Source organism: Camelus dromedarius, chromosome 7 (genome assembly GCF_036321535.1).
Source record: "Camelus dromedarius isolate mCamDro1 chromosome 7, mCamDro1.pat, whole genome shotgun sequence".
NCBI classification, from domain to species: Eukaryota; Metazoa; Chordata; class Mammalia; order Artiodactyla; family Camelidae; genus Camelus; species Camelus dromedarius.
Window position 1 is genome coordinate 14,744,396 of NC_087442.1, and position 288,358 is coordinate 15,032,753.

Genomic DNA, 288,358 nt, shown 5'->3' on the forward strand with positions numbered 1-288,358 from the left:
CTGGTTGGAAAAATCTCTCTCTCAGTTTCACACACACACACACACACACACACAGTATGCTCACACATACTCATATAGGTACACAAATAACCTCTCTTTGGACTTTTGTTGGACTCCTCTCTTTGTAAAACAATCAGGATGACAACTGAACAAAGAGTTTGAAAGAAATATTTTTCTCCCTCCTCTCCTCTCTGGCTGCCTCCCAACAAACTAAGCTATGCAGTTCTGGATTCTGTCTGACACATCTTAACGACTGACATTTAGCAGATGCTTCTCCAAGAAATGGGGGAGGGCGAAGGTGAAGCAGGGGTGTGATAGAAGTAATTAGACTAACGATGTCTCAATTATCAAGATGTTCCTGCAGTGTCCCCTTCTGTTAGCAAATCTGGAACAGGAAGGCTCTCTTCAGGGAAGGAAAGGTTGAGTAAAAAGATGTATTGATTTGTGTCTACAATAGGATAAAGCAGAAAGTTTAAAGAAGTTGTGAAGTGTATATCCCTTTTTAAGGATTATCTTTTGCAATCAACGCACCCCCCCATTTTGGCTTATTTTAGATAGTAATTTCTGTTACTTGCACCAGAGAGTTCTACTAGAAAAAAAACTTATTTTTTTCCCAATTAGGGCAATCAACTTGTCAAAGCAAACCATAACAAGAAGGTTGTTTTGAGACTTCAAGTTTGGAAAAAATAAAAGTATGTCCATGAAATAATAAAATATTCTCTTTGAAAGTACCATAAACCATTAGTGCCTATTGCTAATGAAATGAATTGCATGGTATTGAGAGAATAGTTGTTAAAGCTCTGGTGATACTCCTTCCTCCTGGGGATGTAAGTACCAAAGGTATTGATGTTTTTAAGGTAATAATTTGGCGCTTCATTATCTTTGGGCAGTACTATAGGCAGAATGAAATTTTCTAATTTTCAATGACTTTTTTTTTCAGCATTTTTTTCCCCAGCATTTTTCATCAGTGTCCAAACAGAACTATTGTGATTTCCATGACTGCAGATTATTTTATGTTATTCTCATTTGGTGTGTATTTGATTTTTGGTGCCTTAATTTCAGAAGTAAACTCTCTCTTAGAAAACCCACTGCAGGACATGTTACAGACGCTGCTGTGCCTGGTTGTACAGCGTCGATTTTGTTCGCTTCAGAGCCTGACTTTTCCTGACCTCACCCTGAGATTATGCGCCCGATTCCATTTACAGTTCCGTAATCGCATAACTACTGACTATAATGAGTATCACTCCAGCAATCTGGTCTGGCAATGCCACAGTGGAAAACATTGAGGAGTCTGGATTTGCTGCATGAAGTCATTAGTGACCTCTGTTTTTCTGGCATTTGAAGATCAAAATGCCTCTTGGGACAGATGATTCCTCCTGCTGTGAAACTGAGGGCCCAGGCAGGCATGGAATTAGTGTAATTCCACATGAATGGAAACATACATAGTTTAATTAATAATATTTTCAGGTAAACTATTTAAAGACAGTAGTAAGATAAGTTTCTATAGCAATATATTTTCTTTGTATGTTTTTTTTTAAATCATGTGTTGACCATAGAGGTTAGCAGAATTCTAAGTTGCCCCCCAAATTTTCACCCCTGGTGTACATGCCCTGTACAAACCTCTCCTCTTTAGTGTGGTTGGGAACAGGGACCATGACAGGATATCAGCCCAGTGATCAGGTCACTAATCAGTTGACTTTGAGTTAATCAGAAAAGAGTATCCTGGATGGGCCTGACCTGATGAGGTGGCCCCTTTACAAGAGAGTCAGATGCTGAATCCCTCTCTTGCTGGTTTGGAAGAAAGTAAGCAAGCAAGCTGTGAGCTGCCTGTGGAGGAGGGCCACGTGGCGAAGAGCTGAGAGCAGCCCCCCGACAGCCAGCAAGAAATGGGGCCTTCAGCCCTGCACGAAACCGGATTCTGCCAACAAGCTGAATAAGCTTGGAAGAGCACCTCAAACTCTAGATGAGCCTGCAGCCTTGCCAGCACCTTGGTTCAGCCCTGCGAGACCCTGAGCAGAGAACCCAGTTCTGCCACGCTCAGCCTTCTGACCTTCAGAACGTGTGAGATAATAAATTGGTGTGGTTTTACACCACTAAGTGTGTGGTAATTTGTTACCCAGCAACAGAAAACAGACACAACCACTCTTCATAAGTGGGCATTACAGACCCTGAAGGACATGCTTATTGTAAACTCAGATTTCTTTGGAAAACAATGAGAAACCCATGTTAAGTGGTTTCAGCAGAGTGGAGCGGAGCCTGCCTGGGATCCCTGGTGAGCCTGAACACAGGCGTGCTGCCTGGCAGGACCAAGTGAGCCCTCCCGAAACAGAGCTTCTCACACGGCGTTTGAAGAGGGGTCCTTTCCCCCTCGACTCCATTCTGTTGTGGGCTGATCTTTTTGTAAAATACAATAAACATAAATGAGTAGTAAATTGGATCTCTTTTGAAAGGACAGACAAAACACAGGCCCCAGTTTTCTATTATTTAACAGACATAAAATTACTCTGTCAAATTGCCACGAAACGTTCCAACTGCTTTCAATTTTGGTGCCTGTCACATTGCGAACCAGTTACAAACCGCAGACCAGCACCAGGATGGGAACAATGTTCTGAGGGGTGCTGCTCTGACAGACCTTGAATGCTCCAAATATCCTCTGCTTCTGTGCCTAGAAGGGACGTCCACAGTTCAGCCCAGATACCTTGCCCTGTTCAGATAGGGCTGTGCCTGGTAATAGATGGGTATTATCTAGCTAGTTGGTTACTTTTTAGTTTAGTGTAGATAGTCCCCCTGAACTTGTAATAAAAGAAATACATATTGTAACTCTAGCTCCACTATTTAAAAGCCATGGATCTTGGCAAGTTACTTATGCTTGAGAGACTTCATTTCTCTTATTTGTAAAAATGGCGATAGTATTAGTAATCTATCTCATATGGTTGTGAAGATTAATGAGGTAACATGCAAGTATGTGTTTTGTAAGCTGTTAAGAACTCTACATATGAAGGAATTAATAGTATTTCCTGTTCATAAATTCTCCCTCCCTAACTCATTCCGGCATGCCTGTACAGAGGAGAGGGAATGAGAAAAATCTGATCATGTGTTCCAAACAACTGGATTTTACTGGTACTATCAGTTTCTGGGAATGCCTGGGAACTGATGTGTGTGTAAATTGCAGATACAGAAAGGATCTCTTTGTTACATTCATTACAGGCTCCTCTGCACATCTTGTTTATGTGTAGTGTGCTCTTATATAAAAACATAAGCAGCAACAGTGGTCATTGAATTCCGCCCTCTAATCATAGTGTCCATTGTGCAGTTTTTCTCAGGGGTATGTGAGGCAGGAGTGATACTATCCCGTCTAGTACCACCTGGGAGCTCTGTGGAATCATAACAGCACAACTTCCAGGCATGGAATAGGGGACGGAAGGCAGCAGCCTCAGGCTTTACAACAGGAATCCAGTCCCAAAGCAGAGCATTGCTCACTGAGACAGACGGCTCAAGAATGTGTTTATTTTAGACATAAGTAGAATAACAATTTTAGATCACTGCAAGGATTTTCCTTTACTCTTAAAAGGTTAAAATATCCCCCTCTGTGTTTCTCTCCTACCTTCTCCCTTTAAAGAGTTTAAAATAGATTTACTGTATGATAGTCTCATTTCATTTTGGGATTAAAAGGCAGGAGCACTACTGTGGCCTCCAGTTGGTTATTTTGCCCCTTGATAGAAAACAAATTATTCCTTTAAATATATTTTCCACTATCCACTACATATGTTTTTCATTTTTATGAGTAAAACCACACACAAAAAATTCCCTCAGAGAGGAGGCCGACTCTCTTGTGACTGACACGCTGTAAATCACTTTGTGTATTTATTACATCCTTGTGCCTTCCGTATTACCCAAACACTGTCTCACAGAATCTTTCTGAAAATGGAGTATGTTTTGGATATGGGGGAGACCAAGAAGTAATATATTTTATCAAATGAGAAAGCACATTCCTTAGATACAGAGGCTGCAATTTGTGGGTGAGTTCCAGTTCAACAAACAAGCCCAGTAGGCACGTTCCTGAGCAAAGACCAGTGGAACGTTCCCTATTGGTCAGGGGCACTGAACTTCAGCTGCTGACAGTGACCTCAATTAAGAACATACCTGTGAGGCATTCCAAGGTGTCTATGCACGATTTGGGGATTGACCTTCCTCTCACATCAGTGGAGCCTCCACTCCAACGGTTGAGCCCCGTAAATCCATCACCCCTCACATCGTCCTCCTTGGAACAGGGGGCTGTGTCAGGACTTGGGACTCCCTGCTGTGTGACACAAGGAGATAAGTGACAAGCTTCAAGTCCTCCACTATTCTAGAAAGTGTAGTGGGATTGTGTGCAAAGATTTGAAATTTAAAAGTACCAAGTTCCTGAAATTCAATAAAATATTTTTTATTAATTTTAATTAAAAAAAAAAAAGAACATACCCGGAGGAACCATCCCTTTAAATTACATTGATAGCCAGTGGAGCCTGTAATAGGATTAAGTGTGAACAGATTCATAAAAATAACAAAATAGGAAACATATTAATGATAAGAACAATGGATGATGGCATTTTAAGGTAGGTTTTGGTTACATCATAGAGTGAGGGGGGAGAAAAAAGAACTCAGCGATTCTCTGAGTTTTCAAAGCTTTTCTGAACTTTATACAATTCCTCAAATCAGAACCTCTCTTCCTGTCCTAATTCATATTCTGTTTTATTCAGAGTTTCATCTTACTCAGGTGCATTATGGGACAACCATAATTAGAGGTATAATTTAACTCTTCTACACCCAGTTTGATAAGGGCTCTTAGCCCTGTTGCCTAAAATGTGTTCATTTGGATTCTGGTACAGTATTAATTCCTATATTTATAGTAATATTAACAACCAGGACATACCTTCACCAAGCACTCTCTGCAGGTTTTAGAAAGGTCTTCCAAACAATCCATCTTGTCAGTGTATGATGTCTGCCACCACTATGAGGTCGGGACTAGGCTGATTAAGAAGCCAAGGACATGCAAGATTCTAGCCACATCCTTAAATCAGCTGCAACTGTCTTCTGCCATCCATGGAACTGAATCAGGGGATAAGCAGATGAGAACATATAACAGGGTTTTACAAAGTGGCACCAAGAAAGGTTACAACATAGGGTAGAGGCAAAAATTGGAAGTAAGAAAGATACCTGGTTTGGACATGGGTGGCTTGAGAATTCAGCTGAAGGATTATTTTAATTGCACTGTTTGTCCTGGCTCTCCTCCCCTCATTCTATAAACCTATCACCTGTTTTCTGGAACGAAGACTTCCTGGGCCAGCAGGACCTATGTGAGTTCAGGGATGGTGGGACATGTGATCAAAGTTAGAGACTGTGGGCAGAAACTTGGAAGGAATTATCTGCAAATACTGTGTCTATCCAAGCGCACTTTCTCAGGGTTAATCCCTGTAAAAGCATCCTCTCTATTTTTGTCTGATTCTGAAGATTCCAGTAATTCATTGATTTCTTAGTCCCCCATTCCTCTATTTTTGTAGACATCACTTTCTGATTTTTGGTTTGGTCTTATTTGCTTTCCTCCATTCTCAGGTTAGTTTTCTCCCTGGCTCTTATATCATTTGCTCTGATTTCCTTGTTTTTATTTTTTATTTTTGTGCCCTGTAACTACTCTTGACTCTCCTCATCTGTGTGGCATTAATGAGACCAGCTGGTCCTTCTGGTAGCGCCTCACGCTGACACCTCTTTGTGGTCTCACCTACAACTGGGTAAAAATAGCCACAGCTTCTGCCACCTTTAGTTCCAACAAGACTTCAGATTCTGCCTGAGGACACTATCACGTAATAGTGATAAGACATTCTTGCTAATCATTTTGTTGAGGCAGTGTAAATAAAGGGTATCCAACTCCCCAGGACAAAGGCAGTTTGAAGTAACCAGGGGCATTTGTTCATGGAGTGGAAGAAATAAAATAATTAGGAGGAAAGTTTTGGAGTATGTATAGAAATGGGTTATTATGATACTGTTGGTGCACACAAATTTAAAACATTGTGAAAGGTCTTAAAACAACAAAATATGATGAATCGTTGACAGAACAATGCCACTGAAGAAAATAGGATGAAAATTATTAGGAAGAAGCTGACAGGACACCTATTTGTCTTGATGAAAGGAATAGCATGATTTGTGTTGTTTTTAAACGGAATCGTTTTTTTTTTTTTCGCATGTGGTTGTGAAGTCTCTTACAATAGAAATATATAGGAGTTGACCAGATAATAATTAGAAGCAGTGTAAAAGAACATTCTGCATGAGGTATTTTATTACATGACTTCTCCCCAGCTTCGTCGACACATCATTAATATAAGATAAAGTTCATCCATTTTAAGTGAACAGTTGGATGAATTTTGGTAATGGAATACTGCCCTACAGTAAGAACCAAAATCATAATAACATAATAACTTTCATAGGTTTTTCATAGATGCTCTTTATCAGGTTGCAGAAATTTCCTTCTAATCCTGATTTGCTAAGATTTTTTTAAAAAAAGAAATGGAAGTTGAATTTGGTCAAATCCATTTCTGCATTGGATTGAGATTATCAGATATTTTCTTCTTTTTTTGTTTATTAGTATGGTGTGTTGCATTGATGGATCCTTTGAATGATAAGCCATTCTTGCATTCCCAGGATAAGTTTCATTTGCTCGTGAGGTATTATCTTTTTTGTACATGGCTAGATTGAATTTACTAAAATTTTGTTTGCATTTATGCTCATAAGGGATATTTATCTGTACTTTTAAAAATATCTTTGTCTGGCTTTGGTATCAAAGTAATATTGGTTTTGTAGAATGAGTTGGGAGATAGTAAAGACTGAATGTTTGTGTCCCCTCTGCAAATTTGTATGTTGAAGCCCTAACACCCAGTGTGATAGTATTTGAAGACGGGGCTTTTAGGAGGTAATTAAGGCTAGATGAGGTCATGAGAGTGGGGCCCCCATGATGAGATAAGTGCACTTATAAGAAGAGACACCAGAGATCTCGCTGAAGTCTCTCTATTTCTCTCTCTCTCTCTTCCTTCTGCCACCCCCATGCTTGCACAAAGAAGAGGTTATGTGAGCACACTGTGAGATTGTGGCCACCTACAAGTCAAGAGAAGAAGCCTCAGAATGAAATCTACCCTGCTGGAACCTTGATCTTGGATTTCCCAGGCTCCAGAACTGCAAGAAACAAATTTCTTCTGTTTAAGCCAGTTAGCTTGTGGTATTTTGTTATGGAAGCCAGAGCAGTCTAAGACAGGGGACATTTTGTCCACTTCAGTTTTCTAGAAGAGTTTGTACAGTATGAGCATTATTTACTCTTGAAATGATTGGTTGACTTCTCCAGTAAGGCTACCTAGGACTGGCGTTTCCTTGTAAGGAAGTTTTTAACTACAAATTTAACTTGTTTATGAGATATCAGATATTCATATTGTTTATTTATGAGTGAGCACTGATATACTGTGTCTTTCAAAGAGTTTGCCCATTCACCTAAGTGGTTGAATTTACTGTCTTTAAGTTTTAAAGAGATAGTACTTCACTATCATTCTTATAATGCCTGTAGAATCTTCAGTGATGTCACCTCTCATTTATTACATATTTTTAAAATTGAGATATAATTGACATATAACACTTTATTAGTTACAAATGTATAACATAATAAGTTGATATTTGTGTGCTTTGAGAAATGATCACCACAATAAGTCTAGTTAACATCTGTCACCTTACGTAGTTACAAAATTTTCTTTTTTATTTATTATGCTTATAACTTATGTTTTCTCATGGTTAGTGGTTTATCAGATTTATTACTCTCTCTAAGAAGTAGCTTTGGCTTCACTGACTTTCTTGTTTTTCTGCTTTCTATTTTGTTACTTGTCACTCTGGCCTTTATTATTTCTTTTCTACTACTCATTTGGGTTTAGTTTGCTCTCCCCTTTCCAGTTTCTTAAAAGGATGTTGAGACAATTGATTTAATAGCTTTTTGTCCTGATGGAATACATGTTTTAGTGCCACAAATCCTCTCCCTACCAGAACTGCTTTAGCAACATCCCAGAAATTTTGGTATGTTGTGTTTTACTTTTCATTAAAAATATTTTCCAAATCTTCTTTTGATTTCTTGTTTTATCCATGACTTATTTAGGTTCCAAAATCTGGGTATTTTAAGGTATCTTTCTGTAAGTGATTTCTAATTTAATTTCCTTGTTATCAGAGAACATACATTGTATGAATTGAATATTTAAAAATTTATTCTGATTTGTTTTATCTTTGTTCCTCTGAATGTAGGTGTATCTTCTCTGGCTGCTTTGTAGAATTTTATTTATCACCAGTTTTGAGTAGTTTTTGTATATGTCTTCTTAAATTTCTTGTTTGTTGAGTTTCTTGGATCTGTGAGTTTATAGCTTTCATTAAATTTTGGAAAATTTCAGCTATTATTCCCTTCAATAGTTTGTTCTGTCCCTTTCTCCCTCTCTGCTCTTTTATGGGCATTATTTACAGGTGTATTAGGTTTCTTAAAGTTGTCCCATAGCACAGCTCATTGAGACGCTGCTCATTTTCCCTGGTTCTCTTTTATGTCTTTGTTTTATTTGAAGAGCTTCTATTGCTATGCCTCCAAATTCATTAATATTTCGTTTGGCAAGATCCAATCTTCTTTTAATTTTATCTAGTGCATTTTCACCTCGTACAGTGTAGTTTTCATTCCCAGCGATCTGATTTGGGTCTTGTGGCGTCTTCCATTCCACTACTTAGCTTTGAACACGTTGTTTTCATCTCGAGTTGTAGTGGTAATAATTGGTATAATATATCCTTGTCTGCTAATTCTAACATCTGTCTCAATTCTAGGTAGGTTTCAATTAACTGATTTATATCCTTGCTATGGGTCTTATTTCCTTGTTTCTTTTCATGCCTGGTGATTTTTGATTGGATGAAACACATGATGAATTTTACCTCATTGGGTGCTAGTTAGTTTTGTGTTTCTGTAAAGAGCATTTAGTTTGGCTCTGGAATGCAGTTACTTGGAGATAGTTTGATCCTACTGATTGCAGCTTTTAAGATTTGTTAGGTGAGACCAGAGCAGTGCTCAGGCTAATTAAATCCTCATTAGTGAGAAAAGAGCTTCTGTGTATTCTGTACAATGGCTCATAAATCATCAGAATCTCCAGGGGGAACTAAGCATGGTTCCCTGCCCTGTGTGAGCACTGAATACTCTTACCTCTTATCCTTTACGTGGTTTTAAGTGATTTTTTCTTTGGCCTCAGTTAGTCCCCTCACGTGCATGAGCCAATCAGTATTCAGTCGAATAATCAAGGGAGGCCCTTGGTAAATCTGCAGTGTTCCCTCTGTGTCCTTCTCTGTTCTCTGCTACTCTGTCCTGCAAATTCTCTTGGACTCTGAGTTCTGTCTGCTCAACACAAGGAAAAAAGATGTAGAGAGAAATGGTATGAGGTCACAAATAAACAGAGCTTCAGAGGTATTATTCTAATGTGTAAATATTTTATTTATTTATTTAAAACTTTTTTTATTGAGTTATAGTCATTTTACAATGTTGTGTCAAATTCCGCTGTAGAGCACAATTTTTCAGTTATACATGAACATACATATATTCGTTGTCACATTTTTTTTTTGCTGTGAGCTACCACAAGATCTTGTATATATTTCCCTGTGCTATACAGTATAATCTTGTTTATCTATTCTACAATTTTGAAATCCCAGTCTCTCTATTCCCACCCCCCCACCCCCTTGGCAACCACAAGTTTGTATTCTATGTCTGTGAGTCTATTTGTTTTGTATTTATGCTTTTGTATGTATTTGTTTGTTTGTTTTTCAGATTCCACATATGAGCGATCTCATATGGTATTTTTCTTTCTCTTTCTGGCTTACTTCACTTAGAATGACATTCTCCAGGGACATCCATGTTGCTGCAAATGGCATTATGTTGCCAGTTTTTATGGCTGCATAGTATTCCATTGTATAAATACACCACATCTTCTTTATTCAGTCATCTGTTGATGGACATTTAAGCTGTTTCCATGTCTTGGCTATTGCAAATAGTGCTGCTATGAACATTGGGGTGAAGGTGTCATTTTGAAGTAGGGTTCCTTCTGGATATATGCCCAGGAGTAGGATTCCTGGGTCATATGGTAAGTCTATTCCGAGTCTTTTGAGGAATCTCCAAACTGTTTTCCACAGTGGCTGCACTAAACTGCATTCCCACCAGCAATGTAGGAGGGTTCTCTTTTCTCCACAGCCTCTCCAGCATTTGTCATTTGTGGGTGTTTGAATGATGGCCATCCTGACTGGTGTGAGGTGATACCTTATTGTAGTTTTGATTTTCATTTCTCTGATAATTAGTGATGTTGAGCATTTTTTCATGTGCCTATTGATCATTTGTATTTCTTCCTTGGAGAATTCCTTTTTTAGGTCTTCTGCCCATTTTTGGATTGGGTTGTTTGTTTGGTGAGAGTTTTTATCATAAATGGGTGTTGAATTTTACAAAATGCATTTTCTGCATCTTTTGAGATGATATGGTTTTTGTCCTTGATCTTGTTGATATGATGTATTACATTGATTGATTTGTGTATGTTGAACCATCCTTGTGTCCCTGGGATGAACCCCACTTGATCATGATGTATAATCTTTTTTATGTGCTGTTGGATTCTATTTGCTAATATTTTGGTAAGGATATTTGCATCTGTGTTGATCACTGATATTAGTCTGTAATTCTCTTTTTTGGTAGTGACTTTGCCTGGTGTTGGTATTAATGTGTAAATATTTTAATTAAGCATTTGTTGGCATTATTTTCCACACAGAAGGAATCAAAAACATGACTTGTAATTTGAATATGAAAGAAAGTTTCTTATCTTGGTGAAAAAAGGTACCAGGATATTTACAATGTAGTAATAGCACAGAATAAAGAAGCATTATACTTGATTTCTAATGTGTTCATCTTTTGAGAATCCCTTTCTTTGGGAGGGGGTGGAGCTTAGTTTCCTCAGTTCTAAATTTGGGGTGAGATGAATAGAAGGGATCAACCTGATGGTTTATTATAGTAGCCTAAAAAATCCCTGTTTGCTATAATTCTTAGATAATATAAATTGCATTGCAATATATTGATAATCATTTTTATTTCTCCTAATGATGCCAATTGACAGTGTACAAGATTTAAAAATATTTGGTACAAACAAGGGAACCTGCATTGTTTGATTATGAGATGCAATGGCTCAAGCAGCTTAAACTAAGCCATAATGATACCTCATCAGCAGAGCTGGAGGTAAACCACTGGTGAGACTGTGTAGGCAGTGTGATAGACCTTCTTCTCTTCGTGTTTAAGTTCTGAGTCAACATAAATATGAGGAAGAAGAGCCAAAAGTGGAAAATACTCCTGATTATAGGGGCACCTTGATATTATAGCAATAGGCTCCTGTGGTGCTTTCCCAGGTCCAAATTAATCATGCCCCTTCTATTTTCAATTAAAATTCATTGTTAACTTAGCTCTAAAGATCCTGGATATAAAGTGACAGGAAAAACAATAAGCCCAACTTAAATGTTTGTGAAACAAACACTTGTATTTAAATGTTCAGTCAAAACATGATTTATTTCTAAACAGTTTTTTTGGCAAGTGGTGTTGGGAAGGTTGGACAGCCGCATGTAAATTAGTGAAGTTAAAACACTCCCTCACACTGTACACAAAATAAACTCAAAATAGCTTAAAGACTTAAACGTAAGACAGGACACCATAAATCTCCTAGAAGAGAAGACAGGCAAAGCATTCTCTGACGTAAATCTCAGCAATGCTTTCCTAGGGCAGTCTACCCAGGCAATAGAAGTAAAAGCAAAAATAAACAAATGGACCTAATTAAACTGATAAACTTTTGCACAGCAAAAGAAACCATAAATAAAATGAAAAGACAACCCACAGACTGGGAGAAAATATTTGCAAACAATGTGACTGACAAGGGCTTAATTTCCAGAACATACAAACAGCTCATACAACTCAACAACAACAACAAAAAACCCAATCAAAAAATGGGCAGAATATCTAAACAGACATTTCTTCAATAGAGACATTCAGATGGCCATAAGGTATAGGAAAACATGATCAATATTGCTAATTATTAGAGAAATGCAAATCAAAACTACAATAAGGTGTCACCTGACACTAGTCAGAATGGCCATCCTTAATGAGTCCACAGACAATAAATGCTGGAGAGGGTGTGGAGAAAAGGGAATCCTCCTACACTGTTGGTAGGAGTTTAGTGTGGTGTGGCCAATATGAAAAACAGTATGGAGATTTCTTAAAATACTACATATAGACTTATCATATGATCCAGCAACCCCACTCCTGAGTATATATCCAGAGAAAACTACAATTCAAAGAATCCATACACTCCAGTGTTCATAGCAGCACAATTGAAAGAGAAAAATAAATGAATTTACAGATGCATATTCTAATACCATATGTAAATTCAACACTATTTGGAGATTACTTTTTATCACAAGGAAGGGTTGCTAAGAAAGATTATCCTAAATCCACATAAGGCAAAAGAATGACAGCATGACCTTCATTGTCATGCTGTGCTAATAAGCCTGCCTAAGGATCTACTGACCCCAGGGACATGTGCCTTTGTTTGATTTACCAGTGATTAGCAGCAGACGTTTTATAGCTCTTTAAAGCTGGATGTTAATTTGTAGGAAACTAATTATATGCAAATAGTTTTCTCCAGAAAAGAAGACAAATCTAAAGGGTATACATTTTCCCTCTGTAAGATGAGTCAATTTTGGATTTAGTTTAGTAATTTTATTCCAGCATTATTTATTTATTTTTTCATCTCTCTCTCTCTCTCTCTCTCTAAATAGATAGATAGATAGATGGGTAGATAAATTGATTGATAATCTTCTTGACTTATTTTTGTTTCCTATATCCTTTTACCAACTTTTTAAAATTCTAAAATCTATTTAACTATATCCTTATTGATGGAAATTTTTTTTTCCCCTGGAGCTTTGAAAGCTACATTTTTATCTCTGATTTGAGAGTTTGCATGTGTTACTAAGTTATTTTTTCCAGCAATGATTTGTTTCTTAATTTTTAACTTTTTTCTTTAATTTTAATATCTTAAGCAAATTATTCTAATTTGTGAAAAACTGCTGGTCCATACTTTTCTGATGCCTATAATATCCTTCATTTTGGGAGCTGGGGCGTTAATATTCCAGTCTTCCCTTTTAACCTGAGTCTGATGGGCACAAGATAATCCATTTTTTGACTTTTACTCACTTCTGAATGGAGACTGTTCTTTATGGAGGGTGGATCTAGAAGCTTAGTGGTAGAGAGCAGGGAGCCCTGGGTGTCTCAGCACCCACACTCACTCTCATTCTCATGCTGAGACGCATGCCCTGCTCCAGGCTGACAAGAATTCCTGCTGGCTTGTGGTGAAGCCACTCCTGTAACAGGTATTCCATGCAATGATTTCGCATTGCTTTTCCATCTATTGACCAAGGTGCTGATCCTTCCATCAGCCCTGGATGATTTTCACTGTGCTCAGCAGCTCATCACTGTGCTTTATATGCGTGTCTTGTTTCCTGACTTGACTTTTTTGAAGCTGTAGCCTCTGACCTGGTGACCAGCTTTTTCCCCTACAGGCAGATGCTTCCAGCTGATTCTGAGCCAAACACAATTTGAGGCTTCTTCCTTCCATGCCTCCTTGTCTTATATTTTTCACTTTACCTCTTTTAAAGGAAAGAAAAAATGCAAGATTTTGGATTGCTGTTTGTTTTCGTTTTTTAGAAATGCCATTTCATGTGGTCTTGAGCCAAAGGAAAAAAATGTCAGCTTGATTCCCCTTGCTTCCAGATTTTTGAGCAGTGATTTTCCTTGGAATTTAGCACTTTTAGGAGTTTAATCATGTGAGTCTAGCAGAGCTGATCAGATTTGGTAATGCCAACCCATGCTACAAATCTCACACAAGATATAAAAGCATAATGCTGATTTACTAAATTTCACTGAGAATTATGATCATAAAGGGACAGACTGTTCACATCTTTCTAGTGCATTTCTTTTTCCTTGAGAGCAAGCTACATAGAAAGATAACTTATTCAAAGATAATTTGGTGAGCATGAGTTGGAGTAAAATGACTTGGTATGATGTAGAGAATGTTCAGTGGAATCAGTCCTAAAGGTTTGATGCTTCCATCTCTGTAATAGGACCCCATCTATCAGAAAGACCTGGTGCTCATACTAGCCTGAGGGGTCCAGCATGGTTAGAGCTGAAACAATCCCAGCCAACACTTGCATCCAGTTTTTTCCCTCGTACTTCTTCATGTGAAATAAAAAATTTTACATTGATACACCTAGCAGATAGCATAATAATTTCTTATATTCTTTTCTTCCTTCTTCCAGGCATGTGGTAACACTGTACCTTCTGATCCTGTTGATCTTAGACATGAGTATATTATTTGCTTTGGTGAATTAGTAGAGATTGGAAGCCATGAAGAGTCAGCACACAGTTTGCAACATTCCTCTTAACCTGCCAGGGTGATTAGTGAGGACTTCATGGTCCTGTGTCTCCAAGTGAGGATGATTTGGAGGAGTTTCAACCAACCCCAAATCATTAGCATGAAATAAAACTTTGTTATTTTACACCCCCCAGATTTAGGTATTGTTTGTTACCATGGTATTTTTGGCTTCCTGGATCCAGTTCCAACATGTGTGTCCCCTCTGACGACCAATAAGCTCTTCTCCAGACCCAGCTGGATAAACTACAATTTGACTCAGTTTTGACACTGTCTACCTAGAGATAGCATCAGAACCAACAGATTAAGGGCTCAGTCCCACAAGACTCCCCCTTCCCTCAATAAAGACTCCAGTCACAAGCCCAGAACCTGTGCTTCTGACCAACTGGCTATAGACTGGAGGTTCTCAAGATCCCCTCTTTGGGTTTGATTAATTTGCTAGAGCAGCTCACAGACGTCAGAGAAACATTTTACTTACTAGATTGTAGCTTATTATTAAAGGATGTAACTCAGGAAGAAGTGCATAAAACAAGGTATAGGGAAAGGGCATGGAGCTCCCATAACCTTTCTCGGCATGCCATTCTCTCCAAATCTCCACGTGTTTACCAACCCAAAAGCTCTCTGATCCTTCTCCTTTGGGGTTTATATGGAGGCTGGATTACATAGGCATAATTGATCCAATCACTGGCCATTGGCAACTGAACTCAATCTCCTGCTCCTCTCTCCTCCCTGGAGGTCAGGGTGTGTGTGTGTGTGTGTGGTGGTGGTGGTGGCAGGTGGGGAGAGGGGGAGGGGGAGGGCAGCTTTTAGTCTCCAATCATCTAATCACAGGGTTCTGGCAACCAGTTTTTGTCCAAAAGTCACCTCATTAACATAACAAGAGACACCTTTATCACTCTCCTCCCAGGAAACTCAAAGGGTTTTAGGAGCTCTGTGCCAAGAACAGTGGACAAAGGCCAGATACATATTTCCTATTATAAATCATAATATCACACATGGCAAAATCAGGCTCATGATGACTGATACAGATCCTGGTACCTTGATAGAGGGGGTGCTATCAAACAACCTTAAATACATGGTATTGGTCTAATGAGTTATATGCTTGATAGTGAGGACAATTTTTATTATAGACCGGAGAAGAGAGAGTCTTTATTATTATGTACTAAATACTTGGTAAAAGCTACAACTACAGTAATCGAGGCATTCATACAGGTGTCAGGTACCCACAGCTAAGCGGAGAAAGTGAGAGAGGCAAGGAGAAGAAACAACAAAGGAATATTCAAAATGAGAATAGTGACTCAAAAGAAACTTGGGTGTGGTCATTGCTCATAGAGCTGATTGCAATAACACAGAGAAGTCAAAAATATGTTTTAGAAAATTGTTGATTGTCAAAAGAATCAACAGCATGGACTAAAATAAACCATGGCTGTTTGATACTTAAAAAGATCCCAGGGCTCCTGACCATCTATAAACAAGAAGTGAGCTGAGAGTGTTGCTAGGTTCTAGGAAGAACATCTTGCTGATGTCCACTTCAGATACAGCCATGGAGAATAACATAATTTAAAAAGTGGGGAGAGGGGGAAGAAAAAGAATTATCCAGGGATGAAATTGGACAAGTTAGCTATCCCAAGGAGGAGAACCATTGCCTATTCAAGAATCACTCCCCACCAACTTTTGGGGATGGATTCCTCAGTATGTCTTTTGGAAATTTTTTCAGAATTGCTATAGACAAGTCTACGTTATCTGGGACCAATGTATGCTGAGTGATTCCAATTTTTCCTCTGCCAGGATGTTGACTGCAGTGTTCTGTCCTGATTCCATTACTGCATATTGGGTTTTGGAGAAGTTCATATGCCTTCAAATCACAAAGATCCACACTCAGACCTATTATCAAGATATTGCACAACATCACCATATTCCCTAGATATTCTGGGTTGTGGAATTGACGTCACGATTAGAAAAGACTTTTGTATTAATTCTCTTGGGTGGGAGAGAGTGCACATTTTTGTATGTGAGTAGGTGAGAAACTAAATTTTTTTTACTGCAAATGTGAACTATGGTAGTACCAATCTTTTAGTTATTCCCCTTCTGCAAACCTGAGAGGACTGCAATTGCCTAATCCCTCAAAGAGGGCCATGCTATTTGACCTGGTTTTGGCTAAGGAAATAGGAGTAACTATGATTTGTCTGACTTCCAGAAAAAAATCTTTAATAGTCAGTGCATGCTTTGTTATGTCTCTCTCTCTCTCTGGTTACTGGCAATGTTCCAGATGGTGAAAGCTCTGTCATCCTGAGTCCCTGTGTGACTGATGTGAGATGAGTGTAGCATGAGCAATAAATAAAACTATAATGCTTTAGCCACTAAAATTTTGGAAGTATTTTTACTGTGGTGCAGCATAATTCATTCTGACTCATACAACCCCAAACTAGATCAAATCAAATAAAAATTATAGCCCATTTTCCTCATGAAGGAAGAGTTAGGATCCTAAACAAAATATTAACAAAGGAAACTCAGTACGCTCAAAAAATGCATCTCAAACAAGTTAGACATATCCAAGGAATGCAAAGGTGGGCTTAACAGAAAATGTGTTAGTTTAACTCATTGCACGAACAGATTATAGAAAAAGCCATATATGCTCATGTCAATAGATACAGAAAAAAATTTTGACAAAATTCAAAACCGATTTAATAAGCAAAAAATAGAAGAAGACTTATTGTACTTGATACAAGATTTAACAACAAATCCCCAAAATATGCACAGTTATAAATGGGTAAATGTTCGAATTGTCCCCTTTAGTTTTAGGGACAGGACAGGGATTCCCACTTTTACTACTTCTATTTAGCACTACAATAGAAGCCCAAGACTGGGATAAAATAAGTGAATTAGGGTGTAAAGATTGGAAAGGAATAAATAAAAGTCTTATTATGTTATTGTTTTCATAGGAAATTTTGAAGTACCTAGATACAATCAACAGAACTTGAGCAAGGTTGCTAGAAGTAAGATTAAATGCACAAATACCAATTCAAGTCTAGTCACCAGAAACAAACAATTAGAAAGCATAACTTAACAAATAAAAAAGATGCTACCTTTTATAATAGCAATGAAAACTATAAACTATCTAGAAATGAATCCAACATATGATGTTCAAATTGTGCCTGTTAAAATTATGAAACTTTGCCAAAGAACGTTAAAAATACTTATATCAAAGAAAAGATAGCATGTGTTAACGGATAAGAAAAGTTGGTATTGTAATGATGGTAGTTCTTCTCAAAATTATCTACAGAGCAGAACTTAACTTCTCTACAAAGGTATATATATAGTTATGGATAATATAGCATGAAGGTACATTTTGATGTGCCCTAAAGTTAATAGCCTTGTGAAAAGGGGGATGTCTCTACATGCAGCTATCTGGAGATGGAAAGATGGAATCATCTCCTATTTAAAAGCTGTAGTTTCATCCTCATCGATGAAGTGAACTCATGCAAGACAGACAGACTGGTTCCCATGGCACCCATAAACACCACTATGTGTTGTATTAAATACAACTCCAATTAAAATCACAGGATACTTTTGTAAAAATTGACCATTTGATTATAAAATGTTTACGGGTGCACAAAGGACTTAGACAGTCAAAATAATCTGAAAAAGTGTAAAGAGGGGAAGAATTGCCCTGATAAATATTAAGCAATTTCTTATCAATATGTACAATTACTTGAATAAGTCTCAAACATCATGCTCAGTTAAGAAGCTAGACACAAAACAGTTTAAACAGTTTCCATTTATATGAAATAGCTGAAAAGACAAAACTCCTTTTTTTTTTTTTCTGGGTAGAAAGCTGATTAGTGGTTTCCCTAGGCTGTTAGAGGGGATGGGTGTGACTTAAGGGAGTAAGAAGAAATGTCTTGGAAGCTCAGTTCATTTGATTTTTAAATAATTTAACTTTAAAACTATTAAGGCAGGAGTAGTTTTAAAATCTGGATATCACAAATAACTTGTGACTCTGGACCTATGTTAAAAAATAATAGCAATTAACAATTATTGATTGCTTAATATTTAACAGGCACTGAGCTAAATGACCTGTATAACTTTATTTTGTCCTCATAATAACCTTTGGGGCTTAGTTAGTACTATTATCCCTACTTTACATTTAAGGAAATTGTGGCTCATCAATATTAAATAGCTTGGCCAAGGTCCCTTAGCTAGTAAACATAAAAGCCAATAGTCAGTTCCACATCTGTATGGTTTCAGAAAGCCTGATTTTAGTTAATTGCCATCTCCCTGGTCTTCAGAGGTTTAACACTGATTATCTTATTTCCTTACACAGTCCTCAAAGAAGCACACTAGGTTATGTTATTTTTTATATACACACCCATTCAATAAAAGATACTGTGAGTGTCTTAAGAAATCATGGAAAGGAAAGGAGAATATATAAAAATAGCAATTATATGAGGATGCTGCATATATGTTATTTTATGTTTCTATATTTTATAACATTTGTAGCAATATTGCTGTATTACTTCTATGTTTTTTGTAAAAGCCCCACAAGATTGGGTACTGGTTACACCTATCTCAGCATATTCTTCCTGTATCTATTCTAAAACCTACACTTCTTGGTCCCATAATAGAAATTTGATGTGAAAAGCACAAGCCAGGAAAATGTACTCAAAATACCAAGCCCAGAGAGGTAGTATTCCACTTGAAAGTAGCTCAGCAATTAATTACATTGTATCAATGAATGGGGATAATCCAGTACCAACAGCTTCCTGTTCCTAACTTGCATGTTTGCCCTTATATTTACCATCTACTCATCATCAAAGTTTGCTCAAAGTTTATAGATTACATTTTTGGTTGCAAGCAACATTTCTATGCACTGACAAGTCTTCCACCTTCACATTATCAATCCATAGTCAAATCTGACTCAAATCTGACTCAAAATCTGACTCAAAACTCACCTCCTTCCAAAAGATTTTTCCAATTAACCTCTCCCTTCTGAATATTTTATTCTGCATAGTCCAGGATTTAAGAAATAATCCTTAATTTAAGCTATAACTTTTTGACAGCCTTCTGCATGTGATGTCATTGTTTTTATGTTCTTTGAGAGTTTGCTGTTAACATTCGTCACTATTACCTGTACCATTAGAATTCAATAAACAACTTAATCATTGCATAAATAGCATCTATCTATCTACCTACCTACCTATCTACATCTACTTACCTTATTTGGAAGAAGCAAATGCAACATTTTTGTCTTCTGTGTCCCTGAAATGTATGAAATTAAACCATATTTTTTTGCTAAACTTAGACTATGCCCATATAGTTAGATTCTTTCTGCAACATTGTCTAATTTTCACTTTTATTTTGTCACCTCTTGATCTGTGATGTGTGGTTGGGTGTTGCTTTCTTAAATCCCAATTCACAACAGAAAGTATTGCTTCACCGCACTGCCAAATGCCTCAGTGTCTCAATACCATTATAAATATTTCAGAATTTCCTATGTGGACACACACTCTTACTCCTTGTCTTATTTTAGTAACCTCCAAAATGTCTGCATGGTTCTCTCTGGGGCAATTTTTCTCCCATTTTCAATTTTCTTTCCTACTGTATACCTACATATTATGAGATTTTTTTTCCCTCAGAAAATTGCTTCTGTGTAGAAGATCTTGCTATCTTGGGTAAAATGGTCAGAAAGTACAAACTGCAATCTGGTCCTTTCTAAGGGGAGATCTAATTACCCAGCTGGCACTGGAGAATACAAACATTTTCACTCTGGACAGTGTTTATCTGTTTTTTTTTTTTTTTTTTTGCAAGTACATCACTTTGGAAAACTACTTGCTCAGCTAATCTGTAACTGTCATGGAAATGTAATTTTTCCCTTCTCCAGACAAATAACAGGCACCTGGTAAGACTGCCTTACGCACCCATGCATTCAAGCCTAACTGTTTCCATGGAAACCTAAAAAACCTGGCGTGCAAGGTTCCCAACATCCTGCCACATTTCCTTTTCTGTATGCTGCTCTATCTCTCCATTTCTTTAGTGCGCTTGCATGAGATTACAGTGCTTTTGCGACTGCTCTGTAATAGACTTATTTCCCTTTCTTGCCCCATCAATGATTCATTCTTGCCATGTTAAAGGGCAGATATTGGGTCTTACTCAGATGTGTAGCCTCCTCAGAAGTTAGTCCAGTGCCTTAGACTTAACGGGCACTCAAAGCATATTTGTTGAATTGCACTGGATTAAGAGCTTATTGTCTTAGTGAGTTTTACATTTGTGATATCTAAAACATGCTCATTAAGTGCTTCCTCAGCAGAGTAATTGGAAAGATAAAAAGAGCTTGCTGACTGAATACAGAGTTTAAATCACCAATTTATATATTTCCAAACTAAACATGAATTTTCAGGCCTCTCTCATGTCTTAAAACTTTCTAAAGTGTAGAAAATTTAGAACGAAAGTGAATTAGTATTTATTGAGCAAATATTAAATATTAAGCATTTTAATTTTTATTTCCCTGTGAATTCAATATTATCACCTATAGGATCTGAGTATTAAAGCCTTAGGAGGTACTATATATGCAATTTGGATTATAATTTACTTACTTAACCTTATGATCTCCTTAAACACCCATGCTGGCACAGAATTTGTGATCAAGCATTTGTAAATGGTTGGGGATAAGGACATTAGAAAAAAAATTAGCCCAAACTTAGTATATAAACTCATTATATGAAAAGATAAAACATGCTAAAAAGATATTCTTAAAGACTTATTGAAAAAAATTACTAATGGCAGAATCTATAAAATGAAAACTGGGACATTCAGGAGAGATTACCTTAAATTTGAGGTACACCAACATATGCGAATAATAAATACTACTGTGTAGTGGTAAACAGCAACACACAAGAATGCGTATAATATTGGCAAAGGCTGATCGGGGTCAAAGTGTTCTAAATCTCTGTATTTATGACACAAGGCCCCAAGCAATTATAGTAACATTTAAAAAGGGAACCAAACGTGAAATATTGTGACCCCACTGTGCTAGAAGAGACCATGTTGGGAGTTCCACCTACACTTAGTAACAAGCCACCTCCTCCCCTAGAGGAGACCTAGGGGAGGGTAAAGGCTTACATTCCACTCAGGGGCAACAAGGCTGCCTCCCCCGTGGAGTGCCAGCAGAGACCACACGCAGAGGCTGTACTTTCACCCCATCCATGGTAACGAGGCATCCTTCTCCTTCTCTGAGGGAAGGGTACCACAGGAAACCTACTGGAGAGTCAAGACTTTCATCACTGCTCAGCAGTGGTAAGAGCACCCCTATGGTGTTAGTAGAGGTAAGGTGGGGAAGTGTTCCCTTCTAGGCAAGTTGGTATCAGTGGGAGTCTAGGGTGGAGCCCAGACTCCAACCCCTACCTAGCAGTTCCAAGGAGTCCCTCTATCTCAGGTGTCAACAGAGGCTGAAAGGAAAAACTGGACTTCTGTCCCCACCTGACAGTAATGAGATGGTGCCTCCCTTCAACCACAGGAGCATTGTTAGGGGAAGCATGTTAAAACAGAAGATTTCAATAAAATCCAGAATCTTATAACATAATAGACAACATATCCAGATGTCAGCTGAAAATCACTTGTTATATCAAAAGCCAAGATGATCTCAAATTGAATGAAAAAGGTACTGAGACGATAGAAATGTTAGATCTATCTAATGAGGATTTTAAAGCCGCCATCATAGAAATGTTTCAACAAGCAACTATAAACATGTCTGAAACAAAAAGAAAGTCTTAGCAAAGAAACAGAAGGTGCAAAGGAACACTAAGTGGAAATGTTATAAAGAAAAGTACCTGAAATTAAAAACTGATCATACCAAATATTGGTTAAAAAGGAAATTTGTTGGCCAAATAAGGAAACAGAAAACCCAAAACTCTAACACACTGCCTATGGAATATAAGATGGTACACCCACTTTGGACAAATGAAATAAAAACATACATCCATACAGAAACGTTTGAACATGAATGTTCCTAGCAGCTTTATTTGAACTAGGTAATACTGGAAACGATACAAATGTTCATCAACATATGAATGCATAAACGAATTGTATGTCCCTCCATTCAGTGGAATACTGCTCAGCAATAAAGATGAACTACTGATGTACACGACATGATGGATGTACGTTAAGATAATTATGTGGAGTGAAAGAAACTTGACAAAACTACATACTGTACTGTTCCCATTTATATAAAATCCAGAACATGCAACTTAATATCCAAGGACGAAAAATAGATCAGTGGCTTCCTAGGGTGGCGGAATGGGAGGGATGAGAGGAAGGGACTAAAAAGTGACAAGAGGACAGGCTCTGGGCATCCACATTAGTTGTCCATGGACCACTTGTGCAGCCCTCTGGGAAGGGTGAGGGGGTTACTGGCCTGACTGACTGAGCACGGGTGTCACACGGGTCCCTGCGAAACTCCCTGTGCTACTGGTCAGGCTGCGTGGCTGCTCTGTGCCCTTGGTTGCCAAGGGCCTCTTCCCGGGTCACTTCTGGGGCAGGAGCTGGACTAGGGTGGACACTGGGCTCCCATGTGGCCCTCTTGGCGCATGTGTGACCCCCTGGCCAGCAGGATGTGGGATGTGGTGACTATGCAGGGCTGCCCCGGCCTGTGAGGTCTGCCAGGCCTTAGTGAAACACAGCTCTAGGATAAACGGAAGGTTAGCACTACAAAAACTGCATCTGGTTTCATGAAGTATTTATCATTCACATCATCCTACCTTAAAAGCTACGAAGACTACAATTCAGCATATCATTTCAGAAGTTCTGGTCTCTAACTAGCCTTCCTTTACATAAATGGACACTTTCTCCAATTAAATATAGCTACTAGCTTCGTAGAAATTGTTGGCCAGCAAGATTAGCTACAAGACCTAAAACTTCAGTGTGTCATACTAGGATCTGCTGTTGGGGGTGGCCATACAGCCAGTAAGACTTTTGATCAGTAGAAATATGACCTGTGATCTTAGTGACTATAAATGGGTTGTGCCTGACATTGTGTGGGAGATGGATGAGTACACTGACCTAGAGGACATTAGAAAAGCCCCTCCTAATAAGAAGACCTTGCAACCAACTTTGTTGTTTGTCAAAGTTGTTGGCACCCAACTTTGACAAGATTGTTGAAAGCCAAGCTTATTGAAGGACTTTTCCACTACAGATTCACCTGGGAAAACGACTTTGAGAGCAACAGATCATGGATGTGAAAGTGACAAGCATTGTAAGAAGAGTCTGCTTGGTGAGCTCATTCTCTTACAACAGTAAAATCAAGAACATGGAGAGGAAGTGTGCAGAGCCACTGGCCAGTACAGCATGAGTGATGCCCAACAGAAGCACATGGTGTCAGGAAAAGAGAAAATTGGCCAACTTAGAGAAGAACTTCAAGAAGTACAGAGAATCTTGAAACGATTAGAAAAGGGGAACAAATAACCGAGAAAGTATTTCAGAAAGATGATAAGGGCACCCATCATAGGAAGCTTAAGAAACCTTTGATTGACATGTATTCTGAAGTGCTTTATGTTCTGTCTGATTATGATGCCAGTTATAATACACAGCATCCTCTGCCAAGGATTGTTGAGATTGGACTCAGGTGGCTGGGGAGGGAGGATCAGTTGAACCCAGAAATTCTGGCTGTTGTAAGCTCTATGCCCACCGGGTGCCCCACTAAGTTTGGCATCAATATGGTACCTCCCTGGAATAGGGGGCCACCAGGTTGCCCAAGGAGGGGTAAACTGGCCCAGGTCAGAAACATGGCAGGTCAAAACTCCCAGGCGAATCAGTGGTGGGACTGCACCTGTAAATAGCCACTTTGCTCCAGCCTGAATTAAAAAAAAAAGTGGCATGAGGAAATTTTGGGGGTGTGGATATAGTCACTGTCTTGATTGTGGTAATGGATTCATGGGTGTTTATATAGCTCAAAACATTGAACTGTAACTTTAAATATGTGCCGTTTCGTATATGTCAATTTTACCTTAATAAGGCTGTCAGAAATTTTTATTTATATGACTATGTGAAAGTCTGAATTTTTCAACTTAACTAATTTTCAGTGATACTCATTTCTATTCTCTCCTTCATATAACTTATTTAAATGATGTCTGAAGGGACCTTAATTTGAAATTATTTCATTGTTTAAAGACTTATCTGCCACCTAATAGAAATCTTCAGTTGGTCAGACTATGATGTCAAAGGGCAGATTACTTTACTTTTGTCAACAATGGAAACAAATAATCAATCAGCTGTACACATCAGGATTATAAGCAGAAACATGCTTCACCAAGAAATACACTTAGCATGGTAGATCTGAAGTACTGAATCACTGCACATGAGACTTACCAGAGGAACCAAGAGAAACTGAGCCCATGGAACCGCACAATTTAGATGTTAGGGTACACAGTTTTACTGGCTGCGATTTTAGGATTCAAGTCAATAGTGCTTCACTGGAAACTCCAGACGTTAAATGTCAAAGGGCAACTCAGAGATACCGAGTTAGTTATATGCACATTAATAATTTACTTAATACATGAAGGAGAACATTAGGCTGCTGTCAGTCAGCAAAGGCAAAAGCAGATACAGATGGATAAAGAGAAAGAGGGGAAGGAAAGCTTGGAAGAATGAGTTTTGTTTTTATGTATTGGCAGCTAGCAAAGAGGCCAGTTGTGGCAGAATGCGCTGGAGCAGCCCAGTGAGGTCATCCAAACAAGTCATTTCAGTTCTTCGTAGATTCTTCAGGAAGGCTTGAGAGTTTAGTTGGAGCACAGAGAAGATGAGTGGAGATATGGTTTGGTTTCAAGAGGAGAGCCATTTTTTTCCCTCCTAAATTCTATTTAATCAATGAATATAGGATAGAATTGTCATCTGAAGGTTGTGTTATGAGGTGAATGCCATGAGTGACGTGTAGAAAGAAATCTGATTTAAAAAAAGGAATCTTACAAAGCTGAAAAGCAGGCTCATTATAGAAATATGGTAGGATTATAGAAATTTTCCAAATAAAGAAGTGTTATTTTTTAAATCCAAGTAAAACTTCGTTTTCTTTATCCTTAATTTTACTGTGACATCTGTATTTTCCCCACGTAGGTTAATTTTAGGTGTGATTTTAAAAATCCCAAATATAAACAATGTGAATTTCACTCTTCACAATGTTTCAATTCTGGTGGCAAGACTTTTGTCCACTTCTCTTGATACTGACTCTTTTAATAAATGTTGTATTATCATGATTTATTCCCCCCCCTTTTTTTTTTTAAGTAAAACTGTATTTAACAATGTATTGCAGGTAATTGGTAAACAAATTTTAACTGGACTAAAATGTGTGCAAAAAATGTAAGTCTCCTTCCCATCTTTGTGCTTCAGTTCTACCCACTGTACGAGTTTTTTGCTATCCTTCCCCAGAGAAGCTGGGGGCATATTTGTACCTGGACACTTGTCTGTGTGCGTGAATACAAGTACTCTCATTATAACACAAATTATAGCATACTGTGTATAACACTTGGCATCTTGCACTATTCATTTAAAAATATATGTAAACCCTCAGCATGGTGAATAGAACACAAAACTCCATCCAGTAAAATTCAGGATTGCGTTAATAATGGGGTCAATAAAATGACTGGGGTGAGATTATCCAGATAAGCCTTCAGGCAGCCTTCAAGGGCTTAATCTTTCCTGGTCTCAGCTGAAGTTTGCCCTGGTGGCAAATAGTTTTCTGTTTCTACTTAAGTATCTAGTTTAAACTCTGACCCCTATTGCTGGCTAAACTACTCAGTAAAGCGGCAGGGATTCCAGGACTCTGTTTGGCTGAGGTTTTGTCAAGAGAGGATTGGCCAAGCAAACCTAGGAGCTATAGGTACCCGCCCTCTGCTTCCCAAATTGGAATTGTCTGCTGTTTTGCAACCAGGCCTTACTTTCTTCTCACATCTTTTTTCCCTAAGATAAGGACTTTAGTCCACCCACATTGGGCTGGCGGGAAGCCAAGCGCTAATAGCCAATCGAGTTACATCCAAATTATGTTTTCCCAGGGCTGTTTATACTGTCGTTACTCCTGGTTTATCAAGGTTATTATTTCATATCAGTGAATATAGATACACCTCATTCTTTTTAATGCCACATAAAAATTCTTCACTGTGTCCATACAGCATGGGCAGACCTCCAGATAGGTTTGTTTTACTTTCCAAATGACATTTCTGAGTCTGATCAATAATGTAGAAGCTATTTAATGGTGCCAAACTTCTCCAGGGCAGGTCTGGGCTTTTAATATGCTATGTGTTTCGCTGCTAGAAATTTATGGATGAGTTTCTCTAGTGTTTAAAGTATCTATAGTCTGCATTTTGTCAATATTTACAGTTATTTTCCTCTGTCTTCCCGTCCTATCTAGACTGGTTTTCCTGTAGCCTCATTGTATACCTGCCACCATCTCCTGCCATCTCTCTGCATCACCCTCCTGAACTGGATTCATTCTTTCCTGCACCCCATTTCTCTGACTTTTCTGGTTTGGTAAATGCAGCCTCCAGCATCTTCCTAAGGAAAGATTTATTGGAAGATAATTTTATAAACACCTAAGTGTCTTAAAATATCTTGATTCTCTCCTCACACTTGATTAGTTGTTTGATAAGGCATAGGAATCTAGGTTGAGAGTAGTTTCCTTAAGATATGGACCTACTATTTGTTGTCAGCTGTGGCCAGTTGTCATGTTTATTTTATATTTTTATATTTTTCATTATCTTTTTAATTCCATTGTTACTTTCACCAAAGCACTACCTGTGCATAATAAAGTATATAAGTTCATGAGTCTCATGATGCAAAGGAGTATTTCCCTACTCCGTTTCTGCCCCACTAACCAGTTCCTATTCTCCACAGTCAACTGCTTTCAATTCTTTTTGTTTTTCCTTCGGGTACTTAGAGTGACATTCCCTACACTGAGTGGGCTCAGGCGTCGTTTGTGTCCATGAGGACCAGAGAAAGCAGTTCAGTTAAGGCTGCTACAGTCACTGCAACCCTGTCAGGACTTGCCAAGACAGTGAACGTCAATGACTCCTAATTAAAAAGAAAAAAAAAACAAAAAACAAAAAACAGCTTCTACATAGATATTAGTTGGTGGAGAAATAGATGAGGCAAAGTAACACAAATATGACTACACTGATTTATTTAAACACACAGGGAAGTGAGCTAGGGAAACAACAGACTGGAGCATGCTAGAAATAGTCACATTTGCATGCTTGCTATCTTTACTGAAAACAACAGCAGCAGAAACAAAGAGCTCTCCTTCTTCCCACAGACCCTGTATTGACTCCCCTTTAATTGTCACTACTACCTGAATGGCCTCGTGGTCCTGCCCACATTCATGACTCAGTTAGGTTTATTAATTCTCCTTCGTGTAATACCAGGTCAATTTCATCCTTTTTTTTTTTTTTTTTGGTGTGTGCCAACTGGTTTTCTTCCAGTCTCGTGCAAACCAAATTATACTTCAAAAATCCAAATTATACAGAGCACCACATATTTATCTTCTGTGATGTCCTCTAGACACCAGTTGGTTTTAAATTGTCCTGTATCTTCTTTTCACTGCTATTACCTTGTGTGTATGTACAAATCTTTCCCTCCTTCTTTGTTTTATGGTCAATTTTACCAATTTATCATTGTATATCCAACATTTATACTGATATGTCCTATTTTCAGGTTTAGACATTATCTCTTAATGTCTTAATATGAAAAATGAGTATTTAGAATATATATATTCAGAATATAATGAACAGACCCTTTGGTTAAATCAACATTCGTTATTTATATTTGAATAACAAGTGGCTTTCAGTTCTCTGGTCAGTCTTGGATCTTTTTTCAGTTTTCCTTTCCATCTTCCAAAAGGACACAGAGTTCTTGCAGGGATGCAGAACTATAACTAGGAATAGGAATAGGCCTTTTAATACAGATTAGTTCTTGTACAATGACAAAAGCAGGCGAAAGTGTCTATGGAAAGTGTTGCCTCTGTATCTCTGGTGGTGCTGAACTTCTGTCGGTCAGAAGGACTAGCAGTTGGGAAGAAAAACTGAATGAGAAGCAGAAAACAGCAGGACAAACTAGAACCCAAAGGGGAAAGGTGTACCCTGACTAATTACCTCCAGTCTCCATGACCCATCCCCTGCAGAAAAGCTGCACCTTTGTCATGAACTGCACTTGTGCCTAGCGCAGGACTTGGCGAGTTTGAAGAAAAACCTGGCAGAAACTGGAGGGTCTATGGCCTGGCTACCAAGAATAGCCAACAGATCAGTGACAACATTTGTGAGCTGCATTTGGTGAAATGGCAACTCTAACCAAGGATAAGAGAGGAAAGGGAATTCTGGGAAAAATAATTCCAAATTAGACTAAGTGGATGACCATAAGGTACTTATAGGATCAAGCTAAGATATCCAAACAATTGAATTGCAAGAGAGAGAACAGAGAAAATCAGGAGGAGAAAATTATTTGGTTTATAGAGAGCAGGAAAAATGGACTGCACTGATGTTCAAGACCTCAATTCCTCTGCAAAGACAAGGAGCTTTGAGTAAAAGAATTAGTCTAACCCAGTAAGTTCCCAATTAGTCTAACCTCAAAAAGTTCAAAGAGCCCTACCTTCTGCCAGCTTCTCTCTTAAGTCAGAAGACATGTCCTTCTAATGTGGATATTTCCCTTCAAGGAGACAGACACCATAAAAACAAAGCCAGTTTAAGAGTCAGTCACCTTATGAGTGGTTCCAACCATATAATACTAGGCAACAGCAATTAAATACAGAAATAGAGAAAACCTGGACAAGTCTCTAGCTGAGAGCTGCGTATGAGCCATTTCAGACCCTTCCTGCCATACTTTTGCTCTCAATCTTAGTATTACAATCTTATGAACCAACTGCTCTTCACGAGCCTCAGTATGTCTAGGGATTCCTGTCACCTGCTGAATTCCATGTATTTCACAGCAAGCATCTGGTTTTGATTCTGATGTTATTGAAGCACACTCTTATTCAGTGGTATTTTTTCAGGTTAACTTCACAATTTGTCTCCTTCTAAAGGCCACTTGGAAGCCCATCCCCATGGCCAGTGAGCAAATCCCCTTCCAATTCTTAGAGAAAGTGATGATAAGTCTACTTCAGGAACCGACCCCTTGGCTCATTACTAGAATTTTATGTGAACTCTTTATACTGAGAGTTGTATGTCAGAACTTAGGATATGCAACTCCTAAGTTTGTTGCCTGAATCCTAGGAGAATGCCATGTATGTTAATGGCTACTAAATGCTGGCCCCTTGGTCAAAGAAGATAGCCTGGGTTTGAAGGGAAACGAGATGAATAAGGACATTTAATTAATTTGCCATAAAATTAAATTAATCTAATTTAAAGATTCTGAAGTCATACTTTTCTCTCTTTTTTTTTTGTAAAATTTTACTTTATTTTATGAAATGATAGAAGTAGTTCTTGGTTGTTTTATTTGAAATGACCTTATTTGGCCAAACAAAAATCCAACTGCCAAAAGAGAAAAATAAACATCACATGCCATTTTTCAAATATTGAATTCTAAACCCTGGTGACAACTGACTACCTCACCATGACAGGAAGAGCCACCTCTCCCAGTATATTACATTTCAGAGCTGACTGTATTTCTTTCCAAAACTACACAAACTAATCCTAAGTATAAGTCAGAGTCTGAAATGTAATTGATTAGAAAGGTGTGTATAAAACAACCAGGATTCCGAGGAGACCTTATTTTATAGCTTAAACATTTCTGTAAAAGTTTCTACCTTGAGTAACAACTTGAATTTTTGTCTCACTAGCTACAGGTATGACACATGAGGAGAGCCCCACAGAAGTCCAGCTGCTCTGGCCTGGCTCTGCCTCTTCCCCATCCTCATTCTCCATCAGTCTGTACTGTCTTCGTGAAGCAACAGCGGCATGGGATTCCATTCATGTTCCTGAATTTACCAAGTTCTGTCCCAACCCAGGGGCTTCATAGTGCTGTTCAGTTTGCTCGAACCATATTTTTTGTTCAAAATTATGTACTCACTTTTTAGCAGTTTGCCTCTTTTATAATAGGCATATCATAAATGCTTCTTAAATGAATAAATCACTGTGTGGTATTTGTCAATATACAAGCTAGGCAACTGATAAGAGGAAGAGTAAGGATGGTGTTTCAGCAGAGGAAAATAGAGAGGAAAGTATAGGACAATTTCCCTATGCAAATAAAGAGGCAAGGTATTACTGACTTTCGACTGAAATAGCTGTTGCTATGTATAGACAACTTGAAGATATCCAGCAGATGGACTATTTCTTCCATATTTACCTATTCTGCCCAGAACCCTTTTAGCTGCTTGGAATTTCTTTGAAGAATTCCAGTTTTCCAGCAATGATTTTCCAAGCCCACAGTTTCTGCTAACACAAATTATAAATACTTTAATGCCAGGCTCTAATCCTGCGCTAGATGACGATTTTGCATCTCTAATTCTGAGTCAGATGGAGGCATTTCACACGCCTGTGTGGCAGCAGTGGGTGTCCAAGCTGTTGTGTTTGCTGATCCTTCAGCATTTATCGTCTTATGGAAATTTTGAAAAAGCATAAAAATGCTGAAAAAGCTAACCTTTAGGTCTAGCATGATGGTTTCTAACCCCAGAACTGACAATCATTCATGGGAAAGATTACAGTATGAATAGCTAGAGGCTTTAAAAAGACTTGAAACTTGATGAGTCCCTAAGCATTTTTCCTGGTTTCATGATGAGAAAGACAAGAGGGCACGTTTCTAGGAGAAATTTCACAGCACCCCTAAAGTGCCAACACTTTAATTAGAACAATATTTCAAGTGTCAGTGGATAAGACTACTAAATCAAGCAAAGGGATAAGCTGCTGGAGGTGAGAAAGTCCTTGAAGGCACTTTAAGCTCAGTGGAGAATGAATAAATGTGTAATATACATCACAGAGGAGAATAATAATTAAATATAATTTATATCTCTAGACCTCAATATAATCAAATGTCATCTTACTTTTCTCACTAGTGGACTTCTGTTTTCAATGACTGCCTTGACAATGCATTACATTTCTTCACAGACAGTGGATTGCTTAGCTTATTTCTTCTTTACATTACTGTTTCCTCCATTGTACCTTATCCTGAATTTAGATCTAGTCCATAGACATGGCACAGATATGCCATTTGCTCTATCTGGAATATTCTTTCTTCTTTCTCTACTGCTCCTTCATCAGATTTAATCTTACATGTTCTTTGGGACTCAGCTTGAATCTCCTCCACAAAGTCTTTTTATGATACTGGAATTTTCCTCCCTCAAAATGCCATAACCCTCAACTTTCTTCCTATCCCACCACTTGGTCTCTCTGTTTATTTCTGAGTTTCTACCAGGAAGCCATAAACCTCTATATTGTCATAGATAAAAGCTTAAACTCCAGAGTCAAAATAAAATTGTATTGTCATTTTTGCAGCTAACTAGCTCTGTGACTTTTGAAAAGTGAGCTAACCTTCCTATGTATCATTTTTTCATCTGTTAAATGGAAATGATAATTGTGATGGTTTCATAGGCTTTCCATAATGCTAAAATGAGGGTAATGCATTTAAAGTGCTTGGTTGAGTAAATGGCTCAAAGTGTTTTTACCATTTTTGTTAGTATCATTATTTTCCATGATAACAAGAATTGTGTTTTAGATCTAGTTCCTGGTTCATAGTAAAGGCTGAAAATATTTAGTAAATGCATAAGAAACATTTCTTTTTTCTCTTCCTGTTCAGTAACCAAGAAAAATTCATGTTCAATTAAAAAATATCTAAAAGCAAAAAATAAAATCCTTCCCTTCTGATCCTAGTAAACATGAGAGTAAAATGGGTAGTATCTTTAGAGAGAGATGTGTGCAAGTTAAATAGATGTATCTTGCATTAATGTCAATGCAACAAAGACTATTCTCATAAAAATTTGTAACAAGGATCCCTGGTGGCAGAGGTCATTACAGCATAATATCTATGTTTGGTTTGAATTACTGGCACTTTCTAAAATATCACATATACCTACATTCAAATACACAGATAGCCTTCCAAAGTATTCAATATTTTAGATTTTTCATTTTCTGCTTTTGTTGCACAAATGAATTATCTCTCTTTACAATGAGAATCTGCCTGTCCCAGATGGGCAAGAAATCTAGAAGTTCTGAGTCATTACCTTAGAGCTTGTTTGTAAATCAGTGATTGCTGTCCTAGTTTGGATACTGCTATGGAAGAGTCACACCTATTTGGAAGGGAATTGTTTCCCAGCAAAAGAGGGGGGAAAAAAAAGGAAAATAAGACTTACTATAGCATTTCTTGTTAACAGTATTTTGTATTTCCTATTGCTTATTGCATTGAGTCTCAAATTCACTACTTGGCTTACAAAGTCTTATTGACAATGAAAATTATTATGTCTTGCATTTACATACTGCTTTGTAACTTACAAAGTGTTTTAACAGCAGGCAGTTCATTTTCTCCTGGCATTTCCAGTCTGGATGGAGACAAACCAGCACAGACCCACAAACAGCACAGACCCGCAAACCCTGTGTATATCACTGGCCCTTCCAGAATGGCTTGGATGTATCACAGTGGGGCCCAGTCAGGCTATGAAAATGTTCGTAAGTTGTTAAGGAGAATGTGTTGCTCACTATAACCAGGAATGCCCTATTTTGGAAGACTCGATGAAGAAACTTCCTAGTGTCATACTTTAGGGAGTAACTGCTTCTCTTAAGCAATTTAATCACATGGACATTGTGCACTACAGAACTGATCAGATGTTTTTCTATGTGTTAAATGATAAAATGATTAAATCCGGTTTTGTTGAAAACCAGTAGCAAGGACATAGAGCTTATATTAGCTTCATTCTTGGTTACTTTATATGTCTTTGTTCTTTTTTTTTTTCTCATCTATTTCAAATTTATGGTATTTTGCCATTTATGTGTCACTATGAACTGCTTTAAATAAAGTAGGACATACATTATTAAAGTGTTTTCACATATAATATTCTATTTGATTTTCATCAAATAACCATATTACTAACCCAATTTTATCTATTCATCCATGTTTTTCACTATTTCCCCTGCAAACAGACATTTTCTACAAAGTTGAAGGCTGCCGGAGAACTGTGAGTGGGATTCTGTGCTCTGCAGCCTGGATTTGGCTTTGTGTAATAGATCCCAAAGTAGGCTTATGCAAGCTGGCAGCCCAGAATCTAAGCAGGAGCCTGTCTCTCCAGCACTGATTAATTCCTCTGTCTAAAAGCCATGTGTTCACTGTGGATGATAAGCTTGTTTCACAAACATAAAATAACCACACTGAGTAAGTTTGGCATTAGTTCTGCTCAAATCCCAGCGAGGAGGATATTTGCCAAATGGAAAAAGAAAATTCTTGCCAATTTAGGCATGAATGAAGTGTTTGAGGCATCTGTAGACTCTTACATACTAAATAGAGAAAACATACATTTATAAAGCTGATATGAAATTTATTCAACCAAACTGGTTGCACCAAGGAATCCCAGATTCTAGGCTTAGGAAATGGTATAGACCTGTCCTTAGGAGCAGACACATATAAATACAAGTAAATATAAAATCACTAAGAGGTCAAAGCATGCTATTGTGTTAATTCCGCTCTAAATATTTGTATACGAAGATAGATAGGGATACTATTTTGCAGTGTATTAAAATGCGGTATCTGTGAATTTGATTATAGAAGCCTGAAAATTTCCAGATCAATTTTCTTCTCCTCCATAAGAAAAATTCTACCACTTTATTTTTTTAAAAAGATTTATTTTCCTATTTCTGGAAGAGAAAGATGAAGTGAGACCACGTGTATATGACCCAGTTAGAAAAACAGAGATTAGAGCTGGAAGGACACTTTGTGGTTATTTACTGCATCTTCTCACCTGATGCAGAAAGTCCTACTGCTGTGTCTCTGACACAGGGTCTCATGGAAAACCCCAGCCCTGAGAGACTCAGCACACCCCCGGGAGCACCACCATCAGGAGGAAGGAGGCTGGCTCTCCCCTACACTATCATCGATAAGCTCTTTTGTTTACATGTATGGAGGTTCTTACCCTGTCACTTCTGTATATTCTTGCCCTTTGTAGCATCCTAGGACCTGCATATCCTTTCTGCTATGTGACAACCCTTAAAATAAATGGAAGAGCTTTAACAGCTGCTTCATTATGATCCTACGATAAACCCATGTGCTTTTCCTTATCTTTCTACAGGTAGTGTGGATTCCAGAGCCTTCATCAGTGTGGCTGCTCTTCTCTGAAGAGAATCAACCTGTTCATATTTCCCCTAAAATGTAATCTGCCTGGTGAGGATGGATCAGTGGGACTATGACTTCCTGTCATTAAGTTAACACAATGTTTCTGTTGACTTGGCCTAAGACTGCCTTGCTTTTTAATAGCCTTATCAACATCCTCTGCTTTTGTGGGAATTAAGAGTTACAAAACCTTTCTAAAATGTCTAAAATGTTCCATATAAATATGCTTACCCCATTATAATTATTTTTTACCAAATACTGGATGGGAAGATTTCATGCTAAATCTAATAAAAAAGTTTTAGAACTACCTGTAAACCAACCCAAAAACGTGCTTGATTTTGAACTACAGATTAATTATCCAAGTTTTGTAGATACATCTTACTTTGAATTATCTTTGTGTGCCTGTATAAGTGTGGGTTAATTCCTGGGCTCTTTGTTTTGTTCTATTGATATATGTGTCTGTTTTTGTGCCAGTACCATACTGTTTGATTACTGTAACTTTTATAGAATGGTTTGAAGCATGATACTTCCTGTTTTGCTCTTCTTTCTTAAGACTGTTTTGGCTATTCAGGGTCTTTTCTATTTCCATACAAATTTTAGAATTATTTGAATTTAGAATTTAGAATTAATGAAAAAAGCCATTAGTATGTTGATGGGAAATGCCCTGAATCCGTAGATTGCTTTGGGTAGTATGGTCATTTTAACAATATTAATTCTTCCAAACCATGAGCCCAGTATATCTTTCCATCTGTTTATGTCATCATCAATCTCTTTCATCAGTGTCTTATAGTTTTCTGAGCACAGGTCTCTTATCTGTAAGATACGTATCTTTTCAGATTCATCAGTAGGTACTTCTTGCTAACTTCGGAGAAATAGAAACCAACCAAATCTTCCTGGTTCCTTGTTCCCATTCAGACTGATCACAAAGAATCTCTCATTGTATTTCTGAAAAAATACAAATTTCTAACAATTCCATGGTTTTGAGGGGGGCCCAGAACTGAGTAGAAGAACTCTTGTTTACACCTTCAACCTTCATACTGATTTTGGGAAACCTGAAGGAACTGTCGTACGCTGAGCCATCTGGCACTCTTACACTTGACATCTCACGCTTCTTGGTAGATGCAGGGCAGCTCTGTTCCCTTCAGTCTCTTCAGTATCTTCAAAATCCAGGCAAAGGTTTTTTTTTGTTCCAGAATTCCCTCAGTCTTTCAAAGAAAAGTACTGGTTTTCCAACAAGTTGAACATGTGCTCTTTCACAATTATTTATTTTTTCTGCATTTCATGTTGGTCTCCATTCTTATACTCAGTCTTGAATATTTTTGTTCTCTCTCTTTGTCTATCTCTTTCTCTCTCCAGTTCCTTCTCCTTCTCTCTCTTCCTTACTCAGATTTATTGAATTTTGATAATGACAGTGATTTAGAAAGGTATTTATCTGGGTTTGAAGGGGCCTGGAGATCAGTTTTTCCTCCTCCTAGCACTTGTCTCTCAGGCAATTACAGGGATAAAGCACAGAAGCATCTAGGATTGTGTGCAGTTGAACACATCAGTTTTCAATGCTTATGAACTTAGGGCACACGCTCAAAATTACAGGCATAGTCTGTCTAGCCCAACATTATTCATATTGGTTTTATTCTGCCTAATTTTCAAGAACATACATGAATAAAAAGTATTTTCTTTAATTAAAAAAAGTTGATTCAGTTGTATTTTTGAACAGCCACAGCCTACCTTTCTACACAGTGAATTCCTTATTCCATTATTATTTATTTTAGTTCAATATTTGATAGGCTGTGTCCCTCCTTCTCACTGCCTCATTTCCCACAGATAGGAATATAAGGGAGGGTGTATCTGTGAACATCCTTCTGGGTTGTGCCCAGAGAGATGTAGAGAATTGTAAAAAGTCTGTAGACTCCATCTAATTTTTCTCTGACACCTAGTGCTGTGGAGAAAAGGTCTGATTCACACTCAGAGCTCTCTGGTATTGCTCCTCAGCTTAGACCCTAACAAATCTAGTGAACAATAAAGAGAAAAGACACAAAAATACTGATTATTAGACAAGAAAAGAGACATAGCCATAGATACAGAAGTTATAGGTTTAGTTGCATGTGAAAATACTGTAGGCAACTCTAGTGCAACATGTGTGGAAACCTAAAGGAAATGCTTTCCTAGGAAATTGTCATTTGGCATAATTGATACAGGTAGAAACAGGAAACTTAAATAGATAAAGTTCATATGAGAGATTGGAAAGGAGATTGTAATTAGGATATCTGCACAAAGATAGACTCCCTGCCAGGACTATCTCCTGCCTGTGGAAAGTGGACATTATTTACACAGAATCATACTGCAATAAAGCTCAATGCTTATGTACAATGAGACCCTTTGAAATGGAACACCTAGGGCTTCAGAAACCTGATATCCCTCTGTGTGCATTAGCCACAGAGATATTTGAATAAAGAAAGCAATTGAGATAACCAAAATTAAAGGTCTTTTAATCCCTTAGTTTAAGTAAAAAGCAAGAAAGTAAGCTAATTATTTCATTTTTTGGAATTTTCAAGGAAAAAGAGAAAATTAGGAGTGTTTACAGTTTGGAATTGGTAAGAAATTATTACTTGTTTTCTCTAGGAGTTTTTTCTGTATATTTTTGTTTTTTAAGTTAAGTAATGTTAAATTCACTTTTAAAAATAAATGTTAACAAATACACTTTAAGATGATTTTGCACATTCCCCAAAGTAGTGATTTCCTTTGGACAAACTACACCACTTTGTTTAAAGGGTTGCACAGAAGGAGATCGAAACAGAGGACTTGGATTTGTAGAGCTACAAATTTCCATGTTAAGCTAAGTGAAGGTACATGGTAGAGAAGCCCAGGACATCCTTCAATTGTCCCTTAATAGGAAAATAGTCTTATCTCAGTTGCTATTTTTGCAATCCAACCTCTGGACCAATCATGAAATGCTTGACGTTATCTCAATGAGGCTACTAAATCATCTCTGCCTGGACAGTCCTGCAGAAGCATCCCTGTCTGGAGCCATCTGGAACCACAATACCCGTCCAGACCAGATCTGGGCTCTGATTTGGGCAGTATGAATTTAATGCTAGTTTGCTCAGGAACACCCACCCAACAGGGCTGCTTACAGCTTCGCCCATGCTGGCCTCCTCTTGTTTTTCTCATGCAGTTAATGTCTGAGGTATCAATGCAGAAACAGATACCATTTATAATAATACAAAATTTACAAAACATCTACGAATTAACTTAGCAAAAATCTGTAGAATTTGATAAATCAATCAAAAATAGTAGAAGATATACAAGATAACTTGATTGCATATAATAAAATAAAGAACTTTCAATGGGAAACCTTACCATTGTAAAGATAAAATTTAGACTTAGATTTATATACACATTTATGTAATCCTAATCAAAACATATATAGGCTTTGGGGAAGGTTATTTTTGCAAAATGAGATTCCATATTATGATTAAACTGAAATGAATGAAAGTAATCATGAAAATTTTGAACAAAAAGAATGAAGAAGGACATACCCTACCAAGCATTGACATATATTGCTACAATAAATAAAATCACATGGTATAAGAGAAGACAGGTTAATGGAGCAAATACAGAGGGAAAAAAATGCATTATGGTGCATTCTTAGTGACACTTTCCATCTGGAAACACATCTTCCAACTCAGGGAAAGTTTCCTGAATTATTTTGTTAATAATTTTCTCTTTCACTTTTTTTTTTTCTACTCAGTTTGGAAATGCTTTTAGTCATGCATTGGATCTCCTAGAATCTTTCTCTAAGTTTCTTATATTATCTCTTAGTTTCCTACTAAGCTTCCCCTGCCCCTCCCTTCTGTTTTCTAAATGATCACCTCAACTATACTTTCCACATCTTTTACTGACTTTTGAATATTTGCTATTATGCATTTAGTTTTTAGAGAGCTACTATATGATTTTTTCTCAATATTTGTCAATGTTTGTAAAAGCCTTCTCATTAGGTTTTTTATCTGTCTTTCTTATGATGTCAATTATAGCTTCTTTCTTTCAGAATTCTCTTCTTAGATCTGCTTAACCACCTTAATCAAGTGATCTAATTTAGCATCATTAATTATTCTTATTGGTGGGCCAATCTAAATTTATATGCTCTTTTAATGTGATACAATAAAAACATAAAATATAATCTATAGAGTGGACCTATTTTTGGGAAATACAAGAAATAGGGAAATACGTTAAATGAGATTGTGATGAAATAGTCAAATCTAAACTGTAGGATGTTCTATCTGCAAGACAACTGATCTGAACTCCTCAAAATACTAATGTCATGAAAAACAAAAAAAAAACAGCAAAACTGTTCTATAGCAAAGAGTTTAAGAGATGCAAACAAAATGCAATTCATGAAATGACGGAATCACTTGTCAATCACATATTATCCCAAATCACTTGTGGGATAATATGGAAGATTAATGATATAGAATTATTATTAATTTTCTTAGATATGAAAATGACATTACATAGTGAAAGCCCTTATTTTTAGGAGATACATGCTGAATTATTTAGGTGTGAAATTCAGCATCTGAGAAGGGTGGGGGGAGAGAGAGAGAGAAATCAAACACAAATGTGGTAAAATATTCACTGCACTATTTATTACACTTTTCTTTAGGTTTGACACTGCCAGATAAAAGTTGAGGAAAGGTGTTCTTTTCCTGCAGAGTCTGTTTCTTCTAAGTCATCTCTTTTTTTTTTTTTTTCCTGTCTGTTTCCTATCATTCATGTTTAGAGGACTTCATTAGATGGCAGGTAATCCTTGGTTGTCTGCTCATGTTTAAGAGTACAATATTAAAATGCTGGCCGTAAACTGCATGCAGTGGGGCTTGTTTACTATGGTTTACCTGTTACATTATCTGTTTGGGCTGTTTTTTTGTGGATAACCCTAATATAAATATTGTTTTGTATTTCCTCATGGTTCATCAGATTCTCTAGAAAAGAGTTTCTCAGTGTCTTATCTGGAGTGTTTAGGCCGGGGTTCTAGTAGGAAAACAAACAAACAAAAAAGCCAGGAACCTCATCATTCATTTTATATACCTAAACTTATCTCTCCATGTTCACTTTGGCACATATCCCAACTACATCTGTCCCCCGATCTCTCCAGTGCAGAAATCCTTCAATTATCCTCCTCACAACACAAATCTCAAGTAAGGAAGAGTCCAATATCCGCTTAAGTATGGCAGGAAGTAGTTGATGGGATATGACAGACTTTGACACAAGCTTTGTGCTTTAATTGATTTTCACTTCTATTCAAAGGTAGCTGGCATTGTTAATTCCTATGCTTGCCTGGGACTCCCCATTGCCTGTCTAGGATTCTGCTCTCTTGTATTTGCTAAATCAGTTACCACCCACCCATCTGCCTTCAGTTCCAAAAGTTTGTTGCATTTGCCACTTTTCCAGCTTTTTTTTGTTCTTGTAGATTCCTCATGGCTTTTTAAAAAAATCCCTTCAGTCTCCATCTTAGTGGGATTTTGGGAGTAAGCAAGGGAATATATACATGTATAATCCATCATTTGCAACCAACTTTTCTAAGAATATATAACTGATAAAGAAAAGTGTTAAATATACATTGCTATTAAAATGTCTTTCTATTTTTAGGAGCTAGTACTCAATAAACCCAGTCTTATCAGGTTAACTTATATATAAATAGAAAGAGTATTGAAAGGACATATATCAAAATTATACTGATAAAAATTGCTGGAGTAGGACTTCAGGTTAATTTTGTTTTGTTTCTCTGATTATCTCTATTGCTATTTTTATAGTGACAAATATTAATTTTTTTAAGTGAAAAACACATGTAAAAGCCACATCATTAAAAATAGCAAATCACCCACACTTTAAATTGATTTCCTATTAGATAGCTAGAGTGCCAGAATTAAAAGACTTACTAAGAATAGCAAATAGAATTCATATAATTTCAAATAACGTTCTTAGTTTTAACTACTAATATGCTATTCTTGAATGACAAGTCCCTTTCTTGCTGGGGAAGTTACGGTATGACTGCAGTAGAGAACTAATAACTCTGTTCCAGGAATGAATTACCATCCCCAACCATGATAACAATCCAGAAGTCTAGTCTAACTAGGAAGGCTGGCTTACTGTCCCTTTTTTTAATGGGCAATGAGCTTTTTGTATTATGCAAACCGGAGCTTCCAAACTATGGCTGCCAGGCAGATGGGATGAAAGCAGTGTCAGCTTAAGTCCATCAGGCATAGAGAAATCTGATTTTGAATATATCTCCATCCATAATGAATTCAGCAGCACACTGGGAAGGAGGAAAGAAATCATGAGACCTTTGTTTAAAAGCTTTCAGAGGGCTTGATGGCACCCAGGTCTACTGTTCGATTGTCTGCCAACAAGAGGCCAATCCCAGGGGGCTGCAAATTCATTTTCATTTGCCTTCTCTCCTATGCAGAGACAGGCAGAAAGGAACTGCAGTTTCAAGAATTTGCTACTGTATTCCATTATTTCAAGTCTAGATCAAAATATGATAATGATATGACACATGGTGAATTGTAAATTTCCACGAGGAAAAGGTGCCTGGAAACAGCTTTCAGATAGCCAGGAACTTAGATGGTGAAGACCTACGTCAAGATCTACTTTGCTTCCTACCGATGGCCCTTCAGAGTTAAGGTCAGATATCCTTCTAGAGCTCCAGTTTCTGATGATCTGATCTCAAGTAAGGGAGAGACCCCCGACTCAGACTTTTTAGCTTGGCATCAACTTTCTGCTGAAGCCTCTTCACAAGTACCTGACCACTTCTTGTCCCATATTTTCTTCAAGGTTACTAATCTTTTAGTTTCCATTCTCCCACTGTGGTTCCCAGTCCAAGCTACTATTCTCTTACACTTTGGAAGTCTTACATGCATTCCACCTACCTATTGCTCTTTTGGCTGCCTTCTCTGAACATAGTCCTAGAGCTGTGTTGCTCACTGAACCACTGTTAAGAGTGACACTCTCTGCCAACAGCTTTCTAATCAAGTCCAGAGTCCTAGTTCTTGTGCATTCCATGTAAATCTTCCTGTATAAACTCAGAAGAGAGAAAGTATCTCTTTCCTTAGTACAGATAACAGGGAACAATTTTTCTTGTACTTGTACTTCTCTTGATTATAGGTTTTTTAATCACTCAGCTTCTAGAAGGTGGTCCTTATAGACTGTATCCAATCTCTCTCCAGTTTGGAGTAGGATTCAGGCCACAAGCTGAACCTATTGAAGAAACACTCCATGCAGATTCATGAGACCTCAACTTAATTAAGTTACGAGATGAGCTGTTCTCCACAGCTTGTTCTTAAGCAAGGCTATGTAGGATCAGGATTACATGGTCCTAGTGTACCTGGAACAAAACCCTGAAACTCCATGGACTCTTACAAACTTTCTATGTCTTTGAATCTATTCCTTACTCAGGCAGCAAAGATGGATATTTAATAGTGTCAGACATCTGATCTACAAGATCATAGGAATCAAATCTAAAAATATAAATAGATAGATAGGAAGCTGCACACAGCACATAAAACAAATTTCACAGACTGAATTAAGTCAAGTTAATTTCCTATTAACACAATGACAAAAAATAACCCTCAGAAAAACAGAACTATATACTACATACATTGCTTTCAAACAAAAATTACTAGACATGCCAAAAAAAAAACAAAACTGGCATTTGTGACTCATACTTCAGATTTGGAGATAGAATTTCTCATAACATAGGGAACTAATATCTTCTTGAATTACTTGGAAGAAATTAAATGTGTATTTTTTGGTTTTCCTTTATTCTCTAAATTATTTCTGATTCCCCCAAGTGTTTTTTTCCTTATTTACTTAGCTTTGTTTTTCTATTCCATGTTTCTGGCTTTACTTTAATATCTGGAATTCCTTATCATCCATTAATGTTCAAATGAGGCCATGAAACACAGACCATTGGCTCTCCAACCGAGACTCTGCTCTTTCCGCCCTTCCTACCATCCTCTTATCTATACTTATTGATTAATAAGTCCATAAGAGTCTTTCTTGACTTCACGCTTATAATGATACTAGTCAGGGCTAAGGTCTGATGTTCATCCCCCCGCCGCCTCAATTCACATAGTGTAATCCTGTTGCCCAATGTGATGGTATTAGGAGGTGGGGCTTTGGGGATAACTAGATCACAAAGGCACAAAGGCAGAGCCCTCACAAATGGGTGTAATACCCTTATAAAAATAGGCTGGAGAAAGCCACCTTGCCCCTTCTGCCATGTAGACCCAATGAGAAGTCTGCAGTGTGCAACTTAGAAGAGGGCCTTCCCCAGAACTAGACCAAGCTGGCAGCCTAATCTTGACCTTCAAGCCCCCAGAACCACAAGAAATAAATTTCTGTTGTTTATAAGCCACCAAATCTGTGATGTTTTGCTATAGTAGCCTGAATGGAATAAGACAGTCAGGTAATACTTAAATGTTGGGCAGAGCTGGGAAATTTTTCCAGATTCTCAGATAACAGAGAAATTGCAGTGTTAAAGACCCTGGCATCTCAAACCTAAAATGGATTATCAGAGAGAAATTTTTTTCAGTCCTACAACTTTGGGCGGATCCATACTTCTACCATTTTAGGAAGATAAAAATCTCTTCTCTTTTGAAAGATACTTAATTTAAGAATTAGTAGGAATAAATGGATTTTTCCTGCAAAAGAGATTAATTTTTAAATGGCTAAACTAAAACAATATACGATATTTAGACAATTTATATTGGGGAAAAAAATCGCATTTTCCAGTAAGTCAACCAATGAATTATTCTGAATATATCCCATATATCTTCCTTCAGTGTATATGTTTAATATAGTCAAACTTTTAAAATGGAGGAAATATCTAGGTGAGTGATTCTCCAAAAGTGTTTGCAGAATAGCAATCCCAGAACATAATCCTTGAAGGAAAGAATTTCCTAAGTAATTTACTTTGTTTTCCTCATGGGACTCACAGTGCAAACTAGCACACCCTAAGAAGCCATCAGTAAACAAACTTGTATCACTTTTAAAGTCCTTTCCAAATGGTTTGCCATAATAATCGTTTTCACATGAAAACCAGTGAATATTTTTTAGGACCATAATATTAAATAGAAAATATTTTGGGAAATGCATATCTAAGTTCATGCTCTATGTTGTAAACTAGAAATCTATGGAAACATGAAAGAAAGCACAGTCATTAATTATGGTACACTTTCATCAAAACAGAAGTTTTTTTTGAATTTATGCTGTTCTAGTCAAATCATGTGGGAAAAGATCATCAAAGGTTTGAGGCAAAGTTTTTTGTACTCAGACCCTTAACAACTCAGGCCCTTCCTCCTATCATTTAAAAAAAATAGAAACTATAAATAATATTTGAAAATCCCCAAGAGACAACAATTTTTTTGCCAAAATACATAAGCAAATGGACCCTTACTTTTTTAGGAGATAAATATTTTGCTGTCAAAATATATCTAAAACATTGCTGTTTTGTAAGTCACAGACATGTTTCGTTAAAATACGTCTGAATAAACATGTCTAAAAAATTATAAAAATGAAAACATGGCATTGAACAGGACAGTTGGGGGAAATCCTTGTTTGAGCAGATCCTGGCAATTCTAGTCTTAGCACAGGAAAGGAGTCTGTAGAGTTGGAGACAGAATTAAAATCAAAATGTCCCTTGATGTTTGCACCTATTTTTAAGAGACAAGACCATTATTTTCAAAAGGATCTTACTCAGAATTCTAATATTTAAAACGAATCAAAGTTGTGCTGGAGTGATTAGAGTTAAGTACCCTCCAGGCTGCCTTGGTTCTAACAACTCCTGCTTCACCCTATGCAATGGTTCAACAGAATCATGTAGAGAGAACTTTTTAAAATATAGAATTCTATGCCTCTTAGAAAATGGCCTTAGATGTCTGAAGGAAAACACTAATAATGTTTAGTGTAGCCTGATCTAATTTCAGAAGTCCCCTTTTGTTCAAACGTTTCCAGTATTTGGACCCTCACCTCCTAAAATAATATGATTCTAAGATGTGTCTTTTAGTGTTTTCTCCTAACTTGCATAGCTGTGGGTTTCACTGCCATTATCCTTGCAGTGTCTTCTGGGAGGGCTACCTTTTAATGCCAGATTTCTGTACCACCAAGGTGGATTATGTGCTTTATGGTGTCATTATGAACGACACCTGTGATTCACGAGGGAAAAAAGAAGATAGCTGTACTGAGGACTACTGGATTCTAGGCTCACCTTCAAGAAATCTTTTACTGGTTTCTCTGCCAGAATAAAATTTAATCATCCCTCTTTTTCTGTTTTATCCTGTTGTAAGTAATGAGCTGCATTTTTCTTTTATGCTGATGCACATGAGGTGTGATGCTTGGTATCCCCAGTTGGTCGGGGGCATTCTTGAATATAGAAGTGGACTTTCTACTTCTTTTACTTGTTTCAGAGCACAGAATAGAAAATTAACAGCAATACTAACTGACAAAGAATTAGAACTAATCTAGTATTATAAGTGGTTTCAATAATAGAAAGATGATCATACAGCAGAAACCAAAGTAATAGAAAGGTTTAAGATCTAAGAAAATCATTTTTTAAATGAAAATGTTCCTGTCAATTAATTTGGAACATCAAATTCTATTCCAAAGGCACTAGGAAATTTAACTCAATAGGGGAGGCTCCTGGAAAATCCTTTTGAAAAGTCATCAAGCCCCTCCGTTTTATTTTGATTATTTTGTGTTCTTATTTATCAGGATTTTGCTAAAGCAAAGCCTGTCTTTTCAGTGCAACAAAAAGGAAATAAATAGAAAAAAAAAAGGACTAGAAATGGATTGTTCTTTCTGGTAACAGCTTAATGAGATTAGAGATTCTCTTGTTTTGTTTTCAATGAGGGCATTTTGATTCTGGACTAAAGGATTCTTCAGGACACTGTCTTCTCAGCATGAGAAGATGAATCACCTTCATAAGAGTGTATGTGTGTGCGTGTGTGTGTGTGTGTGTGTGTGTATGTGTGTGTGTAAACTGTTCCTGTTTGTCATGCCACAGTAAATAGTTTAAAACCATAAAGTCCTGGAAGCAATTCCAGTAAATAATTAGAAAGTGCTTGTGTTTGCCCTTCAGGGAACAAGGATTTATAGAGCACCTATAGACTCACTGCAGACCAAGTCGAATTAAAAATCTGGTATTCAAAAAAATTCTTCCTTGCATTCAGAGTTTTATATGTCCAAGATTACAATTCTCCTCCTGTGAGAAATGACTAAGCATTCAAGTTCTATCCTATTCATTTTGTTTGCATGCTTTTGTGTGTCCTATTCACTCTTGTAGACTCAGTTTTGTTGCTTGCAGCCTTTTTTGAATTTTCTAGGCAGACTTACCTCCATTGTCACAGTTACACCAATCTGTTATAAACGCTTTCAACAGAGCATTTCGTATCACATTGTAGCAATTTGGCTTTTTCTGAACAACTGAGACAACTGAACAAAGATGACTGAATAATTTAAACTGTTCATCACACTTGCGATTTGTCACATATCAAACAAACTGGCATTTTTTTTTTATCTTTGGACATCTCGTCTTCCCTAAGAGCTTGTATATCACATTCCTACTCAATCAATTTCCCATGTGATGCTATTGGCAAGAGGAAAGGTGGGCACAGCAGCTCTAGAGGAAAGGAAAATCACTCCTCCTTTGTGTGATTCTAACCGTTGAATTGCTGTGGACATTTAATGAATTTCCCTGTCAGAACAGTTGCACTGGAACTGAATGCTTCACAAGTCTTGCCTTTGTTTCCCTTTTCTTGAAAGTATTTCCATTGTTACTATGTCAGGATTTAATGATCAAGATTTAACACCAATTTCTTGGTATTGAGTCCTACTCACTGTTGGAGTATTAGCTCCAAATGCTCGTGACTAAAACTAACCTGTACTCAAATCTGCCAAGACTCTGGGAAAGTCCTTAACTAGAAGCAGCTGCTGTTGTCGAGCACTTTAGGCTTTTGATGCAAACAAACAAAAAAGGGACACATGATTTTAAAAAACCTAATCACTAAAAAGTGGTACTCTTGAGAGAGGACGTAAGAGGTGGGGTAAAAAACTCAGCTGCCAGCTGTTAGGTGCTCCAGAAATTGGATAATGTCCATCAACTCTGAGAACCACTGAAAGTGCCAAAAAATGTCATTCACACATACATTTTTCTAGGGGTATATGATTGAGTATCACTTGCAAGCAAAGCTGGTAGGCAGAATCCATTATGTGTCTGGCAAAAACCACAGAAGTCATAATTTCTTTATTAAATCAATAATAAAATTATCTAAAAAAAGAAAGCAAAGATCTTAAAAATTACTAAGTACCTAGCACTCGTTTAAGAAACAGAATTTACATCTCACAATTACAGTGGGTCTTATTTCTACCTTACTGTGTAGAACTGAGAATTTTTATAGTTCTTCGAAAGGCAGGATTTAGACATATATGCTGAGTAAAAAAGAAAACAGTTTTTAAAAACTCACCACAGTGTCACTCCAGTAATAAAGAGCATTCCTAGTGTTCTGATCTGAGCTTCTAAAGACCATACTCCAATAAAAGAAATCAGAGCTCCTCACAAAAATGGATGATCCTAGGACTGGGGCACGGAAAACACAAGATGAGCCTAGAGATTGTTGTTAATGCTAGAAAGCAAAAAAAAAAAAAAAAAAAAAAAAAAAAAAACTCAAACAAAACAAAACAAACACGATGCAGTTTATCACACTGACATAAGAGCCAACTTCATAGTATTTCCAGTGGCCCAAGTTGAAACAACAAAAGAAATAATAATAGTATTGTATTATATCCCAAATAATAAAATAAATACTCATGAGTCCATACAGATAAAAATAAACAATGGAAGAAATAAATAAGTGGTGGAGAAGGAACAAATGATCCTTACAGAAGAATTCCAAATAATAGTCAATTTCCCTCCTTTTAAGTATGGACTGGACTTAGTGACTCACTTCCAAAAAATAAGAGTGTGGAAAGGAAAAAAGAAAGTAACTTAATAATGGAGAAACCTGACAGACACCACCTTAACCAAGAGATCAAGTTAACATAATCAGTGATCAGCCATGTTGCCATATATCCTATGATTTAATGCAATGAGAGGATACCTCACCGCTGTGGTGTTCTTTCCCTAGATCCACAGACCTTTGTCTAATTATGAGAGAGTATTAAGCAAGGCAAAACTGAGGATATTCTACCAAACATTTTATAAGTTCTCTTCAAAGGTGTCAAAATCATGTAAAACAAGAAAAGGCAGAAAGTCTCACAGAGGAGGCTAAGAAGACATGTTGACTAAATGCAAAGGGCTACCCTGGACTCTATCCTGGAACAGAAGAGGGAAAAGAGTGGAGAAGTTGGAGAAGCCCAAATTAGGTCTGAAGTCTAAGTGACAGCTTCCGATCAATGTTAAGTGTGAGTTCTGACAAATAAATTATGGTTAAGTAAGATGTTAACATTAGGGGAAGCTGGGTATATGAAGGGTATATGGGAATTCTCTATGCTATCTTTGTAAATTTCTGTTAATCTAAAATTATTCCCAAATAAAAAAGTTAAAAAAAAAAACCCAAACCAAAAAACTTAAGACAGTATCCTTGAACAGACTGCATTTTTGGTGCCTATGTTAGAGTAAGTGCTTTCCCTGTAAAGTAGGGAAGTATTTGCTCCATCCAGTAACTCTACTCCTGTTCTCCCCACATGCTGCAAGACTTGCATTCCAAGGACAAGACTGGTGTTTATGTTCTCAAAAAGGTTCACAGATGTAATTAGGTCTGCAGGGCTGAACCCATAAACACAGCTAATGGTTCTCAACTCTTACTGTTCATCAGGCATCTTGGGTGCTTAAAAGTACAAAGGCTTGGATCACATTCTCACATTGTTCTGATGTGACACCAAGGTATCAGTATTACTTTAAGATCTTTATAGGGGACTTTATTATGTAGTCAGGTTTGGAACTCACTGTATCTAATCTATTAAGGCAGATAGGAATTGGATTTTCAAAAAGATGAATAAATGTCATCTTAAATTCCTAAAAGAGCCATTGGTTTAATATCAAGGACAAAAAAGCCAAACATGTTTGTTCTACTAATAGACTAATTATTCACATATTACAACTGCAAGATAGATATAAGAAGTAGCAGGAATATCAGGATTCAATGCAGAATTGTTTTCACAGATTGATGCCGGTTTTTCTACTTTGGATTATAAAGCAAGGGGAGCAGTGAGTCAAGGTAGGATGGAGGAGATGCGTGAAATGAGGATCTGTCACTTATTTTGCCCAAGGCTCCCTTATTAGCCTCATCCAATCAGAATAGCAGTCTTTCCTTTATGGCTGCTACCCATTCAGATTAGTATTCAAAGATTGCGTTGTTATTGGTAAGTGACTTTCATAGCAGATCAGATACCATGCATACTAATTCTGAATGAAAAAATTTGCACTTGAGCTTTTACCATTTCCAGGTGACTTCATGGTCCCTTTGAATACCAAGGATGAGAGAGGCGGGTAGAGAGAGAGAGGGAAGCAGTTTGGTGTCTGTAGCAGGGTCAAGTAGAACAGAAATCTTATATGCAACACTCCCCATTCCTGAACTCGGATGTCAGCTTTACTGAATTTTTAAATAGGAAGGCAACTTTGCTTTCCCTGTATTTTGCAACTGATAATTTATTCACTTGTTTACCAGGGATTGGGAATTCTTAGTGCTCAGAAAGGTAGTTTCTACCACTGACTTGATGACTTGATCCTAGAGCTTGATGACAGGGTCTTTTTTTAAAACTTATTTTGAATTATTGTATTACATGCATTTCATAACTATCCAACAAATATTTCTTGAGCACCTGCTATGTGCCAGGCCCTATTCTAAGTTTAGGGTGTTCAGAAATATGCTGAATAGGCAAATTGTTTTGATAATCAGTAGATATTTATATTTATAACTAAATCAAACTGGAACATTCAATTCACATAATGGTTATCAATAATTTCAGAGGTACTCTCTAAATTTTTGTCATAGGATGACTGTTTAAATGATCTCTTTCTGTTTAAAGGTTTTCACATAGAAGAATATTTATCAGTTTACTCATTCATTTATTCATTCTTTCCTTCACAGATAACTTGTGTTCATCAAATATTTCTGCAGCTTCTGCCAGAGGAATGAAAGTTTTGTGAGAGCCTGGATAATGTTACATTTTTCTTTCTATCAAATGCATGTCACAATGCCCTATATATTATGAGATGCTGAATAAATGTGAGGAGATAGAACATTTGCTATACACTGGATTAACAAACATGAAGGCAGGCTCCAGATCTCTATCAGCTGTTTGGGCTTCTTGCCTTAGCTAATTGATTTTTGATGGTGTGCTTTTAATGTTTGTTTTTTGAATCTCACCTCCACGACGGGTATTTGCATTTCCCTCCAATTTTATTAAGTTTTTCTGCAGTAGTATCTCCAACTACCCCTCCAAGAAATTCTCCCAAATCCTGTGAATGATAAAAATTATTGAGATAGTTTTAGTGGGAATTTAAAACAAATTATTTATAGTTTAATATTATGAGTCTAATGATACATTATATTTTTTGTTTATCATTGCCATTGTTATTTTTTCCCTGAGATTTTAATGAAAAAATCATCTTTATCTGGGTTGAAATGAATATTTCTTACATGTATGCTCAGAAAGGAAATATGAAAAGTCCTGAGCTATAAGAAGTAATCCTATTAATAACTGGCTTTTTCCAGAGTTTAAAGGTAAGGAACAGTGTCTTTGGCCTTTATGGAAAAATAAAGGGAAGGAGGCATTTAACCCAATTTTAAATTACAGCATCATTACCCTGATTTTGTTCCTTAAAAATTATAGCCATTTAAAATTAATTTGAAGAGTTTAAAATTAAGTTGAAGAGTTTACTATCAGATTCTAAATAAAATGCTTAAAATGCAGAGTTATCCCATTATAGCTGAGGGCCTTTATTTGAAACACTTAATTTGAATTTTCATCCAGAGAACACGGAAATCTGTAGGAAAAGGAGCTTTCCTTTACAGATTATACAGACTCAGGTCCACTTTTAGATGATATATTTAGAGTGTGGAGGAAAGACAAAATTAGATATTTCTTATTGTTTCCATATTTCACAGTAAAATTTTGAAGGAAATATTTAATAGTACTTGCTACTTCTGTTTGAAGTAATTCTTTAAAGTCACAGTGACTTTGAGAGGCAAATCTGCTCAAAAGGTGTTGAGGCTTATTTATAATTATATCCAAATATAATTGAAGTTTTCATGTTTAATTATGGAATTTTCTCTCCAGAGGATTATGCTTCTGAATTATCACTGAAGACTGAGACTTTGAGGTTATTTGGATAAAACTGTATGCTATATTCTTTACAAAAGTGGTAGAGAGGATTCTGATGTGAATGATGTATCTTTCCAGTTGCCAAATTCAGCAACTCACTGAATTCAGCAAATTCACTGAAAACTGTGGGTTCTAACTAGCTGAAGTGATGAAATTAATTGGGTGGACAGTAGTCTTAAGAGCCACAAAGTAGTGAAACAGAAGATAGTGCCTGAAAATGCAGTTGAGTATCTCCCGGCAGTTAGACATTTGCATATAGATGGTGCCTTCTAAATGTCCTTAGTCTGGCACACTTGACTACCCACACTTTTAGTCAAAAAAGAAAGAAATCTAGGAAAAAGGCAACTAGGAACAATCCCCTGATTCAGAACTCAAATTCTAGGCTGTTTTTTTTCTGTAGAATATTTCATGTGGCAAATGCTTTTGAGGGAAACTGTGCATCATAGGAGATGGTAGTTTTGATCCTTCATCCACAGCTTCTTCAGAAACTTTATATTGCTCATCTCTGTAGCCCACAAGTCTTGCCTCTTCCTCTTGCATATACCTGTGAGATATGAGTCCTTATAATAAGTTCTCTGCAAGCTGGCTTGTGGGGGTTTCTGCTTCTTGCAAATAAATGATAACCTTGATGGAAGAACTTTTCACATAGTGAGGTTTGGGGAAGTCATTCTGGCTCATACGTGATATAACTTAAATTTTGTACTAACTAGAACAGACTGTTTTGTGGCCTGTCAAACACACATTGTACGTCTGCTTTAACCAGCAGAGGGTGCTTTGTCCAGAAATAAAGAATGTCCATTTTGAAGTTGGAGATTAACATCTCCCTTCCTGGGATGTCAGTGCTAGCACTCCTTTGATGACAAGGTTCCCTGCCCTGGCACCAAGGTCATGTTGACTTGTCGTGTGCGTCTTTTTATTGAAACTTTGAAAGAATATACTCTGTCATATTTGATGATCTTTGTTCTGACAAGGTATAAAACTGTGCTGAAAACTATACTTCTTTGGAACAATTCCTCAGAGCTATGTGACAGGCATCCCCTGGGCTACAGTCCTCAGTTTGGCTAGAATTAAACACTTTTCCATTCTTATTATAGTTTGGTTACTGATTATTTCCTTTGAAAGTCTATGACTTTAAAGATAATGTTCTACTCTGCAACCTGTCCTTATTTAACCAGAGGGTGTGAACAACTTTCTATGTCAAAGAAATCACCCAGGTTTTAATGGGATAGCATCCCCTTTTATGCATGCATTGTAATTGATTTTCATTAATATGTTCTCTATGATTTAATATTTTAAATTCAAAGCTATGTTCCTGAGAAACACAAGAAAAATACTAACTGGAGCAAAGAAAATAAAAGGCAATCACAATTCAACCACCAGTGTCCATTATTAACATGTTAGTATATTTACACTCCAATTGTTATTATTGTTTTAATATTTTAAATTCCTCAAGTAATATTTTTTCTGTTTAAAAATTAAATCGTTACCAAGACTCTTAGCTTCCTGTGACAAACACTCCCAATTCTGATTTTTCAGTCCTCGGAATGAAGCTATTGTTAGTTTGTTGTGTAATCTTCCAAAATGTTTCCCATACATTTACATACATATTTATGTACTAGTGAAAAGTGTAAAACATCATTTTATCTGTGTGTCTGTGTTAACTTATACTTGTAAATACAGGATTTATTCTCCTTGAATATTATTTTACAACTTGCATTTTTCATATATATTTATTTAGTTCATTTCTTTAAATACCTGCATAGCATTTCATACCTACATAGTAAATTTTGCCTCCCCTGTCATTAGAAATTTAGATCTTTTAAAATGTTCACAAACAACACAGTAATGAAATTTCTTGTATATGCCTCTGTTTGAGCATATACAAGTATTGGCCTCTGGTGGTACTCAGAAGTGGGTGGTAAAGTAAATACATTTTCACTTTCAATAACCATTGTTTAAGTGCTTTCTCATGTAGCTACAAGGTACATCTCCCAGCAGTGAACCAGTGTACCAGTTTTCCTATATCCCATCAACACTTTTGAGTTTTAACTTTTACCAATTAAAAAAAGATCAAGTGTTGTGCTTTTTATTTCCCTGATTGTTATAGAGGTTGAATGCCTTTTCATAAGTGTCTTGGTCATAGTATTTATTTTTATCCTGAGTTGAGTAATCCACTTAATCATTTGTGTTTTTCTTAATAATTATTAAAGTTTTTAAATACTCTGAATTCTGATCCTTGGCATTTACACTTGTTGTAAATTTATTCTTCCAATCTGGGGATTACTTTCAGTTTTTTCTTTACCTGGCTCACCCTCCAGTCTTTTTGCTTATGAATTGTGCTTTTGGCATCTGTTTACGAAGTCATTAATGTCATAGTCTATATTTTTTCTACCAATTTTATAAATAGTTTATTATTATTTAAATGTGTATTCCACATGTAATTTTTTATGCTCAAAGTAAGGAACAATTTTTTTTCCGTATTTCATTATTGAAAAGTCTTCTTTCACTTATGATTTAATACGCTTTTCCTGTCACTTATTATATTGTATATACACAGATCTGTTTCTGGATTCTCTGCTATACTCAAATGATTAATCTGTTTTTTAAAAATATATGTATGTATGTGTGTATATGTATATATCGCAACATTTTAATCTGACTTTATAATAAATCTTGAGATTGGGTAAAGCATGTGTGTCAGAGAATGGCCAGTTTCTTACTGATCTGAATCCCAGGAACACTGGAAACTAAGTTTCCAAGTTCCTAATGGAGTTTGATTATGGCCATTTGACCACTTTGGGTAAGAATGTGGGAATTGTAACGAACATCCCCAGGTGATTCTTCTGCATTAAGTTTTGAGGAACTCTGGTATCTCCCTTTTCAAGGCCAAATTCTTCTGCCAGCTTCCTGACTCCTCTCTTTCTCTCTTTCCACCATCCATATGCCAGAAAATTTAAGATTCTGACTTGGTGATATGACAAAATTAGAAAGAGCCTGGATGCCTGAGTCAGTATTTGGAAGCAAACTGACCCAGAGAAATGCCGAACCTCCAAGTGCTCTCTTAAACCACTGAGATTTGCAGCAATCAATGTTACCAATACAGAGATTTGTATCCTGGAGTTCAGCCATAATAACAATATAAAAAAATTTATTGAGTGGCTACAAAACTGGTATCAGGGGCTGAAAAGAGGGAAGTTAATGTTAAACAATAATAAAATGAAAGCTCGCAGTAACTTGTGAGGCAGAAGACATACCTTTTTGGCTCACAGCTCTAGGGGAAATCTGGAAAGAGTTAACCGTGTGTTGGCAGTTAGTGAGGTATTTCAAGAAGGGGTTGAGTTTAAAACTAATTAGCCAATGTGTAAACGAAAATGAAAGGAAAAGAGAGTAGAGGTTCAGAACTTTGCAGTTTGAAAAGCTGAGTGCTTTTATAGCCCCAGATGAAAAGACTTTTTTAAAAAGAAGCTTTGAGTGGTGAAACCCCAGTAAAATGTCTCACCTGCAATAAAGTGACTCAGGACAAAGATAAGATGTGATCTTTTCACCTATTTTCCAGGGAACTTAATATTAGATGCAACTTAATGGAGAGAGAAAGTAACATTAGTGAGAATAGAATACAAAAAAAGAAACAATACAGATTTGTTTTTTATGTCTCACAAAGGATGTTTCTGTGACATAGAAATGACTATTCTGAAGAGTAGAAGACTTCTAAATGTGTGAAGAAATTTTGTCTCCACAAAGACTGAGTGTGGGCAAAATTTCTTTGTTCAAAGCAACATACAAAAATTGACAAAAAAATGTAAGCTCCCTATGTTGGCAGGAGACAGGATCATCTGCACTTTACATGAGGCCAAGTCAATAATAGAGAAGAATACACATTCCTGAAGATGGAACCAGTAGCCTCGTAAAACAATGCCTAGGGGAATTTCTCCCTTAGAATAGAATCCGGGAACCACCCCCTCTCCCAGATCAGGGAGCCTTTGTGCTGTGCGAGGGGACAGCAGCATTGCTGTGGGCCAGGGACCTCCTATTCACCTCCATTCTGAATGGGAATGTTACTGTGGTTATCCTGTCCCTAGGCCACCATTGCACATGTGGTGTGTGTGGCAGAGAAAGGAATTAAATTAGTGTGTGTCCAGATAACTTGAATAATTTTTGAGTTCATACATAGGTTGTCAGACAAAGGAAGGACTATTTATCACACAGAGATTTTTGTTGCTGAGCTGGATGTATTGAAGGGATAGTTGTCCTGCTTGAGGAAGAGGTTGGCAGATTTTAAGGAAGGAAGAGAAAGTGAAATGAATATTTGGTGATCAGATGGTCAAAAAGATAGACTGTGGAGGAGATGCCTAGATGCTTACCACTGATTTTCCTCTTTTTGAGAGAAGAAAATTTACAAGTTTTATCTATCTATCTATCTATCTATCTATCTATCTATCTATCTATCTATCTATCTATCTATCCATCCATATACATATCCCATTATAGGCATTTTCATAGGTATATAGTAATAATTAAGTGTGGTTTTAATTTCTTTCCCTAATGACTAATTATGTCAACAATTTTCATGTGTTTATTTGCTTTCTGTATATCCTCTTTAGTGAAATGTCTGTTCATGTACTATTCCTATTTTCTAATTGGGTTCCTTGATCCAGTGTTGAGTTTTGAAAGTTCCTCATATATTCCACATACTATTCCTTTATTAGATACATGGTTTGCAAATATTTTCTCCTAGTCTGCAGCCTGTCTGTTCATTTTCAGAGTCTTTCAGAGAGCAACAGTTTTTAATCTCGATGAAGTCCAATTTATCATTTTTCCTTTTGTGTGTCATGCTTTTGGTGTCAAATATAAGAACATTTTGTCAAGACCTAGAACCAAAGACATTTCTCCTGTGTGTGTTTTTACAAGTTTTGGAGTTTTACGTTTTACATATAAGTTTGTGATGCAATTGAATTACATTTTGTCCAAGGTATAAGATTTAGCTTGAGGCTTTTGGGTGTTTTTGTTTGTATGTTTGTTTGTTTTGCTCATAGATGTCCAATTGCTCCAGGAGTATTTGGTGAAAAGGCTATTTTTCTTCTTTGAGTTGCTTTTGTACTTTCATCAAAATCAGTTGGGTTTATTTGTATGGGTAAATTTCTGGGTTCTCTGTTCTGTTCCACTGACCTATGTCAGTACCACACAGCTTGATAACTGTGTCTATGTAAATTCTCAAATCAACTAGACTAATTCCTTTCAATTTATTTTTCTTTTTAAAAACTATCTTAGTTATTCTAATTTCTTTGCAGTTCCCTATACTTTTAGAATAATCTTGTTCATATCTAAAAGAAAATCTTGCTGAGATTTTGATAGGAATTATGTTAAGTATGTATATAACTTGGGAAGAATTGACATCTTTACTATGTTTAGTTTTCTATTACGTGAACACAGTATGCTTCTGTATTAATTTAGGTCTTCAAATTTTTTTCTTTTATTGGCATTGTTTAATTTTCACCTTATATTTTGTACATGTTTTCTTAGATTTACACCTATGTATCTGATTTTTTGGGGGGTAATTGTAAAAGATACTGTATTTTTAAAAAATTTTGTAGTCCTCATGCTCATTTTTTTTTTTTATGACTTTTGTATGTTTATCTTGTATCCTGTGAACTTGCTGAACTCACTTGTTAGTGCTAAGAGTTTTTGGTGAATTATTTGGGATTTTCTACACAGACAGTCATGTTACTTGCAGATAGGGATGGCTTTATTTCTTCCCTTAGGATCTGTGTGCTTCTTCTTTCCCTTTCTTACCTTATTGCGCTGGATGGTACTTCCAGCATTATATGAACACATGGAGGGACGATCTTATATTGTTCTTGATCTTAAGAGGAAATCATTCAGTCCTTTGACATTAAGAATAATGCTGACAAATAGTTTTTGAAGATCCTGCTTATCAATGAGAAGTTCTCTATTCCTATTTTTCTGAGATTTTTTAAAAAAAATCATGAATGGGTGTTGAATTTTGTCAAATACTTTTCTGCATCATATAGTTATGTGATTTCTCTTCTTCAGCTTGTTAATATGGTAGATTACATTGATTTTCAAATGCTGAATCAGTATCTTGCATCGCTGGAATAAAGCACAATTGATCATGATGTATAACTCTTCTTATACTACTGAATTTTATGTACTCATTCTTCCAAGGATTTCTACATCTATATTCATGATGGGTATTGATCTACAGTCTTCTTTTTTGTGCTTTGTCTATTTTTTGTGATACTAATTTCATAGAATGAGTTGGGAAGTTTTCCCATCTCTTCTTTTTTCTGGTAAAGATTGTATATAATTGGTGTTAATTCTTTTTTAAATGTTTGGCAGAATTTTATAGTGAAACCATCTGGGCTTTCTTTCTCATTGTTTTTGTTTGTTTGTGTGTTTCTTTCTTTTGATATTTAAAAATTATTAATTCAATTTCATTAATAGTTACAGTTTCTCAGATTATCTATTTCATTTTGGATGAACTGTAGTTGGGTTTTTCAAGGAGGTGATCTACTTCATCTAAGTTATCAAATTTATGTATGTAGAGTTGTTTGCAGCATTCACTAATTATCCTTTGGATGTCTGTAGATCTGTGGTGATAGATCCTGTTTAACTTCTTACTGGTAATTTGTGTCTTTTCTCTTTTTTTTCTTTGTCCGTTTTACTAAATATTTATCAATTTTATTGGTGTTTCCAAACAACCAATTCTTTGCTTCATTGATTCTCTCTATTGGGGAAGTAATTGCTTATTTTGGGGATTTTATTGTAAATTGTCAAATTTCCCATGAAAGCAAAAATTTACTAACCAGCTCACCAGCATTCTGGAAATAAATGCTTTTGTTGAGACTAGATGTTATCTTTTTTAAATTTTGATAATATTCTCTATAAAATGGCATCAAATTATTGTTATAATTTGTATTTTAATTAATAATGAAGATAAAAACTTTAATGTATTTAAAAACTGATTTGTTTCTAATTGTTAAAGATTGCCTTTTCATGGGATTTTTTTTTGCCAAACTTCTGTGAAGCTCATCTTTTAACTATTGCCTTTTCAAAGCTATTTATATATTAAGGATATTTATATTTTTCTGTTATATATTAAAAATAATTCCCAGTTTGTTTTAAAGCTTTGTGGAAGAGAATTTTGTAACATAGATTTTTCTTTTCTAATTTTAAAAGACAAATATGAAAATCTTTTCCTTTGGGATTTCTGCTTTGGATATCAAAGCCCTAAGTTTCTAAAGCTTCTTTCTCAGATATGTAAAATGAAAAAGGGGACAGCTAATAATAGCCACTAATTTCACAGGGCATTCTGTAATTGACAGTGTCTATAAAGAGCTTTATCTTTTCTTCAGAGAAAAGGGCATTATAATGTGTTTTTATCCTCTAATGTTTGAGCATTTCTAACCAAATGGAGTAAGATTAAAAACATAAACCAGACGTATTATTATGTTTGATTCAGAAGGGAACATATTAAAAGTGATACTTTTTTTTAGCCTTGACAAGGAGGCCAGAATATTTAAGATTGTCTCATAGATTATTTTGTATCTAAATAATATGAGACGTCTCCAAACTTAGGGAAAAATTCTCAGATACTCCAAAATATTAAGATTATTGGCTCTGTCTGCAGATGAAGGGAGTAACTATACCCTGCCTAGTATAAGAACTAGTTCAGTTGCCTATATAACGCGGTAACTCCAAATTCTCAAAATATAAGTATTCCAGTGGTTCCTTCTAATGGTTCCATTGGTCTGTTCAATATTCCAATCAAAACAGCTGATAATATGAATTTTAGATTACCAGTAAATAGTTTAGGAAGATTTGAGTAATGGTTCATTTGTTCTTTAATTTTATTTATTGTTATTGTTTGTATAGAGCTAATGTATTCTTTGGCTTCTGTTTTAGAGAAGATATGTTAATCTTATGAGGTTTCAGGTTACAGTGGTGAATGAATATTTCCAAATAGTCCATAAGTAATCACTGAAACTTTGAAATTTTCTTTGTGTATATAGTTCCTTAAGGATTGTTCACAGGAAAAACATTTCATTTCTTTTAGGTAATATATTTCTGGTGCAAGCTAAAGATGGTTGACGCCACCATGATTCATGATTCATGATTACATTTTAGATGTTTCTGTGAAAATCAGATATTCGTAAGAAAGAACATTAATGACATTAGAAAGTAGCACTTTGAATCACTTCTTTGTTCAAGGCAGAAATCCCCTCACTGGTCTCTGTGTCCACCACCACCCATTGTCCATACCACTACAAGAGTGGGATTTTAAAATATCAGATCTGATCATATGCCATCCCTCTTCATAACCCATTAACAGCTTGGGACAAAGTTGAAATCTTCACTATGACCTGACCTAGGTCTCCACAGACAAGGGCCTCTGTGGACCATTTCCCAGACTTCTGTCTACTCACTGAATTTCAGACACACCGATTCCACAATGGAGAGGCCTTTTGTCTCTTCCCTGTGTAGTCCTGCACCTAGTGCATAGTCAGGCATAGGATTTCCACTCAATAGGTATTTGCTGAATCACTGATTTTATGAACAGACAGAAGAATTAATAATAATTGGCTCCTGATTTGTTTGGCCAATCCATCAAATTAGATCATAGTTCTAAAAAAAAAAAAATTGGATGCCAAATGATTCTCTTATTTCTAGTCCCTGTTTTAATATTCTGCCTTTTGAATCCATTGCCTAAGAACTGGAATCTTAAATTACTTTTTTATGGATTTCATTGAAATGAAAGACATTCGCTCTGCTTCTACTGTAATGAACATACTTTGCTTATCACTTAGGGATACAGTAGGGAATAGACAGTGCATCAGAAATAGGTACTTTGAGGAAAGTTTAATAAAGGTACTATTTGCAAAGATGAAGGCAGTAGTTAAGAAATTCAACAAAGAGTAGGTCTAGGCCCTGGGGCTAGTAATGGTGAAGTGTCATTCCCACCCCTAGTCCTGAATGCCAAGGAAGGAGTAACTTATTGATCCCAAAGAGGTCACCTAAACAGGCCTCTTATAGAAAGACACGGTCAAGTTATGGTGGACTAAAAGGGAGGGAGCCCAGGGAAATAAGTATTATGATCTCATTTTCCTCCTGTCCTCTGACATCTTGCAAGGTCCCTTAGATGACTCCAACTAGACACTAGAGGGCAAAAGAGTATGTTAACACAGTGCATACAGATCAGCTTCCCAGAATCCAGAGTGGGATGGAGAAGAGAGTGGATCAGGGAGGGTTAAAGAAAAATATCTGACATGCTCCGCCCCGCTACTTGGTGTCAGGCCAGGCGTCCAGGTGTCAGGACTCTCCCTAATGACCGATGGTAACGTTCCTCTTTTATTGTGCTTCCGGTGCTAGGGCAACCTCTCACCTGACAGATCTCCACTTGCTGCTCCCTTCAGCTGCCTGCTCTAGCTGTATGCCATCATTTAATGGGCTCTCTAGATAGTTTGCTACAGTTCTTACCTCCAACCTATCTCTTCAATCTGACTTTTCCTTGCAAGTATGACTTGACTTTAAATTGAAAAACTGTTTCTAACTCTTGAGACACTTAATGTAAGAATATGATTAGAACTCTCAGGAGTGAATAAGGGAAACGGAAAACTAAAGTCTCAGCTTTCATAGTCAGTAACTTAACTTGAAAACCTCAAGCAGCTTCATAAGAATTTATCCAGAATATTTCTAAAGATGACTATGATTTTTTTCACCCTCTTCCCCTCACCAAAAATTTAAAAAAAATAGTTCAAAGATTAAAAAAAGGAAAGACTTCCATTTTAGAAAGTTGGATTCTAGTTAGGAAAATAGGTAACAGATCTTGGTGATTCTTGAAGTATCTTGAAAAGCAAATGTGTCAGTCTCTTGAATGGGTATGTTATTTTGAAATAAGTTTTAAAAATTTAATCATTGGAATCTATAGCTGGCCCCACCAGCACCATTTAGGGACTGACTGGTCTGCACTGACATGACCTCAAGTAGCATTTGCTTATCTTGTGACAATATCCTGAAACTCCTGATTCACACTTGAGAGTAGCCCCTAAAAGACTTTCCTTAAAAACTTGAACTTGTTAGGGAAGGGGAACACAATATCCTCTACTGTAAGCACATATGAAACCTATCTGTTGTCGATCAATTTTCTACTGCTTGAGTGTTACTATATATAAACTAGATAAACAACAGGTTTCTACTGTATAGCACACGGAACTGTATTCAATATTTTGTAGTAACCTATGATGAAAAAGAATATGAAAATAAATATATGTGTATATGTATGCCTGAACTATTGTGCTGTACCCCAGAAACTGACACAACATTGTAAACTGACTGTACTTCAATAAAATTTTTTTTTAATGTGAAAGAGCAGTCTGTTTCCTTATTTACAGGTGATCAGATTGGTGTAGGCCAAATCTTTTAACTTCATACGTCACATATTCTTCATTTTAAAAAGGGTATAATAATGACCACCGCTAAGAGTTAGGTATAGGGAGTAGCTTGGATAAAATACAGTTCACTGAAAACGTCACTAGGCATTTTGTGAAGGGGCATTTGTTCTACTAGTGATGGTTTCACTGTTTTGCTTGAGGTTAGCAGGAACTGTTCTGTTTGACGATGAATGTCAGAGCATCTGCAGGGGGAATAAGGGTCTTCCAATATTGTATGTATATTTTTTTCTTTCCTGTAGAATTTATCTGTATTTTTAATTTTCAGTAATGACATACAGGATTCCTAAAAATAGATTTACTCTGCCAGATATGTAGCTTGGTCATAAAGTGCTTATCTTCCACTGCTAAGTACAGCTAGGAGATAAAATCACATCTTGGTTAAAATAGGAGACGGTGCATTGCTTTGCTTTTCCTTGTTTATGGTGAAAAGCAAGTTTATCTTCATTCCTCATTCTTTTTAGTTTGTTTAGTTGAAACACTCATGCTTTCATTGATATTTTTTAATGTTACTTAGATTTTGCCTCTATTGTATTTTTAGGCAGAAAAGATGGATAAATGAATTTACTCTGAGGGGCATGCATTCCATTTAATTTCCTAAAGATATCTTTCAACTTAACACACAAAATAAGATTCTACACAGCATGAATTCTCTGCAACGCCTACCTAGTGGTATGCCCACTCTAATCCCAGACATACACAGATCAATCTCAAATCCTCAAATCAGATGAGCTCTTGGCAGCTGCTTAAAGCATCACAGACGGCAGATACCAACATTCAACGCCTAGCATCAATTCTAATCTTCTATAAAACATTTCTGATGTTATTTTGTTTAATCTTTAAAATGTAGTATTTTGGCTAAACCAAACAAATGAGATTTCCTGAGGTATTACAGCTAGGAAATGGTATCACCAGACCCAGAAGCCATTCTCCAACAGCTGCCCTAGTGCTCCTTCCACTCCACTAAAATAAAGGATGACCATATAATCCATTATCCAAACCAATACTTTACGGCGTGGAGGGACAAGAGGCATAATCAACTGCATCATGCTAGCTGACATGCATCAGGACCAGACCCAGGAAACCCGGTCACGTAGCTCCTATGTGTGTCCTGCTTGTGATACACCATTTGCAGGGTTTGAGTCCTGGCTGAACCACATACCAGCTGGGACCCTGGGCAATTACACGATCTCAAGAACTTCCAACTCCCCATCTATAAAATGGGCACAGTAACAACTTCTCATGTGATTATGGACAGATCCAAGTAATAAAAATGCCTGGCATATAAGATGAGTTATATCTGTGTAAGATACCGATAATTTTATTGCTGCGATATGTATGATTATTTAAGTTAAAAAAACTAAAGAATTTGAGCCACAGCCTGAAGGAAAGAATAATTGCCTTCTGGGTGGTTCGAAGTTAATTCACTATTCTGAAAAAGTGATCCTGAGGGTTCAGAAGTCTCACTTGTTTTACTAAAGCACAAGGTAAGTTGATGGGACACTGGGCACTCTGCAAAGTACAGTCTAAAAAGTCCTCAAATCTTTAGTCTCTAATACACTTTTCTACTGTAATAAATGTCACAAATATACAGCTTTTATTGAGTGTCCCTCCTTGTTGGGCACTGTGCTAGGAACTTTTTAAATTCTACATAGTTACTTCCAGTCCTCAGAATACTGTTTATATAAACATATGTAATTTATAGCATTACTCTGTACATATAAATATGGTTAATATTTATATATGAAGACATTAAATGCCTTCCTCAAGGTCAAATAACTAGTAAATGGAGAAAGAGAGAGAGAATAGTGACCACGTATCAGGTACTGTCTCAGGTAGACAAATGCAAACATGGTCTTTGTAACTGTAAAGTCTACAAGCAGAGACAAAAATTTATTCACATAATTCTACAAACACAAATAGTGCTATGGGAACTCTAGTGAAGGACTTGATAGAGTAGAAAATCAGGAGAGACCCTCTTTAAGATGTCAAACTTGATTTGAGTTTTAAAGAATTATTATGCGTTAACCAGGTAATGAAAGGTGAGCTTTCAAGAAAGTTGTACCAGGTTCATGCGCAAAGGTCCTGTGGCAGGAGAAGGTGTGATGAGGGCAACTGTGACATGTGGCAATGTGGCAAAAGCAATGAAATCACATGGGAGTGTGGTGAAAGGTGAGGATGGAGAGGAGGGAAGGACTTGGATATAGGAATCTGGACATTTTCAAAAAAGAACTCACTAACAGCTTTTCAGTAAGGGAGTGGCATATTCAGATTTGCCTTCTGAAAAGGTCACTCTAGCTGCAAGACAGATAGGATGGTATCAGAGTTGACATGGCAAGATCAGTTAGGCTGCTTACTATGTAGTACCATTAATGCGAATGGAAGAAGCTGAGGGATAATTTGATAGATTTGATATTTATGAGGTAAAATTGGGAGGATTTGAAGTGTGATTGGGGTGAAAGTCAAGGATGATGACTTGGTTTCCATTTTGTGCACCAAGTAGATGGTTGGCTAAGAAATAGCAGAATAGGGCCAGTGTTGTGGGAGAACTCATGAATGCAAGTTTGGACATGGAGAGTTTGAGGTATGTCTGACATATCTAAGAGGGGTTCTGAGATAGATGGACAACAGCATATACAGGTTTGGTATTCAGCAGAGAAGACTGGTGTGGTGATAATATTTATGTCTTATTACATTTAAGGTGATAATAAAAGCTGAAGTTACGGATGAGATTGTGTTGGGAGAGAATAATAAGATAAGAGAGAACCAAATATGTATGAAGCCTTGAGGAACTGGAACTGCCCATTGCTGGGAAAGCTGAAGCTGAGTCTTAATGACCATCAGGGAGGCTTTAGAGAATTTCTGCTGTTAGATGGAGGTGAGAATAGGTGGCAAAAGACATTTTGACCAATGCTGAGAATCAAAGAATCTAAGTTTACTTTTAAACTTAAGTATGCAAATGTCTGAATGGATCCTTTCCTGGGGCCAGAGTCAACAACACCTCATTGGCAAGGATATAGTCGTCTCTAAGGCCATTCACCATGTTACTTCTTGTATATACTTGAGAACATTTCACATTAGTTTGTGTGGGATTTGACTTGCTTCTCCTTGTTTGGAAAGAGGAAATGAATTCCAGACCAATGCCTCGAAGTCAATCATTCGGGCAAAGCACACAAAAAGAGGAAAGCTTTCCTATGCACCTAGCCCACGGAGTACTTCTAGAAACCTGAGCAAATCTGGAGTCCCTCTAAGCAATATTTTAGATGTTTGAGACATGGCAAGCAGAGGATAGAAAGAGTGCTCTGGAGACTGAGAAAGCAAAATGGAAAATTTCAAGGGTAGAGCTAGAGCTCACACTAATTTGTATTGAAATTACTGCTTTATCAAGTGAGGACCTTGCACTAGTTGGTAGACTTTTCTTAAAGAGTACCAAGGAGTACCTAGAATCTGACTTCCAGAATGCCCGCAAGTGTGTTCTAAACACGATGAATCATATGAAAAAATATTTTGTTGTTGAAACTTCTGACTGGTGTAATGCTCCATTTAGGAATACAGCTTGGCCAGAACACAGTCAAGGACACGGCATGTAATTGTTACCCTCTTCCAACTATTTCTGGGATCTGGCACCACTGTTTCCTCATTGCTGAATTTGGGAGTTGGAACGTCTTTGCACAGATGCCTCATCGACACTTAAGCCAACACTCCTGTGGTACGTTGAATATTTTCCATCGGTGCATGCCTCACTCCTTATATTTGTGAATCACTTTCTACTAAATTCCTACTACCATCTCTTTAAACATGCTCTTTTCCTTTTATAAATAAAATGTGTAATACATAAATGATTATACAGAACTATATAAACATATGTAATTTATAGCAATACTATATATATGGTTAAAAATATACCTACCAAAATTACACTCAATTTATAGACTATAAAATTTTTTCTTTAAGAATATACAATCTTCAATTATTTTAGTGTGTGCATTGCCTTTATTAAATAATCTCACTGTGGGATTTGGAATTCACATATGTTTAAATAACTGTCTTACAGGATTTTTAAAAGACTAAGATTCTATACCATGTCTGTATTTCTCTCTAATGAATGCTGTATTTCTTACTCTTAAATGAAAAAGCAAAGCAGTGGAAACAAGAAAGATACCAGGCAGGTTTTTAGGAATCATTCACGCTAATGGAACCACATAATCCTAATCTGCCTGTTACATGAACTAACCCGTGCATGGCCAAAGAAGACCTTGCGTCTGTTAAAACTGGCTTTCTTATAGATATGAGGACAGTGAGCATAAGCTTTAGCTCCCTTTTCATCATTTCTGAGACATTCAATAATTTTGTGCTTCCTCAGTCCTCTGAAGCTTGTGATAGTGCGAAGCTTCTCACACACTCTTGTGCCCAATAAAAGGCTTCGCAGCCTTTGTCTTCCGGATTTAGGTGCAATATTTAATCATGACAAATTCCCAGCTGATGGTCGTGCCTGCTCGTGTCCCCACAGGGCCTTGTTTCAAATAGCACATTGGCATGTCCAGAGCTCTTAGCTGGGTGACTGAGGGCCGGTGTCCACCACCTTGTAAGCAGCTGTGAGAGGGCCCTGAAGACCACAGAGGGAATCGGTGCCATGTTGCTCAGAAGTAATTACAAATGGAAGCCATTGTCTACACAGCGTTTTTTATTTTTTCCATTACAGCCTTTCATCCGTATTTTTGTTCTGTTGTTTTATTTTGATATTTAAAGCATATGTGTCATTATCAGCAGTTTTTAAAAAATTCTTTTTTTGCTTTCTGGAGTAGCAATGCCGACTACAACAAAAATCAAAAACAAGCTCTGGGGAAACAGTAGTTTTTGTGTTTGCCTTCCAAAGCATCTCTAAGCGTTAGTAAAGACCTTAGCAAAAATACTAAAGGAGGATGAAGGAAGTAAACACACAAAAAATTTACAAAGGACTTGGAAAAAGAAAAGAAGTTCTATTAAACAAGTATTGCTATTCCTTTGAGAAAGCTTAGGGGTAAGATTTTTTCCCCTCACTGGGATTTCTTATTTTTATTGCTCCTGGTTCATTCTTAATTTTATTCCTTATGGTTATTTTTTCTGCTTAAGCAAAAAAGTTGTTCTGATTATTACTTCTATGTAGGGTTGAGAGAAAGTAAAATGGCTTTAGTCAGCCTTTTAATATCTGGCCTTTGAATGACCTCCTGTACTTCTTTATTAATAAACAGAAATAGTGAGAATCCCAAGAAAAGCAAAAATAATCTGGTTGATAATCTTACTTTTTCTGTGAGATGAGACTTGCATTCTTTCTTGTTTATTTTTCAGGATACCAGACATTTTGACTATTTGACCATCTGTTACATATTCCAAGTAAATATCACTCCTAAGTTCTTATAACATTCAGAAGTAAAAAGAGCTATAAACGTAAAAAAATGTCTGAGAGGTTTCAGAAGATATATGCTGAGAAATTATCATTTTTTTATTATACTTAGCTCTGTAGATAGTCACGTTGATATTAAAAGCATCATATTGTACAGTTGTAGACTGTTTGAGGGCACCAATCATGAAAGTATGTATTTGTAGTTGGGTCTTCTGGAGTTATGACGTATCTCAGGCATGTTTTCTCACCACGACCCCATGTACTCACTAGCATCACACTGAAGAGATGGCTTTCAGGTGGTTGGGATGTGATAGACACAAAGCTAAGACTAGCAAGATCCTAATGACTATGAGAAAATTCTGCAGGTTACTGGCCATAGCACAGAGGAGACAGTAGACCTTTTTCTTCAATACTATTTGGCTGACCTGAGGGTTCAGTGTCTTCTCTGGCAGAGTTTCAAATATTTTTGGAAGTAGTAGAAAGGTTATGACTCTGGACACTGTCAAGATATATGAGGTGAAACTTGTGTGTTTACATGCATGTGTGCATTTGCATCTGCATATGTCTATCAGTGTGCATGTGTGTTTGTGTGCCTAAGTGTGGTTGCGTATGTGTATTAAGAAGAGATTGAAGAATTACTTCTAAATTGCAAATTAATTACCATTAATTCTAAACAATGAAATAAGGGGATGATTTATTCTGCACATTCATGAGAAGAATGTGTTTGCATACATGACCTATGTACATCATATAAAGTGTACATCTAATGTGTCTTTTATTGGAGATAACACAGAATTCAAGCATTTGTTGTATTTACCTTTAAACTTTGATATGCTAATTGATCTTTAAGTAAATGTATCATTGTGGTTATTTTTAAACTCTGATGTTAAAATCATGGCAGTCAAAGTTTCCCAAGAGACAGAAAATATGAAGAGTCTATTTGTAAGTAAGCAACAGAATTTATGTCTTAGAAAAACTTTGCTTTGCTGTGGATAGTGTTTTAAATGTAAATTTTTTGCCATAAATAATAAATGCCTTGCTGATTATTATAATGCTTTGGTAAAAATTTTCATTAGACTATCAGAGTCAGTTGTTACGAAGTATGGTCCACATCGGGGTCGCTTGGGAATTTATTAGAAACACAGATTCTCAGATCACACCTCAGACCTACTAATAGGACCCAGCAGCCTGCCAGTGACTCAATCACAGGCTAAAGTTTGAGAACTGCTGAGATGTAAATGATGTGGTCCGAGTAAAGACACAGCATCACAAAGGTTAAAGACTCGCTCTACAGACAAAGGCAGTAAGGAGAGCAAGACTTACGATGTTGAAGAAAATAAGGGTAAAGTGAATTGTAACTTTTGTTTTTTTTTTTTATACAAGTAGTCCAACTATTATCCAGATTTAGATCAGCCACCTCTGCAGCGCACTACAATTCTTTCTGGACACAGACGCAATTTATTCACTAACACCATCCCTTATCTTCCAACACTAGCTTGAAAAGGATACTCATTAAAAAAAAAATCTTTTGGTGTAACTTCCAAACATATCCACATTTCAGTAAACGTATAGTTTGAGGATTCAGATGAACTGCCGGGTAAATGGTGCAAATACAGACGATGGGTACCTTTTTTTCCCTTTTCAGGTTCCCATGATTCACTGTGCGCATGTGTGTGCACGAATATGTGAGTGTGAAGAAGCCAAAGAATAGATATTCTAGAATGTCACCTACTTAATAAATATCTATCTATATTCCACAACTTACCACATTGTGCTTCTTCCATTTTTGGTTGAAAAAGACTGATAACATGTTATAAAGTGGAAAATCCTTCCATTGTGATGGCCAGATGTTTTTCTTGTCTCAGTACTTTCAACCACCTAGTCAAGAATAGCATTTGACAATTCATCAACACAGTATGCAATTCAAATTCTAAAATATGAAATGAGAACATTTCACTGGAACAACAATAAATTAATAAGAATTGATAAAAAACGCAACTTTTTTCACTTTTTTCCTAGAAGTGATTTTGGTTCAGATAAGGGACAGCAGTTCCCAAGAGTGGATTGTGGCACAAAAGGTAAAATTTCAGAAGTGGGTAGACATCTGATAATGTCATAAAATTCAAAGAAAACTAGAGTTCACTGAAAAGCATCTCTCCCACTGCATGCCTTGGTATCTAAAGACTAATAGGAATCTTCCAAATGTTCAGTGTTTATGATTTTTCTATTAAAATGCAAGCGTGTCTTGGGACTGCATGTCCAGTATCAGCTAATATCATAACAGTATTTGCTAAGTAAAAGTCTCGTACTAATGGGCCAAAGAGAATGCTCTGGGGGAGGGTAGTTGAGTGGGCAACAGGGGCATGAATTGCTATGGAGAAAATGTAGGACCCTCAGAAACAGATCATCTATTTCATAATTTCTTGGAGAAACTCACAATATCATACTACACTAACATTTTTTTGGCACTTATGTATGGAATGCTGTATTGCCCCAAACTGAAAAGGGTGGTTTATACATACAGTGCTTGTACAATTTTTCCTTGCTTTTCAGAGTGTAAAACATTCTGAAGGTCATCCTTTCCTCCCAGTATGATTATTTTTTATTTCACAAAAATCAGTTAATTTGGAGGAGAGCGAAGCTGTATGTCAATGAACTGGTTGCGATCTCATCAGGCAATCAGACGTGAGATCAACACAGCTGTTGGAACAGAAACAGCCAGGAAGATTCTGGTTAGAAGTCTGTCAGGAGCACAGAGGCCAAAAGCATTGTTGTCATGTGGGGTGACACCAGCAAAGATTTATTAATAGATTCCTCCAAGAGATATTTAAAATCAGTACCATGTTTTCAAAGATTATGAAACAGTGTAACAGTAATACAGGTAGGGTTTTGGTTCTTCTTAAATGTCTTTCTTCAAAAGCAAATACAACTTTCTTTTAAAATTGGGCATATAAAATCTAATTTTGTTACTCTGAAGCAACATATACCATATTACATATTCAGATTTTGTGTATAATATATTTATTTGCATACAGAAATATGTATTTCTATTATACATTTTATTACTTTATTTATAGAATATGTATATTAAGCATACAGCATATTCCAGGAAGATACATTAAATATGCACACAGTTCATGCTGTAGCGTGCACCCTTTTAAGAGAAGCATATTTAAAGAGGCATGGTATTGTATATACATGCTGAAAATACACTTTGCACAATTCATCCAGCTTTGGGTGCTTCCCTAATCTATTTGCAACACCAGTGATGTGGCTGTTGAAAGGGATGCTATCAAACTGGGGAAAAGGCAACTACCAGTGAACTAAGTGGGAGAAAACAAAAGTAGATTGCATCTCTAAGTATATGTTGCCGTCATTTTGAACTCCTATATCCCCCGATGTCAGACCTTCAGGATCAAAACAATAGTGAATGGACAAAGAGCAGGAGTATGTGGGACTTCCAGCTTCGACATTCAAACCAGAAAGTTTATCCTATATGAATTACTCTATAGATGACTCTGTCCTACCATTTGGGAGCTGGTGTTAAATTAATGGTGGGGCAATCATTTCCTTTTTTAAGAAATGAACTGCCTTTTTCACATTCTTAAACTCCTCTTCTTATAAGACCATTCTGGGATATTTACATTATTGCTATGAGGAAAGAAGAAATTCTGGACAGATATTCACCTTTCCGGTGAAAATAAAAGGAGATGAATCATATTGTTTCTGAAAGAGGCTCTTAATGTTTTTGACAGGAAAAATAGCAGCTCCAATAGAATGTGACCATATCAACTGCAACCATTTTAATGGCCAACTACTGCAACTTCAATTGACTGGACTCTGTGGCAGTCATAATTGGACATTAAGATGCTGGAAACAATGTGCTATGGGCCCGGTCTGGTGATTTTGGACATGTAGACGTGTCCTCTGTTCCTTATCTGTGAATTACAAATACACCAGACTCTATGGATGACAGTTTGTCTGATACATGACTGGTGAGCATTACCTTCTTCAAACAGGTGAACAATTTGCATTGATATTCTAATACTGATACAGGGTTATTTTCCCACTTACATAAAGCAAGCTCTAGAATCACTTTGGCACTGCTGACATTCTGACCCAAATAATTCTTAGCTGTGGGGTCTACCCTGGGCATTGTTAGCTGTTTAGCAGCAACCTCGGCCCCTAGTCACTAGATGGCAATAGCCCTCCCTCGAATTGAGACAACCAAAAGTGTGTCCATATATTGTTAAATGTCCCCCGGGAGGCAAAAATCGTCCCTGGTTGAGAGCCACTGACATAGACAAATCCGGCAATAGTTAGTTAATACAAGCCTTTGCATACAGTTTCAATATCTTTCTAATCATTTACTATTTTCAGTGTTCTATTTTTCTGATTCCGGTTAACAAAGCTTCCATGTTGTGTCAGTCTATGGTCAATTCCTTTCTTTAATTTTAATGGCTTCTCTTTCAATAAGGTTATGGTGCATATGGTGAGGATCAAGAATAGAAGGAAGGAAGGAAAAGATGTAACGGCAATGGAGAGAAAGAGGCAGTTTGATTCACGGTCAGTTGGATTGTTAGAGCAGACAGAAAAAGACCTGAATCCAGAATCCCGAATTCTTGACTACAAAGAGTTCATCCCAGCTAGAGCTGAATCTACACCCTAATAGTACAAGAAGTTAATAAGCAGAATATTTAGCCAGTCAATTGTTTCGTTTATAGGAAACCAAATAGCCCATTGGCTTGATATCCCTTTTACTCAACTGATATGTTGACTTGAATAAAACAAAAATAAATATGGATTTAAAATGCAAAAGTTTACATTAAGGTAATTGTAGAGTAAAGGTAGAATAAACAAATCTGTATGGACTGATGCTATATGCTTATAGATAGAAGATTTGGTTAGGGGAGCGACTGAAGTTATCGAAACATAAAGGTATTTTTATAAAGGATAAGTTACATACAAATATTGTTGGCAATTTGCTTCTTAGCAATTGTCCTTTTTTGTTGTTATATACCTTGTGCTTTATTTATTAGCTCTCAGAATTGTTGAGATGCCATCAGTGAGGCAAGTCGCACAAAATAGCTCTAAAGTGCTAAGTCTCAATATTGACAAATTCATTGTGCAAAGCACATGGATATTCCTGGTCAAAATCCCATAAAGCCCGTTATCTACAGTGCAAAACATGAAGGTTGAAGAGGGTTTTATAAATCTGATTTCTATTGATTGGGCCATCTTTAGAAAATCTGATTGGAAGACTACAGCAAATACGGTAATGAAAAAAAGTTGAGGGATAAAAATAACTAAATGGGAATCAATATAATTGCATATTTATTTGAGGTACAATTAAAAAGTCTCTACATAGACAAGATTCTATACGAAGCCACTATTGGGTAATGGTTCCTGATACAACTTTTCTATGACTTATAATTAAAGAAATAATGAGAAGTGGCACAGGGAACACCACTATATTCTTTCAGATTCTGCTGAGTTCAACTGGCCTGTTTAGTTATCCATTACATTTCTGTCCTAAAGATTACTATACCTCTACTGATGGAACTTTAAAGTTAAAAAATTTTAGGGAGGATTGACGATTTGGGGAATATGAAACATGTGGTTTCAGTAAATGTTTTTGAAATTTTTTTTCCCTCCATAGGTCATAGAATGGTTATAAACCTTACTTGACTATGAATTGAACATCATCCTCTAGCCAGCACTGAAGAGAAGGTCTTATTCTCTTGGGACTGACCCAGACGTCACTGGTGCCCCGTCAGTATGTTAATCCTATTTAAGATTCCAGATGAATAAAGCAGCATCTTCTCCCTGCTGACAAAGGCCAGGAGTTCATGTTTTACAAGTTAGCATTTCATACATGGGTCAGGCAGATTCAGGTTGAAACAGGATGCCCTTTCAACCTTCTGTTTTCTTACCTCAAAATTCACCTGGTCTCAGTAAACTTTCTCCAACTAGAATGACTATTATTTAATTTGATGAAAACTTAATTTAAAAAATGACTTTGGTTTCTCATATGTTTATAAATTAGGTAGCTATTCCATTAAAATAAGAGGCTAGTTTAGTAGAAAACAAGATTGGCTAAAATATTTCACATGAAGGATTATAAGTGAACTAAATCCTTATAGGATTTTACACCCCTAAAGAACGCAAAGGACGTGGTGGGCAGGGGGGAAATGCCCCTTTCATGGTGTCTCTGGTTGTTTTTAGTGAAAGCCCTGCAGCTTTCGCCTTTGCACAGTGTAAAACGGGGAAGTACAGAAACCAATGTCATAACGAGAAAAATAATGATGTGACCTAGTTTTTTTTTTTGTTTGTTTTTGTTTGTTTGCTCTATTTTGATGGTGGGAAAAGGGAAAGGTAGAAACGATAAGCATTTATTATGTTGCGATTCTCCACACAAAACCATAACAAAAGAATAATATATGCTTAACACTTTGGAGGTCATTTCTACATCCTTTTTTTGATCTTCTTTCTTCACTTCCCCGTTGTATAATGGCTTTCTTTATGTTTAAGTCTCCAGGTTAGTTTGTAACTGTGGCATTTCATCCTCATATGGACACATGGGAACAAAAAAATTTTTTAAAAGGAGCGAGGTTATTATTCTTTTTGTGCAGAGATAAAATTATAGATTCAGAAGCCCTTCTTCAAGAGAGTACAGGAAAACGTAGATCATTCCTTAAATCCACAATTCCAACATATCTCTTTTATGGTCTCATTGCTCCTAAACTGACAGAGTTAATAAGATGCAAGTTTCTCAAACTGGAGCGTAGGCACGGTAAGAGTGTCACTGCTGGGCTCCTTAATTGCACATTCCATAATAAGACTATAAAGTGCAATGGCAGAGACTTTAAAACTAGGAGTTTTTTTTAACCTTCTTCTTCTCCCCAAGCTCCCTTTGGCCACCTTCCTTCTTTACCAAGATGTTTTACCTTGTAGCGCCTATGTTCTTATAATGACACATGAGAAGGTGCTTAAAGGTCTTCTTGAAGGTGGCATTACAAAGTGCATAGCAGGCAGGGTTGATAGTGCTGTTGATGTAACAGAGCCAGTAACCAATTGTCCACACTGTGTTGGGGATGCAGGGTGCACAGAAGGTGTTAATGAGCACCATGACATTGTATGGGGCCCACGTGATGATGAAAGCCAACAGAATAGCCAAGATCGTCCTGGTCACTTTCTTTTCCCGAGAGGGAGGAGGCTTCTTTTTTGCAGGCTGCTTGGTCATCTTCACAATCTTGCGAGCAACAATGTTCTGTTTTTCTTCTCCATTCTGACCTGAAGAACCAACTAGCTCCACGGTGGTATTAGTGGGGGTACATGAGTCACCTTTTTGGGTCTTAGTGACAATTTTGATGCATGTTTGCTTTGAGTTCTCATCTTTGGAATGGCCCAGGGAAGTGGAAACTGTGTTTTCATCCTGGGTTATTTCATCATCTCTCATATTAGAGGCGACAGCACTGACTGAAGTAGAATCATTGGAGCTCTCCTTCTCCTCTCCCTGGACACAGTTTTCAGTCACAGCATCTCTGGGAGCTTTGCCATTCTGGATTTTGTTGTGCTCCAGGCCATCATCACTGCCAGGCACATTGTTGTTGTTTGGCTTCACTATCTTTCCTTGTACCAGACTTGGAGAAACTGGATCTTGGTTGGCCACAGGCTCCTTCTTGTCCTTCTTTATCCTGCTCTTACTGGCTCGGGATATGTGCCAGTATAACACAGTCATGATGATCACAGGCAAGTAGAAGGCTGCAATGGCAGTGCCAAAGGTGACAGCAGCGTTGGAAAAAAACTGAATGTAGCATTCCCCATCCTCCACAGTTCTCACCCCTACAATGAACTGCCAGAAGAGAATGGCTGGGGCCCAGAGGATGAAGGACAGGACCCACGCAGCTGCAATCATCATACCTGCCATTTTTGTGGTCCGCTTGACGGGGTAGGTGAGCGGTTTCGTGACACAGAAGTACCTGTCAAAGCTGATGATGAGCAGATTCATTACTGAGGCATTGCTGACCACATAGTCCAGGGCTAGCCAAAGGTCACACACCACAGGTCCCAAAGGCCAGTAGCCAATCACAGTGTAAAGGGTGTACAAGTTCATGGAGAAAACACCAATGATGAGGTCAGCACAGGCCAAGCTGAACAAAAAGTAATTGTTGACAGTCTGGAGGTGGCGGTTGACTTTAATAGAGACCATGACCAGAATGTTCCCAATAATGGTCACCAAACTGAGGGATCCAGCCACAAGGACAATAAAAACCACTTCGAATGTCTTATAAGGACTGGTCAGAGCCAGGCCATTGTTAGAGGAGTTTGTTGAGTTATTCATTTTGTGTTCTCTAATCAGTAGCCAAGTAGCCAAATACACATTTAAAACCTGCAGGGAAATAGAATAAAATGAACAAATACATAATATAAACATTGCTTTAAAATATATCAAATTTCTTTCTTTTGAACCACATTTTTTCTCCAAAATCTTCCTTCTTTCCCTTACATGTTTATTGTGTCTACCTGCCCAAATTCCCCATATAAAAGGCAAAGACTTTAAATGGAAGATTCAAAAGATCCTTCCAGGCTGGGAATGTATTTGAAGTCTGGTGACATTTTGAATGTGTCCATATCTAGAACTGAATATCTATCTATCGATCTATCTATCATCAATCAATTTAACTGGGCATAATATTAATGAATTGAACTAAATAAACCAAAATTATATACAAACTTTCCAAAGCATCATGGGGTTTCTGGTAAAGACATAAAAATTAATAAACCAATAGGAGAACAAAATTATGGGAGAAAGCATAAAAAGTGTGTGACTTTTATAGTCAATAGAATCTTTCTGCCTGGTTGCTTTAGTCTTTTTCATAATAATACTGATATTTATAATAATAAAGGCAAGATAATAATAATGATACTTTATTAGCCAATACATTCCCCTCAATGAGTTATTTTTTCTGATCTCCATTTTACACTTGCAGTTAGTGTCAAATAATTAGCACATTCCATGTAGTTAGAAATATTCCATAGCCTGGAAAAGAAGTTATTTACTAAATGCATATTGACATGATTACATCAATTTTATGAAAATTTTTTTCAAATCACTACCAAATCTATTATCTTACTTATCTTCCTGCCAAATCTTTGGTACAGTCAGGCTAGAATTTATATTTGTTTGGCAGAATGAGAATCTGAAGCCCAGAAAGATTAAGTAATTTATATAAGGTCATATATCAAGTCAATGGTAGAGACTAGAGACTGTTCAATCATTCACTCATTCATTTTGTCCTCACAAACTTATTAAGTAACTCTGAATTAGGCATTGTGATCTACTCTGGGTATTCCGTGATGATTAAGACAAGGTTCCTGCCTGTGAGAGGCATGTGCTCTGGTGGCAGCAATTGAGTGGTAAGGAAGTAACTATTAAACCCCATTTACTTTCTGCTGCTCAACCAAGTTGTGTTTAAGTAAACACATGCTAAACATTTTTCAGATAATATCGCCAAAGCCTGGTGACAACTGAGTGATCTTTCATAAGGGACATAGGAAAGAAAGTTGAGAATTCATCCAATAAGCTATGACACATTTCTGGGAGCACGACTTCTGAAGGAAAAAGTAGCCCAAGTTGACAAAAAATGAATGACGGCTGTCTGTATCAGAAAGCAAGCATCATTGAGAAGTTATTTGTTGGCATTTTGAAATTCAGTAATCTCTGTTCATTCAGGTCCCACTAATTACAAAGAAATACATATGGGCCAGGAGTCTTCCCTTGAAATGCACATGGAAGATGATTTGCTCAGTGCCTTTACAGTACAAATAGCATTTAAACCAAATGGGTTATTTTGCTTAGAAAGCAAGTTATCTTAAAGCATTTTTAAAAAGCAGTAACTTAGGAGGAATTTGGCCTTAATAAATAAGACCCAAAAATCATAAGCCGTAAGAAAAATATATGTAAGCACTATGGTAATTATTTGAGATTTTTGCAGAAAAAAAGTAAAAATAAAAATTGGGAAACAATATTTGTAAAGCACACAATAAAAAGTTAGCTAATGTCTTTAATATAAAAAACTTTGAAAAGAAACGAGGAAAGATTAAAAGACTAACAGTCTAGAACATTGACATACTAGTCAGAGCAAAAGCAAATTAAATGTTAACTTTTAACATATGAAAAGATATGCAACCTCACAATTTAAAAATGCAAACATGTTGTCATTAGTTGGGATACAAGAAGTAGTTTAGTCATTCCAAGACCTACTATCTTAGTCCTAAGTCATCATCCTAAGGCACCTTGAGACAAGTCACCCAAAGATGAATATAATCTAGACTGAGAAAAAAATAAATGCAGACACAAACAATGGAAATCATTTCTCCATCCACAGTTGTTAAAATTATTGGACATTATTAGTTGGACTTTCAAGTTTCCTTGGAGGGCAACTTATCTACATCTATAAATATATATATACATTTATAAAAATTTTCAATGAAGAAACACTTGTCTCAGGAATACTATGGGGTAGGAATTTAGATTTCAGCTATCTTTATAAAAATGTATAAAGAGGTCTACTAAAGGATGTTCATTCAAAATATTATAGCTAAATAAAACCACCTGGAAATCTTAAAGCAATTCATTGACAGAGGTCTTGTCATAAATTTCTTAAGGAAGATATAAGGAAATTGAATTTGGTCTGGAGTCATGGAGAAAGTCATGGAGAAACTTTGAAGAGTTCAATAAAGAAAGGAATTTTGATAGAATGGAATTTACCATATTTTCTTCAAAGTTCTCCATATTCTATTTTACCCATCTTTGTGAATCATATTACCATCAAGTTAAAATTGTGAGCCATCTCCTGGCCTCCTGCCTCTCCCACACTTCCTGCAGCCAATGCCTAACATGACCTGTCAACTCTACCTCTTAAATATCTTTTGAATTTACATCTTGCTCCTATTTGTCACTCCCATTTCCTTATGTTACCTACCTACTTGTATCCTTGACATAAAATTTATAATCTTGCCCCCTTGCATCTTTCCAGAAGTATCTCAGAATTTCCCTAAGTATTCAACATTCAAGGCAATTACATGCTGTTCTCCAAACACAACACTGTATGTTACGACTTCTTGCCCTTTTTCATCTATCCTTGTCTCCCACCTTAAAAGCACCTCCTTCACATCCCCTCATCCTTACATCCTCACATTTCTCAACTGCCTGCCTCCTGTTCAGCTTTCAGGCATCATCAGCTTTATGAAACCCTTTTGATAGCTCTTGGCCTAGCTGCTTTGTTGTTGTTGTTCCATCTTTGCTTCCATTCCTGCTTCCACGCCTCATATTTTATTCTCTTCTGTTCTTATTTGCTTGTTTGTTTAGGTTAGAGTTATTTGAATGTCAAATGGAAAGTCGAGTTAGTCATATTCCTCAGAATATGATTCTATACCCAACACCCTTATCAGTCTCTGCAATGTCCTTCTCTTATTTTTATATTACCAATATTTTCCTTCTCTTCATTTCTAACTCTCACACTCCATCACCCCTTCTCTCCTTAAAACTTGTTCAAATTGCTTATACTTATTCTTTGGCTAGATGTGTAACTCTGGAAAAGATACATTTTTTTTTCTTATGATCTTAATTTACTAAATGATACTGTTAGATCTCTACTGATAGATATTGTTCTTCTGTTTCCTTTTATTTTTCACTCAATATCATGTTTTTATATTGCTGCAGCTATTTAAAATGTACTGCTTCTGATTCCATAGTGAGCAAATCATAACACCCTTTCTTACACATTTCTCTAGTGATGAGCACACAAGTTGCCTCAAGCTGCTTGAAATGGTGCTCAAATTAAAATTTTCCTTTTGTGTCATGGACTTGAGTTACACATTTCCCTACCACATAAGCCCAAGAGTGAGATCACTGGATCAAGGCATCATTGTAAGCCACCTCTGACTGCTGCCTTATTTTCTTGGATAGCTGTAGCAGACCCTGCTCTGATCAGGGAAGTCCTGTTTCTTAATAGGCTTTAGACAATTGTTATTATTCAACTTCCCACATTTACCAGTTCTAGAGAGACAACATGCATCTTTTTGTTTTAATTTGTGTTTCTCTGATTACTGGAGAGTCTGAGCACTTATTTTCATATAGTTAGTAGCCTTTCAGGTTTCCATTTTTTGTGGATCTGCTGTTCAGACCTTTGACCCATAGGACACTGATTGATACACTAAGTTTCTTCCTTCTTCACTAGCAAAACAGTGAATTTTGACTTAGTCTTTGTAGTTCTACCAGCCAGCCTAGTGTCTCAAATATAATTGGTGCCCAAAAGATGTTTGTTGAATCAACAAAGGATGAACAATTAATATTATTAATTCAAACTCTATTTACCTAATCAGTGGAATTGTTTCAATAGTACTGCTTTGGGCCATTATTCATACAATTGTTTATTCATGTAATTTATTTGAACAAAATAATTTCACTAACCCAATCATTATTCTAATGATTCCTTATCAGCTAATGTAGCAATAAGATCAGAATTCTGACTTCCTTGTAAGTTTGCCTTTGTCTATTCATTAGATAAATTCATGGGTATTTTTGGAACTGAGATATATATATTAGTTTCAAAAATGTTCATTTTAATAAATTTGATTGAAAAATACAAAACATTTATTTTCCTAATGTTCTTTTCAACATTTTTATCTTCATGTTCATTTTACTAAAATATAGGGCTACACTTAGTTCAAAAAATATTTTTGGTGACTTCCTCTGGAGAATAATATACAAATATAGCCTTTAAGTTAAAAAATAAACTAGCTTGATCTCTTATTTTATAGATTAAGACACTGTAACAGTTAGTAAGGGATTTTTGTCCATGGTCATCTGGTTCTTGCCATAACTTGTGCTAATAACGAGAACTATTATTATTCTAAAACTTTCTAACATAAAGCTGCATGATTCTCATGCTGCCTTTTTCATATTATTTATTTGGTAGTTTGTTCTCTCCCTTCCTCCTCTTCCTTCTTTACCATGAGCATGCTCTACATTTTTAACCTAAAAAAAAAAAAAAACTAAAAAATCCCCATAATCTTAGGACTCTAAACATACGTTATCTCATTTAATATTAACAATTCTATAAAATATACAGAACAGGTCCTATCATTTCTGTTATCTGAAGACGTAAGCCGAGGATATAAGAAGAGATTAAGCAGACGGTCATTGGTATCAAGGCCAGTAAGTAAATGTCTGCAACTCAAACTAATGTCTTCAGTTAGATACTCTTTCTGTTTCTCTTCCCATTACCTGTACTTTATCCAACAGAGGTTGTCAGCTAAGACAGATTCCATTTTGGGGGTCCTGGAATGCTTACCCAGGACACTATAAATTTATATAGTGTTAACATACTTAGCTGCTATCATATCCTCTAAACCTTCAGAGTTATAATATTTGCTTGTTTATACTAATGCTATATGTAAAAATGGAAAACATTTCACTTAGAAGCGAGCACAAGTATTTGAAGGATGGCATTCCTTTCGCCCCATGAGAGGCATAAGCTAAGTAAGGACTGTTTCTCTTCTATGAAAACAGCTTTCTTCCATCAACCTCTAGCCACCTCTGCTGCTTACATTTCTGTAAAAGTTTTTACCTCTGATACAGCATCACAGGATTTTATTAAAGCAATAATTGTGACATCATTGATGAAACAGCATAATCACAACAGACTAAACAATGACCTTTAAAGGACTCAACATCTTAATATGGCAAGTGTATAATAATCCATTTGGTACAATGTTAGTTTATGACTAAGTCCTGAAAGTACTAGGGAAACTTATGAGAAAAAAACTGTCCTTAGCTTCTTCACTACTTGAGTGTCTATATATAGCAGTGAGGAATGTATTGTGGTTTATTATTATCCTGGCAAAGTTGTGGGTGCTAATCTCTGCTTTTAATTATTAACTGTATGGGTCTGGTCATGTTGCTTACCTTCCATAAACCTTACTTTTCTTTTTTTCTCAAACAGGAGTAGTAGCAACCCTATTTTTCTTCTAGCATTGTGGTAAGAATAAAAGTGAGATAGTGTCTCTGAACCATGTTAATAAATGGTTAAGCATTAATTAGATACTATTAATATTTATAATTATTAAATGGATATAAATTGATCACATTTCTTAATAGTTAACAGGAAATTGTGGGTGTGTACATGAAACAAATTACGAGTGAGGAAATGTGGAGTGTGGTGGTACTGATAATACTAAACTATCATTATCAATGATATTAAGTTATTAATAATATCAAATTATCAATGATAATAATAATATTAATAATAATTAAGATGTATTGAGCATGATTACTCTTCAGAGCAACTCCTGAAGTGATTATTACTATTATTATATGCCGTTTTATAAATATGGAACTAAAGGTCAAATAATCAAGGTATTTGAGATTCAAACCCAGAGTACCTGATTCTGGACTCCGTGACAAGTATTCAATGTTTGTCTGAGGAACAGTCTTACCTAGCAGCCAGTGTGAGCCCCTCAAATTTATTCCTTTGATCTACGTGACTAACCCAAGTTGGGTCCTTGAATTAGACAACAGAAAATCACTGTATCCAGGCCAGTATTGTGATTTTGGACAAGAAATATTTACAGTAAGATAAAGAGTTAATAAGTGAAGTTTTGCACATGAAAATATGGGACATTTAAAATTTAAAACATTTTTATAAAAGCAATCATCATAAAAACATATCACCATGTAAACTGATCTATAACTTTCCACAAAAGTTTTCATGTCACTTACACAGAAGTTCTAACATTGGCAGTAACTGATCTTTTTGAAGTGTTACAGACAAAATGCTAATTTTAATGATTAAAAACTTTTTTCTGATATATATTTGGATACAAAGTGAAAACTTAATAAAAATAAATGAGATTTTATCCACACACTGCCCAAGTCAGGCAAGATGTGTGATATATAATGATTACTTTCATAGGTGCATCTGTAACATAATAAGCTAATAATAAATTTATCAATATGTGAGTAATCTAAGTGCTGGAATTTTCTGCACATTATTTAATTCTCACAATGCTCTGAAGACAATAATCATTTTTCCAGCTTTACCTATGATAATGATCAGAGAACTGGCAAGTACAAGGGCTGTGGTCCAAATTTAGGTATCTGACTCCTATGGTCACATTCTTTCTACTATGCCACATCATGAAACAAAACATGACTTATTAAAAAAACTTTCTAGCAGAATTTAAAAAGTCAGAAAAAAGGGAACCTATGATTGACAACAAGTGGAATCCAGGGAAAGAAGATATTTGATTGCACGGAGAAAAAAATGTGACAATGAATATATGTATGTTCATGTATAACTGAAAAACTGTGCTCTACACTAGAATTTGATACAACATTGTAAAATGATTATAAATCAAAAAAAATGTTAGAAAAAATGAAGATATGTGATTGCATAAAATATTTACAACAAGAAATCAAGAGGAATTCACATAAACTTAAAATTTACGATCGCTTATATTTATTTAACTTTCGTTTTTAAAATTTAATCTTAGTGTATATACTATTTATAGGTTTATAATTTCTACAGCTATTTAAATACATTACCACAAATGGCAAAGTTTTCTGGGTTTTCTTTGTCCCTCTCTTTCAGACATGATCTCTAAGAAGCAGTCTAATCACTGAGCAAACACTAGGGATAAAATCATCAGCCTCACTAGTGTTGCCTGAAATTCCCTCAATGGATAGAGTGATAAGGTCCATTTTGGCCTTTTAAATTGTATACATAAGGGCTAAACACCGCAGTCTGTCCTGAGATAATTAAAAGTATATTTCAACAATGTTATGCCTAGATATCTAGCTTTCAGTACAAAATAACTACTATTATAAAAAACATGAAGAATATAAGGATGATACAATAAAACGTCAGACCATCATTAGAAACAAGACTATACTAGGAACAAAGAACTAGTAGATGACAATCTAGGAGACTCACCCATTATCTCTTCTCTGCCTCAAGGATGAAATAATCAATTTACACCATTGTCATCAATTGGAAAGCGAATGAAGCTGATTTATTTTAAATTTTATATTATATATTTCTAAATGAATATAATATATTATATGATAATCTGATGAATGAGATTCTAACTAAAATGTCCCTGACATGGGAGAGATGACCACTGAGGTATATAGTCTCTACTCTGTTTTAGATTTTCTAAATATTTAATTAATCCCACTCATTTACAAATGGCATGGTATAGGTGTTTAATCAGCTTTGAGATTATTCCTATATCAGTAATCAATCACTCCTGCCATCAATGATGCTGGGAAAAAAAAAGGAAGAAAGAAAAGAGAATTGGGAAGAGACTTTTTAAGTCTTGGGAAATAAAGTCCTCTTTCTCTAAACAAATATTTCAATGTACAGAGTGTTGGTATTGATGCAGTAGATGATACAGATTTCTTATACTGTGCTAACCCTTACAAATCTTACATATCTTTCAATTTTGCTTAAAGGTAAAGAGTTCTGTCCTGGGGCTCAGAGATGGTGCAGCTCTGATTTCTCAAGATACTGACTTTCCACACTTTGGCACTTTTTCAGCATCTGGCAGAAATGAAATAAATTTCCACTTCTTTTTCTTTAATCAGGTTGTCTTTCTATCCAGGTGACACATTTTAAGTCATTATTCTTGTGGAGAGCCTTTTCATGAGCTCCTGAATCACACTACATGAGCAGCTATGGTAGACATGGTGGCCACAGGGAGCAATGGCAGTCCTGCTAGGAAACTAGAGCTTTCTGTTTCTTTCTTCATTCAAAAACACCTTATTGAATTTCTGTTATGAACAGATCTTCGTATGCCTCCAAGGGCTGTGGAGAATGGAAGTAAGTAATGAGTGACCAAAAAATAGAACACATTCTTATCCACAAAGAGTTTATATTCTAGGGGACACACAAGTTGCTGATGAAATATCCAGGTACTTAAAACAACACTGGGTCAATACAATGACATGGACCACGGCTAAAAATCCATGTAGATATAGGTTGCTCATATTGAGATGAAAAAATATAGAAAACACAGAAAAAGACTTAGCCATCGACTCACCTACAATGAGATTTTAATTATATCTGAAAAGATGTGTTGAAAGTATTCTGGAAACAGTATGTAGTTTTTCTCATTTAGCAAATTGCAGCATAGTACTGCAGACTTTATTGTATATGCATTACATAAAATACTTGAAAAAAGAAAGCCTCACTTAAAACATTGCATTTATAGAGCCATACCCTTAAGGTTTGTGCACTTCACTGTATGTAAGTTGCACTTTTGTTAAAAAAAAAAAAAAGGAAAAAATATAAAAGAAAATGATAAATAACAGCGAAAGTAGCTGAAACAACAATTTGATCCCCACATTAGTACAAGAGAATTCATTAATTTTTCCAATGTGAAAACCTTAAAGAATTTCCAAGCCCTTAATACGATGTAAACATGCTTGCAGTTTTGTCTGCCTGTCAAACATAATACTATTCTTAGGGATGCTGGGACGAACTTTCACTCCATGTTTGTCAAGCTCTCTCTTCCCTTCTTCAAAACACATCCTAAACAGCACTTACTCTAGAAAAATGTCATGCTTAAGAGGGAAAGAGACCCGACAATGATTTAACTAGTACCCTTGTCCTCATGTCTATGTCTCTGTCTCCTTTTAGTTTTTTGCTTTTGCTTTTTTTATTTTTAAACACACTACACCTCCTGCCAAAGGGAAAAGTGGTCTGGACAATTATAAACAAAGCACAATCCAGAATAAAACCAGTCTTTTGACTTTTTAAAAAGAATTTCCATCTGAATAAGCACTGTGTCACCCTTCCTTTTCTGTACCAGGAATTTGACAGAATGGCAATATTGACGATCAACATGGTTTACTAAACGGGGCTGACAAAGCAGTGTGTTCTAGAGCGGACAGCAGCAAAAAGCGGAGAAAGCCCTCTGCCTAACGGTGGTTATGTCCTCACGAGGAAGAGGAGTGAAAGGAAATTGGAAGCAATCCTCAAAGAGCTACTGAAAGTTGGCATGTGATTAGGCAGCTGTATTTGAATTGATGCCTGTGTCTTTCTCACTGTCTTGAGAAGTTGGAAAATTTGTATAGTCGGCTTTTTGTATTTTGTTTTGTTTTTTTCCTAAAGTTGGCAGGCTGCTGGTTTAATAACTCTAAATTAGTTAATTCATCGCTTGAATGAAACATCTGAATCAGATTTGCGGAGGGATGGAGGCTTGTTATGACTCTGAGAGAAAATTCTAGAATGAACACTATTGTTCTAGAGAAGTTGAGCAATTCTAAACAATGCATCCCTCTGGAAATCCTTCTCAATGGTGCACGTGCCTTCTTTCGAAAGCTGAGACTGAGCTACAAGCACACGGCAACATGGAGCTTAGTAGTATCAAGGACAGCTTTGAAGAGATAAATGAAAATTAGTTCAGGCTAAAAAAAGTAAGTTAATAGTTTCCTTTGAAGAGTAGACTGGAATTGTTAGGAAAAAATGGGATCAGAAGTTGTAAAAAGATTAGGAGTACAGGAGGAAGTGAAATTTCTTCTGACTGTAAAGAAAATACAAACTTAGATGACACATTTGTAACAGATAAGTAGAGTAACAGCCACTCGGTTGTATTTAGGAATCTATTTTAAGCAAGCAAGTCTCTGCTTAAGGTTGAGAAAATGGCTATGGAGCAAAAAAAAGTTAATCAATGCATGTGTTGATCTTTTCATAAAATACACAAGTGAAAAAAGTAACAGTAAGTGGATTGTGTTTTATAGGAATAATTTTCTCGGTTATAACCTCTGAAAATACGTGTCAGCTTAACAGACACATCATTCTTCTGGTAGTTATTCCTAGAATAGGTATAGAGTCCAAATGCAGAAATTCACTTCCATGAGGTTGAATCTTGGGTCCTTTAACTTTTCAATGACAGAAATGACACAGATCTCATATACTTATGATTCATACCAGATTCAATGAAGCTGTAAAAATAAAGTAGTAACGAAGTGTAGGGAGTAATGGGCAGCGACTATTTTTATTGTTTCCAATCGAAAGACAAAATGATTGTTTCCTCAGAGTCTGATTGCAGCCTATTTCTAGAATGGAGCAAAATGACCACAGTGTTATCCCACTAAAATGTGAAAAATGAGAGCAAGGAGAAGATTAAAGTCTTTACTAAATGATCTAATGGCAATTGAGATGAGGAAACATAAAAAGCTACATCAACTCAGCAAAGATTTCTGTATCCAAAGCACTAATTTAGAGTTAAAATAAAGCAAGCTGGTTGAAGAGAATGAACTTTATGTGCTAAATCAGGACAGTCAACTCTCCTACCTGCTTGAAATAAAACCATTTTCTTGGTGATAACCACAGGGGACTCAGGACATAATTTAACAGATGTGATATATGTCTTATAGGTCATCACATGCCTCCCTAGCCCTCTCTTCCTCCAATTCCCCTCCCCTTTCCTCTCCCAACACCACCAGTTCAAACCCACCTAAATATTTAAACATCCCAACTCCTCCTCACCTACAGAGTCTCCTCCAAACACTATGAAAAATCAGATCTCTCATTCAGACTGAGCTAGACTTATAGGCCTTTAACTTTACCTTTCCCTAGGAGGCAGGTTCCATGTTGGCCAAGCCCAGTATGAAGGCTGTTTCAAAAATGACACTTCCTTGCTCAAACTGTACCATCTTGGCTAGTAATTATCCCCAACACAATTTATATGCCTTCATGCCCACCATGTCACCTACTAAAAAAGTAACTAAACATTGAGCAGTTCTCATTATAGAGGTATTTAAAGGCAATGTCCAGACCTAAATAATGCATGAGAAGGGAAAAGCTTCAAGTAGATAGACTGTAAATGGATTGAGACTTGTGCACAAATCTGCTGGACAGGACACTTTGTCTTTTAAGCACAGCTGTACCATCAGCAGAACAGTTTTAGTTTGTACTGTCTGCTGGGACAGGAATACACGTAGCTGGACCTCTAAGAGAACACATTAGAAGAGGATTCTGCAAGTAATTAACTAATCTCTGAAACAATATAAAATGAAAAGGAATGGGAAGCCAACAGAATTTGCCCTGGATTCCTTCACTTAACCACTGTGTGCAAGTGTGTGCCCGCTGCCCCTGCATTAGCCAAAGAAGAAGGGATAATGACTCCTTGCAGAAGAAAAGAAAGAATGTCTCTGCTTTTAAAAAGGTAGTAGTCTGCAGAAAATTTCTCATAAAGTATCACTTCCTCTTGAAGGAGAGGGCAGCAAAGACCCACCAGGCCTGGATATTCTTCCAAGAGATGTGCCAGCAGAAAGGCTGGCCTCCTGGCCAAAGGGCAGGTGGTCTAGCTTTTCTTTCTGTAACTTTGATACACAGATAACTACGATGAGTTTCTGGATGCAGGAGATAAAGCTCTGGAGTTAAACCTGAGACTGAAACCTATCTCTGCTTGTTTCCAACTGTTTGAACTTAAATCTGCTGACCCCCTTTCCATATCTAAAAGAATGGAAAATAAAATTTACCATTTAGGGTTGTTTTTAAAAAAAAATACACAAGGCTCCTGGCAGGTGCTTATAAAGTGATCACTATTATTAAGTTCATTGTCATTTAACAAGCATTTCTAACCAACAAGTAGAGCTTAAAAAAGAAAAAGAAACAAAGAAAGAAAAGGGAATGAAACGTGCATTCTGTACTTATCCCAAGAAAATAAGAAAGTTATTTGCAGCAATTTTTATATCGTATGAGTCTGTTCTATGCCACTTCTATTACTTGCTTCCATTCATCTTAAGGATTCAGGGAATTCCGTGATTATTCTATGGTATCCTGATTCTTACATGGAGACGGTAGGAATCTACAAACAGAACTTCAAGAAACTTGAATCTAAAAATGAATAACTTACTCTCTTCCTAACCAAAAGGTCCAAAGGCCTTGGACAAGTAAACTTCCATTTAAAATACCTGCTGTAGAAACAAACTCATAGACATAGAATACAAACATGTGGTTGCCAAGGGGGAGGGAGGTGGGAAGGGATAGTTGGGAGTTCAAAAACTGTAGATACTGACAGGAATATGTAGAATAGATAAACAAGATTATACTGTATAGCACAGGGAAATATATACAAGATCTTGTGGTAGCTTGCAGTGAAAAAAAAATGTGACAATGAATATATGTATGTTCATGTATAACTGAAAAATCATGCTCTACACTGGAATTTGACACAACACTGTAAAATGACTATAACTCAATAAAAAATGTTTAAAATAAAATAAAATAAAATACCTGAAAAAAATGTTTAAAATAAAATAAAATAAAATACCTGCTGTAGATCCAAGAAAGACTATTTAGCAATTTTATACCACATATTTGAGCTGAAAGCAGATCAGTTTACTTTGGAGGAGAATATGATCTTCTGGGGGGGACTAAGAAAAATTTCTGCCTCTACCCTAATTTAGAACAAATAAGAAAACTAAGAGATTTGTTGTTGAAAATGTAGAAATAGCAAGATTCCATTCTAAGTCAAATTGTGAATGCTTAGAGCAACGTGGTCACATGATCTGTGAATATGCATACAATTAATCTGTGACTTACACTTACCATATTACTCTAAATGCTGTTTTTTTTTTTAAAAAAGAACTATTTTTAAAACTTCATTTTAGCAGTTCTGCTAATTGAAAGTGAGTATCTTATAACAACAACAACAAAATAGAGCATTCATTCTGCCAAATGCTAGTTTTCTTGAGTGAGTTTTTTCCAGGCCTTTTCTTTTTCACCCATGCTATTTCTCGTGACTTCTTCAATCCCTTTATCCAAATACTTTTCTGCTACATATTTATTCACTGTCCCTCATCCATACTGTCTTCAAGTGAGTGTGGCATGTAAGAGATGGCATCGATTGTCTGAGGAACAGCCACAAGAGGCCAGTTTCCCAATCCCTAATGTCCTGTTACTCTTCTGCCATGACTGGCTAGAAGTAAGAAACTTTATTTATGACACGGTGACTACAAAACATTTATCTATTCCACAGACAGCAGACATAGCCTAATCATCTTAGAACCCAGAGGTCACGACTAGGTTAGAGCTGACCTCCAGTAGCAAAGTGAACGATTAGGACCTCCTGCACTGATGTCTTTTGAAGATCAGATGCCCCCTTGCAATCCGCCAAGCTGGCCAACTCCAGCGTGCCACGGTGCACTTTCCCATCCTAAGCCTGGACATGAGGTCTCCACTCTGGTTCATGCGTGGCTATTGGAGTGGGAGCATTAAGTCCAAGTGTTCCAAGGAAAGACTCATTTGTAGGCAGCCTCTTTCTGTTCTTCACAATAAAACATCTTCAGTTCTGTGTCTGCATTTAGGAATGTAACTTGTGAGCAGCCTGCCTTTGGCTCTTCCCTTGTTTGGTTGCTTTCAAAGCCCACTGTAAAGCTGAAAGGTGACAGCTTGACCCACTTTGCTTGTGTTTCTTTTTTTTTTTTCTTTTTGGTATTGTTATTAAAATAACAATGACTCTGTGCACAAAGCAGAAAGTCACAGTGGTATAGCCCTGTCTAAGGGAGGGAACAGAAACTAGTCAAATTACAAAAATACCAAAAACAGGCATGATGGGGGGCACGGACTATGAAATGGGTGATTTTTCATTACATTTGGCAAAATGTCCAGTACATCCTCAGGTTTTCAAACTGTGTTTTAAGGTAAAGATTGGGAACCACTTGAATAAAGTTTAATTTCTGTTCATAATTCCAAGTTTTATAACCAAGTTTTTAACAGCCAACCTATAAAGCTAGCTCCTTTATTCTTACTATGAACTTCATGCTCTTAAACAAAAACAAACTTTTAAATGGCTACTTTGAAAGACTCAATGGATTTATAGAACCCAAACAGTATTTTCATATGTTGAGGTTAAATGAATTAGAAAAATAAGAATTATTTTCAAGAAAATGGAGGTAAAATGGAAATTTTATGACTACAAAAGCCAAAGAATAAGAATTCAAGAAATGTAGTTTTGTATGTGGTCAGGTTTTGGATGAATAACAGAGCAACAAGGTGGACAGACAGACCCCTATTTTATAACTCGAGGAGAAAGCAAAGTGAAAAACAAAAAGATGATCTGAAGGAAAGATAGGTTAGGGAGGACTTCGAAAATATTTGGTTTAGTTGCTTTTTAAAAAAAATAAAAATAAAAAGGATGACAAGCTGAAAAGAAGAAAACCCTGGTAATTGCATATCTAAACAATTAAGAGCAATCAGTATCATCGCTGAGGCAAGAGCTTAAGGAAGCAGAAAAGAATAATATATGGATGACATGAAGAGAGGATGGCCCCAGAGTTAATCTTGCAAACAGGAGGGGAGGGGTTAAGGGTAAGAGTAGATTCAATTTGTTTTGGGGATGTGGATGAATAGGGGGTTTGGGAAGGTTCCTAAGGGCATCTATTGGTATGAGAAATGTAGGTTATAGCAGAGGACTTAAGGAGTATGTAGACTGAGAAATGGAGACTCCAAGGCACTGAAGACCACAACTTAAAGTCAGATTTAATAAACTATAGATAACATCAATCAAGCTGGTATCGAGTGTGATCTCATTGACCAGGATCTCTAACTGGATTTCAGTTTCAAATCAGTTTTTCTCATTGCCTGAATGGTTGTCTCCATTTCAAGAATTAAATGAGATGATACAAGGGAATTTAAACCAGGCCTCCCAGTCCAGGTTTCTCAAGATTTATCCATAGGCTTAAGTAAAAGCTTAAAGTTGGCTCTGGCTAGGTTGGGAGTAGAGATGGAAAGAGAGTTACGTAGGCTTAAGTAAAAGCTTAAAGTTGGCTCTGGCTAGGTTGGGAGTAGAGATGGAAAGAGAGTTACTTTCACAGTTTGTAACATTGTCAACTGTGCCACAGGTCTGTTGGAACTGTTGCTTAGCTACTGTCTATTATTTAGAAAGTATATTCTTGAATTTCTTAAGCTCACATGAATTGCACAGATTTCCTCTACTTATCCCATATGATGACAATTTTCATGAAGTCACAACCGCTCCCAAATAATCACCATTTATTACTGAACTCTACAAATTTATAATAAATAAAATTTCCAATAATTGCTTCCTGTTCTCCTACATGAAGCAGAAACTGATCCTAAGCTGACAGAAAGAAGCAGTGTACATACTGCTTGGGCAGTATGTGGTATGTGTTCTCTTTACATATCCTGTTACAAAGAGCAAACTGCATCAGATTATGAACACACAGAGCAAAAAGGTGTCATGTATGACTCCTGTTTAGCTGTTAATACATTTTTGAAGGATGATAAATAGAAAATGGCATTATTAATAATAATTGAAAATGCTTTCCATTTTTATGTTATAGGATTAAAAATAAATACATGAAAATGAAAAGAGGAATATAAATATAAAAGTGTTGACAGGACAAGTTTAATGACTACATTAAACAAACCTATAATGTAAAATAGGCCTTAGCTCAAAATTACCAATTTTTCTGAGTGAAAGTTTTCTTCTGATTTTAGGATTTGACACTCCCTGATATTGGCAGCTGAATGAATCTGAGGATACCTCCCTGCTGCCTTTACTTTTGCACAAAACCCCACCTATTTTGCTCTCTTCCAGCTGTCTCGTGACTGGTCCTATTGTCTTCTCTTTCTGAGACACTGTGTGTGTGTGTGTGTGTGTGTGTGTGTGTGTGTTTTCTTTTTAAATTTAGGAACTTGGGGGTTTTACCTGGAAGGGGTTTTATTTTGAATCTGTTTCATCTGAGAAGAAACATGTTCAATTATGCAAGATGGCTTCTTCAGGAATTCAAGGCAACTAACAGTAGACACATAATCACCCCACCACTGCGTTTCTCACATTGATCTCTTTGTTTTTAAACAGCAGTGTTCGTCTAAACTCAAGCAAAGAGCAGGGGTCTGTGATGTTAAAATATCTACAATCTCTGGATAAAGAAGTTGTGGTATATTTACACAACGGAATACTACTCAGCCATAAAAAATAATAAAATAATGCCATTTGCAGAAACATGGATGGCCCTGGAGAATGTCATTCTAAGTGAAGTAAACCAGAAAGAGAATGAAAAATACCATATATCACTCATATGTGGAATCTAAAAGAGAAAAAAAAAAGGGACAAACGAACTTATTTACAAAACAAAAACAGACTCACAGACATAGAAGACAAACTTATGGTCACCGGGGGGCAAGGAGGGGGAAGGGATAAATCAGGAGTTTGAGATTTGCAGATTTTGACTGGTATATATAAAAATAGATAAACAAGTTTATACAGTATAGCACAGGGAACTATATTGGATATCTTGTAGTAGCTTATGGTGAAAAAGAATATGAAAACGAATATATGTATATTCATGTATGACTGTAGTATTGTGCTGCATACCAGAAATTGACACAACATTGTAAATTGACTATGCTTCAATAAAAAAAAAAAAGAAATAACCCAGATAAATCCTAGCACATGGGTGCTCAACAATGCTAATTCTGTGTTTCACCATATTAACTCCTTTGGTATCCAGTAAATTTCTTTTAGGATACAGAATATTCTTAATAAATATTTGGGAAATCAAAAAAAAAATCTGCAGTCTCAATCAAGAGATGGTATTTACCTCCCTGAGTTTGATTTTTGTTCTCTGTGGCAGTGAGGACCTTCAACTCCAATGTCTCTTTCAGCTAAAAAGCATTCTAGGATTCTAATTTTACTTTAATTCTCATATGATCCTATGATGCTGACTGGGAGGTCAGAAATGACCATCACTGACTTCAGCCTTAGATCTATATTTTCCTGACTGCTGCACCGCACGTACCTTCAGAGAGAAAACGGCTCCATCTGTCTTGAATTTATACTATAGGGCTTTGCTGTACTTACTGAAGAGGCCACTGCTCTGTGTCAGCTGGTTTTCTTTGTCACTATCACTATGCTTCCCACCCCCAATATCCTGGTATTTCTCAGCTTCCCTCTGTGACCTTTCATCCATGCAAGCTGGAAAATTAGATTCAAATTGCTATCTGTATCTTCATTTCGCCCTTGATATTGAAAATGTACAAGCATGAACTAATTCTCTCAATCTAGCTCCATATTTACCTACCAACTCATTAAAAAGTGACTTCAGCACTGGAGCAAGAGATCATGCATCTGAGAAGGAAAGCAATTTACTTGGCAAGTTCATTTGTGTATTCTCTCCAATGTCAGAGCAAAGGTTTGTCCTTGGGATAGGGGTGTTTACTCAACCAGTCTGAGCCCTCGGGCTGTCTGATTCCTCAATTAACTGACACCTCTGTGCTGGTGATTTCATCTTAGACTTATTTAGTGAACAGGCTAGAAATAGTTGTCCAGTGGCTTACATGCTGGCTTTATAGCACCACTATAATCACTCCCTAAGTATCCCTGCAACAAAGGAGGGAAGTAAAAGGAAGGTTCCTGGAGAGGGTGTGTTTGAGATATGCAATAATCTGCAAAGGGTAAGCAAGGCTATTTTGACAATATCCATTGGAGGCCTAAAATCTAAACAAAATTACAAAATCAGACAAGAATCAATTGGCTCTTATATTATGTTTTGTATCACAGAGCAGAATTCAGTGCCAAGGATTTCTGCATTGTCTCAACTAAAAATTGTGTCTCTGTTTTTCACTTAAAAAATACATGAGATTTATGTATGGTATAATTTTTGCTCTGCTTACAGACTTCCCTCTGCCTTTGGACATCACAAAATTAAAATTTATTGTGTACTTTCTTTATTATTTTTAAATTAGTACACTTGAAAAGTAAATGAAAAAAATGATTTTGAATTATTCATACCTGACTCATGAGAGTTACTATCCTCCAACTTGACCATTCAACAAATAATTCTCTTTTATCAAAATTCAAAGGATAAAATAGTGAATAATATTGACATGTTTCCTGTTGTCAAAGACCTTATACAATGGTCGGAGGCACCTGTGAACTTCTATTTCTACTGAAATTTTGTTGTGTGTCTTCCTACATACACCTACGTGAGCATGCAATAAATACACTCACCTATATACACATGTAAGCTTTAAAAGTTTTAGCTCACATAGTATACATCAAGTCACAGTCTCAGTGGGGCCAGATGGGGAACTGAAAGAGCGAGGGAAGCAGGCTGCATGACTGGAAGCCTTGGAGAGATGGAGCAGAAGAGACCCTGAGTAGCTGGCAGCTACTCCACTGTCCAGCCCCAGCTCAGGTGGGAATATGATGGTCACAAAGCTGTCAGATGTTCAGAACTGTGAAGATTCACTGGACATCCAATTTGTATATGTGTTCTCCCAATTTCTTAAGTCTTGGCTCAAGGTTATAAAATACTGACATGCAAGCAAAACAAGTCCGAGTGTAGACAGATTTGGCCTCGAGGGCCCTACTTTAGGACCTTTGACATCTACTGGCTGATAACATGTTCAAATAAAGATAATCATGGACATTAGATAATATTCTAATGCATCATTTTGGTGGGTACACGATATTTAGTTTTGTGGTCATATTATGATTTAATTAATCAATCCTCTTTTTGTGACCCCCCTAGGTCTTTTTTCATTTTATACTCTGACATACAATGGTACAGTGAACTTCCATGCACATTTTTTTTTTCCTTTTATAGATCACTAATTGTTTTCTTAGGATAGACTCCTGAAAATTGGATCATTGGCCAAAATGATCTACACTTGCTGTTTTGGATAGTAAAATCCCACCAGCAATTGATGATAATGTTATTTTCCTACAGCTGTTAAAAAAATTATTAAAAATAACTTTGTAAATGAGATAAATAAAAATATCCTATCAGTTTGAGGTTTTAGCCATTATTTTATTGATTTGTGAAGTTTTGTATTTTTCATATTATTGTTCATTGGCATTTTTATTTGCCCTTTATACAGGGGAATTTTTGAACATGCATTATACTTATTAATATTTAAATTTAAGGTATTATTCAAACTTTGAGATTTTCGCCACTCCAAATAAGTAAATATTTAAGATAAGTTCCTTTAGCAATTTCACATATTTTATACTTGAAATTGCAATTTATATGGACTGTATTTTAGAATGAGGTATGAAGGGATCTAATATTGATTTTCTTTTCCAAATAGTTTAATAATCACCCTGGGAACATTTATTAAATAACTTACACTTTCTCCACAAATCTGAGTATCTAATGCTACCATCTACTAAATATTTTCACAAACTTAGGTCTATTTCTGGGCTTTTCATTCTATTCCATTGTTTTATCCAATTTACCCTTGTATCAGAACATTACCTTTCCTATTTTAATTCTGTAATATGTTTAAAAGTTCTAATTATAAATGTCATTTACTAGTGTACTGTTTTAAATTACATTTACTATATTTCTAAGCTGTTTTTATATAAACTTTAGAGTATTTTATAGACTCCTTTTCCTTATGAAATTTTTATTGGACTGTTATAAATTAATTTGGGAAAAATTAACAACTGTTTAGTATTAAGTCTTTCCATCCCGTTCAATCAAGTTTTCTCTTTTGTCTCTCTGTGATGTCTTGTAGTTTTCTTCATATATACTTAACATGAAACATATTTGTATGTATATTGCTAATATTGAACTTACTTATTTTTAGTTGCACAATGAATGTTTTTTGTCTAGCCCCATTCTTAAGTTAGTTTTTATCAAATAATCTAAAAATCTTTTCCAAAATATTTAGTATATTTGCTTTAACCACATATAACTTGAAAAATAAGCTAATAATGATGACGATTATTTGAGTAAAGACAGTAAAGCCAAATATGCCTCTATGTTGGAAGGGAGAAGGCACTTTGGAAAGTGACTATTGTATAACGACATAAACGCCTCTGTATTAAATAAGGAATTGATGTGGCTTATATGATGTGGACCAGCAAGGCTGAAATAGTACTTTTTAAGCCAAAGATATAATATTTATTTAACTGCAATGCAAGAGAACCTCACAAATAACTTTCATATGGAATAACCACTAAATGTCAGTAAATGCAGACACAAAACACATTACTGCCTCTTCTGAGTTACCATTGATGTTTGAGCTCTGACACTGTTGACTACAAAAATGACAAGTTTATTTTTGCTTTAGAATGTTCCTTCATTCTCCCCAAGCTCTGTCACATTGTGATGGGGAGGTCAGGGAAGGGTTGGAGCCCGGCAGCAGGTACACTCAGAGGGGCAGGGAGAGCATTTGGAACAGCAAGGTCTTGATTTCACCTTTCATGATTGAGTCTTCTGCATTTACGTGGCACTGCCACAATCAAAGAAGCAAGTAACCTTTAAACAAAACAGTGGAAACGTAATCACACCCTTTTTTTTAGCATTGTGTTTATGAGCTAATTGAATTTTTCACTTTTCAGTTGGTGGCTGTGGCTTCTATGTGGACTCACTTTGTGAGCTCTTTCTCCTTTTGGAAAAAAAAATCAGCTATAGAAAGCATCTGGGGTCTGTCTTTTCTTCCATCTTACTTACTGCTTCTGCTTTTGGATTCTATTTCCTTAACCACAGAACTTTGGAGTAAGAATTCCATGGCTAACGTATGTGAGAGCTTTCCTTTACTGATGAAATACGGTCAAAACCTAGCATCTACACCACTCCTATGCTCTTCTTAGGTGGGCTTATTCTGGGGACAAGCGGAAAGGCACTGTGCTAGCATTGGCTGCTTTCCTGTCGATGGCTGTCCCTAGCACTTCTCCACTTGCCTGCCGAGGGGCTGTGACTTCACCTTTGAGGGAGTTTGTGTGTGTGCACAGCCTCACTTCTCTCTCCACTCTCCCCAGGGAGCTGATGCTGAGAAGAGCTGGCATTTTTTTTTGAATAAGTAAAAAGAATAGGCCCGATGTCAAGGGCAGTACTATTGTTATCCTCTCTTTTATACATAAGAAAACTAGGCACATACAGATGGGTAAGTTTCCCAGTGTCAGCTCGTGGTGGTGCTCAGACTTGAAGCCAAGGGGGTCTGAGAGCAAAACTTTTGTTGTTGTTCTTGATCATGCAAGCTGACCACACTCACTGTCAGATCAGAAACATGTCATCGCTCTCTCCCTCTCCCTCTCTGTTTGTTTGAAGATACTTATAACTTGCTTCTATAAATAAAACACCACTCAGTGAACTGGGCTCACCACAAGCTCATCAATATCTAACAAAACTATGATGATTACTTTTTTGTGTCAGCTTGGGGAGGCCTCAGAACCCAGTTATTTAACCAAACACAAATCCAGGTGCTGCTGCTGTGAAGGTATTATGTACACGTGGCTGACATCTATAGTCAGTTAAATTTAACTACAGGATATTGCTCTCAACAACGCAAGCAGGTCTCATCCAACCAGTTGAAGCCTTAAAAGCAATAACTGAGGGTTCTTGGAGAGGAAGAAATTTGGCCTCAAAACTGCAGCATCAACTCCTGTCTGAGTTTCCAGCCTGCTGGCCTGCTCTACTGATTTCATACTTGCTGGTCCCCATACCTGCATGAGTCAATTCTGCAAAATAAATCTAGACAGATAGATAGACAGACAGACAGACAGAGATGTACAGTACATCTTTGTTATTCTTGCTAGTTATATTCTATAAAGTTCACTTGAATACTAAATTAGTGAATACTGAACCTTGCTCCTGGGAGAAGTACTCACAGCCAACAGCACTGCAATTTATGTCCGAACAATGCTTACCTAACAAATGTATTTTCTCCATAAGGCACATGACTGCTTTCTTGTACTTGGGATTATTAGACAGCGCTTTGGCACTATGCTTGAGGATCATTTTAAGCAGCAAAATCACCACAAAAAGCACAGAAAAGAGAAAAATGTGACACTAAGTGGACCAAGTAAAGGACAGAAGAAGACAGAGCATCACCTTCTTTGGTCACAGCTGGGAACATGTATGTCAGGTTAACTCAAATTTTTCACTGCTCTATTCATGTCTGGAAATGCCATGAGAGCACCACAAGCATTGATTTGAGGGTTATAAAGAAATTTTAGCAAGTAGGTGAATTCACAAATATGAAATCCATACTTAATGCTGTGTGTGTCTATCTCCTCTTGGCTCTGTTTCTCTGAGGAACTCTGATGCAATGACGATATGAACACAACCTCAAACGAAGTAACATTCTTCTTAATTATGAATAATCGAGTATAGAAAATGATACTGAAGCCTTGTGAAAACAATTAATATTATGCCCAATCCAACAGTAAAATTTATTAGAAATAATTTGAAAATTTGCAAATGTGCACCTGAATTAAGGAAATGCAGAGAGAGATTAAGCCTGTATTTATTACACTTCAACCTATTGTACGGGGAAAACATTTCAAATTATTGGTGAGGTGCAAGTTCAAAATCTTAGTTGTTAGGCTGCCTTTAATCACCGAGTCTACTGAATCCACGTACACTGCCTTGCCTATGGACACCACACATACTGACAAACTGATTTACATTGCTTCTTTCACTCCTCTTAGTTTTGTTATCAGCTATGAGCATCACATGTAAGGTAAGCATCCGCTGACTCAGAGAAGGTTTTTTGTGCTTTCTATGTGTGGTTGCATATGTATTATTATTATACATCAATCAGAACTTAAACATACATATTGCTATATATTTGTGATCTACCACCTCTGGAGCCAACAGTAGAATTTTTTAAAGCGTTACTTTCTCCGTGTCTCCCCCTGCTCTTCATTTCCTTCCTCTCTGCCTCTTCCTTATGAGTGCGGCAGCCTCTGCCACGTGTCCCTCTGGGTTCCTCCTCCCCCACAAGTCCCTTTTTCCTTTAGTGCCGAAATGAAGCTTATCTCTTTAGCAGTCAACAGATAAGGGTCAAAAGCCTATGTACTGACCAGAAGAGAGGTTTGCTTGTTGATATCAGGCAGAATATCTAAATTCAGAAAAATTTGACCTATTAAGCAATATGCTTAACATAGTGTATGGACCCTTTTCCTGATACGTGGAATCAACTTGACTTGGAAGAGCAGATACACCTTAACGCATAACTTGTCTCTTGTCTGTGGTTAGTTTCTTTAGGGTGAGGTTAATAAAGTATCCTAATATGGCAACCTAGATTAATTGCTATTTCTAAAATAAGAAGAGTATCTTATGTTAAAATTGTCTACATTGTCTAACATATCTACATTGCCAAAGGGTTATTGTGACTTTATGCACCTTAAAATTGTGTCTATACAATGTGTTAATGTTAGCAACTGTGATTTGCTTTCATGATAAAATGTATTTGCCAAGTTCCCCTCACATGGCATCACTGAAAATTGATTATGCATATAATTATATCAGGCATACATGGCAGAGGAAAAGTTTCCATCAGAGAAAAAGAAAACCAGGAGAAGACTGTTAGTCTGTGTAAATATCTTTGAGACTGTGAATCCCCTCTAGAGTTCTAGATGGCAGCAACGGAAAGCTAACTGAAGCCTGGCGATGTTCTGAAATGGAATAATTATGGTTACCCATCTCAACAATTTTCTGTAAGAACTAAATTTGAGCATGATAATGTGGTAGGGAGCAGTCTGAGAAAATTTACAGAGGCAAGAAATTGCAGTGCATGTAAGTTCATTGGTGCTGGAAGTGCAAAATTGAATCTGGGAAGGTGAAAAGAGGTGGCTGAGAGTTAGAAGGAAATTAAATTATGGAACACTCATGTGTCCTGCGTAAGAATCTCAGACTTTATGCTGTAGTGTATGGAGACCTGATGAGAGGTTCTTAAAAAAAAGAAGTATAATGAATACATTTGTATTTTAAGCAATTCTACAAGACCATTAAGCAGGGGATGCATTTGAAGGGACAAGAACCCAAGCAGGGAGAACAGTACTCAGGTCACAGCAAGAATCCATGACAAAGAACAGACCCAGGGCAGAAATGGTAGAGATGGAAAAGAGATACTAGGTTTTTCAATGTATGACTGAACGTAGGGGATGAAGGAGAAAAAGTCAAAGATAACATACACATTTTTATCATCAGTGTGAACTTGAAATAGCAGAGGGACTTGAACTCCTTACAAAAGGCTAATGAGACTACTGTGGAGATCACTGATGTGTATCTTTAGCTGTGAGCTTGCAGGACAAGGTAGATTTTATTCTCATTATGTAAAATGCTTCTCAGTTAAGCATCTGGCTCTGCATAGGTCTGCATTTACCATGTATCCCGCTGAGACAGTAACAGCCCTTAGATCCTGACGGCCTATGTTTGAATTCTACTTCAGACATCAATCACTGTTTGACCTTGAATAAGTTAAGTAACTACATTTCCTTCATGTCTTTCAACATTAAATACAAGTAAAGAAGATATTAAATGGGAGGAGATAGATGAAGGCAATATTCGTAAGTAAATATCATTTATTACAGCATGGATTTTCCAGTAATGCGTATAGAAATAAATAAGTAAAATATGCAGTCAGTGTAGCATTGTGGTCAAGGGAACGAGTTCTAAAATCAGACTAATGAGGACTAGATCCTGATTCTATCATTTCCTGACTTCGTGACTTTCAATATTGCAAAGCATCCCTGTGTCTTAATTTCCTCTTTTATAAAATGGAAAAAGTGGTACCAAGCTAATAGATTTGATAGAAATACTATGTGAAATGATAGATGTAAAGCATTTTGAATATTTCATTAAGCAATATGCATTGCATAAGTGTTAATTACTATGATGAATGAATATATAGATTTGTGTCTATATATAACATATATGTAGGTATATAAGTAATATATTTGTGAATTTATCTTTAAAGTGTGATATACATACACATATTCCTTCTCATTCTAGAAGGGAAAAAACTAATATAAAACTAATCTATCTGCTTTTTATTCCCTACCTATTTGCTTGTGAAAAAAATATAATGAAATAAAAATGTTGAAACTCTTGGGATCAGTAAAGAGTGTTATACACCGTCCCTGAAACAGAGAGGGACCTACTGAAGCCTGAATGTGTTTAAGAGAATACTTATGTGGCCCCTGAAAGGGCTATTTGTTTATGACTGAAAAAAGGAGGGATGCAAATTTAAGAGGCTGATCTCCTGTAAACAATCATCGGTAGCCCTAATTGATGCATCCTCGCCTGTGTCCAGTTTCTTCATTTGCCCTACCTACGGTCCATGGGTTTGGCTGTGGTCACTGTGCAGTGCAGTGGCAGATGTGTCCACCTGAGTGGCTCTGAAGTCTGTTTCTTCAACTGCTAGGACCATGCTAGGTGAACATTGGCTGTGCAATGAATGGTGCAAATTAATCAGATAACTAGAAGGGAGATTGGGCATAGCTTTGAAAGAAATTTTCTCCAGACCCATCTTCTGGCTTCTAATTCAGCATGGCACAGGGGCAGGGGGTAGTCTCTGGTTTCAAAGCGTGCAAATGTAGGGCAACAATGGGTAAGCTATGAGACGGACCCTGTCAGAGAAGAAAGGAGCAGAAGCCCAGGGATGAAGGGGTTTAGAAAGAGTCTGAAGCAAGAGAGGAAACCTCTGGATGGTTGTCTGCAGCAAAAAAAAAAAAAAGGTTCTGAATGTGGGCATCTGCTGTTTTAACACAGTCCCCCGGTGCTAGTCTGGAGCAAGGCTACAGAGGAAAGGGGGCTGTGAACCTGGACTTCAGGAAAAGGAGGAAAGGAGAAAGGAGAAGATGAAAAATAAAGGAAAAAAAGAGAAAGACTGCTTGGAGGGAGAAAGAAACTGTCAAGGACATTGAAGATGCATTTACTTGAGTAGAAAAGCAGACCATTTTTGTGTGGTTTGTTCTGGTTTTATCTGTTTGTTTGGTTTAGCTCAATACCAGGGTATGGGATATTTTGCACAGGATTAGAGTTAGAATTTAAGTCAATAAGTGAAAGAATGAATGAATGTCCTAATAAACAAATTGAATCAAATACAGGATGTGTGTATTTCATATACAATCAGAGTGACTTTGAACAACATAAAATCTCTACTGACTCGACAACTGGAAAGGGTCCCTATAGATAAAGAAGACCCAGGTAAGGTTTATATTATGCAGATGCTCCTGACTGAACCTGATCGAGAACGGACCCACCCCAGGGCTTGAGGGAAGCATTGTTTGACATTTTCTTAGCTGAATGTTTTTGGACATTCAGACAAATTTTTAACATGATAAACACTGTCAAAATTAGAATCAGGCAAATCATGGAAGGGCAAAAATAGCTGATCCTAACTGGCCAAAGATATCCTAATGGATGAACCAAAGACATAAGAAGGCAGGAAGTCTGTATCTGGCAGTCAGCTGAGCAATTCACAATGAATTGAACTAACCTGTTTCCAGGACCTTGCAGCTCACTGGAGTGAGAGCTTGTAGCTTACACTCTGTTGATAATAGGACTGCATCCATATGCACATTGCTTCGACTTTTTTAGAGAATGAATGGCAGACTGGAAAGTATCAATATAAATAATTTAGTCTCTGAGGAAAAAAATTGAGTACCTAGAGGAGTAAAATGAGCAGGATATTCTATACTTATTTTTTTAAATTGCCCCAATAAGAAAGTGCTTTGGTACTTCCACAGACATGAACTGGACTTAAGAAACAGTTATGGGGTGGGTTCAGGGTGTGCTGAAAAGGGTGATCGTCTCCATTTCCTTCACTGCCTAAATGAGTCATGAATTAGCTGATTGTATTTTCACTTATTTTTAGAATTGTGGAGGGATAGGCCACTTGTATTTGTTGAGGATTCATTTACATAAAAGAGAAGAAAAACGAGGTATCATCATCTATTCTTAAGATCCCCCTCCCCTCTAACGCTTTGTACTATGGAAAAGCTATAGATTTTGTTAAATCACTGGTTAAAAATCTTCCGTTGTCATATAAATATGGAAAATACTGATGTAACCTTACTTGTTCTTTATCCAATGACATTTGTAGAGTGATTGAGTCCCATATAACTCAGCAAGTCTACTTTAATATCGGCCATTTCTGGTGGAATACTACATAAGGAATTTAAGGAAATGCTCATATTACAACAATTCCTGAATGTAAGATAAACAAATTAGGTTACACTGGAACTACCTCAAAGATGTTGATTTAGGTTCTTCCTTGGAAACATTCTAGGAAGACTGAAATGTAATCCTGTCTGAGATTGGCACAAATATTGGTACAAATTAATATCATGACTCAGGATATTGCAGGTATTAGAGGTGGCTTTCAAACTTAATTCTAGCAATCCCTGAAATCCTAGTAGCGGGTCAAAAATAATATGGTTGAAATGCACATGTTCACCTGTGGATTTCACCTCAACAACTCAAGAATAACAGTGTTCTTGTTTGTCTTTTTGAGATGAATGTATTGAGATATATCTATGTGAAATATACATCAGTGTTCGTGTGTGTGACAATGTTGTTTCGTTTGGTTCAGAAAATAAAGCATCAAGATTATAGAGACAGGGGAATGATCTTTTCAATGAAGTTCCATTGAAACTAGACCCCGAAGAATGGTTAGAAACTGACTAGTCAGAGAGAAGACAGGATATATTATGAAAAGGGAACCATATGTACAAAACCTGAAGGCTGGGCTAAGGGCTAAGCATGTTTGAGGATACTTGGGGAATCTCCATGCTGACCCTTGGAAAGCATAACAAGGAACAGTGGGATACAAAGTATGATATGAGAGAGAATATTTTCAAGGTTAGGAGTTTAGATTTGGGAAGATCTTAGATTTTGAATAAAGGAGGGAGGGAGTGACATTACTGCCTTATGAATGATAAATATTAGCATTATTAATACCAATGAAATTAATCATAGCTAACACTTAGTGCTTATTCTTCTAAGCACCTAATTAACTTAATATTGATCATGCTCAATAACGTAGGTAATATTATTATCATCCCTGCTTTCCAGATTTGTAAACTGAGAAAGTGGCCAGGAAAACGTGCCCAAGTAACATCTGAGAGAGCAGGTTTGTGAGCCGGGCACAGGCTGGCATCTTAACTTTTGCATGAAGCCTATTATTTGTTAAGACAAAGTGAAAGGGAAAAGAAAAGCTGCGAAACTATGTGGGAGTCTACTGTCATGTAGGTCTGAGATTCTGAGGTGCTGAACATTAGTGACTGCAGAGGAGGTCTCTACATGAGCCTTTGGATTTACTTTTACTTAGAGGTAGATGTCCATTCAAGTGAAATCTGAGCTTATTTAAAGAGAGAGACTTGTATTCCCCATTGCAGCGGTGGGTCTCACAACGAGGCCTGAATCCACTTGGTCCCTGGAACAACGCCCCTCATTCTCCGACTGCATCCACTAGCACTAGTTTCTTTCCCTCAAGGATGGTCATTTTCTTAATCCCATTCATAGAGTTTTGTTCCTGGAAATGTTGCAGTCTATTGACAATGTAACTGGTGTAGTTACTTCTCCATGAAAATGAATAAAGTTCCTATTGTACTATGTGTACTACTATTGGCTCTTCAGGGAAAAACAAAAAACAAAAAACTTTAAGTAGCTCAGCATCATTGTGGGAGACAGAACATCTGTTTGCTCTGGAATCCAAAAGAAGCTCTGCACATGGCTTCCCTCTAAAGCATATTCGTGAGCAAGTGTGGAATAAATTATCCCAAGGGCTTTCTTGTCCACATGACGAAGAGTTTAATGTCCCCTAGAATCAATTCCATCATTTTAATGGTTACGTGATACCCATTCGCTCTGGGATAAATTTCTAGTGGTAAAGGGAAGCTGTGGTTTACTCTGATTCCCTAAATCTCTCTGCTTAGGATCTTATTACATCTCTTCCTGATCAGCCAAACCTGCCTGGGGATATGCTTCTCTGAAAAAAATTTTTTGTTTGTTTTTGTTTTTCCCACTCATCTATTTACCAAATGTTTCTCATTTCCCACATACTGGGTCTTATGAGAGGCACTAGGTTTACAATAGGGAACAAGGCACAACCAATTTCTTCAAATGAAAAAAGAGGTAAAAGAGTTGTAAATGCTAATGTCGAGCTAGTTCACAGTACTAGGAATGATCAGAGGCAGGGCACCCCATGCAGTCTTGAGGTAACAGGAAAGGCTTCCTACAGGAAACTACTTTTAAGCTGGGAGGTGAAAAGGTCTCATTCAACATACAAGCAGGGCAGGGGAGTGGGCGGATTACTAATGATAGACTGTCATTCTAGGGAGAAGGGACAGTGTGCACAAATGCAAAGATGTAAAAGAATTATTGGAATTTTCAGGAAACTTCAACTATTTCCATTCAAATGCCCCATAAGTTTATTGATTCATTTAGCACAGTGCTCCCAAACCATGCTCTAAGGCATAAACTTGCCGCGCGCGCGCACACACACACACACAGCAAGATGTTAATACGTATCCAATGAAAATATACATTCTCTGGTCAAATAATTTGGAGAAATATTGAAATGAGCTACATTAATGGTTTCTTGACTGCAGCATTTTAAATTAAGCACTGTAAGTAATGACTCAAGAAAATACTTGGGAGTGTGACTTTGCCCACCTTATTTGACAATGAAATGGTTTATTCTAAAGAATGTCCTTTAACAACTCACGGAGCTAGTCTATGGAGCCACCTTTGTAAGTGCTGGTCTACCATCATGATAAAGGTGTTGGAAACCCTGATTTTCCTGATCTACTCAAAGTATGGTTAGAGAAGGGAATAAATCACCCTACTCTATTTTCTTGTTTTGTTTCTGTCAGTTGGCTCGTGTATTATGGGCACTAATCTTACATGTTTTTTTCCCCAACTTGCAAAAATGAAGCCCATAGGAAGAGATAAAAATAAATAGAAATATTATAGCACTCCTAGCAATGTAGCAAATATCTGCTCCCTGATATTATAGATCTTATTTGAAGGCAGTGAAAAAATGACATTTTAATATTTGAGAATGCCAGTGGGACTATTTTACTGTTGAATTTTGTTTTTGTTTTATTGGGGGCATTGCAGATTAGTTTTTCCCAATCTAAAAAGTAAAATCTTACTCTGCCTTCTTCCCCATCGTCTGTGAAAATAACTTCTAGTTAGCTCTTTTCTTCTTCCTTTTTTCCTGCTCTGTTTTTCTCTACTGGGATCTGTGATACAGAATGTATGTATTTCTCCACTTAGAAATAGAATTTTATTTGGGAAAGGGCTATAAGCCATGTCTAAACCCATTTACCCTACTTTTTCAGGGTAAGGAGCAGGGGGAGAGCTAATTCTGTGGGAGTCAAGTGACCCTCCAGAAACAAGCAGACACAAGAAACAAGCAGGAAACAAAAAAGTTCTAAGTCACTTAAGGAAATTACTTTTCTTACAGAGGACTTTGTGTACCACTTCTCTGATATCAACTTACATCCTGACACCTTCTGCAAGAAGTCTTCTTCAATTATTGCTTACTCCTATAAGCTTTAAAGTACTTATCTTTGAAACCGCATAGTTCAGTAACTAATTATATACTGTCTTGCATTGTTCAGTCCTGGGAACAAGCCAGAAACCTGGAAATCATCCTTAAATCTTTCCACATTTAAATTTTTTAAAGTTCTTAAGATACTATCTCCATTCTATTCTGCACATTAGTCACCACTTTTGCATTATTACCATCACTACATGAGTTCAGAGTCTCACCAGATCTCACCCTCAAAAGGCCACCCAACTGGTCTCCTGCTTTCAGTCTTACTCAAATATATCCTCTACTCTGACCTCTCAATGATCTTTCTAACTTAATAATGCCACTCTGCTGTTGAAAATTACTCAACAGAGAATAAAACCCCAACATAGAATGGACTACAAGACCTTTCATGCAATGGCTTCTGCCTGATCACCAAGACTTGTCTCAAGACAGTACTATATCCTCCCACACTACATACTCTTACATAGTGTATAGTGCACAATGGCAACACTAAGTTAGATGCAGTGATTGTAATAAGGCAGACACACTCAAGCCAGTGTGTTTTCATGCATTCTGTTCCTTCTATTTGAATGTCTCATTGCTTTAATCATCCCTCCAAGTACTGGCTAAAATGTTCCCTCTTCAAATAAAGCCTTCCTTGACCACACCAGTGAAATTTAGATATTTTTTCCCTCTGATTTCCAGTACACTTTATGTATTTCCACTCTAACAAAACTCTTGTTATGCAATGGTGTTTGCAACTCCATGTTCTCGTTAGAGCTTGGGAATAAGCACTGTATCTCCTCTTAGCACAGTGTCTAGGACATAAAAAGTATTCAATATATATTTATGGAATAAGTGAATATGATATCTTTTGACTTAAAATACACTGACCTGAAAACAAAGATCAGGATAATCTTCTCAGTGACAGAATCAGTATTGAGTGTTGGGGAGAAGCTTATTAAGTACATTCTGATAAATAGACTGATTTATTCAAGTGACATAAACATAAGACACTCTCCAATTTTATTTCTTATGTTTATCATAGTATCTCCTATAAAGAAAATTAACAACAACAATAAAGATAGACTGGAGCTGAGACATTAGAATGACCACATAACAAAGTGTTTTATTCTCAAGAAAGGTAATTTAACTATTTTCCATTCTTGAGAATCAGACAAATAGTATATTGATTATAAGTTATTTGCTGTCACATTAGACTATTAAACTTTTGTTACATATTTTTTCTCTGTTATTCCATAATGGGATCAAATAGTCCCAAGAACTACTTGGCTCTTTAGAAAAAAAGACCAAGAAATAGATACCACAATCATCACCATCATCATCACCTACCACCACCATCATTACCTACAACTACCACCACCACTATCCCCACCATTACCTACCGCCATCACAACCACCACTACACCTTCACCAACAATTCAAATACTGGCCATAAGCATATGTTAAAGTACAGCCTAGTTCATTCAAAGCTGAGTTCCATTTGGAAGAACTATCAGCCATAATTTCTTTCTTTTTTCTTTCCCAAGAAATTAAATCTGAGAAAATGCTAGAGGGAATGGAATCACTGGCCTGGAAAAGCAAAGTTCTTGGCAAGCAGCAGACCGTTATGTCACTGACAGAAGGAGAGAGAATAAATAATGGAAGCGCCACAGGCCATTGTTTCTGGAAACAAGATATATAAAGTAATAGACGCTGTTATCCTCCAGCTTGGACAAAACAAGGCAGAGATTCAAAGAAGGAGGACAGATGAGACAGGTTTAAAATGAACACAGATACCAGAAACTCCTCCAAGGCAGAAGGTAGAAGAAGCATTTAAGAAATAAATAAGGATTTTACTCTCACATAAAAAAAATAAATCCTTTGGTTTTGTTTCAACTGTAAGTGGATTTACGTGCTTTTGAAAGATGGCCTTTATTGAACTTTAGCAGAGAAGCCAGGGTAAAAAAAAGAGTCATGCAGCCATTTCCCTAAGCAGCTGCATTTCCATTCCTCCAAGGCTTAGTATGCGTAATGTCCAAATATCAGATCAATCAGTAACAAAACAGTCAAACCATTTTGCCCTTTTTAGAATCATGTAAACAAAGCAGCAGTTTTCAAATAGTTAAACATAGAGTTCACAGATTTTAACCACTCTTTCCTCCCTTTAGAGATTAACACCAAAAATACAGATGCAAGTAGTGGATTAAAAAAAAAGAAGAAAGAAAAGAAAAAAGAAAGACTCTGAAGCTTGTAAGGAACACAAAACTCTTAGTTTGTCCTTTGTTTCTAATGCAGAATTTTACCAAACTCATAAAAGAAAGATAGCAATCAGCAATTGCTTTTTTAAAAAGTAAATCTACCCTCTTTCCTTTTACATGTTTTTCTTCCTGAGTCTTTTTATAACCATCCTTTTTCTGTTATATTTTCCCCAAACTCCTTCAGTGTATCTTTAAGCTATCCACCTAAACTCATTGAAGTAGGGTGGTCTAAACTGTGGGATATAGTTGAACAAGTACAGGGAGAGGGTAGAGTGAATCTAAGTCCCAATCTACGTTGGCTACTCTCTGTGTGACTCAGGAGCAAACATTTTAGCTTCTGTGAACTTCTGCTCCATCACCTAGAACGTCAACAAGTTGATCAAGATGATCTCTGAGATTCGGTCCTTATTCTAATGTTTCTGGTCACTGTGCTGGCAGATTTCAGCAACTGTCCTGAGAATTACTTCACTCACCATCCAATCTATTTTTTTCAGTGCTTACTATTGCCAGATGCTGGGCTAAATTTAAGATTAATTAAGGGGATGGAGAAGACAAAGAATTAATTTATTTTGCCCAAATTTTCCAATTATTTTCCTAAGATGTTTTGAAATTCGAGGAAGTTAAAAGAACATTGTATTCACCTTACATCTCTGTCTCACAGTGAAACTTGAAGGAAAAAATGGTGACCCTAGGCTTATGGCACAAGCAACATCTCTGAGAGTCAGTGGTGAGGCAGGTGAGTGAGACAGTCTAACTGTGTAAAGTTACAAAGAAAAAGGTGAAAAGAGAAATGCTCTTTTTCCTCTAAATATTGACATGGACATTTTCAGAGGGGTAAAAAATCTCGAGAACCAGATCACATGATAGAGAATCATATTTAGCTTACTAGTACAAAGTAGGTGGTCATTAAATGCTGTTGAATGAATGACTGAAGGTGAATCAAGCCCAAAATTATTTTTTTGAGACCGAAGTGCTCAGTACAAAGAGCTCTAAGACATGGTCTGGGCATTAAGGAAGAACTCCATGTAGTTGTGGAAGAATTATCTGTCCCTGCCCCGTGTAGTCATGTGCAAGTTAAATAAAATATGGAATTGAAAGAGTTTATGAGAATAATAGAAGAAATATAACATGCTAGGGATGAGTAGGGTTTGAAGAATCGAAGAGGGGTATATTTTGCATGAAATACATGAAAGCAGAAGGTATCATGAAGAAAGAGTGAATGAACAGATTTAGTTGAAGAAGAGGAAGTATGTAAAGGAGTACAGAGAAATAAAACTAAATGTATGGTTTGGAACCAAACCATAAAGACACACTTTGTTTATGGACAGAGTGCTTGTGTGTCCCTCAAATGTATGCACTGAAGCCCCAGCCACCAAAGGGATGGTATTTGTGATGCAGTCTTTGGGAGGTAATGAGGGTTAGCTTTGGTCATGAGAGTGAGACCCTCATGATGGTACTTAGTGCCCTTATAGGAAGAGATAACAAAGAACTCTCTTTCTCTCTTCCACATGAGGACACTGTGAGAAAGCTGCTGTTAGCAGCCTCCTGACTGGGTCAGCACCTTGATCTTGGACTTCCTAGCCTCCAGAATTGTGAGGAAAAAAATTATATCATTTAAGCCACCCAGTGTATGGTATTTTGTTATGGCAGCCCAAGTTGAATAATGTATGCTTTATCCCATAGCTACTGGGAAACATTGGTTTTGAAACAGTAGTTTTGGGAAGATAAGCAATCATTAAAGTAGCATTTTGAAATATTAATGTGCTGGAAGGGTGCATGTTAGTTTATGGGAAATGAAGAGGTCCCAAACAGGAGGAAGATAAATTGGTGGCACTGCCCAGTGAGAAGGCTCTTATAATAATGAAGTGGGATGATGTCATATTTGTGGGAACCAGGACATGAAAGGAAACACTGGGCAGAGGATAAGCATTCAAGTAAGGCCTACTGAAAACAATGCTTAAAACCTGGTAGATGGTTTGGAGATGAGGCTTTTGAAATCAAGTGGAAAATCTGAAGTGGGATACTTTCAGGGTCTGGAGGTGAGCAGGGCACCTGGTCAAAACTGAATAAGCAGTAAAGGATTTGGAGGCACGTGGAAATCAGAGTGCAAGGTAAGGTCAGATGATTAGGAATCAGATGACTCCAGGTAAGAGAAACAAACGTTAATCTAGAGCCAGATAGAATATATGGAACCCAAAGAAACAGGCAATTTGGGATCAGAAAGTTAGGAGGTAGTATTAGCTAAATAAATGTTTTATTTTAAAAATACTCACTGTAAGTCATTCCTCAGTCTTTGTTTAAACATTTCTAATGCTGGAAAGCTTTCAACTTTGAAAACAGCTCATTGTACTTTCTTACAGATCTAGTTATTAAGAAGCTATTCTTTATTCTGAAATGAAGTCCACCACCTTGCCCTTCAAAAAAAGAAAACGGATTCTACATCTATTTTCTGCAGATATTTAAATTATGTTTAATTTCTACATAATATCTCCTCAAATAATTGACGATGATTATTGCTGCCTCTTTCTAAGCAAAAGATATCTATTACCTTCAAGCATTCCTCATATAACTTTGTTTCTATATTACTACATAGAACTGGGTATAACATTCAAATAGGCAAGTGAGTGAAAATATTACTGCTCTTTCCTTGAGCACAATATTTCCATTAATGCCTATATGATCATTGAACACATTTGGTGTTACTGGTTTATGCTAATGGATATTGGATCACAACAGAGAATTGAACATAGCGTTTACCCTTCTTACTTCTCAAACTCCCATAACGTGACATAAGTGTGTGTGTGTGTGTGTGTGTGTGTGTGAATCCACAACAGAGCTAGAAAGCTATAATTTATTTCATCATTTTACAAAACTCTTAAAAGATGGAAATATTTCTGATCATATTTTGAAAGAAAGGAAATCGCAGTGTAGTTCTAGGGGAACTCTAAGTGTATAGCGTGGACACAGTGAGTGAGAACGGGCCAAGGAACATCTAATAGAAATTACAGAACTAGAGAACAGAAATAACATAAGGGAGGAAATATAAGAAAGGAAGATTTATAGATGTCAATAAAGCTCCCATCTTCAAGTTGGACAGGCTTAATGTGTGCTGAGAAGGCTATATTTGCAGTTAACTTAAAAAAGGTCCAGATTTTCTTTATAAAAATTATTAACCAGATCAACTTCCCTGTACTTGGACAGTTGATATTTTGAACTCCTTCAAAATTTAATTCTGGTTTAATTTGTTTATTGTTTCATAAGGTCAAAATTTTTCTAAATTCTTACTCTAATATGATATTCATTTTTCCTCCCATATTTGCATTATTCATAAATTTGCTTATCACACCCACTTTGTCATCAATGCATTGATAAAATGCTAATAGGCAAAACCTTGCAACACTCTACTTTGGGTAAGTTAGCCTTTATGGTCCTTTCAAGAAGTAATTAATTCCTCTTCTCTGGATAAAATTGCTCAATCAGTTTTGAGCTACACTTTATCCTCCTTACCTGCTATAGTCTTGCCCAAATACAGATCCTGAAAAATACTGCCAAACGGCTAGTTATAATCAAAATGTGCAAGACATATGACATTCTTCTGTTGTATCAGTTCAGAAACCTTGATGAAGTTTTTACTTATACAGTGCTATGAATTCATGATTGTTTCCAGTCATCCTGAGACCCTAATTTTCAATCTGTGCCTAAGCCATCAGTCTAAATAAAAAGTTTGCTCATGACTAATATCAAGTTCACCAGTATGTAGGTTTTTAAATTATTCTTTTTCTGCTTTGTGAAACATTAAGTCAACATTCCATCCTTCCTGTGTTATGACCCTTCTTTCATCCTACAGCATTTTAAAGAGCTTCTGACACTGATTCCACAAGCACATCCATAAATCGTTTTAATATCTATATTTATTTCCTACTCAAAATATAATTAAAATAGTAGTTCCCATGTCCTTGGATATTTATAGTTTATGTGAAAAAAGCAAGGCATGGATTAGTTGTGTATGCTGCCATTTGTGTAAAAAGCACAGGCAATTTTTATGCAAATTCCAGAATTTGTGAAGAATTATGTACAGAATTAATTACATTCATTGGCTCTCTGGGAGGAAACTGAGAGAACAAGAGGGTAGAGGACAAGAGCAGGAAAAACGCTATACGACTATATCTACCCTTTTGATTTCTATCACATCTATTCTTTACTCAAAGGGATTTTAAACATTGAAAAAAAAATCTAGCTACTCTCGGGTTTTTGGATTTTGAGGCCCAATAAAACTTAAAAACAGGAACTAACCTATAATATTGCTAACTTTTTGTTTCATTCTATAAAGAACATTGCATCTGACTTACATTATATGACATAATAATCACATAGACACTGCTTTTTATTTTATTATATAAAGACATTACAACTAACTTACATCTACCATCACTACCATCTCATTAAAAGAAAAACAAAATATGTGAAACATGCAAAGGCAAATGAGGAAAATAATACCAGAATAAAGGACACTCTTTTAAATTAGAGTGTTATTAAAAATTCAACTAACTTGTTTTAATTATTATTATTATTATCATTTTACAGAAGACAAATATTTAGGAGCCTGTAATTTAAACCACCAAGACTCTTCTATGGTAACTTTTCCTTTTTTGGCTTCAATTGTTATTCTGCCCTTTCTAGTTTACAGTATATTCTCCATCAGAGAAAAGTGGAAGCAGAGCAGTATTTTCTGAGTTCCATTTCCCTGCGGGACTCTGTTAAAGTTACACTATACTCTAAAAGGCAGAGGACCCAGAGTTTTCTTAGAACTCTTTCTCCAAATAAAGGTTTGTGGTTATTTTTGCCACATATTTCAGTCTCTCTCTCTCTTTTTTAATAATGTATCTTAGCTCTTTAGGTATTTTTCCTCCAAATGTTATTCCTACCATTCCAACATGTCATTCTTTTGTATTTATTTTTGTCTATATGCTTCACATCCCAATTTGTATATGTATCCCCTTAATACATGAACTCATCATAATAAGGACCTCTGTAGCTGGCCACAGGGAGGCTGGTTTAGAGAACTGTGATATCAACTCAGGTGAAACCTCTTTTTTAAATTTATTTTTGTGTCTATAGGAGCTTCACTTTCTTCTTCATCATGACTGTCTTAATTGTAAGTGTTGTTCCCATTTTATTTTTTTGGAGTCTTCCATTTATCTTGAGCTATTTTTTTCTTTTAGAGCACCTGAACATAAAATTTTACTTACATCTCCTCTTCACTTCTGAATTTTTTTTTGCAAAATGTTAATTATTATTATGCACAATAAAATGGGATGGCAACTCTCTCTGACAATTTATTTTGGCTTTTATTTTGCCTATCAATTTGCTTTTTTCAATGAGAAGTAAATGCACAGTAGCCATTTCATTTACTGCTTCCTCAATTTTGGGATATGGAATTGACAGTAGAACAAGACATTGCCTTTCATATTGTTTCTAATTTAGCAAAATTGACTCCTAATCAATATGTAGGTATTTGAATGCTCCCATCCTTAATACATGTTTCTGCATCAGCTTGGATATCTGGATTAAGAAAGCATTTTGACCAGGCAGTCTGCATAAGTTAAACACTATTGCTTCCATTTCTCTATTATTTATAATTTAAAAGCTCATCACAATACTTCTCTATATTTATATATAGATTTCTATACTTTAAAATAATTTTCTTTTTTGGAGACCTACTTGAAATATAACATTATATTAGTTTCAAGTGTATAACATACTGATTCAATATTTGTATGTATTTTAATATAATTCTTGACACAGAAATTCCACATATATGTAGTATAACATATGTTTTATTTAAACAAAGCATAACTTCTGTGGCATTGTGTCAGCTATAAGTCCTACTCTACAAGTTTTTCAATATCTAGAAAACTCTAAAATACTCAGAAAATGATTTGTTCAAATTATCCTTAAAAGTTTCTGAAGGGAAATGAGCTTAATTCCTTTCAAGGTAAGCAGAAAGTTGAGGTTACTTTTGGTTACTTTTAATAAACTGTTATCAATTATTTTATTACATGTCATTGTTCCATTGATCAGAAAGGAGAAGTAAGATAACAGAATAGATGTCACAGAGAGAAGAGGGACTGAGTACCTTGCTGCCTGTGCTACAGACCCCTATGGACGGCATACTCTGCCTATACTCTGTGAAGGCAGGGGCAACTCTGTCTTAATGGACCTTTCAGCTGCTTTTTTCCTAACTGCAAAGGAAAATGAGGTAGAAATCCAGTATTTCCTGTGGGAGACCGAACAAAGAAAGAAGAAAGCATTTTGACCACGCTCACTAGTCTTCTAACATTTTCTAACATTTTTCTTGCAGGCAGACAGTTGAAAATTGTTTTGCACTTAAACTGCCAAGGCCAACTGAGGACCATAACACAAAGGGCCCCGGCAGCCTTCTATGGGCTTACAGAGGTCACAGAATATTAAGATTTGGGTTCGTCTTCATTGCCTACAAAAATCTATAGGAGACTAAGAGTTAAAATCTGCATTAGAAAAAGATGAAGTAGAAGTGTTCTGCTAAATAGCAATAAATAAATGTATTTTATATAAAGGCTCTTAATGTGTTCCTAATTCTCTTTAAAATATACATTGATAGATTAAATATACTCATTTCTTAGAGATTGCAATTAACTTATACTGACAAATTATTTGAAAATTATATTCTCATGAAAATATTATACTGTCAGCATCTACTTTCTTTCACTAGATACACTTGAGAAAGAATTATCTGTTTAGCTATGTTGTGGCTAATACGTATGGCCCAGCAGTGAATAGCCAAACTTTCAAAATAAGAATATTCTGCAAATAAAATCGATTTCAGTGATCAAATGTCATATGGACTCAGCCAAACAGTGCAGTAGACAAATGGGAAGTGCAATCAAAATACATTAGTGTCATTAAAAGAGCAGGCTGTTTCTTTTACATCATTCAGAACCAAGTCAGAAATCTTTGATAACTTCTGCTATGGCAGGAGTCTGTCTCAGTCTATACATATAGGCTGGTAGTTCTCAATTCCAGAAGCAAATTAGAATCACTTGGAGAAGTTTTTAAATTAATGCTTTTGCCCAGGTTCCACCCAAGTGGTTTTGATTTAATTGTTCAGGCATGAGATGCCAGGCATTAGTATTAGGTGATTGTAATGTGAAATCAGGGCTAAGATCCCTGGTTAGTGAAACCATGCCTCTAGGTGGGAACAGATGAACCACAGCTGATACATCTGCACTAGATCAGTGGGGAAGTATGTCTTGAACAAAGAATAATTGATGTCATACATTAATTTCAGTATACTTTTTCTTCTATTTTCATCCTTGAAAATAGAACATCTTAAAAGGGAACCATCCTACACTATTGGTGGGAATGTAAACTGATGCAGCCACTAGGGAAAACAGTGTGGAGGTTCCTCAAAAAACTAAAAATAGAGTTACCATATGATCCAGCAATCCGACTCCTGGGCATATATCTGGAGAAAACTCTAACTCGAAAAGATACATGCACTCCAATTTTCATAGCAGAAATATTTGCAATAGCCAAGACATTGAAGCAACCTAAATGCCCATCAACAGATGACTGGCTAAGGAAGCTGTGGTATATGTATATATATACACATACATACACACACACACACAAATGGAATACTACTCAGCCATAAAAAATTTGCAGCAACATGGATGGATCTAGAGATTATCATACTAAGTGAAATAAGTCAGACAGAGAAAGACAAATATCACAGGATATCACTTATATGTAGAATCTAAAATACGATACAAATTAACTTATTTACAAAGTAGAAACAGACTCACAGACACAGAAAACAAACTTATGGTTACCCCAGGGGAGAGGAGATGAGGGATCAATTAGGAATTTGGGATTAGCAGATACAAACTACAATGTACAGAACAGATAAACAAAAAGGTCCTACTGTATAGCACAGTGAACTATATTCAATAGCTTGTAATAAACTATAATGGAAAAGGATATGAAGAAGAATATATATATATATATATATATATATATATATATATATATATAAATTGAATCACTTTGCTGCAGAAAATAACACACTATAAATTAACTATACTTTAATAAAAAAAAATAGCAGTAGCACACACACACAAAGAAAAACTGGTTAAAACAAAACAAAACATAGTGTTTCATATCTTGGAACATGCAGTAAATTAACTTCTTCCTGAGCTCCCATGAACACCTTTTTCTGGTGAATCACTCCCACTGCAATGTAACCAATGTTTCCCATGAATTCCAAGTTCTTCTAGGATAGGGATTGTATGCTGTTTAACTCTGTTTCTTCATTGCTCATCACCATGCATGGTGCTTATGAGATGCTTGTTTGATACATTATTATTTAATGGAAAATAAAAAGGGACTGGGCAAGCATTCCGGCATTCCAGGGTCTCCATTACTCTGGCTGTCCTCACTTTATCTCTTTTCTCTTTTCTTCTGGTCTAAACTTTCTGCCCTCTTCCCTTCTGTTTCTTTTTTGTTTTGCTCTACTTGAACTCTTAGACAGTGTTTCACCTCAAAAGTAATTCCCTTCCCCGCCCCGCCCGATGCACACTTCTGCTCCCTTCTCTCATTCTTCAATGTAGTATCACAAATTCAGTCCTACTAAGTGGGTAGCATTCTCTCTGTGAATAATAACGTAAGTGCTTAATCATAACTGCATCAAGCCTATATTGAAATTTCTACCTTCAGTTTACTTGCAAATGGGTAAGTTCTTTGAAAATAAGGACTATATCTTACATTCACCATCATTCCTACTACAGCACTGAGCATATTTTAAGCCCTTAATAAATACTGGCTGACTTTCAGGGTTTTATTTTTCTGTGAGTGAACTCTGAGTCACTTTGAGGTGGTTTCTCCATAGTACAGAAAGTGCTTTGCATAAATGTACATTTTCATTAGACATTTACTGGCTCTTGTAACAGAGATGTTTTTTATTCCCAATACAATTCCACTCTCTAGCAGGTGAAGCGTATCTTTTAAGTGTGTACTTTTTTGACAAACTGATTCTAGGTAAATGAAATTCTCACTCTTTTCAAAAATTATATTTCTCCTTTAACTTTGAGTTGAAAGGATGTTTTCATATTTGAATATGAAAAGTCTAACAGATGACATCAGAGACCAGTGCATAGCTTTCTGTTCTTATTTAGAGTTTACCTAATTTTCTCCCCCTCCCACCCCCTACTACCCATTCAGTTGATAATAATATTGTTACCCCAGAGTTATAAAAATTTGACTATATGCCCCTCAGTGTAGTCCGTCCCAGGACTTCCAGCTGTTCCATTACCTTTTACAGATTCTTGAAAAGATGACTGAGAAGCCATTTTGAAGTGTGTGCCCTGGACCCTAAACTGCTTCTGGGATTAGAACCCATGGGAGGTGAACAATGGTGACCAAGTCCTCATGCCAGCTGCCCCTCATTCTCTTCCCCTCTGTAACGCTCTTCTCTCTTCTCCACATGTAAATGGCCAGCTCTTCTCCTGTGAGTTCCCATCCTCTTCCTTCTCTCATAGTCCTCTCCTACCTTCCTCATCTTTCCTTTTCTGGACCCCTTTCCCTACCTCTTTCTTCTAACAGAATTTATCCAGGTATCTCTTTTAGTTAAAAAGAAAAGTTTGAGAATTTACTCATCAATAAATTTACATAAGTTATAAATAAATGAATAAATGTACATCTACTCCTGTCTTAAATTTTACATTAAAATATACCCCAAAGTACAAATTTTAAAGAATGAGAAAAAAATAAAATAAGTATCTTAAAATACTACTTTTTATTTATTAATTGAAAAGGAACTTTTTTGCTTTCATTTAAAATGTACAATTAAAAATATTTTTATTGGGAGCAATTTGGTTGATGACACATCAGCATAAAATTCTCTTGGGGTAACATTTTAGAATACAGTAATTTAAAGGCTTTGTTTTAAGCTTAGTTTATTTCTATACTTCTAAGATTGGTTTATTGAGTCTAACACAGTGAGCTATAAACATGAAATTATAAATATTTTATTACTATTAGCTCAACCATGCTTGGTCAAGTCACTCTTTAAGGTTATCTGAGGAATATCCCACCCGTTTTCAGTGACTGTAATTTAGTCCACTCCAGTTTAAGACACCCCGTGTCACCAGGGAATAATCCTGTGGTTCCTGAGTGGGGTTGGATCCTGATCTGTTTGTGACTCCTCCTCCTACTTGAGCACTCTGGAATGAGTGAGGGTGGTGTTCTGGCTCTGGGACACTGTTTCCCTCTGTGCCCAGGGTCTAACTCCTCTGGCGCTGGAGTCAGGAAAAGGGATGAGGGCAGGAGGAGCTCGTCTCGCAGTTTGTTACACCTGCACTTGTAGGGGTGGGTCCTAGTTGCAGGCTCGTTCCCTGGGCTTGTGGCAACGTCTGTCAGAGCGGCAGTCTCTATGTGGATGACACGGGTGGTTTTCCAGGTGAGTGAGCTTTATTCCAGCCCTCTCTATCTCCTAACAGCCAGTTACAGAGAAGTAGTTTTGTCTGTCTTGGGCCACTAGCAAGAGCTCCCTCCTTCCACCCCCTCTCAGGTTGGGGCACAGCTGCTTGGTGGCCTGGCTCCAGGACAGCCGCTGAGCTCCTGTCCTTCCCCCCCTGCGATCTGTTCTGCTTCCCCTGGAGACTCAGGAACCCCTGGGATACTATCTGTACTACATGAGGCTGGAGTAGTCCCCCACCCTTAATTTTATCCTCAACGCAAGCTCTAGTCCCTTATCACCCACTTCAGAAATCTCCAGAATGGAAAAATGAGGGTGCTGGTTTCTGTCTCCGTGTTTAAGCACATCTTCCACATTCTGGGGACACTGTGAAGCTCTTCTAACAGCTCTCACACCGATGTCTGTCTCTCCCCTTTGACGGAGCTCAGAACGGGCCTGCTGGATTGGCAATCCTGGAACCTGATGTCAGGACCTGCTTCTCTCAGGCATTCTTACCTCAGTAAACAAATTTCTTGTTACTCCCTCACCCAAATCATTTATCTTGGGCAAAAGGGCACAGCCCCCTTTAAAATGTATACTTCGGGATTTATTTTAATATAAAAATTAGTTCAGTTGTAGATGCACATTTATTCATTTATAAGTTGTACAAACTTATGGTGGATAAATTCTCCATTTCTTTTTTAAGCTGAAGGATGTGTACAGAGAACACTGTTAGAGGTAAGAGGGAGGGAAAGGAGTCTGGGAAAGGATGGTAAGAGGAAGATAGAAGGAAGAGAATATGAAGAGAAGGAAGAGGTAAGAACCTCAGAGGAAGAGCTGGTCAGTCACATGTGGAGAAGAGAGGTGAAGGGTAAACAAGCAAGGAGGACCACTTGGGTCACTGTGGTTCACCTGCCATCAGAAGAGGTTCAGGATCTCAGGGGCTCGAACATAAGAAACAGTCTCTCAGCCTCCTTTTCCAGACATCTTTCAAAGGCAAGGGAATGACTGGTGGGCCTCAGACTGTACTGAGAGGCATGCAGTCAAATTCTTAAAACTCTGTAATAATAATTATTTACTGTCAACTGAAGAAGCGTTAAAGACAGAGCTGGTGGCCCATTTCCTTCCAGCGTTCGTTATAGGACTATTGCATATATCTGTGTCTCTTCCAAACCCCAGCACTTCCTTACTCTTCTCAATTCCAGTGGATGACCTTGTTCTTCTTCTTACAGTGAAAAAACAGAGGTAAATGAAAGAAAATGTCCACTTGTCCCCATTCTGCCACTGACAGAGCTGCAAGCACCATGGTCAAGAACTCTGCCCAAGCTGCTACTACCAAGGGTGACATCTCTGCATCCCAGCTGGGGACATCTACCTTGTTCCCTGGATTTCACCTTCTCTCATCTACTCCAAGATGTCTCTCCACTAATCTTCCCCTCCCCTTCTCACCTGGCTATTCCCATCAGCATGCAAATGTGCTCTTAACTAATAATCTGCCAAATTCTCATAAGAAATTTAGAAGAATTATTTAAAATACCAGTGTAACCAGCTTCAAAATGTGTCCCCAAATTGAACAGACTGCATAATGTCAAGCAGCCACAGGGAATGATTATTGTTTTTCCAAATTTGGTGATCTAGCAGCAAATATTCAGTCATTAAACTTCTAGCTTGGTCCATAAAGTATCAAACATTAATTTGATTTTCTTAGTGAACTGATAAACATTTTTCCTGAATTGATAAAATTTTATGGCTAATGAGAGATGTGGCTTCATTAAACTTTTTATATTTTAGTCTAGAAATGAAAATTTCTTATGAAGTAATCAAAGTCACTAAGAGGTCATAACATTTTAAAATTGACTTTAGAATTCTATAAAACACGTCTTATATTCAGTAAAACAAAAAAACAACTTTTCAACTGACTGAGAGGTGACTAGACACTAGAAGTTTAATAGAATATTGAGCACACAGTCCTGGTGTATGTCTTGTGGTTTTCTCAGATATCTTTATATCTATATATCTGATATATGTTCCCATGTATTTTGTTATTTGTCAGCGATCCTGATTCACTTCTCAGGTGTCACTAGGCAGTAGTCCAAAAAAAATCCAATATTTTCATAATATTAAGGATGTAACTGATGTAGTTGCATAGCAAATAATTATACTCATCTTCTTTCTCTGACTTACGTGCTTGTCAGCTTGTTTAGAGACACCATTAGAGGATGATTCTGGTTCACTTGCAGGATCATCTACTCAGTAGACTCAATAGTAAGTCAACAACCTTGAAATCAGAACACTGAATACTTTGCCAATAATGAAACTACCTGGCTCGTTCCTTAACAGAGATATTTTAGAGGGAAAAAACACAGTGACAGCTTTTATATTGATAGGAGTGGGCTGCCTCCAAAAGAGGTGCTGGACAGGCACAGAAACGGCCGTTCAAAACCCTGGCTTCCTGCCCTGGGTGACCTCCTGACTTACTGTGTTGCCTACCTGGCACAAATTGAAGTGGAGTTCTGGCACTTGGTCTAGAGGGCTAGCCAAGATGGTTGTCAACCCAGGCCAAAATACCTCCAAAATACCTACTTTTTCCATTAGGCATACTTGAGGAGACTCGAAGGGAGAAGAGTCTCCCCAGATTTCTTGAGCAGTGGGTCACAGGGCTAACCCCACACCACCTCAAATGTAACCTCCAAGCACTGTATGGCCAGTGTTTGCTGAGGGGTCATCGTTCTACTGTTTGCACACATCTTGTGGGACAAGGGATACAATAACAATAAATGCAGAAGCAAAAAATACCCCTAAACTTCTTATGGTCCCACTGCCCCTCTCTGTTCCCTGTCTACATTGATTTGACATTTCAGTTTACATTAAGCAACTCTCTTGGCAACTGACTGTATAGCCACAGGCAAAGGGATTGGAGCTGAGGCTCCTGTGTCAGTAGTCCCCATTAATTTAATAAAAAAGGACAATACGAGGATGCTCTCACAACAGAGAAGTATACTAGTAATTTTCAAATCTTCTGGACAGAAGGGGAATGGGAATGTGGGTAGAGGCTTCCTGTCTCCTTTTACAACCGATAAGTCCCACTTCAATCTCTTTTATATATATTAGTGTTCCATCATGGAGAAGTTTGAAGCCAGATCTTTTTCCAATCTGGGCTTCCTGTTACTATCTATACCCATTAATCTTAGGTCAGAGTGAAGCAGCTTTTCTAGATGACTAAGAGTTGGCATTTCCCCTTAAACAGTACATTTATATTAAGGATCATCTGGAAAATAGTTCAAACAGAAAAGAAGTAGTATATAAAAAAGAATGCATAAAAACCAAGGGAGAATTAAAACAAAAAAGCCACCGACTAAGAATCCTTTCTCTTTTTTTCTCTAGTAAAGGCCATATGCTATATTCTATGCCATTCCAGAATCCTGAAATAGATTCCATCCTTTCACAAGATCACCCTCCTTGTTCAAAATTCTTTTTAAATTCTACTCTCTATGATGACAATTATAGTATCTCTCCTTTTCCCACCAAAAGTCTACCCAGGGTAGACTGAAAATTTTAACATTTTTCCTTTTGAGTTATTTCTAACACCAAGAATGGTACAAGGTTGTGAAAAGACACTCAAAAAATATCAGTGGATGTATTATCACCATTCACTCAAGTAAAGTAAAATATATAACAAAGAAATTAAAATAAAAACTCATTATATATGCCGACAACAGTGTAGTTAGTGTTCATATGGTGATTTATAACACTTTGCGTAGATAACATATGTGGAATGTGCCAAGTTGATTCAAGCATCAAGAGAACAGTCCTTACTAATTGTTATCAACTTAGTTTTATGATAGTGTTTTAAAAAAGAACTAGCAACAAAGGGCAATTCCCCACACTTCAGTGTGTGAGAGTAGTTAATCCAAAATTGTACAAAACCAACTGCTCAAACCAATGACCTTACTTTCTAGGACTCCCACAGACTGACAGGATCAAATGTGTCTCTTTAAGAACATGAAAAGAAAAAGACCAAGACACTCTTTGTGGGGATGAAATGGTGAACTAAGCCATGTCCTATCATGGCTGTGGATATAAAGGTCATAGTTGGCATTTGATGAATAATATGCTGCTAATGCACATAGTAGGATGTATCCCATTTTATTCTGATACTGAATTTGAGACTCTGCCATTGGGGAAATAATAAGGAGTCAAGCAGGAGAGGCTGAAGGCAGGGATAGTCCAAGGAAGAAAACATGTACCAAGTTGAAACATCAAAGGAATAGTTATGACAAGTGCCATTTTCACTCACATCATTATTATTTGGATCTGCAACATAATTTATAAGAACTGAATTAATTATTGCATTGATGTAGATAGAATATAAAATATCTTGGCTGGTGCTGGAGGCTGTCAGGACACATTTTAGAATTTGATCATGAGAAATTGAGAGGAAATGTGAATGCTTTTCTCAAAAATGTGTTGCCCAGTATTAAAGAAAACACAAATGCTTAAAACTCTTTTATGACTAAATGGAAGTTGAGATTACTGGAGCAATAAGGGAAACTGTGAAAATGGTTTATTCTGCAGTTCTACCTGTGAAAATAATTAACATCCAACTAAATGAAAATTATCACAGAGATCAAGACCTGTTCCATTTAAATTAATGTGCCGTGAAGCGGAGAAAACAATTGAAGCAGCCACTGAGAAATGTTATCAGTGAAAACGGAGTCTAAGCATTTCTTTCCATAACACATGGCACATGTCAAAAATTTTATAATGAAGCTTATTATCCAGATTCAAATATGCAATGGCTTATTGTTATGAGTCAGAATTAAAAAAATATTTTTGCTTATGTTTCTGTCCATTAAGGGATCATTCTATTTCTTCCCATGGCTATAATTTAGCCATTATATATTCTTGAATGGAGGAAATACTCATGGATAAGGAGAAGGGAAGAGGGCAATATGTCAAGAACACCAAGAGAGAACTCCCTTGGGGTTTCCAATGAGCTTCTCTCCTCAGCCACTTTCCTTTCTTATTCTGCACACCATCCCCAACTTCAACTAGCAATTTATACTTCTGTCCTAGAACTTCTATTCTGAGCCTCAGGTTCATATATCCTACCACCTACAACACAGATACTAAAGGAAGCTGGGAAAAGAAAGTTTAGTACCAGCAGTACCAACCAGCAGGGGTCATTAATATCCTTAAGCCTGAAAGGGAAAGAGAAGAAAGAGATTCCTGAAACCAGGGTGTAATTCTGGTGAGAGCTGCCGGACAAGTACTTCAGTCTTCAGTAGAGGGACAGAGTAATCTATGGTGACCTGGCAGAAGGAGAGATAAGGTAGTAAGTAATTACCCTCATCTAACTATCCTCTTGCTTTATGATCTTCTGGTGCCTCCCACTGGTTGAACCCAACTGGCAGGTAAAGGGCAAGAGAACCCATGGATGGAGTCCATTGGGTCAGCTTCCTGGGACACTAAGCAGGATGAAAGAGTGGATAGTGAAATATATCCAAGCACAACTACCTTTTAAAAGGTCTTTCATGGTTTTCATATGGTCTTCTATGTTGTTTGTAGCTCCATGAATTTATTGTTCCCAGGGGATAAATAATCAGAAAAGGGACACAGATAGGGAACCCACTGAATATGAAGAGAAAAACACAAGAAGGTTAGCCAAAAGAAATCAAATAAGCTGAAGTAATAAACGTAGACAAGAAGATGCAAGTTCATGGGACCTTATGGAAAGACTGGTAATATGGAGAAAGAGGCTGGCAGAATTGAGGAATGATTTACATTCTTTTGATTCTAGAAGTAAGATGAACAGCAAGCAAAAGAAAGTGTGGTGAAAAATCTAAGATTTCACACAAAACTAAACATATGTACCTGGTTTGTTTGCAAACAGGTTGCAAACAGGTCAGCAACTTTGAACAATGACACTGTAGAGGAAAACATATGCGTGTGTAATAAAGTAAATAACAGGAGACACAAACTGGTTGACCTTGGATAATTTCCTTCTCCATTTGGTATCTTATCAAGGTGCCACTCAGTCTGTGTTACTACAAAGGAGGAACACAAAGTTTTGACTGGTGTCAGTAGCTAAGCTCTGGAGGCTCTCCTCATGTTAAAAAGGCCATCTCTTCACCGAGATTCATTTCTTGTTATGCAGTTGACTAGTTCAGCTTTGGCCCAAGCTCCCCTCTCATCATCGTGGTAAGAGGATGGAGGGATGCTGGATAGGAAAACAGCAGAACTTGTCTGTCTGAGGCAGACAAGTCTTCCTGCCTCCACTACAGGCCTCAGTGTGGATGGACCTATGGGGAGGGGCAGGCAGGGGTTCAGCCCTGAGCTCACAGGCACCACCTTCCTGGTGCTGCTGTGCCTTCCCTTGGCTTGCTCTGCCTGGAAAAGTGGGCTCATTTTTCAGGGCATACAATGGATGCTCTAGCACAGAATTAAAAATTTTGGTTCACATGTCTGTTTCTGCCACTGCCTATAAGCTCTCTGAGGGCAAGAATCGTATCTGTTCTCTGTATTTTCACTACCTATCGGGCGAATGCACATACCAGGTATTCAATGAATGTTTTTTGAATGAATTATCATACATGTATCATTAAATGTCCCACTTTATGTGAGGTTCCTAAAGGTAGGTAAAATATATTAAACCATTCATATAGCCAAGATAATTTGTGATCTTGGAGAATCCCAGAAAACAAGTGCACCAGAAAAGCTATCTCTATACTGAATTCATTTTGGTAAGTGACCCCATGAGGCATCTGCAAGGTCCATTGGTCAATACCATGAAGTCAAAGGTACTGATATTGACAACTAACCTAGGGGAAAGTGGGCACCTAGATATTCGGTCTCTGAATATTCAAAAAAAAAAAAAAAAAAAGAGAGAGAGAGAGAAAGAAAAGAAAAAAGAAGCCAGTTTACAAGGCTGTCAGAGGATGTCTAAGAGGGAGTTTCCTAGAGTAAAAACTCTGGTCATAATGAGTAGAGGATACCGGTCTAGCAATCAGATGGCCAGAGTTTAAGGATTTAAGAATTTAAGCAGGCAGAACAGTGTCCCTGGCCCTCAGTTCCTCTTCTGTAAAATGGCAAGTTTGGATGATAAGATCTTCATTAACAGCTTAATTAAGTCTCTAAATCAATAAAGTGAATATGGGAATAATAGTAAAAAGAAGTAAGGAGGAAAAAAAACAAGGGAATTAAGAGGGAAATTCATTTAAAATATTGCTTCTGAAAGAGTATTTTGCAATATGTAATGATAGAATGTAGTGTAGTTACAAATACTATATTTTATATTGTCATATTAGAAACAAACAACTATTTGTCCTATACCAAATATTGGAAAGAGATGTTGGGTGTCTTCAAAGGCATTTTCTCTTTCCACATCCCCACAGGCCCTCCCATCTACTTATGCCCTTGTCATGACAATCAGCCCACTGGCTATAGGGTTCATCTCACAGAACCAGCCAGTGACCCACGTTCTGCTCCCACCCACCCTGAAGATCTATGGTTTCAGTTCAGTGTTTTAAGGGGTTAGGAAGCCAGATTCTGTGCATCTGAGGAGGGGAGCAATCTGAGTTGCATACAAACAGCTTCATATTTTCTCCTCAATCTGAGAGCTTCTGAAGAAGGAAGAGAAAGTAAAGAGCAAGCAAGAAAGATGAAGTGGCAGAACCTGGGATACTGAGAGCAGAAGAGCTAAGAATGCATAGAGACCATAGGATGCCTGCTATTCAATAGGAAAATACGATTTCCCTCCAGTTCAACTCAGCATATTGTTCAAGGGAAGTGATTCAGGACTTAAAATGATAAATGATGGGGGTGGGAAGACGGGAGAGAATGAATGAATCGATGAATGAGTGAATTCACTAAGGTGTTTCCTTTGTGCTGTATTCTTCCCTTCCCTATCCCAATTTATTGTTTGAGGGAAATAATTAGGAAATGACAGAAAATCATTTCCCCCTGTCTTCTTATATGCCAACCCCCTACTCCTTCTTTTCTCATATGCAGAGGGGGAAGAATAACGAATTATCAAGTGCATTATAAATACCAAGAAACAAAGGGGAAGGAAGCTGCAGTAATAAAACTTAAATCCGATCAGCCAGCCAGCCTCTCTAGCAAGTCACATTTTATTATTTTCTGCTCCAACTGTCATTCCTCTAATGCCTGTCATATATCTTACACAAGGTTTCAGATCATATCCACATTGACCCCCATCTTTCTCCAGACTGGGAGTTCTGTGCTAGTGGTTGCTTTACAACAAATTCCATGTATCATCAAAATTGACAGGGTTCACTTGTAATTGATGTGCCTGGCACATATTGTTACATTTCTGTTGGAAAAACAAAGCTGAAGTAACAAGAACCATCCTAGCTGGATGTCCCACACAGCCCCATGCAAATGGCCTCACCCAGGTGCCACTTCTCTTTGAGGAGGAGGAATCTCAGTGGAAAGGAGGTCATTACATAGTGTAAAAGTACTGGAATCATTCAGTCCTAGCTCAGGCTTGTCTACCAATTTACTGTGTGGCTTTGTACCCCTCTCTTCCTCTTCTTGATGCAAACTCAACATTTCTAACATGGGAGGGTCACAGTAGAAAAGGGCAATCACCCCATTAGAAAAATGAGCAAAAGTTATCAACAGACATTTCACAGAATAGGAAACCATCATGACTAATAAACGAATAAAGAGATGCTCAGCCTCATTAGTAATCAGAGAAACACAAGACCAGACCACCATGAGATACCATTTTACTCCCAGAATTACGGGCAACGTCAAAGAAATAGGACAACACCACACGATGAAAAGAATGGGAGTGAGCATAATCCCTTCTGCATTGCTGGGGAAATTTTCCCCTCTGGAAAACAATTTGGTCTTATCTCACAAAGTTAAATATTTCTACTTTCTGCATAGTAAAGGTTTATACTGTAGAAACAAGATTACATTTAAAGTCAGTGAATAAATGGGTAGTTTATTTACCTGGATATAAGGGTACAGAAAAGAGTGGACGGAAGGAAGAATGAAGGAACTGATAAATGTGTGCACAGTTTTATATGTTTATTTCAGACTGTTTTTATAGACATCTCACTTGATTTAAAAAGTTTAAAAAGGTCAGTGTTAGACAAAATTGACAGTATTGTTATATTTTTGAGGTAAAGAATCAGACTTAGAAATTAATTTACTTACTAGGGAAAGTATGGATCCAGAGCTGGATGTCAATTCTTCTAAACTGGTACAAGAGAACCAAAGTTCAGACAAGCCTGGGTTTGGATTTCTGAACTAAGCACTCGCTGGTGTTAATAACCATGGAAGAAATATTCTACTTCTCTGAGTTTCTATGTCTTCATCTCTTAAAAAATGAGGATAATTATGCCTACAGTCTCGAGTTTTTATGAAGATTAAATGAGATAATTTATCTATAGTGGGATAAATACTACCTGGCTTCTCTACCTTCTGTAACACAGGCTTTTTTGCAACGAGACACAGACAACAAATGCTGCCTTGCTGGGGATGCCACACATTGTCTCTGTGTGACTACGCACAGACACATCTTGAAATCATTGTTTCAGTTGACCAACACTGTCCTGTCACTTGATGTCCTTCATCACTGTCCCAGATCCTCCCCCTCAGATTACTGCCTTCTTTCACTCCACCTCAGTTGCCTTCCAGGCTTGCCCTCCCTTCCCTTCCTGCTCTGAACCTCTGTAGATCAACTGTGAACTGACATGCCTTTACTTTCCATCTCCAAAGATGCCGCCTCCCTGGATTACCCACTGGAAACCGCTCATTTCCTCACTCTCTGCACACCACGGGGCTTGTGGTAGGAGCGTCTTCTCACTTTCTTCTACTGTTCAAACCCTTTCCTCTTAACCAAATAAAAACAATTTGACATTCTTGCCATTTAATCCTACCTCCTCTGCCACTTCGCCAGACCCATGCTCACCCAATCACCTTTTCAGGAGATTTTGGCTCTGGACTTATATTTTTCTGCATTTCTGATCCCACAAATCACTTGGGTGATTTAAATGTCTACATAGTTAACCCAATGAATGTCCTAGACTAACTTTTTTTTTTTTTTGAGATCTTCAACTCCACTTGCCCTCACTTCCACTCCATTTCAGTGATCCATTCCCAAGAGCACAAGTCTGACTCAGTTCTAAATCAGTATTCCATCTTTGAAATATTAAATATTTCACTGACTATAAGATAGTTTTCTTGCTCTCTACTTTTCTTACTAACAATATACTATCTTCTTAACTATAGAAAGACCTCCTATTAGGCCCTCTACTTTCCTTCTAGTTAGTAATTTTAATCCTGACCTAATTTTCTCATTTCCATCCCATTTAGACAATACTCCACAGTCCTTTATTTTGCTCATTGTTGGACCTGGATCACTTGCTCCTTGCTGTTCTTAGAACCCTTCTTGTGAACTGTGCAATTCCAGTTGCTCCAGTGGCAGAGTTAACTATTGCCCGAGGACTGGAACCATGATTAATACAAGATCCCAGCTTCACCAGTGTCCTCCTTAGCTATCTCTCCAGCCAAACTCCCTCAACAGCTGTTTCAAATCTTCACCACTCTACTCAAGGTTCCCCAGCTCTCACAGTTGTCTCCTGTCTCTTACATTATCAGGAATTGCAGCTATCAAGAGAGAAAGCCCTAACTAACCACGCTTGCCACCTACTGACTTCTCAGATGTACCCAATCCTTTCTCCTGACTCTGGAGGGTGAAGTCCCTTAGCTGCATTTAACCCCACCACCAGGCTCCATTAACTCCAGCCTCCTCAAGGTCCTTAATCTCTGTTTCTTAATCTGTAAATTGTAAACAGTAATAATATTATTGGGGGAAGTCATTTTCTTTAAAGAAGCAGAGTTTTTCAGCAGCAATCCCACACAGGTAGAATCCTTATCAGGTTAAGAGGTACATGGCATAATTGAAGACGCCTCCTGGGCAGATGGCCAAACCAGCAATGATGAAAAAGCTATTAACAAATTTTCCATGGAGAAGACTGTGTTTTTACTTAAGTAATTATCACTTTACTGGATGTCTACACTGAGCTTTGTTATTATCAAAGTAGGAAAAAACTCAAATACCTGAGTTATTGTATTGTTTTTTCCTCAACTTCATGTTCTGACTATTTATAATATTATTTCTATCCTTCTAATTCTACCCCCATCCCTAGACACTAAGAAAATGGAAGAATTTAAGAAAAATGGATACACTTTTTTCTAGATTTAATGTCTCTTTAAATTTTTTCTTCCTCAGCCACCTCTGCATCTGAAAAAAAATCATCCTAAATTGTTTTTATAGTTGATAATTTCATGGCGTTCCAGGTACTTGCTGGCCTTAGACGTACGACTGGCCAAATCTTTCCTCAATCTGCTGAGGCAATGATGGTTTGATCCAATTTATCACTGAGGAGGAGAAACTAAAACAATTTGGCTAAAATGGAGGTTTTTATCTGGGGAGACATTTCAGTAGAATGAATCCAGTGATTGAATCTTTTGCTACCCTGGGCATACAGTCCACCTTGGAAAGTAACCATAATAATTCCACCAGTCCCATTCTCAGTGTCTGTAACTAAGAACTGTAGAAGCTGACAGGGTGAACCAGAGGGACTCTGCAGAGTCAAGAGTTGGCCTGTGAGGTCTTTCCTTTCTTGAAAAAAAAAATGCTTCCTCTAGAAATATTTTCATACCTTTCTGACTTTAATTTGGATACAGATCATTATGTGAGTATCTTAAAATTGCTATGCCTCTGCACATTCAAGTGATTTATAAATATATTTACCAATAAGTGGTGTCATTCTACTTGTAGTAACTTTGAATGTAATACAGCACAGAAAACAGAGGTACCAAGCTAAAATACACACACTCTATATTGAGAATGGATAAAAACAAAAGACTCCCAACCCCCAAATCTCCATTTCCTCCACTGTGCTTTCAGTCACAAAAAATCCAACAACAGGAGTACAATTTATTATCACAAAAATAAACATATGCTGGACATAATATTTTTCTTCTGAAAGATGGCAACTTACACCAGTAAAAGTTTTTTAGATTGCAAATCTTCTGAGGGAAGAGCTATGTCTTACACATCCTTGTGTCTCTTACTGCTCTGCACAATGCCTGATTTGTAGGTACTCCATAAATGCTTTGAAAATTCATATATAAATGATTTAGTATAATTTTATCAATTTATATCATGGATTTTGATATTGCTTTCAATACCAAAGTCTCCAAAGTTCTTCTGATTATATGATACAAATAGTTTGCATTCATACTTTACTTTTTATTTTCAGGATATTTTCACAAGCATTGGATAACTTGATTTACAGAATAACTCTTGAGATAGGTTACTATTCCCACTTGCTAGCTGAGGCAACGGATTCTAACAGTTGAATGATTTGCATAATGTTGATTTAGTTAGGAGCAAAGCTGGGACAAGAATCTCTGCCTCCAAGTTCCCAGTCTGGTTCTCTCTGCATTTCAACATACAGCTATTTTTCATTCCACACAATATAATCTAGAAGTGTAATCTTGGATAGTTAACCTTTCTAATCTTTGTCTTCTTCACTAACAGCTGAGTAGTAATACCTACCTTAACAAGTTGTGAAAATTATGTGACAAACTATAGGACATGCTTAGCAATTGGTCAGTGCAGAGTAAGTGTTCAGTGAATGATTGCTAAACTGTAATAGTTAATATTAGTAACTATTAGATGAGATGAGACGAGAAAGTCTCCAGGAAGATTTTTCATGCTATACATACGACTGATGACAAGTCAAGTTTTGATCTTTTTCCTCCTGTGATTCCTTTTCTTCTAGTTGACTTGTTTCTTACTCAGCCCTCCTTAGTCACTCATATACCATTTGTGGCACCTTCCACCCTATGCATCATTCTCTTTGTGCTTATCTACACCTATATATCCAGGCCTGGATGTAAACCCTCAGTGGCCTGGTGGATGCAGCTGCTTCTCTCCCAGCTTTCTTCATTCCCTACTGACAGAGGCACCTGTTTCCATGTAGAAAACCAATTTGGAAGGTCATGTCAGTCCCATTACCGTGGCTGTGTTTGGCAAGTGCACATTCTCATATCTGAGAGTACTTCTACGTGTATTATATCTGAGAACACTTCTACTTGCCACAGAGCTGTGCATGATTTCAATTTGATTCTGTCCTTATGTTTGAATATGTGTCCAGCTATCCCCTTTTGTGTATATAGGAAGTTAATGTCTATATGTATTAAACTCTGTGAAAGAAGTCCATTAGCCCATGTGTTTGTATTAATAAGTATGCACATTCTCTTCTTTTGTGATATTTAGAGATACTTTGTAGTCTCCATAATATACTTTGTATTCTTTGTTCCACTCTCCTGCTGAGCTCTTATGAAAACAGTACATATCAATTTAAAACATGATCACTTTATCTTTTTAAAACACGATCCTACCTTGAAAAGTTTGTTAGTTCTTGTCCCCATTTTTTTTGGTGTTTGCAAGAACCTCTTTTTATCTTCCTCTAAAATGTTCCCAGAAGATAATACCAAGTTAAGGAATTACCAATCCAGGAACAGATTTTTGGTCAATGAAATATTAGCTTGGTGTCTATTACCAGCCTAATAGGAACAGTATGCTTCATAGATGCATAATTTAACATAATTGGAGAATTATGCAGTCACTATAGCACATAAATTATAGATTTATTTATATATATTATATATAATATATATTAACAAAAGTACTATTCCAGTAACAAAAAACTATGTTGCTACGGTGCTTTTTATTTTCAATTTTGCAGAGAAAACAGAATCTGTAAGCTAAATTGTTCCCCCTAATAACTAAAGAAACAAATCAGAAAGAAAACATTGTATCAGGAATAGTTGAAGGCATGGATAGAACAGAAGGAGCACAAGAGGAGAGATAACATGTCTAAGAGGTGATAGAATTGTTCTGCACAGCACTGGAGACAACCTCAGTAATGGTTAAATGTCACCAGGAGACAGATGACAGCTAAAAATAAGAAAGATCCCTGATGTTGGGTGTGCTCCTGTAATGGGATGGGCTGCGCTGCAAAATGGAGCCTCTGTCCATGGGAAGTGTCCACAGGAAGGCTAAACGGCTGTCTGTTACAGGAGCTGGAGACAGAGCTCCTGTGTGAGCCAGACTTGGTGACCTCCAAGTTCCCTTCCAACCCTCAGAGGCCATGATTAAAATGGAAATTTGAATACACTGTATCTCCTAGTATGGAATGAGGACTCTGACAGTGAGAGGTTAGACAATGACGTGAAGGACAAAGAGAGAAAAGAAGAAGAAAAGAAAACAAAAGAAAAAAACCTCCAGTGCATTGTCTGTGGCTGCCCCAGTGAGAGTCCCTGCAAACCAGCAAAGTATGAGAAAAATAAAAAAAGATAAAGAGATTTGGGAAAAACTAAATTATTTCTCTGCATTCCGCTTCCTCACAGAGGATGAGGAGCAAACGTCCTGCCCTGGGGTTACTCTTCCCCGACAGTGAAGGTGAGCCTCTGTCAAGGAGTGATGTGTTAAATGAAAGGGGTAAGGGACAAGGGAACTAAAAATGCCAGACATCACAGAGACAGGAGGCGAATTCTGAGAGAATAAGAGAGCAGTACTTTGGGCTTCCCAGGAAAAATGTGTTTTATCTTTCAAAATAGGCACCTTGAAAGCTGCGTCCTGCAGGGGGGCCCTGTCTGTTACTGGGTGTTAGTAATAGGACTGATGCTGCCTTTCCAGGACAGTGGTCAGGAGCGCTTCTTAAGGGATGGAGAAGGATGAGCTTCTGGAAACTGCACAAAAGCCTGCTTCTCCCATTGCCAAAGCAGAAGTGAAGAAAATGCTTGCTATGGTTTGCTTGGATGGAGGCCTTCTTGTGAAAGAAGCCAGCTGCCTCAGAAGTTCGGGACCTTTGGTGAGATAACAGTGGATCCCAATGAGCAAAATACAGCAGACCTTCAATATTGCATTTTTTTCTGTCTTTATCCTACTAGGTTAATGTGTGAAGAACTACACTAGGTGTTCAAATGACTGCTACTAAGAATAACTGGACTCCTTGTACCCCACCTCCTCTAGAGGCTCCACTCAGCCTAAATATTTTCAGTTCATCATTTCAATAAAACCTCACAAGCATCAAGAAGTAAGATAAAATGGTCTCTGTTAGGCCTAGGAAATGGAGGCTCAGAGAGGTATATTTATTAGCCCAAAGTCACACAGCTAGAAATGGACAGAACCAAGGTGGTAAGCCTGGACTATTTTACTCCAGAACCCGCCCTTTTCTCTCTAAGCCAAGGATGTATTTTGGCGACTATGCAGAAGCATTCACCACTACTAGGATACTTCTTCGTCCTTACACTGGGCTCATAGTTAACAACAACCAATAAAAAATAAAATGAAAAAAAGGTATAAAAATCTCAGTGACTATAACATGGCATTTCACCCGACTTTGCCTGGAGTTGCACTATATATTTTTAGCAAATTCAAAGAAAACTAGAGGAAGACACTAGTGACAGGTTGTAAAAAGACAAACATTTTAAGCCATGAAAAAACCATAGAGGAAACTTAAATACACATTACTAAGTGAAAGAAGCTAATCTGAAAAGACTGTACACTATATGATTCCAACCATATGACATTCTAGAAAAGGCAACGCAATGGAGACAGTAAAAAGATCAGTGCTTTCCAGGGGTAGGGGTGGAGGAATGGGTAGACGGACAGAGCACAGATGATATTTTGAGCAGTGAAAATACTCTGCAAGATACAATAATGATAGATACATGTCATTATTTGTTTGTCCAAATCTATAAAATGTACAAGAGTGAAACTTAATATCCTAATATAAACTATGGACTTTCAGTGATTATGATGTGTCAGTGTAAGTTCATTAGTTATAACCAGTGCAACACTCCTGAGAGGAATGGTAATGACAGGGGAAACTGCATGTGAAGGGTCAGGGAACATATGGGAAATCTCTGTATCTTCCTCTCAATTTGCTGTGAACCTAAAACTCCTACAAAACATAAAGTTTTTTAAATTGGGCAGGGGGACAGTGAAAACAAACTTCTCTAGAGGAGGGCGTGGAAGAAATGTATGTGGAAAATCTACCATCCTGTCCAGGACAACGTGGTTTGCTTTGCTTGAGTTATTATCACTGTTTTGAATGTCTTATTCACAATAATAGCATAGTTACCTGGCTATTCATCCCTCCCTGGTCTCTTAACTAGCTGTAGTTCTTGATAAATTATGTACCTGTTTAGAGCTTAATTTTCCTCATATGATGATGAAGGACAGGGCAACACTATGTCTAAGATAACTTTTGTTCCTACGAGTTAATGATTCTGGATATTGGTTGCAGGCAGGTCATGAAATCTTTTGAATGCCAAGTTAAGGTATCTGGACTTTATCCTGCCTACCATGGAAGAAGTACTGAAGGGTTTTAAGTTGGAGGCTGATATAATAGTGGTAGTATTTTTGGAAGATTAATCTCATAACAGGATGCAGGATGAATTGTACTTAGAAAAGCTTAGTGGTACGAAGTTCAGATAAGAGGTTAATGCAGTAAACCCAGGCCTGAGCAGATAAGGAGATGTCCTAGAGCCCTGTCCTTGAGTCTTTATGTAGGACTGTATTATTAGCCTGGCAGGGTAAAACCCCCGTTCCACTTGACAGTCCTTCAAATGTTAGGGGACAATATACTTCTACTCGGTCCCTGCTGGTCCAGGTTAAACTTCCTAAGTTGTGTCAGCTGATCCTCAAATAAGCATTACTTAATGGATATTTCAAAGTCAAGCAAACATCTACCACTTATTGGTTGCGTTACATAATCTTTCTAACTCACAGCTTTTGCATATGCATTACAAAAATAACAGTACCTAACTAACTCCCAGGGTTTTTGAAAAATAATTAAGTAAAAATGCTTTAGCTTATGGTTGAAAGTTTAATAAATGTTCAAAAAATACTACATCTTACTTGCCTCCTCTGGAAATATTCCCAGGTTATAAGTACCTTTCTTGGTTTGTGATTCAGAATTAACAGTGATAATCGTATCGGTTAACTGACTCTGTGACCGCCCATTTTGAGCACCTGGGCTATGCTATTAAATCTCGTAACTCTCTAAGCCATGTACTGTTGGTAATCCATCTTACAGTTGAGGGAACTTGTGCCTTAGCACAAGACAATTAAGTAACTTTCCCAAAGTTATACAACTGGAATGCAGTCACAAAGCCAGGGTTTAGCCAGGCAGTCTAGTTCCAGACTCTATGTCTTTAACCACTAAATAAGGCTCCCTCTTGAGGAGGGGTCTGCCAAAGAGAGTGGTACTGTTAACTGCTTCCTGATCACTCACTACCTCCGATCGTGTTCAGGCTTTATAGAATCTCAATAACACCACAGATACACTGATTTTTGTCATCAGATTGACTCTTTCATATAATCTGCTATATCTTCTTCCTATTTGGTTTGTTTTTCAAACTTGTGCATAAAATTGTAGTTACTCTCTTAAATACTATCCATCAGTTTTGGCTCATTATTTAAATCTACTGATGATACTTAGATATCTAAATCTTAAAATTATTCTGTTCAGCTATTATTATTCACAATGTTCAACTTTTTTCCTAGGCTTTATCTGAGCCATTAATAAATGCATTACAAAGCATAAGAGTCAGGTGCGGAACAAAACACAACTGGGGACGGGTTTGGAAACAAACACTGATATGCAGAAAACATTCACTGGACATAATTTTGTAACTGGCTGTGAAGTCACGTAAATAAATCCTCTTGAATTTCACAATACTTAATTTTCATTACAAGTATAGAGTCTCCTATAGGAATTCATCAAATGCTAACTTAAATTATACTAAAATGTGAGTTTTATTCCTTCCATGGTTCCAGTTGTGTGACCTTTCCTTAATTCATTTAATTTAAATGTATCTCTGTAACCTCACTTGAAAAATGTAGGTGGTAAGTCCTGCTATACTTATTTTGCTCATTGTTTTTTTTGTTAGAGTCAAATGAAAGAACATCTAACATTACTTACTTGATATTTCAAACCCATAATAAGATTTTAATAGTAGTAACATTTACATAGAATGCTAACATACAAAAAGTCCTTTTGTGTACTCTTTTCTCATTTGATCTTCACAACAACCTATTAGTTGGGTAGAGGAAATACTATTATCCTTACTTTGCAGATACAGACATATTGAAGCTTAAGAAGTTAATTTCCCAAACCCACCTAACTCGAAAGGGGCATGACTAGAACTTGAGCTCAGGTCTGTTTAACTCAAGTACACTTTACTGTCTTAAAAGCCAGTAAAGCCCTGAATGAAATTCCAAGTTCAGTAAGCTCCACACCTGTATAATAAGCCCATAAAAGAAGAGATAAGCTAGTCACTCTTTCTGAAAGAGAACAGAACCACTTCTCCTGGAGTCACGGGACTGACTTGTCTTGTCTGGTAAGACGGCCTGTGTGGCAGTTTCCTTGCTGCTGCCTCCTCATGGGGACAAGCAGGTTGATGTTTGATGTCTGTGACCGCTAAGTGAGGCCAAAATTAGGAGATAACTTGATGATGAAGTTGTGAGAGGGCACAAGCAAAGAAGTTTTCCTAAACCAAAACCATTGTCTCTAGTGATCCTGGACTTAACAGCTGGAATTATTTAAACACTAAATCTCTCCACTGGTGCTCTTCTTTTTTTATTTTTCACTTTTTATTTTTTGGGGGGAGGTAGTTAAGTTTACTTATTTATTTATTATTTTTAGAGGAAGTACTGGGGATTGAACCCAGGACCTTGTGTATGCTAAACATGCACTCTACTACTTGAGCTACACACCCTCCCCCTCCAGCGTTCTTCTTTTACAAGCTTCTGACGCCATTAGCCAAAGGCCCGAGAACACATCTACCCCGAGGGACAAGTGACCTTCCAAGCAGCAGACTCCTCCAAAGGGGTGTGCAGAGACAGTGCTCAGATCCTGACAAGAAGCAGAAGCAGGAGCCGGGCCACCTAACTCCATTCCACTCAGATGGCCATTTCCCACCTGCAGAAGTGCCTTCCATGTTCTCATAAAGAGTGAGACCCAGCGATCCAGCTACATTCATAGCCTCGCCCATGACAGTGTCGATGCTTTTGCACTCACCATTATGAAGCCATCAGGCTCAATTCCTCTTTATTTCTGGGACAAACTCTCAATAAGGGAACAAACACAGGAGATCCCATTGCACTTCATACAAGAAATGTCATCAACCATGTGTTTGGTGATGAAAGAAAACAGGATCTACTCTCCTTGCTAAGTGATATGTAATGTTCATGTCTGATGTCAAGTGTGATTTCAAGACCTGATTCTCTGCCTTTTCAACCCCATATTGTATACTTATGTCAATCAAAAGAAAATTCTTCATGTGTCTCCATTTGGATAAGTGCCTATGGCTCATTTTCTCATCAACCTACTTGAAAACCTGATTTTACTGAACCAGATGTTGTGTTTAACACCAATGGATGTGGCAAGGTTTTTGACAATGGCACAAATGTCAATTCAAAATGCTTAGACTCTACTCTGGGAGGTAGAATTCAGTGCAATGACAATCATTGCCTTGTCTCTTATTTTTAGCTTATTAAATAAAAAGGGCTGCCAGGTTGCAAATGTACTATAATGTAGTGAATTCACACGTAAGATGGATCATAGAAAAATCATTAACATTCAAAAAAAATCATTGAGAAAGGAAAGAGTTTCACTAAATTCTGAAATTAACTCTTCATTCATTTTGGCTTCTTGCTCATATACAGAATTAAAGTGAGAAAAAAAAATTTTTAAAAAGCCAAAATTCTCTGTAATTCTAAAGTTATTCTAACTGTCCTGAGTCAGTGGGGACAAAAACTTCATTTATGTAGCCATTGGGAACTATAATCACTCTCTTTATATATATATATATATACATATATATATATATATATATATATATATATATATATATATATATAAATTTTTTCTGAATAAATCAGAAAAAAATGATTAAAACCCACCAATTTTCATTCTAGTCAAAACCTCTGTCTTTGGGCCAAGAGACAATAAGAAAAGCTGAAGTACGTTAGTGTTCAGAATGTAACGAAGTGTACTAGTTTAAATCACTGGGCCTGTAAGAAACTCCATTCATGTTGACTGGTTTGACAGACATGGTTTGCTCTTGGGACTTGAAGGCATGTATGACCTTGATCTGTTTGAAATAGAGCAGATTGTAGGACAGCAGTAACACAAAGTCTCCCGCTGTATCCAGATACCTCGATTTGGAGCCTTTTCAACTTATAAAGAAAGCAAGTCGAGACATAAAGAGGTAATATGGAAGAAAACGCCAGATGTATTATTAGAACCTGTATAAGAGTGTTGTAGATATCTGAAAATTATAATTGACTGATTATAAGGTAGCACAAGGTAATTATAGAAAAATTAGAAAATGCAAAGAAGCAAAACAAAATGCTAACTGTACTTAAGGCCCGTATTACTTTAGTTCTTAATTTTTATGTATGTACAAGACACAGGCACACACACACATACACAAACACACACACACGTCAAGATATTAAAGCATTAGTTATGACTGATTTATATCTGTGATGACTGATTTATAGTTTGAATTATGTTGTTCATTTTAAGGCAATTTTTACATTAAAATTTAACAAAACTATTAGGAGGTGCATATTTATCACCTATTACAACCAGCAACAATACAATGTATTGTGACATTCGCAGTTTCCACCTTTTTTTCTGGTTATGGGAAATTTAGAGACTAGATGGCATTTAAAATATTCCCCTTTCTCCAGTCATCTCCATTTAAGAACATACACATCTTAATCTCAAGTATGCCATGGGTAAAGACACCATTCAGCAATAGCAATCACTTGCTCGATATTTAGGAGAATACACCACATTGGAAAGGATATTATTTTATATGTGTTGATATAATAAAGTTATTTATATCATGGGTTGATGATGGAAAATCCTCACCCTATCCAAACACAGATTTGATTCTTGAAACCAATTTTTTTTTTTTTGTCAAGAGTTTTATAGAAATAAGACAGCCAGTATGAAGGTGCAATATACACTTAAACACCACCCTCCTAGTGGAAGAAAAGGAGTGGTAAGGCAGCAACAATCGTAGGGTAAATATTTTTAATGTAAATATCACTTACATTTAGTGTTAATGGTGGAAGCTCTGGCTTTGAGTTAGATCCATTTTGCTTTCTTTGGAAAGACAGTTTCCAAAGGACTAATGCTTAGGTGAAGAGGAAATGAGATATTTCCTGTACTAATCTAGCTAAATCCACCAGTCTCTGAGGATATGAACACTTACATGGATACATGAGCCAATCTCAAAGTGACAGTGCTTCTTTTTGATAAAAATAACAATAGATGTCATGAGCTTGAAGATGCATCCTTGCCTTCAATTTAACTTTACCTAATAAAAGTAAAAGAGAATTGAAGAGTGGGGTCACCTATATGGGGATTATATTGGATTTTCTATGTTAAAAAATGTATTATTTGTATATAATGACAATTTTAACTACTCCTTCTAAATCATATTTTTCTAATTTCTGTTTCCTTGTTCAATATGCTGGTCATGACCTCCATACATTGTTGGAGCCATCATAATGATGGCATCTAGTTTCATTTCTGATATTCTAAAACACATCTAGTGTTAAGTATGTCATTTCTGAAATAGAATGTCACCAGATAGCTGGCTCACTGAGTTTTATCTCTTTTACTAGACTTCAAGCTCTTCAAAAACAACTGCTATTTCTGTGTTCTTAGTTCTACCTTGCATAGCATCAGGGGAAGAAATTTACAGAATCAAGCATGACCGCTAAGCCAGTGATGTCCAGTAGTAATGATGATGTCTCCAATCTAGATCATGGGTAACCAGTATCAGTGGTGCCTCTAGTGTTGACAGAACGATGGCTGTTCAATTCTTCCTATTAATGGATTCAGTAAAGTAATACAAGGCCAAAACAGTTGACTTCAACTTTACATCAACACAATTTTTTCAAAACTTCAAATCTGTTCATTTGTATTTCTTTAAGAAATAAATGTAGGAATAACACCGGATAAAGAATTATAATAAAAGGATTCTTGTTCAGCAATGATTAACTAATAAACATCTTTTCTCACTTTAGGTATTGTAGTAAGTGTGAGGGACGTGATGAATCATAAACCAAGTCTTACTCATATGGAATTTACTATTCACTTAGGATATGTTCCTCAGACTTGACTGCATACTAAAATCACCTAGAGAACTTTTAAAATATTTTGATGCCCAGTCTGTACTTCATACCAATGAAACCATAAGCTCTGAGGGTGAGACCTAGGGAGTATTTTTTTTTTTTTTGAAGCTCCTCAATGACTTCAATGTGCAGGCAAGGATGAGAACCACTGAGCTGGAGAGTCTGGCATAAGACACTTTCCAAGCCTAGGCTATACAACTTAAATGCTAGCAGGATGATACAGATAAGAAATGAAGGCTTGGATCTTGAGAAAATAGGATGGATGGTGTGTCATATCTAAGAAACCAACTCTAATCCAAGGTCACAAAAATGTAGTCCTATTGATCTATTTGTTTATCTTTGAAGCAAGACGTTTATAAGTTGTTAAGAAAAGTAATGCAGTCTTCAAAGGATCAGGTCAAGGAGGCAAGTCTGGACAGTGTAAGTCAGGTCTACAAAGTCAAAGGGGGAAAACAGGAGTGTCCAGGAGTTTACACTATAGAGGAAACAGGAAGTCATTTTCAAAAAGATCTTTGGTTTTCATGTCTTAGTACAATATGGTTCTCTGAATGATCTACAATCAACTGTCACTGATCGTAATTATCTGTCCCTTTAGAATGTACCTCATTCAGCCTCCTCTCTGATGGTACCCAAAGGCATCTTTACAGCTCCAGGAGATTCATACCATTTCTATTTGCTGCCTTAAGCTGCTCCTGCAGCTTTGATGCTTGGAGCTTGCCACTTTAGGAATCAAAATCTTTATCACTTAACTGCTATACTTAGTGCATTATCTCTCCCTGGGTTTCAGCTGTTTCTGCTGTGTATTTGCTGGAACAAAATTCCTTTCTGTCTTTGTGCCCAAAGTAGTTCAACTGAATTGAAAGCTAAAGTATTGTCACTTCCCAACATACTTAAATTCTCGTATCAGAAAAGACATTTTTAATTTTCTATTTGTTATTTATATCAACTTCCAAAAAGGTTCTGAAGATGTTTATAAACATTAACCATGCAGATATCTAAGCCACTGAAACCAAGAACAAATTAAAATAACTTTAGTAATGTAAATAAAGAGGTAATTGCACCAGAAAATTTAAGATAAGATAATTCCTGTGACTGAACAGCCTACTAAATCCCAAGACTCCTGCAGATAAAACAAAGTGAGAATATGGGATAAAGACCTTTCTGAACACTATTTTCTATTGTGTAAACAATGATAATTTGAGTTGAAGAATTAATATATCAACCAAGAAAAACTCCTAGAAGGGTGTTTCTCAAATTTTAGTGTGTGAACAAATCAGCTGAGAATCTTATATAAATGTAGATTATGATTCAGAAGTTCTGGGGCCTAAGCACCTGCATTTCCAACTAGATCCCAGACAAAGTTGAATCACAATAAACTCTTTTTGGAAACTTTACTGCTGGCACTCCTATATGGAAATTCATCAAACAACAACTGCAAAACATGTTTTTCCTTTTTAAATACCAAAATAAAATGATAGCACTGCAGTTAAAGATTAAGTAAAGAAAGCAACTAGCAAATAATCTGGAATATTAATTACTGAATTAATAATGCCTCTTCTCACTCAAAATGCATTTCAGACTCTCAACATACATTCAACATACAGTTTTTAAGTATGACTAGTACAAAAAAGAATAGGCAATGGGAATACCACATTAAAAAGTCACATCAGCTCAAACAGTAGGTTGCAGCTCCACTTACCAGCCAGTGTAGTAGACAAGGAGGAAAGGTGCGGTGATTTGAAAACCTAACCAATCACAAGTATCTTCTAGATTGACAAAATAAAGTTCTCAATTAGCCATAATATGCAGTGTTGTCACTGAATGGTGGGCCACTACTTATTTGTTGAATAAATAAATCAATGCAAAGTATAAAACATATAGTTCAGAAAAATCTATAAACCAGTCTACAGTTATATTCTTTTAAATCTATGGTATATGAACAGAAATAACATTTAAGAAATTAAAATTTAGCTAGATTATCACTGTTGCAGGTGCCCATTCACTATCATCAACCTTTCTTTATTCCTTTGTTCTAACTGTTACTTATATGTAGCAGACACTGAGCTTTCTTTGTAGAATAAAACTTGACAATCTCTGTCATTTAATGGAGTGTTCACTCCATTTATATTTAGTATAATGATTAACAGACTTGATATCAATTTTTCCATTTATTATTATTATTTATTCTCCTATGTGGTTTCTTCTTTATCCTTTCTTATTTTTGCTGACTTAATGGATATTTTACTCATTCTATTTATGTCTTTGTTAATATGGAGGTTCATTACCTCTCTCTAATTAGCAATCTTCTTTTTCCTTGATAAAAAGACACATATTTTCCACTATTTGAAACAGAATACCAAATATTCCATTCCTCCTCCAACTTGCTCTGTTCCTCAGTCCCACAATTAATTATTTAACCTTCTCTATGAGTACCTTTCTTCTCTCTATGATTCAGGGCTTCCTTGTTCAACTAACACATAGGTTATCATCTCCTATCCACTTAGAAGCTCTGGTCTGAGAAAGGTAAGTCTCAGAGTTGTAAGAAGGAGACAGGAAATAGAAAAAACAGTAGTGGTCAAAATGAGACTCCCTCTTCTTGCCAGGGCCTGAATTTCCTGAAAGAACCTAGAATCTGATAGAGTTGAGAACCCTGGAACGTGGTGGTGAAGAGGTGGCTACTCTTTATCTATTTCTTCCAGCTTCCCTCGGGTTAGCAGTGAAAACAGGAGTGGGCTGAGGTAGAACACATAACCTCCTTCTCAGATAAATAGCTGTGACAAAAATTAAGAGGAATGATACACCTTTCTTCATGCTCTATTCAGAAAAACTACTGTGTCTCTGGAGGCAAAGAGAGAGTTCCAGTGCTTTTAATTTGGTCCAAAATTAAGAAGTTTGAAGTTTTCATACTGTTCTCTATAGTGGCTGCAACAATTAACATTCCCACCAAAAATAGTGCACAGGGCTTCCTTTCCTCTACAGGCTCACAGACATTTGTTACCTCTTGTCTTTTTGATAATAACCATTCTAACAAGTGTGAAGTGATATATTATTGTGGTTTTGATTTTCATCACAATAAATCTGAAAAAATTAACAAATTAATTAGTAAATTTGAAGCTGTTTCCACAGAACAAGTTGGTAGGGGGGAAAAAAGTAAAATTACCAAAGGTTCTATACTTCTATTGATTCTGGAAAAAAGATATGTGATATAATAAGAAATGTAGTTTTGGTTTTTGTTCTGGTTCCTAGCACAAGAACTTCTACAAACCTTGGAATTTTCTAAGTAATATAGGTGACGGGAACATCTATTGTTCTAATGAGGCAACTCCTGGTGAGTCCCTAGATAGCTTCAGGCGGGGGGTTGGTATCCAGGAAGACCAAATGTTGATGAGAAGCTTGGAACATTCAGCCCTACCCCACAACCTCCAGAGAGAGGAGAGGGACTGGAAATTGAGTTATTATTCCACCATGCCTATGTGATGAAACCACCATGGAACAACTCTAAATGACAAAGTATGAGCAGCTTCAGAAGCAGTGAATGCATCCACATGCTGAGAGGGTTGCATGTTTCGACTCTTAGGGAACAGAAGCTTCTGTGCTTAGGATCCTTCTGGACCTCATCTTATGTACCTCTTCATCAGGCTGTTCATTCCTATCCTTTATAACATGCTTTATCATAAGCCAGTAATAGTAGGTAGAGTCTCTCCCTGAGTTCTAATTATTATTGAACAAATTATTATTGAACCTGAGAAAGAGGTCATGGGAACCCTGATTTATAGCCAGCTGGTCAGAAGTACAGGAGGCCCAGGGCTTGTGACTGACATCTTAAAGTGGAGGAAGTCTTGTGAGACTGAGCCCCTAACCTGTGAGGTCTGCACTAACTCTGGATAGTTAGTGTCAGAATTGAATTGACTTGTGGGACACCCATTTGGTATCCAGAGAGTTGGAGAATTGTTTGGCATTGGGGAAAATCCCACACACACTTGGAGTCCTAAGTGTTAGGAGTAAAAACGGCTCATAAACTAGAAAGAGGTGTCCTTCACCTCATCCTATATTCCATGTCCACAACAGAATCTAAGGGGAGGGGAAGTTCTTTTCCTTGTGGTCCTGGGTCAGACACAGCTGATAATCAACACCAGTGTTTACGGTGTTCTACTCTCTCAAGAAATACATCCACATACATCTGTACTCCATCCTCACAGCAGCTCTTTGAGATGGGTGCTATTTTTGTTTCCATTCGCATCTCAAATTACATAATCTTATTCTCAGAGGTTACATGACTTACCCCTGAAACGGAAGCCAATAAGTGGTTTTAGCTGGCATTCAAACAAAATATCTGATTCAAAATCATGGGTTCTTTCCAATATATAACATTGTCACGAATGGTATAGCTGCAGCCACTTTGCTACACAGTCTTGAAATCATGAGTGAATTCTTCTCTGAAGAATATTTACTAAATAATATCATTTAGAAAGAAATAGCAGCTGGAATAGCTTGCACTGCTAACTCAATCAGTCCCATTATTTACAATGAATACAAGTAAAGTGGGTGAATATTGGAAACATTGTCTCTTCTGATGTTTTGAAGAATTATGAAGCACATGACCATGCTCTAGGATCAACACAGGATGGGATGCGCAAACTTCCCTCCTTAACATCACTACAATCTATTGAACATCTACCACTTTCCGGTCTCCAGGCTAGATACTTTACATATTTCACTTACTTTAAATTCCAACAAAGGTATTATTATCCCTCACCTACTCTTGGGAACCATAATGCTCAGAGAGAGTAAATGAATGATCCAAGGTCACACAGCCAGCCAACCAGGATTTGATCCCAGGTTTAACAACAATGATAGCAACTGGTAGCAACTTTTTTTTTTCTCCTTCTCCTTTCTTTGGCTAATGTTTTCTTGTTCTCACACATTTGCTTCTTCCTTTCTTGATTTGTTCTATGGTGCAAGGTTCTGTCAACCAACAGTATAGAACAAGAAATGGTTTTGTTTCTGGGAAAAGACCTGGGATACAAAATGTAAAGCCAGATTTCTACTTAGATGAATAGGAATCCTTTGTACCACAGACACTGTAGCATATCAGAGAAATACTGCAACATTTATAATTCTGTTTTCAGGGTCTATACCATGAACCAACTTTCTAGGATTAATCAATTTAAAGAAAGATCCTTGTGACATGATGAAATTCTCTGCACAGAATTTAAAAATTTCCACTCCTATACTTGTATTTAAATTTTCTACTAGTGATGAGAATGACAATGAGAGTGTACCTGACTCCTCTGAGAAACAGAACTCTATTGATCTTGTTTCCACACTGAATTCAAATAGCTTGTCACTTCAGTGAAAACATTATTTTGGAAATGCTGTCCAATGATGAGGCATTACAGGGTTGCTTATTCTGTAATTTGTATATTCTGGCATAAGTACTTCCTAAAGGCCTTAATGCTTCCTTGAGGAGTCTTTAAGGCTATTATTTCTTCAGTAATATTTATCTTCATTTTTTAAGCTGTATTATCTAAGGACCCATCAACAGATGGTGATGATGATCACTTCTGGTGCTAAAAGAAACCCTAGCACTTAAAACACTGTAACATTTCCCCCACATACACCCATTTTACAAAAGGAAACTGAGGCTCAGAAGTTCAATGACTTGTCCAGGATCATACAGTCACATAATTTGCTAGTAGCCCACCTACGACTGTAATCCAGGTGTTTTGGCTCCTGGTCCAGAGCACTTTCTGATGCACCACCCATTCCTCTGTCTGAATTATAAGTAAAATAATAATAATGAGAATAAAAATGACAGCTAATTTTGAGTGCTTGCTGTGTATATAGTCACTGTTTTAAGACCTTTACACAATGTAGCCTATTTAATACTTACTACCAACACTGTAAAGTGGGTACTGCTTATTATTATCGTTTTACTGATGAAGTAGTTGATAAACTTGCTCAAGACTGTATTCCTTAAGAGCCAAAATTTGAACTCGTGCCTTCTGACGTCAGAAACTGCCCTCCTATGACACTATTAACATGTTCAAAGATGTGAACCAATTAGTGACTTTCAGGCAAATAGAAAATGTATGTTGTTGTCACTTGGAGGGTAGAGACGGAGCAGCAAGGTGATCCACTGAATCTGCTAGTTTAGGCGGCATGGCTTGGTTTTCTAAGTTTATCCCTGGGTATAAATAGAATTTCATCAATTACGTCTCCATACATCTGACAGCTGCAGCAGGAACACCATCAGGAGGCATTGCAAATGCTATAACCGCCTTGTTCCTGGATGCTCTCAGCAGAGCACAAACTAAAGTCTGCAGAGCAATAATGGAGGCAGATACAACAGACTCCTGGGACTCCATTCTTTTCCGCAAATGGCTGATCTCTTTTGTAACCTCCATTCCCACCACTTCCTTTGATATGTTTCACACTACAACTTTCATAAGCAATTTGAACTCCACTGCCTCAGTTGAGACACGGAATAATGGGGCTCCTTGTTTAACTGAACTACCTTAATACCTAGTTAGAAAAACTCAAAAGTGCAAAGTCCAAGATCTAACAGTTACAAAGACAGAGTTACGTGATGGGATAGAAAGCATGAATTTTCACACTGGGGACAGATACTGCACAGCACTCCATGCCAGGTGCTGACCCAAAGTATATACGAGTTTACCTGTCCGTGAGCAGAAGTCTATTCTTGCCTGACACTTAGTAGGTGGTCAAAAGTATGCACTGAATAAATTAACGACTTGACTTGTAAGTAGGGGCTAGAAGAACTAGATCAAAGACTAGAATAGGAATTTTAAAATTGCAGACAGTTTCCTCCCAAGAGGCAAATAGAAGGTGTAACCACATCTGGCAAGCGTCAGTATGGAGGAAGTCCATAAAGGTTTTAAGTCACGATAAGGAAATACTCAATGTCAGGCATGCAATCAAGAGAGGAAAAGGAGATGCAATGAGCCAAAGACAAGGAGACCTGAAAGTGAAGCAAGAGCTGTCTTAGATAAAAAGCCCTGAATATTTTTGTGGCTACAGGAAGTAGGAATGATTAGCTTCCTGATGCCCAGTCAATGGAGGATTCCTGCCATACTTAGGACATGCTGGGGGGTCATAAAAGGCTATTTCTCAGAACACCCCTACTTCCTCTCACGGATCTACAAACAGTGAACTTTTTTGAAGCTGTTTATGCTTTCTGATTGTTCCACTCTCGGGGGGAAAAAAAATAAAAGAGTCATCAATGAAGGTACTCACTGAGAAGTTAAATCTTTCACTTATTACTTAAATGTTCTGTGACTTTGAGAACATAACTTTACTGAGCCTTAAATTCCTCTAGGTAATTTGGGGCTAATAACACCTGAGTAGTTAGACATAATTTATAAATAGGACCTAGCTCAGCTAACGGAGATAAAGAAATACTTGAATTTTTTTTTTTGACCAGAAACCCAATATCAGATGCAGCTATGTTAAGATCAACACATAGACCTCATTAATAAAAAATGGAGTTCAGATCATGAAAAATAGCCTTGTGGTGGGTAGTCTTCATTCCTCAGAACACTTCTGGACTGTTATGTTCCATTCAGCCTGTTACATTTTAAGAGGGACATTAACAAGTTGCTGTGTATTAGTGACTTGAAGGAAGAGATCATGTCTTATGCATTTTTATATTCCTTATAGTTTCACACACAATACCCTACATTTAATGAAAGCTTGATCAGTGCTAACTGAATGGATGAGTGAATGAATGATTATAAAACCACAACAGAGTAGGCAGGAGGGCAGAAGCTGGTTTTGGAGAATATGTGAAATATTAATACTTTTTCTCAAATACCCTGCATTGCTCCAGAAGGTGGAATCACACCAAATGGATGGAAGCTATGAAAAACAAAATTGGCTTTCCATAAAAATGAAGCCTCCTAAGAATTAGAGCTGTCTGGAGCTCAATGTGAGCAGAGATGAAACTGCATTGGAGGTGTCAAACATGGTGTGAATGACAAGAGGTCAGAGTTGGCTGCGGGGATTTCCACATCGTGTGGGGAGTCCACTAATATAACTGTTTGGGTGAACACCACTCATCAATCTATGCGATTATATTGCAATACCTGTGTATGATGACTTACAGTAACTAGACTTAAAGAGATGTTCATTTCATAATGTATAAAAATATTGATCACTGTTATACACCTAAAACTAATATCTTATTGTAAGTCAATTATACTTCAATAAAAAAGTCCTAAACAGTTAAAAAAAAACGATGATGTTATGATAACTAATCCTGATGTGTACAAGTAATTGTAAACTTGGAATCTCTTGCTGGAGTATCAGTGGGGCAGAATTTGAAAAGATCTTAGAAATAATGTGTGTATACACCACACACCCACACACTTTCCCCTTAGGAACCTTGTATTCAGGTTAACAGATGGGAAATTATTTGTAACCTACCTATTTGCAGGATATGAGGCTACAAAAAGTTGCAATTCTTTTTATTGTGTTTCCTAAATTAATTAAAATGAAAGCCTTTTTTAGTAAAAATACTAAAGAGTAATTTGCAACAGTTAGGAAACTGTCATTAGGATACATGGTATAAGCACATGATCACTGATATACTGGCATTTAGGTCCTACTGTGTAGCTTTGTGGGTCCCTTAATACAATTCAAGTCTCTTTGTGTTGACTCTATATTCATGACCAGTTCTTTCTAAGAAGTCACTCATCACTCACTGCAGAACTTTGGCTGAATGTAATTAAAAAACAGATTAGATTGAAACAACTCATCAATTGCTTGACTGACAAGGTATTTTCACACCTGACTCAACCAATCAGTGTAGACATAGCAAGGAACACGTGCTTGGGATAGAGTGAAGAGCTTACAGTCCATGCTACAACCATTGTGATCACAATAACTCAGATTCTGGCTTGGAAATGTCACATCTTTACTGACCATGATCAAAAAAATGGTAACTTGCTCGACTGTTTTTAAAAATCATTTATGACCTCTGTTTGTGTAAGAAGCATTAGTTATTTTCTCTATGGTTGCCAGATATGTGGGTAGATCACTTAAAGAAAACATCTTACATAAAATCTGGCATCAGATTTGCAATAATGACCTAAAAATCCTCTGCTCTACTAAATCTACAAAATGACATTGTGATTAAAATTTATTAAAGGATTAGTATTTTCCAGGTATTTAGTATATGATAGTTCATTTAATGATTCGATCATAACAATTCTCCTCTTAACACATATCTTATTACATTCTCCATTCATTAGATAAGTAAGTTGAGGCTCAGAGGATTTGGCAAGTCTAGGAGAAAGCTGTTTTCTCTCATCCCTTTGAAAAGTGTATTTTTTTTCTAAAAAACAAACTAAAAAACAAACCCCACATGATCTTCTGTCAGGCTGTTTATCTCAGTATAAAATGCAAGGGAAAAGGAAACAACAACTCAACATACAGGGCCTTTGGTAATGAGACCAGAGTGCCCGTAAAACTCTAACTGCTCTCAGTTGCAGAAGAGGAAGTCAAGGATTGCATCTCAGAAGAATGACATCAAAATCAACAATTGAAAGATAAACTGCCATCATCCAAACCTGTCAGAGGGAGTAGCGGGGAGTAGGCAGGATACAAAGAGAAGCCAGAACATGATGGCCTTAGAGTTCAAAGAGGACAGGAATGTGAAGAAATGTATCTGGGGAGAGTGTGCAGATGCAGAGAGGATGGAAAGACATAAATTGGGGTAATAAGCCATGGCAGAAGATCCCACAGGATGCTGCATGTTACATAAAGGAGCTTTGGCTTTTTACTAAGAAGTACCGGAAGAGCATCTTTAAACCAGTAGACAGATTTGCATTGTCAAGTGGTCACACTAGTTAGTATGTGAAGAAGAGCAGGGCTGGAGAGGTGGCTGGTTTAAAAAAAAAAAAGTTTTCGCAATAACCTAGAGGAAATGTGAAATGGGGCTGGATTCAGGTGGTGGCCATGCCACATGCAGACAGACTTGAGAAAACTGTGTATATGAGGTAGAATTAATAGGATTTCTGATTGGTGAGATGTGCTACAGGAAAGAAAGCAGAGACAATGATGACACCAGAGTTGCTGCTTGAGCAAATGAGGTTTTGGAGAGTAAAGAACAGATCATGCTGATCCAGAAAAAAGACCTGTGAGCATCTCCGAGAGCCTGGTAAAGGCTGCACACCATGACTTTGTAGTGGCCCCAATCTTCATGGAAGGGACGTTTCTAAAACACAACATGGAGGGCAGAATATAGCGTCAGAGAAGGCAGACATATTTTACTAGGAAAGGGGATTTTCTGAATGAAAGTGACTAAAAGGCAGTGGGAAAAGTGATTTTAAGTAATGACAAGACTATTGGAGTAATAGGTTGTGGAATTTAAACTAGTTACAGGAAGAAATGAAGAGAGAAGGAATCAGACAATGTGGTTAAGTTAGAGGGGCAATGTTGTTAAAGGTCCTTACAATATGGAGGCTTGCAAAGGACTGGAATGAGGGCTATAAGGTTAAGAAGTTGTAGAAAGAGAGTGGAATGCTTGCATTTAGGATTTTAAGAGGTCATGAAGCTGTTCCAGATGAGGACAATCTTCTGGGTTTGGATAACTGAGATGGGTGAAGGCAAACCTTATTACAGACAATGAGGAGAAGGGAATGAGAGACTCTTTGCAGATGGATGGACACTAAAGCCACCGAGGATGACAGGAAGACCTGGAGTGGAGATAAAGGATGTAAGCCAGGTTCTGAAGGGTCATTGAAGGACACAGGATGACCTGGAAATTGGTAGGTAAGATGTCAGTTAAGATCAGGAGGTTTTCAGGGAAGGAGCTGTGGGGAAGGAAATGTGTTCATGACCAAAAAGAGACATGATGGAGGAGATGGTGGAAAGTTTTGGCAAAAGTGGGTGGATGAGACATTTGTGTCTGGGAAGAAGAAACACTGAGTGAGTGCCAAGAGTTTGAGGGCTCAGTGAAAGCTGAGTCAGGAAAATGTATTCCAGCTTGGGCTTTGAGAAGCAATCATAGGGACCTAAGGTGTGGTAGATTTAAGGTGACTATAATTTCCCCAAAATGATTAATATGCAGATATAGTTTATACATGCTCAGGGTTTAGGGTGTGAAGGGAGTGTGTCCCAGTCTACAGGGGCAAATGGTAATAGAGCAGTAGCTTCTGAGGAGTGGAACCTACCCTGGAAATGTCCTAGGCTGAAGTCTTGAAATGCTATGTAGAGCCTCACAGATGTGGTCAATATGGATTTATGATGTGGAGCTGGTGAGCTCTGCCTATCACAATGATTATGAACGTTCTATATTCTCAAGTTTTGCAAATGGATGTAAAATATCATTTAAGTCCAAAGTCTGAGTCACTTGCAAACATTGGTGGTCAACCATTTAATCACTTTGTTTGCTCTCCCAATTTATTTTACTAATAACTATAAAAGGAAGGAACTGAGGTGCAAAAGGTTTCAGTATCTCAGCTAACAGTATACAGTTATTTAGCTAAGAGTATACATTGACAGAAGCAAGAACTGACAAGGGCCTGATAAAATGGGAAAAGATGAAAAACATCCATAAAAATTAGTCACAAAGTACACAACTATCAGAATAGCTGGGGTCATTTAGTCAGGGGCAAAGTGCCCCTATATGTCTCTGAATCCCCTGGATTGCATTGCATTCACTGATTCTATAGGCATGTATGAAGTATTAGGAAACCCAGGTATTGAGGAACACTGTGCACTAAATATCTAGACAAATCAGCAACCCAAAGACTGATGACTGCTGTGACTGAAGTATATGTAGGACACAAAAGGACTGAAAGGGTCAAAGTAATAGTAGAAGAGGGCAGTGGATCAGGAAAAGCCTAGTTCAGGAGGTGAAACAAAACAGAATCATGAAAGTTGAGTGGGTGATCAATAGCTAGAAATGGAGAGACAGGGCTTTCTGGAAAAGTGGGTCATCAGCGGCACAGAGCTGTGCAACACTGGTCCATTGAGGGAACAGTACATTGTTTCATAGGGTTGCAGAATTAAGGGTGGGGAGAGCGAGAGAACAAACTGGAGAGGTAAGAAGAGACATGACTTTGAAGAATTTATTAGAATATGGACTTATCCCACAGGTAATGGAGATTATTGAAGAATTATAAGCAGGAGGATGACCTGAGTAAATTTGCAAGTTAGAAAAAGCACAGTAGCTTCATTCTGAATATGAATGTGAGATCTGAAATAATTATCAATATTAACTGATATTTCTAATAATGATCTTTAATTAAGGTGAACCATATTCATCAGAGCCTTAGAATATAGGGGAATGTATAACATTTAAGTAAGTGTTTCTACCCAACTGAAAGTTTTAATAAAAGCATCTTGATCCTACAATGATCCTATTTCAAAATTTTAAGTTTAAAGGAGCATACTACCATTGTTTGGAAATTCACTTACAGAAACATCTTTCTTCCCCAGTAATGCCGGACAAATGATTATTTTCATACAGTGCTTTGAACTGAGAACAGGCAAACTGAAATGTTATGACATGTCCTAGGGGTCTTCAAAAGGTTGTCCATTCAGCATAATATAGAGGAAATGGCCAACTGCTTTCTGCCGCATTGCACTTTAGAAATAGCTAGTTGCACAAAAGTTACAAATGTTCATTGCCTGGGAAAAGTATTTGGACCATTAGTAATAGCTATTTCTCCAGATATACCCAGATTTCCACTTTGTAAGAAGCCATTCAGCATGATTTTCTCATATTCATAACTCATTATGCAATGACATTGGGGGACCACAGTGTGCAGCGCTTCCCAAGAGGAACCACCACCACCAATGAAAACTATTTATCATCCATCATTAAAGACGCAGCAATGAAGTGGGCTGTGAGTGTTGCTAGGATACCTTCCCTATGGTATCTGCTTTAAGCTGTGAGTTTCCCACTGACCGGGAATGAAACACAAGGGTCACGAAATTCCCACAGAAAGATATATCACTGGACTCCTGGAAATTTCTCTGTAACACCAGCCTTGAGAATCAACCTTCTTGCTGACATCAAAACTCACTTCAGGGGAAGATATTCGTCACATGATTACAAACTCCACTTTATGAGCATGAAAGTTTAAAGATAGCAACAGTGAGATGGATAAACATGGGGGTATAAATTCTAAAAGGTAGTATATAAATCTCAGAATTTCAGTATAATCTTCAAATTTAAAAACCTAACATTTCACTACTTTTTATTATTTAAAAGAATGAAACAAAACACTAGTTGTTTAGTAGGCTAGTAATTTCTAGTAGGTTAAAATTTTATCAAAGATCTATGTGTTTAATAGAGGGCATACTGCATGAGCTGAAGTAGTGAATTTCAACTCTCCTGGGGTGTTAGTAATTATTATTTAATTCATTTGCTCGTAAAGCCCTCCAAAACACTTAAGGGCATAATGCTTTTAGGTGAACAGTGTCCAGCGTCAGTGGTTTATAATTCGGTTGGAAAGACAAAGCATTTTATTCCCCAAGCACATGTTGGATCTTTCTGTCTCCTGTTTCCTTCATTCATTCTTCCCATTCTTAAAAGCTTTCTCTTCTTTCTTAGCAGAAATCACAGTTCTTCTAAAAGAAAGACCTTATATGCTATACATCCACTTCTAGTGAATTTTCAAGTTAATTACCTCTGCTCCATAATGGCTTATCCATTAAGTAGATTATACCCATGTTTAAGACTCCAGGAAAAGAAACCAAAATGTCCTTATCCAATAGTACCCCAGCTGCTTTTTTTTTTTTTCAGGCTGGATCTCACCTACTCCCTAAGGCTAATAACCCTGATCTTATTGGCTGATTTAGTTATTATGAAGGGAGAAAGGTCCTAAGTGGGAAATGAGATGGAATTTAAAAAAATCCTTTATCACAGCTTTTCTGACACTGTTCCTGTATTTTCTAGGAAGATGGTGACACTGATTCACAATTGGGGTTTATCCTTAAGGCTGTATATTAGCTGTGGTGAAAGCTATCAGCAGTCCACCACCCATGCTTGTTTATTTCTCTCTATGAAAGATAGCGAACTGTGCAAAATAGCTGTGAGGATTTGGTAATGCATCGTGGAGCCACAGAGGACATAACCAACTAATCTCCCAGGACTCCTATATGATTCTGAGCCTGTGGACAGCCAGCAGTCAGCCTCTCCTTTCAGTGGGTCAAACAGTAGTATGTTCTCACATTCTTATGAGCCAAAAGAAGACAAAGAGACACATGAAGTTGGTTATTCACACATTGCTTCTCCACATCAGAATACAGGAAAGAATAAGGAAATTAAGAATATGGTGACTAATGCTGAACAAGAAAAAGATTTGAACATCCAAAGAAGGAAAAGAGGATAAAATGGATATAAGAAAAGAGGAAGACAAGACGATAAGTAGACAAGCCTAAAAAAATACAAAAGAAAACAAAGAAAAATGAGGAAAGTTAAAAATAGTGAATGTGATTGAGTTGTATGTAGAAGCCTTTTAATTCTAAAGCTAATTTAGTTTAAAAAAAAGAACTTTTAAATTCATAATATACCTATTTCTGAAAAAGACTTGGTGAGGTTTTATAATAAACCAAAGACATACTGCAGAAACAGCAATACAAAAAAAAAAAAAAAAGAGGCAGAAGTGATACATAATAAAGGAGACTTCTAAAATGGAAATCAAAACTTGGCTCTCAACTTGAGCTTTCTCAAGAAGAAACTACACACATGTCTGTACACATTTTTTTTTTCACTCACAGAGAGGAACAGAGAGCGGGAACAATACAGTGAATTGTCAATTTCCCTTAACCCTGAATTGCAATAGGAATCTAACTTGTGTGTCTTTATATGAAGATCCGTACATAACACAATAAATATCATAATATAGTACATAGCATTTTTGGTGGTGGTTTACAAAAACATAGGTACATTAAATGCTGCAATATTAAAAGTGAGGAAAAGTTTAAAAAATGAGCATCTAAGGAGAAAGAGGATAAAGGGAAAAATGTGAGGAAAAAACAATCTTTAACGTGAGATGTGCATACTGAGGAAGAACATAAAAATATGAAGGAAAATATTATGAGAACTCTAAATGTTGCAATACCCACTCAAAGGAAAGAGCAGAAAGAGAATAGGCATAAATTAAATCTTTAACTAAATTAAGTAATATGTATCTGCAGAATCTGCAGAAAGGGCACCTTTCAGGTAAGGTAAGACTCTAAATAACTGGGAAAAAATTTTTTTCTTCAATGAAGTCCAGGGCAGACCCACTGTAGAGTCAATTCTCCTCTACAGAGAACAGCAGAGTATCTAAAATGAGGATCAGAAAACAGGTGAAGAAACACAAGCAAAAGGCTAATAAAATGTGTTCTTGCTTCATCTATTCTTCCTAAGACAAAATTTCACTTCAAAGTGGTGCAGCTGTTTCTCAAATTGAGATTCTAAAGAAGGCAAATCAGATTTAATTTATGTGCTTACACTACTCCCAATAATAATAATTCTGATATGAAAACGAAGATGGCAATTACAGAGATGATGGAAGAGGAAAGTTAGAACATTCTCCCTAAAAAGAGGTACATAACGCAGACGAAACAGTGAAAATAATACAGCAATAGTTCTTGTAAATAGGACATACCTCACTGGTTAGATCATCCACTACCGTATTATTTTTTTTAGATTTTTACTCAATTAATTCAATAATGATATAAAAACACCTACAACAGCCAGGCTTGGAGGTGGACAGAACTTATAGAAAGATGAATATGAGACAGTCATTAGAATACATCTGATTCTTCCTGCCTTCTATTTCTAAGTAAGAAAATGTGATTCTCCAATACATATTTTAGACTATCTCTCAGGACCAAAAAGAGAGAGAGAGAGAGAGAGAAAGAGAATTTCTTCTTTCCAAAATGTCTCCTGATTTGGAAAACATAATTGTTTGTGCTTGCCATGTTTTCTGTTGTTTGGTATCATGCTGTACTGAATTCACTGAGGCTAGTCATTGGCAGCGTAGATGAGAATTCTGTCACAAAGAATAATAGTGGGTATATCTCTGTCAGCCTTCCTCCCTGAGCTCCTGAGAATTTTGCATTTCACTACCAATTCTTTCTCAGTCTATCAGTTGTGACCACCATTTGGAACTTGCTGACATATCTGAAGAAGAAATTCCAGTTGAACAGTTGTGAGATTCCTCAAACTCCTTATAAAGAAAAACATGTTCCAGTCCTTCAAAAGTCATTGGGTTTCTTAGAAATATACACACGTGACATAGGTGTGATGGATATGCCCGAATTACTGATCACTTCAGTTTAAAACCTATCAGTCAATACAGGGAAGGTAAATTAGTCACGTCAATGATTCATTATAGTCTCAGTGCTTGAAAATTAATCAGACTTTTCTCAGTGAATTATTCAGTAAATTAATCTATGGTGTGCATGCATAGCCTTAATTAATTAATCCTGTTGAACCTAAGATTGATAATGCATGAATGTACTTTGTGACTTTAAGCAAGTAATACAACTTTACTAAGGCATTTCTCCTTGTATTCTGCTTTTCCAAAGTATCAAAATGAGCCTGGCAATAACTATACATCTCTCTTCCCAACATAACTCTTTTCTCCCCAAGTGTATTTCTTATAGGCATGATGTGAGCATTGTAGTACAAGTCTGTAAGTTAATTAATGATTCTAACTCTTAAAAGGTCTGTTAAGTCATGCTCTGGATTTAGTATGGACACTTTGGTGGTATATTAACCCCTCCCTCTAGTCCACTAAGGTATCAAATAAAAGCTTAATTCTTTCTGTTCTGAAAAGAAATCAGTGATTATCTAAAAAGAATTGAAATCACTCAAGGACTTAATTTGCCATTCACTCAGCAGTGTCTACTTCATTACAATAACAAACGTTTGGATGTAACTTATAGTTCCACCAAACCTGTCATTTGTGTTATCTCTTTTGTTCCCCTACAGTCGTTCTGTATGGGAGATAAGGTAGGTTTGCTTAATATTTCTATTTCACAAATGAGGAAACTGAGGCTCAAAAGCCCACTGCTTATGAAAGCCATCCAACACACCATCAAGGCAGCACTTGAATCAGCAAACACCATTTTCCTTCTCCTGTGTAATTCTGCTTCTTTTTCTATCTGTATTTTAAAGGAGCTTGTTCTGATTCCTTTCATGGGCTGCTCCAGGTGCAGGTCATGATGTTCCCACATGATCCTACTCTCACACATGGAAGAGGTGAAGTCATTCCCAGGTGGAGACCCAATATGAAAGCCTTCTAGCACCCTCCAAAGAGCCCTCCTGCTCTGCCTTTCTGAAAAAGAAACAGTCTGACAGTGTTTATTCTTTTACTAACCACTATAATATGCAGTAACAAATGAAAGCAGTAATTGTTCTTCCTCCAAATATAACCTTTCCTTAGATGCTGTTTTATGAATCCTTTGCAATCAACTGAAAGTTAGATGAGTCTGAGGTTGCCACTTCAGCGACTGCATAATCAGTGGAGAAAAATTGCATGAACTAGGAATGAGACCAACAATTGGAACAATAATGAAATGAAATAAAAGGAAGCAGAGGTAAGCAATTTCATGTGTATTTTTGGAATCCTGATGCAAGATAAGAGACCGAGTTAGGCATGAGAGAGAAGAAGTTCAAGTCAGGTTTCATTTGTATTGCTTGTGTGATCTTTTGCCGTAATGCGGACACTTTCCATTCAAAATATCAAAATGGCAGTTGAAGAATGATCATAAAATGAATGAGCAGGGCACCGTTCTTGGCACAATGTGCTACCAATACAGATAGAAATAGCTCTTGCATTCAGACATGAGTTTTGGGAAATAAACCTAAAGTGGGCAGTAGGCTGTAATGGAAAAAGAAAAGGTATTTGCAGTCAGATTCCAGATCTGCTATCTACAGGTTTTTTCATTTCTCTGGACTTCAGCTTCATTACCTTAAAAAAAAAAAAATAACGCCCACTTCAAAGCATTGTTTTGAAAATTAAATGTCACTAAAGTGATAAGAACTTAATACACACATAGACATGGTAGTTGCTTATTAGGCCTCCAGCAAAGTTACATTGTATTACAGGTCTCCAGTCTCGGAGAGCAGAGGCAGTTCAGCTCTATCTGCTGTGAGCGTAAACTGAGAAGGAGTATCTCCACAAAAACAGACAAATGTGCCCTGAAGACCTCCTCCAGAAACCGAGGTTGCCTCAGCAAGATTTCCAAAGATTATATATTTATTTTTTTCTTTGGAAAAGGATTCATTTAAACAACTCCTTCTTATAGAAATAGAAGACTGATATTCTACCACATTGAACAATAAATGGGCTAATCCATAATTTATTTTTATTCTAAGTCTTTCAGTCAGAAAGGTGCCAGCCACAATGAAGGTGCTCAAAAACATTTATCATACAAATTTATAGTTAATCTTTTATATTATGAAAGTATTTGGATAGATATTGAATACTCATTAAGGTAGACATTTTGTGAGGATTTTAATGTATTAAATTAATTACAAATATATGTATTATAAGTTAATATATAAAAATCGACTTTCCATTTGCATTCTAGGTTTTCTCTTTTCTTTCTACTTAATAGTAATGAACTAAATAAAGCTATAATAACAACAGTACAATAACTTATTGAGGCTTATCATGTGCCAAGCATTGCAGAAAGCTCTTTGGCAGGTCCATCTCACTTATCCCGCATAACAAGCCTCTGATATAGGTATCCTTACTACCCCATTTCACACAGGCAAAGATAAATTTATGTTACGTATGTTGGTATTAAATTTATTTAACGTCAATAAGCAGCTTTGCAGTAGTAATGGCAAATATTTATGTTTTAATTATCTTTTTAAAATTAATGTGGTATTCTCATGAGATAACTCAGACTCTAGTCTTATTTCTCATTAAAAATAACAATACTTTGGTTGGTAGAGGTTTTACCACCTTATAAGCTATGGAAAGAGTCAGAAGTTCTGGGTTCAAGTCTTATCTTGGCTATTTATTGATGAGAAAGAGATTTACATGTACTTAATAGTTGTTCCCCCAGTGTACAGTGACAGTACTGGTAAGTGTGATGAAGAGAGTGCACTGAAGGAAGAGAAGAGAGCATGGGGTCTGAGATCCTTCAGGAGCAGGGTTTATTATCTTTATATCTCTCAAAGCAATATTTTTCCCTGCTGTGGTATGCATGGGTCAGTGAAGGGACATTCCCTTGAGCATACTTGGAAATTAACAAGCAATAAAAATAACTCCACTTCTTTTTCTTTCACTCAACTGAGTACACTACATTGCAAGTGATTAAATAGATCTATTATCATTTATTAAAGAAGGAAACCATTCACATATTTTTGTCCCTTAAATATTAGTGTCCATAAATTGCTTGTGAAACGTTTAAAATTTGATGGAAACACAACAGGGAATCTAAGCTAACTTGTGGTATGTTCTCAATAAATATTTGTTGAATTGAATATATTTAGAAGGTGGAAATAAGCCAAACAATAACTATTTTATTATTTGAAAGCATCCAATATTAAAGAAGTAAATACTTAAACTACACACAAAAAAATCACAATGTTATTAAGGGAGGACAGGTCAGAAACATTTAATTATCTTTTTCTGATGTTAAAGTCTTTTGCTACATAAAATGCCTCTCATAGAAAGGTATAAAAATCAAAATCTATGTATTAAGTCACTTTTTTATTGCCCAAGACAAATTATAACAGAAATTATTCTAAAGAAAATGAGAAATCACCGTTGACCCATTATTCTTATTTTACTTTTTGAAAGCACTGTCTAGAGGGATAGATATTTAATATGTAAGAACAAAACGGAAGAATTTTATGGGTCGCCATTGGAAAATTCAGAAGTATCTACTGGAAAAGCAGATGACTCTGTCTACAGGATATCTAAAAAGCTGCCATAAGACTTATTCTAATCTATATTGATAAGAATCTCATCATCTGTGTAGATGAGAAAAGCAAAAAAAAGTTCACCTGAATCATAATACTACATACTTTTTTATGTAGTAAATGTTACATTTTCACTTCTGTTATTGGTTTTGCTGCTATTATGTTTAAGAAACTATCAATCTAAGATACTACATTAGGTATATTACTAGGTATTACATATCCAAGTATGATGTTAGCTATGTGAAGTGACAAAACATTAATTTTTAATCCATGCCATTGCTAAAACCCAACATTCCATTTGCTGGATAAAAACAATTCACTTCTCAAATGAATAATTTAGCATCATTGTGCAATAAGGTTGCTGGTTCTGTTACTCTTAAACTAAGGCCATCCATTTGGATGGGATCGATCAGAAATAGCTAAAGTTTTCTCTGGAAGCGACAAAAATCATAAAATACCAGCTCTACTACTCAGGAATAGAATTTGTAACAACTAAATTATTAAGCAAAAACAAAACTTAATTAAAAACACACCATTTGTAATGACAACTGAGTGACTATAATTTGAATGATTTAATTTGGCATCCTCTCTTACACCACACCCCACACACAGACACACACACACACACACACACACACACACATGCACATCACTTAACTTTAACCACACAAAAACCTAAGAATAATACAGTCAGGAGCTCAGAACTACTCATCACTAGCAAAACATCAGTAGCATAGAAAAATAGTAACAATAATAAAAGAGCCAGATCCAAGTTTTCAGTGATGGCAGCATGCTGTTGAAAGGTGAGAGGAGAGAGTGGTGGCAGGTATAGCGGCATAAGTATTCACACACCTCCAATCATGTTCCTTTTTATGTCCTCCTTTAGTAAACACGAAAGGCTTTATTCTGGAAATCTCAGTGATGAAAAGAGATCTGCAGTCTTCACTTCTCACAAAGGTGACAGGTGTAGCAGCAAAGCCAAAAGAGCATTTGGTGCTTTCATATAAGGACCTTAAAGTTCTGAAAGATGATTCAAATCCTGTCTGATTTTGATATAATTACTTGGCTTTAATTCAAACTCTCAGAAAATAAGGAAGAATTAAGGCCATGTGTACCTAGAATGCTACTGCAAGAGTCAGTATATATGTGTTTAATGTGCTAATCAAAATCACAGCTAATTAATGTTTACTGAGTAGTTGTTAAGCTATGACACTATATGCAGAACTGGGCAATACTTTAAATATGAAGAACAAAATGATTAGAGGGAGCTCTTTGTCTGCTTGAATCACCTAAATATTCTGAATGCAATGTTGTCTTTGCTCTTTCCTACATACCTGCTACCCTAGCCCTGGGCCCAACCCAACCCCTCAACTAGGCACACACTGCTCCTCACCTAACTCGTCTTGGAGTTATGGTTGTATGCCTGTGTATACAATTTTATCTTGAAGGGAAAACTTACTCATCTGATAGCACTTCTTTCACCTGTTGTTGGTTACACTCTGCAAATGACCTAGTACAAGATGATTTCAGTATCTTAAAAGTCATCCTCTCCCTAACAAAAATGGTTGTGTATTCCTGCATATTTGTATAGATTTGTGTCAATTATCTGGGAAATAGCTATTAATGTGCATGTGAATTAACAAAATAAGCGCATCTGAAGGTTTACACTTGGTAGATTTGTGTATGAGACTCTCGGTAGACAGGCCTGAAGAGCATGAGTTTCAAGAATGTGTTTCTTCTGCATGTGTATGTATATGTGTACATTCGTGTGTATGCATAGATATACATGGAGAAGATCTCTTGAGATGCAGTTTGGCATACTTATCAACCTGAACTCTGTAGCTAAATTTTTTGCATTCAAATCCCAGGGACAACATTTATAAACCATGTGGCGTTGAGTAAGTTATTTGACCTCTCTTTGCTTTGGTTTTCTCATCTACAAAGTGGGAATAAAACTTTACCTACCTCATAGAGTTGTATAAGGATCAAGTACAATAATCTTTTAAAAAGTCTTAGCCCTGGCACATGGTAATCAGTAAATATTATTGTCTACTGTTATTTCCTCCCCTCCCAGAAAGGACACATGCTCTGATAAACATACATTTTCTTGCCATGTATGTGTCAGAGAACAAGACAGTCTATGCCTTGTGTGCATTTATTATTTTCTCCTTTTCTCCCTTTCATAAATGTTGACACCTTCCTCGACATTAAAGTAACAGTAGCAAGAATAGCTGGAAGCAATTATTGAGCCCAGAGTATTCCCTGAGTCAATGAGATGAAAGTTCAGGGAGGATCATGTCTGCTCCTCACTGATCAGCATATTAAACACATTAGCACACAGTTAGCACACACAAGAATAAAGTGGGAAATCTAGGCAAAGGCTTGTCGAGTCCTTGGGAAAACAAACAAGAAAACTCGTAATTCAAACTAATTTTAAAATGTCCCTGTTGTTCAATATCAGTATAATCGGTTCTCGTGTTTCAGATTCTGCGTATATTAAGGCAATCTCACCACCTATTAGAGGTGCACACTTATCTTTTATCCTCCAAGTTTACTCTCACATGTACTTCACCTCTTCCTTTCACTGACATATGCAGATTTGCAGATAGTGAAAATAGATTTTTTGCTTATGTTTTTACAAGATATTCATCAACAAAACAACTTAGATTTGCAGGTAAACATATTGATCCTGACAGAAATTCAACTTTGATGAGCTTGTTCATTTTTGAAAAAAAAAACAACTGATCATTCAAAATTTAGTCAGTACACATAAGCATGCCACTGTGGTCAAAGAAAAGAGAGGAGATGAAAATTCTTAGTCAGAAGGCTCAATTCCACCTAACGTATGAGGGTAAAAGTCCTTACCTCTGCTACCCAGCTGCTTCAGTTTTCCAATTTAGAGGGCTGTAAAATCGTTACTACAGTCTGTATTTAAAAAAAAATGTACAAAGGCTCTCACAATACAATCTGAAAATAAATTTATTTATGAATAAACACAATTACTTATGCCCTCTCTTACTTTGCCTTTAGTCCAAAAATGCTAAAGCACTGAAGCAGTGTTGCACCACACTTTTGAATAAGCACCTTGAAACTGTGCCCTCTAGATTTTTAGATGTTTGATCTTGAGCAGATTCCTAAAGGCTCCATTATCATGCCCCTAAAAGAAGAAGGATCTGTAATCTCAGAGTTGTTCTGAGAGTTAAAGGAGACAGCGGGTATAAAGAGCTTCAGGCATGTACTCAGTCCTCAAGCATTTGGCAGCTATTATTTTTCCTATTCTTGATGCCTGAGATGCTCTTTTCCTACTTTCCAAGTAGGAAACTGATATTCATACTTCAAAGGTAAACTCAAGCGATCCCTTTGTACACCTTCTGTGACATCTCCAAGGAAGTCAAGCAGAGTTTTCCTTCAGAGAAATAGGGGAGCATCACTATGGAAAGGCAGAGTGATATTGGTGGAAGGAACAAGAAAAACTAGGTAAGATGGGGACTCGGCCCTGCCTGGTGAGCTCTCCTTTGTCTTTCCTGAATCCCCAATGGCACCTTCACAGTCTGACGAGATAGAACTTCTGGGATGGAAAACAAGGCGTTTCCAAACCCCCCAAAAATGTAGGACTGAGATATTTTTGTTGGAAAATTTGGATCTTCCCCTCTCTCTTTTATTCTTTGTCCTGGCAATGCCTATTTTGTAGGTATTTTTGGTTGAGACAGAGTCTAAAACACAAGCATGTGACAAAGCTGGCTCTAGGCTCAAGGAAGAGGCACAATGGGGCGCTCTGAATTTCATTTTAAAAATGAACTCTTCCCTGGAGATGAAAAAATCAGGGATTTAGAGTGAAAAGTAGAAATATAAATAATGTACTAGACCATCCCTGATTTTGTGTTTCTTAAGTTTGAATATTAAACAAAGTGATGAGTTTAAACTATTTCACACAAACATCTCTCCAGTCAAGTGACAGGTTCTCAGGTTCTATTAAGGCAAACCATCCCAGTTCTCCCAGAGAAGAGAAGCAACTGTTGCTCCTTCCTTCACATTCATGGACTGGTTAAGAGGCACTTTCAGTCTTGAGGGATAGAAAGTTTCCGATTTGAGATTTTTATATTCATCTACGATATTCATATGTGAAGGCAATAGAAAGATATATATAGATGAGCATTGGCTCAAGAAATAGTAAGTTCATTAAAACAAAACTAAATATTTAAAATTTTTCAAGAGATTGAATCAGAGTAAAGAATTTAGAGACAGATAGGTCCTGCTATATGGACTTGTAATCATAGAAACCAATGAAACAAGGAATTGTAAGGTAATGGTTACACAGTGCAAGGCAACTGATTGAAAATACTGGAATTAAAGAAAACATGTACAGATGTATATGCAAAGTAATAAAAACACAAAAATTTAGTGGCAATAATTTCACTCTAAATCCTCACATTGTATCACAAAAGATCTGAAACTGAGTGCGAAATCTTAAGCAAAGATTAATTCAAAATATATTACATTTTATTCTTGGCTTTGATAATTACCGCAAAAATAATGATAAAATATAGTTTTTCAAAGTAAAACTAAGAGCTGATTAAAATTTGAAAATAGATACAAACTCTTCAAATCACTATGTTGAGTGAGAAAGTTCAGAAAGCAAAAGATAGAGAAGAAATGAAACATAAAGGAGGTATAAAATTAAAGTAGAAAATGAAAAAAGAGAAAACATGACAGGATAAACCACCAATTTAAAAGCAAATACTCAAGGATCGAAAAATAAATAAAATCTAATTATACACTACTTAAAAAAACTGACCTGAACAAAATGGGGCAGAGAATTTGAAAATAAAAGTATGACAACTCTTTCTCAAAGTAAAAAAAAAAAGTGGGCAGCAGTATGTTTCATATAAACTAGAATTACAAGCAAAATGTTTTAAACAGAACAGAGAAAGTAGTAATAATTATGTATAAAATTCAAAATATGAAAAAAAAAACCTATTAGAATTTGACCAAAATACAACAGGTGCAAGAGATGCAAATACAAATACAGATCAGGTAAAATTTTTTAAAAAGTAAGAACAAAAGGAAGGGGCAGGGTGTAGCTCAAGAGGTAGAGTGCATGCTTAGCATGTGTGAGGTCCTGGGTTAAATCCCCAGTACCTCCTCTAAGAATGAATAAATAAGTTAACCTAATTACTTCCCCCTACAAAAAAAAATTTTAAACAGTAAGAACAAAAGGAAATGAATAATATAATGAATATGGAGAATGAATTAATGAAACATATGTGTATGTGTGTGTGTATAACTGATACTCTTCATTAAAGGTACAATCTTTTTTTCAATTATTCAAATAATTCAAAACCAAAAAACAGAAAATTTCAGAAAATAGATATTATAAGGCTATTTCTGATCAAAATGCAATAAAATTAGAAATGTATAAGAAAATTAAAAAAAAACCCAAAAGCAACAAATAGTCAACACTTTAGATATTAAAAATTAAAGCCATTATTGAGTTGAAGGAAAAACCAAAGCACAATTTTCAACAAAGACTACTATTGGTGTTGAACATTTGGTTTTGCTGTCATTGTACTATACATCTACAAATATATTGTTTTATTTAGTCTTGCTAAGCACTCTAAGATAAGTACTTTCACTATAAAATACAACTGAAGACACTTAATGAGTTAAGTTCCTTTTGCAGTATGTGCAGCAATCGAACCCAAGCCTGCCTCCTTCTAGGCTGATATTCTTATTAACTAGACTGTATTTTAAACTTTTAGATGAGACCAAAGCAATTATTAGAGACAAATCAATAGTTATAAATGATCTCAATACTAAACAAGAAGGATTTTTTTAAAAGAAGGAACTAAGTGTTCAAAGTCAAGAAGTTATAAAATGAAGGAAAACAGTAATCCTTATGGAATTAAAAGTAGTTAACAGAAATAAGAGATAAACTGTAAAATCAATAGAATTAAGAAAATTAAAAGTCACAAAACTCTAGCAAACCTTACCAAAAAAGCATGAGAAAAACACAACTAAAATTATAAAAAGAAAAAGAAAATTCAAAACAGATTTTGAGAATAGTTAAGTTTAACAGAATCATATGTACAATTATCTGATAAAAATTGTATGTATTTTCATTAAATAGATAATCACTAGGGAATCGATAATTTACTAAAATTAATGAATGGAGATACATAAAATGAATAGGCAAATGTCTTAGAAAAATGTTATAATCAATATTTTAAGTTTTTGTAAAAAATAATTTGGGCTTTTTACAAGTGGGTCATCTGAACATTTGAAGAATTGATAATCTTCATGATCTATAAATTCTTCACTGGCTTAGGAGAAAAGGAGAAGCCACTAATTAATTTTAAATAATCAATATGACTAATATAAATATGAGTCAAATATAACTCAAAAAAGTTTTTAAAATTTTAAATAAATCTGTTATAAGTGTAAATGTACAAATCTTTAGTAAAATAGTAGCAAATCTAATTCAACAATACATTAAAAGAATAATATATTATGACAATTAAATGTATTGAATTTGGAAATGTGTTAATATTAGGAAAACTAAAATTTGATACATCACTTAATAGTCCCAATAAGAATATATTTATATATATATAACAACCCCATGCATTAAAAACAAAATATTGATAAAGGTAAATTCCTTAATTTCATGTATAACACCTACCTAAACCAAACTCCAGTATCATATGACTGGTAAAAGACCAATAGAATTCTTATTAAAATATAACCAGAATCAATGTTTCAACATCATTATTATGTTATAACAATAATACAGTTATATTGACAGCTTTATAACATTAATATAAAACATCTACCCAATCCAAAAAGATGTTAAATAAAAACAAGATATATATTTATTGCAAAGCTAGGAACATTTTTTCATTATTTATGAATAATATACTTAAATACCAATTAAGTCCAATAAACTCAAATTTTAGAAAAAAAATGCAGTTTCATATGCTCAGCTCACCTATTACTAAAATTCCTTATACACAAAGTTTAAACCCACAAATAAATATTTTACTTATACCCTTGCTATTTTTAATTAGCTTTCATAAAGATACATTGTTTTATGCTGATTTCCATCCCAATAGAGTATACTGTGACACCACAGCTTTAATAATATCCACAAAAAATAGCATATATTTTGATGCAGAGGTTGGAAGTTTGTTCCCATCTTTGAAAAAGGAAAGAGTAAACTTTCTTTTTAATGATTTGCATACACATTATGGAAGACAGCAATTTAATTCCTGAGAAGATGGGGTTAGAAGTGTCCGCTGCTTGTGAACAGCTCAACAGCATGGAGTCCTCCAGGTTGGTGTTATCTCTAAACGTGACCCACCTGGAGATCCATGGTGTCGAACAATGAACTTTCCAAACCAGCAAGGACTCTATAAAGTGAGGGAGCTCCTCTTCACCACCGTTGACTGGAGAACACACAGCCTTCATCTACACTAGCCCAAATTAGTTTCTGTCTTTTGTCTTCTATGTCAGAAATTGCTCCATCCATTTTCCATTTCTGGCCCATTTTTAAGTTCCTGGCCATGATTTATACCTCCCAGGCTCCAGACTGATCCTGAGCTTGGACATTTTGCTTTTGATAAATAAAAATGAACAAAGAAACTAGCAAAAAAAAAAAAAAAATGCAGGTTGTGTCCACCTCATCAAAAAGATCCAGAGAGTACAAAATCGTGGTTGCCATAAGTCAAACACATTACATTGTACTTGGTGGCCAAATATATGTATCTTGCTGTGGACTTTCAACGTTCAACGACTATGCTTTCGATTGTAGTTGTTATCTGTACTTAACACAGCAGGGAAAGTATGCCCAGGTAAGCCATGTGTAAACTCTGACATAGGGTTGGAACCGCAACCAGCTTTTAAGGGCCTAGTGGTCTATGATTTGTCCTTTCACACTCAGGGGTGTCCCAACTCCCCCTCCCTCTAAGATGCTCCATTCTCCCCGTGATCTGCTCTGAGAGCCCCTAGAGCTGCATTTCATGGTATCCTTGAAGTCCTTCTCTGCCCTGCTTACTTCTTCTGTCTTCCTCAGCTCCTCACAGATGGGGATACCAGCTGCTCCCGAGCCCTGCAGTTACATCTTCTCCAAACAGAGCCACTGTCCCTAGGCTGGCCTAAGATGTACAAGAAAGTGCCTGCATATGTGGCATGAGTTCACAGGACCAGGGGAGGACTGTGTTAAACACCTGTGTGCCATCTGCTTCCGACTTTCAGAGGCATTTAACTGAGGCTATGTCGGCTATATTTCATTTGGAGAAATAAAAATTCAAACGTACATACCCTTTGAAGACACTAGAGGCTAACCTCTCACTTCTCACTCTACAGCTTCTTATGAAATTGTATCTAAATGTAAGCTCTTCTGAAATTTGTAGCGAATTATTATTTCTGAAAATGACTTAATTACTAGCAACTGACTACAAAATAGATGGCTAGAAAAATAAATGGATAGATATAGACAGTGGAGCTTAAAAGAAAAATCACAGTATGAATGTTAGTATTAAGTGACTATTTTCATATTTTGTCCTAGGAGTAGGCTTTGATGGTGCAGAGAGGACTCTGGAACCTGTTGAATGCCATGAAAAGAGCAATGATTTGGTAAGGGGAGGCTGAAGTCTTATAAACAGCTCTTCATTTATCTAATCAAGTTTAACTAAGAATATCATTTCATTACAGGAGGAGAGAATGATCACATCTGCTGACAGTTCTTCCTATCTGGCTATTTAATGGATTGATAAAATCAGACATATGCACACACTCCTGTGTCAGAAAATCTGGATTTCAGTCTCATCTTAGGGCTCTAACGATTTATAACCAGCAGCATCTTAGCAAGTCAATTACTCCTGATTCCATGCTTTTCCACGTATTATTTGGAAAACAGTAACAGGTATTTTCATGAGATATAAATAAGGTAAGTGATAAAGCTTACACATTTAAGAAATTTTTAATGTTATTATTTTAGTGAATGCAACAGATCAAGAAGCTAAAAGGCTTGGCCCTTAGAACAAATGGGATCAAACAGTATTTGTATGTCTCTAATAATAGTAATGGAAAAGGGGAAACATGACAGAAGACAGTGGCCAAAGGGGGTTCATCAAGATCCAAAGATCACTGATACTCATATTACTATATTATGGGCTCCTGTGAGCAGCTGCTGGTCTGTTTGATTCATTCTAGCACAGGGCCCAGCACATAATAGATGCTACGTAAATATCTGCTGGATGAAGAAATACACAATTTTCTTTCTGTTTGGCCAGAATCTAGTGTATCTGTTTTCAAATCTACCTAGATGGCAAAACCACAATATTGGTGGCAAGTGCCTGTGTGTCTTAATTGCCTCAATCCATTTCCATCTTGAGTACAGATGCAAACCCACTGTACCTTTCTATTTTTCCAAGAAGTAGGCTTGGAAGTAGGCAGGGATCACCACTCTGTGTCCTTAATTTTGTGCAGTTCATAATTATTTGGATCCTGAAAGGACACTTTCTCTTCCCCAGCACATTCCTATTTATATAGAGTGCCTACACTCCAGGGGTTGCACAAGACAATCCACTAGCTTGCAGGAAAAATTTACCTTTATCTCAGCCTCTTAAAAAATCATGCATACATACAATAATATACATATCCTATCTGTCTATGTAATTTATAAATATTCATATATTGGTCAGGGCTCAAAATATTGTTGTGATTTGATGTATGTAGCTGATAGTCTCAGTCCCCACCCATCTCACTCACATTTTTCAGGGCCCTCCTACTGATCTCCATATACCTGTATCTGCTTCTCTGTGTCCAAGAGCTTTCTCAGGAGCCTTGGATGTCTGCTCTACCCACCCCTTGTGGCAAACTGGAAACAGTCCCTAGGAGCAGCCTTCAACTAATGGTTAGTTCAGCCATTGGTATATAAATATCCCAGCTCCCTCTATTTTCAGGCAAGATAAGTATGAGGCTACAGATTTTGCACCATTTCTCATAATTTCCCATGTGTTCAAGCTCCGGTCACCCTCTGGGGTGCCCCAGCTAAATAGAAAACCTTTTATTGGCTGCCTCTCCTTCCCTGTTTCACATCCCCTCTTCTCTACATAGCTCCCTGCACTTCTCAACCAGAAGTAGGGTCTTGTTTCTAGGAGAACCCAAAACTAAAGCAGGTGTGTATTCAAAATCTCTCAGAGGCTGTTGGTCCAAACTATGGACCCATTTTTTTTTCAAGACAATCTGCTCACAATCACTGACAGAGCAAAATCAGTTCTATTTTACTTCTCTCCATGGCACAGTATAGCTGCAATGTGGTATAAAACAAAACAAAACAAAACAAAAAGGAAGGAGGTTTGGCAGCAAAACATTTCGGTTAGTCTTAAGACTTATTTAAGGGTCCCTGTTTCCTTTCACTAGTATCTCCAATGTCCACACTGGGCTGCTTTTAGGTTCTAAGCAGAGGGACAGAGAAGATACCACACTTGGGCAATGATGGTGTCAGAAATAACCCTGTTTTTATTTTGGTGGAATTACTTTCCTCCTGTTACTTCATGCAAACAAAATCATGGCTCACTAGGTCTCTGTGTTTATTTTTACTTCCTTAAACAGTCTTTAAAAAGCATTAAAACAAAAGGAAAACAAAGGGAAAAATAATGACAGTACTAAACACTAAGAACTCCTGCTTAGAGATTATTCTTCTCATTCAGATACTTTTCAGTATTTATCTTCCCTCCAGAATTTGCTAATATTTGCATGAAAACATGCTTTTTAAGCTGTGAATTGCATGCATATCTACTGTTTCTTATCTAATGCATAATACTCTCTTTCCTTCCAAATATTAACTCTGAAGATTTTGATGTTCTCAAAAACAGTTATTTGAGTTCAAGGAACTGTAAAACAAGAGATGGATTACTACATTTCATATTTTACAGTGCAAAACATACATTAGAGAGGGGCATACAGAATTTAATGTTCTGTGTATACACCTGCCGCATTGTTTCTAAAGAGAGTAGTGAAATACTTTTCAAGCTTCTTATATTAATGCCTCTTAATTTCTTAATTTGGTTGAATGACATATTCTGGCTCCCAGTGACATGAATTAGATGCTTAAACGTCACACTTATTAACCAACAGATATGCAAAGATGTGCCATACTTAGAAAAATATTAATATAATTTATCTCATTTGGTTAGTAGCTGGAGATCAGGCAGATTAGTAAGAATCCTCTGATATCCCCACACAAAAACCCACTGAGTCTAGAATTAGTGGCTTAGATTCTTCTAGGGGTGAAGCGAATTACTGACATTAAAAAGTTAAGGAGTCATTGGCAGTTTATGCTGCAACAAAAAATTCTCTCAGGTGCTCAACTGTGGGGTCATTTTTAGTTTGCCAAATGACGGAATTTCAATACAGAATCAGCTTTTCTTTTTAAATAATGAATAAGAGCAACACATGTGTAAGAACCTCTTAAAATAAAATTGTTCATTTTTCAGAGCAACAGTCTATGCCCACTAGCCTAGTGTTAAAATTATACAGATTATAAAGTATGAGAGATTACTAGAAATATATTCGATACTGAAATTCAGAATTGCATGCTATTCCTTACTGGTAAGCTTTCTGAGAATAAAACCTGATATTTTGATGTAGCACAACAAATTTACCATGAACCATAAATCAGGTCACTCAACTTTAGCACATAAAATTTGCTCAACATATAAATTAACACTTGATTATTATTTCTTTAGACTTTTCTATTCTTTTTAACTGTTTTATGTCTGTTCTTATGTTAGCAACCAGCTATGAAGCTCTTTGAAGTCTTTCATTGCTGTGTCCATCTTGGTAATTAACAGTGTTAGGTTTCTTTAACAAATAAAAACAGTGTTCATTTTAGCCTTTTATTACTTTGTATAGACATGTCATAGCTTCAATTTCTCTACCTTCAGGATCTACTTCACTCAATATAATTTGAATAAATCCTTTATCCTACTTTCTATTTACTATGTGTCAAGATATGTCTCATCCTTTCTAATCAACTACTTCTTTCTCTGACCTTAAAAGTGAATTAGTCACTGGAATAGTCTCATCCTTTCTCTAACAGGGTCACAGAAAGGCCTCCACATAATCTATTAATGAACACACATACACACAATTGAATATTCAATTCACAGTCTTAGGGATTTAACAATGTGAAAGAATTAACTTCATGAAAGATAAAATCAAACATCTCTTCTACTAACTGTATTTAGTGCTGGTCAATGGAGACAACTTGTCATCAAATAAAGAGTATTTTCTAGATTTAACGCTGCACTGAAAACATTTAACATTTATAAATTTTTGTTTTTATTTCTATAAGCACATGATGCTAACATAAGTTTATCAAATAAGCATTCCAAAAAATCATTTGTATGGACTATGAGAAATACATAAACTTTAAGCAAGATATTTCATAACCTACAATGTTAATTCTAACATTCTGTTCCTCTGTTAAGTTTGTTTTCAACTCTTCAGGTGAAGTATCTGAAGACCAGAAATAAGATCACTAAGAATTTATTCCCTTCACAATGCGGCCATTGTTGGCATCAATAGCAATCCTGACATATCTGAGAGGAATGTATATTCTAGCATGAGCCAGCTTTTGTAATTCTACTACAGAAATGGGCACAAAGATTAGAATGGATGTTGCTTTTAACAGAGATGGCATTTAGAATTTATTTTCTTTTGGCCAGCATTCTTATTTTTCAAAAAATCTGATAAAAACACATTGAAGGGAGATATAAATGAAGGATAAAAGTGGGGAGAAATACTGATTAAGTTTACGCAAAAGTAAAGATGAAGATATGCAGATCTGCAAATATGAACTCTCTTCGGTGAAATACCACAAAAACCATGTCTGTTTTTACTTTTCATCACTATTATTACTATAAATGGCTCTAACAGAGGTGCAGCCATGACCCTTTAATTATACTCTGAGTTACACCTGGGTATTCAGAAGGAAAACACAGAAAACAAAAGCTGGGAAATAAATAAAAGAGAAACTGATTTCAATTAAGAAAAATGACTTAAAACTACTTTCCAGTTCGGGAGCTCATTTACTACGTATCTGCCTTTCTTTTGAGTTTGGGAACAAATGTGAATCGGAAGTAAACTGTGTATCTATGAATATACAGTGCAATAGCAGTTTGCCATGAATATGCTAGTAAATACCAAATATGGACCTTCAGTCCAGATCTCTCTACTTACTTGTATACCCAATAGCTTACCCTAACACACCTTTAAGTATGCACTGCTTTCCTCAAACTAAGATGTTCAAAACTAAAATAATCACCCTTAGAGACTGGCCCCTGTTCTACCAGCCCCCTTGCCTACCCTAGACCCCCAACTGCTCTTCAGACCTCGCTTTTCTGGCCAACCTACTGCTACCACCAACACCACCACCACTTACCCCATCACCCAGGCCAATCTACCCTGTCTCTTTAGTTAATTTTTCCAATCCACCCACTCTTTGCATTGACTTAATTTGGGGACCATCACCCTTTCTTACCTTGGTTACTTATCTGTCTTCCCTCTTTTCAGTCTTATTTCTAAATCACTTTGTATTCTTCAATCACAGTCATTTTTCTTAAATGCCAATCAATCATTTCTTTCCCTTGATTAGCCCTTTAATGATGCCTCACTTCCCTAAACTCAGCCTTGTTAAGGCAATATTAAAGACACTTGACAATGTGTCATTGCCAACCTTTGCAGGCACATTCTACCAGTCACTCCCCATCACTCTGTAGTCTAGTCATTCTGGACTACTTTAACTTAACAAACACACCATTTTCTCTCCTCTGGTGATTCTTTAACTTCATCTGAGATTCCATAACCCTAAAGATGTTCTTGTGTATTTTTTATTTTTAGCTAGAACCATTCTGGATACACAGATATGAGTGCACACATTAATGAATACATACGCATACACACACACAAACACACAAGGCAGAATTTATCAACTCTAAAAGCATCAGGGCCTTGTATCTCTTTGGGTTGTATGGGCTTATGACTTACTGAATAACCTTCCAGCCTGGAGAGCACCACATTCTACCTAGAAGAATAATCCCTCCTAGGGAGAAACTTAATGTTGCCTTTAGACACACTGACAGATTTCATTATAATGCTTTCCTATACCTAGACTAGACTAGGGAATTCAGAGAATTCATGAGACTTGAGAAAAGCAACACTTAATTCAACCTCTCATAATCGTTGAGAATTCATGTTCCATCTCTCAGAGAATTGTGGGGCAGGGCCTTTCTTTGTAATAGAAAACTGAGACTGACTTTCTCAATGTCTCTGATGAATATCATCTCAGGCATTTCAGAGGTCACCTAGTTCATACCTCTCACTTTCAAATGAGGAGACTGAAGCCCAGATGAATATGACCCTCTCTCTCAGCAGTTCTATTCCTGCTGGTTTTTTTTCCTTTTAGGAAGATTTATAGGTAATTTTCCCATTGCTCATATGTTTTCATTTCCCTCTTGCATTATCTGTGAAGAAATAGGTGAGTCTTCATTATACTGTTGAAGCCCTGGACAAAGCATGGAATAGGTAACAGAAATTTTATATTCAAGACAGTCCACCAAAGATGTCCTCCAACCTGTCACAAATCACACATTCCCTCCAGCTCCCTGACAGGTGTATCAGATTAACTGATTCACTGATGGTCTATAGCTTCATGACTTGCATGGCTAGAAACAGAACTTTGTATTCCTAAAACTGCTGGAATCCAACCCATGTTTTATATGATAGTGACTATGTGTTTATTGCCATTAAAATTTTTTTTGAACATCAAATACGTTGACAAATTGTTCACAGGTGCTTGAACATCTCACTGGACTCTTTTTTAAAGATGTGAAAGAGGTTTACAAGTGTTTTTCATTAAACAAAGCAAAGCTGTGGCAAGACAGAATCACATAAATAAGAGTATGCATCAGTGAAAGGGCATATTAATCTATCAAGTACAATTTAGCATTTGAGCCCTTTGCCACAAAAAGCAAAAAGTAATTTACCAAAGGAATATTATTTTAGGGGCTATGGGCAGGGTGAGAAGGGTACAGAAGCAGGGAAGTTTAAACTGGGTGAATCTTGCTATTGCAACCATGGAAGATAGAGGGTAACTGGCAAATGAAGAATGAAACTCCAACCGTTTACTGACAGAATTATTAAATTTAATTTCAGAGAATCCATGCTAAGAAGTATAAACTGAGTCACAGATAGAAACAGCATGCCCAGAAGAGCAGAAAGGTCAGAAAATGTTCATAGGACCTGTCTATCAGTTCTGCATTTTAAATATAATTCCTGGACTACTGGAGCGATGGGACTGGAATAAGGGGAAAAAAGCTGGAGTTCCAAGTGTTTACCAGAAAGAAACACTGGGGGACTGACTTGCTAAAAACTGGAGGATTTCAAATTATATTTTATTTTAAGAGGATTCTGCAAAGTTGTTAGGGCTTAGATTCTTATTATACATGCTCAAAAGATATATTGTAGAGCACATATAAATTATATCAAACTAGAAAAATGAGACCTATTTTAAGCACATAGCTTTATATTTCTACCCACAGGCCCATTGTGAAGATCAAATAAGAATAATATTGTGACAATATTTTGCATAATTCTATAACATTGGGAAAATATTATTTCAAGGAATATTTCAATCCATAAAGATAAGCTATTCTGCCCTAGTTTCCTCTGCTTATCCTAGAACAATTTTCCTATGCGAGGATATGAGGAGATACCTAGATATTCCAAACCACTATGAATTATGGAATACTGGCTTGGGGGAAAATTTTTTAAATAAGCTGAAATGCAAAAGTAAAGCTTTCAGTGTGTTAGTTTCATTTTGTCCCTACTTGACAACAATGACTATTGGACCCTAGTGAAGAAATACTCGCCCTTTCTGAAGAATTATTCGGAATTGATGGATGGCCACAGTTAAGTATTGGACGTTTACAGAATATATAATAGCTTATGTATAGTTTGTAGTTTAAAAACATTAAGACATTTTTCCAATTGAAAAATAAATGCATAAACATTGCTAAAATTAAAATATAACTCCAAAAAATATAAAATGAAAGTCTACTATGTTTTTCTGAGAGATAACCAATATTACATTTTCTGTATGTCCTTTGGGATTATTTTTATTCATATATTGCCCTTTATATATTTATTATGATGACCATGATATTATCATTTATCATTCTATATAGAGAGGATATTTTGAGATCAGATACTTCTGTTTTCATAATTATAAAATACTTCGTACTTGCCTATGATTTTGCATAATGATTCATATGAAGGGATGTCGCCTCCAAGCTGAGTGTAGTTCAGTGATGATAGAACCAAGCAGAGCCAAGAGGGCTTTTTGATGGAGAAGACTATGCCTTTTGGTGGAAGGAAGGTAGAAGGAATTGGTCAAGACTCAAGAGCGCAGGGAGCATATAGCCAGAAAAAAAAGAAAAATTCTAGACAGAGAAATAAAACAGGAGCAGAACAAAATATGAGTATTTATGGAGAAGAGTGTTGCAGGCCCAGTAAGCAATTACAATCACTTTGCTGTACTCCCAAGAGTTCCTTTCTTCCCCACCTACCATCTTGCTTCTTTTCAGGGAGGATGGAGCTTTCAGGTCAACACAACCCCTCAGTCCATTCCCTGTCTGCCTCTGGTAGGAAACTAGTCGATCAGCATAAGCACAATTTGGAAATTAAGCTGAGGTGGTCATATTATCAAGTAAAGGCTTCTTTGAAATGTCCACACCTTATCCTATGAAAGACTTCATGATCAGAGAGATCCACACACCTGGCTTCAAGGTAGGCTCCATGAACCATGATTTTTCAATGGTCTCAATAAGCTTGACTGTGAGGCACAAACTCTTGATGAAGCTAAAACCCTATCAGGGAGCAACCTAGGAAGAAGGAATTTAGCCCTGGTAATCTTGTCCTAAGTGGTGACTCCATGGCCTAAACCGTGAACCACTAGTACAGGGAAAGAAAGAGTTGCACAATTATCTTGACTCTATGTCATTATGATTAACCAATGGTATTATTTTAATTAAGGCAATTGATGGTTTCAGAAGTGCTGGGACATAATGGAAGGATGGCATTTGCTTTCTGCCTTCTCAGAAAATTCTTTGATGCAAGTCTTTGCAACACTCCTCTCCAGTCTAAAAGCATCAGCCCTTTCACAGAAATGGACATAGCATGTTCAAGAAACTGGAAGATGAATCAGTGTGGCTAAAACCTGATTGGAGCAGACAGCAGCTCAAGATGAGACTGGAGAGTTCTAGATCGTGCACTGAAGACCATGATAAGGAGTGTAAGGAGGGAAAGGAGGGAAGTATTAAAAATGAGGCATCACAAACACCCCCTCAGCCAGATGATCCAATGTCATCAATGGTAAGTCATGTGATAGCAGGTACCCTTGATCATTTGTGGTCTTCCTCCCCAGAAAACCACAGCCTTAATCTAACCTTGAGAAAAACACCAGACAAACCAAAATTGAGCAACATTCTATAAAATACATAACCAAGACTCTTCAAAGCTGTCAAAGTCATCAAAAGCGAGGAAAGACAAATTATTACAGTGTCAAGGATTCTAAGGAGAGAGACATGACAACTAAGTATATTGTGCCATCTGGAAGGGATCTCAAAACATAAAAAGAATGCTGTGTGAAAACTAAGGAAACACTAATAATATGGACTTCAGTTAACAGTAGTGTATCAATACTGGTCTACTAGTTGTGTCAAATGTATCACACTAATGTAAAATCTTAACAAGGAAAACTAGGTGAGGGATACATGGGAACTCTGTATACTATTTTTGTAATTTTTCTGTTTGCTTTGAAACTATACTAAAATGTTTAAAGTTTATTTTAAAAAAGTAAGTACTGAATTTCTAGACTTAAAAATTAGTTAATGGTAGTGCCATTTCCTGAAATGAAAACGACAAGGAGACAGAGTGGACAAATGCAGGAGGAAGGTGAAACACGTTTCAGGAGGTAGCAACATTTCCTTAAGTTGGAGATGTTAATGAAACATCCAAAGAGAGATGCCAGGGAGGTGGTAATGGATGTTTAGACAACATCTAAAAAGGAAATGAGAAAGTAGAATGGTGGTTGCCAGGAGCTGGTTGAGAGTACAGAATCATGGATACAGAGTTTCAGTCTGGGAGGGTAAAAAAATTTCTGGAGATGGATAATGGTAATGGTTGTGTAACGATGTGAATGTACTTTATGCCACTGAACTGCAAACAGTCTTATGGTTACCAAAGGGGAAAGGTGGGGGAGCAATAAATAAGGAATTTAGGATTAACAGATACACAGTGCTATATATAAAACAGATAAACAAAAGGACCTACCATATAGCACAGGAAACCACATTCAATATCTTGTAATTATGTATAATAGAAAAGAATCTGAAAAAGTATATATATATATATACATATATGCATATATGCATATATACACCCCCCCCACACACACATATAATATAACTGAATCACTTTTTGGTACACCTGAAATATTGTGAATCAATTACACAGTCAATAAAAATTTTTTTAAAATAGTTAAAATGGTAAATTTTATAATATGTATATTTTACTGTAATTTAAAAAAAGTAAAATGACTCTGGTGGCAGGAACACAAGTACTTATTTCATTATCCCTTTATGTATCACAAATCTAATGAAGAACACCAAAGTACACACAGAAAGTGCTGAAGAGAACAATGAAGATTGAGGAGGCACCTATTCTAGGTGGAAGGTCAAGCAGAGTGTCTCTGAAGTGGTAATTTCAGTTCCTTCATCTTTATCTATGTGTCCTTCCCAGAACCTCTTTTCAACACTGTTGGCCCTTCTAGGACCACTTCTCAAAGACACTGGCTTGCATTTGAATCCTAGCTCCAGCTCTTATTGGCACTGTGACCTTGTTTATGTTATTCAACCTTTCTAAACCTCTTCTTCCTTATCTGTAAAATAGAGATAATATTTATCTTGAAATTTGGTGAAGACTAAATAAGGTTCTACATATACACATATTTAACAACTGGATCTTAAGATGTACTCAATAAAGGGCAGCTTTAATATAAACAGTGTCTTTGAATAGAGACATCTGTCACAGTCTACTTCAAGTGGGCACAGCAAGTGAACCCTCTTCGGGCTGGAAGGATCTATTACTCATAAGAGCAGAATCCACGGTTTCTGGCTACCAGGACGAAGGCAGTCTTCTGGGGCATTTCCCTAGAAAACCACAATGAGGAGACTATTTCTATTCATGATCTTTCTGCTTTTGAGTCATAAGTTCTCACTACTGCAGAACATGGCAATTTTTCTATTGAGTACTAACATTCTTTTGGGATTCTGCAAAGGAAATCTACTTAATTTGAAAGGTAGCCAATAATCACAAAACACTCTGTTCAGAATCTTTTTTCTCAGACTATATGATGAATATGATTGGCTATTCTTAGTCACGCTCCCACAGAAGTACACTGCCTTGTACCAGAGGTAGTGACCTGAAAGACCACTGAGCTGATATCATGGTTCTTTATTCCATGTGACCACATCTTTCCTTAGATTACATTTCAGTTACGTCCTTCCCAATCTATGTCAGTAAGATACAAGTTGGCATTTCCAGAAATCATATTTAAGTAACTCTCCCCAATGTTAGGGATATATTATCTCAGTTTTGAAAGAATTTTCTTGAAAATCTGACAATAACTTTAACTTATGACTTCCAGGGTAAAAAAAAAAAAAAAAGGAAAAAGAAAACCTACAGGACAATTAATTGTGAGGTTCACGCTGAACTACGTTAGAAAACAACTGGGAATAGCTGGATATGATAAGTTAAGCTAAGGCAGGGAAAATTCTTTTTTATAGGGTAATGCTAGTCAATTGAGAAGGTATCCAAGATCTCATGTTTACTTTGTTTGTGAAATATCTCTGGGTCCAAAAGGAATAAGTCAGTCTAACAAGAAACATAAATTTAAAGTATGTTCAATGTAGAAAAAATAGCAACCCTGTAATAGTACTATATAGGTAAACCAAATAAATATTGTTGGAGGTTTTATATGAATCTAAATTATTGTAAATAGCAATAATAATTTTAGTATACTTCATTTGTTTTACATCTTAAGTGTTTACAAAAGGCTTCCACATTTATTTATTTTGATTCTTAAATAATGTTATGAAGTCAGAAGTACAGGTATTGATAATATCCATTATAGAAATGAAGAGGCTGCAGAATTGGATGATGTCCTGAGAGTCAAATTTTTGGAAAAAGATACATTGTACTTGAGTTGGAAAAACTGATTTATTTCCTGCTTCTGTCATATACTTAAAGTGAAATCTCTTAAATACTTATAATCCTCACCTGGAAATCAGTATAACACCTACTTCACAGGATTATATAGGTAGCAATAGGAACAAAAATAAATATGAAGGCAGTAAGGGTTATTCTCTTCTTTAGCTCAAGACAACTAGGCATGCTCCAAAGTCGTCACCTCTGCATAAGAAGGAGGGGTTCCCCAGTGCACTCAAAGCTACCTTCAAAGGGCTGGCATTTGGTGATAGCTGGGCATTCCATCTCACACCACCAGTTTGACTTCTCAGAACACATCTACCCATCAGTAGTGAACATTGTAACAATATTCAAGAGCAGTACTTCTGAAGGAAATGAGGACAGACAAATTGGGCCATGAGACAGAAAAGTTCCTTTTTGAATAGGTGATCACTTTTAATTGGAATAATCACACCAGCATTTCTTTGAAGCTCCCAAGTCACTTTATTAACAAGAATAACTATTCTTATGATTTTCCCTTTGGGGGAAATAAAAGAAGACTCTAGCCCCAAGTTAAACTAAGGAGAACAGTGAGGCATAGGGCTTGTCAAAAAACAAACTGAGCAGGAAATGCTAATCCCTCATTTCTCAAAATTCATTCCCTAGCAGAGAGACCTTTTGCCCTGAAGATTGAAGCCTGATGATTGGTGTGACTTGAAAAATGTTATTCCTACTCATTTATGTAATTTCTTTCTGAAACCCTTCTAAAATATTTCTCACTGAATTCCCATAGCTTCCAACACCACAAGTCAACTGTTCACCTTAGGCTGAAGTCAGGATTAAATCAGGAAGGTTCTCAGAGTTTCTCACATCTCTCTGCTCCCCAGTGCAGACATGGGCATAATGTGCACATTTATTAGACGTCTCAGGAAGGGGGGCAGCTCCTATTCATTTTAAGATAGTAAGGCCTTTCTTAGGTTTCACTTTAGGGGCCCATGGACTAAGCTATGATTTGATGTACTAGTCCTTTGTGGGTAATGACAGCACATAGGTAGCATTCCATTGTTTAAATACAGCAGGGAAAAGCAACAGATCCAGCAACAGATCTTCCTTGCTAGGAAGAAAAAGAGGACAAGGATTGTTAATCTTAATCTGTCCCTGATGTAATTGTAGTATATGAGAGAGTCCTAGAGAGCTCTCCTTAGAGCTCCCAGGGGAAACTTTATGCTCCACCCAGAGGATTCAGAAATCCTATAGGTAGCTTTACTTCAGATCTGCCTTCCCAAAGACTCTCCAGCTAGCTCTGTCTCAGTGAATCCAGGGAGGCCATCAAAACACCTCCCATGACAGAGAAGTTTCCCTCTCCACAGCTATTTCTTCAACTGTAACATGGAGCCAGTCAGATTATGAGATATTTCTAGGTAAAATTTAAAATGTATATATCCAAAGTGTCTCTCAAAGGGGAGCTGCTTCACAGAGATCAAGCATCAGAGATTTCTTCCTCCTCCCCACTCAGTGGACACTAGGTTTCCACAGGTGGGAGAGAGAATCATTCCTGTGAGGCAGGGTTAGTGAGGTCTTGAGTTTCACAGTTAGTTGATTCAAAGGTTTGGACCCATGATTCTTAATTTACTTCTCTGTAACCCATTTAGAGGATTTATCACCAGTGAGTTTCCAGCTGAATTCCGTTGCACAGTCAAGAATACTTCTGCATAAGTAAAACAAAATGACAACCTACAGAATGGGAGAAAATTTTTGCAAATGAAACTGACAAAGGCTTGATCTCCAGAATATATAAGCAGCTCCTATGACTTAATAAGAAAAAAACAAACAACCCAATCCAAAAATGGGCAGAAGACCTAAACAAGCAATTCTCCAAGGAAGAAATACAAATGATCAATAGGCACATGAAAAAATGCTCAATATCACTAATTATCAGAGAAATGAAAATCAAAACTATGATGAGGTATCACCTCACACCAGTCAGAATGGCCATCATTCAAAAGTCCACAAATGACAAATGCTGGAGAGGCTGTGGGGAAAAGGGAACCCTTCTACACTGCTGGTGGGAATGCAGTTTGGTGCAGCCACTGTGGAAAACAGTATGGAGATTCCTCAAAAGACTAGGAATAGACTTACCATATGACCCAGGAATCCTGCTCCTGGGCATATATCCAGAAGGAACCCTACTTCAAAATGACACCTGCACCCCAATGTTCATAGCAGCACTATTTACAATAGCCAAGGCATGGAAACAGCCTAAATGTCCATCAACAGATGACTGAATAAAGAAGATGTGATATATTTATACAATGGTATACTATTTAGCCATAAAAACCAACAACACAACGCCATTTGCAGCAATATGGATGTTCCTGGAGAATATCATTCTAAGTGAAGTAAGCCAGAAAGAGAAAGAAAAATACCATTTGAGATCGCTCATATGCAGAATCTAAAAAATAAATAAATACAAAATAGAAACAGACTCACAGACATAGAATACAAACTTGTGGTTGCCAGGGGAACAGGGGGTGGGAAGGGACTGGGATTTCAAAATGTAGAATAGATAAACAAGATTGTACTGGGTAGCACAGGGAAATACACACGGGATCTTGTGGTGGCTCACAGTGAAAGAGAATGTGACAATGAACATATGTATGTTCATGTATAACTGAAAAATTGTGCTCTAAACTGGAATTTGACACAACATTGTAAAATGACTTATAACTCAATAAAAAAAATGTTAAAAAAAAAAAGAACACTTCTGGCATAGTGGGTTTTCTGAGGAAGGATGGAAAACAACCAGCTAGGAGTTGGGCATTCTGAATTCTTGCCTAAGCTGTATCACCCTGCACAAGTCATCTAAGATCACTAATTCTGAATTTCCTCAATTTGTTATTACTCTCTCTTTGGAAATTTTATGAAAATGAAATGATGTGATGGATCTGATAATTCATTGTAAATTGTAGAGTTTTTTTTTTAAACAAAGTATTATTTATTTTAAATCATCATTAAATAACCCACAAATATGACTTTAAGAGAGCAGGGATCAGACACAAGATGAAGAGATGGATTTGTGTTTTGAAACCCAAACTGAGATACTTGATATGCTAGGTATATCTCATGAGACAATGGAACACAGAGAACAATTAGAACTATCACAAAAAATCAAGTTTTCTTAACCCAAACTATATGATGTTGGGGTATTATGCTTCACCCGTTTTACCTTAGTTCCAACTAAGCAGAAGTAGTTACACTTTGAGAAGCAATACAAGCACCTGCAAAGCTTCTTCTAAAAGCCAAGTCTGAAAACTTTTTTGTAAAGTGCCAGATAGTAAGTATTACAGACATGGAAAGTTGCATCTGGTTTCTGTTGCTCATGTTTCTTTTTCTTTCTTTCTTTTTTTTAAACAATCCTTTAACAATCCAAAAAATGTCCTTGGCTAGAGGCCATATAGAAACAGATAGAAGTCTGTACCTGACTCCAAACCCTGCTCTAAAACCATGCAATGATGAGCTTTGGGCACTCAAGAGCAATATGCAAATATAAGGGGTTATTTGCTCAGATCCACTTAATTTTTTTTCTGAGCTGTCAATGTATACTTTACATATTTTGACACTTTTTCTTTATTCTGTTGTGACAGCCATTGCTTGATAAGTTGAAGTACAGTTATTCTCTTCAACTCTTTCATGCACATATTTAGAATAGTTATATATAAATTTGTATCTTCAAAATGCCTTATATAACAAGTAGTCAATTACAATGTTTGTTGTTGAAGCCACCTAGTCTATGACATATGTTTGTTATGGGAGCCCAAGCTGACTAAGACATTCCCCACCAATCCAGTAAAAAGCCTCTCACTCTTTAAATGCTCTGTTAAACCAAGCTTTAGCTGGCTTAACCCCACCCTTCTCCTCTGTTATTGCAGGAGTCCTAATACCTTTGTCAGAGAGTCCATATATTGTGTGTTATCATTGTTTATTCCTCACCTCATCTCCAAGGACAGATTGCAAGGGCTGGGATTATAGCTTTTCATCTTTGTATCCTAGATGTTTAACAGACTACCTAGATTTACCTAATTTTGCAGTAGTAAATGTTGAAGAATAAAGGAATAAATAAGCATTTCCAGGGTATCAATATCTGTCCCTTACAAAGCACTTACATGTGCTTTCTATCTACTAACTGACTGAATATTTAAGGGAGATACAAAAGTAAGCTTTAAATACAGAATGAGAATGAGAATGATACTGACATGGGTGATAGATTTTTTTCTTCGGTTTTAAATACGGATTATGTCCTCTTTATATGAATATATATATGGAATTTGAGCTCTTCTTCTGGGAGGGGTGGTGTTGAAAGGAGTTCCTAGTCCTGTTCATCTTCGTGAGCAAGCTGTGTTCCAGCCCTCTCTGAAATCCACAGGGGTTCCACAGACAGAGAAGGTGGAAAACACTGGAGTCCAATTTGTTTCACCATTTCCTCCATCATTAAGGAAGTGTAATCTGCCAAAGAAAGAGTATCATCCCTGTCCAAATCTTTTCCCTTTGAACCTTTATGTCAATGAATGAAACATTTTCTAAAAAGGTGGAGGCAAATTAGCTTTCAGCCTCCTCAAACACAGTTTCTCTGAAAATAAGTTTCCATCTGTCTTCTGGTCATTACTTACTGGTACCAACTAATGGCACCAGCTTATTGATAAGCTTGAGAGCTCACATTGGAGGAACATAAAACAAACAAACAAACAAAGCGATTTCCTGAGATTTTTGTTGAAATGTTTCCATTTTAACTTTAGGTCTTTGTCATGTGGAATTCTCCTTTAGTGAGGCAAGATAAGCAGCTTTATTTCCTGGCAAAACACTCTTTTGATTTTGCCACTCAGTAACCTCTGAAGAGAATACAGTATTTACAAACAAGGCTCTGGCATGTTCTATATTTTCTTGTCCTCTCACAGTTCCAAACGTCTCTTAAAATAGCTTTGCAAGTGCCTTCCCAACATTCCCCAGGAGCACACCACGTCCCAGTGTAAGTGACAGTGGCCTGAGAGAGCATTCTGTCACCTCATTGTGAATTTCTTTGGACCATGAAATAAATACCCAATGTCTCAGACAATACCAATTCTCAACTCAACTCCAATCGCATCTCTTCTCCACTTTCCTCTGATGTAAAACAACACAAAAAGGCCACCAAGAAATGGGCATTTCATTTTGAAAATTTTTGTGGCAAAGCTGATTACATTTATGGTTATCAGGACTTTAGGGTGAAGTAATCTGCTATTTGGAAGAAAAGTATATGGACAGAATTAGGAGAGATGACATCAAGCTATAGCTTTCCAATTTGCCTCTTTTTCTTACTCTAAAGATACTGCATGGAATATTTTTGCCAATTTGGCAATAGATGTGACAACTGAGTTTCCTAATGGACTCATGAAATGGGGAAACAGAATAAAGAGGTGGACTTTGATGTCATTTCTAAAAGGCTTCATCCATTGTATTTCCCCCTGCTTTTTAAAAGTTGTTATACATCTCCAGGAGATAAATGTATTGTGCAATTTGTTTTCAATTTTTTTTTATTATGTGAAGTTAAAAGGTTGAGTTGATACCTTTTGATGAGCATCAATATTAAGATATATTTATAGGTCCAAATAGATAACTGCAATGATTAATGAAAACTCTAATAATTTACAGGCAATTTCAGTAGCAAAAATGAATAGATGAGATCTCTAAAGCTTCTGGAAAGTAGGAAAGTAGATATTTTCAAGATTGGAGTAGCTCCCAGAGTTGATTCTCAGCAGGAACTTAGAAGAATGACATAATGGTCAATCCATATTATGATAGGCTGGCCCCCATGTTGTATCTGACATTAAAATTTTGACAATCAATCACTTTTGTTTAAGCCTCAGCATTTCCAACAAAATCTTACCACTAAATCGTAAGACTCCCTTTGTAAAACATCACAGAAACAGAAGAGGGGAGGTGGAAAAAGAATCAAAAGTCCCACACAAATAAAGAATAGCAAGGGCGTTGTATAGCTCAGAGCTTTCTCAGAAGGCGTTAAACTCTAAGATTTAAATTAATCACACGGTACCTTTCATTGGGGGTAGTCACGGTGAAACTGAAAATTGATTGGATATCAGGATGTTCAAGTCCCAAATCCTGGCTCTATCACTTTAAATCACTGTCACTCACAGGACAACCCACTAGTGTTTCTTGCTCACAGCCACCTTAACTGTAAAATAAAGGTATAGGACCAGATGATGCTGAACATTTCACTAAATTCTTGACTCTATGAAACTGAAGGAACTAAAGGCAAACAGACAATGGTACAATGGTCTCCAAAATGTATATTTTTAACCACTACTTTATACTGCCCACCAGTGGAGTACACCTTTTGGGGGATACTGGAGCCTCACAACAGGGAGAGATGTCCAAGCCTTTTCCTACTAAGCTCTCCAGTTGGTGGTGAAGGCCAGTGGAAGATTCCGGCTGCCAGGGAGCACAGTTCTGTTCTCATTGCCGAGGCTGCAGCAGTGCTGTGTTATGACAGAGTGCTAAGCGTGAGCAAGAGATGGGGTGAAAGTGGGCCTTTGGGTCTAGCAGCTCCCCTTCCCCTATTAATATTCCTGTGCTGTGATAGAGAAGGGTCAGGTAGGAGGGAGAGTGGGGGCATAAGCAATGTGATTTGCACAAATAGGTATTAAGCCAGTATTTGTGGAATCAATGAATAAAGGAACAAATAAACAAATACTCGAATTCTAAGCATAAGACCACGGCTATATAGTACGGCCAGGTATCCAGAATGGTACTCCATTTCATGATGTATATTGGTCTCCATCTTTGGTCATATATCTTGTAGATGGAGTCAAGCAAAAAGGGTCAGTAGTATCGTAAGTCCACCTTACTGTAAAAAAAAAAGCAGTGTGCTTAAATCATATGTGATCTGTGCTAGCTAGAATTTATTTTAATGTATGTCATATCTAATAACAAACAAGGTGGACCCTTTTAAAAGTTCATGTGCTAATTATTAATCAGATTCAGCTTAAATAAAGTAATAATACCACTATATACCTACAAAGGTAGCCTACGGAAAATTGTGCTCAGGCTTAGATGAAGTGTTGGTTTCAAAAGTGGGAAAATTTGTCACAAGAGATTTATTTTTGAGCTATTTCAGAAAATAGTGACTTGCTATTATGAAACCAACAGAAGCAGCAGATTAGGGTAGTAATAAACTTTGGATTTTTAGCAGACTAGTAGCATAAAATCATCATTAAAAAATATTCACTGAATTCTGCTATGCGCCAAGCATAGAGCCAGGCATGATATTCGATGCTGAGAAGAACTTTAAAAGCCACAAAAATACAAACCCTGCCTTGATGGAGCACGTCTCTTCTAACAAAACCAGAGACTAACATGACAACTTCATTCACTGTGTGAAGGAGTTCAACAGAAGGTACATGTGTAAGCCAGAAGAGAGGGCCAAAGCAAAAACAATAAAAATCAAATTTAAAAAGACTCTTAGGACTTGTCTTCTCAAATAAAATAAGATGCTCTGTCTGCTATTGGTAAAACAAATTAAGTTTATGTTCCATTTAGGGGTCAGTAGAAGTATCTTGGGTAAGTTTTGGGGTTTTTTTCTTAGATTCATTATATGAGTGTGACTGCTGAGGCTTGGAAGATCAACTGGGAAAGATAAATGGAAAAGAAGCAGATCAGTGATGCCCTTTCTTCCCTCTTCTCATCCTTCAGACTCAAAGGAGCAGAAGAGTTGTCAACACTGGGTACACAAACCATTTAAAACTTTCAATAGAGAGGTAAAAGGTTTTGTTGCCTGAATTAAAAAAAATATCTTGTGAAAAATATACTAATGGGACAATAAAAATAGTTAAATAAGAACCACAAGATGCTAAGTAATGATGGTCTTTTCTCACTAAATGCTGAAATAGGAATTGGATGAGTTTAAGGAGGAGGAAAGCAATAAAATTAATATATTCAGAACATGAGTTCTGTGGCCATTGTTGGAAAGTTTCAGAATTTTAAAACATGGAAATGTAAGGTGAGGGAAAACCCCATACAAGAATAAAATAATGTAATATATGTGGTGAAATAAAAAAACATTCTCTAATGCTTAGCTAAAATTCATCTTCCAAGAAAAGGGAAAACACATACAGATTTAATAAAAATACCAAAGAAAACCTAATGCGATGCAGTATTATTCAGCACTAAAAAGAAATGAGCCGTCAGGCTAAGAAAAGACATGGAGGAAACTTAGATATATACTACTAAGTGAAAGAAGTCAATCTGAAGAGGCTCCATACTGTATGATTCCAACTATATGACATTCGGGAAAAGGCAACACAATGGAGACAGTTAAAGGATCAGCGGTTGCCAAAGGTTAGGAGGGGAGGAGATATAAATGGGGAGCACACAAAGGATCTTTCAGGGGAATGAAACTCCTCTTTCTGATACTACAGTAGTGGATACATAGTATTATATATTTGTCAAACTTCTTAGAATATACCACACCAAGAGTGAACCATAATGTAAACTAGGAATTTCAGGTAACTATGACATGGTAATGTAAGTTCCTCCATTGTTCATCCATTGTAACAAACGTACCTCTGTAGTGCCTGATGTTGCTTGTGGGAGAAGCTGTCAGTATATGGGGGAGAGGGGTATACGGTAAGTTTCTGAGCTTTCTTCTCAGTTTTGCTGTGAACCTAAAACTGCTCTAAAAAAATTAATTAATTAAAAAAAAAACTAGAGCATGAAGAAAAGTTATCTTACAATAATTATGTAGAATAATGAAAAATCAGTTTGAATTTTAGATAACTGATGTATTGACATCATTTCATTTTCAATTATATTGGAAAAGTAAAATAAGAGCACATGGAAGTTTGGGAGAAAAGTAGTCAAATACTGGCTGCAAGTGGAATGAATAAGTTACACTAATTTAATTAAAAGAAGCCAACAGGGTTAATGACCTTTAGAAAATCTGACCAGCATATGGCACAGGGATTTCAAATAATTTGCAATTCCTAAGTCTTAGGGAAATCAGCTAACGGATCCACAGTCACCATCAATTATTTCTGAAAGTGAATCTCACACTAAGAGGTGCCAAAATATAGGAATTGGAGGAATATCTATTAAGGGAGAAGAGACCAAGGCTGCCAATTATAGCCTACATTCTAGATTCAATATCTACTGAAATAATGGGACTAAATCAGAGGGCAAATGTAACAAACCTTATGCACTGAAAAAGCTGCAGAAAAGCAGAAGCAATTAAGTAGCTGAGAACTGAGAAACTGAAGAAAGATGCAAGAGGAATGCATCATGAGAACCTGCATTGTGATAAAGAAGCTAAAATAAGCCAGTGAACATCAAAGGGGAGACATCTGACAACTTCGTTCTTCCATGAAAACGTCTCCTGGGATTCAATCTGAACACTTAAATGATAGAAAGATGTCATTTTATTTGAATATAGAAACTTGCTGGAAAATAAATATGACCTCCTTTCAATTATCATTCTTTGAAAATAAAAAAGTAATTTGAATTTTGAGTAAGTTACAGAAGCCAAGGAGTCTCTTTTTAAATGGGAGGATTTTAAAGAGGAATGCTAAGGATGTGAATTTCTTGAAGAATGTGTTATGCAACAAACTTTGAGGGAGAAGAACAATTATCACTTTAATTAATTAGGGCCCTGTTGTTGCTCCCTTGTGAAAGATAATCCTTGATTAAAAGTGTCAGTGTGTAAAAATATGGACTGATATTGAAGTGTAAGAGTGTGAAATTTCAATTAATTGTAAAAAATTAGCTGATATTATCATTTACCAATAGACACTGATGATTTTCTGAGACTTGGGACACACAAACAAATAGAGTTGATAGTGGACATGTAAACAGAAACAGAATTAATCCACTGATGGTTCATCCCTCGGAATAATTAGCTCTGTTGGCCTTTTGTTTTATATCTGCAATGCAAAGGTTAATGTTAAGTCACAGCAATTGTTCTGCAGAGGGAGAAAGTAGCACAATATGAAACAGAAGATCAAATAATAATATTTCAGTAACGCATATTGTTTTCATAGCCAACAGAAATGTTCCAACATACATACATTTTATAAATATTCATGAAATCATATTTTATGCCTTAGAAATTCCATACCTGGAACCCTTGCTGAGACTCTTCTCCTCTGTGCCTAGAAAGAGCTCCCAGGGGGCTATGAAGGAGAAAGTATCTTCCAGCAACAGCCTATTATTAGACTAAGCCAGGAGGTGAGTAGCCAAGACAGATTCTAAATCTACTCGAGGCTGATTCCTCCAGTATAAACTCCATTATCATGACTCCACTTTCTGAGCTCAAAGTGTGATGTGCCTCTATTTCTTTTTCTTTCCTCTCTCTTTTTCCTTGGCTTTATCAGAATTAGATGACAAATAATATAATGAGATATTCTTTTAAAGAAATGGCTTCTGGTACAGTAACACAAAACAAAAAAATATTTTTTTTAAACTTATCTTTGACTTGAGACCTGAGACTGATGCCCAAACCAATTAATTCACTCATAGACCTAGAATAAGCTATTTAGAGTCCACCGGCACCAATTTCTGTGCTTAGATAAAATAACCACCAATCACAATGATTAGCATGAGGTACAGGAATAGTGTATGTAAAGAAATGACACAGGTCCTAAAAATTGGTAGACACTCGGGAAAAGAGCAGCTGTGATTCCATTGTTTTTACTGTCATTATTATTGTCACAGAAGAGTATCTCACCCAAAATTCTGGTATTTTCCCTAACATGGAAGTATACAGTCATGGACTATATCCAGTCATGTTCACTTTAAAATAAGTGCAAAATTGTGACTCCTTGTTTACCTTTGAATGACACCCATCAGCCAGAGACAACAGAAGTCAAACCCACATCATTCACTATGCTCCCTGACTTTGGTACTCCCAACACACATTAGAAAGGAGGAGAAAAAGCCTATAATATTAGGCTTACATGTGAGGACATAACTGCCCACCCCACTGATAAAATCTGATAGAAAAGTAATTTTGAGGATGAAGCAAGAAAGCAGCAGGCAGATCAGGGAAACACTTTGGCTTTGGGGCTGCTCTTTATCTTCTCCCTAAAATGAAACTAAATGCCCTAGTGCTCTCCAAAGAACACAATTAAGTAAAGTTTTTCTATCATTTCCTATTTTCATGCTGGTCATACGGTAGAAGACTCTTCCCTCTGTAACAGGGCAGAGGAGGGCACAGTGTATTAGAAAATCTTCATCATGTTCAACAATATGAAACTGTGTGAAATTTATGTTCTTCCCTTACTAATCAAATTATTCCATTCTTAGCTTCTATAAGGAGTATGAAAAATTTGCCTTTAGGTAATTCTTTAGCTTCCCGTCTCACTCCTTTCTAAAGAGCTTCTTAGCAGTTACTTAAATAATCAAGAAATAATAGGTTTGTCTCCTTACATAGTTCATCGTGTTTACTGGTTTGGCATAGTTGGGGAGGTAAGGGAGAGTTTGTTTCATTAAAATAGAACACTCATCTTTGTGACCAAGGGTGAGCAATAACATCAGGAAAAATCGTTATAACTTTCCTTTTCCTAGAGGAGGTATTATATTGTATCAGTTTGTTACTGGGGATCATCACGGGGCACCAACTTTGCAACAGTTAACAGTGAAATGCATCCCCATTAACATTTATGACAATTTCCCCACTCTCCTCCAATAGAGCTGGGAGAGAAGAAGAGGAAGAGGGCCAGGTGCTTCGTCCATCTAGATCAGTTGTGAAAACCTAGACAGAACCAGACAGGAGAGTGCACAGAGGAACTTCGGAACCACAAAGATATCTTCCCAAGAAGACATCAGAGAAAATGAAAAATTGTAGTCAGGGAAAATGAAATAAGGCATAGAAAAGAAATCAAGTGCTTATTTCTTAAATATAGCAAGGACTGATTTAACTCTAAGGACATGAGGTATGTACAGGGGACTGTACCCCAACTAAACAAACAGGTACAGGTGTCACATGACATGAAAGAGAAGCATCCTTATCTACGGATGCCCTCCTGAATTGTGACTCATCACCTGTAATTGAAAAATCAGTTTCTGACCACAACTAAGCTCTCAGTCTTGATGGTCCACACAAAGCGGAAAACTGGTATGATGATGTCAGTAGCAACATTTAGGTTGAGTATTGAACATTTGTTCCTCTCCAATGCCCTTTGGATGCCATTTCTTCAATCTGTTATTATTTAAAATGTGGTCCTGTGATTACCTACCTTCGTATCACCTCAGGTGATACAGGAGAAGCATAAACAGATTCCTGTGTCTGACTGCAAACCTGCTGACTCAAAATCTTTGCAAGAGGAATAGAGTATTTCGAGGATTCATCCTGTGAATGAACCTCTTTTAAAAGACTTCTTAAAATTCAGTAATGATTCAAATAATTCAGAACCTGGTTATTTAAAGCACCATACCTGATGACTGTGGATGTTGACTATGGAAAAGTGGATTCATTTCTGCCATGAGATTAACATTCAAGGGTGTATAGGGTTCTCAGCTTCAGAAAGAGAAGTCCTGCTTTTCTGAACCCAGTAAATACAGTTAACTTCAAAATACTGCCTTGCTACCACGTTTTTCTATTTATTTTCACTGATCTTAAAAATATAGACCTTCAGTTTTAATTTTTGTTGTACACTAGCCATGGGCTGGAAATCTGACTTGAAACTAGTATTTGACCGATGTAGATGCCTGTAGCTTCCTTGATGCAATAAAATGGAATTGGGGGATAGGCATATTTATAGAGCTACATATAATCTATGCTAAACATTGGGGAAAAAATAAAGCTCTGTATTTCTAATACATTCGAAATGTATGTTGCTGTCATTTATACAAATACAGCCTCTGTTCTCATCTCAGACATCATCAGCATCCCTAACGAGTTCCAGTCGGTGCCCTACTACCAGCACCAGGTAAAAAGCATTCAACTTGCCTGGCACTCTTACAAATTAACCCTTTTGTAAATATTCATTTTGATATCCAAAAAACAATTCAGCCAACCCCATAGAGTTCTTTGAAGTGAAAAACCCAGGTTTTCACCTTCCAAATAACTTTTTCTAGGAATATTAAATGCCCCAAATGACATTATTATTATATTGACTATGTGTATCAACATAACAAACACATACCAAGTATGTAGAATGTGTCAGGCAATGTACCTGGCTGTGGGAAATTAAATGAGATACAGGATGTAAAATATTCAGCAAAATACCTGGCACATCAGAGCTTTTCTTACCTATTATTATTGGTTTGGGGGAATGACCAGAATAAGAGTGATGTTTAGTACTGCTTATTAGCATTTTATACTAATAATAAAACAGATGAAGACAAAGGGGAAGAAGAGGAGGAGGAGAGTACAGGGAAAAATATATTGGCCAATATTTATTTAGCATGTACTCTGTGCTAGTCATTAAACTAAGCTATTTATATGTATTAGCTCCTTCTGCAGTGGAGGAATAAAGAAATAGGGCTTGGCATAAAGGCTTTGATCAGTTATGGAAGATCTCATGTGGGAAGAGTTTATCCTAGACAGTTGAGAAACAGTGACAAATTTTTAACGGGAGAATGATATGTTCAGATTTGCATTTTAGAAAGGTTATTCTGGCAGTGTGAGGCATGAATTGTACTAGGGAAAGACTGGAGGTGGGAGACCAGCTAGAAACACAAGACTCTGGTGATAGTTCATGTGAGAGATGCTAAAGGTTTATAAAAGATGTGTGGATGGAGAGAAAGGGATGAATTCCAGACAAATCTCAGAGACAGGTTTGACTTGATTTCACTGTGAGATGGTGAAAGGAGAACTAGAGTGAGGAAGAAAGAAGACATGTTTATAGCATATCAATCTCACTTCTAACTTATCATATAATTTGTTAGTAATAATGTGAAGATCGATGCTAATATTCACACAATAAAATACAGTAAAACTTCCAAGTTTCTCACATAACAAAACAACAAATTATACATACAAATTATTATTATTATTATATATGCTATCCAGCAAGAACAATGTTCTCATTCTAAAGTTGATTTCCATTTTGAAATTTTAAAGACATAACATATCAAACATTCCATTAGCTTCTTCTTCCAGAGATATCTCAGTGTCTCCCATAACAAAAGTCTCTGTCTCCCATAGGAAGATTTTCACAATGATGCTAAACACATAAGAGCTTAAGTATTTCTCATTTCCCATAATTTTCTAGAATTCTTCACAGCAAACAGCACTTAATATGTTCAGGCAATGAATATTTTCTACTAATTTCTTTACTTAAAATATACCAAGTAAGAGTCTTTTTTGCTTTTGTCCACCCCAAATTATCACTGAAATTGAGATTCTCTCAAAGTTTTAAAAACTGTGTTCATGCCCTATCCACAGTAGTGTGCTTCCTGCTATTGAACACCAGAGGGCACCATTCAGTGGCAGCCTGGATTGGGGAAAGGGGGGAAAGGGAAGGAAAGAATTCCATTGCTAATGAAAAAAACTGATTTTTTTAGTGTGTACCCTTATCTGCCATGAAACATTACCATGGTAACAGCACTAGTTAAGATGATTGCATATTTAGGTCACAGTATAAAAGAAGGAGCTTGAACATGTGTGAAGAAAAAGGGAAATGAAGTAAAGTAAGACAAGAATATATCAAGTGTAGAAGGAGGCAACCCACCAGAACCTACCTCACACTTTGCTAACTGCAGGTTGCAAAGTCACATCATGCCTGTCAAAGCAAAGGTGAATGATAAATTCTAACTAAAATCAAAAGTCACCATTCAAACTCAGAAGCTCAACCACCAGCAATCTTAATAAAGAAAAAGGAACTCACTTGAAGAGACAGCCAGCCGAGAAGCTGGGATGTGTGTGTTCTGGGGCGGTTCTTGGTTAGCTGCATCACACTGGGAAAACCTCTTCATCCACATCAACACTTAACATGAGTTAAACTGGATAATAGCAAAATTCTCCTTCATTCTTTCACACCAGACAGAGGAAAATGGTGTCGCTATAGGTGAAGATAACACCAGCCAAAATATCAGGTAATTTCTTTGGTGCCCTTGTCTTCCTCTGCCAGAGGCAATCACTGATTAATCAGAACAAGCATGTTGTGCCAACTAAGAAGCTACTTGGCACTGAATCTTCCTTGCTTAGGGTTTAGGGGATACAAACAGGAACATGCAGAGTTGAATTAAAAGAATGGCGAAAATATTGTTGAACTCTGAACACCACCGTTGTGATTTCCCCAAACTGGGAAAATGTGTGCTGCAACTATTCATCAGCACAGCATAAGACAAAGACTGGAGTCCAACAGGCTTACATGTGAATCCAGGGGTTGCAACTTACTTACTAGCTGTGTGATCCTGGGCCATTACCTGACCCCTCTAATGCTGGTTTCCTCATCTGTAAAATGAGGACAATAACACTTACTTCATAGCGTTGCTGCAATGATAAAATGAGAAAACTGATTCAACTATTTGCTTATTCAACAAATATTTAATAAACCCTTAGGATGTGCCAGACACTATCTTAAACAGTGGGGATAAAGCCCTGACAGAACAGATGATATAATACATGTAAGGAGCTTAGGACAGTCTCAGGGATTTAGAACACACCTGATGACAATGCTTTTCCAAGCAAAAATGACCTGCTTCCTTTGCCCCACACAAAACACATGCTACCACCAGCACTATCACCATGTGGCCCAGCTGAGCTTTGGGGTGTGCAGTCAGTACACTTGTTCTGATATCCCTGAAGGAGAAAAGTCCCAACATCTGCTCAATGAACCAAAGGTAGACAAAATGGGGACAGGTGACAGAGAAAGCAAGCCAGGTGTTAACAGTCACAAGGAGGACACTGACAGTGTTTGATACAGAGGAGTCCTCTGAGGAAAAATACACAGGTCCACATCATAAATGCCAAGCCTACTCAAATACAAGGTTAAATAAAGAAAACCAGGTCCCTCAAGGAAACTGTGTGACAAAATATTTCTGTCAGTTTCTTGATCCTACTGAGTAAGTGAAAAAGGATTAAGATAAGAGTAACAGTGAGGTTTGAGTAGTCATACCCATTGCATTCTCTCACAGGCATACCCCGAAAGACAACATTGGTGATAGAGGTTCATTACGATGGCTGTTGATGGCATATCCACAGATTCTCGAGCTCATTTTTTCTCCCATTTTCCTCTTCAGTTCCTTTATTCTGTTGCCCCCTCTCCATCCTCTCTTGTACTTGCTTTAACTTTGTTCACTGCTGTGGGTCAGACATGTGCCTCCTGACCATGCGCATCCTCCCCCAATGAAATGGGTACCATGCCTTCCCTGCCTTCCCTGTGAGCCCACAGCCTTCAGTCTACTGTTCTCGTCAAACCTCTGAGGCTTCCCCTCTCTCCTCCTGTGCACTGCCACCCCCTTTCCCCCGGGATGGCTACCCCGAAATCAGAATTGTAAAAGTGCCATTGAATGTACATCCAAGTGGCTAATGTTGGAGGTTATCTGGGCAAAGGTGATAGGATCACATTTGGAGCAATGTGGTTTTTAAATGTGAAGATAGCACTCTCTGTGCCCCCAAATTGATAGACTGTGGGGACTCATTCCAAAGAGACTTTTACCTGTGTCTAACTGCTAGTCTCTTCCACATCCACCCCTTTTGTCAGCTGAGAGCTGCAAACATGTTCTGTGGATTCTCTTGAATTTGAACTATGATAGGGATATTTAAGTCTACCCATTTTCTCGCTCTAATGCCCCTCCAGACACTCTCAGACATGCTTACACAAACAAGCACATCTTTCTTTTGTAGGAAGTCTGAATGTCTGTCAGGAAGGGCACCCTGAATTTTTGGATCCCAGGACTTTACCCAACTCCCACCCCATCTCATTCACAGAGTGTTAAAACAGTAAACTGAGTGGGCTGGAATTTCCATGGCTTTTTAGGGTTAAGTTTTACTACTCAGTTTTAATTGGCTTAACTGTTCAGCCTAGTAAAGCATATAGAGTCAACAGAAGTTGCTCATCCTCCTGCCACAACTGGAACACATCACTAATAGTAAAGACAATGAAAATTCATCTGGCATTAATTTATTACTTCTTGAAACCTTAGCTGCCAAACCCTGCAAAGCTGCAACATTGCTGGCACACCCATATGACAAGAATCTCAAAAGTCCACTTTGTGAATTGCAGACTAGGACAGTTCTCAGTGTGAATCAACCGGTTTACTCCTATGATCATCCATGCCCTTGCCTTTATCCCTCCAGGACGACACACACATGCCCAAATGCTGTATCTTAAGGGTATCACAACCCTTACTATTTACTTACCAATGAAAATGCACTCTCTGTATATCCCTGCCATATGTTGTCAATGTAATTTGTGTATATATACAGATTGCCAACAAAACACCATGGACGCCTTTGCCTCATAAGGCCGGGTTGAGTATCAAGAGTTTATGAGTAGCCTCGCTTTCAGAGCCGTTCTCAATACCAGGAAACCCAGATGGCCTGGAGCAAAGTGAGGTGCTGCTCCACTCCAGGATCCAGCCATCTAGGCTTCCCTGGAGAAGGCTGAGACCTGGTGGGGTGGGGGCTGAGGCTTTGCACGCTGCAGCCTCAGGGTCCCTTAATGCTCTGCACAGCCGAGACAGAGCGCTGGGGGTCTTTTCTTCCCAGAACCTACCCCCACCCCATCCTCAACCCCAAATCGAGTTTTCCCCAAGCCTTTCTTGTCGCCCCACCGTTTATCTCTGGAGTCTGGGCTGGCTCCCCTCTCTTCCAGCCCAGTCCTCTGCGGAGCTGAGGCTATGGCCAGGGCATCGCTCCCTTTTGCTCTGTCCCTGATCCCAGCAGTGGAAGTGCCTTGGCCGCAGGCTTCCGGCACAGTGGAGCTGGGGCTGCAGGCAGGAGCAAGAGCCAGTGTGCGGGAGAGCCTGGGGACGTGTGTTTGTATCGCTGGCTGCGTGCACTAGGGGACTCGCAAACTACAGGAACCCACTGCCATCCAGCGCTAAGAAAAAAAGCAAGAAAAGCAAAACAAAGTTTAAAAAAAAAAAAGAAAGAAAAAAGAAAAGAAAAGCTAAGATACGAGGGAAATAGGAAGTCAATGCAGGGGATTTGGGGGCTTGAAGGACCGCGAGGCGCTGGGCTCCTGCTGGGCTCGCTGCACCTGGGCTGGCTGACTTGGAGCCCTCAGTGGCCTCGGTCACAGGCTGGCAGTCAACTGACTAAGGACACGGGAGGGCAGTCCAGTGAGGTGTCAGCAGGGAGCTCTGCTTGCCTTAGGCATCTACCTTCATTTTTCTGCTCTCTTCCCACCTCTCCGTCCCGGTGACTCCCCATAGATATTTCCATACAGGCAAAACTGGTTTCACGGAGTTGGACTGGTGAGCTCCTCGGCGGACTTTCCCTTGGGCTACTGAGTGGCTCACAGAATGAGCAGGAGGGTAGAGAAAGGAATGGGGATGTTGGAAGGGCACTGAGGCAGTGGGTGTGTGTTGCTTTCTGAGTCGTGAGTCGTGATTCTGGGGAATCTTGACCTGTTAGGCGCTCTCGTGGGCGAGCAGCCTCCTGACCCCTGGAGGGGCGCCCCAAGGTACTGGGCAGAGCGCACAGGTGGAATTTCTGCGTGATCTCCCTTGCGCGGACTTGACCACACATCGCGGGTTTTGAGAGCTACAAGTTAGCGGCGATCGCCCAGGTCCGCAAATGCGGACCGCGAGGGATATTGCGGGTTCACAGGTTCCCGATCTATAACCCTGAACCCCACGGGGTGGCCCAGAACCCATCGTGAGGTGGCTGACGGCAAAGCCCAGGCATGATCCGGGACCTCGCGCGCTCTGGGCTGAGACCCTGTCCTAAAATCAAGGCGGACAGCCGACGTCGTGAGCGGGCCGAAATAGGATGGGGTTGCAGAAGGCTTCCCTCTCTTTTGTCCTGGGACCCTCTACTCATTCTTATTCTCTTGCCCCTGGGCTGTGCCCCTCCGACCTCAGCAGCAAGCCTCTCTCCAGCGACCCGACGCGGGCGCCCGAAGGGCTGTTTGGAAGGCGAAACTGGAGGAAGGTACAGAGCCGAGGGAGCCTAGTGTCCACCTCAAACGCCTGGAAGACCCCAGGCAGGAAGGAGTGTGAGAGGCAAGAGAGGACGAAGCTCCCCTTGTCTTTTCCGCTACGGCTTCTCGGGGAGGGGGAGAGGGTCGGTGACAGTGGAAGGGATGGCGGGCTGGAAGAGAGAGCGCTGCCCTGGCCGGCGCGGACCCCAGGTTGCCTTCGCCACATTCTGCCGGACTCAGTGACCCGCGGAATCGCGTCCCCGCCCTGCGCTCTACCTTCTTTGCCCCTGCCTTCCAGACCCGCCATCGCTGCCCTCAGTTCTCGGAGCCCCAGGAGCCAAAGTTTCCATTTAAGGATCTGCACTTGTGGAGGAATCCTTCGATTTCTTTACCCTCGATCCCTTCGCGCCTGTTCCTGGGGACTGGGAAGGACCCTGCAGTACCAGGGTCCTCGGAGCCGGCAAGCGGAGAGCTTTGCAGCACGGTGTCCTTACCTGCGGCCGGTTTAGCTCCAGTTGCCTCCCCGGGCTGCAATATCCTTGGTGTGCGCTGGCAGGAGCGTGGAGCCCTTCTCCGTTTCAGGGCTGACCTGCTGGGGAGCCAGCTCCTCGCGGCTCAGAGTCCGAGGCCAGCCGCCGGCTTGCTTTCCCCCTTGATCTTGCAAACGAAAAGGAAAAGATTAGTTGGTGCCGCGACACTTGGAGGGGTGGGGCGGGGGAGGCGGGGAGAGAGAGGACCCAAAAGCTTGGGCGAGGGCTGCGGGGCTCGGGCGCGCGCGAGCAGAGTCGCGCACCCCACACCGGTCCCAGTCACTTAGCGAGTCCGGAAACCCTTAGCGGTGTGGACTGGAGTTAAACCCACGCTGCCCCCGTCCTCCACACCAAACCACCAAAAGAGAAGCAAAAAGGGCTCTCAAACCTGGCTTTCACGAAGATGTGTCTGGAGAGCAAAATCGAACCGAGACGTAGCTGTACCGGCGAGCTGGGCGGGATTCATTTCTTCATCAAAGTGCTGGGGGAAGTAGTAATTAGTGTAGAGGCAACTAATTACTAATTAGTTCGGTGCCTCTGGCGATTTCCTAGTGGGATCTGTGGTTTTAAGTCTCTGGCCAACCAGCTGACTGGCATGTGTGTGCATTCGTTTGTGTATGCGTGTTGGCGCGCGCGCGTGCGCGCGTGTGTGTGTGCGAGCGGGTCTCTGCGCCCGGGCACCTTTGGTACACAGACAGGAGTGCGTGTCGGTGTTCGTGCGCCTGTGTTCGATTAGCTGCAATGGGCGGACAATTTCTGGAGAGAACATTTACAATTTTCTTTCACTATGACAGGATTAGTTGCTGTTTAAGGCGCTCCTCCAATGAAATCTTCTCTGCTCTCTGATTTGGCAGTTCTTCTGAGCAAATATGACAGCCTTTTCCCCAGGCTCCTCTCCGCTCCTTTCCAGGTCCATCCCCAGAGCCAAGCTCTCCATCTGCAATTTTTACATCAGAACCTTTACAGTTACCACCACCACCCAGTCCCATTCCTGCAAGTATATGATTGCTATTAGGGTAACATGACACACTGAGAAGAACCCAGTGTTGCTTTTTGATTGCCGAAGATGCTTAAGACCCGTTTTTCCAGGTGGGAAAATGTTAGAATAAATCCACTATGCTTTGTAAACATATAATCGTGTTGAACTATGAACGGATTGTTTATCTCTTTGGGACGTTGGCAAATGTATTAGAGGGGGCGATAATTTTTTTTTCTTTCTTGTTTTATACAGAGCCAATGCCCATGTTTTCTTTGACTAACAGTCATTAGATAACAAAATATTTATGGTGCTTTATGGAATTTGGGATCTTTATGAAAAAAATTAGGATACAAACTTACTGTGTTCAAATCAGTTTTAAATCTTTTTTTTAAATTTTATTTTAATGAGAAAAGCCATTCCAGTAAGAATACTCATTATTTTTAGGCACTAATCCCAATTGATAAAGTTTCAGCAATATGATTCTAAAGTATAACTGAGGACAAGACTTGCTTTTGTGAAAGTATGTGTATATGAAGACAACATCTGTATATGATATAAGGCTGCATTTTCTCTCATCCAAATTTGTCAAATTAGGTGAAAAAAGTTGAAAACTTAAACTGAGTAACACAGAATTAGATACATCAATTTTTGGATCACAAAGACAAACAGCAAGTTAAAGACACATTGGTCTGATATATCCAATTAAGTTTAGTTCAATTCTCAATGCCCAGGCCTTTGCTAGTTGTCAAATGGCATACAGAATAACAAAAGCCACTGTCCCTGTCCTTTATAAGCTCCTGATCTTTTTGGCATAGAAAGGCACTCAGGTGACAATCAAGATGAATAATTATGCAGCAATATAAAGTCACTGATAAATGAAATTTCCGTAGATATAAGAGTCTGCCCTTTCTCTTAACTCATAGCTATGACCAAGCAGGATGTCACACAACCTTCTTTTGCTTGATTGAAATCATCCTGAAATAATGCATTATGTACTGTGGCTATGCCTTCACCCTCCACACCCCCAGATCCCACTATCACTGGGATATTGTAAGACACTTGTTGGAAAATCAAGACAGCTCTGCCCAGTCTTGATCTCAATCTCCCCCACCATTTGGTCCATTACATTAAATATCTGATTTTGTCATTTCTTCTCTCTTAGATGAACTTTTGAAAATGAATTCACATTTTCCTTTCGTATTGCATTATTTCTGTGTGTTAAGTCAGCCTTCATAAACCATGGAGTTGCTTGAATCTTTTTGAAAATTCACACACACACATACACACACACACACACACACACACACACTCCCCAAGGGAGAGAAGGAAAAGGAATCCCTGGCCAGCGATACAGAAGAAGAAACCCCAGTGATACACTGCTGTTTTGTTCTTTCATATCATTAAAGCTTTCTTACAAACAGGGCTACACATTTCCAAAAAGAACAATAAAGAAACAATATGCTGTACACCAGAAATTGATGTATTATAAACTGACTATACTACAATTAAAAAATTTAGATCATGTGACAATGAATATATGTATATTCATGTATAACTAAAAAATTGTTCTCTACACTGGAATTTGACACAACATTGTAAAATGACTATAACTCAATAAAAAAAATCTTAAAAAAATTTTAAAAGAATAAAATGAAATCTAACAAATATTTTCTTAAACGTGAGCAAAACAGAGTCCATGAATAACTGAACTACAATGTTCAATAGAAGTCACTATACTTACGGCCTTTTGGAGAAGAGTTGCAAGAGGAAACAGCATTTTTAGCAAACAATAAACAATAATATCCATTTTCTTCTTGGTCATCCCTGAAAACACTTTTTTATTTTTACATATGCTTGTGTTTGTGCCACTTGTATGTTTTTGGACAAAGTATCTAACTGCTCTGTGTCTCATTTTCTTAATCTGTAAAAAAAAAATATAGTGATAGTAATATTCCCTGGGGTTGTTATAAAGAATAAAAGAGTTCATTCATGTAAAGTTTTCAGAAGAAGGCTTGACATATGACAAATTAGTTATAATCATAAGACTGTTGGTCAGGATTTAAAAACAGATTTTTCGGTCATGGCTCTGACCTACTGACAGAATATTTAGGAGTAAGACCTGTCAATGGAAACCAAACTGCTCATCAATTTCATGCAAATAAGCATGTTAAATATGACCCATCATAACACTGACCCCAAGAATCGCCACTTTTCCCCTTCTGGTTTCTCTCTTTATATAAGAAAAGATCATGCATATTCTGAACATTTTATTTTTGCTTCATAAGCCAGTCAACTTTCTGAGATAAAACAGTACTCCTCCATCCCAGGAATACAGTTTTTAAAATTATTAGTAACCCATGGTGTGGAACATTTTCAAAAGTGCTTTTTAAAGAATTTATACAATGCATCTATGGGTTTCCCTTTATCTACATGCCTATTTTCCACCTCAAAGAACACTAATAAATTAGTAATTTCCACTTGTGAAGCCAAACTTCATTACTTGCAACGTCAGAAAGTTACTTTTAGGCATGTGCTGAAGAGCTCAGATGCTCGAAAAGGGATAACTTTGAATCTTTGACAAAGTTCCTATTTGAATAAGACTGTAAATAAGATCACCACCCACATGAAGTCTCATTCCTCGGAATGTGGTGCATATTTTATTGTGCCACGTTGATTTCAGTGCGGCAGTAATTAGGCTTCAATAATTAGATGCACAAATCAGCACTCTGTCATCTTAAGTGCATTAAGAGGGTGACAAGTTCAACTCAAGTGATTTCCCACCAGGTATTGTGGCCATAACATTAAACATTTTTTTTTTTTTTTTTGCTTTCAAAGAACCAAGAAAATGAAGGTGAGGGCTTTGCCTATATGGGAAAAGTGAGCCAAGAGCAAAAAGATCTTGCCTTATTCTTTGTCTCCTACTCACACACTGTTCTAAGAGTTGAACTCGGAAAGCACAGCATTTATCAGCAGAAGGTTTGGGAAAGGCGGGCTGATTTTTCTGATAGATGCCAAAGGAACCTATCTTTTCCTTGACCTCAGTTTGAAATATAACAATCTTGGGTTAAAAGTGAGCCTCCACTAGACGACAATCACTGCTTAAAATGGGTTCTACAGTTGCCCTCATTGTTTTGAAATCTTAACAACAGTCCCATAATAGACATACTATTGTTCTTAGAATTATTTATTTTCCCTACAAACCTTCTCAGAGAATAATTTAAATGCTTCTATTCTTTAGCTAGAAAAGATTATCTCTTTTTCTCCTAGAAAATCCCAAGCTTTTCGCTTTCAGTTGCTGCAGTAGGAGTCTCCATATACAAATAAGACTGACTCTGAGTGACAGTGCTTGGTGACAGTCTAACAAACAATGCTTTGCTATTTTTTTCCTTCTCCTTTTTCTTGAAGTTTGGCATCAGAGTTGTTTTAAACTCTTCCTCTCCTAGCAGTAATGGTGTTATCCAAAGCCTGAAAATATTTACTGCTGCTGAGTCTAAAATATTTAACATACAGAGCTCATTTTCAAACAGGGAATGGGAAGAAGGGGGAAAAAATGAAACACTGCCCTGCAAGATGTCAAGCAGTTGCAACGATGATAAATCAGTATTAAGAATGCAGAAGATAAAGGCCACTTGGGACTTGTGTTTCCTCAGAGAAGCATTCAGTGTAGGGGGATTTCTCCTTCTAGGAGGTGGTGCCCAGTTCCTCTTTAGAGGTGAACCACTAGGACAGGGAGAACTGAAATGCTTCAGCCACACTGACCTCAGGGTGGATTTTGACAAACAGCTTAAATTTCCCCTTTTCATGGCCTAAGTGAGATGCTTGAATCTCAGACGAAGATAAGATTCTAGCAAGTTCAGAGTAAAATCTTATCAGACTCTCCTCTGTGCATGGGGGCCCTGAATTATTTGAATTAATGACTCTGTGTGATAAAGAGTAGTGTAGGAATTCTCTAAATCTTTTTAGTCTGTAGGAAAACTTAACTTTTTAGAATTTAGAGTCAACTGATCACATACTCATGGGAATTCATACTGTTTCTCAGATCATATACTGGCCTGGTTCTTAAGCCAACTAAAAAGGTCCTTCAAGGGACAGGTGGAAATTTTATGGCATTTCAAAGAAAGATATCCTGGGAGGCACCATCACTGAGAATAGCTTCCTCACTAAATTTGATCTACCCTCTATGTCTTGAGAGTGACTGAGATAACTGTGATGTACAAAGCAGTCTTCTGCCAAGCACGACTCAATGAATGTGTCTCTACAATATCACTCTACGTCGTCCTTTTCACTTTAAAAACACTCTTTCTTCTACTAGTACACCCAAAGAAGCATTTCCTAAAGCATTCCCTGATTTACTGTGCCTAATAATATGGATCCTGGACACTTTGTCCTTTCTTCCTCATTTATTCAGCAAGGTGACTGGGTCTGGGGCTTAAGGGCCTCATTTAGAAAATTTCATGAGCAATATTCTATACATCCCCGCAGAAAGGAATGAGGCAAGGATTCAGCGAAGTCAACGTATGTGCTACATTTCTACAAGGCTTTTATTGACAAACGCTTTCCTAGAAAGTGAGTTCATTTCAAAGGATGCCCAATAAGCATGTATTGGTAATCACTGAACATTTTCAATAACAACCACTCAAAATCTACCCTTAGAGCTCCACAGCTTACACAACGTGCTCTCTTTTTATTGATGCCAGGATATGAAGCAGACAGACTCTCCTGCTTCGTTGTAATCCCCTGGAAGTGTTTCTTTCTTTCTTGAGTCTCATGTAAACAAGCTGCCATTGCTTTGCTTTCTTCTGCTGCATTGTGATCGCACAAGACACTTCTGAGAGTTGAGTGTTTCTCATATATTGAATTTGAGGTATTGAAATTGGTTCAACAAATATTAATATATCATGCAATATTCTCATAGATATTAGGCCAACAAAAAATAAATAAGTAAACTCTTGCCCTTCAGAAAGCTAACCTAGTTGGAAAGAACAACAGAAACAGAAATGTTCTTAGGCACCTGTGATAAAATTTTTGATGTCATAATCCATGAGGGATTCAGGAAATGGCCTGACACTTCTCCATTGGGAGCTGATTCCAGAGGTGGCGTCTACCTACATAAAGCATACTCTGCCTAGGATTTGAAAGCTATTACAGGTTAGATTTGGGGAGTAAGATACTGTGGATGATGAAACAATAGTTCGAATACTTAAAACAATTACCAAACTGTACTGTTAAAAGTCAAGCCCTATATTAATAACCATGGAAGAGGACCAGAATTTGTCACCTGAAAATATGCCTCTTTGGCACATTGATTATTTTGAACTGGTTATTTTTCAGAAACAGCAGACATAGGAGACGTTCTGAAAACTGAGTAGAAGTTACCCTTTTATAGGAAACATTCACATTTATAAGGGAAATATCCTTTTGTAAGCATGTCTCCCTCTCTGTACTAGTTAGAGAAGGATGATTCTAAAGCTCTAATAATTTTGTACTGTTTTGTGTTTTGGAAGTAATAAGGTGACTTAAAGTTACTTAGCAGTGAGTGTCTCAGGCACATGGACATTTCTGTAATTTCTTGAGAAGAAAGCTCTTGAGCATGGCTGTTATAGCTTATTCTAATTATGTAATGACATTTGGGATGAGGCTAATGTTACTAAGAACTGGAATGCAGTCCCTGTTTATGGAATGAACTCAAAGGAATGGATACGTTTTTTGAGGCATTGTTTGTATCTTTAATTTGCAGAAACATACTAGGCTTTTCCCTGGGAATGTTCTCTCAGGCATCTATATGTCTTGCTCTAGAGCTGGCCCAGAGTGATGAGTGAGAGAATGAAAATGGAGAAAGGATGCAAATTTTCAAGGTGAAGGTGGGAATATGCCACTCAGTATCTAAGAAGAGTAGTGGTATGCAGAAAGCTTCTTTATCATCATCTCAGAAATAGGGATTACCTGGATAATACTAGGAAAGCGAAGATGAAAAATTGCTAAGGGATAAACAGTAGACTTGTTTTTAGGGCCAAAACATGGGAAAGATAAGATCCAAAACTCTCCACACAGCAAAGCAAGGTTTAGGTTCAAACTTCACCTCTTATTAGATGTGACTTTGGACAAAATACTTAATCCTTTTACATCTGTGAAAGGAAGGTCAAAATGGAGTTGGTATCGCTAAGAGAGTTCTCTACAATGGAGACATGAGCCCCTCGAGGAAGTGTGACTTATGCACGTCTCTGACCTTTTGACCATTTATTGTCTTAGCAGGCATCTAGAACATCTGCCAGAAGTTCAAGACATGTATCGGAACCTTATCCTAAAATAACTCAGGACAGTCTATCCACTTACAAAACCCTTACCCTAAAATAACTCATGACAGTCTATTCTTTTAAGACAAATATTTCCTTTCCTGCATCAGAATCAATCACAATTCTCTCCAGACAACTTGTTAACCTAATGTCTTTTGTCTTTATAAGCCCCTGACTCTTTCTCTTCCCTGGAACACTCTTGGTTTTACCCAAATCTGTGTTCCCTGAACTGCAATTTTTAAGACCTCAAATAAAGCTCTCTGTCCTTTGCAGCCTCAGTACTCATTATTGTTTGACACACCTCTGTTCCCTCATGTGTAATAATGTGTAGAATCTACTCCAGAGTCTTCATGTTGATTAAATAAAACTGTATTTGTGAATAGCATTTTGTAAAATGTGAATTATTATTGACTGTGGATATGTAATTAAATTGTGATGTGAATGACTTACTTCTTTTCTTCTTGTCCAATTCCAACTTCCCCTAGGCAGGTGTTTCCTTCTTAATTAAAAATAATGTCTACTTAGGAGAATATTAGCCAACATGTGTCTAAGGGAGAGGGGAAGTTTGGGGCAGGGTGTTAATCTTATTCATTCAAGTTTTATATGAGGAAAGAATATATATATGCATCCTTACTAGGGAGATGAAGGAATAACAGGTGCTTCCTTTTCTTTCCTTAGTCTCATCAGCTCCTGAAATGGAATGTCAAATCAAGGTATCCCTTGTCTTTATATGGCTCTTAGTGAAGAAACGAAATTTCCACTCCAAAACAAAGATGACTGTCCCACCCCGTGTCAAACATAGAACTCTCCACAGTGGTTTTGCTCTGGTTTCAAAAACTATGAATAGTCACATCTGTTAGCTGTAAGAATCGCTCCTAATCCTCTAGACCGTAAGTTCTCTTTGATAAAGTCCTTATGAATCTAAGCATTCATACAAGAAACTCAGCTTCTCTTTCTGACCACCTAAATTCACAAATGATCTCTCATTCCAAAGCCATTAAGTATTTTCTCAGGCCTATTGGTACTCTGCTCTTTTGCATCTTACAGATTGGCTTGAGAATCACCAGATAGTTTTAACATCAATGCTCTATTTTCTAGCACTTCTGTGTAAGTTCAGACTTAGATTCCTCCTTTTTAAATTAACAAAATAAATCTGGTGTGAACCATGCTTCTGCTAACTCTTTTAGACCTAACACAACATTTTTTATAAATCATGGTGTGGTCACTGCAGTTGGTTTGTAAGCATGGTAAACCCTTCCTCCAATCAAAGTAAATATTGTTTAAGTATATATAATCTCAACATTATTTTGATGTAGTTAAGTGCTCACAACTTCAATAACTTAAGGAAACATTTCTCAGGATACTACTATATGAATTTGATGATAATTCTCATGGAGGAATTTTAAAACTCATATTAAAATATGAGTTATCTTTGGCACTGGCTTTTTACCTTTGGCAAGAACATTAATATGCTATTAACACAAATACATTATTTATTTATCATTAAAAATAATCCTAACACATTAAAACATTTTTTTTACTATGACTTCTTAGTGACAATGACTTATTCTGCAATGTTAGAATTGACAAAATTTATTTTATTCTCTCTCCTTTCCAAAACTTCTGATTGTTATTTTAGTTTCTAATCTGGAGATATTCCTGGTGAAGTTAAGCTTTAAACTAAAAGAAAAGGATTGAATTAACAGACTACTGAAAACAGAAAAATAGGAATAAATTTTGAAAATGATTGTAGTAGATGGAAAGAGATTAGGGTGGAGAAAAGGAACATGGGAAGACACCATGAAAAAGGCAATTACAATGTGAAATTTAAACCAAACCCCCCTAAAACTGAGTTCCCCCATGAATTTTATGATGAACTTCTCTACCCAAAACTTTAGTCCCTTTCTTGTTCTGCCTCTGTTCCCCTCAGGATTGAGGAGTATCAAAGAAATGGGGGAACTGAAACTGAGCAGGACCCTGCAGGGCCTTCCTGGGTACAAAAACCCCTCTGGTGTAACTAGTTTTTTTGTTTGTAGAAAAAATGTTTTAGTCTCCTAGGCCTTTCTTGAGTTTCAAAGGGCAGACTCAAGCAGCTACTAATTAGAGAAGTGAGAGAATGTAGAAACAAAGGAAAAACAGACAAGCAAGAAAAGAAATGATGACTTAAACAATAGTTCAGTGATTAAGCAGAGTCCTAGTTCCTCCTCAAGGGATATCCATAACCATCTGACACATACATTTGAATTGTTCTGCAGAAACTAAGGTGGAGGATGGTGACTGCATGCTAACCACAAGCACAGTAAACCCCAGAATGGTTGAAGCCAGAAGGTTGATGACTAAGATTCCTGAAACATCACACTGTTACCTCACCACCAACCATTCATCAGAAAGTCCAGGAGCTGCAATTCTCACCCTAAATGTTGCCTTTAAAAATCCTTCCCTGAAAGCCACTGGGGAGTTCTGGTCTTTTAAGCATGAGCCTCCCATTCTCCTTGTTTGGCAACTTGCAATAAACACTGTACTTTCCTTTATCACAACCCAGTGTCAGGAGATTGGCTTTGCTTTGTGATGAGTGAGCAGACCGGAGTTCAGTTTGGTAACAAAATTAGATGTCCTAGTGGAGCCATTACTCATGATCTATAAAAGACAACTGAGAACCAGATCCCGGTGTCTACCACAAAATACATCCATGGGACAAGCACTGTCTGAGAAAGATGAACCACTGTTGTTTTGTGCCTCTTTGCTAAGCTGCCAGAAATCACAGCAGGGCTCTCCTACTAAGGTGAAAGTTCTCAGCAACTCAAATGTGGCTTATAAACCCATTCCGTTGAACTCCTAAGGTAAATAAGTAGAAAAAACAAAAACAGCCCTGAAAAAGCTTCTCTTTCTTTTTGCTTTTTGCTCGCTTTCTCCCTTCTGTGGTGACAGTTCTGTGAACTGTGTCAGAAATGTGGTGGCACAGACAGAGAGAACTTACTCAGAGGAGCCTGGGGGTGTGCTGACAGGGCAGAGGAGAGACTTGGAACATACAGCAATCGAGTTGCTAAGGATAAGGGTTAGAGTCTAACACTCAAAACCAACTTGCCACGGTGTTTCTCAAAATGCATCCGTGGTGAACCAGAAAAATTAATCTAAATGTTTTATTAAAGATATAAATAGCATCGTCTACGTCAGTTTTACAAAGCACAGCAGTGCTAGGGAGACAGCACTTTTTAAGCATTTCCATGTGACTGTGTATAAACATGCAGAGCATTTATTTAGCTTTCAAGTTGGCCTTGAAGAACAAAAGTGACTCTTTAGTATAGATGATACTTCATAATACAATTCCAAACAACATGAATTTGTAGATGAATGGTTCTTTTGGAGTACATCTAGAGACTTCATTCACCTTCTCCTAAGTCTGCCCCACCATTGCAAATTTTTATATTTTCCCTTAATAGTGATCATCTTGGGTCCCTTAAAAATAACCTGTGAAGCATTTATCCTAATTTATGTGCACTCTTTCATGTCACGATATCAGCAAATAGCAAGCTTCAGGCTCTTACAGAAAGGATGTACCCTGTACACAGCTTTGCCCTTTTACAACAGGATGAATTGGGTGAATATGCACATGGCCACATCTGGGAACATCAATCAGCCTCCTGAAATTAGATCCCTTTGAGCAATGGAAAACCCCTTGCATCATGTACACAGAGGAATGATCATTTGGCCAACATCAAAAGATTAACTCATTCTATATTTTCAAATTACCCTAGTAATTACCTTGTAATTTTTCATTTTAAGCCTCGTAAATTTAAAAACAATGTTAACTACTTGATAGATTTGTTATGAAATGTGTATATATATTTCATAACATGTATAAATATGTGTATATAATAAAACTTGGCTTCCTAAATTTAATGCAGAAGTGATGTTTTAGTAGAAAGTGCTCTGGATCCTAATTCCAACTCTTTCAAGTTATATGGCCTTGGAAAAGTAATTTATCTCATCCATGCTTCACTGTCTTAATCTGCAAAATGACAATGTATTCATTCTAAGTGATTCCAGATTATTTAAAAATATTTAATACCTCAAGATTTATTATATTTTGAGAAACAGGGTATTTATAATACCCCTTTGGCTAATTTTATGATAGTTTTTATAATCTTCAATTTTTATATATACTAAGTTTGTTAGGCAGAATAATGCTTTCCCCTCCAAAGACTTCTACATCCTAATCTCTGGAACTTCTGCATGTTACCATAAATGGCAAAAAAGAGAATTTAGATGGTGAATGGAATTAGAGTTGCTAAGAAGCTGACCTTAAGATAGGGACATTATCTTGCATTATTCTGTTGGCTCCAACGAATCATCTCCAACACAGCATCTTCAAAAGTGGGTAACCAAGACAGAAGACTCAGTATCAGAGTAAGGGGATGAGAAAAGAATTTGACTGTCCATTTCTGGCTTTGAAGATGGAAAGAGCCATGAGCCAAGGGATGCAGGCAGTGAGTGGAAGCTGGAAATTTTCAAGAACAGATTTTCTCCTAGAGCCTCTGGAAAGAATGCAGCCCTGCTGACATCTTGATTTTAGGCTGGTGAGAGCCGTATTGGACTTCTGAGTTACCGAATATTAGATAATAAACTTGTATTGTTTTAAAACACCAAATTTATGGTATTTTGCTACAGTAGCCATAGGAAATTATATACCAAGTTTTCACTAGTGTCACAGAAGGTGATTTCGGTATTACAGGCTTAACATTAATTTAGCTTGTCCAAATTTCCAAGTGAGTGCTTATGTTAGTAGTAGTATTACTGTGCCAACTGTTCTGCTCAAAACTATCACTCAAGTTCAGTGGCTGCTATAACCTTCTCAGAGTGGGAGTCAGGGTGGAAGCTGCAAAAGTTTTGAAGAGGTAGTTTATTGCTACTAAATGTTCAGCACTTAGGACAGTTCAGCCTTATCTACCAGTTTTGAATCAGTACCTTGGAGAGAGGAGAGGACACATTCTTTCATAGCAGATTATCAAGATAGGCCCAAATGGCCAGTGGCGCAAGCCTCTGCAGAGATTTCTGAGATTTGGGAAGTCGCTGGGCTATCATAACCTGAGAAGGAAGTATAAAGTCACCTCCATTTTGAAGCAGACTTTGCCTCACCATCAAATTCCCTCATTCAAGTTTTGGCAAAGCCAGTTGGAGCCAAACTGTCAGATTTTCTCTGACCTAATGCAGCTTACCACATGAAGCTTCTGTGAACTTTCTTAGTCTGAATTGCCTTCGTCTGTCTCCTCATGTGTTACTCTCAATATCTGCCTTGAATGTCATATTCCTTGCTTATAATCCGTCTTTACAGTCCAGCAATCCTCTTGACTTAGAATAAAGGCAAACTGAGCTCACTACTATAAGACTTGGATAAAAGATGGTATGGGTTAAAAAAAAACAGCATACATTGTTCATTCAGTCATTTAATAAACAATATTTATTTATAGCCTACCACAAGCTATGCATGGTTCTGCGTGCTAGAGATAAAGGCTGAGTAAGGCAAAATTTTGCTTTCATGGGCAACTTGTGGGAGGAAGCAACCAATACATAGCCAGCTAGATAGATAGAGATATAATATCAAACAATGGTAATTACTATAAAATACAGAAGCAAGTAAAGAGATTAGTCCAGATTATATACTGTGCTGTTTGCCAATTATTTATAGTTCTTCCTTAGTACAGGCACAAGGTTAGACTGTAGTTATGATGGGTTAGGGTCATGTGATTAGCTCTAGTTATGAGATCTGAGTGGCATTGGTGTGACTCAAAGCTGAGCATTTAATTACCAGTGTGAGAACCACCAGGGCTCTCTTTCCCTCTGATACAGCAACTGCAATGTTCAAGATGGTAGGAGCTCCACAGTCTGGGTCCTTGAATCGCCCCTGTTAGTGGATATACAATGGCATTGCAAAATAAAGCTTTGTTGCTTTATGCCATGAATACTTGTCTTTCCCTCTACAATATAATCTATCTTATGCTGACTGATAAAGATATTCTGGGAAGGCATGACACTAAGGAGCTGAAAGTTCATCAGAGACATGAATGATGATAATAACTGAGGAATGTTAAGTTCTGGAATAAAAATATTTCAGACAGAGGAAATAGCCAGTGTAAAAAACTTTGAGATGGGCATAAGGTAGCATCCAAGAAAGTGCTGCCCAACTCCGAACCAAACTTGGACATGGGTCATTATTCTGGACAATGCCAGTTTTTTTCTTGACTAATAATTTTTATTTTGTCATGTGCTAATATTTTTTTGAAAAACATGGTAGATGTTTGAACCAGTATCTTTAATTCTTAGAAATCTAACCCAGAACTATAGCTAGGGACCTAATTTATATTTCTTACCTATACAAGTGTTCTACTTAGGTGCAGTCACTTTTTTGCCACTATCTTTACACCCTAGCCCAAGTTCTCATAATTTTCTTTGTAACCTTGGTGCAATCTTTAGGGGCCCATGTAGCCTCTGAGTCATGCAATATCATCATTTTTATCCATTCATTTATTAAATAAATATTTATTAAACAACTACAAATACGCCAGATTCTGGGGAAACCATTTGGGATAAAATGGTGAACAAAGATAGAGCTTGCAGTGTAGTGAAGGAGACAAATATTAAGCACATAATTATAAAAGTTCAGTGGAAAATGACAACTATGATAAATGTAATGCAATAAAGGTCATGTTGCTCTGAGAGTACATAATAGATGGATTTGAATCTGTCAGGGAGGTCAGAGAAGGCGTGCCTGAGAAACTGAAGCTTGAGTTTACATCTCATAGATGAAGAGGAATTAATCAGGTGAAGAATGGATGAAAATATTTGCTAAGAAAAGGAAACTTCAACTCAAATATTCTGTGGTGGGAGAGACCATGGAGGGTAGAAAAACTAAAAAACATCCAGTATTGATAAAAAAGGAGACTTATGGGATGTCTTTTATGAGAGAGGATGGGCGGGGCAGGTGTGGAGGAGGGAAACCATGCATGGCAGTGTTTAGGAACACCGTCTTTACGATGAAAGTATTGAGAAACTATTGGAAGATTTAAGTGGGTAAGAAGAAAAAAATGACTAATCAAATGTGTTTTAAAAAAAAATGTTCAGGTCACAGTGAGGAAAATGTATTGGAGGAAGGCAAGAGCAAATGTGGATAGGTCGATGCGGCTATGGTCTAAGACCAATTAACAGATGATGATAACTTTGATTGAAGGCACTGTGATGGGAATAGAGAAAAGTGATGAATTCCAAAGCGTTCTGATGAGGTGAACTTTATATTTGGTGAAGAGTGAACATGATGGAGGAAGAAGGAGTTTTGAGGATGACACTTTATACTCTGAATGGTGATGCCATTGACTAAAACTGGAAACACTGGAAGAGAACAAAGCTCCCAGAGGAGGTTTCATGTTGACTGAATCTGAAGGACCTTTCAGACAAACAAGAGGAGATAACAAATAGACAGTTGAAAATACAGATCTGGAACTCAAATAAAAGTCTAAGCTAGATATGTAACTTTGTGAGTCATTTGCTCCCAGGTGGTAATTGAAGCCAAGGCCAAGTCTGAGACTGCCTAGGGAGAGATCTTAGAAAGAGGAGGAGGAAGGGTGGGAAGCCAAGGGCACTAATGGAAGATTAATAGAGCAAGCACAGAAGGAGCAGAAGGGGCAGGACTGGAACTAGAGCTGGATCAGGACAAATGTTAGGGAATCCGGATTCTGTCCTCCATGGTCCAGAGACAAGCTTTTAAAGAGTTTGTGCCCCAGAACACAAGTTCTCCATAAGAGAATTTACTTTATTACTTCATTACAAACTAATGATTGAGATTATCTGAATTTGAGAATGAAGGGCAGTTCTCTTCTCTGAAATTAGCTACTCCCCTCCCCCAAGTTGTTCTGAAGTTGAATGTTTATAAATAGAGACATATTCTAAGAACATGACCACTATGGTACAGAGCACTCAGGAACATGTAGGTGATTCATACACCTATAGAAACAAAAGTCCTTATGTTTTAGGACTAAAATAAAGCAATAACTTACATAGTCAGAAGACAGACTTCCACCAAATGCAGTATTTGGAACATAGCTATATGTTTCAAGCAAACAAGCAAACAGATACTCATTTGCTTTAAAAATAGATGTTTAAAAAGACCGTATTATGTGTTTTGTGAGGGAATTTCTCAGACACTTACACAGATCCAATTTTTTTCTTCATTTGTATAGAATTTTTACAGAATCTTGTTATCTGATTTCCCAACCAGTAGATGATTAACTGCATCAATTATAAAAATTAAAGAATAGGCATACAGACACTAAGGAGAATGGATGAATAGAAACCTGGTAAGAGTGGGGGGAAAAAAAAGGAAACAAGAAAAGACCGCCCTGAGATCTCAAGAAACAGCTCTCTGCGGCTATTGCAAGAACACAGAACCTTTTTCACCTCAATTGTCTGTGAAGCCTTTGCTGTATTACAAGTTGGCTAAATACTTACGAGTCATCCTGATGATCCTGAGGTTAAATTATGTTAACTCTACTCTTTAAAAGGTCAGAAAAGCTTACACACACTGTAGATTAATTTCTGTAAATAATTTGAGCTCGAAGGAGTAAAGCTTAGTCATCTTGAAAATAAACCTTTTCCAAACCTCTCATTTCCATGTGAGCCTAATAAATATATAAGCATGTCATAATCATTGCATTAGCTCAGAGTATTTCCTGCCTTCAGACATTAGCTTGGAGTATATTTAAGCTTAGTTAGTTTCTCAGGACCACCATAACAAAGTACCACAAACTGGGTGGCTTAAACAACAGAGTAATATTGTTTCACGGTTCTGGAATCAAAGTGTTGGCAGAGTTAGTTTCTTCTGAGGGCTACAAGAGAAGGACCTGTGCCAGGCTTCTCTCCTTGGCTTCGTGTTCATGTGGCTTCTCCAAATTCGTGAAGTCTTTCCAAATTTACCCTTCTCATAAGGACATCCCTCATATTGGATTAGGGCTCATCCTAATGATTTCATTTTAACTTGTAAACACCCTATCTCCAAAAAAGATCACATTCTGAGATACTGGGGTGAGGATTTCAACATATGAATTTAGTGGGGGACACAATATAATCCATTGCATTTGATAACTATGCAAAATGAATGAGTAAATTAATACATGTTAAATGTCTACCAGCTATTAAAGTTGGTCAAAGGCATGTTCTTCAACATTTATTTTAGTATTGCTAATGGGTTGCTTTAAATTCACTTGCCTTATCTGTTTCATTATCAAAAACAGTGTTTAATAATTAATGATTAGCCACTGTGCTTCCATAATACTTATCACAGTCAGCCTGGTGCTCTATTCTTCCACAAATATCTCCTCTAATTCTCTTGTAATCTTCTTGGGGACATGGGCCATATACTGATCATCCACGTGTAACGTGTTACATCTAGCATTGTGCTTTGTACATGAAAAGTCATTAATAAGCATTGTTTGAGGTGAACTGACCTGAAATGTTGGTTGATATAATAAATTTTCTACATTACCATGGAACTGTTTGAAGTTAACTGACTCACATAGAAGACTGTCTTAGTCTCAGTCACCAAGGTCTAATTAAATAAGGTAAAAAAAATTGACAAATGGTGGTTCTTTTAGGCCAAGCCTATCTATTTTGTTTCCTGGACATTCATTCCAGGAGTGATTTCAATGAGTTGGGGTGATCAGGCCTCTCATCTTATGCCTAAAACAACAAACCCAAGGATTTGGGGGTTCAGCTGTCTTCAAGAGTTAGTCCAGTAACATCTTGTACCTGGCTGGTGAGGCTGGCACAATTAAAGTTAATCACACCCAACAGAATTTTCTCAAAGGCTACATGCATGCTATTAACTGAGATGAGAGGGAAAAGTGTGAATACATATGAGCTGTATATAGTTTCTACATTATTCATTAATTTACACGTCAGTTCTGAAATCATCTTTAGGTCATACAAGTCTCAGTTCTAATATCAACTTTTCAAAGATACCTTCCTGATCATACAATTTAAAGATACATCTCTACTTTAATCATCAGCTATCACTTTATCATTTAGAAATTTTCTTTTTAGTGCTGACCACTATTGAATACAATCTTTTATATTTTTGTTTACTGTCTACTGCTCCATGCTCCCAATCCTCCACTTAAATATGAACTCCGTAACAGCTGGTGCCTAGTCATTCTTACTTATTGTTATCTTGCTCATCAAGTCTGGCTATAGTAAAAACTCAGCATTTGGTGAGTGTAACTCTACATGATTCCCCTGTCCCCATACCAGCTCTCTGACCTCATCTCTGACACATCTCCCCACTATTCACGTCACTTAAGCTTTAATAGTTTCCTTTCTGTTCTTCAAACATATCAACTGCCAAGTCCTGCTTCAGAGTGTTTGCAGGTACATTTCCATCTACTTGGAAAGTTCTGACCACAGAAATCTGCATGCTTCATGTGTTCACCTCTCTCGGGTCTTTTCTCAAAATAACCTATTGCCTTTTCTGTGTAAAAGCTCCCTCTGTTCTGGAGATTTTAATACCTTATCTGTCTCATTTTTCTCCATAGCACAAGTTATCACCTGACATAGCATATGTTTATTTGTTGTACTGAATGCTGTGATGCACTACTCAGCTGTCCCTTCAGGAACTAGGACACTCATTCTCCAAGCTATAGAGATTGCGTCTTTCACAGGTCACAGATTATAAATCTGCTCCACTTGATACTGCCCTTGGTTAAAGGAAGCTGTCTCACTCAAAGTTTTGTCCCTTCCTAAGGGTAACCCACATCAAGTGCATGGTCAGTGCAAAGGCCATCCCAGCTCCAGAGATGCCTCTGGGTTTTTCTGAGGCCCTCGTTGCAACTAAGCCTCAGTTGAGTCTTGCCCTCCACCCAAATTTGCTTCACTTACTCTGATATGTGTTGATCCCTAATAAATCTCCTGTCCACAGCTTCCATTTCAGAGTCTGTGCTCCTGGGACTTACATAGAGTGTAAGCTCCATGAGAACTGGGACATTGTCTATCTGATTCATTCTTATTTCTGTTGCATCTCTCAGTGTCTAGAACAGTGCCTGAAAGGTGCTAGTTTAACATTTACTGAACAAATAAATGAATGAGAAGACAGCCATATCTCCTCCCAGAGGAGAATTTATGGACATGGATGAATTCTATGTTTTCACTGGAAGACAATACAGAACAACTTTCAGGAAGGTTATTCAACTCCTTTGATCAAAGAATGCTACTACACTATGAACAACTTCTATGGATAATTTATCACAATTCCAGTTTTTAGTATTTCCACAGAAATACTCCAGTGAACTGGAGTCACTCCAGTGTGACCTCATAGCTCATTTGACCTTCCTAGAAACTACGTGAAGAAGGCATATGAATGATTATCTCTATTTTCTAAACTATGACACTGATTAGAAGGGTTAAATTGATTCATCTAAGGCCACTTATTAGCACACAGCCAAACATCCAAACGCAGGCCTTCTGAACTTTTGCGCCACGTTCTTTTTAATTTTTTTGCTAAGAATAAATCTAGCTATTAATAATTATTAATGTTAATCTCATGTAAATATAAATATTTACAAATACACACTCATATCTGACTTGCCCAACTTTTCTTAAAACTTAATGTCCTTGTTTAATGATCAGGCATCCATATTTGATTAAGACTCACAAATTCCTCTATAGAGCTGAAACAAGTAAAAAAATTAAATAAAAATAGTCTATTGTTTAAGGTTCACTTGTGAAATTCTTAACACACACTGCAAGAAGCAGCAATCATTATGCTATTGATTTTCAGAAGTCTTTTCTCTGAGAGCCACCAATTAGTGCTGTTACTATAGAGATGCCAATATAACTTTTTTTCATAAGTCTAAATTTGAGTACAATATATGCAAAAATATTTAATATACTATGGATATATTTTATGTTAATGTAGAGAGCTGTCTTTATGCATCCATGTGTAAGTACACAAAACAAAAAATAAATTTAACCAAGACATGTATAATAATTCTAGCTACGCAGTTGTAAAAAAGCACATTACTTTCAGTAGTTTTGACTTCATAATGGGTCACTTGAATCTCACAGCAAATGAGGCTGAGGACATCTAATGATATTAAAACACCACAGCTGTTTTAGAGAAATATTTTTCAGAGGAATGAGTAATATGAACGTGTAGCAGCCAGGAAAATGCATGGCTTAGACTTCCTGCTGTGGTGAGCACAGCAGACTGGTGACCTTAGCTGCTATTTTGGATCCACAGAGGGGAGACAATGCTTCCCACAGACTGCTCCGGTGAATGACTGAACCTGGTGGAGGTGCCAAGGCAGGCCGAGCTGGTGAGATAGGGGACTACTCAAACTAATGGCTTCAACTCACAGACTCCACACTGACCTGGCTGAACCTTTCCTGAAACTGTGCAACAGTCCAAGATTCTTTTTACTCAATCCTCCTTCCTTGCCTCTCACCTTCCAAAAATGTTAGATCTGTATTGCTGTCTAAAGGATCTTCCTGCCTTGTCTGCTTCTTCCCCTGGTAAATAAATCTGTTTGATGCAATCTAAACCCATATAGGCATCTGCTCCTCAGCAGATCCATATTAACACGAATGACACATATTTGTGTATCAGCAGAGCATTCTTCTTCCATCTCACCACTTCCTGTATTCAAACACAAGATTCAACATAACTTTCAAAATGACCAGCCTTTTGATTATTCCTCATTGTGTTTAAGAAACAGCCAGAAATCACCCCAGTGTTCTCTCATCCATCACACAGACTACATCCATCCTCAAGATGTGCAAATAGGATACTTTCCCGAATGTGGTATTTCTTTGTTGTTAATTTTTGTCATGGCTACAGGAGGAAAAATGACTGTGGTTGAGGCTTCTAGAAATTGTTGCATGATACAGATCCAACTGGAGAAAAGTATGTAATTTTTCTTAGCTTGACAGGAAAAAAATGATATTCAACTCTAGATAAAGGAAAGAAGATTTGGGAAAATAGTGAGGCCATGTCCACCACATAGCCTACAAGATGTCATGACCACCAGGCAGCTGTCCCTGCTGGGCATGCTGGAGAGAGAATGTATCTTCTGAGTGACAAACTTCATCTTCAGTGATGGACACATGCAGCAGCTTTATTCCCTGATACATGACTAGTACCATTATTAACCTTATAATGTAATTATAAACAAAATAATTTTTTTCCTGAAAACCACTTTCATTTATTCTGATGTTCTTTGTAAGGATGTATGAGAGACTACTCTTTAGTAATAATTGCATCTTGGGACATATTGTTATCAAAGTACACCAAAAGAGATTTGGGAATTTACTCTGGCTCCATCACTAATCAGCCACTGGCCTTTGGGTGAATTATCATAGGCTCTTTGAGTTAAAGTTCCCTCATGCAGAACAATGTTGTGATACTCAGTCTCCTTCCCTCAAAGGGCTGTGCGTAGTCAGTGTAGTTAAAGTGTTTACAAGAGTTATGTAAATTAGGAAGGGCGAACAAAAATAAAAAATATTTTTCTTTTTACAAAAGAAATCTATGTCATAAATTTGACAAACTTTAACCCTTCCAATATTTCACTTGCCAGCATAAAAATTGCACAATTTAAATATGGGGTAGGGGGAAGCTCCTTGTAACTTTTCCTGTGTGCTGCACATGCTTTGTGGTTTTCAATTCTTAATGCAAAGTGTTTGTGTTGGCTAATGTTGGGTAGATCATTCCATTCCAGGAAAGAATACAGATTTTTAGATGTATCCCCTATAGTCTATAAATAAGTGGCAAGGCTCTAACAAATCTCACCCAGAGCTTAAATATGAATGCCTCCCCCTTTTTCCCACAATAAGATCCTATGGTTACATTCACATTTCTGCTTAATATACTTTATTCCACAAACTGAAATATCGGCAATGAAATTACATCTTCCAGCCCCCAGGACTCCATTACCTAACTCACATTTGTTCGATGGCAGGACCTCCAAATAACCTTCCCCCCTATTTCTAGCCCCTTATTCCTTCCTATCACTGCCAAAGTATAGTTCCTAAAGCATTAGTTTGGCAAGGTAAATCTCCTACTCTGAAATTATTAGAGATTTCCCATTAGATAAAGCTCATCCTCTTTAGCCTGACATTCAAAGCTATCTACAGTCTGAGTCACACTTGCCTTCTTAGCAGTATTTGCCATTATCCTTCTCTATCAACTTGTGTGTGCGTGTGTGGAGGGGGAGTGGTTTACTCACTAGTTTCAGAAAGAAGGTTGTATCATGCCACCTTCTTATTCCTCCTCTCCCAGAAATGTTCATTCCTCCTCAAGTATCACTTAATTATTGAACAGAAAGGGTCTGGAGAGATATTTGTCTAAAGTCCTTTATTTTAAACTGAGATACAGAAAGATTAGGCAGACCCAATTCCTTCTGTAAGTGAAAGCCCCATATTCCAGACTCACAGCACAGAAATTTGATGTCCATGCTATTTCCCTGTGCCCGGCAACTTGCAGTGAGTTGACAACTAAAATGAGGTTAATACCCAGATTCTAATGCAGAATTCTTTGAGACCTAACTTAAATGTGACCTCTGTCATCAATCCTTCATGATTAAGCCAGCTGGGAATTTGCTCTATCTTTTCTAAATCCCTGTATCACTTTTATTGGCTCTTTAATTCACCTGAATAATAACCACGTAGTGCTTTGTGATATCTCCTAATTTTTTCTATCGATTTTTAAATTAAAAAAGTACTACCTACTTGCTATAATAAATTGAAATTGCATGGAAATGTTAAAGGAAAAATGGAAAGAATTCTAACTTCTCTACAAGTTCCCCACCCAAGTTACAACTGCTAGATTTGTTATTGTTGAGACTTACTTTTTTCTATGCATCTATCAATGTATGTAGTTAGTGTACCTACAAAAAGAACCAGCCTATGCTTCACAGAGCTCATATTCAATCCTTCTCTTGCATTCTCTGTCTTTTGTTGTCGTCCCTGAGTGTATATATGCACGTGTGCCCTCCTTGGCATACACACACAGGTGCACACACACACACATTTTAATGTGATCATAATCTATATAATCTTTTGGATTGTTTCTAATGTTTTGTTACAACAACAATGTGAAGATAAATATTTCTGCTCATATAGAATACTCATATAACATTTATAGGAGAGATTTATCAGAAAGCAACTATGTCAAATGTACATACACAAAACAAGTTTCCCTCCAAAACTTACCAACAATACTATGAGGCTTTATTTGTCCTCATAATCAACTGGATGGTTCCAGTTTTTACCAATCTGATTGATTAAAACTGCTAACATATTATTATAACATGTGTTGTATACATACATTGCATTAATTAATTAATTAGGTAACTAATGAATCTTTTGGCCATTTTAAAGCTGTGTCTTTTTCTGTACATTTTCCTTTTTCCCATTTTCAACATTTATTCTATTCTTTTGCTGAGCTTTCTTTTACATATTTTCCTATGAATTAGCTTTGCTAAATGATTTTTTCCCCTTATTTAAAGCTGGAGTGAGAACTTAAGGCAGAGATTTTTTCACCTTTGTTTTTCAGGAACTTTTAACACAGAATTTGCACAGAGAAGGTGTTCAGTAAGTACTTATAGCTTGGCTTTTTATAACAGATTGTCTAGCTATTAATTTTGGGAGCTAAATTAAAGATATACAAGGCATAGTTGAGGACAGACATATTTGATTTATAGGGCTGAGAGGATTGGCTGTGTCTGCGACAAAGTCTTTGTTTAACTTAGCATGGTGTCTGTAGAGCCAGGAGTGCAGAGCCTACTGACTGGATACGAAGTTTATACACACAATGCGCTACAGAAGAAAGTCAGCTTTTAAAAGCTCATGGAGTGAAGGATATTCATTTCTTTGACTGACCTGTGAGACACTGCTGCTTAGAAAACAATAATCTTCTTCATTATTTATTCCACTGTCTATATCCCTCTTTGTTACACAATCATGCACATTTTAAGGCTCCTTCCTATTTTGTGTCCTCATGTTTTAAATTAATGTCATGTTTTTGGTAGAAAACATGAACTACATTTAACAAAAATTGGTAAGAGCTAAAGACGTGCCCAATCCATTTCCTTTCTCTTGATCAGGTAAGAATATGCCTCACTCTTCACATCGAGATGAATGAAAAAATAATAATAAAGTAAATATGCATAATGGATGGAAAGAGGGGGAAAATCATAATCTGTACCTTTTTCCTGTGAAGCTTGCCTCTGTCTCAAGAAGGGAATTAGTCTCATGGTGCCAGCTGCCTCTGCAGCTCAGGGCAAACCTACGTCTTTATATAGCTTAAGGAAGCAGCTACTCACCAGCTACCCAAGGGAAAAAAAAATTCATGAAATCTAACTGAAGTGTCTGTCAAGTTGAATATTCTTTCTGTTCTGTCACTGAATTATATACTTTTCAATGAAAAGTATAGGAAGAACTTGGAGAAATTTCTGTCATATCTTAACTGTTCGACATCCAGAGCTTGTTTCAACACTGTCAAGAGTCCCTGAGTAGGCTGCTGCTCCTCAGTGTTCCCGGGGAGTACAGACACACATCACTGCTCCTCTGCCCCATCATTTCCTCTGCATCCCCACTCCCACATGGCTAATTTCTTCCATTCCATAACACGGACCACTACCCAATTATTCCGCCCCACTCATTACCATGCCTCACTGTCCCTTTTCTTTCATAGAACACCAACAACCCAAGATAGAAATTGCTAGTTGTGTATGTGATTCTACATGCTTTTATTTGTTTTTCAGGAATATTGAAGGAACAGTTAATAGCCTTTCAGATCACCAGAAGAACGAATAGTTTTACTCCTGTAGCTTGAACTTGCTTCTTCTTTTGTATTATAATCTCTTTCACTCTTGTCTCATGTAACATCTTTACCACCCCCTTGAAACAAAAGCACCTCATTCTAACCCTACGCTACTATACAAATCCTGTTGTGTTTTTCTCCAGCTCATCCTTTTGTCCAGTTATATGAATATTTCCTTCTGATGTGTTTCTCTTTTTTTCCTTTTCTCACTTATACTTCAGTGCTTTGGATGTTTTTGTTTTTTAAGAATTATACATTCTTACCTCTCTTTGCAAAAGCTCTTTAGGCAGCAGCCCTTGATATTTCTTATGCTGGTTTGTTACATAAAGGTTTCTAAAAGAGTTGTTAGAGAGCCAGTGCACTTTGTGATTTATGAGTATTGTTCAAGCAGTGGCATAGCTGCAAGAACTGAACAAAACACAAGAATCTCAAGGGAAACAAAAAGCTAATGTAAAATGCCATAAACCTCTAGCTTCAAAAGGCTCTTTAAAATAATCTAGTCAAGCCTCAGCACTTTATAGAAGAGGATACTGGAGCTCAAAGATGATAAGTAATTTACTTAAGGTTACACAACTAATGGGTAGCAGATTGAGAAAAAGGTAACTACACCCAAGTCTCCTGCTTACCACTTAGGTCCCTTCCTGTATTTCTTCTATTATAATCACATCACCACCTTTTCAAGGTCTAGAATTAAACACAAGCTATGTGAACCCTCTCTCATTAATCTAGGGGTACAAAGATCTCTGGCATACATCAAGGGAGTTACTTTCCATGGAAGGAAAGTCAGTCTGACAACAGCTCAGGAGCTACAATTGCATTGTTTTAAGAGCAAACTGCCTCTCTGTTCTGCCTTCTAAATTATAGGGAAGGAAGAATCCAAGCTCCTAATAGTTTTAAATAGACTGTGTCTAATGGCATGCTAACTTTGAATAACTGCGCCATCCAGGAGAGCCTCACCATCATTCAGGCAGACAGGGGCTTGGGGCCAGAGCCAGAAAGGAGCTGAAGACTCCCAGGGTCCTTGTTCAACTCTAAGCCAAAGAAGAAGGTAATATTTCCCTCCTTTAATACCATTACCAGTTTTATGCCTGAAAAAAGGAGAAGGCACTCGCGACTCTGAGTAGTTACAGCTCAATGCAGGCAATTTCATTGGATTTGCAAAGCTGCTTTCTCCATATCTGTTTCAAGACTGCAATACAATGGGAAAGGGGAGTGGGATAGAAGTGGGTGAAGAAGGTGCCTCCCCAACTAATAACACCTATTTCAGGAAGGTTGGTCCATACCTATGAGTGCTTACTTCTAGGAGGGTACCCTTCCCTGGACAGAAAGTAGACCCTCCTTATTTTCAGGTACCTTATGCATGCTAAGATTGCTACCTTGTTTTTTGGTTTTTGTTTTCCCTGGATGAATTTGGGGGCTTACTAAGGAGGGTTTCTGGGAGAGAGAAGGAAGCGTTTTTAATTGCAGACTCTAGATGTTCTTTGTATGCAAACAACCCCAATAAGGAACATTTGTGATAACGATGTATGTTTTTGTTCCCTCTAGACACACAGGATTACCTCTCCTTAGGAGGGAATATCTCAAAAAACTATATTGCTTTAGTTTAGATTAGACTTGCTAGAAAAATATGACACCAAGTCAAATTTGAATTTAAGACGAACAAAATTTTTGTATAAGTTGCCCCCAGAGTTTCATGGGCTCATAAATACATTTTAAAAGTCTTCACTGTTTATCTGAAATTCTAATTTAACTGGGTATTCTTGTATTTTTATTCTAACTCTGGCAACCCTCACTTTATCAATATTGAACGAACTGTGGATTATTCTGCTTCTGGAATTTTACGAAGTCTGATGTTGTAAGAAGCAGGGTGCTCCAGATACAAACCTACTTCACAGGTTCCTTGGGAGGATTAATTGGCATAATGCATGTAAGTTGCTAAGCACAGTGGCAAACAAATGCCCAGCAAGTGGCATTGTTTTCCTCCATCTTCCTCTTTATCCTTCAAAAATATGTACCAGAATATTAATTGCAAGATAAAAATTGTGGAATACTCAACAATGGACTTCGACGCAATCTTACATAAATAAATACATAAATACATAAACTCTAATTCACACAATAGCATTATGAACTCTCCCAAATATAATTTTGAGCAAAAGTAGCCAGATACATGAGAATACATTATATATTAGTGGCATATATGACATTTATGGTGGATCATTTTGGATGTATCTCCACTATATAACAAAAGTATTTTCAGTAATAAACATAAAATTGAATGAAAGATAATAATTGACTGAGAAAAAACAAAAAGTAAAAATAAATGAATTAAAACTATGCTAGTAATAAATAATAATTAAAAATAAATATTACAGTACAAGGGAAAAATCAACAATATATAAATTCGATTTTATTTTTATCAAGTGTTCTAAACATGTTTTTGTAATGGCATGAAAAACCATACCAAAACAGTGCCTGTGAGTACCCTCTTTTGGTGTCATGGTGGGTATTGTCTCTTTCTTTATTATACTTAATTTCAAGAAAGTGTAAGAATTAAAGTAAGTAATTGTTTAGAAAGAAATTTGCTTTAGTTTTGCATTAACTTTTTTCCCAATGAGTATATATTTGTATTTATAATAATGAGAGGTAAAACTGCTTTTCAAAAAGAAAACACTGTCTCTCCTATTCACTTGTCTGAAATCAGAATTCAGGACTAACAGGTAAACTGTGATGCTTTTGTAATGGCCTCATGGTGGTGCCTGTGACCACATTCCTACAGATGACTGACGTGTTTTATTGAGTGAGAGACATGAGTCTGGAGTATAGGGAGTAATGAGAGGATACAGAGAATCCGGGTGTTGGTGGGGGAGGAGAGAGAGACTGAGAGAGAGAATCCCATTTGGTTATGAGTAGCTTATTTATTCAGTCTAAAAATCTTTGCCTTTTGATTGATGAGTTTAGGCCATGTATGTTAATGTATTATTTTCAAGGTTAAATTCTAGCAACTTGATAATTGCTTTCTATTTTTCCATCTATTCCTCATTTCCCCTTTTCTCTTTTTATGCTTTCTATTTACTTGATTATATTTTATGAATTCATTTCAAATTTTATATATATATATGATTTTCTTAGTGGATTCTTTAGGGTTTAAAGTATATTTTTCTAATATTTTTCTACCTCAGGTATACTGCAAGGATTCTACAATAGTCTATTATCTGTCATTATACAATTGTCATTTTTTTAAATAAAAAGTTTTATTTTGAGATAACTGCAGATTTACAGGCCATTTAAGAAATAATACAGAGAGATTCTGCAAAGCATTCACCCAGTTTCTTCTGATGGTAATATCTTACAAACCTGCAGTACAATATCCCAATTAGGACATTGGCTTTGATACAGTTAAGATATAGAACTTACAGTTAAGATATAGTTATAAGATATAATTATAGTTATATATAAGATATAGGACTTGCAGTTAATATTACATTTGAGATATAGAACTTACAGTTCAGATATAGATCTATAGTTAAGATACATAAGATACAGTGAAGACACAGAAATTCATCAATGCAAGGATTCTTCATGTTGCCACTTATAGCTACACCACTTTCTTCCCAGCTTAAAATATTAGAAAGTCAAATTTAGCAATATATAAAAAGGCCAATATGTCACAAACAAGTGGAGTTCCTCTCAGAAATGCAAGGTTGGCTTAACATTTATTGTGCCAGACAGCAAGGAATTACTCAAAAAACCATGACAGTGTATGTAAAAGTCATAGGAACCAAATTGAAAGAACTTCCAATGGCTAAAAGCTGTTAACAGTGTGAACAACAAAATAATTATAGTATTGGGTTATAATCCCTCCAAACAAAATAAATATCCATGAGTCCATACTGTTGCAAGCAAATGATTGAATAAGTAAATATATAAGTGGAGAAGGGACAAATCTTCCTTACAGAAGAATTCCAAATCTTAAATACAGAAGGAATGAAGGAAATAAAAATTCACTTCAGTAATAATTGGTCCAGGAATGATCCACCAACACACGCTGAAGTTCATAGCTGAAACTTCAAGAAGCGAAAGGATATTTGCACAGCTTCAAAGTATGTCCTCCAAATACGTATTCATTGCTATGGTGGTTCTAACAGACATCCACAAATTACTTGATATCCCTGTCTCCAAGAGGCAGAGATTCATACTTCTCCCTCTGGCTGGACTTAGTGACTCACTTTTAGTAAGAGTATGAAAAGGAAAAAAAAAAACAAACAGTAAGTTTACAGTGGTGAAACCTCACAGTACTGTGTTAACAAAATGATCGAAATTAGCATCAGTACTAAGTCCTATTGGTATTGTGTACCTCCTGATATGAGGCAATGATAGGACACTTCACTACTATAGTATGTTTTCCCTAAATTCATAACCTCATGCCAATGATGAGAAAACAACAGGCAAAACTAAATAGAAGGAACGCTCTACAAAATAACTATCCAATATTTTTTTGAGTCAAGATCATAGAAGAAAAGGAAAAAATGAAGAAACTGTCACAGATTGGATTATACTAAGAATACGCAATGATTAAAAGCAAAATGGCATCCTGATTGGGTCCTGAAATAGACAGAAGGCATTAGTGGAAAAATTGGTAAAATCTGAATAAAGTCGGTAATTTAGTTAATCATATTGTACCAATGATAATTTTTTTGCATTGATACAGGTACCATGGCGATATAAGATGTTAATATAAGGGGAGCCTGAGCAAAGGGAATATAGGAACTTTTGGTATTATCTTTTAAACTCTTCTATAAACCTAAAATTATCTCAGGATAAAAATTACAAAAACAAAATTCCTTATCATTTGTCTACATGGCCAACACAGATCCCACCTACCTCTGTGATTCTCACTCTTCCTACCTCAGCCAGGATGACTCTCTCTTCTAGCCCAAGATACTCCCTCGTAACATGCGGTTTTTGCACAGGGTAGAGAGGTTTTTCCCTTGGCTGTAATTAAAGCTCTTATCTTCCTTTCAAGGGTAGTAATCCTTACTCGCCCTTCAAACCTCAGATGAAACATTTCTGCCTCACTCTGGCAACCCTCACTAGAACAAATCCTCTTACAGGCTCTTATGTATCACGTACCACTCCTTTCTAGCCCTAATCACAGTTGCAGTTGTGTACCTGTTTGTATAATTATTTATCAGTATTTGTCTCTTCCACCGGACATTAAACTCAGTTGTCAGGGACCACAGATTCTTAAATCACATCCAGTGCTTAGCAGAGGCTCTGGCACATGGTAGGCACTCAATAAATACACGTTGAATAAATGGTCTAGTTTTTTTATATACCTGAAACACCAAAAGTAGTTTCACTACTTCCCCCCAAAAGAAGGATGGGGGCACTTTCCTTTCTGTCAAGCATGTTGGCAGGCAAAACAGCTGGTTGTAAATATTGTATAAGAAAATACTTCAAAAGGTGGGGAGCTTTTAGGTACACTGAGATCCTTCATTATAAGAAGCAGAAATGTGGCAGCTCTTCTATGTTTCTTTCTGTCCAACTCCCCACCCCCATCCCAGGAAAATTTCAAGCTACTCTACCATCAGTGTCAAGTCTTACGGCTCCTTCAACAGCTTTCACTCAATGGATAACGAATATGGGCATTCAGACAAGCCTACTACACAAAGTGAGCAAGCCGTTGTCTCCCTTTCTTTTCTTCCTTTTTTTTTTTTTTTTTGTTGTTGTTGTTGCTGCCATTGTTAATTGAAAGACGTTAAAACCCATTTTACAATTTGCTATTTATCAGGCAAAAATTATTCTTTGAGGCAGTTCCCAGTGGGACTCACTCAACATTTACATTTTGGGGACATTCCAGTTCAGTGACAGCAGATGGAACATCATAGTTAAAATTTTCAAAAGAGAGACAATGAAGTGAGTTCTGGAAAGATAACAAGGTGGATGTTGCACAGGAAAAAGAAAAAGAAAACAACTAGAAACACTGCTATTTAGAATTAAATCCTGTGCCCAGGGGATTGGGAGATGGGGAATGTGAAGAGAGGGAATGTTAAGTCTTTCTTGGCTTGGATTTTGAAGCACTGCTTGTCCAGGAGCTGAATTACTGACCTCTATGTTGATTTAATTTCTTTCAGTATCTGAAGTTTTTGTTGGTGGGGACTGGGAAAGGAGTAAGAGGAACTCAGCTCCTTCTGGCACCCAGAATAAGCTTTTATACCTCATTGTACATATGGCATTTATTATTTGACTCTGCAGGATTGTTACTGGCATTTAGTCACTCTAAACAGAGAACAAAATAAGTGGTTCTTTAATAACTGATTAAAAATATATCAGGTATTAATCAGCTGATAGGAAAATTTTCAGATGACATGTTTTCCTGATTTGTAAAGTAAGCTCATTTCTTGTATGACTAATTCTGACTTATTTTATGAGTCCTGTTAAATAGATTATGAAGAGTCCATGATCAGGAATTTCATGGCCTTTTCATAATTTCATGAACATATCTTTCAACAAAAAAGACGTTTCTGCATGCATACACGAAGAAACAAAGTAGAGAGTAAACATCACTCACCTATAATCACAACATCCAGAGATGCCTTTTCCTTCTGCATGCTTTTTAGTTATGATCACAAAAAACAGTTTTCAAGACTGTTTTTATTAATTCACTTACTAAATCCTAAGAATTTTCTCATTTCATGAATGAGTTTTTCTAAATCAAACTGAATTGGGTGTACAATACTATTTCAGCTGAATATACAATAAAAAAAAAAAACCTCAAACCTCTAAGAGGTTTTTAAACACAGTCCAATGCATGTGCTGAGTAGGGACTAAGTAAGGTCACCTAACAAGATTCCAGCTTCTCTCACCTCCCACCTATCACATGCCAAGCTCAAGAGCTGAATATACTGCTACAGACATAGATAAACTGGAGAAGATATTTACTGGCAAAAGTAAGTCTTACCAAAGACCCTAACATTTCAGTTGGGGATTTACCATGGAGTTCCCTTACAGAAAGCTGAAGAGGACTTTTTCCACTTTGGATGTAGTTTTGTGTGCACTGCCAAATAACTGTTCACCTTCAAACTGCTCTAACATTCTCTTATAGTTTTGTTTGAAATTCTCAGTCTTCAGATGGATGTTTTGGATAACACAGTAACTCTTCCAGGAAGTCTTCAGTTAGAAATCTAAGTACCAGAGTGTAAGCTCTTAAAGGAGTGGGGGAATCACAGGAATAAAACACTTTAATGGGGCCTGGAAAGTGGAATAAAGGATGTGGAGGCACAGTTCATATGGAGTTCTGAATCATGGAGCACTAGCCAAAAAGATGGGTGGGGCCAGGAAAGCGGGGATCGTTGGGTAGTCTTTTGAAAACTGAACACATGAGACATGTAGAGACAGAATGAGTAGGTATGTCATGCAGACAGGAAGATGCAAGCAGGAGGACCTGAGCACAGCAGCTGCTTGAAGTTTGCAGGATGTGGGAAATCATAGGAGTTATGAAGAAGTCAAATTTAATAAAGTCAAAGTAAGAATATTTGTTTATTAATTCATCTATCTGTTTGTTATCTGCCACTTGCATGTATATCATCACTTTACATATTAAAGAGCTGACACTACCTGGCTCTTTGGTCTTGTTGAATGTTTGTGCTATTTAAGATAAGTTTATGTTTTTAGTTTATTTGATGGAAGAGGAAATATTGAGTGAGAGAGCAGATAAAAAAATCAGCTATCTCAGGATGCTTCCACCATAACCGTCACTGTGCTTCACTTTCTGTTTGTGACAGTGACATGTTCTTGCAAAGTAATACAATCCTGCATAAAGTATTTCCCCTCAAAATGAGTAAGAACTCTGCAGAGAAAAAGATGCTATTTATTTATAATGCACATGAAAAAAAATTAAATTACATAAACACATCCTCACACCAACAACTGAAGGAATAAACATGACATTTAAAAACAAAAACACTTTTTCCTCATGCATAGGTTGGAGAAACATGCAAGTTGGATACTAATTAGTAAAGCTGAATTGTTGCAAGTGCATCAATTAACTTTAATAATTTGGGAAACATCTACAGTGCATTTCTATCTTTATTATGATAAATATACTTTAGTAGATCTATGTAAGCAAGCACATAGTTTATTAGAATGAAATTTAGTTCATGTTCCTCTCTTCTCCATCCCTACAAAATCTTATTGAGAAGGTAATTTCAATCTAATTTGTTGAGGGAAGAACCTTCCTCCTATCCTTTGCCTTGAACTTCAAATTAAGGACAAAGCTTGAGAAGCACTTTTTCATTACTTAGATCCAGTGCTTTGCTGGTAAAAGTTTGACAAATAATTCTCTGTGGGTAAAGGAGACAACTCTGACTTGAAGCATTTGCTAATTTCTATGGTGTAAATGTTCCCATCCTGGCCAATTTCAAGCTACCAAAGTGACAACAAATTCCTGAAAATTTAACAACTGTCTCTCCTGGGCTTTTATGACCTGGCTCCAGCACACATCTGCTTTTCATTACAGCTCAGATAGAAAAGGCATTCATACCCCATTAGCAAAAACTCAGAAAGATTAATCAAGTTCCTAGCTTCTCTCTCTGTATGGGTCAAAAGCAAGCCTCCAGGTGAAAAGGCAGAAGTACCAGAAGCCAAGTAGCTGGGCTCCTTCCTTCTCTGTCCATTCACACTGATGTATTTTACTGAACCAAGGCCCCACCTGGGTGAAGGAGGTCAAGAGAAAAATGAGAATCACTTAAGAAAGGAAGAGCTGCTAGTTACCTCCCCCTCGCAAAAAAAAAAAAAAAAAATTCTATAAGAAAGGAGGAGCTGATCCTTCCTGTGAGCATATAAAAAGATTGAATGAAGATTAGCTCTAAGTGGCATCCCAGCATTGAGAGCTTACAGCAGCAGTTCTCAACCCTAAATGCATATTAAAATCAGCTGGGGAGCTTTTAAAACTATCTAGGATTAGTTCCAATCGCCAGAGATTCTGCTTTAATTGGTCTAGGGTGGGGGCCTGGGTATTGGCATATTTTAAAAAGCTCCTAGGTTTATGAACCCCAGGTTTATAGGTTGCTTATAGTTATATTTCTAGACAGATGGTAATGAGCAGAAGCAAATGCGTGGAGAGACAGGTGGTGATGTGTGAAGAGTTAGAGATGTATGTGTACGTTTTAAAAAGATATTCACATTGTTATACTGAAACATCTAATAATAATAAATAGTGTCATTTTGGCAAACTGGTGTAAATGGAACCAGGCTAACATATTTCAGTTTTGTTGAAAGTTGTCTTTGAATTTACTGTTTTCCCTGGCACAGTTTCTAAAAACTCTGAATTGGAATTCATAGGTGCTACATCTTCAAGACTTCAGTTGTACTTCTAAGTATCAGGAAAAACAGGCTTTTTCTTTCTAGGTTTTACAATGTCCCCAAAGTCAGAAAGAGAACAAAGACAATTAATTACACTACTTCAAGGAGTGTTAGACCACTTATGCAAGGACTTGCAAGAGTGATGTACAAAAATAGTTTCATAACACTCACCTACCTCCAGTCTATAGGAGAGAAGTCAGGATTCTTCTGAGAGAGGGTTTTTTTAGGCATCAGATTTTGAGAGAACTGAGGTATTCTCACTTTTCCTACCCCATACCCCGGGAGAAAGAGGAAAGGGTATTTTATTCTCGAGTCAACTGAGAAGAGTTTTAATACGGTCACTGACAGAGCTTGAGATGCATCCCTTACAAGTGGGAAGAACACAGGGGATAGCTGTTTATCTCACGTTTCAGAACTTTAAAGGCAAAAGTTGTGGCTGAAGCTGAGGGGAGAGGGAAAGAGAAGTCCTCACAGCTTCCACTAGCAGCAAGGCAGAAGGTGTCTTTGCTTTGGATACCTGAGAGCCATGCAGGAGGGAGCAGTCTGCAGGCCATTTTAAAGGGACTTAATCCAAGAGAGGCCACCTCAGCAAAAAGAAGCTGAAGGGGTGCCTTCAGATACAGAGGCAGAGGGGACTGTCTTTAATGGGTACGTCAGTGTCCGGCTGAAGGAGGGGCTGTTGCCCATCTGGAGAGAGATACAACCAGGTATTTCCAATGGAGATTCTCTGAGATATTGTAAAGTACCATGCATGAAAGTCAGCTAAACTCAGAGAACACCAACATCAGACCATAGTTCGACATGCTAAGTAAGATCTTTTTTGCTCCCATTTCCATACTGCCCCATGTATTGCTCCATCCAGGGATCAGTGAGAACGCTTGGGGGCAGGAGGGAGCAGGAGGGTCTCATAAGGAGCAAAAGGCGAGGAACTGGAGGAGTTGTGGGGCACATTGTGTTTCTTCCCTGAATGGGGCCTACCTTGAAGCAGCATCACACTCGGGAGGTGTGAATGCTTAACATAACGTGTAGAGTTGTGATTAAACTGATACAGAGCATTTTAATTATGAGAATGGAGACTTTTCTTGTGATTAAAGGGACTAGAGGACTTTTTTAATACCTGAGAAAAAGAGTTATTAGATCTGCCCGAGGGCAGCGAAAACAAAACAAAACAAATATATTGAGACTAGATAGTGGGTTTAAAAGAACAATGACAGGAAAGAATATACTTTGCAGCTCTGTGTGGAAGCCTGGTCTTTCAATGTACGAGCTGTTCTATCTACAAAACTCAGCGATTCTGAGAGCCTGTCTGAAGTCTAAAAACTCATTAGAATATAATCCTTAATACTGTAACTATAATTTTCCCCAAAGTAGTATAAACAAGATGAATGATAACAGTTGCACTCCAAGCTGTATGCGGTGTGGCACAAAGAGTATTATAGGAAGAAAACCAGAGTTCCCGTCTGCGCCGTGCCACTTTTAAAGTGTGCAACTGGGGAAAGGTGACTTAACTTCTCTTAACCTGCAATGGTTTTGCAAACGAGAAATGTATTTGTCCTGCCTGCCTCCCAGAGTTGTGGGGAGAATAATAGAAGGAAATGTCAAGAAAAACATCAAACTTCTATGAATGTATAGTTCTGCAGTGACTATAGCAAGACTTAGAATATAATATGCAGTTCAGAAGCCATGTAGATGTTGTTAAAGCTATTTCCATCCCCTTTTTGTGTGGAAGAATAACATTTTTCCTGCATGCTATTCTCTCTGCTGATTCCAAGAGACATAACACACACAAGCACATTAGTTCTCTGTCTTTTGTTTCCTCTTAGTGCATTTTCCTAATCAGAAACAAATCTTGGAAAAGATATACTTATATTTTAAACTAACATTGATTTCTGGTTTAAAAATGTGATTGTAGGAAAGTTAGAAATATATAAAAGACTATAAAACAAACAAAAAGTCTCACATAACCCCAACATTTGGAGAACAATCACTGTCAGAGTCCCACTGTAATGCAAGCTCTAGGAAGGCAGGTGTTTGGTTCCCACTGCTGTCTTCCCATGCTTGGGATGGTGTGAGGCACACAGTAAGCACTCAATATGTATTTGAATAAACATGTGTTAAGATTTTAGTATATTTTATTTTAGTTTATCTTCAATGTGTGTGTGGATGTGTGTACATAGATACATAGATTTATCATCCAAAAATAGACTATTACAAAATTAGGGCAGTGCAATACTGCATCAGTTAGACTGTTTGGTTGCAAAGAACAGATTAACTTCAATTCAGGTAATGTGACATATTGCATTGATACTTGGGAGTTTCAGTGTAATTTGTTCTTATGGAGACAGGAATATAGATTGGGGATGAGAAAGTCACCCAGATGCTAAATGAGGTCCACCATTAGGTTTGAGTAGAAAATTTTTTGCTTCATGATCTAGCACTCTGTCACTAGTAGAGTGGATCCAATTGTTCTGAATAGTCTCCATTATCCTTGAGTGACCAAAATGTGTACCCAACTACATCTTAAACCACTGGCTAGTATAGAACTTGGCTAGGTCAAATGGCCACTGTGGCCTTATCTGCTGTATCTAGGTCGTCACGAGGGCTTACGTGGGAAAAAAGAAACCTTTAAATAGGCATGTCGGGTATTTTGAGACCAGACTGGTGCAGAAATTATATTGTGTATTGTTTTGTATCCTGTTTTCTCATTATATATATTCTTATCTCATTTAATTTATAAGGTCACAAAGCTTTTACTTACAATAGCTGAATATTGCACTTCATGGTAGGCATGTATCAGAAAATTTAAAATTATTTTCTTACCACTAAATATTTAGATTGCTTCATATTCTCACTATTATGAATAGTGTTGAGATAAACAATTGTATTTGAAACAATTTTTTCACATCTTTGATTACTGCTCAGAATTAAACTCTTCTTGGCCATGGCAGTTTCTCAAACATTGCTTATTTTGATGATCCTCATAGTTTTAAGGAGTATTGGTCAGGTTGCAGTCTTAATTTTAGGGCAGAAATGATGTTCCTAGTACGGATTTAGCCAAGTCTAATAACTCTCTTATTACTGGTCACTTGAATAGCTTCCATTTTTCACTATTAAAATGTTAATTCTATTAAAAATTGCTTCATTGTCTTTCTGAGTTTATTACTGCAGAGGATAAAATCTGAAGTCAGTTTTCTTGTTCTTTGTCTCTTCCTTTGAACCTGTTAACATTCCTAATTCATTCATCTTCCTGCCTTGGAGTGTCCAGTTAGATGAATAACCCTCTCTCTCTCACTTCACATGAACTCGGAAATGAATAAAAGTTTGTTATCCAGAATCAAAATTTTCTTTCTTTGTAAGTAAGCTCTTATTTTTATTTACTTTTTATCTTGTTTTACTTATTTTTTGTGTCTGTGTTTCTGTAATTGTTTACTGGGGCACATTTTAAGAGAAAAATATTACTGTATTTTATTTTCAATGATTTTAATTGGCTCAGGTTTTCTTCAGCGCTGGGTTTTTCTTTTTATTTTGGTTACTGCTTCACTTCCATTTATTATTTTCTGTTCTTTAGGAAGTCAAGCTATCAGTAATTTACATCCAAAATGAAAGAGACTGTCAACTGTTAGTTTTATATTTATTTTTCTTTATATTTTAATATAACAGTTGACATGCAAAAAAAACCTGTAGATAATGTACATGTAAGTTATAAAGCATAATACAAAATGCCAGCAATCCTATCATGCTACTTCACAGCTGAAGCATTACCAGCGCTGCAATCCCAGGCACTGTCACTGAGCCCTCCCCCTTTCTCCATCCTGCATCTCTCTCCAAGGAGGAGCCAGTCACATTTTGTTACCATCCCTCTGCATTTTAAAATAGTTTTAGAATATCATACATACATATATAGACATCCATATTCACGACAGTTCATTGATTAATTCTGCTTAATTTTAAGATTAATAAAAATGGGATCAACCTGCTTATAGATTTCTGGAACCCTTATTTTTTTCCCAACCACCTAATATAATGCATCTAAAATTCTTCACGTTGTATGTAGCTATAGTTCATTTTCATTGCTGTATAATAACCTATTCTGTGATAATACTATTTTTATTTATCCAGAATGCAATAGCTGTTGCACAGGTAATATAAATATTCATGTTTATGAAGTAATACCGAACTGTTTTCAATCTGTTTACACAGATTTATACTCCCACTCTCAGTTTATAAAAATTCAAGCTGATCCATGCCTATTTTATCATTTTCGGTTGTCATTTTTGTCAACTTTATTGGCTTGAAACTACATCTCATCGTTCTCTTAATGTAAGTATCTCAGATAGCAATTCTGAGTATCTTTTTGCATGTTTGTATACCCCTTGTGTTTCATCTGTAAAAAGTCTATTTATATTTTGGCACATTTTTCTGTTGGTTTGTTTTCTTATTGATATGTAGAGACTCCTTTATAGAAGTTCCATTACTTTGCAAGCTCTCATTTTTGTTTCATTTAAGATGTCTTTATTTTTCCTTTGTTCTTACAAGGTTAAATGCTAGGTACGCATTTGTACTTGAGAGTCACTTTCTTAAAACATGAGTCTGTTAATTCACTGTCATCTGGCTTCTGTTGTTGCTTTTGAGTCTTCTAACTGGCATTCTATTCAAATCTGTCACTTCTCTTTGCATGCTTTTCAGATCTTCTTGTCTTGTTCTTTGTTTTATCATGGTATATAGAAGGGTTTTTTTTTTTTTTTTAATCTTTTAGGGGTGTGGGTGTGTGTATCTGATATTCAAACCATCACTTGAGTTTAGGTTTCACAATTATATTTCATTTTGTGAAGCTGCATTAAAAAAAATAGTTGCCTTATTATTCTCTTGTTACTTGTACATTTTTGTTTCTGCTCTTTATTTCTTTAAATGTTTTATACATCACTAGTCTTTAATTTATAACTGACAATTACAGTATCCTCAGTTCTTGGCATCTGTGTCTGCTGTTTGCTGTTTTTGCTGATTCTTACTTATGATGTTGTCTCCTTGAGTGTTTTAGATCTTTGATTGGATACCACTGTTTGATTCTAATCCATGGGATTCCTGTGGGTCTAAATTCAGGATGCTTCTTCTCCAGGGAAAGTTTGCTTCTGCTTCTGCCAGGAGACAGAGTTTAGCACGTGAGAAGTCCAGGCTCAGTACAGAACCCTTGGCTCAGACATGTGCCTTTTAGCTGGCTCAAAGCTGGCATCCCAGTGGTAATGCTGCTACAAGCAACTGTCCTCAGTGTAAACCTGGCTCTTGGACTTTCTGTTGTTTACCATTCCCAACACAATCTACCTACTCTTTGAAGGACTGACTAGAACTGTGAACCCAGAAATGTTTTTTAAATATGTCCTATTCAAAATGTAATTCCATTTTGAGGGGAGCAGAGAGAGGTTCTTAGAGCATCTAGTTGGTCATAATACCAAAACTTCTCAATAATATGTTTTATCTTCTCCATTTCCTTAAGGAGTATCTCAAGTTCATCTTGCTCATCACTCATTTTATTTTCCATAGTGCCTCTCTGTCCTTATTTGTTCTCATACATATTTTACTTTTGCCCTTTTATTTTTAATTTTATGACAAGCTACTGTAACATTTTCATCAGCTTTTTATTTATATCTGCTTCTCATAACTTTTTCTCATTTCAAACTCTAGTCTTATCAATTCATTGTTCATTTTTTACATCTTAGAGGTCATATTTTCTTACATTTTATTAAGAACACAAGAACTGATGCAGTCTAAATTTTGTCTGTATCCTGAAATACTTCCTCAGAAGTATGTTAACCCTGCATACTATTTTCCTGATATGCTGCAGATGTTATCCACTCTATTATTAATCCTTGAAAAAAGAGCTACCTTCTAGCAAAGTGTAATATTTATTGAGAGATAAAGATGAAGATTAAGATAAAGCTTTTTCTTCTTAATTGTTATCACTGTAACTTAATTGGCAGATATTAAACTAGAGAACTAGTAGATAAATATACTGCCTAGTCAAATTTTACTGCAGTGAGAACTATTCTGAAACAGAGAACCCTGGACCTGGTGTCTATCAGTCAGTATTCTCCAGAGGAACAGAACCAATAGGATATGTACAGAGGTGTCTAAAAGGATAAAAATGATGGGAAGTGGCTCACATAGTTATGGAGACTGTCAAGTTCCACTATCTGCTGATACACCATCTGCAAGCTGGAGAAACAGGAAAGCTTGTGGCATGTTTCAGTATGAGCTTAAAGACCTGAGAACGAGGTGAGCCTATGGTGTAACTCCCAAGTCCAAGGTCCAAGGCCTGAGAATGGGGAGAGGGATAATCAGTGTCTGGAGTCCAAAGGCCTGGGAACCCGGAGTTCCAATATCCAAGAGCAGTAGAAGACTGATGTCCCAGCTCAAGAAGAGACAAGAAGAAAGAAATAATTCATCCTTCCCTCTCTATTTTGTTCTATTCTGTCCCTCAATGAATTAGATGATGCCTGCTCGCTCAGACTACTGTTTCACATGCCAGTCTCTTTTGGGAACGCCTTCATAGACACATCCAGAAATAAAGCTTTACCAACTCTCTGGGCATCCCTTAGCCCAGTCAAGTTGACACATAAAATTGACCATCACATAGTGCATGTTTTGTTTTTTTTTACCGTGAAGAAAATTTTCTTGTGAATGATCCAAATTTGTGAGTTTTCTTTCTAGAATCTGTTGTTTTGTCACAACCTCCAAAGAGGCAATGCTTATTCAGTTTCTCCAGTCCTAATCCTTTTCTACCCTTTCTTCTGCTAATTCAATGCCCTAATGCTGTGCAACACTTGCCCACTTCACCACTCCTCTGTGTTCTGATACTGAAAATTGTCATATTGGAATGGATGTGGGAAGAGAGAATGATGGCAGGATACAAGGTGAGGGATAAAATTACCTCAGGAAGCAAATAGAGCAGCAGAGGGACCACTGCTTGGATTTCTGGCAAGCATAGCTTTTGGGACTTCTTATACAGACAAAAGACTACACAGTGGTGGGAAGTCATCCCCAAGCAGTCCTCCATGCCAGTCAAAAGTTTTTTCTCTTGAGCAGTATTACTGTCAATATAAACTATGGATTAATACTTTCCTATTGCAGTTTATAGGTCTCAAAACAATGTTCATTCTTCTCAGATTCAAGGTATTTTCTAATTTCCCATGTAATTTCTTCCTTGGTTTATTGATTAAGAGCATTTTGTTGAATTTCTATAGATAGTGACAGAGGCTAAGGTCACTTTAAGCATTTATTCCCTCTTATATTTTGTAGTTAAGCTGGGGAAATGCAAAAGCTAGAATAGCAGTTGAGAATCTCCATCTCTTTGTAATCTCTCCAAATGGTCTCTCCAGCATGGCAGCTTCAGGAAAGCCAGACTTCTGTAAAGCCTTGGGAATCCAAAGGTGTATGTAATGAGAGAGAGCAAGGAGGAAACTATAGCCTTTTGATGTCCTAGATTCAGAAGTCATACAGCATAACTTCTTCCCTCTATGTGTCAGAGTAGTCACAGGCTCTGGCCAAATTCAAAAGGAAGGAACATAGTCTTCCTGTTACCACTGCCCCACTTAAGAAGAGCTAGTAATATGTGAAATATTTTTGTGGTCATTTTTTTTTCCAGTTAAATACAATACGAGACAGTGCAATAACAGTAACTGAACTCCAAATTTAAAAAATAAAAGTTTATGTAATAAAAGAATTTTTTGATACATAAAATAATAGACTTGTGTTGGTAGAACAATACAATCAATCATTTCAATTATTTATCTTTTTTGGTGCCTATCTCAAATCATGTATTTGAATAAGTCGTACGTCTTTGCTACATTCAATTGTATCACAAAACAGCATTAGTGTTATCACTTGTAAATATAAACAAAGTGACTACTTTTATAGTCCTCATCCACCCTGTTACTCTCTTCAAGCAGGTTTCCTGGGCACAATGTAGCTATACAGGGATAAACAGAATTGAGAATGGAGACACAGAAACTCAAATGTATTCACTAGTGTATGAATTTGTATTTTAACTTACTCTACAGAATTGATTCAGCCTTCCTTTCTTCACACAAGGTTTATTGGGTATAGGTATAAATACCAAAGAATAAACAGACGAAAGAAGAAACATGGAAACACAAAAATGTCAAATAAAATGTAGAATCATATTAATTTATATATGGATGTACACTTTGCTTCATTCCTAAATAGGACTTGAATTATCAAAAAGATATGTGAAAGAAAAGGCATTAATGTTGAACACCCACAGCCTCATCTCTTCCCTTTGGAAAAAGAAAAACAAAGCTAAAAGTGCTTTTATCATTATGCTTTGGTATCTGAACTTGTGCAAACTGGCATATCAGGTAGTACTAGTTGGTCTGATTTACACTGGGAAGGGCGTGGTAATTGCAGAAAAAAGGAACATAAGGCAAGAGAGGAGTGATGAGAAATCTAAAAGTCCTTGTGTGCTGGATTTTAAAGTGGAGGATGGTTTAAGTGATGGATGAAGCAACCGACAATTGAGCTCTACTGAGTGGAGCTTTGGGGACGTAGGTGGGTAAAAGAAGAGTTAAAAAGTATTTCACTGTGAGTGAATGGAACTCTGGAAAGGATTTTCATTTAAATTCCAATTAGAATTCAAATATTTTTTGGATATTAGATTTTCTTTTCTTTAGAATACGACACCATGTTGAAACAGACCAGTAGATTTAAGACACAGTTGCTTTATTGTCTGATCAATTTGAGTATTCATAAAAGTGAAGCAACAATTCATAGAATATAGTGGAAAGAGCAATTAGTTGGGAATTATGAGATATGAGTTCTACTCTGGGCTCAGGAAGAACTAAATTTCTTTCTGCCCCTCACCTGCTAAGATTCTGTCTTATTTTAATTATAAGACAAAAAGAAAGATATACAAAATATGTTTGACCTTATGTCCTTGCCAGAATCAAACACAAACTGTTCACCAGGAAATGTGCAAGATTAATTATAAATATATTTCTTCAATTGGCAATTATTCATGATATAATTTTCACTTTTCAAAGGAGTTGGGAATATACAGGTATAGATATATGTGTATATATATATTAATATATAATATATATAATAACATATATATAATACATAGAAATATTGGTCTTTGACTGCAGAATGTTTCTGGGAACTCAAACTAGAGCTTGAAAAGACAGTCTTTTTACCACGACCACATCTGTAAGTGAATCCATTTCTCAGGCAGATTATCTGGCTCTCTTCAGCAATTCATCTTCACTCAATGGATCAGGCAAAATGAACCTGTGTAGTCATTGCAGTTATCTGAGGGACCAACTCAATCATGTTTCAATTCGATGGTTTCAATTCGATGTGTTTCAGCTCAACAGACACAGTTTAAGAGGTCTGGGAGTTGCACAAGGCAATTGTTTCAGGAGTTTGTAAATTACCATGGTCTTCTTTGTTATGGATTATTTCTCATTAAAGGACATCTATTTGGAGATAGTTTTTCAGTGATGGACTCACTGTGCCTGGTAGACTGTTCTAAAGCAATCGCTGGGCCTGTACTTGCCCTTGCTAGCCGCTAGAAGCACCACGTGGCAGAAGGAGCAGCGACTCAGAAATCAAATGATTGCGTTGCAGTCCTGCCTAATGAATGTACTAGCTTCAAGAAAAGTTTATAATTGTTCAGAATCCAGTTTGATCATCAGTAAAATGAGAGGACTGAACAAGAGGACTGCTGCACTTCTTTTCACCTACAGTATTCTATGACTGTAACTTCTTTTAATACACTTGCTTCAAAAGGTGTAATAAGTTGAGTCTGGAGGTGAAATGGATGCTGAAATTGATGTTACTGTCTGCCTGTTCCATTCTTATATCTTCCCAAACCTGAACCAGGGAAAAGGACCAAAGTTGTCCTATTAGGGCCCAGCCTACAGATCCAGCCCTTTTTCACTGTATGGTATACACAAATAGCTCTTTGGAAATTAAGGAAATATACATAAGTACAAATATTTGTTGCTGACCTTAAAAAAGAGGGTAAAAATCTATATCAAAGTATGGGAAATCGACATAGACAATAAGAGAAAAAAAACATAAAATATAATTTTAAAAATATGTCTATACAAAAGTCTGTTTTAACATTTAAAAGAAAGAAGCATGTGTTCATTCTGACAGCTTTTTTTCTTTTACTTAAACTATAGCTGTATCTTCTCTTTGTAAAGCATAAGCTTACTTTAGCTGTCCCTAGAAACCCATGTATCTAGTAAAAGCAATAAAAATTGAAGTGTGTATACTTAAATGTATTATAAATAAAACACTATTATGACAAAAATCAATGTTATATGTGGCAATGAGCTCATATATTAGACATACACAATTAACATCAGTGTATTCTCAATATAAGTATTCTGTTTGTTGCTGGGAAAAGTAAATGCATGATTTTACAAGTCAATACCAAGATACAGCCCCAAATACTTCCCCTTGCTATTCTCTTGTCCCCACATTTTCTTCCCATCCAACCTGACAATCCTATTAGCAGAGAAATTTAATTGAGTTTAGGTAGAGGGATTTTTTCCTCCAAAACTACTATTCAGTAGGCATTTCTCTTGGTCCCTCCTAGCCTTGCTTTACAAAGTCACAACAGAAAGTTCATCTGAGAAGTTAGCATTTGGCTTTGGCTGACATGATGTTCAAAATTATATTTTAATACCTGATTGATCTGGACTTTCAGTGCTTTTAATTATCTCCTAATATTAAAAAATCTACATCTATGCATATGTTAATAATACTATTAAATAAGCTTTTTCTCCTTATAGGCTATCCCTTATGGAATATAAAAAGATTATCAATAGAATATTAAATGAACATATTATTTGAAGATTGAACTGTGATGACTAATCACACTCATTCTCCATGCCACTCCACCGCCAAGATCAGAATCAGTTCAGAGAAACAGAAACAGAGAGGTGATCAAATTACAGAACTTACTACTGGTAAAACTGAGTTGGAGAATATGGCTTGTCCTGTGGGCAGTTACTATTTCCCCTGGAATTAAATATAGCCTCCCAGAACTGCATTTTCCCCCACATCCAGGGTACAGTGCATCTAAGGAAGAGAAATAGAATCTTTGCATCCTAAGGACAGGATAGCCTGAGGGAGAGGGGAAGATGCAGGCTGGGTTCCCTTTGCATAGAGCCCTTTTCTAAGCTCGTTTGTCAAAAAGTTCAATTTGAGGCAAGGCCACAGTCCCAAATCTCCTGACCACGGCAGGAATATGGAGAGAAAGAATTCCTATGTGGGTAATATTTACAAAGTGTTTACCATGTGCCAGCCTCTTCTAAGAACTTTTATATGTATTAAAATATGTAATATTTTCAAAAATTCTACATGGTATTTCCATTTCAATGATGAATAATCGGAGGCATAGAAAGGGTAGGTAATTTGCCTAAGGTCACACCACCAGTAAGTGAGTTGAAATTTAAACCCATGTAGTCTATGTCCAAATTTCTTAATACTTTCTGTAGTCTGCCATTTCTTTTGTCCCCCCATAATTTGAGGGTAGAGCAGTGTCTCTCAAATGAGAAGACCAGCTCCCACTGTCAAATATACAACATTAACGTTTTTATCTATTTTACTGGGACTAGTATGAGAAGCTCATCTTTTACTCCTTCCCCTCCCACACTCAGGACTCTGAAATGGGTCTGGGTCATGCATTAATTAAGTTCACTAAAAGACTACCCTATACCCCAAAGTTGTCATCTCATCACTGTTATAACTCCTTCTTCAAATGTTTCTCTACCATAATGTTGAATATAACTCACTAGAGGTTATGAAATGAATACAAATGACTTTATAAAATTACTATTTTTTTCATTAAAAAATCCTAATTTTGCACAAAATGAACTCTTGTCCATTATTAAATGATCAAGGAAGAATTAAAGATCAAAAATTTAATCTTCTTGCTCTAGCAATTCCAAACCCTAAGAAATTAAAGTCCTTAAATCCTCTTCTCTAGTTCTTTATTCTTTCTGGTTAGTCTCAGTCTTAGGGGAGGTTTCTCAGTTCCTGGTGGAGGTGGAGGTTCTGAGCAGCAGCAGCTTGACTTTCTTCCATGTAAAAAGGTGTGGGATGTCACCCAAATGTAAACCAATAAAGCTATGCTCTTTATGGGTCCAGATTTTTAAGTGTTCTAATGAATTCAGAGATCAAATATGTATGGTTTCTCCTTGCCAAATTCCACTAAAGCACACTTACAAAATAAATTATCCATATACACACATATATGTATGTAAGTATGGATGTATACACACATATGTATGTATTGATGTATGGATATATACACATAGGGATAGAGAGAATGGGGAAAGGAAGGCTTCAGCAGATGAAAGGCTGTAGTAAATTTCAGGTGGACAGCAATAAGATGGAGTGTAACTGGCTCAACCAAACATGGGTTACCCTGTGAGAAGAGACCTGGTAATCCCCACTCATCTCTGAGACGTTTAGGACTTGGGAGACAACAGATACCAAAAAAAGGTACCCGACAACTGAGCTAAAAGCAAGGGGAATTGGGAAAGACTTTTAAAGTAGAAATTTGGTACTCCTGCTCAGGTCTACCCTCTAGCCCCCACACACATGCTTTAGAAAAACAGGTTTAGTCTCTGGAAAAACAAATTCAGAAAGCCAGAGGACCAAGGGACACAATAGATATACAGGAGTGAGAACGTTGGGTCTGAGAAATCATGCCATTTTGAATTCTAAAAGTTCCTATCTATTTATTTAATAATATATAACAAAATTAAGGGTACAAATTCCAAATGGATATCTCTATCGATTTTCATATATGAATACTTACATGTTACACCAGCCAGAACGATCTTATACAATGTTTCCAACACCCTTCAGAAGGCCCATCGCACCCAGTCAATACCTAACTGCCCGTGTTAACCACTTATCTGACTTCTATCACAGATTAATATTGCTAGTTGTCAACTGAGTCCTGCAAACATCGGTTTATGGTTTCTTTGACCCTTTGATGTATATCTGTGAGAGTCATCAATGTTGACGTATGGAACAGTACTCAGTTCTTTTTATTGCTACATAGTATTCCAATTAAAAACGTAGTTCTCTTTCATTTAAAATTCTTTTGATAGGTATTTACATGAATTGTTTCAAGCTTTTAGCTATTATGAATAAGACTGCCATAAACTTCTTGTACATATCCATTGATGGGCACACACATACGTGTCTTCTAAGTGCGTACCTAGAAGAGGAATTGCTAGGTCACAGAGTGGGCATGTGGTGAAAACTTTAGTAATCACCACAAACCATTTTCCTCAATTGTCTTGCCTATTTATACAGCTACCAGATATGAATAAAAGATTTCAGGAAAATTATTTGATTCTTATTTCTTCAGAAAGTGCCTCTCTTCAATTTTCTTTATTAACAATTCTAGAATTCCAATTAGATTTATGTTTGTGGCTTCTTGGACTGTCATCTATATTTTGTATCAGTTTTTTTTGTATATTTTCAATACATTTTTCTCTCTGATCAGCATTCTATTCTGTAATAATACTATTCTCTAGTTAGGGAAGGAATAGCACCAATTAACACTCCCATCCAAAAATGATAAAATGATCAGAGCAATTCTGGAACCCCGCTGGGAAAACGGTCACTCTCCTGAGAAACAGCTTCTTGGTCAATTGTCCTTCATGACTCCTATCTCGACTGTCCTCTCTGGGGCCAGGGGTCATTTCTTTCCTTCTTTTTCTTTACCCACTTCTGAAGAGGGCCCTGAAGAATATGCCCTTCTAGTAGGCTGAGTTGCTTCCTCACATTTTCTTTCTTCCAAGTTAACCCAGTGATAGTTTTGCCAAATATTTGCTGTTACATAACGTAGGGCATATTTTTACAGTCTTCCGTCGTAGTTCCTTACAGCCTGCCAGATAGTCAGGCTTTCCTAATTACCTTACCTCTAGTGCCAATTTCTGTATCAATCTGCTATTTTGGTGTAACAAACATACACAAAATCTCAGTAGCTTGTAACAATAAGCATTTATCTCATGCTCAGGCATCTGCAGATTGATCAAAGTGATTCTGCTTCAGGTTTTAGGTCTGCTAAAGGCTGAGTCATGTCTGATATCAGAAACCTAAGGAAACAATCTCATTTAAAATTATATCAAAATGAACAAATTAACTAGGAATAAATTTAACCAAGAAGGTGAAACATCTGTACACTGAAAACTGTAAAACACTGATGAAAGAAACTAAAGAAGACACAAATAAAAGGAAAGATATTCCATGCTGATTGAGTAAATGTTCACATTACTCAATGCAATCCACAGACTCAATGCAACACCTATCAAAATCCAATGGCATTTTACACAGAAACAGAATAATCAATTCTAAAATGTGTATGAAGCCACAAAAGACCCTGAATAGCCAAAGCAATCTCAAGAAAGAACAGAGTTGGAGGCATCACACTTCCTGATTTCAACTATATTACAAAGATAGAGTAATCAAAACTGTATTTCATTGATATCACACAGCCACATAGATCAATGGAACAGAATAAAGAGCCCAGAAATAAATCCATGCATATATGGTCAATTAATTTACGACAAAGGAGCCAAGAATATACAATGGGGAAGGAATAGTCTCTTCAAAAAATGATGTTGGGAAAACTAGATTAATAATGAAAGAGTGAAATTGTACCCCTATCTTCATACACAAAATCAATTCAGTGTATGTTAAAGACTTGAAGTGAGACTTAAAACCCTAAAATTCCTGGAAGAAAACACAGTGGATAACCTCCTTAACATTGGTCCTGACAATGATATTTTTGTTTTTAATTTAACACCATAAGCAAAAGCAACAAAAGTAAAAATAAACAAGCAGCACTACATCAAACCTTCTAGACAGCAAAAGAAATCATCAACAAAATGAAAAGGTAATCTACGGAATGGGAAAAAATATTTAAAAACCATGTATCTGCTAAGGGGTTAGTATCCAAAATACATAAAACTCATAAAACTCAGTAGCATGTAAAACAAATAATCTGATTTAAAAAATGTGCAGAGGAACTGAATAGAGATTTTTTCTAAAGAAGACATACAAATGGCCAACAGGTACATGAAAAGGTGCCCAACATCACTAATCATCAGGGAAATGCAAATTAAAATCACAATGAGCTACTACTTCACATCTGTTAGAATGATCATCATCAAAGAGGCAAGAGATAACAAGTGTTGGTGAGGATGTGGAGAAAAGGGAATTTCTGTAAACTGTTGGTGGGACTATAAATTGGTGAAGTCACTGTGGAAAACACCATGGAGGTTCTTCAAAGAAATAAAAAATAGAACTATCACATGATCCAGCAATTTCACTTCTGGGTGTATATCCAAAGGAAATAAAACCAGTATTTTGAAGAGATATCTGCACTCCTATGTTTACTGCAGCATTTACAATGGCCAAGACATGGAAGCAACTTAATCAGTGTCTACTGATGGATGAATGGATATAGAAGATGTGCTCTATATATAAAATAGAATATTATTCAGCCATGAAAAATAAGTAAATCCTGCAACAGTAAATTTTGCAACAACATGGATGGACCTTGAGGACATTATGCTAACTGAAATAAGTCAGAGAAACAAATACTATATGATCTCACTTATTTGTGGAATCTAAGAAGTGAACTCGTAGAACCAGAGAACAAATTGGTAGTTGCCAGAGGCAGGGGGAGCAGGGGGATGAATGAAGGTGGTCAAAGGTACAAACTAGTTAAAAGACAAATAAGTTCTGCAGATGTAATGTACAGAATTGTGCCTATATTTAACAATACTGTATTGTACTTGAAAGTTGCTAGGAAAGTAGATTTTAAAGATTTTCTTCACAAAAATAAATTGTAATAATGTTAACTGAACTTATTGTGGTAATTATTTCACAATATATATGTATACTAAATCATTATGTTGTACATCTTAAACCAGTACAATGTGTTATGTCAATTACATCTCTATAAAACTGGAAAAAATGTTGATTTACTAATATTTCAACTTTTGTGGGTTGGTAATGAGTTCAGACTCTTTTTCCCCTCTGGTATTGGTTCACATTATATGAGAATGTTCTTAATTCCAGTAGTAGAACTCAAGGCCACCACTGACTATTTTCATTTCCAAATCCAGGAAATAGATTGCTTCAGACTGAGTTTACCTCTTCATGTTTCCATTCTTTTTCTGGATCACGCAGATGCTCATACCTTGAATTTGAGCATATCTGTATCTTTTTTATTAGTTTTTTTGAACATATCTTTCATTGCAACAGATTATAAATGTAGAGGACAGCAATTTTCTCATTAACTCTTTCTGCCATTTTGAAATACGTCTATCATCATTACTACTACATCATTACATACTACACATTTAAACACACACACACAGACACACACTCTACCTTCAAAGTAATGATCTTTTAAATTCAGTACCTTTGCAATAAGACAGATTTGGGGCTGCTATGTAGGCAGACCCTTACCATTGAGCATTCAAGTGAATATATAGGCAAAGTGCAGTTAGTGGAGTTTTGGTCTTTAAATACTTTGCTGAATTTTAATGCTTAAAATAATTTGTTATTACTACAATATATATTGACCTTCATCATGTTTTACAAAAGCTGTTAGCTAATTGCATCAATAGGATAAATAAGAATATGAGGTATAATCTACTCTAAAAATGTGACAAGGTATTTTCAAGCTCTTTTGGAAACTAATTTTGCAGCAGATGTTTGCATACAATGTGCTAATTTCAAATAGTGCTTATTTAATTCTTGGAGGAAAATATATCAAATTATCCCCCATTTGGAAGAGCTTATACGTTCCCTAGAATTACCCCAAATATCTTAGAGAATTTTTTTCTATGATCTCTTATACTTGAAAAATATTTCAATCATTCTTACCAGACTTAGTAGTTTAAGTTGAAAGGCAGTAGTTTAGTGGAAAGAGAAAAGATTTTAATGTTAGACAAACCTGTGATCTAAAACTCACGTCTATTATTTTCTAATTGTGTGAACTTGGGCAAAATTAATTTTTCCAAGCATTAGTTTTTGTTTCTTTGTTAACTAGAGATGATAATGACCATCATATTTCTAGAACTCTGAGTGGCTTAATTGAGATAATGAATATAAACTTCATAATATGGGACTGGTATAGAGTTGATGGTCAGTAGGTATTAGTTTCAGTATCTCTTTATCCCACATCTGTGAGATTTTATCCTAAAATGCCAATGTGACAATTATGTGCTTCTCTTTCCAGTCATTCTTAATGAGTAAGATTATGCTTACCAGCCCTTGTACCCCCCTTCATGTCAGAACAACAAAAGCTGAATCAAAAATAGATGCCACTTCCTTATGTATGCATATGTGTTTCCATTTCTTATTGCAGCTTTGAAAAAAAGGGGGGTATTTTTAAGATAAGAGCTTGTGGGAAAGAATGCAATTATTCAGTCATTCTGAAAGATGGCCCAGGAGGTGTTCTGCTTACATAGGATCTACAAATAGATAATGCCATAATGAACTTTTGTTCTAAGGAGATATTTTATACCTCAAACATATTAAATATAACAAATGCCAAATGGAATTAAAAGAGATGGAACAAAACTCAGCACATTTGTTTCCAATCTAAATTCTCCCTTGAGGTACATTAGGACAGAATCAGAGGTATTCTGCCAGAAGAAGGTTTCCTTCTTTAATTCCCACAAACACCATGTTATGCTATACATATAGGTGCTTCTCTATGAGCAGGTCACCATTTATTTTGCAAATACAGATCAGGTAGAGAATGCTTGAGCAGAAAATGCTGAAGGTATTACTCTGATGCCAAATTTTCTGGGTGGGAGTTTGCAAAAAAATGTCCACTAGGAAAACACACACACACACACACACACACACTTGAACAAGAAAACCTGGATTCAAACCCTGGCTTTAACTCTTTCTACTCATATAGCCATGAACAAGTTAGTCTTTCCAAAATTCAGTTTCATTACTCCTAAAATATATAATTTTTGACTATCTAACATTATATACCACATAGATTAATATTAAATACTGAAACATATGCTCTTCATTCTTTCTTGTGTAGGTAATTTTACATACTCTAAGAAAAAATCCTTAGGCAGTTTCTGTGACAGATGCAAAAATTCAAGTTTTAAAATACTAGAGGTAGCTTTTGTTCATACCTGTGACTCCTGCTTCTAGAATTTATATTATCCAACAATCAAGTCAATTGAAAACAGTAAATTAAATACAGAATTAAATGATGTCATCAAAGTAATATCATTATTTTACTTGGTTTAACCTTCCTGATTTTAGGAAAACAGAAAATTTAAAGGTAAAGTATACAATTCAATAATTGCTTATTAAGTGTCATTATGTCTTGTGGTATATGAGGTACTGATAATGTAAATATAAACAAAGCACCACTCCAAACTGTAACTCTTACACACTGCTGATGGAAATGTAAAATGATGCAATCACTTTGGAAAATAATCTGGCAGTTCCTCAAGTGGTAGAACAGAGTTACCATATGATCCAGAAGTTCCACTCCTATGTATATACCCAAGAGAAATGAAAATCTATGTCCACACAAAAATTTGCACATGAGTATTCACTGAAGTATTATTCACAGCAGCCCCCAAGTAGAAACAATCCAAGTGTCCATCAATTGGTGAATCGATAAACATGTACTCTGTCAGGCACCATGTTGGTGCACACAGTTTTGAGGAAAATAGATATGGTTTCTGTTCTTATGGAGATAGTCATTAATAACACAGTGACTGGTGCTCTATTGATTTTTCTTTGTTTAGAAAAATGAGAGTATGACCCTATTAATTTCTGGGAGTTAATTCCCAGTTCCTGTGTTCTTAATGGAATTACTTTAATTAAGTTTCACATAAGATATAAAGGTTTCTCATAATAATGTTTTTAGAAAGAGGGACAGAGTCAAAAAACCAGAAAGAAATAAGGCACTTCATCTTAGAAAGACCTTGACCCTGGCCTGAAATGTGATCATCTTGGACCAGCTATACAGGGTTTTTTTTTTTCTGATATTAAGCAGTCAGAAATACTAATAATTTGGAGTTCATGAGCAAAAATGTAGAGATATGCATGATCAACTAAATAGCTTATATCCCACAATTTAGGACAACACCAAATCTTTCACCACCTCTGTGCTGTATTACCTCCTTCATTCAGACGAAGTGTTTCAGTGTATATCACAGTACAGAGGACATACTGGCAAGAAATGGTGATTTAGTGGGAAAGCCAAAGTCAGAATCTTGACCTTTCCTTTTCTCTTTGTTGTTTTGTTTATCCCAGTTAGAATTTGTACCCTTTTTCCAATATAGAGAGGTCTGCTCATGTCTTATTTCTCCCATCTACCTCTCCCTTCCATTTTTCCAAATCACTCAGAAATCTGAGCAGAAATCAGAATGAATCTCAGTAGGAAAAGGCATGGGACAGGGATTTATTTTAGCCCAGATTAAAAGGGATTTTATTGATAATACATAAATAGGCTTATGAGGATATACCCTGTGGATATTTGGAGCCAATGTGCATCTAAAGAACTACTGATCTAGTTGACAGACTACAATCTTGAAACTCAGACAACTTGGTGTTCTCATTTTTGCTTTGCCACTAACTAGTTGTGTGGTGTTTATCTAATCAGTTCCTCCATACATTAGTTTTTATTCTTTGTTGATTGAAGGAATTGAACCAGAAGACCTTTTGGTTCCTTTTGGATCTAAAATTAGTATTTTCTTCATTAAGTTATAGTCAACTTATGAATTCTTCTTAGTTATTTTAAAGCATAACTGAGGGTTAAGAATACAGGATTTGGAATCAAAGCTGGGAGTGAAAGCATATCCTATCATTTATTAGAAAGCTGTTTGTGCCCTGGGAAAATTCTTTATATGCCTCATCTATCTCATTTATAGAAGAATAAAACAGAATGACCTCATAATGTTGCTTTGAAGATTTTAAATGACACCCTATATAAAAACACCTGGACTACTTTATGTGCTCAGTAAATGAAAACTATTATTATAATTGATCTGGGCTAGGTGTATTCACTTTATGTAGTCTGCTTAGCATCTTTGCTAGAATATTTCTCTTCTATGCAGAGCTTCCAACTGATACATTATAGTATTATATTTCCCTAATATGCTATGTGTCTATCTCTAGTATATGATGGCCAGAAATGACTTCCAAGCTACAGGTCAACCTCTGAGCCAATGAATTGCTCCAGATACTTGCCTGCTATCTCCTCTCTGTGACATTCTTGAAGAAATGTCTAAACTGACAGTGTGGAGAGATCATGGGAGAAGTAGGATGTAGGGGGAGAGGAGCTAGTGAGTTATGCAAGTCTAGAGGTTAGGAAAGAAAAAAAAGTTGAAGAAAAGAAAGAATACAAAAAGGAATACCTTAATTTGAATTATTTATGTTATTGTGATTTCCAAGTCTTTTACAGAGACCAAGAATTATTTTTATAACAGGAAAAATTAATTACTTATATGTAAAAATATATCAATGTATGGAAATAGCACTTGAAAAATTCAAAGTAGCTCTTGAAGACAGAAGCAGAGGCTAAATGGATTTCTTCACGCTTGTTTAAGATCAGACCTAAGGTATGCACATATAGATGCTTTATATATACCTCTCCAGCCATGCACATATTTATAGGCATGTTTCCAAAAAGAGGAAGATCTCTACATCTATTTATGGCTGAACGTAAGTTTGTTTTCACTAAACAAAAAATCATTCAATCAAAAAGATGCATGCACAAACTCTTACTTGAATTCATCCAAATACATAGGCATGCAAATACTGACACCCAACTTTGGAGAAAGTATCTACACAAGCTGAAACTAATTATTCAGTTTTAGTGAAAGGAAGAGGAGTTTTTCTCACAATAATCTTTTAAACCTTTGTAAGAATGGTGTGTGTGTGTTTGTTTTTGCACTTATAACATCAGAATGTAATAAATCCTAACTCACCACTAAAATAGCTTAGGATTTTTAAGTTAAAAATAAACACTGTATAGTGAAATTCGTGTTTGAATCTCCCTCCTAATGTTATATGCAATGACTTCATAGTACTCTAGGACAATGTAAAGAACTTTGGGCCTCATTATAGCTGTTTGTTGGGCTGGCCTCTGGGAAGCAGCAGTCGGAACTGCCTAGTGCCCAAAGATGGTGAGGAGATGATGTTCTCTTTGGAACAAAAACTGTATCTTTGGTCCTGTAGACTTGCTTAAGGTTCAAATGAGCAAATTTCAGGCATGCTGATGAAAGGCCCAAAAATATACCTGATGGGCATAAAAGTGATTTTAACCCAGATGTTCCACATAAAATAGCATTGCTAGCTTGGGAACTATACTCTGTAGCAGTGGTTCTCAAGGTTTAGGTTTTCAAAATCACCTGGAGGGCTTGCTGAAATGCATATTGTCTGTCTTTACCCCCAGAACCCCTGACTTAGTAGATCTGCAGTTGCCTTTCCAGCAAGTATCTAAGTGATGATGATGCTGGTCTGTGGACCACACTTGAGAACTGTGCCTTAGAGAGACAAAGTGATTTAAAAAATCACATTTGAATCTTCCAGGGAGTGGAGTTGGGATCTGAATGGGAATATGTAATTTTGCAAATTCTGCAGGGGATTCAACTTCACTCCTCTCTCACTCCCAACCCTAAACCTCCAATCCTCCCCAAACCAGTCTAACAACTACCAGGCTAGGTAAATTATGTGGTTTCAATCGGAGAAGCAGATAGTATTAGCTTTAAAAGAAAAAAACACTTCAAAAAATTGGAAGTACATATTGCATATTGTAGATAAAGAGTTATCATAAAGTAGATGCAAACAAACAAACAAACAAAAAAAACCAGACAGAAGCCCATAGCAGTTGCCTCATCTTTGCCAAGCACCCATAGAATTTGGAAATAAATACTTATTTCTTTTTTAAATTAATGTCAGCTTAAAGGTATTGATTAAGTGACATGAAAACCATAAAGCAAAAGCAAGAAACTTAATATTTATGGAAAATTAGTGCCAAAGATTTGCTCTCAGGTAATGTTGATTAGAAGTTTTGTAGTCTTGGCCAACTAAATTAGCTTCCATTGCACAGTGAGTAAAGGATGGTTGTGAGTGTCTGTAAGAGCACACAAGGCAGAGAGAATTAATGAAAATCCCAAATGAAAGCAGAATGTCTTCCCTTTAATGCAAGAGAAAGAAATATCCAGAGGACAGACTTAGGCTTCAGCTTCTGAGATCAATGAGAACAGTTTTAGCTCTCAAAGCTGTAGCTATGGATCAGCTAATCCTCAAGGCACTGAGTTAATGATGTGGTTGATTGCTTCTAAGCACAGAGTCATTATGACTGATACTGGGCAAGTTGCTTAACCTCTTTTGGTCCCAGTTTCCTCATCTATAAAATGAGGAAGTTAGAATAGATGATTTCGGAAGTCCCTTCCAGCTCTAACATTTGATGATTTAGTGCCTGACTGGTAATGCATCCTCTTAAGTCCTACTGTGCACAGCCGTGCATGACTTAAATCACTCCTGTGCAGGGTGCCAGCTTGTCTTCACAGTGGAGAGTAAAAAGAGCTAGCTTTAAACAAAACAGTGAAGTAATCCAAGTTTTATTTAACCTTCTTTAAGTTTTGTTTAAACCTGACTCTTATGCCCTTTTCAATTCCCTTTCAGGCAACCTGGGTTTCCTTGCACTCTCTCATTACCCTCTCTTCACGCTTCACTTTCAAGGGCATATTGGGCATTGGTAAGCAAGTAGGCAATATTTATTGGATAACTGATAACCTCTTTAAGGTATGGGTGGCTGTAGGTTGATCTGAAAAATGCTCAAAGGTAGATGATGACACTAAGACTTAGTGCAGACAACAATTACAAAATCCAGGGGAGGAGCCTGGGTAGCAAAACACTGGCAACAAATTTGAGAACTTGCCCAAAAGGGCTGGAGAAAAGGTTGGTAATCCTGAATGAGAACCTTGATCCTCAAACACATTCTCACAGGATCCAGAAGCATATCAAAGCATATTGTCATAAAGGGCTAAAAAAAAAAAAAAAAATCCAAGCTTAGTTTGTTTGGGGCAAAAAATGCTAAAATAATTGTAACCACCTTGTCAAGGATATGTAGGTTTATAACCAGGGGACATCCTGACAGAATCCTTCCTACTGCTCTTGAACTCTTACCTAATCTTACCTTGAAATCTTCCTTTAAGACTGACTCCTGGGGAAACCCTGATCAGTTGGTCTAGAATCCCTGAAGGCTTAGTGTAGTTTTCTGAACTCCTTTCCAAACTTCCTTCCATTTCCTAAGGAGGAACACTTTGAAGGACCGACCCTGAGCTAGTGGGGAGAGATGGAGAAGCATGTGTCCAGAACTTATTGGCTTTAACCTGAACACCTGAGTTGGGGTCTTCTTTCCAGAGGGCTGGTTTGCCTCCACCCTACGTCACTTTCCTGTGCCTCCTGCTCTCCGCCTCTACTTTCTAACAACCCAGAGTCAAGCACATGGTCATGTTCTCATGCTTCTGACCTCCCACCCAAAGCCAAGTGACTTAAGAGTTACTGTAGATGGCCACAGTCCTTCTGTCATTCTAGAACATCTAGTATCAGGTCTTCAAGACAGAGAAGAGCTGAAAAAGCTCTCAGATAATTCAAGTAAGAGGCAGAGACATGAAAAATAGGAAAGAGCAGCAAGAGTCCTAGTGCTAGGCCATAGTGGGTAACATGAGGTGACTCAAAACAGAATTAGAACATTGCCTCTGAGTAAGTGTATTAGTGGGATGTAGGTACATATAAAAAAAAGTTAGTTGATATAATTTAAAGATAATATAAATAATAATAAAAGCAGATTAATTTTTTAGCAGATTAATTTTTAAACTTGGCTTTACTAAGGAAGAATAATAGTACCTTAAAAATGTACATAAATAAATTTTCCCTGTGCCTAATTATTATATAAAATATTACTATTATGTAGCAATTAACGTATCATATTAATAATGACTGCTATCAATTTGTTCTAAGTTTTATATGATTACAACATTAAATTCTGGTCAAATACGCTATGTCTTTGTAGTTCATCTTTGGAGGGAGTATAGTTATCTGTTCATAACTCAAAAATAAATTAAAGGAGAAAGTGAATGATTAAACTGTTTTGTTTATAGATTCAGTCTTGAAGATAAATGAATATTGGGCTCTTTAAGATCTCCTTTCAGAGGAAAAGATAAAACTACTGCTTTTATCCATTTTAAAAACATTAGAAACAAGCTATTCTTATGTGAACTGGGATGCAGCTCGCAGCTTTAATTGTTCCCTTCATACGGACATGGCTTGGAAGAGAACCAACAACCCAATCCTTCATTTCTATATCCAGTGGCTGGAATAAACCCATGCTGAATATTTTTAAATAATCACAACCAGTTTTGCTTTACTCTTTAATGCTTTTATATTGAATACAGAATTCAAGAGTTCCTTATAAAATTATCAAGGGATCTCTTATAAGAAATTCAGATAATGTCTTTGATTAATTTTAACTCCAATTCACTCTTCATACATTACCAAGTGTGGAAACCTAGACTTCCTTTCACCTGTCCTTGGCCCCTCGTAGACTAGCAGCTGGTCAGAGAGAGTGGCAGCATGTCTAGATGTGCTGGGATACAGCTGAAAGGGGGCATGGTGCATCTAACTTAACTAATGCAGGGACCAATTAGAACACAGCACTACTATAAAGCACAGAGGAAGTCACACATTTTCAAAAAATCCCCTGCTTCAGGTAGAAAGAGACCTAGGAACGATCAATGATAGTTTATTGATAGACAATGACAAAAGGATGCTATAAAAGTAAAAATAATACACAGTAGGTAAGTGTTTTCAAACTTTATAATAATTCATGTTATACCTTCATATTTTGTCACATCCACATACTACCTGTAATATTATTTACTAAATATTTTTACTTACATGTATTTAAATAAACTAATTTAAATAATTTTAAAAATTAGCCTCTTTCTCTGAGTTAATATCCCAAGTCACAATGCTTCTCTTCCCTGTATCCACATCCCTTGCAATCTTCTCATTATCAAGAGGTGACGTCTATTTCTCTATCCTTTGAATCTGGGCAAGACCTGTGACTCACTGTGGCCAATAAAATGAGTAGAAGCAATGTTATGCTATTTCTGAGAGATTAGGCCTTAAGAGATTCTATACACTCCTGCTTTCTGCTGCGATCTCTGCCTCCACCATGGTATAGTTTGCTGTAGTAATACCTAATACAACCATCTACACTTTTTGTAGTCCTCCTTCCTCAGCTGAAGATGACCTTGGATTGGGGTAGATGGAATCTGGCAGAAACAGTAGTGAGCATTTATTTTCTTTTCATTGCTGACTCAGTTGTTCCTTTGTGGAAAGGTCATATATATGGTAAGTCTTAAGGAGGTTGATTTTGAGATAGGATCTGTTTATAAGGTGCATTTGGCACTGGAGGAACAGACAGGGGACTAAGCAGCACTATGAAAAAATAAAGGAGAGACTTGCCACCATGGATTGACCTGGGGTTAAGGCCTAAATTAATAGATGACCTTCATCAATGTTCAGCTCAGCTAAAAGAAAATCAGACCTGGATAAAGAACAGAAATACTGTTCAAGAACACAGTATGCATTTAGCTAATGTGTCTTTAGAGCTACATTAAGATGTGTTAATATAGCTAATTTTGTTTGTTTGGAATCTCAGATGAGAATAATACCAGGTGACAGAATACCTATGCTAGGATTTTCCAATGTGATGGACATATCTAGTATGACAAGAACTGCTGTAGCTCCCAAATCTAGAGTACAGATAGTGCTGGGAAACTAATTTAGTGGTAGTATTAGATTTTAAGAGAGTTTTCAGAGTGCTATGAGTTTCCCTTTTCTGCCTACCCACAAAGGAATGGGGGGAGGTATGTCCTCCAAAGAAACCCAGGTAATGTGAGAGATTCAAGACAAAATCTTAGAATATACATAGACTTTTGATAACTGAGCTGAGGATGCCTTTAAGAGACGGATGAGGAAACAGTTACAATGGAAGTGAAAAACCTGTGGAGAAGCCTGACAGTCACTATCTTGGCCAGGTGATCAGGTTAACATCAATGATTACAAATGTAATCTTGATATGATGTGATGAAAATGGCACTTTACTTCTTGGTCTTCCTCCCCCGAAACCCATAACCACAGTCTCATTATGAGAAAAACATCAGACTAATTCCATTTGAAAGGCATCCTACAATATACAAGACCAGCACTCCTCAACACTTTAAAGGTCATCAAAAACAAGGAAAGTCTGAAAAAATATCATAGCCAAGAGGAGCCTAGGAGATACAAGAATTAAATGTAATGTGGTTTCCTGGACAGATCCTAGAACAGAAAAAAAAAAAAAAAAAAAATGTAAAAGCAAGGAAAATTCAGATCAACTATGGATTTTAATTATAATATATCAATATTGGTTCATTAATTATAGCAAATATACCATGCCAGTGTAAGATATTAATAATATGGGAATTGTGTATAGGGAGAAAGGGGTGATATGGAAACTCTACTACCTGCTCAATTTTTCTGTAAATGTCAACAAATAAAGACTATTAAAAAGTAGCAGTAGATGGATGAGTAAGAAGATCCCACCAAATTGGTGGTCAGTTTACCATGATTTCCCTCCATTATCTCTAAGGCTAAACTCAATTCAGCCCCAAATCCTAAAGTGGACATAGGAGCAGACAAAGAATTCGGTGAGAAACCCTCTAGTTCTGGCTCAAGGATCAAGAAAGTGTCTCTAATATTCAGATACAATGAAGGAATTTCTTGTTCTTCTTTTCTTTTCTTTGTTTTCTTGCATTCCAGCCCTCAAACAATCCTGTAATATAAGAGCAAAAGTCGTGAAAGGAACTCACAGACGCTAAAACTGAAAGAAAGGAAACTTTTTCTCTTTATCAGAGGAGTTATGGTCCCAAGTTATGGTCCCAAGAGTCAGGGGAAAAACCCTTGTTACTTCTCTGTGTCTCTGTCCTTCTGTCCCTTGACCCCAGACACAGGCATAGTCCAAGGAAGGAGACAGCACAACAGGGTATATAAAGCCTGACTTCTTCAGTGGAGTAGCCAAAAAGGAGTACTGAGAAGATTGTAGAGAGGAAGGAACATAGGAATTTGACATCTTAAAGTCCTATATGGACTCCTGGGTAAATCTCTAAGCTGAACATGTGTAAATCTGACCTTAAACAGAGTACATGGACTCTGATAACCAAACTGTGGAATGGACCACCATTCAAGTCCCAGTCTGGCACTGGGTGGTGCACACATGGCATAGATCCTAAAAGTAAGGCTAAGGCTTTGAAAACTGAACTAGTATTGGAATCATAACCCACAGAAGGTAGGTGAGGATTTGCAGCCTGAACCCAATCAGGATGATAGCCTGCTTGAAAAGATCATTAATATTCTCTACATAAATTAAAGCAAACAGAGTTTCATGAAATAAAATGCAAAAAGTCCAGGATACAATCCAAAAGTACTTAGTATATGAAGAACAAGAAAAATCTCAACTTGCATGAAAAAGAACAACTAGACTTCAACACTGAGATGGCACAGATGTATCATTTTCTGCCTAAAGAAGAGCCAAATGGAACTTTTACAACTGAAAAATATAATACCAAAAATGTTAACAATTCAGTGGATGAGCTCAATAGCACAATGTGGAAGACAGAGGAAAGAGTTAGTGAATTTGAAGATAGATCAATAAAAATTATCGAATATGAACAACAAAGTGTAAATTGATGGAAAAAATTAATAGAGCCTCAGGGACATGTAAGAAAATACCAAAATGATTAACATTCTTGCAATTAGTGCCTGAAAAAAAGAAGAGAAAGAATGCAGAACAAAACTTTTTTTTGAAAAAATACAGTGAAAACATTTCAAATTTGGCAAAAAAAAAAAATCTACAGATTCAAAAAGCTCAGCAAATCTCAAAGAAGATAACCACCCCTCCCCCAATCCACATCTATACATAACATAATTAAACTGCCTAGAACTAAAGATAAAGGGAAAAAATCTTAACAGCGTCCACGGAAAAAGGATGCATACTTTTACCGGAATGATGATTCAAATGACTGTGGATGTCTCGTCAAAAATCAAGAAGCCAGAGAAATGAGCAATAATATTTCTACAATGTTGGATGAAAATAAGTATAATGCAGAACTCTATATCCAGTCAAAATATCCTTCAGGAATGAAAATGAAATAATACATTCTCAGATTAAGGAAAGCTAAGAGGATTTGTGGGTAGCAGACATGCTGTAATAGAATTGTAAAGAAATTCTTAAGACAGAAGAAAATTGATACCCAAAGGAAATTTGGAACACCAAGAATGAAGGAAGGTCAGTAGAAATGGTAAATATCACAGTGAATATGAGACTGTTCTCCTCCTATTTAGTTGCATAAAATATGGTTTGACAACTGAAAGCAAAAATTGTAACACTGATGAGGTTTTCAGTGTCTGTGGGTGTACTGCATAGATGACTATGACAAAGTAATGGGGAGGGTAAAGGGATCTGTATGATGGCAAGGTTCTCCTTGAAGTGGTAAAAACATCAGTAAAGCTAAATCTGTATATTTAAACACCTAGAGAAACCTCTAACATTTTTACAAGGGGAAATGCAAATTAAAACTGCATTGCGACACATCTGTCTACTTACTAGAATGGCTAAAATAAAATATCCTGACGATACCAAGTGCTTAAGAGGAAGAGGAGCGGCTGGAACATTGCTGGAGGGGATGAAAAACAGACCAGCCCCTCTGGAAAACAGTTCGGCAGTTTCTTATAAAGTTAAACTCCCATTTACCATGTGACCTAACAATCTCTCTTTCAGGTGTTTACACTAGAGAAATGAAAACTTACATTCACACAACTGTACACGAAAGTTTATAGCAGCCAAAATGGCCTTCAGTGGGTGAATGAATGAACACATTGTAGTATATTTATAGAATGGAATATGATTCAGCAGTGAAAAAGCAAGGAGCTATTGGCATATGCAACATCTTGGAAGAATTTCAATAGCATTTTGCTGACTGAAAGAATCCATTCCCAGAAAGTTACATTCTATTTACATAACATTCATGTAAAGAAAGAACTGCAGTTGCCGGGTTTAGGGATTGGGAAGAGTGTGACTATGAAAGGATAGCAAAAGGGAATCTTGTAGGGGGATGGAACTGTTCTGTATCCTGATGATGGTGGCAGCTATGCAAATTTAAATGTGTTCAAAGTCATAGAAATGTACATACACAAGTTGATTCTACTGCATGTTAATATAAAAAGCATATTTTTAAAAGGCAGTCATGCAGATAAAAACGAGGTTAAAATGAGAGGAGCCAAATGAAATCCATACCTCTGTGAGCCATCAAGACAATAATAGAGAATATCCTGTTATGAAAATGTCTCTTGAACTTGTGAGCTCAGAGAGGGTAACCCAATAGTACTAAATTCACAGAATGTTCTTCATCTATTGGATAAATTAAATTTTAAAAAAATCACCAGACCAGATGGCATTCATGCCAAATGTTTTGAAGGAACCTTTTTAATGAGGATGTGATTCCTAGCTTCTTGAATTTTTCCAGTCATAATCTGTTTCACCTCCGAATTTCCAGCTACCAGAGCACCTACATTCCTTTTTATTTTCTGGTAGTTTATTAACAACATAAGCACTTATAAATGTGAAATATAAATTAATGATACTGGAGTCCAAAAAAGGAGGGATAATTTTAGATTTCCCTGATAGTTTTCAGTGAATGCTTGTTCATAAAAGGTATCCTGAAATAATTCTATCTACATCCTGTGGAGGGGAGAGGCAAAGATGAGTTTCATAAGGAGCACTGATGTCTAGAATGCCAATCTCTTAGACTTCATGAAAACTATACATCAGAGGAGGAAAGCACCTGCAATCATGAAGTGAATTTAAGATATAATATAGTGTACACAGGAAATTGCCATAAAAATAATAGGAGGAAAAGAGAAAGGCTTTCTGAGTAACACAGAACTGAGAAATGGATGAAAAAAATTGAAAATCTTCCCTTTTAATTATGCCTTGTATTCATATTTATTCATTCCCTTCAGTGGAGAGAGGAAATGAAATGAATAAATTTAAGTTTTGTTTAAAGTAAACACTGTTCTTTTGTACAATTATCTAGCAGGATTATTGAAGTAACCTTCAAAGGAGCAACTCCATCCTCCATTGTTACCAAGGGCTGATGTTTTTATAATCCTCTTTCCTGTTCTTTTTGACACTTCTATCAAAATCCTGACATGATCCATCCTGGAAGAAAATGGATTACTCAGACTCCAATAAAAGTCATTTTTCCAATGTGATTGACCCTTCTCATTTGGTTGAGGGCTAGGGGCTAACAGGTAGCTGTTTCTTTCCCAAATGTAGGAAGATTTTGAGAGAGAAACTAATCAGATTTTATTAGTGCTTTATTTCAGAAAAGAGATACACAGTTGCTAGGTCTGGAAATGAGAAGAAATGGGCATGGGAAGAGAGGAATTCTGATGACTCCAAAGAAAATGGCTTCCCTAAACAAATGGCCATCCATAAAAAGTAGTTCTCTGTTCCAGCTGCAATGATAGAGACTTTACAAATGTAACTTAAATTAATTCTCCCAGCAGTCTTATGAGTTTGGTGCAACAGCCCAAATAGCCACTCCTTGCAACACTTATGTGTCATCTATCCATTAACAAGTAGTGATGGGGCAGGTGAAACTTAACAGTTGTTCTGATGGGTGCTGGACTGAACATGGCAGAGAGAGTCCCTTCCCTTGTGGAGCTTATGGTCTATGGGAAAAACAGATATTAAGGAAGTAATTATGTTCATGTTCTAGGAGTATTCTAATGGGACAAGTAACCAAACATTGGGATGAGAGAAAAGCCTTTTCAAAGAATTTATATTGAGTTTAAAACCTGAAGAATAAGTATCAGTTACCAGAGCTTGAGTGGATGCCTCTTCGATGTGATATTGTGGCCCACCTACCTCATCACTGTGCCCTCTGCTTAATTCCACCATATAATCCATCAAGATATTGCTTCTGTCCTAAATAAGCTCACAATAACATGGTAGAAGAAGTATAAAAGTAGATACTGAGATCTGCGGGCACTGAACAAGACCCTAGATAGATCCTAACATTAACTCCACTTCCTCGTTAATAATTTGGGAGTTTTACAAATAATTATGTTTTCATGAAAAAATTATTAAAACACAAATATTTCTAGATTATAGATAATAATAACTGACATGAAGGTGGCAGATACTACCTGGTGCCAAGTCCTCTACACATATTAATTAAATTCATTATTATAATTATCCTATGAGGTGAACACTTCCCATTATGTAGAGGAGAAAAATAAGGCACAGAGAAGTTAAGGAAATTCTTTGAGAACACACAGCAAATAGTTGGTGAGGTAGGATTAACACCTAAGGTTCATTTTCTTTACCTCTTAACCTCTACACTCATTTATCAACCAGTTGAAAATGAGACCCTATAATTACAGAACATAAGACAATTGTCAAGGAGAATTCAGGGGAAAATGGGGAAAAAGAGTGAAAGGAAGCAGAAAGAACCAGTTACTGATATGAGGGAGAAGAAAGGGCAAAGTAAAACTCCACTCTATTTCTTTATAAAACAAAATGCTGCCCCTAAGTAAGTGTTTTCATTTATATTAAGAGATACACTAATTTCAACTAGGTACAGATTGGTGGTCCAATGTGAAACTTCTTGGAGTGAAACAGTTCTGTAAGAAAATTTGAAAGCTATGGCCTTATCTTCTGAAAAATTCAAACATACACATGTTGACATATGCATCATTCTGAGGCTTTGAAATCCTGGAAGTCATCTATGAAGCTGACTATCTCAGGGACCCTCCTTGTTGCTGTTACCTTAAGTGTATGGAAATGATTTTATCAAAATGCAAAAGCCAGGAAGAGATCTGTCAGCAGTATTTAGAGTTTACCACAAGCAAGTTAAAGAGAATGTTCTAAAGATGCTAATGTCAGGGCAGCAATAGAGAAGAAGAATAATTGTAATGTTAATAAATACCTGTTCTCCCTGTGTGGCCCTCACTCCGCTACCTATAAGAAGATGGTCTGGCCATTAGATTCTTCATTTTATGTGCTTCATTGAGTAGGAATTAGAATTTACATTTAAAAACATTTCTAGTGGCTTTTGTAAAAGCCTAAAAACTTTGCAACTTTTATGCTATATTTCTGGAAGGGGAAGAGAAAGATGAATGACTTTGAGGGAAAGAAACAGGGACAAGAAATGAAATTACAGCTTGGGGTGGGCTCCCTTTCATGCCATTTCCCAAGAAAGTGGTCTTAGCGGTGGTGACTTCAGGGAGTGTATGGAAAGACAGGATCCTAAGCACTAGCATTCTTAGGCCTGGATGACTTTAATGTCCCAAGTATGTCACCAAACAGAGAGATGCCAGAGAGTAACGACTATGCAACCCTAGAAAATATGTTGCTCAGTGGCAGCCCATATGAACCTAAGTCTCAAAGGACCTCCTGGAATATTTTGTCCAAAATTATGTATTAACACCTTTGTTTGATTGGCAATTGGAGAGGTGATCCCATCAATAACTTATACCAATTTAATTTGATTTAATGAAAAAAGTAGTATTTTGGTATTGTACTTTGGCATACTTTGTCACAAAATGAACACTGGTGTTACAGAAGAGGTGGGGAATCTCATATTTGGTGAAGAAAAGTATTTTGATATTGTGTGGGATACTCGAATCAAATTTAGACTCCAATCATGTAAACCAAGTACTACAGTGAGTATAACCATTGTAGAAACCTCTACTCTTGCCTCAAAAATAACCACTAGCCCTCACATAGTCCCCACTAAAAGCAGGAAGGCAGATACAAAGGCAATTTTATTCTAGTAGAAGTTAGACTATGGAAAGGAATATGGGAGAGGAACTAATAAGAGTGGGCCTTACTGTTTTCCAGTTTTCAAACTTAATTCTGAGACACATGTCCTGGAACTTGAACTGAAAATGGAATTGGAGAAACTACCATGCTTTCTGAACACAGTCTGGGCTGCCCCTTTGGCATGATCCACTTTGATTCCCTTCCAGCTCCTCTCTGTCTGCTGTTATCTTCCAATGCACCAAATGTGCCTTCCTCAATTAGCATGCCAAGCTTTCTGGCTGACCCAGTGTCCTGGAATGAAATCAATGTTAATGGTTCCTGTGATTCTGGTTGTTTTTGCTTTATTGATGTTTCCTTCTTCCTTCATCCCACCTCCAAACTAATTTTCATTCTATTTGAAAACAACCCACAATGATGAATTATTTTGTGCTTTTCTGCAGTGGTAGGATTTAATTGGGTTTCCCTGGCTCAGTTCAATTCTTGGCACAAATAAGTCAAATCCTTGAACATGAGGGACAGACAGCAGGTAAGATGGTGAATAACGCTCTAGCAAAGTCTGCTGAAAACCATCATGTCTCCCACATATCTCCTTTTATCCTTCTTTCTTTTTGTTTTGTTGTTTGTTTTTGTCTGTTTTGGCAAAACATTCCCAGCATTACATGGAGTAACATTTGGATACAGAAATGTTGCAAATAAAATTAATATAAAAAAAACTAATTACTTTAATATTCTGGTTCACAGAAAAATAAAATAGTATAAAGCCTCTTTGCAACTTTATCTATAAAGAGTGTTGATAATACTTGGTTCTTTTTTCTATTGCCTAAAGAAGAGCTAAAAGGGAATGGCAAATGAACCATTTAATCTACTAAAGTGTAACAAGCCACTCATGATTCTGCTGTTAGTGGGAAGATCTACTGCTGGTTTTTCTGGGCTTGTCACATGGCTGCAGTCAGCCAGCCTCTTCCTTGGGGCTGCAGGATCCAAGATAACCTTACTATTATGTCTGGGCTTGTCAACTGGATGTTCTTTCTCTCTTTCTGTCTCTGTCTTTCTCTTTCTTCGAGATCTTTTATCATTCATGGGTTAGGTGAACTTCTTACGATTATGCTGGAAGCATTTCAAGGTTTCAAAGATGGAACCTATCCATCTTCTTGAGGCTGAGGCTGCAGAAACTCACACAATCTCATTTTATTGGTCAAAGGAAGTCATAAGGCCAGCCCAAACTCAAGGAACAGGGAAACACAATTCACCTTTTGACTGGAAGAATTGCAATTAAATGTGTGATCATTATTTTATCTACCACATTGAGCAAATGAAAATTTATATCAAAATTATACATCTAAATACCAACTTAGGCTTCATGAAGAAAGTAAATAGTTCTATTTATTTTCACATTTCAAGCTCAGAGTGCGTCCAAATAGCAGATCCCATTATCTGTGTGTTGAACAAGTATTGGTGCCTGTGGATGGAGAAAATGTAACAGTAGAATAATGATAATTCCTTATGATTGCCTGTGCAACACAGTTTATGGTTGTGTGAGGTCCTTTGTTGTGTGAAGTTAATTTGAGCAGATCTAGAAGAGTTTAATTTCAAGCTCTTTTTTAGGGGTCCAAAGTAAGTTTGAAAAAACGGCTGAAGGTATTTTAGACTGGGAGTGTAACATGTTTAAAAATCAAAAAAAGGTGGGAAGATAACTTATATGCAGAGGGCAGTCAGCATATTGTTGAGGGAATACAGGAACTATCAAAGCTGTTGAGCTGAGAAGCAGAAACTAGTGGTTTTTTTAAAGGCAAGACAGATAATATCAGATCCAATGTGATAGGTGTGAGGAAGATGTAAAAAGAAATTACAGACTTTCAAAAAAAGCGGCTCAACACTTTCCTAGTGTGAAGTCTTTACATTGAAACACCGATTCTTCCACTCAGACAAAAGTCATTACTATGAAGTGCTAAATTTAAAGGGGCTACCTAAAATACCAAGGAAGTTGCAGTAAAGGGAAAAATAATATGGGAGTTTGTATCAGGCTTAAACTCTTTGCCTTTAGGCTCAAACCTAAAGAACCTCTAACCTCCTCTAACGTTGCTCCTCCCACTCTCAACACCCTCTGCCTGTCTGATCATTCTCATGTGTGCCACCTGAGGGTTGATGCTTCTCTGAGATTTTCCTTTTGAATTGACTGCAGTAAATACCATCCTGTACTTTGCAGCCTATGAAGCACTGCTCACTTGTTGGCCATACTCCGTACCCCCAACCAGACTAAACATTCCTTAAGGACAGAAAGGTTGTCTTGACTTTCTCCTCTTTTTTGCCCTCAGTAATAGTATTCAGTAAAATTTTTAATTTAAAATAAACAGAAAAATGTTAAAAAATTTTTTCTTGCATAGTAGTAATATGCATGCCTTTTATTTTCTTCTTTAAAATGAGTTAATATAAGCAAAGCATTTATACCAGTGCCTGACATACAGGAATTGCTAAATGAGTTTTTACTGTTCTTATTACCATTATCATTATTACTTGCACATAATTTACAAGCTGATCAAATTAAGGCAACATTTTTTCCTTGTAGATCCTCTGTAAACCATGGGCAGACTGGCCACCTGTACTAATGATTTAGGTAACCAATATTCATCATACATTTCACATGTGCTAGGTTTGCATTTTCAGTGGTAAGCAAAGTAGAGATGGTTCTTACCTCCTTGGAGCTTACAGTCTGGGTTGGGGGTTGGAGGAAGCACATGTTAACATAGTGAAGGAGCAAATAACAAATCTCAACAAGTATTATGAACGCACTAGGTACTATGAATAAATACATAGGACAGAGGGCAACATACTAAAACCAGGTGGTCTTTCTGAAGAAGTTATATTTAAGATGAAATTAAAAAATAAAATAATATTGATACATCTCACAGTGGTAGAAGAACAGCATAAACAGAAGGAGCCGCATGGGGTCCAATGCATATGATGAAAAGAATATAACGACCTATAAAATAGAAGAATTTCCAGTTCTTGGTCTCTCAAGCTGACAACCTGGGTTTAAATCTTGGCCCTTCCCTTTGCTAGCTGTGTGATTCTAAGCAGTTTACTCTCTGCGCCTTAGCCTTCTTGTTGATAAAAAGAGATAATAGTAATTACCTCACAGGGTATTGCGAGGATTCACATGGAAGTGATTAACCTGTTGGCTTAGCATACTATAAATTCTTTATCAGTATTACTGGAGAAAATTGGGATGGCTGACTCATTCATTCAACAAATATGAGTTGAGAATCTACTATACAAGGCAAATTTGTTGGTGATGCTCCTGACATCACCTGGATCACTGGCCCCTGTACCTCTGGTACTAATCTCTCTCTCTCTCTCTTTTTTTTTTTTCACTTTCACCAATCACTTCGTGTTATCTAGCATTTTCAGTAACAGTTCCTCGACAGAGTTGTTTGGGTTCCTAATGATAAAGGCTTACTTTTTCCAATTATACCGTATCCCGCTCTTTCCCAAAGCTTGGGACTCTGTAAATGGCTCTTGGATGCAGGGAGGGGACAGGAGGGGCTGGATAAGTGAGTTCTCATGAGGTCTCTCACTGCTCCCTCCAGAGCCTTGCACTGCACCTGCTGAGGCCCTGCCACCAGCCTGTGACTTCATCTTTACACAAGTTTCTCTCTGGTTTTGCCCTTTGTCTCACCAATCCTCTCCATGCGTCTCAGAAATCTCAGCCGCACCTCAGACACACAAGCCACAAGTCTTTCCTCCTCCAGCCCCAGGATTTTCTTCTGTGCCCTCATCAGGGGCAGTGTGGCATGCAGGAGAGTTAATGCTTCTGGGATAATCTTGGACCAAAGGTTGACAGAGCCAAGAGACAGAGGCTTCTCTTCCCTCCCCCGCCCCTTCTTTTATGTTGACAACTTTTGTAAGTGTTTCATCCGCTTCTCACAGCAGCCCTAGTAGCAACTCCAGGAAACACCCTGATATTGGCTTTTCCGCATTCCCAGACTTGTCATCAAAGTCGCTTCTGGCGATAGCCTCTCAAATTACTACTTACGCTCCAGCCCCTCAAATAATGGTCACCTCTGACCTAACGATACTTTATATTTTCCCTTCTTTCTTTTTAAAAATAGAAATATTATGTAATTTTAGAAACTAACTTAAGAGAGTCATTTGGAAAATTCAAGAGAAAAGAAAATACACACACACACACACACACACACACACACACACATTCTTCTAATAGATTTTAATCTCTCTCTCCATATATGTACACACACATCTATATATCTATACATATATATCAACATATGTATTCTTCCTCCACCAGTTCTTGTATTTAAAGGAAAGGAATGAAATTCTTTAGAAATTTGAGAATACTAACAAGTACACATTTTAAAAGTAAAAAGCAAGTGACTTACTGATGCCTTCTCTCTGCAGCATTAACTACAGTGGACACACACAAGGAAAAATGAGAAGAGCATTCTAAGAATATATTCAGTGTGAGTGTTCCTGATATACCACCTCAGAATCCAACGTTATGGATTCTGCTTTTTGCTTAGGAAATATTTATGAAAAACATCACAGTCCCCTCTGGACCTAACAGTACTTATTCTCCCTTTATTTTCAAAAGTATAAATATTGTACAGTTCTAGGAGCTATCTTGTAAGAGTCAATTGTAAAACGCAAAACAAAAATTACTTACTCAGAAAATCTCTACAGATCGGCTATATGAGACAACTAATTTTCAACATTTTCTGAAATGCATGTGATTTCAAATAGCCTGTCTTTTTGTTTCCATCAATGCATTTGTAAATGCATGTTTAAAGTTAAATACATATACTTCAAACATGTAAACTATTATTGCTCACTATTTCTCATCTTCATCTGTTCTCTTGCTCCAAGACCTCTTCTCTGATTACAAAGGAGATAATATTTTGATAAAATGAAAAGGTGAAGATAATTGACTAAAAAATCAGGTTATGGAAATAGTGTGATTTTATTTTGTTAAAAAAAGAAAAAGATACATTTATGTATATGTTATTTATCTAAATCTGAGGGAGAAATAAATTATTCACCTAAGACAGAGAGAGAGAGAAGAAGGAGCAGGAGGAGGAGGAGAAGGAGGAGAAGGAGGAGAAGAAGGTGAAGAAGGTGAAGGAGGAGGAAGTGGAAGAGGAAGAGGTAGATGATGATGGGGAAGTGGAGGGAAGATCCAGAAGGTATACACTAAGGTGTTAACACTAAGTATGCATTTTTATTATTGTTTATGGCTTTTGTTATATGCACTTCTTAATTTATTATGATACCTGTATATATCTTCTACCAAAAAATACACATAACATATATAGTATATGTTGTTAAATGTTATTAATAAAATATATATTGTTATATATGTTGTTTTATATATATATATATATATATAAAATAACTTGAAGAAAGCACTGATTTAAGTTTTTTTTTTTTTTTGAGGCAACTGTTTTACTCTTCTGAATAAAAAAAGAAACAAAAGAAATACAGTCTCTTCCTAAGGATAAATCAACTCAGATGCCAACAAGAGGTTTCAAGTTTGCCTGCAATTTCCAAATTCATGAATGTTGAGTGGTCTCTAAATTTGGAAACCAATTTTTCCCATTGCTAATAATAAATCTTCTGAACTATCCTACACAAAGCATCGGATACCTTAAATAAACACTATAAAAGTAACCTCTTTCATTTATAGTTATGTTGTTTCAGATGCCCACAACCAATTTTCTCCCCTGCTTTGGAGGCCAGAACTCTTCATTTCATTCTTATCACTCCCAATTCTCTGTCAAATTTGGTAAATACTAAAAATAAAATAGGCAATTTATTGAAAGATGGTAAACAAATAATATACATAGTTTATACCTTCAAATCTTCTTCGATGTTTTCTTTGAGTTAGTTTTCCAGTCTGTGAGATGAAGGAGTTTTCCTTCTTCATATTTTATAAAGTATCCTCCCTTTAAAAAAAAAAAAAAGAAAGAAAGAAAGAAAAGAAAAAAAAAAGAAGTTAGGAAGCAAGTGAATGTCATTGCTAACGGAACGATGGAGTCCAGATTATGAAACACATTCTCTGGGATTCCCAAAAGCCTTTGTAACATCTCTGGGTCACTTACCTTCAAGACCCCTACCCTCAACCTTACCCTCCTATACTCTATAGAAGGCCCCTTTTTAGGGCACCACTCTTCATTTTCATATAGAGTAAATAGCTTCCATGGTGAGTTTTGGAGGGCAGGCAGACCCAATAGCTTGCTCTGAAAGAGATTCCCAGAAATAAAGAGGTAAAGGATAAAGGGTCTTTCTCTCTCTCTCTCTTTCAATAGTAAGCATAGATTTCTTTCTGCAACTCAGAGAGTCAGGCACAGAGCTGGGTTCCCTGAGAATGATGAGTGTGTGGGCAAAAAATAACTCTATTATTTGTAATGGCTGACAGCCTTGCCAGACTGCTATAATGCATTGATACTTCAGAGAAGCAGAGAAGCAAGGAAACACTGTAAGAGTTCATTTACTTAATAGCTTACAGGTTAATTGAGTTCCATACAGCCTTCAATGTTGTACAGTTTTCCTTATAACATACTGTACTATTTTTTTAAACAGTACATATGAGCCTTTCTTGAATAAAGATAGTATTTTTTTTTCTTATTTTGGATTAAGTAGTTCCAACTGACCCGTCACATCAAAATCACATGTAGAAATTTTAGGCTGAAAAAAAAGAAATTATATTATTCTTCTAACTTTAACAGAAAGCAAGATTTCACCCTGTTGAATCCTCCAGTAATATAACCCAAACACAGAGGTTAACTTTTAAGAGTGCCTTTCAAATAGGAGAAGCTTGCAAATGTACTTCAATTTTTTAAAGAACTTAGTTATTTTTTTCATTCTTTTCTTTAACTGAGAATGAGGAAAAAAAATATTATTTGACTTTTTTTGGTCCTTAGAGAAGTTTTAGTTTTCTATGAGTTACACATTCAATGAATGCTGGGGTGAACTGAAGTCAAAAAGTTATTGTCAAGAACTTCCTCTTCTATATAACCAAGACCTCTATTGAGTAAAGGCACTTCAAAGAACTGTTAAATAAGAAGTTAAACTGATGTCACACACTTATATCATTCAGAAGACAAAATTAGCGATAGTTATATAAGGGTAGTCAAAATTCAGAGAAGTAAGCAATCCATACAGGCCAGAGTACGGAACCATCACTGAGGAGATAACACGTACTTTGGGCGATGGGTTTAATTTGCTTATGTGGCGGGAAAGAGTGCTTTGTGACCAAAGTGCAGGTAGGGGATTTCAGGGAATGTGGGTGGCAAGGAGGAAACCAGCCAGCCTGAATCAGGCATTTATTGTGAAAGAAAGGTGGGGAAGTTGGGTAAGTTTGGGGTACAGACTGGGGAAGTAGACAGGAAAGGTGTTGAGATTAAAAATAGGGCAAATCCTTAAGTACCCACCTGAGAGGTTCAGATTTGAACATTCAAGTGCTAAGAAGTTGATGTTTTCTGAAAAATAAGGACCGCCCTCTCTCTAAAGGAGGGCGACAACTAAGATATGAAATACAGGAAAAGGAAGGGAGAGACAGCTAGTTTAGATTTTCTCTACTGGTGATGAAGATGAAAGTGACAGACACTGAAATGGAAGCATATGAACCACAGTAGGAGCAACAATAGCGCCACAAGTCACTGGAGAGTAAGAATCAGAATGAGAGATACCCGACTTTGACCATGGTTTTTTTTATAGCACTAAGTGGGCTCTTGGCAGCTGAAACAATGTAGGAGGAAAGAGTTCAGGCAAAAAAGATTATAAAAGAGAGAGATCCTCTAAGCATGGGAAATTCCATTTTTTTTCCTGTTATAAATGGCTGAGAAGATGAGGGAAATTATTGTCTATTTTAAATAAATCTATTTAAATTAATTTAATTAGCTAATTAATTAAATTAATAGTAATCAGTTTACCTTATTTCCTCAGTTCTCTGTAATCAGTCCATTAGTCCTCTTATTGCCAGATTAGGCACTTTGCTAGCACCACATGGTCACCTATTAGTGTTTCCTGTCTTGCACTATGGATTTTCCTACCTCCCTCAACTTTTCTAGCACCTGCTGTGCTATTCTCCACATTTAGTGTTCCTCTCTCTCTCGCTGTACCACACTGTACATTATTAATGTTTTACTGTTCTCATAATTCTACTCTTATTTGGCTAAAAAACATTCCTCCAAAAGATAATGTCAGAAATTTTTCATTTCCAACTTTTCCATTTTTCTTCTCTGAGCTCTTATTTAATGACTGAATTGAGAAGATGAAAGGAAAAAAAAAACCTACATGAGCTTTATTATGCAAATGTCTTCACTATAGTTAAATTACTGTCTCTAAAGATATCCTTTCAATTCCCAAAGAATTAATATTTTTCACTTCTCCAGGCTGAATTCCCACCCCTAAATGCTGAAACCTATCACTTCTTGCCTCTTCTGAGGTTTTGTTTCTATCACAGATAGTCCATCTGCTCCTATGTAAATTTTAGCTTATCATTTATCTTTTGAAAAGAAAACACAACACAATTTACTGAGAGAAAACATTTTTCTATTAGTCAGTGTGATTTTAAGGGTTTGGTTTCCATTTTCCAATTCCTATCAGGGATTCTTATTCAAGACAGTTGACTAACCATCCATGACTACCTCTCCTCCTTCCTCAAATCTCACTGAAATGTGAGAAAACTCTAAAAACAACTTTGCACCATTAAATCCACTGTACCACACTGCAAAACCAAAAATGATATGGTTAAATTACCAGAACACTGAGGAACTTCTTGACAGCATAACTTATGTAATCTAAACAATAGATTGTTTATTAAACCCAACCAAGCTTAGTTACCTGCAATTCATGACAGATTAAAAATAAAAGGACAACCAAATAAGTGAGTTTACTTAGCAGGACTTTCAAAGTTCTCCAATTCCATAAGCAGCTGGAACTGGGAGTAGGACCAGCCCTGTCAGGTGGTTAGCAGCTCGATTAATTCAAGGACTGGGAAAAGTTGGAGCAGTCTCTCAAAAAGGAATTTTCCTAGAAGATAACACTAAGTAAACAGCTCTCCAAATAGAACGGAAGTTCTGCCCTTGGAGACTCTGCATGGACAATGAGTCAAGAAGAAGCTGCTATAGTGGATAAAAACAAAAACAAAAACAGAATACTGTCCCTGTAAATTCCCTTCTCCTTCTAAAGAAAACCCAATCACACACAAACTTCCTCACCTTTTTTATCCTTTCCCCTTCCCTTGCTCTCAGCCAGTGACCTTCATAATCAGGGTCAGAATTCACTGTGGGATAAAAAGCTTACTTTATCTGTGTTTTAAAGACACTTGAATGTAACATGTTGATACAGCTGGGCTGTTACAATTAGGAACAAACTAAGACCTCAAACAACTGAGGGAAAACAAAAGTTTTCAGATGGAATAAATAAAGCCCCAGGGAAAGCTAAAGTAATAAAGGAAACAGAAGGTAACATCCAATATAGGATATTTAATAACCTAAAGATTCTAAAGAATAGCGTATCTGTAAAACAAGAACTGGCTACAGTTAAATAGAAGTCACGAAGTAAACCGAGTTCTTGAGAATTAAAATGAAACAACAAAACCCCTCAACTTCAGGGTTAATAAAGTAGAATAAGGCACAGCTGCAAAGTGATATTTGTCTTAAAGACTATATACAGAGGCATGCCTCAAAATTAAAGAGATGAAAATTATGAATGAGAGGTGAAATTATGAGCACGCAATTAATAAACATGGAAAATGAATCCACGAAGTCAAATAATCATTCCAGAAAGAAAGGATAGAAAGAATAGAGTGGAAGGAAGGACTAAAAGTAGAAAAAAGTTATCATCCAGAAGAAATATGTGGTGTACTGAGCACAACTGTCTAAAAGTCACCCAAGATGTTGCTGTAGGTTCCCTGGACAAATCGGCTTCTTGCACTCCTGTAGGCTGCATTGCACCAAGCTTGCTTTCCATAATGAGCCCAAGTCCACCAAGTGCTAGGCAGGTGGTTTCCCAGACAACTCTTGTGAACAGCTGGCATCATGACTCCAGACTATCCAAGCTCAAAAAATATTTTCTTTCCCTGAAAACTCTGTCCTTCTACTTGCACCATAACAAAGCAGATACACAGGGGGAAATGACCTTCAACCGCAACTCAGACTCACACTGTGGGCCAGAAGTACTCAGGTCTCAGAACATTGCTCCGCAGCTGGTGGGAGAAGGGGAACCCTGTGCCTTTGCTTGCTTCTCTTCCTGTTGAGCCTGGTCCTGTGTGTTGAATGAATCCTGTGCCTTAAGCCACACTAAGTGATGCTGTGATGTATCATAGCAGGGACTCACCAAGCACAACAAATTCTCAAGTCTTCAGAGAAAAGGATCCACAAGATGTTTCATAAGATTATTGTTTATTTAAACACATTTTGGAGAAAAGATATGATCTTCAAAGATAAAAAGAAATGCCTATATTTCCATGTTTTTGAATAGATTACATTATAGAACCAGTTAATCTTAAATTTAATAGAATTCCAAACACATTTCATGCAAAAATTTTAAAGGAGCTCAATAGGCCATTTTAAAAATTCACATGGAAGAGAAAATGTAAATAAACAATGAAAGAATTTTGTGCAAAAATATAATGTGCCATATAGTGGACACTGTGCTTTTTTACCCAGATCCCTCCTGTGGACTGAAGGACACATTCCTCCTGCTGCCCCAAGTTCTGCCAGCAGACAGCACCCAGTAGGTGGTCCTCTCCAGGACCGTCTCTCAGCTGAAAAAAGGACTTCACCCAGAGTTTGTGTCCCTTCTAAGAGGCAGCCTGCATTCTGTTACTGGTTGAGCAGGAGTATAATAGCTTAGCCGTAACACTCCAACTTGGATTATCGCTGAGGGGCTATCCTTTCTTCAGAGTTCCCTGTGGGGTTAACTGTGGCTTAAGGTGATATCTCAAATACATTTTCTCCCTCTGCCCATTCCTGTATCAGTCTCCTTTCCACAGATGCTGATCACTGGAGCACTCACTAATAAACTTCCAACATATTAATCTCCATCTCAGAGTCTGTTCCCAGAGAACCAGACCTGCCCTATCACATGTAGATATCCCAACAAGCAAAACACAGCACTTTAAACACACTGATACCAATATGTCAATAGACAACTGAATCAGGAAGAAACAGGAAGCGAAGAAACAGCCATGTACACAAGTATATGTGCTTTGGTATGCCACAAAAGTGTTGTTTTTTTTTTTTTAATTAAAATTTAGCTAGGAAATTATGGACTTTTAAATAGTTGGAGATAGTGGTTGTCTACATGTCAAAGGAAAACATAATATAGTCAATTCTCAACGTTGTATAATATATAAAAAATTGCACATAAATTAAAGATGCAGAAATAAAAATCAAAGTATGAAAACAACTAAAATTAAGCATTAGACTATATTTTATAAGCTTGAATGGGAAGGGGGGTGTTAGCATTAAGTCTTCCCAAACAAAACACAAAATTCAAAGGTCATTTAAAAAAAAAGATTGTCAGATTAAAAATTTTTAAATTTATTTTATGCTTTTACATTTTGAAATAATTTCAAACATATGCAGTGTTGCAAAAGGAACACAAAGTATTACCATATATTCTTTTCCCATGCTAAAGAAAAAAGTTGTCTAAGAATATTGCACAATTATTTAGCAGATTTGTTTTCACAAAGATATGATTTAGCAATTGTGAAACTAATGTATTTGTATTCTAAGACTGAGTAAATACATTAAATATGTTGTAGATAATGAGAGCCAAGTTTCTCACAGTCAGAGAAAAAGTGTATTCTGGTGGGAACACTAGAATATGCTGCGGTAATGGGTAGTATTAGTAATAACTCATGATTATAGATAGACAACCACTCAGGTCTGGATTTCTCCATGGGGCTCAATTCTTGAAAATTAGATTTCATTCCATTTCTGTTATCTTGAGTCCACGTAGTCCCACCTTTCCCCGATGTCAGTTATTTGCCATAACTAACTTAAGTGTAAGTGTTTGGAAGCTCAAATCTTCCCTTAGAAATTTCTCCTTGTAAACTCAAAGGAATCTCTAACATTTGAAGTCAAGTGCAAAGTAACAAAGTGAAGTAAAATATTTTAGACAGTGTTTATGAGAGACATTAGGAAAAAGTGCCTGCTCTAATCTCACAAAAGTGTTTCATAATAAAAATTACCAGCTTTGTCCTTAAGGATAGATTAACTTTTAAGTTCTCCATCTTGATTAATTTTCCTTTCCTCAAACCCACAGCCTTGACCTCAGCTAAAAATGTTTGTCTGCAACATGTGATTATACCTGTCTAACCTTTTAGAACAGGGATGGATCCAATCAGATTCTCTTTGTGAAAATAAAGACCTAGAAACTACAAATCAGACTGTGGTGAGTAGTAGAGACGGGACTTGGAGATTCGGACTTTGGGGCCATAGTGGGCATTTTGGCCCATGTGTACTGATGAAGCTTACTGTAACACTGTTGGTACTGAGGACAGAAGTGACAGAGACCATGCATTTCCAGAAAGAGTAAGTAGCTAGAAAGTATATTTACTTGTTGGCTTTTCGTGTCTGGTAAGGCCTAACTACATCTATAGCTAAGTTTACCTAGATGTCCATAAATCTTTATAATGCTGTCCTTGCTTAAGCTATCCTAAGTGGGTTTTTGTTTATTAGAACTAAGCAATCATCCGACAAGACAATGTAGCACTGTTAAAATTGAAGTAGGGTAATGAAAGAAGTCACTGCAAAGAGGATCTTTAGTAAATAATGTTCTGTGAAAATCTATCATGTTTTCAGTCTAAAGGGTCATATTTTGATAAGCAATATTAGTTTAAACCATTTATAAATACATTTATAAAATACAAAATATAACAATAAATTATATTGATGGTAAAATAACAAGAATGAATTCTCTGTGCTGATGTTTTCTCTATAGTTCATTGTGGAATTTATTTCTTGATGTATATTCTGGGCTGCTTTTAGACTTTAACTCAGATGTTGTCAATAAAGAAAGAATACAAAGAGAAGTGTTTCAAGAACTTGGAAATCGAAAAGATATATATAAATATGGTCTTCAATGGTCCTACCATACCCGAAAAAATCTGTGTTCAATATAACCAATACAACTCTCTAATGCATGCTGATAACCTGGAATCAAAGAGCTGAGAAATACTAAGCTGAATCTAGTATTAGGAAAAGGACACTGTCAATAATAACTTTACTAAAAGTTACCCTTTCCAGAATTCAGGGGGAAAAATTCTCCCCTTCCCTTAAAAAAAAAAATTAGCATGACTTGGAATGTTCTATGTTCTGATCAAAAGCATTTTAAGCAAAACTAGCTAGACCTGAGGAACCAAAATATAAACAATTACCGAATAATTGAGGAAGAAGCTTAGTAGGGTTAGGGAATTAGGGAGTTATATCTCAAGAGCCATTTTAGAAGATTTGAAACATGCAGACAGTGACAATCTATTAATTTTCCTTGTAGGCTGCCTTATTTTTTTCTACTTAGTGTTCAGCAAATGCAAAGCCAACTACCAAACACTCAGCTTTGAATATTCACTAATCAATAGACAATTATCTCTGACTGAGGCTAGGATGAAAACAATCCAAGAAATAAACCACTATCTTACCCTTACTCCATTCTTCACTTTACCTGCACTCTCTCCTGGGATGACCCTTCTAAGCACTTAGTGATAATTTTTCAAAAACACACACCCACAATTCCACATAAAACTATCTGCTTAAAATATTTCACAAGGAAAACTCACTTTTCCATTATGGCTAACCTATAAACTCAAAGTCAATACAATAAGGAATTCAGACAAGCAATAACACTAACATACAATATAAATTACATTGATTTTGTGCTGGATGTTTACATTTTTTGTAACAAAATTAACATATGCATTCTTATCCTTATTTTACAGATGAGGAAACTGAAGTTCCAAGACATTAAATTTTACCCAAGGTAACATAGTTAATTAGATACTAAGTGATTGATTCAGGATTTTAAAACAAGTCTTTTAAAACATTAACTATCCACTCTTGCCTCTGTCTAGGAGCTACTGTAGAAGTACATTGCAGTAAGTATTTTGCTAGCCATATTTTTTTAGATGATCTATTAATTAGTATAAAGTAGTAAAGAAGGTAAAAAAAGTTAAATTATATCTATATTCATTTTACAAATCTGAAATGTAAGCTTAACTATCATTTTATAGAAATTCATTCTTTATAATTCTGGTGTTATTAAAAGTTGTCTACTTTTAGAATGACAGTGTTGGTTGTCAATTTGTCGGAAGTTTATCTTCCCTAAAATATGATCATGTAAATTTCATGCTAATTTTTACATATGTTGAAACTGTGCCTTTTGCTCTTATTTTATGCTGCTGCATATCCGTAACTCACAAAAATGTATTATGTCTCAGAAATACTTGAGAAAAACATAAAATGAGTAACGAAAGGTGTAACATGAATTATACAACTCAGAATCTTAAATTACCTCAAGCATGAGTGTCTGGTATGAAAAATAAATTTGTTAATATAGTGATAAATGTACAAATATGAATATTTGCATAAATACATATAACAGAAAATTACAACCAGGATATATGATAGTAAATATCTGAACATTAGATATTATGAGACTGGAGAGGTGGTTGAACAACATTGGCATAGAGACAATGAAGCCTCCATAATTAAAAGTTAGAAAAAAAAGGACAACATAAAGGCTTTTTTCCCTGAATTAGCAGAACAATATAGTTCAGTAAAAAAAATTAATTTTGAATATAAAGACAGAAAAGGAACTAAAACTATAGTTATATCATTCAAAATTGTAGTCCTGAGATTTAAAACAAGTATAAATCACAGTATGACAAGATAATTTGCAAAATCAGATAGAAAATTAAGAATCAATGCTCTGTTCAAAGAGAAAACTGAAAAAGTTATTGTAAAAATTCCCTTGTTAAATGATGCTACTGGTTATCACATACTGGGAACAACATACATTACAGAAGAGCAATTATTATCACAGGATCACTGCGCCAGATAGCTTTGTTTATAGCTGTTCAAAACCCTTAATATGACTCTGCTCTTAGAAATATGTGGTACCTGTTTCAAGGAGATGCTCCTGGTTAGTATTTGTTTGATCTACTACTAAAATCCCAAACCACTGGGAAAGAGATATTTCATTAATTTACAAGTATTTCATGTGCCATAACTTAGCTGGAGAAAGAGGCATTAATGCCAGTGGTCATGGGGATTTATCAATATGTGAGTCAAGAAAGGGGATTTCTGTATGAAGAGAAGATGCTGACTACGAATACCAATCCACACACAGTTTTCTTCACAGACATTGGTTGGGAGTCAAAATTAGGTTTCTGGATCATAATTTGGTGACGAAAGAAACAGTCACCATCTTAAATTTGCTCAAAGCATTTTCTCTGGGTCTGTATTTCTTCAACATGCTGCGTGAAGAAATGGGCAACAAATACAAACCTACTTTCCCCAAGGCTAGTGTACTTCAGAGTTAAGGATGCTCATCCAAGTCCAAAGAATGAAGTATGGGATAAAATATTTCTTAATGAATGATTCTAATATTAAAAGTTGAAGTGGTTTTTGAACTTGTGGCTTGCCCAGGTGGCATGGGTTAGTGATATACTCAGCATGGTGCAGAGTACAAGTCTGTTATTTAAGAATCACAGTATCATTTTTAATATTGGAGATAAAGGAAGAGTATACCTCAAGATAAAAGTCCATCTGAGGGTATATTAGTCAGAGTTCTCCATAGAAACAGAATCAATAGAAGATCTATCTATTGAGAAAGACTGATTTCTTATGAGGAATTAACTCACATAATTATATAGAGGCTGAGAAGTCCCACATTTTGTCCCCTGCAAGTCTGTAAGCTAGGGACCCAGAAAAGTCAGTGGTGTAATTTAGTCTGAATCCAAAAGCCTGAGAATGAAGGGAGCCAAAAGTGTAAATCCCATCTGAGGGCAGGAGAAAATAAAATGTAATGTTCCAGCTCAACAGTGAGGCAGAAGAAAGGGGCAAATTCCTCCTTTCTCCACCTTTTGCTCCATTCAGGCACTCAACAGATTGGAAGATGCCCACTCACACTCTGCCTTACTGAGTCCACCCATTCAAATGCTAAATCATCCAGAACCTCACTGACAAACATACTAAGAAATAACGTTTAACCTGGGCACTCCTTCGTCCAGTCAAGTTGACACGTAAAATTAACCAACATAGAGGATAAGTTAATAGATTGCTGAACATTTTATTTTTACCTAACTCTTACTCACTAAAAAAAAATAAATAAATAAATATAAATTATTAGGAATATTTAAAAATTTATGTACAAATGGTACTATTACATCCTGTTGAGTGCTGAATTCTCCCAAAGAGTAAACTACAAGTCTATTTGCCATTATCCTTTGTGCTAACTAGTCAATCTAGAAGATTTTGACTGAAGCAAATCCACCAACTTGGCATCCAGGGAGGAGCAGTGAAAGGAGTTGTTGATTGCACTAGAATCCAACTATCCAGAGCCACCTGACAGAAGCAGCACATTCTGGCTGCCTTTCCCAATGATCTGCAATTACAACTTAAGACTTTTTTACTTAGTAGAAGTGAAGAATAAGAAATGCAAACAAAATCTGATTTTTTGTTCACTCTCCATCACTCTCCTACACGTACAGTATGGAGAGAATCCCTATAGCTGGCCATGTATTCACTCAGTAATTTTTAGATTAACCAATTGAGAAGAGAGCCTGTGGAAGCTTCAGAGTGTTCAGCTATCTTTGAGCAATTCCCTCCCAGAAGGGGCTTCAGAAGAATAAGTTAAAAGTGCAAAAACTAATCCAAGGATCTTATGATAAAGAAATAACATAAATGACAAAACAAGCCAGAATATTTGGGCTGGAAGGGTTGTTGTACATCATCCATTGATTTTTTTTTTTTTTTAAGAGATCCAGAGGGTTTAGTCTCTTACTCTGGAACACACAACTGGATAAAGGAAAATCAACTCACTGTTTTGGTCTGTCTCAAAGTTCAGTACTCATTCTACCTTACTCTGCCACACTTCTTTGTATTTTGTTTTCATTTAGATTGCTCTTCAAAGGTACAAGTATTTTCCTGAAGATGCTGTATAAATTCACTTAATGTAATACTAATCACGTTGTAAACATATGAGATTAACCTTTACACACACACACACACACACAAAACCCTATCTTGAATGTTTGGTACTATAAAGAAGTCTAAAGTAGTGGAAATAATTATGTAACCTATTTGAATTATGCATTTGATTTGCATGTATTGGTACTGTTGTCTTGACCCTGCTGAGTTTTCTTGCTTTCTTCATGTGTGACAAGAGTCCCCTGCAAAGTATCTTGAGTTCCAAATGACTTTTTCATGGACACACTGTTAATGCTGCTAATGTGTTCTGTTCACTGGATACCATGACTGCCACTCCCATCCATGGCACTGGCCCCACATGTTTTGGACATTAGATTTACCCAGGAGGTTTCACAAATCTTAATGTCCAAGTTTGCAACCCCTCATCAATTAAATAAGAATGTCTAAGGGATGAAAATATCAGGCTTGGGTACTTTTTCAAAGACCCTAGATGATCCGAAGCACAGCAAAGTTTGGGAGCCATGGACCCAGTCCCAGGAGCAGTCAGACTACTCAAGCTACACAGTGGCCTATGGGGTAAATGGAGTAGAATTGTTTTCCCCATTTTTTCTATTATAATCTGTTTGTGGGTGCTTTGGTTAGTTTCTTCTTGGCTCTCAGCCCTGCACATGCCTTTTTATTTTCTTTTCTTTTCTGACAAAGATTGGAAGCCTCCAAATTATTTTCCTGGACTCCTTTGCTAACTGGGTTTTGATTAAATTCTGCCAATGGGAGGCATTGGCAGCTGATTGGAAATGAGGAGGAAGAGAAAAATAATTTTTTTTTTTTTCTGGTTCTGACTCTGGCAGTTGCTGATCTATCAGCACCAAGTCCAGCAGTGTTGGAGGGACTGCAGGCTCCCGGCTCCTTGCTCTGTGGTTGCAGTAGCTTTAGTGTACCCCTGTGTGTCCTGAGCAATGCCACTTTGCTTTTCACCCTAAGCAGCTGTAGCACCTTCTTGCATTTATTTGCATTCCCTTCTCCTTTTGGATCCTCCTCCATTCCAATAATTTAGAAACATTTAGCTATATCAAATCCTTCTGAAATACCTAAAATGATTTCTTTTTTTTTCCTCCAGCTTTACAGAGGTATAATTGACAAATAGTATTGTAAGGTATTTAAAGTGTGCACCGTGATGATTTTGACATGTTCACTGTGAAAAAATTCCTCCCATCTACTTAAATGACACATGTATCACGTCACATATTTATCTTTTGCGTATGTGAGAGAGAACATTTAAGTTCTACTCTCATGTGATGTCTTTGGGAAAAATGCACTTCCTCTGGGCATATTCATATTAATTCTTTGAAAAAGAATAAAAGTACACTCTCCAGGTGGATATAGCCCATAGGCACATGCTTGGGAAATGAATATTCTCTCTGTGGGAAGAAAGAGGCATCCCTCCCTCCAGTAGACACAGTGCTGCACTGAGGCATATGCTCAGCACATGGATCCAGATTCTGTCCCCACTCACCCCCTCTGCCAGGCACCCTCATACTTTACCATCCTACCCTGGAGGTATGGAGTGAGGAGTGTGATGTCCTGAATCAGGCTGTGGGAATTTAAAGAAGAGGGATGTACACAGATGACTGAGGCATTTTAAGGGGTAAGAAGAGTAGGTGTATGTACTGAAAAAGATGGAAGGAATAGTGAGTGTGGTAGGAAGAAAAACAATGCTGTGAAATGCCACTGAACCACTGCAGGAGTTCAGGGAGGAGATGCTCACAGTGTTGGTTCTGCAAAGACGATGAAGATACAACTGTTACTAAACTAGTAAATGATTCTCTCAGATGGTTTGGTCATTTCCATTTCTCTCTGGTTCAGGTTATCACACCAATGAAAACCTGACTGTAAAAACCCTGTAGGAGCCTTTTTTAAAAGTAGGCAAACCACCTGACACCTTTCTCTTCTGTTCTGGTTTTGAAAACCCAAAGCTATAAAGTGGATTTATTTAGTTTTTTTGTGAATTTAACATGTTAAATGTCTTTGACTTTCTAAAATAAATTTTTCTGACCTTTTTCACAATCTTAAAAAAAACAGGTATCACTCATCTAGATTCATTCACTTCAGTGCTTTCTATTATAGCCAATCATGTTCATATTTTCCCCTCTTTTGTATGCTCATAAATTTAAATATAACAGTAAATAAGATAAAAAATAAAAACATCTAAAACACCTTCTCTATGTAAAAGCTGTATTTTATGCCATGTCATCCTTCTTTCATTCCTGCTACCTTCGTAACCATTAAAAAAATATTAAGTGCCTAATTGGCTAATATTTATTTTGGGCACTTTACAAAAATAAACAAATAGAAATTGTCTGTATACCCTTAGTAGATAATGACCTTTTATTTCTTAATTCTAAGTTATATTTATTTCCTGATTATAAAAGGAACACATACTCATCATACAAATTCAGATAAAGTAAGAATTTGCTCTATCACAAAGAAACTCAACTAGCACCCAGAAACAAAATAAAAAAAATTCTCCAATGCAAAATAAATTAATTACACATAAATAGCTAGTGAATATTTTACAATAAAAAGAAAAGAAACCATAAGAGCAACAGTGCTATTTTGTTTTTGTTTTTAGAGCATCTAACAGTTTACAAACACTTTTAAATACTTAAACACACAGAGTTCAGTATTATGTGTCCTGTTACTGTATTCTGAGTACCTATTTCTGCTTACTGAATTGTAACTTGATTAATCTGGCTTATGATTCATAGAACATATTTTCAGCTTACAAAGCAAAGTTCATCAATAACTTATGTTTGATTGCAGCTTGTTCAAAGGAAAGTTAGTACAGTCCATGCTCATTATTCTCATTTTTTTGTTGCATTTACCATTTGCATTAGTTTCCTAGGACTGTTCTAACAAATTACTACACACTGGTAGGTGTCTTAAAACAACAGAAACGTATTTTCTCACGTTCTGGAGACTAGAAATCTGAAAATCAAGGTTATCAGCAGGGCCACTCTCCCTCTGAAGGTTGTAAGGTAGAAATCTCTTCCATGCCACTCTCCTAGTTTCCAGTGGTTGCTGACAATCCCTGGCACTCTCCTCTCTGTGTGTGTCTGTATCTCTATATCTGAGCCTTTCCATCTCCTCCTGCTTATACAGACCCCAATCATTGTGTTAGGGCCCACCCTGGTTCAGTATGAGCCACATGAACTTGATTACACCTGCAAAGACCGTATCTCCAAACAATGTCATATTCACAGGTACCATGTCATGGGAGGAAGGGAGGTTAGGACTTAAACATATTTCTTTGGGAGACATAATTCAACCCACACTGTTTTGTGACAATTGCTATTGTGCGTGTCTTCCTTCTAGAATGTATCTTAACTAATACCTTCAAGGAGGCCTTCTCTTGGTCTCTTGGCAAAGAGAAAAGTATTGTATAGAAGTTAAAGCAGTGGTTCTCAACCAGGAGTGATTTT

The 288,358-nt window shown here is 36.9% G+C and overlaps 1 protein-coding gene and 1 long non-coding RNA gene across 2 annotated transcripts; both read right to left on the bottom strand.

Annotated features, from left to right (window-relative positions):
• Nucleotides 1-4,931: 4,931 nt before the first annotated feature.
• On the bottom strand, nt 4,932-69,749 carry LOC135321727 (uncharacterized). Its single transcript, XR_010381761.1, has 3 exons — nt 69,545-69,749; nt 68,788-68,900; nt 4,932-5,088 (listed from the first exon to the last, which is right to left on the bottom strand). It is a non-coding gene; the product is annotated as an uncharacterized LOC135321727 (long non-coding RNA).
• Nucleotides 69,750-73,159: 3,410 nt separating this feature from the next.
• CHRM2 (cholinergic receptor muscarinic 2) lies at nt 73,160-201,946 on the bottom strand. Its single transcript, XM_031455443.2, has 3 exons — nt 201,603-201,946; nt 201,179-201,341; nt 73,160-75,414 (listed from the first exon to the last, which is right to left on the bottom strand). Exon 3 carries the CDS (start codon nt 75,364-75,366, stop codon nt 73,966-73,968), a length of 1,401 nt encoding a protein of 466 aa, XP_031311303.1. The 5' UTR covers nt 75,367-75,414; nt 201,179-201,341; nt 201,603-201,946; the 3' UTR covers nt 73,160-73,965.
• Nucleotides 201,947-288,358: the final 86,412 nt, after the last annotated feature.

Excerpts from the sequence above, each read along its gene's own strand:
- CHRM2 (XM_031455443.2), bottom strand. The coding sequence starts at position 75,366 with ATGAATAACTCAACAAACTCCTCTAACAATGGCCTGGCTCTGACCAGT.